The sequence below is a fragment of the Sprattus sprattus genome, assembly GCF_963457725.1.
Source record: "Sprattus sprattus genome assembly, chromosome: 9".
Taxonomy (NCBI): Eukaryota; Metazoa; Chordata; class Actinopteri; order Clupeiformes; family Clupeidae; genus Sprattus; species Sprattus sprattus.
Window position 1 is genome coordinate 18326641 of NC_137928.1, and position 288358 is coordinate 18614998.

The 288358-nt window shown below is 43.6% G+C and overlaps 1 protein-coding gene across 2 annotated transcripts; it reads right to left on the reverse strand.

Annotated features, from left to right (window-relative positions):
• Window positions 1-56881: 56881 nt before the first annotated feature.
• kirrel3b (kirre like nephrin family adhesion molecule 3b) lies at window positions 56882-219491 on the reverse strand (the record flags this gene model as incomplete). Of its 2 annotated transcripts, none has more annotated exons than XM_080844742.1 (16): window positions 56882-57352; window positions 59457-59543; window positions 60620-60729; window positions 61006-61089; window positions 61475-61582; window positions 62827-63025; window positions 64131-64231; window positions 72488-72614; window positions 73558-73685; window positions 73804-73952; window positions 80380-80485; window positions 89877-90027; window positions 96344-96501; window positions 108747-108896; window positions 114612-114761; window positions 219449-219491. In XM_080844742.1, the coding sequence occupies 16 exons, from the start codon at window positions 219489-219491 to the stop codon at window positions 56882-56884; spliced, it is 2322 nt and encodes a 773-aa protein (XP_080700868.1). The 2 variants fall into 2 exon arrangements, with proteins under 2 accessions (XP_080700868.1, XP_080700867.1); XM_080844741.1 differs by having other exon boundaries at window positions 62815-63025.
• Window positions 219492-288358: the final 68867 nt, after the last annotated feature.

A 288358-nucleotide genomic window follows, 5' to 3' on the forward strand; every position in this document is an offset into this window, starting at 1 on the left:
CCCTTTCCATTTCGTATTAATGTCAGAGGCAGCAAGCAAAGGATGAGCTAACATCCTTAAGCCCACTAAAACAACAACAGCTGTCCTTATCAGACACATGTTATCCTCCTTTCCAGGTGTGCCATTGTAGTAACCTGTGACACTGTTGCCTGCTAACTAGTCATTAAAGATGCCGTGCTCTTAATGGAATGTATAGCGCACCGTGATTTTGTCTGCCCACATAAACAAACAGCGAGGCCTTGGTTTATTGCTCAAGGTTCATTGGAAGTCTTCCCAATGTGGCAGGTGGCACTATGTAAACCACAGGTTTAAAGTCTGTTTTGTCTTACCTCTCACGGTCTTATTGTTGATGAAATCGCTGTTATCTTAAGTGAAGGTAAACCATATTGATACAGTCAGATTTATGACAATTATGACACTAGTGTTGTCTGCACTGACATTTGGAGAGGGTCATCTCTGTCATGGTATTAATCCTTTCGCTATGATGGGCAGTCGTCATCCCACATAGACCAGATGTGTGTTTACACAGCAACCAAGAGATGTGTACGTTCTCTTTTCCTATATCAGATGCTATCAGCAGAAATCTATTGGGACATTCTGCACTTGATGATGATCACTAGCTTCAGAGGAGCTTGTATGATTTATGCTCCATTGCACCACATTTGTACAAACGGCCCACACAATGAGCTATTGTAGGCTGACAAAGAAAACAAATTCATTCAAAAGAGCTCCCAGAGTCAAGAGAGCTCAGAAAAGTAATCCACCCTGGATGAATTGGCAAGGCCTGAAAAAAGCACACACACACACACACACACACACACACACACACACACCCTCTCTCTCTCTGTCCCGCACACACAGCACGCTTCCATTCTCTGCCAGTCTGTGCATTAAGCGAGGTCGTTGGGAAGAAAAAAAAATCTGAGCTGTGCAATAAAACGCTAATGCCCCTAGCTGGTGTAACTCTATCTAACTCTGGTTGAATACAGTCTCTTGTAGACTGAGCACCAGCGCTTTGTTGTAGCATTACTGTGCTCCACCATGGCCTGAAAAGGCGACAGTGCTTGAGCAGGGAGATGAAGGGGGGAGCTGGGGGTCTGGGGGTCTGGGGGTTTGGGCGAGGTGAGGGATGCTGTCCAAGGGCCTTCCATGACATTTCCAAACAGATGCAGGCAGGCAGGCAGGCAGGCAGGCAGTCAGGCCAAGCAGTCATTGCTTTTGTCCCCCGCGAAACCCTTTTGTTTTGTTGATTTGTTTATTTTTGGTTTCTATACCATTGAATGTCCACAAGCTCCAGAGGGGGGAGTGGGGTGTGGGGGGGGGGGGGGGGGGGGGGGGGACAATGGTAGACATAATATAGCCATGGCGATGGATAAGAGAGAAGCGCTGGGGAAGAAGACCCCCCAGGCGTGTGGTGAGGACTGGAGGGGGGAGTGAGGCTCAAGTGGGATGCCACACATGGCTCAGGGCTCCCTACGGCACGAGTCCCTGACACTTAACAAGCTCCTTCCAGTTGTCCTCGGCCTTGACCCTTTGTACTCTTTAACACACACACACACAAAAACACACACACACACAGAGAGAGACAGAGAGAAAGAGCCAGGAGAAATGAGCAATATCAACTTCTGCATTCTGTCATGCTGCACGCATTTCAATCTACGTAGCTCTGGAAATAAAACCTAGTCAGCTACTCTTTTAATAGCAGCTGCAGGTCTCCAAAAGGATTACAGTCAGTCTTCAGAAGTTCATGATGACTAAATAGTTTACTCTCACTGTTGCAACTACATGCTTACACATAATTTCTACTGAGTTGCTAATGAAAAATATACATACAGTATTTCATTGGATAAAGCTTGATGGCCTTTTTTGATGCATTCATTTGCTCTAAGACATATTTGATATTCTTCAGACAAATCTCCCATCTCTGTGTAGGACCACTAATACTCTACGTACACAGATATTCATATGTGCAGAACATTTACTAATATAGCAGTGACTTTTGTCCAAAGATACGAAAGCATAAGAAATATCTACATTTCTATCATATCTGTCTACTTTACTATCAGACACTCAATGAAAGTTCAACATAATGGCAGGAGAGGTCAGGACCCCTTTATACAAATCTCTGCAAATGCATTGCATTTGAATACCAAGTGCAGTGGCTTATGCTCTTCATTACTGACAGTTTGTTTTACTTTAAGATGAAGCCAAACGAACAACATAGCCATGGCAACCTGTTAAACTGTTAAGGAGGTAATTGACAACTCTAATAATGTGAAGTGAAGACTGCTTCCTTAAGAAGCAACAGAATAATAACCTCCTTAAATTTGTCATAGACATTGCTCAAAGTCTATGGCTAACCCCATGGAACAGAATGTGCCTGTTTGGAATAGCCTAGGATGTGTATAATAGCATTAAGAAAGAATGTCGATGACTAATGGCAGAGTTCATTTATGCTCAAAGGTAATACAGTTGACAGGCCTGCTGCGAGTCAGAACCTGACAGGACCTTGGATTTTATTAATGTTTCCACTATAAAAAACATACTGCACGATGAACAGGCTAATGCTTTCGTACTTCCACTGGTATGGCCCTGGAAAAAAAAAAATATCGCATGTTTCAATTGTGCAATGACTGTTTGTCTCTGACTGCTGGCAATAAGCTAGCAGTAGAATAATAACATGCACTAAAATTTAATTTAGAACACAATTTAACTCTCAAATCTCCTCCAATCTTTTTTTTATAACAAATGCTTTCTCATATACATTTGCCAAAATGTAAAAGGTTCCTCTTAAACAAAGCTAGGAAAGTTGGTAGATGTCTCCCCATATATTCGGCAGTCCTCAATTGTCCACGGACAACATGACTTTCAATGGGGCTCTAATTGGGGGGCATTAATCAGGCCATCTCCATCAGCAGGGCCTAAGAGTGCCCACTCTTATCCGAGCATACGCTCCTTGGCCTGGGAACAGCTGGCTCATAATCTGCTCCCCGCTCCGCCCTAGAAATCGCCTTTGACGCCATCCATCAAAATAACATTAAGATCTCCACACCGACCGTGGCCTCGTGCTCTCTCTCTTTCTCCACTTTAATTACCCATGCCATGGCCAGCTAAGTGGTGAGACAACACGCTGTATCAAGCTCCCCCTTTTTTATGTCAGTTACTATTACTTTAACCGCATGGATGAACCAGTCTTGTCTAGGCCTGACAGCTTCCAAGCATGGGGTTGGGGGTGGGGTGGGTGGGGGGTTCAGGGGCAACAGAAGGGGGTTTAGGTATCAAGAGACGCAGGACAATGGCAACAACTGCACATCTAATTTAGACACTTGTTTATCGGGAGACGGTAACAGGAGCTGCCGTACAATACCATGGAGCACAATGGAATGGCGATTGGGGAGCTATTGTTTTTCAGGCTAATTAGGCCTAGCCCATGCCTTCTGTCCCTCTGCGGTGCGCCCTGAGAAAAGGCCGCTTCTAAAAGCGGCGCTCGTCCGCTGACCTGTGTTTTGAAAAAGAGCCTTACAAGTGCATGGTATTTCAGCGGGGAGGAGGATGTCTATCATACGTGGTGTCCTAGCAATTTAATCTCATCCATGTTCCAGTCACTGTCTGCAAGCTGCACATCAACGCGGCTCTTTGGGAGCGTGGTGTCCGCGTGACAGTTGTTTGTGCTTTCAGATGGCTATAATGTGACTCGTTAAATCTTTATTGCCTCTTGCCAATTTGCATTGTCCTACAGTTGGCAGTCACCTGAACCTCTCTTGAGACGAGGCAGTGACGAGTGAAGAGCTTTTGACTTTTCCAAAATGAAAATGCGCCTTCGGGTTCATTAACATACTTCCAAACCAATCAGTCAAAGCTTCTAAACAAAGCAATGCAATTATTCTATTTTTGTGAAAAAGATTTTACCTAATGATAATGTTATTAATCATTGCCAAAGCGCGAATAAGACATACCCTCTCCACACAAGACCCCAATGACTGAATACAATTTTTTATAAAATGTTATAATGTGAAACAAATTAATACATCTAAAATGATGATCCTTATTAAATGATATGGCTTTGTATTAAATCACCAGATTATTGCTCTCAGGTTGTCCCTTATGCATACCTTGGGATACTCAGGAGCAGGTTGCCCGTTCACAAAATGCAACAAAGATTCAAATAAAAAAAAGTTCATAATGGCCTTTTTGGACGTTTTGTTCAACATTGATACAGTATATTAAGCTCCTTGCAACTTAATGGCGTTTGCTATCGCTTTCCTATGGGATAGCTAAGTTCGCTTAGCTTTGCTATAGGATAGCTAAGTGTGCAACCTTACAGATGGTAACATTAACATTTTGACAGTAACATTAACATTTCATTTGAACATTAACACATTTGTTGGAGAGACTAATTATATACTTGTAGTCGTTATAATACTAGTTGACATGAACCATAACTGTTTGGGGGTGTTCTCTCAACTAGATAGATAGCTAGATAGCATATTTCGCTAGCTGGCTAGCTGCAAGAAGCTTCATTTACTTTGGAGCAGACATGTGTGTTTGTTGATCTTTGATATATTGAGTTTGGAGCAGGGTCTCCCACACTGTTAAATCCCACACTGTTAAATCCACAGCCGGCTCCTTTCCTCCTTGGTTTTGGGCTTTCGAAATGCGTAAAAACATGACGTGTCGCTCTAAAATCTTAGGGTACCTTGTGTCAGATCTACAAGTCCCGTATGAACACCGTTTCACTGTGCTCCTCAGACCTCAAAATTGTGGGTTTATTGGAAGCTTATTCTGCACATGCGTTAAATGAGTTTTAAAAAATTAAGCATTAATCCTGTATTTCAATCATAACGCGTTAACGCGTTATTTTTCACAGCTCTAGTTTTTTTGTTATAGCACTTGTTGACAAAAGAGGCTACCCAAAATGTGAGGATGCATATCCTCTACAACATATTGTAATACAATGACATTGTGTTTCTTCAAAGCTCACTAATATAGTATGTTTTTCTTTTCTCATGTCAAACCACTATGGAAAAAAAGCAAACAGTAAAATTAGGTCTTGTGACTACAACCCCTGACTCACAGTATTAACCTCTGACCCGAGACAGGTGGAGAGAGTGTCTTTGGAGCAAATCAGACCAACTGAGAAGGTCTGCTATTGTCTCCACTTGACTCTTGGGAAAAATATTATGGTTTCGGAGAGGGCCAGGCTCGCAGGGCTTGGGGCAGACTGCTTGTGGGGTCTGGGGCTCGTATGGCCGGCATGTTATGGGTGTGAAAGCCTGGTGTGTGCGGCTTAACCTCCCAGGCTGAAGGTGGTGGAATGAGCCGGAATTCATCCACACACCTGTCCAGCTGGCACACATCCAACAAAAAATGTCAGCATTTTAAAAACTGCCGACAATTGGTGAAGCGTGTCATTCTAAACAGTGCTGAAGTCTGAGCCAATTAGTTAAAATCTCACAGGGATTTTGAACACAGACATTATATGCGCCAAAAACCAAGGAGCCGTGCCTCTGTAAAACTGGCCTGTTGGGTTTACAGTGTTGATTTCAAAATTATACAAAGAGGGTGTAGCTCAAACTGGTCATTATTGTGAGCACTGGTACTTTATAATAAACACTGGTTGGTCCACTATGGGGAGCTCCAAAGTCTGACTGGTTAATGCCTCTGGCATGGCCTCCATGACTAGTCATGACTAGTGACTGGTCAATGCCTCACGCAACTTGCACGAACTGCTGAAAAGTGCCACTAGGGGGAGCTCCAGAGTGTGTTCTGTTTCTGGTCAATCCTGCGGTCAACTAACACTGATCATTTCAGCAGCAGCACCTCTGGAAACTAATCATTAACCAGACAGGGGCATTCGATTTGGCAGCATTGACCAGTTACGGGACAGACTCTCGAGCTTCCCTTAGTGGCACTCTCCAGCAGTTAGTGCACTCTGCCCGCGGCATTGACTGATCACAGAGACCATGCAGGGGGCATTGACCAGTTGTGGAACAGACTCTGGAGCTCCTGCAGTAAGTGCAAGATGGTGGAGGCATTGACCAGTTCATGGAGGCCATGTGGGAGGAATAGACTCTAAAGCTAAAGTGCTCACATGAATGACCAGTTTGAGCTACACTTGAAGTTTGAAAGAAATGTAATATGCTATAGTTGCAGAAATGTATTTAAGGTTGATTTCAACCAATTTCAAAACTCTTTTTAACTTAAAAAATCAAAGATCAAAGCATCATACCAACCTATTCGAGTTGGATGAAATTAAAATTTTTATTTGAAAATGTTAGTTGAAAAAAAATGTGGCATATTTTACATCTAGCCCAAGTTGAAATGATTTTCTTATTTTTCACAAGTGAATCTTTAAAGGATACATTTTGGGTTGAATCAAAGGAAATGTTTTATGTCTGTATCTACAATAAGTAGGCTATCACATTAAGAGTAATAGGTTCATTCTAGAACAGGAGAGACTGGTGTTCTCTTCAATGAAATGAAAGAAATATGTGTATATATCAGTATCGGTTTTAAAATATTGAATATCGGCAAAAATGCAGTATCGTTTGTTTTGGTTTTAGTATTCATAGAATTAATTGTGGAAAATACAATGTAAAAAAATTATTAAACAAATAAACACACTTTTGTTCATCATAAAAAATGTAATTGTTGGTTTTCAGATCATTTAATGTGTCTGACATAGCTAAGAGCCTTTCCCCTTCAATAAATCCCCCTCTTTTTGTCTCTCCCTCTCCTCTGCACTTAACACATATCTTTCAGACACTTGTAGCATATAATGGTGGCTATGTTAGATCACAGTGAGACTGTGAGGAGCCAGTTCGTCTTGCACCAAATGGATCATCTTTGAAGTGCGGTTATGTATCTATGAGGCCAGGCGGTGGAAAAGCCCGGCTGAATTAGAGTGGAGGGTTAAAAAAGGAGCGGAGTGGGGGGGCTGTGGGGGAGAGTTTAGGTGTTGGCGATCTCTCTCTTTCACTCTCTCTGTCTCTCTTGTCTGTCCTCGTCATATGGGGAATGCATGCAAACTGTCCTCAGAGACGTCCCTGACGGATCTCCGATGGCAAACGAGTTTTTCATTGGGGGGGTCAGTGAGAGTTCCTGGCTGCTGGTACGGAGGGCCAGGTGGCACATCAGAGCGTCCCCAACACGCGCAGCCATCCCCAGAATGCGACACTGTGGCGTCGGCAAGTTTGCCTCTGATCTGAGCTGAACTGAATGGTGCTGGCAGGGAGGGGCGGGCAGTCACCAAATGCTTGGGCAACTTGGGCAAAGGTCCATCGCTTGCAAATCGGAGTTTAGTCCAGGAAGCTTCAAACAGCTTCTCTCTTTAAATGTGGCAAATTGATATTTTTAAATTTACATTTGTCAGTTCATACCATACCATACCATTACCTTCTTTTATTGGTCTAAAGAAAGATGTAGGTTGTTTTTTAAAGTGTTTTGGAGAGTATATATGACAGAGAGAAGTTCCCTAGAAGACAATTAATGTGGTATCAGTAAAAGCATCAAGCATCACTGAGGGAAAAACTCAAATTTGTGTTTAGATGACCTGTCCTCATGGCAGGAAAGGAAATCAACTGAAAGCAAATCAACTGAACAGGAGCGAAGAAAAACTGACAGATATAAGGGTATCTCAAGGAATAATAGATGAGCTTCTTCCTCATAACTGAACTTCTAATGCCACCTACTGGACATGTTTCATGTTAGCATTAGGTGTTTGTGACACAAATGAACAGCTCCACTGCTGCTCCAGCATGACACAGAGCACAGAAACTGATACTCAAACTGTTTTCTTTTCTTCTTTTCTTCTTGAATGGATTGAGACACCAACCCATTGACTCACTAGTCATCAGTGTGAGATTCAAGCAGGCCATTTGGCCCCACTCTTTCAGTCAAGTATCACCGCTTTTTGGGAGCGCGAGCACTGTTTTGGAAAACGACTAATTAGCCCACTTATGGCTCACAAAGTGACTCTGTCATCCGCTGGCTATTGAGAACTGAAGTGCCAGCCTGTTGCTATTTCCAGCTGCTCCAAGACATTAATAACCTCTAAACTTTCCAGCTGTCTCATAGTTTTCATCTTCTAAACCCCTACAAAACCGCAAGCTTTCACTGCAACAGACTTGACCAGTGTCCTCATGTTACACTTGAGATGAAACAGCTAGAAGCAAATAAGGTAATGCCAAAGAGCTCCTGGAACAAATTCTGTGAAGTGCCAGGTCATTTTCCACTTTATAAACAGCAAAACAACATTTACACGGCTGTGTATATGGTCCTTCCAAACAGGTCTATATCACTGTCCGGACTGATCTTGTTATATATAATCCAGCAATATCAAGGATTTTAGCTAAAGGCTATTTTAAAAGCAAGAGTAGTAAACTTGTAGTAAAATCTTGTATTAACTTTTCTACAAAACCCTGTTCTTTAAATTAGTAGGAAGAGGTCCATGAGCAGTTTGCACATACCCACTTTCAAAATAACAACAATGAGTGACCTTTGCCAAATGAGACAGTTCTGTAATACTACATCTGCACTATATCCTCCAGTCTCATTAACAATTTTATGTTTATGTGTGTATGTGTATCTTTGCTAAAGAGTCTTGAATTATACATGAGCCTTTTGGCTCTTCAAGATAAACAATCGTATTTTATGCCTCCAGCCACTCAGTAATGACCCATGATACTACTATCCCTTGTTAGAACATTGTCTTGACTTGAGAGAAGAGAATGATCTGTATCCAAACATCAACATGTAATGTCAAAATCTCATGATGATTAGAATTTGTATTGCTAGTTAGCTTAGCTTAAACATTTAGCAGTCGGTACAAGAATTGTGCAAATATCAAGGATTAGAGAAACGGCATTGATTACTCAATGTTGAAAGTCATCATTAGTAATAAGTAATACCAGCTTTATTAGCCGTTGAAGTGGTTCAAACATTCATGTACATTCAGACCATCCAATGCTGTTTGCCAAGCTTCTGCATAATGGTGACCCTCATAGTCACGCACCCAGTTGCTAAACTCGTAGCCTCAAACACATCATGTAACCTTGAATGAAAAGCTCCACATTTAATGGAAAACTAAGATTAAGAACACCAACACAGAAACCTCTCAATTCCCCAGACAGGAACTAAAGATCACATTAGCTTGTCACTACATTATATAGCAAACAGGGGTAGGTTTTGCAAATATTTATCTTTGTAGCAAAGTAAATAGCTGGTCAACATTGTAACATCTAAGTAGGTACTGTTGGTTTGTTTCCTTTCATAGTTCCGTTGCACTTGCTATTAAAAGTGGGAGAAGTATAAACTACACTGAATTAAGTCAGTGGGATTGTGGGGACTGTATTATCTGTGCCACTGTAGAGACTTACCTTTGAGTTTTAAAAGTAAGAGCTCACATTGCCTTTTGAATAAGAAATCTGAAATGTAAGGTGAGCTGATGATTTCCCCCCCATGCTGAATGACTATAGAGTTTGCATATTCCATCACCAGTCTTTGTTCTGTGTCAAGAGGCCTCTTTTATTGATACTGTAGAGAACTGGCCCAGAAGAACGAGGCCGCAAGGATACATACACCGCAGAATCACAGGAATGCTATTAATTGGCCATTGAACAGGCACAGACTGCAGAGGGACATCTCATACAGACATAGCACACACCACAACAGAAGACAGATACACTAACATAAGGGGGCTGACTATGGCATTGAACACCAAGTAAACACAGACGAAACAGGTCCTCACGCTAATACAGGACACAAATGGGAATGATACCGATATGTATACTGTATGTCGATATATATTTTGTATTTCAAACCATGGCAGTAGTCTGTACAAAGCAAATTGGACACCTTTGTTCTTTTCTTTTGAAGGACAACCTTGTTCTTTAACCCATGAATTATGTTGCACATATCATGTTTAATATGATAGACAGACTCAAATGAACAATCCAAGGCCCAATGACTCAAGACTAAGTACTAGCACAGCTATAGAGGATCCCCCATTTCTCAATTTGTTTGTAGAAAAGGTTTCCTTATCACAGTTGACTGCAATGTAACAGATGGGACATGACTCTGTTATGGACCAATCGAAGCAGCATATATTCACGCCGGAAGGCCAAAATGTGACGAATCACCATCCTGAGCCCGCCCCCTCAGGTACCCTTAAATAGGGGGTGATGACGTCGCCTCCTTCAACTCTCCGCTTCTTGAAGTTAAGACCTCGATACGTCTCTGCACTTCTCTACGTACAGTGTTGCTATTTCTTTGTGTGCTTTTATACTCGGTTGAGTTGGTGAGTTGTTGGATTACATTTCCTTACTAGCTCTGAGTGTTACAAGGATAATTTCAATGCCCAAGTAAAGTTACTGTCTTTGCTGGTTACCACGCTTGTCTTCGACTCCGGAGCGGCAGTCCTCCTCAGGGCAAACCACACCAGCCCAGGACGTGAAACGCAGTGGCTTCCGCTCTCCCGCGCCTCCAGCCAAGGTGCAGGCTCAGACACAAGACAAGCTTGTCTATCCCCTCCCGCGATGCACCCGCTGCATTCGCAAAACCAATTTTTTATTAAAACCATGAGGGGGCAACCCCAGATCTCACTCTCCTCCTTAGGTGGAGCGGGGGCAGATCTAGGTTTAGACGAATTGGTTATGAGCCGGCTAGGTCCGGACAAATTCAACTTCAACTGGCAGACTGCGTGAAAAGCTGGCGCGCATGCGCAGTATCACCATGGGTGCTGAGAACAATCTCGGCAGGCTATACGCTGCAGTTTTCCAGACCCCCTCCGAGAGGGCCATTAGCGTAGTGCCACCGGAGGAGGCGAACTCCGGCCACTTCAGCAGATATTTCCTCGCCCCGAAAAAGGACGGGAATTACCGGCCTTTATTAGATCTACGAGTGTTGAACAAAGCACTGATGCCGTTGAAGTTCAAAATGTTGACTCCACGCCGTCTTGTTCAGTTCATAAAGCCAAGCGATTGGCTAATCACAATAGATTTAAAGGACGCTTATTTCCACATACCGATTCATCCCAGACATCAAAGATATCTGAGATTTGCATTCGGCGGAATAGCGTTCCAGTTCCACGCACTCCCTTTTGGCCTGTCCCTAGCTCCGAGGGTTTTTACAAAGTGCGTAGAAGCAGCCATCGCCCCGTTACGAAAGTCAGGCATTCGCCTCTTCAACTATCTGGACGACTGGTTACTAGTGGTGAAACGGATCAGTGTGTCCACGGTTCGGTTCAGATAACCGTTTTGGGCCTCGGTTTCGGATACGGTTCGGATTAGGATCATGTCCGTGATAGTAAAAAGGCAGACTTTTTTTTGACGGAGGGTTTGGGGGAGAAACACAAAAATGAATGAGACCCACAGGCTATTTGCAATGTGTTAATTGACTGCAATCAGACAACTTGCAAGGCTTTTTTGTGCAATAAATGTTCCCCTAAATGCATTTGAAAACATGGTGCACTGAGTGTAACATGTAAGGGATAACGGCCGACGAGGCTTAGAACTCTGGCGACGAGCGCAGCATGAAGCCAGAGTTGCCTCTACCTGTCCATTATTTTCCATCGAACCGGTCGACCTCGAAGGCCGTTATCCCGCTTATCACCCGTTTGTATTTATCTCCCGTATATTTAGAATATAATTGTATCAATTACTTTCTTTAAATTTAGGAATCGTGCGCTTGAACTTCAGAAAACAACCTATTACAGCTACCGTTACACTGGAGAGTTACAGTAAAATAGCCCCTTACGGTCAAATGTGCCTTTCCAATTTCCTCTTCTGTCAAACTTGTGTATCTCCCCTTGTCAGTCTCATTAAATGCCTCTTCAAGCCATTGTTCAAATGTTAAATCACCAAGAACATTTTATTACACAGAATTGATAACAAAATCATCTATTCTGTTCATCGTTTTTTCCAATGTCTTTTCCGCCGTCCATGACTTGTCAATCAACCGTCGGTTAGGCTCGGGCAGCACTGGAGAGAATGCATTCCGCTGGGTCATAAACACCCTTTTGTATCGGACGTAGGCTACAGTAGGCAAAATACGCTACATAAGGCAATGCCTTCATGAAACCGAAATCCGCGGATCTTTAGAATGCTCCGAACTGTGGTAAACGAACCAAACGGATTCGGATACAATTCGAATCCACTGCAGGCCTACTGGTTACTGACGTCTTGCTCAGAGGCAGAGGCGATACGAGAGTGCCATTTCGTGGTGGCACACTTTCATCGCCTCGGATTTGTGGTGAATGAGGAAAAGAGCGTGCTGCACCAGGGTGATGTTACGACCTAACGCTGTATGCACACCCAAGGTGGTGACGACTCCATTCCGTAATCAGGTAATTGAGTTGGCAGTGTTCTCACCCCCTCCATTCGCATCATCGGAGAAGGAGCGTTTGAATAAGCTGTTCCCGGTGCGCGCTCTTCGTACTTACCAGGACGTTCAGGCAATCTAATCAGCTATTTGTGTGCTTTGGTGCAAACTAGTGCTGTCAGTTTAACGCGTTATTAACGGCAACGCAAAACCATTTTAACGCCGTAAATTCTTTTATCGCGTGATTAATGCGTTGTAAAAAAAAAAATAATAATTTACATTCTTTTTGCCCTCGCAAACTGTGTAATAGGCTAACGTTACGGTTTGAGTGATGGTGAGCGTGATACGGCGAAATGGTTGATAAAAAGCTTCTGTTTATTTTTAAAAGTTGTGATGTGCAAAAGAAGCAAGCTTCACTGTTGTCTTAAAATGTCAACAGGCAGCTGGCTGAAAGCACAGAAGTAGTAGGCTTACCTTTTATTGGTAACCTAACTGTTACGGTTCATTGTTTTTGAAATAAGAGGCCTGACTTCTATGTTCACAGCAAACTTGAATTTTTTTTAATATTAAGCCATGGTTTAACTGCACTATAGGCTGAGTCTGAAATGTGCACTTTATAATTGTATTTTGTACCACCCTTTGCATAAAGCAAGCCAATCCACTTTTCCATGTCTTACGTATGTAACCTCAGTTCCCTGAGCAGGGGCCAGATGTAACAAGCGTTGCGTGTACAATGTTTTGTTTCTGGTTGGCTCTACGCTCAGAGTCTTCAGAGGCAGCGCAACGTCATCACCCCCTATTTAAGGGTACCTGAGGGGGCGGGCTCAGGGCGGTGATGCGTCGCATTTCGGCCTTCCGCCGTGAATATATAGTGCTTCGATTGGTCCATAACAGAGTCATGAACCATCTGGTCCCTGCTCAGGCAACAGAGGTTACATACGTAACCGAGATGTTTTGTTCAGTGAGAGTTGGGCACATTTTTACCTACTTTTATCTTATGAGGACGTCTTGTCAATTGCCAATTCTCATTTTTAGTGCACCGCACTCACAAGTGCATCCCCTCGCCGCTAGTCAGGAAATGAAAATCTATCTTGTTGAGCATCAGTGTTAAGGGCTTTAACGTACTGTAGCATCAGTGGATGCCTCTGTGACTCACAGACGACTGGAATGTAGCAGAACTACCAGCTCTCTCAAAGGTACCAGTGTCCCAGACAACCAATAAACGCTGGAATCTATGATGTGGTGATTTGGCATTAGGGATATCTGATTAATATAGCATATCACAAGTTATCTCAAAATGAAGTGAAGTTATGAGTTAAGAGGGTTGAAATCTCAAGTGCCTTCTGATTGATTCAAACACATGTGATGCAAATCATTACAACTGTGGTGAAGAGGAGGAGGGGTGCGATGTGTTCAGTTAGACTGTAAGTCGGTGCAGGTGTAAAGCACTGGATACATTTAGCAGAATATTCCCTTGACAACCAAAAATGACTAGTAAGGCCTTGAAAATAAATGGCTACGTACAAATCGACGCTCTCTCCTGAAGCCTTGTTGGAGTGGATGTGATATATTATCGATCCTATTATTGATCATAACCCCAGGTTTTGGAAGTACATCAAGTATAATTGCATCATTCATTTCACTATTCAGTGTTGCACATGCTGTCGACCACAAATAGGGACAATCAAGGAGTTCATCTTCAAATGGAACCGCTTGAGAAATGGCAACATTATGGGGTCCACATATTTTAATATATAAATAAAGCCATGCACTTGATATAAAAGATGTCTGCCACTGAGAGACTGACTTGCTGTTGATATATTGTCAACACAATTCCCAAAATACTATCGTGTGGCATTATTTGTAAAATAATACTGTGGTGTGGAAAATCTTTTGATATTGCAAAAAAAAAAAGGACATCTCCTTCTGTCCCTATGAACCTTAGATGATAATAGGTTGAAAGCCACGTATGCCTTGTGATTTATCTAAACACATGTTGCACAAATAATTATATCCACAATATCTGATTGAAAATACACTGGATACCTCACTCATACCCGTGTAGGCATTATGGCTCCAGCGCTAATGTAGTCTCAGGTGCACAGTTGAATGAACACTATTAATTACTGTAAACAGCTTTCGTGGACTATTTACACATGACTGGATTCATTATAGTTTCCTGTACCATTTATTGCACATAGTTCAGTTGTAGAACATTTATTATTTTGCATTCAATGGGCATGTTATCCCCAGGCTAGTCAGCTATACATGATTGTGTTAACAACTGTCCTCGTAAATCAGAGAATGATGGTTTATTTGATTGTTTTTAAGCCTTAATAGAAAGAAAAGTGTTGAAATATTGCTGTAGCTCTACTCTGTCTTCTTGTTTTTTCATCAATTATTCATAAGCGAAAACCTCTGTTTTAGTAGCATCTGAGCACACTTAACATAGACTTTAGGACTTTACAGTGGTAAAACGGCACAGTGTGTTTTATAAGTCTCCATCTAAATTATATACATGCCCACCCACACAATAACAAGCACACACACAAACACACAAACGCTGCAGAGAGAGGCCTTTGAGGAGGCTTACCCTCTCTATCTAGTTTACATTGTTTTCCTCATAGAGGTCTCAGCAAAGCCATCTGACAACTTCGCCTCTCTCCATTCCTTCCTCCCTTTTCACTGATAAGAGAAAGATAAAGGCGAGATAAAGCGTCTGCCATCCTGAATTACTAACACCAGTTGTGTCTGATTGATCTGAGTGGGGGAGCATCTCGCGCATATGGCTTGGCAAAAAGGAAAGACTAAAAGCGATTAAAAGCTGTGCAGCCAAAACAAAACCTCCTGCTGCTGGTTTCCTCTCCTTGCAGGAGTGTTTGATTTAAGTGTTGCGACTTTGAGAGTTAGTTGAGTGGTGTTCTGAGAGGCTGGAGCTGGAGTTGTTTTCCCACTGAAACACCCTGTTGAATGGACTCTTGGTGGCAGACTCAGAACACTTCACACCCAGGCACTTTCATCCAGAACGCAGCGCAGATTCCTAACGTCACATGAGAGGCAGAAAGAAGAGATTGAGCGGGGAACCTGAAACAGTTTAACACATGATTCTTGTGGTGACTCATCTCAGGAGTTTAACTATATTCTTCACAAAAATGTTTTAAGTTTGTCATAGATAGGTAATGAGGAGTGCAGAGCTTTCACCGATGATGATTCGCTGATGGTTATAAATTGGGGTGATGTACTTTTTTAATTAGTGTCATGATGTGTCACATCATGTCAACTGTAAACAATTTGCAATGAGGCATGTCGTTTTTCCTGGCACACACCCAACAGTAAATTCTCTCCATAAAAATAGACACAGTAAAACTTTACTTGGACCTACTGTCATAAGGCCTATATAACCATGTCATAAACATCTCATGGTAAATATCGCAAGCTGTCATGCCAGTCAGTGTCCAGTGATGTAACTGTCATGTGAAAATGATCTGCTATTGTTATGTCAGCTTTTAAATTATTCCGTGCTTTGACAGTTTATAAGCATATGACAATTCAAAGAGCAGTTGTGACTTCACTAGTTACTATGCAAGGGATAAAGTATTGTCCATCGGTCAGAATCAGGACATACATTCCAAAGGAACGAACAAGACCTGACACATCCCCCAGAGGTCATTATGTTTTTGCAGTGGTCAATATATAGAAATATCAGATCTCCGAACGTTGGGGTGGCCCATTCAATTCAATAGAACTTTTTGCAACCTGGAATGGCTTGATATGTTCATGACAAGTTAATGTCATTCCCATGTCAGATTCCAGGTGTTGCCAGATATTCAATATTTAGCAAAGAAGCCTTTTCTTAGGCTATTCAGGGTAAAAGGTGCTTTTGCATTTGAGACCAACATGCTTGACTGTCTCCTTTTGTAACTTAATTAGGCATTTTTATTGGTCTTGATCCAATCTCCACAAAGTGCTTTAAGCTGAGATAAAGATAAGATGAGATTAGTCTGCTCTGCATTTATTTCAGCTTTCTTCTTGTAGAACCAGTTGCAATTAGATTGTAATGTTGAAATTCCTTTATCAAGTCCAGCTGCATAATACTGAGACCTTGGCAATAATAAGCTTAAAAAAACACTTTCTTCTGATGCCATCACATTATATCATCATCTCTGACTGATCAACACATCATTTAAGCAGTAAGTATTTTTGGCCAGTTATACTCCTAAGACATCAAGAACTGTGTTATTTTTTAGATCTTCATTGTGGGAAGGGTAATTATTGTAGTGGGTACGGGAAGTGTGGATGCACTAATAATGAGAGGGGAAAAAATAGAATAGGCCACATTCCCAATTTATATGCAGCATTCACATAACTTTGTCCGCAGGAGGAAAATCAAAGCATATGGTATGTGTAACACTCTGTAATTGGATCAGGATCCAATATTGTGGAAACAGGAGTCTTTTACCCATCGCTCCCTCTGGCAAAGCAAGGTGTTCTGGTTTTTCTCTGCTGTCTCGACTTTATTCTGCTAATTACGAGCCTGGAGAGCCAGAACGGGTGAATGCTAGACTCAGGTGTGCCGGATCAGAGGTGTAATGAAATCCTCTTAGCTGTGAGCTCTCCAAAAGGGACAATTGGTTCTGCCTGAATTTCAATAGATCCGGACCAACAAAACATCAATCACATTAACTCCGCCGTCCTTGCCTTTGCTATTCCCGAAACAGCCCGAGCCAAAGCCTTTGCAAAAGGCAAAAGCATTATGCCATTCTAACGGTAAAAGGAAATTTCAAGTAGAGAAGATTATATCAAAGGTGCTATTCAGTGTATGAAATCTATTTCCCACATATTACATTGTAACCCTCAGACTGTGAGTGAAAAAGCCAAAATGGTAACGTCCTCGATAGTTCCCTCTCATGCCAATAGATGGCACCACAGCTACATGGTCACATAATGATGTGGCATGCACTGTCAGGCTGATGTTCCCCAGATGGTAAAGATGAGTTTTTGAAGAGCGAGCACTGATGAGGGGGTGGAATAGGGAAGAGATGGCTGAGGGAGGGGATTTGTAAGGGGGAGAAGAAGAAGAAAAAAAATTTGAAGCCATCCTCCTCCTCTACATCCTCCTCTAACAAGATTCATGAAACATCTGCTGGGCCATGGAAATAATGGTTATTTATGTAACAATGCATTCAATGCCTTCCTGTCACAAAAGGCTTGGCACAGTCTTGCACTGTAATACCAACATCCACTTATTTCCCACCCTCTTAACAGGCTCATCTATGCTAAGCATTACCATATCCTTCCCTCAAAGCCCCTTAGTGCAAAGAGACATTTACAAATATTAATTTTGTTTATCCCGCATCCCCTATACATCCCTTTGCTGTGATGGAGGAAGTTTAATAAGGGTTGAAATATATAATTCATTGTTATGGATAAACATATAATGGATAATGCCTCATTCTCCTGGTGGGAGAACAAACAATTGATTTGTCCATGCAGATTAGTGTTTGCCTCTTTGAAAAAAAGAGATATATTTGACAGTTTTAGTAATGCAATTCAAAAGTAATGTAGATGTCAGGCAAAACATTATGCCAGCATAAGGAAAGTGTTACGCAGTTTTGAAACTGTTTCTGTTCCTGTGATGGAAAGCATCAAATGAATTCAAAGTTTCAAATGAAATGAGTTGGGGTTGTATTAAGTGGCTGGAGGAAGTCGATCTTCATTTGAAGAGATTGAAAATGTAAAAACAATCACTGTGCAACAAAAACCCACCCAAAAGGAAAATCAGAAGAGAGGCAGACAGCCATCAAGAGAGAAAAAAAAATCCCATGTTGCAAGCACAGCCAATCAAACAGAGCATGCTGAATTTCCCTTCATATTAGTGCGGTTATCCGGTGCGAAATATGACGTGCTTTGTTTTGCGATGCGCATGTTTCATATTGGATCTGTCTCTCTCTCTCTCTTGCACACACTGAGGCACAGTGAAGCGCAGCCTTCACATTCCTGATTGAAAAGATTCCTTTTCTGCACTTTTCAATTACAGCCCACCGAGGAGCGGCGGCCCTTCCCCCGCATCGTTGTGCTCGGATCTGAAGGGTGAGGGAAAGAAGAAGAAGTGTCAAAATAAAGAAATAAAACTTATCCCAGGGATATAAAATAAAAAGAAATGGAGGATGTCATGCTAAATGTTTTCCATGACTGTCTGGAGGAAGAAGAAGTAGGTGTTGTGTGCCGATGAAACGGAATGGTGCCTCTACTCTCTCTACCCCTGTCCAAACCACTTGACTTCCTCACCGTACCTAATAGCTGACACCTGAACAGTCAAGGTTCAACACAGACGTCTATGCATTTATCACAATGACAATACTATCCCCTTAGGGTCAATAAGGAAGATAACGTGGGCATAGTCTAGCCGTGAATGAAAAGAGCCGCCTTCAGGCCGGCATGGAGATCATTCACATATACACAAACCCCCACACACACACACAGCTTGACACAAAGCCCATGTCAGCGGAGCGATTGTAGAGTTGTCATCAACGGTGTAAGTAGCCTCTCTGGTCTGACCGGGGACGCTCTGAAAGGATGCAAAGCACAGGGTTTGCTAACTCCGCCGCTACCCGTCGTGACACTGATCCCTTCTCTCTTCATTTGATTTGCAACAGGGCTAAGTGCCACTTCACCCATTCAGACTGAGGCCGCATTGATATGCAGGTCAACCCGCTTCCTCTGCCAGTTCTGCAGAAATGCTACATTGTACTTTAGTTGCCGGCGGAAAAAAAGGAGGGCTAATCGGTAACCACTCTTGTTTTGAAGCTCTTCAGAGGCCGCGTTATGGTTGGCCCTCACCTTTGTGTCCTCTGTCAAATCGAATTGTTCTCTTCCCTCTAATAACCCGACAAAGAGCCCTCTACTATACTCTCTCTTTCGCTCTCTCTCTCTGCTTTTTTTCCTCTTCTTCTTCTTCTTCTAACTCTTTCACTCTTTCTCTGGCAATATACAGGCCCACTCACGCTGCCCTGGAGAGCAGAAAATTAAAAGATAAGGTCTTGGAGGGGAACGTGGATCATGCAACTAATAAACTCCCTCTGCCGAGAACAGTGCCAAGAAGGCTTTCCTCTTCCTGATAAAGCCTAATTTCTTTTAAAGGCCCTCTCGCTTAATTTCTGGCAAACAGTGCCAAGTCCTCAAGATGTCTTTTGCTGCTTGGGAGACATTTTTTTCCTCCTCCTACTTCCTTTAATGGTACTGCTCTTTCACCCGAACCATAACTCAGTAATTCCAGGCTCCCATATGGAGCGAAAACCCATCTCACGCCAAACCCTCTCATCGGCGGGTGTCAGCCAGGGGGGAGTGGAGTGTTAAGTGGGTGTCTTAATGCTGCTATTTATAAAAGCCTTTCCCGTTAAAATACCTTTTAGGTGCCTGCTTGTGCGTGGGGTCCACTAAGAGGAAGATGCCAGTGCGCCTTTTACACTGCTGTAGAGATGGACACCTCTGTATGTGTTTGATAAAGAGTCTGCAATGTGTGGAAATAACAACAGTCCCCAAGGTACATCATGAGGTGCTGGAGAACAGACAGGAGTGAAACTACAGTTCCAGGCCACATCGCTCTATTCAGATTCCAGTAGCCCAGGTCTGGTAGCCCATTGTTGACAGAGTGCTTAAACACAATGGCAATAACAGCCATCTTCATGGTCCTTAGTGGGATGGCAGGGTAAAAGTAGCACCAGTGAGATCATCCACGCTTTCCGACTGGAGTTGCACCATGTGCCTGCAAGCCGAGGCACTCTATTCAGATTAGTGCCTGACACCGGTAGCCCATTCGTCAAAAGGGAAGCCTTTATTAATGATCTGATAGATCAGAGGGGCGTAATGGACTTCTGTCTGTGGCCCAGGAAGTGGCGGACGCCCACCCACGCCGCCGCGGCTGCTTGATGAAGAGTCATCAGTGTGTGTCCAGGGAGCTAGTCCTGTGACTTCATTAGGCGGAGGAGGAGGCGTAATGGCAGGGCAGGATCCTCTATGTCTGCCTTCCCTCACTCCTCCATCCCTCCTCCCTCCTTTCTTCCTTCCTTTGCTTTCCTGTCCGCCCTCCTCCACTTGCTTGCCTGTTTTTGTAATAGTAGCAGGCTAATGAGGCATGCAGGCTAATTAGCAGCAACAACGATCACAACCAATGCTTTTCTTTGGCTCGGTTTACTCTCACTCTCTCTCTCTTTCTCCATCCCTCTCTCACCCTCTGCCCCCCCCCCCCCCTTTCTCTGTGAGGAGAGTAAGCCCATGAATAAGAAAAGAGGGTAGTGTGGATACACGCGGACTCTACTACCATAAGAGAATAAAAGATGTAACATGCAGTCAATGGACTAGACAGGTAGACAAACAAGCAAAGCACCGCCCCTGTGGCACATTTTTTGAAGAGCCATATTTAGTTATTTTACGTGATATATTTAGATGGAGAGCCTGGAAATGCCCATGATGAAATATGATGAAACCTGCTGAAATCTGGACACAAACTGGTGAAAACAATCCCAGTCCCCCAGGATATAGACACAGCTCAAACAACCACTCGTTTCACTCAGTGTACACGTTCAGTGTACACAGGGAAAGAAAAACATGGCCATAACATAACAAAGACTCCACACAAGGGTCAAATGCTATTTGTCCTGTTGTAGTAGACTTTAAAGCATGCCATGGAAATATGCACAGATGTTACAGCTGTTAAATTGCAGAAACAAATAAAAGCAGAACCAGAGTGAAATTATTTACAACATCTTGTCTCTCATTCTAAAAAAAATACACATTTGAGCACAGGTTAGTGAAGTGAAGTGAAGCTGTTAGTGCCAGTGAAGACTAAACAAGTTAGTGAAGCACATGTAAGTGAAAACTAAACAGGTAAGTGAAGACTAAATAGGTTAGTGAAGACTAAACAGGTTAGTGAAGACTAAACAGGCTAGTGAAGCACAGGTTAGTGAAGACTGAACAGGTTATTGAAGACTAAACAGGTAAGTGAAGACTAAATAGGTTAGTGAAGAATAAACAGGTTAGTGAAGCACAGGTTAGGGAAGACTGAACAGGTTATTGAAGACTAAACAGGTAAGTGAAGACTAAATAGGTTAGTGAAGAATAAACAGGTTAGTGAAGCACAGGTTAGTGAAGACTGAACAGGTTATTGAAGACTAAACAGGTAAGGGAAGACTAAACAGGTAAGTGAAGAATAAACAGGTTAGTGAAGAATAAACAGGTTAGTGAAGACTAAACAGGTGAGTGAAGAATAAACAGGTGAGTGAAGAATAAACAGATTAGTGAAGCACAGGTAAGTGAAGACTAAACAGGTTAGTGAAGAATAAACAGGTTAGTGAAGAATAAACAGATTAGTAGGTGGTAATGCAGGATATTGTTTAACCTTACACGTTGAGATATGCGAAAATTAATTTCTTCATTTGCAGTCACAATCATGTGCAATCAGTTTAATGTGTTAATCTAATGAGAACATCATTTTGGCCACAAACCTGCCTCCTGTGGCTCCAACCAGAAATAGGACACCTGACGTCTACTGGCTGAAGCCAACCCTCCAAATCCTGACTGCCTGGTTAACTTTACAGGTTTACAAGCAGGTCTGAGATCAGAGTCTGTTACAACTTATGTAACTTCGCAATGCTCTTTCCAAGGATGCCAACAAGTTATTTAGAGCACAGAGATACTTGTTTGAAGCCCAACAACAGATGTATGGGTTATTTGTCTTTTTTTTTTTTAGTTCTTAAAGATGTTTTGAAAAGCCTGCTGTTGAGTTTGCCTAAATGTTTTGTTGACAGTCTCTCATTGAGGTCCACAAGAAAAAGATTAATATTTTTTACCTCACAACAGACTGTGATAGGAGTAATTAGCTAAGAACTTGCCTGTAATCAGTCCCAGCGCATTGGTCATTTTGCAAGTTGTTCATTCAAAGTTTATGCAAGTTTGGTGTACTTTTGTGAGTGAAATGAATGAATAAACACCAAAACAGGCCTGCCATTCCTGTCATTCATATGCAAATGTAAGATCGTTAGTCACAGACTCTAGATGTGCTAGAACTGCGGTCAGTCAGTTCCTCTGCAGGCAAAGGCAGTGAGGGGAAAGGTGCGGAGGGAGGGTGACAGAATGATAAAGATAGAGAGAAGGGAGAGAAAAGGAGAGAGATGGGGGTGACTGTCACATTACAGTCCAAGAGATTCCAACTGTGTCCATTGCTGTCAGCACACACACACACACACACACACACACACACACACACACACACACACACACACACACACACACACACACACACACACACACACACACACACACACACCAGCACTGACACACAGCCAACGCTCCTGTAGCACCAGCAACCCTAAAATCAGCCTGTTGTTCCCTAAGCCAGCCCATAGCTTGAAAGCTTACGAATCACACATAGCGCATTTACCTTACCAGCAGGTGGAGAATCATTTGTGGAACGTTTATATTAATTATCACCAGCCTGAGAATCATTTGTGAAGGATGTATGTGCATTATCTGCAGGCACCTGCTAGCAGGAAGCAAAGGATAAGAAGGTGCTCTCTCTCTCTCTCATTCTCTCTCTCTTTCTGGTTGGTGTGAGTGGTGAGTGTTGAAGGTTATGGAGTCATGCTCACTCATCCTGTGAGTCTCATGCAGACTAAGTAGAGAGGTGTGAAAAACTGCGGGGGTTGGTGGAAGTGGGTGTGTGTGTGTGGGGGGGGGGCAAAGCTTCAGTAGCTTGCGCACAAAGAGAAGTGGAGGCAGTGGAAAAGCACACATTGTGTGAGATCAATGGATATTTGTGTGTCATGAAAATACGTCTGAACAGTTTGACCTCAGTTTTATTATTTTTATCTGCAACATTATGTATGGTGTTCGACTGTTCTGTACTGTGCTGTCCTGCAGTGCACACACCCTCACACCAATATACACACAAAAGTACACTTACTCAAATACAAACATCAAAACAAAAGTACACATACTCACATACAAACCCATATAGCATACACAAAATTATACATTACTGTAAGGTTGTGTGCATACATACTCATGAGATGACTAGCGAATGTAGTCACTGCAGTGGAATTCTGGATGGTCGTATGTTGTTTTGGAAAAAAAAAAAAAGATCTCTGTTCGCTGTAAGACATGTGAATCAGTCATGTAGTAAGTCCTCCTTTGGGATCTGCAAATTCCCGCTTGGGAAAGGCTGGTATGAAGTCACAGTCCCAGATGTTTTAAAATGCATCTGCCTCCTTTCAGCCAGCATCTCAGATTACCTGTGTGCTACACATTTGCAGTCGCGATCTGCACAGCGTGCAAGGTTGCCCAGGGAGACAGAGGTCATGGCACAGCTTGCAGATGCTCGAGTCGGATAAGATCTGATGAAATCCTCTCGACCCGCCCGATGGGAGGGTCGTGATGTTGTGCTGATACTCACGCTGTGTGTGTGTGTGTGTTATTGTGTGTGGGCGCGCGCGCGCGTGTGTGTGTGTGTGTGTCTTTGTGTGTGTGTGTGAATGTGTGTATGTGTTTTTTTGTGTGTGTGTATGTGTGAATGTGTGTGTGTGTGTGTGTGTGTGTGTGTGTGTGTGTGTGTGTGTGTGTGTGTTTGTGTGTATGTGTGTGTGTGATGCCACAGTCGTACCAGGGCAGACACATGCAGTCCTTCCTCTGTGTGAGGTTCCCTGGTGCCATGCTGTCCTGAAAACTATCTTGTGCTGCTGTGATGCGCAATGGGGGGGGGGGAGCTTGATGCAGACAAGTTCTGTGCCGTGAACCATGCCGAGTGCCACTCCGTAGGGAGCGCCTCTGTGCCGGTGACAGAGAGGTGGATGGAGGATAAGGATGGGGTTGGGGTGGAGGTGGAGGTGGGGGGCAGGTGCGCCTCATCTCCTCCATGACTTCATTCTCTGAGACAGCCCTATGAGAACTCAATCCTGTCACCCTGCTGGTAATGGCCAGAGGTCTTCTTCTGTGACAACAGAAAGTTGTATCTGTGCTAACAAAGGGCCTTGTCAATGCAGTGTTAGTATTGTGAGAACAGTTTGTATCATATATCGGCAGATATTCATGTCAGAATTCGACTTGTCGGAGGGAACAATTGTAAACTGAAATGTAAACTGAAGGGTCAAATTTTGAGAGCAGCAAAGTTAAATGTAGGGACCGCGACTCAAACCGGAAAAGATGACAAAAAAGGATAAATGTAGTCGGCCTAGTGCTTGTGATAGAAGGAGTACTAATTGTTTGTAGTAAATCCAGTGGGTGTCTTCTTGTCAGTGGCAGATATCATGACCATTGACCATCCAGTCCTGAAATTGCAACCGGTTGTGTGTCTACCGCTCTCCACTTTTTTCAGGTGACTAATGAAGAGTCTCTGTGATATCAGAAATACACTTAATTATATCATTTTATCCACTGAAATTTTTATCTCCTCATTTTTAATTAAGGTAGGTCTAGAAGTCACTTAAATAACCTGATTGGTTTGAGGCTAATGGAGATTTTTACTCCCCTCCCTTTCCAAGACACTCTCTAATAACGTCAGTGCGGTACAATTCATTAATTTGAAGTCATCCTCATTTAGGATGTCAACAATTTGTTTACATGCAAAACAATATTAAAGAGAAGCCAAGCTATTTTCAGATCGGCAGGGAACAGTTTGACCTCGTTAGAGAAATCTCCATCTCATCCCTCGTGAGGAGAGATAAATGTTTTAACTCGCGACCACAGACGCCGCGCAGCTCGTGTTTTATCTTCGGCGCGCAGGATGATGCGCAAACCTGCAGACTCAAAGCGGCCTTGGTGATCAGCCAGCCAGCTATTCAGCCAGCAGCCTGTCGCTGTGCTCGCTACCTGGCTAATGATGCGAGAGTCTGACTGCCGGCTTCAAACGCCGGTGTAATGGGGAGGGTGACGTGGGCGTTCTCCAGCATCTTTCCATCAGTTTAGATGGGCGCCTTATTCCTTCTTTCCTTTTTCCTCCTCTGCTAGCCAGCACCTGAGAGTCGACTAGGTAAACACACACACACACACACACACACACACACACACACACACACACACACACACACACACACACACACACAAATACACACACTCAAATGTAGACACATACACACAAACACACACACACACAAATGCACACAAATATCTACACACACGCACACGCAGCCAACATACACACACACACACACACACACACACACACACACACACACACACACACACACACACACACACTCAAACACACACACATACAGAGATGCAATCACAAACACACACACATACACATACTGCTCTGTTGCTATTTATATGATATTCAGCAGGAGGCCTATGAACGCACAGCTCCTACACAAATGTCAGGGGGACAGTGAGCATCTTATTAAACTGGCCGTCTTCCAGTGAGAAGTTGCATTAATTACCATTTCAGTGGAGAACATTGCACAGGGCCAAGCACAGTCAATAAGAACTGCATCAGAGTCATCCCCAAATCATGCTTTGACTTGCTAGAGCCACATTCTGATCAATATTCATCACGCATAACTTAACTCCAACTTTTTAGTTTCACTAAAGGCCCCTCTACAAGAAAGTTAAATATTCTCCTCAGTGGATTTTGGTAATTCGCAAGTCATTATCACTCTCCTGGGCAAGGGCCAGTGACATTGATTCAGTGGTTTAGACAGGCTAGTGTGGTGTTATTCAAATATAAGAGTGTTGATTGGGCCGCTGTAAAGGTCATCTCTTGAATGTAAATCAAATCAGGTTAAATACAGTCCATTAATTAAATGTTTGAACTGCACATAACAATAAATCTACTCTAACCGCAGTGCTGCCACATATAATTCTTTCAGCACCCTGCTCTCACTTTGGTAATGACTGGCGAAAGCCAGAAGGTCATTTCAGCAATGGTCAAAGATCGTCCCTTTCATGGATGATAGACACGAAGAGAGAGGGAGAGAGAGAGAAAGAGGGAGAGAAAGAGAGGGAGAGAGAGAGAGAGAGGGAGCTTTCCTGAGGGGAAGGGGAAGAAAGGAAGAGGAGGATGAGAGCCCGCTCTCTTGGATCTCCTCCAGCATTGGCTGTGACACGCGCATCAGGGAAGTGGCCATTAGCAAAGGACAGCAGGCCGCAGGCCACAGGCCAATCATTAGGGATCCCGTCTGGGTAACGAGTGTCTCCTAGTGCTGGCTGTACCCTCATTCTGGGCTGGACATTGCGTCGCTCCTTCAGGCTGCATGTGCACAGTGGAAACGGGGAGGATTGAGTCCAGAGGAAGTAGACATGGAGAAAGAGAGAGTGGGACATCTCTTTTGCTCTCTCCCTCTCTCTGTCTTTCTCTCTATCTGTCTTGGTATTGGATTCAAACAAGCTTATGAATGTGTTTGGGGTTGAGGGACATGTGGTCAGTGGCCGTCCTCGATTTGACAGCAGTGGTGTTAACAAACCCGAGATGTCTGACCGAGACTCCCGAGGAGAGTCCAGCACCATCGCTAGGCAACATGCACTTCATTCATAGAGCGAACACCAGACCACCACGTGTCGAAAACAGAGCCATTCTTCAAGCTATCACTGCGGCACCCATAAATCGTGGCTGCTCAGAGAATTAATGTTCGTAAAACAATCTTTGTCAATATAATTGACTGAATGTGTTACTGATGACTAATTTCTCATTTTCTACTTCCAGCGCTGGTTTGGCTCGTGCACTGGAACAATTCATTTTCTAGCTGCACGGCGTGGATATCTGTGGCTCTGTAATAGTGGCTGATTTAGGATCTCTCTCTTTCTCAGACTTTAATAACAGTTGAACATTACGATCCACAACACTAACCCAGAGTTGGAGAGGAGGTGGAGCACGTGACGAGGCTGGCTAGAGGTGGTGTGCCTCTTATTGGCTGTGTGTGTGTGTGTGTGTGTGTGTGTGTGTGATGCCATGTGGCTATAAAATGCCTGGACCCCCTGCATATTCTACTGTGCCCACGCCAAGCATGATGAGCACCATTTATATTCTATCCAAAGCCAAACTGGGCACATGTGTTTGGTTGAGTGTGCAAGCTTTTGCATTAGTGTGTGTGTGTGTGTGTGTGTGTTTCTGTCTATGTGTCACATGTGCAAACATTCGACTGGAGGATATAAAAAGGCTCTCATCTACATAATAACTATCCTCATTTTCATATAACACTCATCCAGTGGTTACTCAGATAATTGGGTACCAAATCAGGGTGCCTTCAAATTTTCAGTGCTGTTTGTTAATGTCACCTATTTTATAGTCCATATCATTAACGCTGCTGTATTTACCAGTTGTAATGGTTTATGAACCATAAGCATATGATGAAAACAGTTAAGAATTAGGCCCTGAAACATTGAGCATTATGCATTCCAGTACAAGCTGTTGTTTAACTGGCCCAGTAAGTTGTATTCACAATGCCATTCTGTGCATCCAGTAATAGAAACTTGTAATCTTTAAAGAGCCGCTGTAACATACCTTATAAAGCCATTTATGATATGGACAGTCACGGAAGAATCCAAAACAGAGCCGGTAATTCAAAAGTTCATTGCACACACCTGCAAACCACAAAGACTCTCATAATTTTACACAATGGCACAGCTTCATCTCACCATTAACTCAATAGCACCTTACTTAATCACATCTGCAGTTTTCCCCCCATAACTGAGGTGGCGAGACATGGCACCCTTGGAGTGCTTATGTGCCAGGAAGAGCAGGCAGGGTGGGAGCCCAACAGAGCTAGCCATTAGCATGTTCATGAGGAGGCCAGTGTCCGGACGTCCAGTTGATGTTCCTGAAAGGTCACATCTAAATCTAGCCTGAGCTAGAGGAGCTCAGAGGGAATTGATTTTGTGGAAGGGACAAAAGGGATCACCTGCGTCTGATACGGATAAGGTCAAGCTTCTGTCCAGACATGGCTGGATTCTCCCCCTGTAATCTCTGCCTTTTGTGCCGGTGGAGGGGAATAAAGATGTTCTCCATGCCACGCAGGGCGAGTATTTTACTGACAACTTACAGTATCGGAAATGAATCACAGCCTAGATCTGCCACTTCTTAAAAGATTCCTACAAGAAAATGAACATGTTAGCTAAACCTGCAGTATAGCGTTGTGTCATACTAGACATATGCGAGGGCATTAAGTTCTACAAACATTAGAATGTCCAATTATCATCCATGTGCTGCTAAACTCTGGCAATCACAATTACAAAAACCATCCTGGTGGAACATGAAATACCAGAACAAAGCGGTTTGTAGGTGATGTGTCATCTCATTTCTGAGTGCCTGGAGCAAGGGAGTGATAAACAGCTGAATTATTTGACTAAGGCTACACTGTACCCTCCGTAACATTCAAATAAGCTGCACAATAGGAGATGTGACGGCTCATGCATTACAAGGGCTGATTATCCAGTTGAGCGATGAAACACGTGCTCGGCCTAAGCCACGATCGAACTGAACAGCAGGGGTCAAATCACTCACTCTCCAGTTACCCGTTCGCACACTGTGAGCCCTGGTAATATATACAGTCACATAATGCCATTCCTCTTATTGTGTCAAAAACAAACAGTAAGACCATATTTGTTTTCCTTAATGTCTTCATGTCATGGGTAAGCAGACATGCACCATCACTGGTCATGATATACCAATATTAAAGTATACAGTAGAGTTCTATTATGGTTTTTGTCATTGATCATTTTTATGAATGTTAATGTTTGTTGACATGAATTCATGTCTATTTCTTTATTGAAATATTATATGTATGTACAGGCAGGTCAGAACACTTGAGCCTAGTTAATATGAACCCATTTCACCAAGCCATCACTATGATCTGCTTTGCTGCCAAAGTGGGTTCCAACCTCTCCAGCAGTTGGAACATTACACATTTCAAACTGCTACACAAAGGACCTGATTTTTTTGGTGAGAGACAAGCCTTTTTCCTCGCATGCCTAGTTGAGTGTGCTGTACCTCTCTTGAACCCTGAGCTGCAGCCTGGGTAACTTGGTGGAGAGGGGGGACCCCAAATGTGATGGAACAAGTGTCACTTAAATTTCGTTCCCCCTTGTTGGCAGGCAGCAGCGACAAAGAGAGGTGGCTCTTTTAATTCACCCTACTGTTTTGCCATGCTGTTGCCATGGCAAGACAGTGCAAGCTTAGCAGGTTGGGGTCAGTAGAATGTCTGACAGCACAAGGTTGGGTCCAGCCATCTTTTAATTATGAGCATTGAAGAGGAGAGCAGTGTCTCATTCTTCATCATGTCTGCAGTAAGGGGTGACTGTTCTCACCCCAACTTAACCTGACAGCAACTATAGGTCTCTTTAAAATTTGAGTCTGTAAGTGCTCAATATGCTCCTTTTCTTGGTAGTATTGATTTATCAAGGAGACTTGAGATGAAATAAAAATTGAATTCTTTTCACACTCTGGCTGGTAACCTTCGTGTTTTTTTTGTGGTTTGTATTCCAACGTTTAAATAATGCATGTCCCTCTGAGGGAACACACATAACATTTTCCAGAGAGAAACTCAGACTTCATTGGCATGGACACATTGCACTATGTGGTAAAAAACGAACACTCCAAGTTGTCCAAATCTAAGTCACTCATCTGTCTGTATCGAGACAACCCAATACCTCAAGCTTTCAAGATATTGACCCCTATTTTAGGGGGCGATTACAGCTGGTGGAAACGGGAGATGTATCTGCACTGTTCCTCAAGCCATGAAGAGAGCGATGTAAAGGCGTTCTCAAAGGCAAGATAAGTGGGCAGTGTCCGGCTGAAGTTAATTTAGGTAAAGTTTGGTGAAAACCAACCAATATCATTGTTGAGTAGTACCTTTAAAACCGAATCCATCAGACGAGATTACAATGTGAAAAGATGGCAATGGGTCGCTGGAATAAACTGTAGTGCTTCTTCTGTTGTTCCAACCAAATCAATTAGTTAATCATAATTGTAGCGTGTCAGAACTGAAAATGCCCTACCACCCCCCTGTGAACTGATGGTTATAATGTTAATCGAGGTAGCCTATGCAATTTTGAGCCTGTACATTCCATTGTGCACCCAAGTATAGAGATCTTTGCAGAAAATGCTGGCACACTATTTCTTCTTCTGCCTTAGTCTAAAAAGACTGTATGTGAATAGAACCAGCATTATTGAACCCTTAAAATTCCACACATCCAAACATTTGACTATTTTTAAAATCTTGCCAGGATATGTGTTTACTTTATCTGAGATAGATACATTGTAATAACTTGTAAAACAGGTTTGCTCCTGCTTCCTTGCTAATTACAGAAGTATGTAGGCATGATATGTTTTGCCAGATCAGAAAAAATCACACTTAGGCAACGATAGTTTGTTATTGGCTTATTCTAATGTTCCCTCTCAGAGTAGAACATTTCATCACGCCCATATTCAGAAAATCCACGCCTCGTTGAAGAATTACGTTTATCACCGGAGTTTAGTCAACCCGCCCAAATGCAATTGACCACTTTCGCCAGCCGTTTTTGTCGTCAAAATAGGGGCCTTTCAGTAGTTTTCCGCCAGTTTAAATGGCAGCCATTCTGATTTTAAGCTGATTCTGGGTGAATAGACATATTTCTTTGTCCACATGAAGGAGCCCGTTTAGCCAGGGTTGACAATGCAAGGTAATAGCGTCAAAGCAGATTTATAGCAATAGGAGGAGGGGTTAAATGCACAACACATTTTGCACATTTAGGACTGACGTCCACATACATTTCTTACACATGAAACCGATGCATGGAGAGCCACAAGCTCAGAACAACCAAACACTCTCTTGCCAAAAAAGAAAGGAAAAATTGATAGAAAGACATATGCCCTTTTCAGCCACACACACACACACACACACACACACACACACACACACACACACACACACACACACACACACACGCACACGCACACGCACACGCACACAGAAAAGACATAGAGAGCCAAAGAGAAAGAGTAACAAAGAATCACCTTGCACTGACACTCTCATCTTGAACTGTTTTATTACTTTTTCTCTCTCCCTAGCTCTGTTTTTCTGCCTGTGGATGAGAGTGTGATTTGGCTGTATGATGTTGTTGGTGCTTTCTTTCCATCAGGCATGGCTCTCACACACCTCTCTATCCCCCTCCCTGTGTTCAGATAGGCCCTGGCCAGGTCTCTGATGGTGTCACTTCTATGGTATTGGATTTTTTTTTCTGTTCTTAAGCTGAAAAGATTTCTCTATTGTCCAAGCACACAATAGAGGGAGACCATCTCCTCCAGCAGCCTGGTGTGTGCATGTATGTGGATTATAGAGTGGGATGGTTCAAAAATATGAGGAAGACATTTTCAAGTGGAAACATTGAAGGTACATGCATGAATTAATGGAGCTGTGCATGGACGTGCGCTGTGTGTGCAAGTTGTGTGTGTGTGTTACTAGGCACATGTGATTTCACATTTGTCTCACACACACCTTTGTTTCGGCTATATATGTCATTAATTCATTCCACAATTTCTTTTCTAGTATGCATTTGAACTGATTGTTGATGGCAAGGTTTGGTTTTCTCAAAACTGTTAACAGAACTTTTTTGCATAACATCACTTGCTTGTTTCTATTGTGCTCCGTTGGGTGATACATTATAAGACATTTATCATTTTGTGATGTTTTTTGTGAATGGCATATTGAGGCATTACTTGAAAACTACATTTACTTCATCTTTGCACCACAAACAAAAAAAAATAAAAATCCTGAACTATTGACACAATGGTTTGCAACACAGCAAATGCATTTCGTGAAAGGTCAGTGCACTGTGCAGTAGCTGGAAAATGGGACCATGCGGTTGGAATTCCCATCCAAACACTCCATCAATCTCGCAAGGTCACTGCAGGCCTTCGGTCAGCCATGCCGGCCACTCACAAGAGCTAATTGAAGCATTTCTTCCCGGGGTGAAAGGAAACTCAATAACAGCAGAGAAACTGGGCGAAATGGAAGGGACCATAAAAAAATGGGACCCACTCAACAGGAGAGTATGGCTTATTGTATATGGGCCATTCTACCGAATTGGTGCAAAGTCAGGTCGGAAATGTTTTGATTTTTTTTATGTTTTATTCCCAAAACTTTGTCCGTATGTATTTTGGACCATATCTAAAGTACACTTATCTAGTAAAAGAACAGTCAATTTTTATATTGTATTTTCAGAATGTGTTGGAATGTTTTTCCTCTTCCAAAAATTGTCACTACCGAAACATCACATTTACTATAGTAAAAAAGTATTATTATTGACCTGTTCAGATTGTGTTTCCTTCCCTTCTCTGAAGAGTATTTTTACAAATATTTCTTGAAGGTTTTTACAATGAAATCCATAAAAATGAATTTTTTACCAAACTTTCAAGTTCAATTTATACAATTCAACAAAATCTAAGTGCAATATTTCTTTGTACAATGCAAAATACTGATCATATTGATTCCAGAGTTGTTCATTGATGAAATTGAACATACATTAATCCAATCAGTATCATAACAATTTAGTTGATTACTCAATATACTTAATTTTTTACAAAACATCCTGTGTTTCGGTAGTGCTGCACTGTTTCGGTAGTGACATCCAGTGTTTCGGTAGTGACTGCACTGTTGGATGGATGTTCATTTCTCTCCCAAAATCTTCCAAAAGGTGCTCTGGGCCGCCCTTTAGTCCACACAACACATTTATTTAAAAATGATGGGATTGAACTACTTACCATTTCATTTTGTCACTACTGAAATCATCAGGTCACTACCATATGTTTCGGTAGTGACTGTTTCGGTAGTGACAATTCTAGCTAACTTTAAGCATAAATAAAGAATTCTAACAAGCACACGGCATGCAAATACATCTTTGAAGAGGTGAACACACATACAAACATAAGATTTTCCATGAAACCCCAAAAGGTTTACTTAATTGAAGAAAACATGCGTTTCGGTAGTGACAATTCTTAAGGTTACACGTCGATTTTCAGACTTTGGAACACATTTATACAAAAACTATGGGATTTAGCTACTTACCATTCAACCATGAGGGTCAGAGATGCAGTGTCACTGCATGGCCAAAAATGCAGAGTCGTGGCTAAAACACAGGCTCAGCCAATGGACTAAAACTCTTGTGTTTCGGTAGTGACATGAAAACTAGGGACATGATTTTTTGAGTATAGAAAATTGATTTAAAAATTAAACCCACAATAAATCTAAATATTCCAAGTTCTGTTTCAACCCAATCATAAAGATCTTTGAAATGAAATCATTGAAAAAAATCTAAAAAAATTGAAAAGTGTTATTTAAAGGCATTGAAATTTAGATGTCAGGGTTGGGGACAGCTACTTCCCAATAGAAAGTACCCTATAAATGATGATTTTGTATATATTTAGCTTATCACTATCTCATGTAATGCATTGGGTTTATATAGACCATAACATTTTCTAATTAAATATCTATGCCTAAATACCTAATTGTTTTGTAAATAGTTTTTATTGTCGAGGGACTGCATATTACACGAATTCGGTAGAATGGCCCATATATACATTGATACACGAAAGAATACCTGAAAAAGCAAACATTCCACCTGTTCAATAAATTCACAGTTACACCCAAAGTGCTCTATTCGCACACTTAAGTCACAGCTCACATTGGGCAACATGTACAGTATCTTTGTTCACATTTCTTTTTTCACTTTGAAAAAGCTTTATTCCTAGGGTGAATCTCATTTTAAAGGCTTCAGAATTCAGACATAAAGAGGAAGGAGGTAGACGAATAACGTGAGTGGCTTTTCAAGGCTGCTTGCTACTGTCCTTTTTTCCCCCAAAGCAGCGCTGATGGAACAGGTGCTCGCATCCTCATTTGAATATGCTAATAGCGCACAAACTCCCCAAGCAAACTAACACGTGCCTGAGGTGAAATGAAACCTCTGATATTTTTAAGCACGGATTTATGGGCTGCTACTGCAAGATTAATTGCTGTGCTGCTGTGGCAATTTTGCGATGTGTTTCTCCTAATTTTGGACAGCAATCACTTCATTATTTCATTAGTATGCTTGAACTTTTAATGTTCATGAAGGAATAAACACAAATCATCAGTTGATTTATAGAACACGTACATTCAGATTGTACAGATTGTAAAGACTGTACTAATGTAATCTCTGCAAATCTATTACAGGCAATTAGTCATTATGAAGCACAGGGGATTTAGAGAATACACATTAACAGTAACTTTAGTAAAAACCTGTTTGTTAAGGGGTCTGTAGGTATGTCCCGTATGAGATGGGTATTATAATAATATCACATCACAATGCTTCCACTGAAAGTAGTTCATCACTGACTCTTATTACTATCTGTAGCAATGCTATCCCACTAGGGGGCAGTAGTGAAACACATGTGGGTGGAATAAAGATGGGGTGTGATGAATGATAAATAACTAGTATAACACAAATGTAAACTATGAGACTCACAGGTTTTGCAAAATGATTAAAAACAATGTCATAACTGCAAAAGAAAACATTTGATAGCCATGTCAGTTGTCTAAAGGCTATTCTATACCACCCATGGCATTTTTCCATCCATTCTAGGACCATGTTGACTTTAGAGGCATTCCCCTGCTTTCAGCAGTGCAGTGCTACTGTGAGTATGGCTTGCCATAGATATATCTGCAACATTTACAAAGAAGAGTAACCCATTCTATGACCATGAGTGACTATGAGGGTGGTTGCATTTATAAATAACTCTCACAAGCCCCAATTCTGAACGAACCCAAACAACTACAAACATCATGTTTTAGTAGCAGTTTCCATTTGCTTTTATGTAGTAGTAACACAACTTTTTCCTTAGGTAATTTGAACCTCGTACTTAATGCAAACCTCTTACCAAAAATAATGTGACGTATTTGGTACCTAGTTATTATGTGGGAAACTGGCAGTTTCAAGATATGTGGTACTTGCAGAGTTATGGACAATCAATGACAAAGGGATTCTTTCGAAAGTCACTCTGACATAACATAATTCAAAAACAGTTCCGGAAGGAATTTAAGATAATAATAATAAGATAAGATAGTAAAGGAACAAAAATGTTCAAGCAAACTCAACACTTTTAAAATATGAGGCACAGATATCATCTGAGGTAAACTTCACCACATCTACAAAATCACTCCTCTCTCATTGGATAACTACCATCAAACGACAAAACAGTACTTCAACCTTTAAGTACATTACTGAGATCATGATCAGTATTAAACTCTTATAGGCTGAAGTTTTACTTTAAGTTAATATGTAACAACATAATTTTAACTTTAAACCGCAGTGTATGAATGAAAACAGCATTGGTTTGGACTTTAAATTGCTGCGTCTCCTGCAAAGGTTAAAATGTTTGTTAATCATGATTCACGGCTGCCGGAGTTAAGCGGCCCTCACTGCAGACCCGGCCACATCCCCCTGCCCTTCCTGTCAATAACTCAATAACGTCTGTTGCACAATCAAGGCATTATTACACCCTCCGCTGGCTCTCTCTCCCCACTGCAGGGTTAGACTGCTAGGCCCTGTGGGAGTCCCACACTCCCCTTTCTCTCTCTCTCCCTCTCTCTCTCTCCTCCTCCCTCTCTTTCTCTCTCTCTCCCCTTGCTGCTACTGTGACACCCTGGCAGTCAGCAGCGCCGGCATTGGCTTCATTTGTGGGTCTCGCGCTCTCTCCCCCTGTGCACCAAGTGGGCACAGCGGATGCCAGGGTGAGTCAGGGTGCAGCCCTGGCAGCTGCTGAGTGGGAGTCATGCAGGATCCCAGTGTCATCTGCCAGGGCTGGGTGGAGGGTTGAGTGACTTGGGGGGGGGGGGGGGCAGGCCTGCTGTGGAGCAATGACATCCCATCTAGTCCCATCCACACAAGCTCATTTCGGCATTGGGGAGGGCATCTGGGTTAAGCCAGCTGTTAGAGGGGCCACACCATACTAGCCGTCGCCTTCACCTCATGAGTGAACGCCTCTGTATGGTGGCCCCGTGTCACACTGTGGCACCTCTTGGTGGCTCAGCACCCAAGGTTGTTTTGAAAGCGCTGACATCCTCCCGTTCTGACTCATCTTATCTTTTTTTTCTCCGAGCAATAAGCCTTTTGGTCTTTCTTTCCTTCTCCTTTCTTGCCTCATAATTGGAAAAGTGAAATCAACAACCTTCAACTATGCAGAGGTATTGTTTTTTTTTTTTATAAAAGGCATTCAACAACTTCTTCAGTAGGCACAATGGCTTCCTACGTTTTTAGTTGAGATGACTTTGATTGGTTTACATTGACGCACTAAATGGCTTCTCAGGAAAACTTGGCCTCATGAGTAAACCCTGAATTGGGGTCAATTTATCAATGGGCAGCAGGTCAATAGAGTACATCATGTCCGACAAGAAAGAAAAAATACCATGCTTTACAACAAAAGCCAGGAATGTAAAGAGTACAGTTTCACATTCACTAACACACAATCCTTGACTGCCATATTACGCATTGCATGGTCAAAGCAGAAGGTGAAAGAGGAAGAGTAATGATTATTCTTTATAGTACAAGGTCTCTGATCTTAGTCGGTATTGTGGAATTTGGCAGTGTTGGACACCTCACAATACACAGAACAGCTCTCTGCAATTTTCTTTAGTTTGTTTTCACGACTTACTGAAAGCCTCCTTTCATGACTTTTGACGGAGATGAACACAGATAAAGCTTCCCCATCTAGCCCATCTTTCGAATGCTCACACTCATTTGTCACATGTGCCGGGCTACAAAGTTTTGCGTCGATACCGACGAGAGATAGAGGGGGCTTGACAGCTTGCACATTGAGAGGTTCATGGATGACGAGAAGAGGAGAAACCATAGAAATGACAAATCAGCGTGCTGGATTCATTTTTGAATGCGCTCCAACTGGAAAAAGCAATTTGAGGATGCCAACCTTTTGAAAGTGCTCTCGCCATTGAAGTGCTAACGCAAACTTAATTAAGAAGTGATAATTGTGCTCGGCGCTGTTTCCTTTTAGATTCTGAAGCTCAGGCTCCCCAGCACTTCACCATACAAATTGCGTGGCGTTGCACGTCGACATTTACAAAATGTCAATACGTTCTCAGACAGTAAATTATAAGCAGACGCCGTGCAGAAGCTGCATTTGTCATGTCAATACCGACAGTTGATTAACTGGCCTGTGCTTCCCTCTCTCAGAGACTACAGAGTTTAATTTATGGCGAAATAGGAACAACGAGAACTGAGCTCCGCTCCAAGAACCTGTCAAATTCACAACACATGATTGAAAATGTAATTAAGTTGAATATCTGCCACAACCAGTCATTTTTTTTACCGTTTTTTGAAAGCATAAAAAAAAAAGTTTATTGATTTAATTTTGTTTTCTAATTTCAGATGTCGAGGACAATGTGTTATTATGTTGTTGAGAATGTCCCCAGAATCAATTTGGTGATGAGTCGTGCGGCGAAATGGGATGAGTTCAATAATGCATTCTCCCTTAACTTTGAGAAACAATTACCATAATAATGTTTCATAAAGCGAGCCATTTAGTGTGCATGCTGTCGGCAGAGAAGCACAGCGAGCACTGAACTTGCAACCCACAAGGGGCCATGAGACTCCTGTAGGTCACCTGTTTAAATTTCAGGCAAACAGTTCAAGGGTAATTAACAGCTTGGTATGGGAGCTAATGTTTGATTAATCAACACTGTCTATAGTGAGAGTTAAGTCAACAGTAGTGCAGCTAACAGAACAAAACCTTAAACCACAGAAAGGTCATCGGATCAATAATCCATTTAAGATGCTCCCTGGGATTCGTGCTCCATGTCTGCAGAAACCCAGAGAAGACATTTATTTCTCTATTCCTTACATTTATTTAGGAATTGTAGGAGTGACTGTGGCATTTTGTTTGTTATGACCACCCCCCCCCCCCCCCCCCCACCACCACCACCACCACCACCACCAAAGGTGTGGATACTATTCAGCTTGCAGCTTGGGAAACAACTGTGCCTGAATCAGATTTTTTTTCATTTTAAATCTCTCTCATCATCTGGAAATGTGTGTCATTTACAGAAGAGGAGTGAAGACTGATGCTGCGGCTGGCAGAAAACAAAATGTGCAAATGAGTATTTTTTGAGCATAGGTTAGCCTGGAGAGGAGCTTGGATTTGCAATTCATAATTTACAGCACAGACAGATGTTTGCTGAACAAGCTTGTCTCGGAAACAGCTGGCCTTAAACAACGCAACGACGTGGCAGCCAGTGGCAAGCAGTGTGTGCTGGCTGTTCAGGCAGTTCACCAAGATTGACATCCCTCTTCAAAGTGCACACAGTCAGTGGATCACACACAACACTCCATGTATGTCAGAGAATGTTTTTCAGAGAAAGCATCCATGCCCAGACGTATTCAAAGACAAGTTGGGAACATGCATGAGAAACCTCATGCAGCTTGTAGGAAATGCCATTGTGTTGGCATCACCTCGTCATCCTGCCTTTTTATCAGCACATGTTTTTGGAACAGGCCAGACAAAAGATGTTTAGGAAAAGTACAAACAAAGCTTGTTGTTTCATTGCCACTTCACCATAAGGCAAACCTGAGTGTGTGTGTGTGGGTGGGGGGGTGAATGGGCGGGTAGCACTTCTGACTGAATACCAGAGCTGAGGGTTTAATTCCACACTTTATTTCTCTGATCCCTCCCGAACCCAAACGCACGCACGCACGCACGCACACACGCACACGCGCACACACACACACACACACACACACACACACACACACACACACACACACACACACACACACACACACACACACACACACACACACACACACACACACACACACACCTCTCGTGTGCCAAGTAATAGCCAGCTGTAGATAATTCACTAATGGAGTGATTTGCCAGTTTCAAACGCTGAATCTGCCATCCGCTCTAATTTTGTGCCTTTTGTCAAATTGGATTTGAAAACCAATTATCAAGCTTGGTTATTTCGTGACAGAATAACCTGTTATAACCAGTCATTTGGGAGAATGCACAAATAATTTGTGATGCATTTTTTGGAAGTGTCCTTCCTCTGTGGGAGCGGCGGGTACTCATGAAGAGACGGGGGAGGCCGCAATGCTTACCTCTCTAAGCAGAAAGGACCACCATTCACTAGCAGACAGCAGCACTTCTGGGTCTCATTACCAGACTGGACTCTTTGTTTACCCAGGCTGAAGTATTATAAACTGAATAGTTTTGAAACCTGCAATATAGAGGCTAATTTTTTCCCAAGGTTGTTCAAGTTACCTGTGTACTGCAGTTTGACTCACAAAGCACCCAGGTTTTTTATTTATTCTGTTTTGATGCATAATATGAAGCTATTGTAGCTGAGGGAGAGGAACAGAACAACTTCCTTCCAGCAAGGCCAAACTAAATGGCTTATGCATCATTCTTCCTGTCTTCATCCAAATCAGCCTTAAATTAGATGTAGCCTGTGGAACTGCTTGCTTGAGGGCACTCTCTGTGTTGATGTTTCTCGTCACTGTCTTACTCTCGTACATCGGTTACGTCATCATTAAGGGCTGGGAAGGGGCAGTGATTAAGACGGGCATATACCGAGATACCTGGGGTCCTTAGCCAGGTAACTCGTTCATGCGGCTAGTTCTGTGTTTGTGCGAGGCAGCGTTGTGGGTGCTGTGGCTCGTTTGAAGGTATGTCTCTATACACTTATCCTGTAGCCTCTCTATCTCTATGTGCCAACCTATTAAGTGGGTCTCTGTTTGTTTAGTTCGGGAGCCAACGCAGACGTGGCTGTGACTCGTGGTCCGAAGCGACGTTTTAACTAGTCAGACGGCACTAGTAGTGCATAGGTATGTGAAACCACCCCAAGAGTTTTGTTTGCACATCAACACTTGTGCCCTTACGGCACCGTATGTTTTTACTACAGGGGGTATGTGCAATGTATCATGTTTATTTATTAGATCATAAAGAGATATGTGCAATGTATCGTGTTTATTTATTAAAGCATAATGAAATAGGTGTATTATGGAATGTAAACATTTAACTGTTTGTTTGTTTGTTTATTTTTAGACAACGCAGCTTCACGGTGTACTAGCTGCTGTTCTTTTGAGAGTGTTTATTGGTATGTGTGTGAGTGCTACTCCGAGTGACTTGACTTTGATTTTCCCTCTAGCCTGGGGACTGTTGTATGTCGTGGTAAACGTGTTGTGAGTCCCAGGTTAGAGGGGTTTTCTTACTTTTAGGTTATCCAGTGTTTTCCCCATAGTCAGGCCCTGTATTTGTCAAGCCTTTACACACTGTAGGGAAGCCGGTCTCCGTAGTCTTTTCTTCACTGAATGTGTAGTGTTGCATTGCTGTTTATTTCTTAACTTAACTTAGCTGAGTGGTTCACCAAGACTTGAAGTTTGCAGTGTGTTGCCCTAAGGGTTTTGTGCACTTTATTCACGTGTGGTATCGAGACCGTAGCTTCCATTCCCTATTTAGCTTGACCTTTTACTGACGCCATTGACCAGCCTGTACAACCTCCTTCCTTGTATGAAATAAAGAATATACTTTTGTACTTTCCTAAAGCTTACGTGTGTCCGTACACTTATTGGGGCAGAGTTCCCCTTGCTCTGACACTTATCATATCCGTTAGCTCAAGGGGTGGCGTAGTCAGCTGTACTAGGGGGCGCTACATAGATATTGACAATATGATAAAAGATCAATTAAAATGAAGCAATACGCTGAAAATCTAACTTCAGCTCTCCATATTGTGCGAATATTGTTCCAGACATTGCACCAGCAACTTATTTAAACATCAAAACACTGAAACATTGCTGGATGAAATCCTTTCCAAATAAAGACCTTATCTAACTATTCTGCTGCACTGTTATTCTGAAACTCCCAATTCTATCGGTACACGCTGCTAGGCCTACAATGACATATATCAAAGTGAATTATAAATCCAGTCGTGTCCTTGTATGTTGTGATGGAAGAGAAATGTTAATTACTCTCACATGCACTGCACATGAAGAAAACAAACACTTTCAGAAGCGGTGCCCTGTCTCAGCAGGAGTATTATAGGATTCACTTCAATATGATCTATTATAAGTATTATTATCTCATTATTGAGGTAACAGATGAAGGGATGAAACAGCCAACTAAAAGAATAAAATAGACAGCAATGACCGACTGCCTCAAAAGGGAGTCTCACAGACACAATTACAGCGCTTCAAACAGGCCACACAGCCGAACCAACCGTCATCACAAATCCCTAACCTCAACAGGTCTTTCAATCTAGTGAGACAAGATGAGTACCCTACCTTCTGCTTTTGTTGGTCCTTGACCAGAGTGTTGATGTATGGCATGGCTGTCAAGGTGGTTTCCTCATGTCCTCTCTGATTAAGTTGGGTCCTTTTGTTAGGTGGTGTTGGAATGTCAGTCCTTCTGTGCAGCTCTGTTACTGTATGGTTGATTGATTTCCTGTGTGTGTCTAGCGTGTGCACTTGAACGTTATCATTGAACAATATCATTGAAAACTTTACAATCTAGGTCTGTATACTAATGTTATGCATTTTATACCGAGTTAATGGCCAAAAGTTGAAGCGTACCACTTTACAATAAGACTCCATTATAAATGGTTTATAAATATGTTATTAATTAGGTTGTTAACCCTTTGTAAGTCATTAATAAGCCCTTATAAATTAGTTATAAACACAGTTTTTATACGTTGATGCGGGCTCACTATTTGGGAAGATCCCCATCTTGGCAACCCACTGTCTATCCCTTAACTTGCTCTACTAGCCTAATTGCACACCTCCAACCATTCTTGTATCTGTAACTCACAACGTCCCCCCCCCCCCCCCCCAAAAAAAAAACAACAACTTCACAATAAGGCTCCATTTTGGTGTCTGGATGCTACTGGATGTCCTAATATTTCCCTCTGGATTAATAAAGTATCCATCCGTCCAAGATCAAGTTACTGCTTACTACTCATTACACAACAAATCACCCTTTATTAATCAGTTACAAAATGTTTTAACTGGCACGCTTTTCTACCACCTCAATCTGTGTGTGTTGAAGTATATAATATATATCTATATATATATCTAAGTATATATATATATATATATATATATATATATATATATATATATATATATATATTTAATGAACATAGGTTGTCCTCTAACACACGCCTGTTGCTATCTATTTTCCTGACTGTGTTTCTACTGCTCTCCAGGGGCTGTCTCTGTTTGGCTGAGGATCTACTCCTCTCTCCAGCTGCTCCTTTGGTCCTGTTCTCCTCTCTGTGTCTGTCTGTGTGTCTGATATCCTCCTCTCCAACTCCCCTCTCTCCACTTGCCCGTAGAAAGACTTCTTTTAGGCTTTCCTATTAGTAACAATAATAGATGGCATGGTAGTTTCTCATCAGGCGTTACATTTTTAATGCAGATTCTTTGTGGTTGAGATGTCCCATTGAACTCCATGGCAATGCCCATGTTAAGGCCAAACTTAGTTCAGAGATGCGTTGCCCTCTGGATCTACGCAAATAACTTATTTGTTCTCCTTCCAAAAACGGACACGAAGAAAGAAAGAAAATATATATTTTTCAATGCCAAAGTCAATGCTATAGTCCCTTATTTAGCTCCGTAGCATGGCATGGACCCCTGGGCCAGAATGCGAATTGGAAAATCTGGCCCAGCATAGGTAGACAGCCTGTTTCCTTCAAAAAGTTAGGCAACCACCGGTCTAGCGCTCTTGATGGTTGGCTGCAGTACAATGCGTAACTTCACTCATCCCATATGTTTCAGTGACATAGTAGCCTATTTTCCATGTAATTTTTTTCTCCATCTATAGTGCCTAATATCAACAGTTAGTTACAGTATGCTGATATTTGTTAAAACGTTATTAGTGTGCTTGCCCGAAGGGAAGCACAGTATTGTTATCGTCAAGTTTTCTTTATTTATTTATTCTCCCCGTTTTTCTTGCAGCTAACTCCTCCTCGCCCGTTTGAGCTAGAGACGCCATTCAAACACCAAAACGTCCGGCCCGATCCGGTGCAGGTTGCTATGACTTTTCGTGGCGATACTCTTTGCCACTCCTTTTTTATCCCTCTTTTTCATCCCCTTTTTCTCTCATTGACTAACATGGGGAAGGTTGAGCCATTGTGACGTCACGCACTCTAGCCAACTGACATTAGATCAGTTGACATAGGAGAAGCTCTCTTAAATGCCAGAAGTGGTTAGATAGAGAGTGCAAAATATTAAAACGAATGTAGTGGCAACAGTTTCAGGTACAGTTTATACACCCGCTCTAACAGTGTTAACCAGTATGTGAGTAACGTGGGTTTTATTAAGGCATAGCGTGTGTAATGTGTAGCTATTTCATTCCGTTTGTTAACCTTTCCGGCTGTCTGTATACCAGCAGCAGAGCGGAGCATTTCACTCCCCTGCAATCTCGGAATGAAATAGCTACACAATACACACGCTATGCTTTAATAAAATTCACGTTTTACGAGACACCAACAGAGGCACAACCGACAAGTCTTACCATTGAAGATCTTTGACGTTCGGTCTGAAACTTCATCCAGCCATCCAGGTTAATCCAAGTTGTTATGGAGAACGACAGTTGCATCAATCATATTTCATTAAAACTTCACACTTCTTACATTGGACATATCCACCAGCCTAATTAGAATCTGCATTGTCTACTGAGCAGAAAATTCTCCATACAGTAGATTTCCCTTCGTTTAGTATCATTTTAAACTTTCCAGATGACTGTATTGCCTTCGCTCGTCAAGTGATACGTGTCCAGAAACAAGGCTCCTTTGACTGGATAGCCAGAGCTAGCATAACTGCCATTGAAATCCAATGGTAATGCTACCTAGCTAGGTATGCTAATTGTCGGTATTCATCGTTAACTCGTTAATCGTTAACCATCATGTCACTGGCTTTAATTTAAGAATGGCATGTTAGTAGTACATTTAATATCAGTACACTTGATTCATTACTGCTGATGTGTTACTTATATATGTTACTTATTAGCAGCTAGCTACCTAGCTAGCCACTGTGTTCCGATGTGTTTTTTCAGTTAGCGTTAGCGGCAAGCTAGCTGCTGTAATAGTTGAGTTGAGCTTCAGTTAAGACGCTGCGTACCGTACTTCATCATCACATTCGATTATTTATTACAAACAAATTCGAATTCAGCTGTAGGCATGAGATCTGTATCTTGGAGACTAATTGCATCCACAATGTAAGTACTGCAAGCTAGACTACTATGCAGTTGACACAACACAGGAGGTCCCTGGGCCTGAGAAGGGAAGGGAATGAGTTTAATGTGGCTATAATATGGAATTTTAAATGTGCCTAAAACTAGACTAAATTGTAATGAGTTTTCGAAAACTAGACTGAAACTAAGAAGGATAACTATGACTAAATGTGACTAAAACTAATATGCATTTTTGTCTTAAGACTGAATCTAAAAATAGCTGCCAAAATGAACACTGAGATAGGGGACCCCTTAATCTGCAATTCATGGTTGCTAGCTCTAATCAGATGTACTACCTAGGCTTATAAGAGAAGACTAACTTTGTATGGCAACGAACACCAATAACTAGAACTAATTTGACAGACTATAAACCAATGTGATACACGTGCTCTCTATCTATACAGTAAAAGTGTTGCTTACGTTTGATACTACACCTACAGACTAACTCTAACTGCATTAAGTCTAACATATAGGCCTATCTTACAATAAACTTTAAGTAAAGCTGGCTATGTAACCGCATTCATTCTAATATTGTTGCAGAGATGTTTCCTTTTACCAAGATAGCAATTTCAACAATTCACTTAGCTCAGTAAGTCAGTATAACGGAACTCTGAGATACCCTCATATGTCTAAACGTCAGTGGAGCCAAAATATAATGGTTGAGCTTGGTTGCTTGCTAAAATATATTGGAAGAAGGCCCCACTACACTGATTGAGTAGATGTAAATACATGTTAATTCATAGGCACTTGTTCTCTCTGTCACAGAGCAAGCACACTCTCGCAGTTCGTTCACGAAACGCATTCTAGTTGTACTATATAATAGTAGGATGGATACACTTGGGAATGAGGTAATTGACAGCGTTATCTAGAAGAGACCAGCTGCAGTACCTAAATTGTGCCCATTCTTATTCATTACATGGCGTAGCTGAGTTTGTAGTTGAGTTTGCCAGGCGACTTAGTCTAACCTACAATTGGTTTATCATTTTGTGTCACTGTGAAGTTCAAAGGTTTTGACAGTCATGTCCTGTTGTACTGTAGGATGTTAACAGACCAACTGTTTTCTGTTGGTCTATTGTTTTAATTACTGAGTTAATATCGGACACTGCGCCGAAGGACCATTCCTCATGAACAGCTATGATGAATGGGTAATGTTATCTAAAGACCCAGTAGAGATCATAATGCACTTATATATACTATAGCCTTCATGTCAGATATCAGAACAGACGATAAGAAATAAGAAAATATGAGTGTTAATCAGGGCAGAAATTTCACCAATGGGACGACGGCCATTAATGTCAAGCTAATCATAGACCGACTAGAGGGGAGTTAGCGTGCAGGCTAATCGGTGTGCAGGCTAATCTTAACTATAACTTGCTAGCATATGTAACATTACATTGACCTGACAAATAGGAAATCCCCCAATGGAGTGTCTTTACTATTACTGTGTTGCTGCGGTCATCGCTGCATGTTCAGTGAAGACACACACTGCACCTTGATATCGGGACAAGGGGACGTATCTACCACATTAGTAGGAGTACTTGACTTTTGTTTTCAGTCATTCTATATACCTGATTTCAACTCTCATCTCAAACTCTCCAAATTTGACATGACAGAGGGATTTTGGCTAAATTTCCGTAGAACAGAAGTGCATAGGATCATGTCGTCCACCTCTGTATAGAGACAATGTCCTGGGGTCATGTGGTGTATAGGGCACAGGAGAAGCAGTAAAACTCTGTCTTGATCTCTCTAGATTTCTGTCTTACTGTGCATTTTTCCTGGCTAGCTTGCTACAATCTACTGTTTTACATATACATAGTAGGGCTGTCAATAGATTAAAAAAAAATAACTAATTAATCTCACATTTTGAAATTCATTAATCTAGATTAATCGCGATTAAATTATTATTATTATTATTATTATTTTTAAACTAGTAATCACTCCAGACAGCGTGCATTTTAGACAATGTTGAAAAAACTTTTGTGACAACGCGATTGCTATCGGCAAAGCATCATGGGAAGTTTAAAAGAAAATGTCATCAGGAGAGGGATAAACGAAGAGATCTACTGTAAAGATATTTCTGCTACGTTGTCGATGCAGATTCTAATGAGGCTGTTCTCCACAACAACATGGATTAGACTTCGATGGTTGGACTATGATGGTAGTTTTATAACAATCGTTGCCGCAAGAAAGAAAAAGATTCTCTCGTTTGTTGTGCCTCCTCCGTTTTAGCATACAACGTGAAGGCTTGGCAGATGCCGGTCGTGTGTAATGTGTAGGCTATTTCATTCCGTTCTTGCAATGTGAATAATTTGATTTCATGCTCTTGTGCTTGTTTGTGTGCATTTGCATTTATCTGTTGCTGTCCGAGTTCAATAAAGGCAGGCTATTCATAAAAAACGTACGTAAATATGAGATTAGTTTTGAACAGTTGTGACATTGACTGCTTCAGACTCTGGTTCGGACAAAACATTAATGGCCGGTTGTTCTTTGTTGTGACTTCTGTAAAACACCAACGACACCTAAATTAATTAGCTGTTCGGCTCTGGCTTCTGAGTTTTCCAACCTCCCCCCTCCAGAGAATGCTAGAAACACGGTCATGCCCCACACAGGTAGCTAGTTAGCCCAGCTAACATGTTAGCATAAATGCTAGCGAGACCTAGCATGTCAGGGTTGAAAATAGATAGCAAACCTCTTCCATAAAAGATTTGAAACAGGGAAAGAAGAGGTGACAGGGAGAAGAGTAACGTTAGAGCGGGAGAAGGAGGGGGGCACGAACTCAGACCACCCAGGGAACTGTGTGCGTGTGTCAAAATAAAACTCCTCTTTGACGTGTAAATTAATTCCGCACACCGGAAGTAAACAAAGTTGCATTAACGGCATTAAAATATCTTAACGCGTTAATCGCGGTCACATTAATCTCATAGATTAACGCGTTAACGCTGACAGCCCTAATACATAGACATGTGTTTTTCATTTTATATATACTTATATTTCATACAAGTCATCATCTGACATCAGTAGATTACAGACTTCTTCTGTAGCCTATACACATCTGAAAAGATATCTTCCCTGACATCAATATCTTTTGCGATAGATATCAAAACATAACAAATTAGTAGACACCAAAATGATTTGTCCCCTAACATAATATTACTCCATAGGTTAGCCCATAGGATGAGTATGAAGTATGAGCAGCATGACCTTTATGAACGGTTTCTGGCTAATTTGAGCATGAGGACGAAAACTAGGGTGCTGTCATTTACTGTAATCCTAGCGAACATCAAGATTTTGCCACGCCCAATAAGGGAGCATCCAGCGCATCTGTATATCAGCTTCTGAATTTGGTCTCAAAATGACTGGAATACGCACATATATGCACAATGAAGATTTCTAAGCTCTAAAACCGTTACTTTCCGAGATATTCAAGAAAAAAACTTACATTTTTTTATTTGAATGGGACGCGGCTAAGTCCCGATGTTCGCTCGGGGTACAGGAAACAACAGCACCCTAGTTTTGTTCCTCAGTGTCAAATTAGCCAGAAACCGTTGAGAAAAGTCGTGCAGCTCATAATGCATACTAAACTTGAGCCTGCTAGTGGAGTACTTTTTGCGCCCTCCAGAATTAAAAAAATATTTTTTTCTTAAAAATCTCTAAAAGTAAAGGTTTTAGAGATTAGAAACCTTCATAGGGCATATATAAACATGTGTACTCCGGTCATTCTGAGACAAGATTCAAGTCTCTATGACCTTCAGAAGCTGAGATACAGATGCGCTGGACGCACCCTAGAAGGGCATGGCCAAATCTAGATGTTCACTCGGGTTACAGTAAATGACAACACCCAATGGTCAAATTAGCCAGAAACCGTTGAGAAAAGTCATGCCGCTTATGGCCTCGTTTCCCAATAACGACGTATCTTAACGACCTACGTGGATTTTGGCGACATAGTAGACTCAGTAACACTTTCTATTTACGAGCGTTTCCCGAACATCATCTTAAAGTCAGGTGCACGAGCGCTACGTGCACGAGTTCTTAAGTATCTCTTAGGGTGGAGGTCGCCTGTTCATCGATGTCAGACGAGTCGATTTTCTCACTTGTGTATACATGGGTTTCTCGGCTACGTCATCACTGGTTGCGTGCGCAATCTCGCGGCAGAAAGGAGCAAGATAACGTTGAAGTGGTTGAGAAAGCTGTGGAGGAAGGCAACATGACAGGGAGTTGTTGTGTGGTGAACTGCTCTAACAGAGTTGGTAAGATGTTCAGTATACCTAGGAGGAAGCATCCGTTTGCCAGGAAAAATAAAATATCAAATCAAATCAAATATAGAAAAAGGCTCAACAATGTACAAGGTTACGTTTGGGAATATGTTGAGGGTGTGTGCAAGCATTCATGCCAACAGAATAGGGAACGGTAGGCTAAATAAGTAATAAACAATACATTTAAACTGGGCTTTCTGTATTCATTTGTATTAGGGTAGATGGCTTTCTGCCGCGGATTTGCGCACGCAGCCTTATTTCTATTTTGATGGGAATAGGCAGGTGAAACAATGACATTCTCATGATGTGCTATACACAGAAACATCCTTTGGATTTCTTCTATAATAGGCCGAACGACGCCCCTGGTGGATTGCATCGCTAAGTGTGAAGTTACTACTGGTCCTGACCACACGTAGAATTCTTCTCAACGAAAGATAAACTTAAGCTAAGTGCCGCGTCGGGAAACCGCTCTGCAACGTAGGATCCCTCTTACGACCGATTTCAAATCCTTTTTAGGCTAAGTGCGCGTTCGGGAAACGAGGCCCATACTTCATACTCAACCTATGGGCTGCTCCTGGAGTAAATACCATAACATAACATAATATAACTTAATGTAAACTTAACGTAAGACGAGTAATATCATATAAAATAATGGCAGCACTGGATAGCCCTGACTGTGTGTATGACCTCTTATATTGATCCAAAATAGAAGTTTAGAAGTAAAGGTAGTGAAATTATGCTGAAAACAGCCTAGGACCCGAAGAGTTGAAGTGGCATACGTGTGAGTCTTTTAGTTAGCTTTTTTTTACATTCATGCTTCTCCATTTCAAGGGAGCAGCTCCTTGACTATCTCTCGGCTGTAGTAGAGTAAGTACCTCTGCTTTCTTAGGCCGCTCACACCGTGCATTAAGATGCATTATCTGTGGTCAGGTCGTGACAGCAACACTTGACTGCAATAAAAACCAGGGGTGACTGTCATTTCTTTTATTTGTCAAACCTGGTTCCCTTCCTTCATTCCTTTTGTTATGGACCAGCCCCTGCTTCTGATGAAAACGAGAAGGAAACGAGGAAGCAATGCAACGACGATGGAGGAATCAAGGACAGACATAAAGTAATTTTCACTTTCACATACGTGAGAAAAAAGATGTGTTTGTTCACCCACGCATCAGTTACTGGCAACACAGCAGCATCACCTCTCACTAGACTTAACGGACCTGTCGTTATATACAGCATATAAGAAATTAGGAACTAAAGAAAGATCATTCAAAAGATACATTCTACCGTAGCCTACTGTATGTAATTGTCATCGGAGAGGCAACAAATAACCATTGTATGAGTTACACCTACATTGACACATTTAATCGTATTATTCATCATCATTATTTTCTTTGCCTATTATGCCAAATGCTAACATCACAATTGCTGAGTTCTCCATTTAAACATTATCTAGGCTAAATGTGTCATTACATGAATTCCGACCTAAATGAACCAAACTTAAGGTCTGGTCAAGTGAAGAGCGTAACATAATATCTTTATTTGCTGGTTATTTTCTGGGGCCCACAACAGACCTTTAGACAGTCGTAGCCTTCACCACTTCTGAAATAATTATAGCCAACAGCTTAGCCTTTGTATTCACTGTGGTTGAATATATGCCAATACTTGTCAAGTACTGAAATAATTTAATAATGATTAATTTTGTTCTTGCTGATACAAACCTTATTGTCTGTATCACTGTTTACACTTTGAACAAGATGATAGATGATAATGAAAGGGCCTTTGCTAATGAGACACCATTGCAATATCAGTTTGAAAATAACAAAGACAATTCAAATAGCAGTTTGCTTTCTTGCATAAGGAAGCACAATATGATCTCTGTCTGGTCATAGAGGAGACACATTTTAGTTCATGCTGTGAATATAATCTAGCAGAGGTTATTAAACATGTTAACACATGTTAATGCCAGATGTTAAGAGGACCCAGGGGAGCAGAATCACATATAGCAGGACAGTGATAAAGAGCAGGCATGCTTATTATTCTCTAGTCTCTTTCAATCTCTTGCCAGATCCTGTCTATGATATAATACGCAAGTGGTTTTATGTCTCCTATTTAAATGAACTTCATCACACTTTTGTGGGATAGTATAAATGCACAAGTGCTGTACGAAAAAAAACTTACTGAAGAAGCATTTAAAATGCATCTTAATGGTCAGTTGGGGAACATTGACTAGATCCAGAAATTTCATTGCAAATGGCTGATGCAATCCTGCACTGATACATGCCATGGAACAGTGTAACCATAGCTTCAGATGTTTAAACCTCTCAGGGACTGGATAGCGTCATTAGCCCTCTTTGTGTGTGGCATATGAAGAGCTCACACAGACACGTCAAAACCCCTCAGGTCTGACGAAGGGATGGATGAATGGATAGTTGCGCATGTGTAGTGTCTTCTAGATCTCTCCAAAGAGACTCTTATGGCAACCACCAATCAATCTGTACCTGTCTGGATGGTGGGATAATATAAAGTTGTACGCTCACAACTCACTCACGCCTGCATGTGGTACAGTTTAATTCTATGGTAGTGGACATAGAGGCCAAGGTAACAAAAAGATTGACACAGACTTCTATGAAGGACATAACCATAAAAAGAATGATGTACTTACAATCTACCATACTGGGTTACCAAACAGCATAATGTGTTGTCAGCCAGGACTGAATAGAGTGTTTTCACTGCCAGAGGAAATCATGCCAGAACGGTTTATTATGTGTTATGCTTTGTTAAAGTGGCAGTGTACTAATTTTTCCACAGAACATGTTTAGTGCTGCAATCTTTTATACAAATGGCTCATACATGCTACATAAGATTGTCAGTGGAAGTTCTAGAATATAGATATATTATTACATAGTATGCAGGTTCATAATGACATGTCCTGCAAATTAGTCTGTCCATCTATGTCTTCTTTGATTGTTTTAGGCATAACATTAATCCATATTTCAGTGTATAATAGAGGATGTGAGAGAATATATAGAGTGCACACCTGTTCCCTTCTGTTTATGTCCCATCCCCGTGAAGCCTTAGTCCTATAATGTAATTCCCATAACTCTACAGATGGGGAGGTAATTGCAAGGCTATGCACTAAGCTGACAGGTTGTGCACTACCACACATACACAGGGTGCCATTAGCAAGTAACCACACTCATATATATGTGTGCACAGGTGCTGTCATTGAAGTACACCCCTTACGTGACACACATACAATCTTTTGGGAGACTGGCACTCACAACTCCCCTCCACACACACACACACACACAATATTTTGGGAGACTGACAGTCACAACTCCCCCCCAACCACCCCCCATCCACACATACACATACACAGCATGCATACACAGATACACAATGCACGCACATTCATAATTAAAAAAAAAACATTCTGAGACAGAAATAAAGAAACGTTGTTTTGTTTTTATCCGGTTTTCATTTTTCTTTCCCAAATATACAGAGCAAAAGCATCATAGATTCACAGACTGATACAGGTAAAATACATTTTTTTGTTCTTTTCTTTCCATTGATATAGAGGGCCACTGCATGAAAATAGTGGTTTACTCGATGACTTTTATTTTTATTTTTACCATGACATTACAGTTTATAACTTTTGATTTGCTATATATTGATCTTTGCCACGACTGTGTACACACCCTTTCTTGTTACTGTAGCATGTTATTGAAAGACTAACGAGATATTGATTGGGAGGAGGGTAGGGAGACAGAGAAAGGGCTTGTGGCATTTGTACTGAGGTTGGAGGAATTTCGTCATGAGTTATCAAGGGCCCTCAGGTGTCATGGCCCTGTCCACCCAAGTCTAGCCATGTGTAGCTACTCACTCAGACCCAGATAAAGAACAGGACCACGCCGTTCTTTGTAAACCACCCTTTTCACGCAGAGCTACATGTCAGCAGTGTCTGTGTTTTGGCATGATATATACTTTTAATATTTTTTTCTTCTTTTCTTTTTTTTTTTTCATTATTCAGACCAAGCAAAAAGGTTTTGCAGAGCACAATTCACTGATGCAATACAGCCACCGGGCACAGAAATGATTACAAGGAGAACTGTCAAGCCATCAGAGACCACCCCCCCCCCCCCCCCCCCACACACACACACCAACCCACCCAAACACACACACACACACACACACACACACAGACAAACACACCTCCATCTCCCCCTTCCCAATCTCCACTGCTGTGGCCATCATCCCTGGCTTGACAGGCAGTATGAAGTGGTAGTCCTCTGTGGTGCTTAAAACAATACTTTCTCCTGCCTGTAGCTTAATAGACTCACCAAAGCTGTTAGTGGATGATGGCATACCCATAAATGTTGTCTCTGTCTCTGTCTCTGTCTGTATCTCTCTCTCTTTCACATCAGGGGGTGGTTCTGACCTCTCGTTATCGGGCCGGGCATATTTTCTCATCTGTTTGGCGCAGGGCAGCAGTGAGGCCCAGCTGGCGCCAGAACCGAGCGGTCTGAGAGCCCAGCAGGCATACTCTAGCCCACCAGGGACTAGTGATAAGAGCACTACCGCAGGCATGCAGACACACTCAGAAATGGCATAATACTAGTCATTAATCCCTTTCGTCTGCTGGGCTGTGGAGCCAATGAGACGGCAGTGCCCGAGAGGGAGGGAGGGAGAGAGAGAGAGAGAGAGAGAGAGAGAGAGAGAGAGAAAGAGAAAGAGAAAGAGAGAGAGAGAGAGAGAGAGAGAGAGAGAGAGAGAGAGAGAGAGAGAGAGAGAGAGAGAGAGAGAGAGAGAGAGAGAGAGAGAGAGAGTCCTGTCTTAAGAGTCTGTGCTCGAGCACTCTTTTGGGAATATGCATCCTAAGTCATTGCCTGGTGGTTGGCGGCAGGGTTGAACATGATTAATTTAAAATGTAAAAATGCAACATAAACCTCCGGATTGTGAAGGGGGTGTTGTTGTTGGTGAGTGTTATGTGTGGCTTTGCTATTAGATCTGTATATAGCATTATCTCCAGCAGAAGCCAGTGAATCAGCGTAGGTCACACAAATACAGCAACTTAGGCATGGGAGACCAATGAAAACGTAATGACCACTTCAGCATTTTAAACAACACCATTTCTTTATTCTAGAGCCTCTTCTTATGACGTCTATTCTAACAGGCTGTTATTTGAAGTAGCTTTTGGAGAGGAGGGTCTTATAGCTTGAGGGATAGAGAATACATGTTTCTCTTCATCCATGACAGAGTCTCCTACTGATGCCTATACGGACAGACCGCTCTGATGGGATTCAGGGCTAACCATTAGTTAGCAAAGATGAAACTGAGAACCGCTTTAGCAAATAAATTAAGACATGATTGTCTGTACAGTGATGATGACGTGAGAGTTTGCTCTGTCTTAATATACCAGTTGACAGAGGTAAGAAAAAGAAAAGAAACAGTAAACGTATATACAAGGAGCATTCAAGACTTATATACAGAGGGCCAAGCTTTAGGCAAGTTTATCAGCATAAACACAGGCCATTTCCATTGAGGCTGCACACAGAACCATGTATAAAATAAAAAGGAAACAACAACACTCTTACATGGTACTTACTGAAATGCCATGTGGGTAATCATACGTAAAGTGCTTACAGCAACCAGTCTGTCCCTAGCCAGGACTGAGGAGTTTCTTGGACATCAGAATACAGGGGATGTTAGGCATCATAGAACTGCTGCACTCTCATCCTCCCTTCTCTCCTTGCTTTTAGAGGCTGCCAACACGCTATCTACTAGCACCCGAGCAACCCCCACGGTTAAAACAGGGAAAATATAAAGGCAGATAGAGTAGAGAAGTGGAGAATTTTGAATTAGGTAGAAAAAAAATACAACTAGTGACAAGACCAGTTAAAGCTGACATTCCCCTCATGAATCATAACCACATACATTACAAAATAACCGACTTGAATTAAATATGACCTAAACTAATTTTTACTCTAACTGCTTGGGTTTGGCTGTTGTGATACCTGTAGACCTGCCTGAGTGCCGAACATTATGGCACAGGTCTGTCTGAAGGTCACTGAGAGGTTCTGACTGGGGGAGGATGCCGTCCTGGCGACGTGGGGACAGACATGGTGGCTGGTGTTCACCCATGATCCCTCAGCACAGGGGGCTTGTTCTGGCTTTTAAGTGCTCATATTCCATCTGCCCGCAGTTTCAAGGTTTCCAGTTAGATCCAGAGCTTCTGTAGAGGCTATGCATGGTACACACAAGATGAGATGGAGAGAGAGAGAGAGAGACAGAGAGAGAAAAAGAGAGATCCTAATCGTGTCAATAAAGAACCAGTTTTTGCACTATTTCAGCGTAATTTTTGTGCATTGAGTATCTCCAGATGTCACAACTAAGTGGTCACCACAGGGAAACAGATGGCAGTGGAGGAGCATAGTGGATCTACAGCGTAATAAAAGTGTGTACGCGGGTCAAGAATTGTGTCTTTTGTGTGAATTTTGTGTGTATGTGTGGTTTTGTTTCCCAGTGATCTCAAAAGAAATGAAAACAAACATAACATAATATGTCATACTCCCGACTACTCGGATGTGCAGTTCACTTAAAACAGTGAGCATGCGTTTGTCCGGTGAGCTCAATCATAAGCAGAACATGAAAACAAAATTAAACTAATCATCTTTGAAAATGTCAAGATCACAGTAGTACAATTGGATCAGCTCAGCCTCAACATGGCAAAAAAAAAAAAAAATATTTGTCTAAGAATGAAGCCACACAATAATCCAATTAGCATTGTATACATTTGGCATCACAGGCTTTTCAGATGGCGGAGATCATTACAGAGGTGTCGGAGAGACGTCACGCCACACTGGCACAGTGTGCATTACAGTCCTTGTGTGATCTTTGCACTATTTCAATGAATGGGGCAGCCACAAACCACTCCAGCAATCCTCCTACAGATTTAAAAATGTTCTCGTCCACTCCAGTGAGCATTTGGTGGCAAGGTCTAGCATATTAAATAGTCTACACAAGGCAAGAAAAGACACAGGGACAAGTCCTTTGAGCTCCCAGTGTAAGTTAATTTTCAATGAAAAAACTAAAATCAACCAATTGAGCTGGAAAAAATAAAGAATGCAAAATTGGATGGAAAAATGTACAGTGATAGTCCTTTATCTCCGTATGGCAAAAAAAATGTAAAATGGTAAATTTGGCCCTCTGGTTGAGATCACAGCAGCCCTTATCAGAACAGTTGCGAGGGCTGGGTATCACGGCAACAGCGAGCTGTGCCGTTTTTAATCATTTTCAAAAAGTTTGAAGGAGTTTTTTTTTTTCGTGTTGGGCTTTATTTCACCCACATGAGAGGGATTGCCATATCTGTAAACGGGAGAGGGCTTTGACAAATGACACCCACTTCCATACAGTAGTTGTGCTTCAGAGGACCACAGAGCAGCATGGAGCACTTGTCTGTGATATTTACCGGACACAGAGGAGGAGATTCAGGGAAAGAAAGAGTATCGGTAGTAGTATTTCCTTGGACTGCGAGCCTCTCCTCTCCCCAGGTATTGTGGGTCTCTAATAGACTGTCGTTAATGTCATTATGCACTGGCTGGCTAGTGTCCTTTCTATTCACAGAGATCCCATAGACATTAAGCTAAATAGAAAGCTAACAGGCTTTCTCAAGGCTGAATGACATTTTTTCTCCAGCGTACGATGGTGTCATGGCACGGAGAGTAAAAAGGTGTCCGCCTACAGAGCTGGAATGCTGTGGGGGAAAAAAATGGGAAAAGATGATGATGGCTTGAAGGGTCTCAAGCGAGAACAGGAGGTTTTGGGGGGATGTAAGGCTTCTTTGAAACATAAGCTAGGAGGACGGGGGAAGATGGTCAGGTCCTCTTGACGTTGGGTCATAATTCTCCAGAAACCCCCAACAACACACCTCATGTGCTTAACGTGGAAGTGAACTCCCCCCCTAGCCTCCCTTATTTGGCCAGTCCCTAATGCTGGCTGGCAGCCCTGGAGCAGTCAACTATGCCCTCCCCCTTCACAGCTCAGCGTGATCATCCCTCCCCTGGTCAGACCCGCCAGGTCAGACATGCGTCTGCATGCGCTTCTGCAGGGGCCTTGTGAGGTCCGAGTTCTGCGAGGACGACTGGGAGTAGTGCGAGGAGGAAGAGGCGGAAGCCTTGCTGTCCTTGTCGAATTGCACGTAGCCTTCCGGCTTGCTGTAGCTGCTCACGCTGCTGTCGCACTGCGTGTCCAGGAAGGAGCTGGAGTCGCTGAGCGAGCCGCGCTGGAACTCGCGCTCACACAGCTCAATGGAGCTGCTGCCCATGCCCAGCACGAAGCGCTGGCTGTAGTCGTACAGGCGGTTGGGGCCCGCGCCTAACGTGGAGTAGATGTTGGTAAAGGACATGCCGGTGGGCACACGCTGCTTGCCCACCGTTCCGGAGGTGGACGGGGTGCGCATCTCTGTGGTCTGGTTGCTCGCCAGGGTGATGGTCGGGGTGGTGTGGTGCTCTTTGAAGGTGTTGACGCTGTAGTAGCCGTTGGTTGGGTCCTGTTAGAAGTGAGAGGTCAGGTTTAATGTTAAACCCTTTTCTTGACATCATACAAGGATGGATGGATAAACGGGGCAGTAGGTACATTCTAAAGGGAAATAGTTAAACTGGAAAGGGCTTTATGCAGACCACATATATGTACGTATGTTTTTTGTTTGAAAAATCCGGCAGTACATGGCCCCTTGGCAGGAGCAACTCTCCGAACCACATCAGTGTCTCCAGGCAATTGCTTGTAGAGAAAACAACAACTTGTCTTCTTATAATTTTCAAAAAGAAAAAAAAACCTGAAACGGTATGAAGGTCAAACTGGCAATTACTAATAAAATGGCAAGAAAATAAGGGAAACTGGGACCTTTGTCAAGAGGGATAAAAGTGCTTGAATGGAATGTTTTCATTGCGAGTGTAGCACTGCAGCCCTGCTACCCGCTAATTAAGTAAACTTCGACGATTCACACAGTGGCACTAAGCAAGCACAACACTAGCATGAGGAGTTCAGTAATATTTCAACTTTAATTGGCCCAGAAATGGCAGTAAGAATGTTGTTCGCTAACTCTCCTGATGGTACTAGAGGAGTAAAAAATATGTAAGTAAAAAGAAGGAAGAGAAAATGAAAAAAATAAAATTGCAGGAGGTTGAGGCGGCCACGCTTGTCAGTAGCAGGGGCTTGGCACTGTTGCTAAGAGGCCAATCAGACCCAACTGTGAAGACATGAATGTCATTTGGAGTACGCTCCGGCGCAACCCCCTACGGAGGGATGTTAATCACAGAGAGATGACGCTGCTACCACAACCCAAGGAAAGAAAAGAGAAGAAAAAAACCTCATACACAGTGTAATCAGACACATTTTTTCCCCTTTTCTTTCCTTCTTTCTCACTTCCTTCTTCTTGGCTTGTTCTTTACACTCCCTGCTCTATTGCAGGAACATCATCTCTTCCACTCACAGGCACAAATGAGAACATGGGGCTGAGAACATTCGCTTCTGAGATGACTGTTCGTCAAGAATCAGCCTCAGCTAAGGCTTTGGCTTTTGAATTACGTTCAACATATTGACATGCTTTAATGAGCTATACTGGAGGGGGGACTGTCATTTTTTTTTATGACAGGCTTTTCAAACAAGGAACTTGTATTGTTTTATTCAAAGCAGCTATTACTGACATCTTAGAAATATCTTGTAATATCTTATTCAGATTCAGAAAAGTAAAATCTGAACATGAATTTTTTAAGACATCCAAATTTGTTTTGATGGTTCCCAATGATTGAATAAAGAATTATTTTCATACAAAACACATTTTCTCCAAAACAGGATGGATAGACTTTGTTTCTTGGTTATTTGGTTATTTCAAAACAATGTATTTATGTATTTACTTATACTGATTGGGATTTTACTGTTGGCAGTAAAGTTTCCTCTCTATTCAGCCCTGGAAAGTGTTGACTTTTCCAAGGCACACTGATCAGTATACATATGGCAAGAGTAATTATGGCAGTCAATGGGAAATTATTGGTTTTGCTTGACTACATTGACTCTGAGGATTTCCATCTTATTATTATTATTTTTAAGCGATTTGACTGCATAGACGGTAAACCTTCATTGCAAAAGGGCAACAATAACCAAGCCTTAGTGGAGCAGAACCAATGAATATTAAAATGAATGGTATGCTTTTCTGTCTCGTGCAAAAAAAAACATTCCACCCATTCTTAATTTCATTTCCCATCTTATCTCACCCAGCTGGAAATCCTAGAATGTATCTTCTTGATGGATAAAATGTCACATGGAAAAATTGCATTCCTGGTTCCTCCCTGAAGTACAGTGTTTTCATGGTCCCTCTCTTGATGTTATCAGTGACACATCTGAGGTGGAGTTAGTGGATATCTCTTTGATAGCAGATTAAGTGAAAGTTCTGGAAGTTTCTGGTGACTTTTCTGTCCTCTCCAGCATTTTACTAACGTGCTTCATTTCCACGTTAATGTATGCTAATACATTTAACGTAGCCATGAGGACCTTCTGCACAACAAACTTGCAGGAGGTTTTACCAGTTTTAACAGTCTGGCTTCTGTTGTTGTTCTTTCACTTCTAAAAAAATCCTTTGTCCCTTGGGCGCTCACCTTAATATGCTGGTACTCTTTTTCCTCTTCCTGCAGGACCTCCAGCTGCTTCAGAACAGACTCCTGCTGGAACTCACCCCGCTCAATCTGAAGGGACAGAGAGGGAGAGAGAGAGAGAGAGAGAGAGAGAGAGAGAGAGAGAGAGAGAGAGAGAGAGAGAGAGAGCGAGAGAGAGAGAGAGAGAGAGAGAGAGGGGTTCACTTCACTGCTCTCACCTTTGGAATTTTATCCACCCACCCACCCTAACTCTCCACATGGTCCACTGTGTTCTTTTAAAGGGCTTAATGATATTCAGGCTAAGCTTTAATTTCACTCGAGGCAAATTTCCATAAATAAATTGCCCACGTGAATCTCATTAGGGAAACGAGTGCAACCGGTCACACACCCAAACCACCCAAAGAGGTGCGTGCCGATTTCGCCTCAAGCTCTCCTCAGTAGCCACCTGTGCCACCTGTGCCTTCTGTCCACTGCTCTTTTTTTTGTTGTTGTTGCAAGGAGCAGCATTGTAGCGGTAATTAGTGATCCAAATCTTTCTTCTTTTTCTTTTGCTTCGCTTGACGTGATTGCACAAGAGGCAGTGACCACAAAGACCTCTGATGCGAGGATCACATAGCCATGGCAACCCCTCTGGCTGCGCCCCTGTCCTTCTAGGAAATTCCGTCCGGCCACTAAATATAAGCTTGGTGGGGCGACAGGAGCGCAGCTGAAAAGACGCGGGAGCTGCATTATTCATGGGGCCATGCTAGCACTGGAGATTGGTGTTATTAGTGTTGTCGTGGAGATAATTACCATTCATTATCACAGGACGTGACAGGGCCTGGCATAATGAGAAGCTGGGGCTCTGAGGGTGGGTGGGGTGGGGTGGGATGAGCTGTGTGTGTGTGTGTGTGTGTGTGTGTGTGTGTGTGTGTGTGTGTGTGTGTGTGTGTGTCAGTATGTGTTTTGGTTTGTATGTGTGTGGTGTGGTGTGGTTTAGTGTGTGTCTGTGTGTGGTGTGGTTTGGAGTGTGTCTGTGTGTGTTTTGTGTGCGCCAGTGTGTATGTCTGTGTTGTTTGTGGTGTAAGTATGTGTGTGTTTGTGTTTATGGTGTTGGAAGTATGTGTGTGTGTGTGTGTGTGTGTGTGTGTGTGTGTGTGTGTAACTAGCACACACGCAAACCTTACCATGAGCTGCTTCATGGCAGCATGTTCCTCATTCTCCCTGGCTGCATTGTGGTCCTTGTGAACAATCTCCACGCGGATGTCATTCTTGGCTGAGACCACCCCTTTCAGGTCTAGGAGCAAGCCAAACCAAAGTGTCACACGTTAGCACAACTGCCTTTTCAAATAACGAGATGTGAAATACCCCTCATGCCACTTCACATTGCCCAGTCTATAAATCACACTCAAGAACAGAAGAAAAAAAAAAAAACAGAACACAACTAAATTAGCATCAGACAGGAGAATACAGGAGAAACCACAAGATAGTACTCCCACAACAAAAGCGTTCCTAGGCAGCTACTTTCAGTAATGTTGGGTAGGTGCATACTTGTCATATAACGGAATCTTACTTTCTGTCTTAATTTTGCTGGCAAGTTCTCTCTGCTGAGCACAGATGGAGACGGGCAGTGAGGGCATAACCAGGTGTGCGTCCTCTGTGTATACAACAACAACATGCTGAATACCAGCAAGAGGCCCCACAAGGGCAAATCCAGGACAGTTCTGAAGGTGCATTAGCTGACTAGGCTAACCTGAGTCCCTGAATGCGATGGAGACGACTTTGTACATTTTATATCACTGAGATATGACTGAGACAATATCAAGATGCCATGGGAAGGAAGGAAGAAGGAAAAGAAGGGAAAAAAACGAAAGAAGGACAGAAGGAGAACGAAAGAATGAATGCAATATGATGTTTGAAGAAGAGTGGTGAGTGAAGTATCATGAGCTGTTTCTTCTTCCTGTCTGTCTTGCAGTAGATCTCTGGTCAGGTGATAAGGTGACCGCATGCAGAGATGAGTCGGCGGCGGCGGGGGTACTTACTCCTCTGGGCGCGGGTGCAGCAGAACGCTCCGATGGTCCCCAGGAGAACGATGAAGGCCACGAAAGCCCCCACTGCCACCCCGATGATGACAGCCACCGGCACAGACGCTGTGGTTCAAACAGAGGAGAAATACCCTTACCCTTCAATGACACAGCATGCCGACCTCAATACACTCAGCCATTCAAACGTATTCCAACATGATAAAAGGCAACAGATAACACCGCGATACATAAATAACATGGACATCTACATGTACAGAGACACAAACAACAAATCATGGCCGGGGGAGCTGCGCAGCCCATCTGCCAGGCTGACCGATGATCGATGTGCGATTTACACACATTTAACACCCTCACGAACAATCTGCGATAAACACCACCTCTGACTAATATGTGGGCACAGTACGCAATTAACAGCTTGAACAGAATAATACTATACTTAGTATAATGACCTATTACATGTCTGTGTATTGTGAGGCAGCCGTGCATGAGGCAGGTGCATGATTGCTCAGCAATAAAACAAACAAATGCTGCATATACACGTTCAGGTTTTAGTGGGCTAGCAGCGGAGCAAGGTTTTATGGTAGGCCTTGGGCATGATTTTTTTTGGGGCGCTAATATGCAGAAGGGAGCTGCACATGTTTTTTTTGGCCTGGTTTTGCTGTGGTAATGAATGGCTGACTAAGAGCAGGGGCAGCACCCGCATTAGTAACTCCCTCCCCTCAAACAAATGCAACACAACAAAGCACCTCCTAAGCCATTAATGCCTATTTAATGTCTCCATTAATCTATGTCCTTTTCGAGGAAGCCGGGCATGTATTTCTATCGTCCGGAACTAAACTGTGGCCAGACTTTGTCATCTACCGTGGTGGTTGTGGGCCTAGGTGAATTGTAAAACACAGAAGCAATGGCATGTATTTCAAGCTTCAAAAAAATGCACTCCAAAATTCTCAGAAACAGACCGGTAGAAGATGATATTATAGTTCAATAATTCATTTAAAATATGCTGTTTTTATGTCAAGGACAAAAAACCCTAGCACACGCCTGAATTCCAAGCTAATGCTATGAATTCATATCTCAGTTCTACTTAAGTGGAATCCTGTCTTTGGAAAAAAAAACCTCTCTCACAAAGACTTGCTGCCTGGTACAATAGAAACCGACTAGCCCCAATGACACACAGCACACTATTCTACCACATAATAAAAAACGACACACTACCACACAATACAACACAAAGCTTGTCTCCAGGCTGCCAAACTATTCCGCAGAGGCGCCACAACACCACTAGCAGCCTACAGCATGGCCACGCATTGAAGAAGAGAAGGGGGAACCTGTCGAACCTTGGGTCCCACCTTGTTCCTGGAGTCGGATGATCTCGGTGTCAGAGCCGAAGCTGTTCCAGGCAGTGCAATTGTAGATGGTCTGGAAGTCGGCGGGCACGATGTTGCTCATGGTCAGCGTGGAGATGGCGCCGTCTTCCGTGCTCACCGTTTCCACCGTGTAGCGGCCAGACGTGCCAGACTCCAGCACTGTCTCCTTCCAGGACCAGGCCTAAAGGAGAAGGGGAGGGGGAAAAATAGTATCACACATAACCCTATTGTTTAAGGTCATCTGAAGGAACATATGGCTGCCACTTTAGACTACAAAGTATGGATTAGAATGTTAGATTTATGATTATATACTGGTATTTATTTCCATAAAAAAGATTGAGGTATTATAAATATCTTTTTAAATTGCATAATGATTGTATAAATCGTATAAAGCATGTCTATAAAAACATCAGTATTATTAGCGGCGTAGTATTATTTTCCCCATGATCCGATCGGAACGATATTAATAAGAAAGTAATTAAGAAAGCAACCAGTGCAGAAGAATTTCCAGTTCACACACACACACACACACACACACACACACACACACACACACACACTCACACGCAGACACACACACACACACACGGACACACACAGAATAAGTAATGAATCATACATTGTCCCTAAGAGTAGGCCGTGTTTATCTAAGTGCCATAAATCTTAATAGGATCTGTGGTATCACAGCATAAGCATGCATTAAATGAGAAATTAAGAGTGTTAGTCTGCCATGCCTAACCTCCAATTCGTAACAGAGAGAGATTATTTTTGCAATGCAATTCCATTTATTAAAACAAACCAATCATGACTCAGAGGTGGGCGGCTGTGTTTATTGTAACTGTTACGAAGAGAGAGAGCGGGTCGGCACATAGCAGGACTAACTCAGGATGACTGCATCGACAACAGCCCACGGCCCAAACTGTGCTATGAAAGCCATGGGCTTCTCTGCTTTTAGTAAAAGTGATAACAGGTGGCTCAGACGGGGAGCTATGGAGAGTGCCAAGCTAGAGAGCGAAGAAGGAAGGGTGAGAGAGAGAGAGAGAGAGAGAGAGAGAGAGAGAGAGAGAGAGAGAGAGAGAGAGAACAGACTGAGTGAAAGAAATGTAACCCTAGAAATGTAGCCATTAAGCCGGCTCTCCGCATTTAATGTGGGTGATAGCAGGTGGCCCTTACTGGAAGCCAACCAGGGTCTTGAGAGGGGGAGAGATAAAAAAGAGGGTAGTGTGGGGAGAGAGAAGGTGGCGATTTGAAAGAGAGAGGGAGAGAGTCAGCAGGAGATGACTCACAATGCGGTCTGGGGGAGGAGTGCTGGTTATGTAGCACTGAATCTGTCCCTTCTCCCCGTGAAGCTCCTGTTTTGTCTGGGTCTTGGAGATGGTTGGAGGGCCTGTGTACAAAAGAAAAACAATGGATTAGTCAGACATTGGCAACAAAGTAAAGATCAGGTACAGTACGTGTTGTTAACATAGCCAAGGCCTGGAGAAGAACAATACATAATCATGGGTGCTGGCAACCAAAGGAGATGACCAGACACCAGTCATACACAGCTAGCACAAATGCTTTAACTGAGACAACGGCCTTTGATTTTTATCCAACACAGTGACACTCACACGTAAACAGCCCCCACATGCACACATAATCATTGTACAGTTTATGTCAAAGCAATAACACAATGATAGAGTAGGCATCCATACAAATATCTCATCCCACTTCCATCAAGCAGCCTGTGTAGAGATAGACCCCTAATGCAGTAATTTCAGACTCTTGACTCTCAGCTGTGCTGTGCATGGTCCTATACTTAGATTGATCGAGATGTTCCTTATATTGTTCTCAAATCACCAAGGACTGTATGAGGGAGAGTAAAGGGGTAAGGGAAAATGGGCAGAGAGAGAGAGCGAGAGAGAGAGAGAGAGAGAGAGAGAGAGAGAGAGAAAGAAAGAAAGAAAGAAGTGTGCGGATAAAAGAGGGAGAGAAAGAGTGAGGGGAGGGAGAGGGCAGGAGAGCAAGCATAGTCCTCTTTTGCAACCTAGAGCAGGACTGATTTATGGTGAGTTTGATATCTCCCCGTGTGATAAGGGTTGCCATGGCGAGAGCAAAGCTATTTCTATGAAGCCCAATCAGGAATGCCATGGCGATGGGGAGGGGTGTTGTTGGGAGATAAGACCCATCAGTGCATCGCGGCACATTCAATTTGCTCACTCGAGCCGTGAACTTTGACTCTGCAGCACATTTGCTCATCACACCATCTCTATGGCCCTTGCAAAACAATGGAGTTTGGAAATAGTAAAAATGTCACTCGAATGGAGAACCAGGGAGATAGTTGTCCTCAAAAAACAATAAAAGAGAAAAATAAGCGTAAAACAATGAAACGAGATCTGGACAGTTTGACTCCAGGTCACAATCTGATAAATACCAATTTACCACACAAACTAAAGCCTTAATGTTGTTCAGATGTTTCTTCCAATAGCTATTCCTGATAATAATTACCCAAATATTGATGAGGTATAAAGAGTTGCAGTTGTTAGTCCGTTACTTTTCCTCATGCAGGGAACCAGAAAATTATAGCTACATTAGCTCTGCGGACAGGCACCAAATAAATGGGTGCGATTGTGCATAAATGTTAATGCTTTCCTCCTCACACAAAGTGCGACACACAAAGTATGATGTTTATAGTGGTCAAAATAAAAGATCAGTCACAAATCGGTCTCACAAAATATACTAAACCTAACTAAGGGGTGTGTGTGTGTGTGTATGTGTGTGTGTGTGCGTGTGAGTGAGTGAGAGAGAGAGAGTGGGTCTGTGAGCGTGTCGGGTACGGGTGAGGTCAGAAACAGAAAAGTGTCTTTCCTCTCTGTGTGTGTAGTTATATTCAAGGCCATCATATGTGAATGTAGTCATCATAAGTTGATGGTGCCAGGTTACCAAAGAGGATGGTTAGTTTGTATGCAAGACCCTGTCTGTATGAAGCATAATTAAAACTCAACTTGTGGATGGTGTGGCAAAGCCAACTACCTAATGCCTAACCATGAAAAGACTGTAAAGAGTTCATGGTTCTTAGGTTGGTTGCAGTCTTTGATGTGCAGTGTTCCGATGGTGCAGTCCGAAGGAAGCTTGCAGAGTTTGTGAGTCGTCTCTGTGCTAACTCATTTTGGTTGTTTCTGTTGCTTGTAAGGTTAGTTAGCAGACTTCTTTTGCAGCTGCATGCGGTACATGACCTTCTTTACTCTGTTAGCAGTGTGTTCCGGGCTAATTAGAACTCTTAGGTAGGCTCTCGGGTCGCTGCCATAAGTTAAGAGTTTGGTGCGGGAGTCAGTACCCTGAGTATGGAGAGAGCTGGCATGTAGAGAGTCAGAGAAGTAAGAGGGGAAGGATAAAAGAGTGGGGTTTGTTTACCAGAGCAGGGGTGCTGTCTAAGTAATATCAGGCTACAGCTACTGTTACAGGAAGTGATTGGAGAATGTGTATTACTGTTTACATAATGACTTATGTTTCATTATGATTCCATTTAAATCACAAAATGAACAAATGAATCTGTGGTGTTCAAACTGTACCTATATAGTTAAGGGGCTTATTGTAGAATAAAGCTCAATAATGTCATTCTGGACATTCCTAAGTTTGAGTTGTTTGTCCACACAAACACAAAAAACTGCACTCATGCACAGAACTCACAGGGTGTTCTTGAGGTTGAACCTTTATCATATTATGTGTGTGTGTGTGTGTGTGTGTGTGTGTGTGTGTGTGTATTTGTTGATGTACTGTACATGTGTATTTATTGATGTGTGTATGTGTGTACACATCTATTTGCTGGTGTATGTGCCAGTGCTAGTGGGTGGGTGAGTGTGTGTGTACTGGAGAGTGTGTTTGGTGGGCAGGCGGTAAATACACAGCGGATCAATTCCTGCCGGGGCTGCTGAAGGCAAGAGCTCGGCACGGTGTGGCGTGATGAGAGAGGGAAAGAGAGCGAGAGGGAGAGAGAGAGAGAGAGAGAGAGGGAGTGAGAGAGAAGGAGAGAGAGAAGGAGAGAGAGAAGGAGAGAGAGGGAGTGCGAGTGGCTCAGGAGAATCAGTGCCGTGGATCAGGCCTGTAAATGAGGAATATAATTAGACGGCTTTATCTCGGCGTCTCAGCCCGTGGGTGAGCAAGGCTCTCTCTGGAGGAGCGCACCCAGCGGGGGGTGGGGGAGATCACGGGAATGGAGGGCTGGCGATGGTGGTGGCGGTGGGAGAAGCAGGGCTCAACGCCTGGGGCCCCGACAAACCTGAAGAGGGTATCGGGAGTTGGCAGAAAAGATTCCACCCCCGGCGTGGCAATCTCCGCCACCTACCACAGATTGGCACGGCTCGGAGCGGATGGACGGGAGAAGTGGGAGAGGGGCACTCTGACTGTCTCTCTCTCTCTCTCTGTGACACCATTACAGTCTGTTCTTAGGCAGACAACACAGCAATACAGGGATCCGCCCCATTTGCATAAGCGACAGATTGTTGTTCAGCACTGGGAAAGAGGAGGAGTGACATTTAATGCCTCTATTTCAAAGCGCCCGAGAGAGGCTGGAGTGCAGCACCCTGTCCCGTGTGTCTATTTTATCGGCATTAATTTCCATTATTATTAATTGGCGGAGGTGCTATCTGTATATGAGCAGCGCCAGTTTGTGCTGAAATGAAAGGCTAATTTATTGAGCACATAAAGTCAGGGGGGGAGGGGGATAATAAAACGAACACATAAACCCACTGAGAGCTTACAGGGGAACCAGGGAAGGAACATCAATCTCTCACTCTCTTCCCATGTATGGGCTGATGTCCTTCTATATCCGAAGACAGAAACACACGTGAACACACACGCACACACACACACACACACACACACTCCGTGACTCACACACACACTACTGTATTTGGCCCATCTGTCATCTTTTTTTCTCTCTTCCCCGTTTCTCATTCTTTCAAACACACTCTCTCCCCCTGTCACACACACACACACACACACACACACACACACACACACACACACACACACACACACACACACACACACACACACACACACACACACACACACACACACACACTAACACACACTAACGCACACTAACGCACACACACACACATACACACATCCACAATAACACGCTGCTACTGTGCCAAACCCACACTCCCATTGCTAACCTAATGTGTGGATGTCAGAAGAATGCACCCAAGTAAAGTGCATTAGAAAAGCCAACTGATTCACAGGCAACTTGCATGATGGGGAGGCAAAAGAAGACACACAGTCACGTCGGTTGTTCAGCACCACAAAGCAATATGTATCCATTAGGGCATAGGCGGTAAACTCCTTCCCCCCAGCAGCTATTTGATTATAATTAAATTACACCGGGCTCTGGGGAATGTTCCAATTCTCTCGTCTATGTTTTGTTGCGCAGTGGGAGAGCTGACTATCAGTGACATGCGGTGGGGAGGAAGAGCGATATTGACAAATTCTAAACACATGCATTTTAATTGTTCACATGAAAAGAAGTCGAGCACAAGTAAGCAAGCAAGCGGGCGGATGAACCGATGGGCGGGCGGGCGGGTGGGCAGGGCATGGCGCGTGCATGCAGGCAATGGGAGCACAAAGGCAATCAGACGCCTCATGAATATTCCGGCAAAGACCCTTGGCCTGCCACGCTTCCCACTCTGTCTTTCTCTCTTTCTGTCTATCTCTCTCTCTCTCCCATTCTTCTTTCATACTCCTTCACGCTGCCCTCATCTTTCACCATCTCTGCTCCATTCTTTGTCAGCCTCGCTTTCATTGCTTGCTTGCCCCCCCCCCCCCCCCCCCACAACCCCACCTTCATTCTCTCTCTCTTTAACTCACTCCCCATTCTCTTCTCCTTCTTTCCCTCCCTTCTGTGAGCTGATCAAGGTTCTGTCCCAGAGAAAAGCAACAGAAGAAGAAGAAGAAGCGTGGTCATCAGTCACACTGTTCCTCTACTGTCAGTGCACCCAGAATTCAATGGCTCGTCAAAGACGGCAGGTTGATGAGGGGCTGGGGAGCGTGAGCGGGCGTTTCATCTGGCGCACCACGCTGCCGCGCATGCAGACTTAAAACAATCAGCGGCGAGCCACAGGAGAGCCCTGTCCTCTCCAGCATCACATCAAAGACGCGCAGGCACTATCTGATGGGCCTGGAGGAGCCACGCAACGCAGCGCAGAGTGGGAGAGAGGGACAGAGAGGGAGAGAAAGGGTGCAAAAGAGAGGGACAGAGAGGTAGAGAAAGTGTGAGAGAGAGGGACAGAGAGGAAGAGAGAGGGTGAGAGAGAGGGACAGAGAGGGAGAGAAAGAGAGAGAGAGAGGGACAGAGAGGGAGAGAAAAGTGTGAGAGAGAGGGACAGAGAGGGAGATAAAAGTATGAGAGAGTGGGACATACAGGGAGAGAAAGGGTGCGAGAGAGGGACAGAGAGGGAGAGGGACAGAGAGGGAGAGAAAGGGTGATAGAGAGGGACAGAGAGGGAAAGAAAGTGTGCGAGAGAGGGACAGAGAGGGAGAGAAAGAGAGAGAGAGAGGGACAGAGAGGGAGAGAAAGGGTGCGAGAGAGGGACAGAGAGGGAGAGGGACAGAGAGGGAGATAAAGGGTGATAGAGAGGGACAGAGAGGGAAAGAAAGTGTGTGAGAGAGGAACAGAGAGGGAGAGAAAGAGTGAGAGAGAGGGACAGAGAGGGAGAGAAGGTGTGTGAGAGAGAGTGTTGGGGTGGGGAGTGAGAGTGAGAGAAAGACTGATAGAGAGAGTAAGATAGTGTGTGTGTGTGTGTGTGTGTGTGTGTGTGTGTTAGGGGTGTGTTCAAAATATCGATACGGGGATACATCGTCGCGGGCCTCTTTACGATGCGTGTATCGATACGGAGGCGTCAGTATCGATACTTCACGTGCAACAAAAAAAAAAAAAAAAAAAAATTTTTTTTTTTTTTTTTTGTCTGTTTCTTTGTACAGCGTCTACTTGGTTCATGTGCCTGCCTGCATACTTTGCCCATCATCCAGTTGATGGTATAATTTGAAAGCAGAGTTTCTGTAGAATCCACATGAGGTGACAAATATGTTATGATGTACTGTCAAGGAGTTACAGGCAATTTTTTTTTGTTATAAGCCTAAAATATCGGGATACGTATCGTATACGTACGTATCGCATGTATCGCGATACATATCGTATCGCGACCCCTGTATCGGGATGCGTATCGTATCGCGAGGTGGTTGGCGATACCCACCCCTAGTGTGTGTGTGTGTGTGTGTGTGTGTGTGTGTGTGTGTGTGTGTGTGTGTGTGTGTGTGTGTGTGTGTGTGTGTGTGTGTGTGTGTGTGTGTGTGTGTGTGTGTGTGTGTGTGTGTGTGTGCGCGCGCGTGTGTGTGAGAGAGAGAGAGTTTCAATTATTTAAAAGGTATGAAAGGATGGTGGGTGTTTTTTTTGTTGTAATGTCACAGGCAGATCCAGGCCAAGAGGCTACAAAACAAAGATACATGTAAACAAACAAAAACGAGGTATATGAAAGGAAAAGCAACACCAGTCTGTAAATCAGCCGAGACCAAACAAGCATAATGATGTGTTTTTATCAATACTTTTCTGTTTCTCATTTCTGTTAGTTTTCAAACAAATTAGACATGACTACCTATTGTCCTATGCTGCAAGGCAATAGCGCTATGAATTATGAATACCGAAAATCAAATCATATATCTGGGAAAGAGAAAGGAATTGGGAGAGACATTGGCAGAGCCATACGCATAAACATCTTAACTGGACAACTTTAGGTACAAACAGATGCAAACATCAAAACGGATGTTTCACGGGAGGATGGCTGTGATGAAGTGCTGCCGCTGCTTCCATTATTGTTCACAGTGTGTTTACTTTCAGCATTCAGAGTGGCAACTCCACGACACAGCAGTGTTCCCTGCTCACACACACACACACACACACACACACACACACACACACACACACACACACACACACACACACACACACACACACACACACACACACACACACACACAGGGGCTGGGGGAGACGGCATGGGATGCTGACTATGATTACTTGAGATCCTGGCAAATAGAGAATCACAAAGGCTGTTTTGAAGCAGGGTTTTGCTTTCACTAACTTTCAATATGTGTACCGTGCCCTGCATCGTTGCAAAAGTAGAAGAGTGAGTGAGTGAGTGTGTGTGTGTATGTGTGTGTGTGTGTGTGTGTGTGTGTGTGTGTGTATGTGTGTGTGAGTGATAGACATTATTTCCAAACACGGTTAATGACTTAAGAATATAATAATCAAGTGCCTTGTATTAATATATTCCTTGTATGAATAATGTGCTTATCAGAGCAGGAGCATGGCTTTTCTCTGTGTGTGTGTTACTAAGATTGTTAGGTGCCACTGAGTCTGCATATGAACAAGCATGTTTAGACCAGAGGAGATAAGAAGGGAACTGTGCTTCTTCCAACCTTGTGAAAACTGCCATCCTTGCAAGACAGGGAGCCTCGGACGTGAGAAATCCACCACTTGGTTACCCCTGCTGAAAGCTAAACTTCTGACTATATAAACCTTGTGCGATGGGTTTATCATTGCCTTCACTTACAGCCTTGTGCTGGGAGGGGAGCCCGATTGCAATTGTTGTTGTTGTTTGTCTAATAAATATACTTAATGCAGCTCCGGAGTCCTGAGGTAACTAAGGTGAATTTTCAGTGTATATGTGTGTGTGTTTTTTTGGTGGGGGGGTGTGTGTGTTCACAGCACTTTGCAGGGGTTTTAGGATTTTTGTCTAGTCGGTGCAGCTGGTATTTTACATGACCCAAAGTCTCCTCCCCATTCCGAAAAGTAGTTTTCCAGTTTCTGTCAGACAGAAATGGACAGAGACAGCGAGCGAGAGAGTAAGATTGAGAGAGAATGTGAGAGGGATGGAGGCCCCATCCTAAAAAAAAAGTGTAAATTTTGTGAGTGAGGGCTGCTGTGTCGCTAATGCTCGCTGTCTTGAATATCAAGCAGCAGTAATGAAGCCATTTGTCTGAGAGGCTTCGGGTCTCCCTCTCTTCCCTGGCATTCATTAGTCAGTCACTGCCCAAGAAAACCAGCCTCCTGCCATTCCCAGGAAATTTAATCAGCATTAAAGCATATTCTTCCCTGCCTCAAAAATACTAGTCTACTGCCGGGAAGGCAAGCGTAATAGGCGTGCCTTCTGGCCATTGTATATATCTAATAAAGCAGAGATTAAACAACTCCCAGACAGTGTAAAATTAAGCTTTAGCTTCAGGATGACTAAATAAAGAAGGGTTCCTGTGTCTCTGTTTTTACTGTTATTATCTGATAATAAGATCCACTCCATGGGTTAGTGAGGTCAGCTGGTGCTATTGAGGCGAGTGGTCAGCGAGTCTTGGGGCTGCCACCATTATGAAGTCATCTCATTCGCCTTGGAGTCAAACCTTCACCTCCTTCGGTGATTGTATCTGATTTATAGAGGGGACCAGGCGAGAGAATGAAGGGTGAGAGGGGACCTTCCCTCACTCCTGTGAGGCTGCAGATGGAGGCGGGAGAGTGTGGGGGTGTATGTAAGGTTGTGGGGGTGAATTCCAACCACTCTGGCCTCCCCTGAACCCTCGGACACCTCATTGAGGTGAGGCTTGTTGCACTTACCATTGACTGTGAGCGAGACCTCCTTCTCGCCCGCCCCAACCCTAGGGACCACGGCACGGCACACATACTTCCCAGCATCCTCCTGCCTCACCGACTTCAGAGTCAGGATGTTCTCGTTGCTCAGCACCTGCGAGAGAGGAGGTCAATGTTGAAAAAAAAAAGGAAAAAGAAAAAACCCTGATGAGGCCGGCACTCACTCAAACCCTTTTGCTCTACAGAAAAAGAGCACAGCCCATCCACACTGCCGTTAGACCCTCAAAGGGGCCCTGTTTAATTATTAAATCCAATTTGGTGGTGGTGGGGTGGTGGCGACGGTGGGTGCTCAGGGACTTTGAAGTGGGAGTTGGCGGATGCCAGTTAGACTAGAGAGAACAGAACGAGTTAGATGCTTTCACCTTCACAGTGACGGGCCGCAGCATCAGGTTTTTATGTCCGGCGTGACAGTGGAGGGACACAAACAAAACTGAAAGGCTATAAATCTCCACTCTAATGGAGCCTTTAGAGTCTTTCAAAAATGTCCTGTTTATTCCTGCTAGTCTTAGCTGTAGAGGCAGGGCACTCTGCGTGCCAGGAGTGTGCTGCTAGTCTTAGCTGTAGAAGCAGAAGCAGATTGTGCTGCGCTATCTTCATTTCAACAAAGTGAACATATGGCCCTTACATCCATTTTCTAAATATACCTTTTCTACAGAAATTTACATTTTATACAGCGTGTTTATACTCAGTGTGTCCTCTTGATATATAACTCTGAATCTCAAAAACGTTTTAAATTTAAGTGTAATACGTTCACACATTTCCATTAGGCTGTGTATTTTTTAGCTTTTAAAAGAAATCTTATTTTGAAGACCTTGGCAGCTACAGCCGAATTTAATGTCATTTGAAAGAAAAAATCCTTTTAAATATAAAGATTAATATTAAAAAAAAAATGAAACAATATCCAAATTAAACCATATTTCTTCAATAGCTGATTGAACTAAATTGAACATTCATGCTGTATCAGAAACACAAGAAACATGAAGACAGCCATTAGTGCAGAGTGTTTCACAGTTCACTCTAGTGAGCGTTGAACTTACCACTCCAGATCCTCGCTTCATCCACACAATCGTGAGGGAGGGGTTTCCTGTCCAGGCACAGTTAAACTCAGCATCAGAACCGAGGTCCACCTGCAGTGACTGTGGTTCAGTGGCCATACGAGGCCCAACTGTAGAAAAAGGATTAAAAACTCGTTACACTTCAAAAATTCTAAAATCAGATCAACATTTGTAGAAAGGACATTTGTAGAAACATATTCTGCTTGAAGGCAGCAAATCGGAACTCACAGTAGACATCCACATTGCGACTGATGTTTGTGTTGCCCAGGGGGTTGGTCACTTCACAGGAGACGGGTTCAGTGAAGAACGAGTGGTCGACGGTGACTTCATAGGTGTCTCCCGATACCTCTTTGATTATATTGCCTCCTTTGGCCCACCTTTGAACATAAGTAAGAGAAACATTGAATGGCAAAGCCGACAGAAACCAGAAACCAGAAGCTGTGCAGTCCTGGAGGAATGAAACTGGTGGGGCTCACTGATTATATCAGTGAGAGCTCTTGGCAGGAAGTGCTACTAGTTGGACGAGTTGTTAATTAGAGATGGAAATATCTCTGCGACTGTTTATAGAGCAGTATCTGCACGACCGCTTGTGGAATAAGAACAGCAGGTGTTTTTGCAGCTTGTACAGCTGTTCGATTTCAACCGGCTAAAGGGGAGTCAGAAAATAAACACTACAGTCAAGAGGCATGCTGATTGCAAAGGCAGTGGCAAGTGAAGACATTTCTTTCCCCCTTTCATCACCCTTCTTGCCATGGCGGGCATCAACAAGCAAAGATAACACATTCTCGATGGCTCTCGAGGCTTTGGAATGAGAGCAAACGGCGAAAACGCCAGTCCGATTTGTCAGTGGCTTACACTTAGCCACCAGGAAATGATAACCACGTTATGAGGACAACCACTGAAGTGAGGGATTTGTGCAGGCTTCAGCATGTTTCTTGGCTGGGTGAGGAGCAGACAGCACAATTCCCCATGAAAGTGAACCAAGGATGGGCCACGAAAAACAAATCTCGCAATGACAAATAGGCTAGGCCCCCCTTCAACGTGTTGAAATGACATCCACTGTATGCACCATAAAGGAGGATGACGGTTATAAATTGACGCAGGCCACAGTGAGGAACGTTTTCGTTTGTGTTGCAGACAGAAGCGTCCAGTGACAGGAAGTCGGCGCCGCGGAACGCAGGGAGGCGATGATTCTCGGGGTTGTCACCACTTGTGTTCGACGCTCATTGCCGCGGATGGCTCCCCGTCGACAGAAGAGACAGAAGCCATTTGTAAAACCGATATGTGGGGGAACCTGGGGGAGGCGGGGGGGGGGAGATGTCCAGGCCCCGTTACTTGAGACTTTTCCGACAAATTGGAACACTCATAGCTGCTATTCTCCACTAAGGCAGAGCACTTGGCAAACTGACTGCAAGCTAAAAATCGCAGGTAGGTCTTTGAAGACAAATGAAAACCAGTCTCTAACGCCAAAGGACAGCCCACAGACAATTCATTAGTACCAGAAACGACTGACTTCACTGAAGTAGTGTCAACTAAATGGGAGAAGATATGTTCCTTCACTCTCCTTAAAGAACAAAGGAGTTTAGCTGTAATTGACTTGGATGGCAGTGGTTGAGATTCTGCTAACTCGGCTCACTCTTTCATATAAAAGGACTGTCAATGTTGGAGTGCTTGTGCAGAGGGACACCTGTGATTCTAAACCCACCCATTCACGCTAATAGGCTCTATGAGGGAATGCTAATAACTAATTAAAGGCTCTCTCACCTGCTATAGAGCACAGATAGTGGAGCGCAGACAAAGGACTTTTTAAATGCAACGACACACAGAAGACATTTATCTTTATCTTCTGTACATCCAACACCCTACGTCATAACAGAATCCAGGGATACAAAAACAAATCACGGAAGCGTGAAGCCATTTTAATTTACAACCCAACATCTCAAATTATAAAAAATAGGCTAAATTACTGCCAATGTCTTTTCATTAATTTCTTCCCAGCATGTTTATGAACCTTATAAGATTGTAGCGGTTGTTGACGCAGACTTTTCCTTTTCACATTCAAACACAATCTCTCCAAGAACACTTTCATGGATAGGCGACTTCGATAAAGGCAAATTGTATGGGAGAATGACTGTGACCATACTCATGAGAGCTGGGTATCTATACTTAACCTAAGGTAGCCCCTCTGTGCAACACTGGTTTCTCTTTCTGGCAGTCTTGGCATTGCACAATTCTGTCCACTTCAAAATGAAGTTATGGGGGTATGAGAGCAGGGCTGTCTGAATGTTGAGATGTTATTTTAGTGCTGATATCTCCTTGGCATTCAAGGCTGAAACGCCTGTGTGAATTATGAGCTGGTCTCCATCCAAGATTAGCCGGCGCAAACACAGCCTGTTAACTCATATCCCCGGCTTAAGGCCTGGGCAAATGGTACCCAGGGACATCAGTAGAGATGGAAAATACAGATAGATGCCCCTAGAGTGATTGTGTTTGGTCAGACAAAGAAAGAAAGTGAGAAAGTGTGTGTGTTGTGTGTGTGTGTGTGTGTGTGCATATACATGTGCATCAGTCTGTTCAGAAAGTGTGTATGTTGTGTGCTAAAAACGAAATATGTGCTCCTTTTAACCTGCCCTTATAATCAATTGATTAAAAATTAATAGATGCAAACACTGTGAGACGGACCTTTCAGACAGCTCTGCTAAAGGGTTACACAGTTCATCCAACAGGGAGCCTCACTGACAACATGCAGTAAACAAACTGATGGTAAAGACCAGAAGGCTTTGATGTGGTGTCATTTTGTCAAAGTGCCGTCTCAAATAACTGAGTAGTTTTTTATCTTCTGAGTTGGCACTGGCGCAATATTAAAGAGGGAATGCAATAACATAAACTGAGGCCTTTGATAGAGCTGCCGATGAGTTTTTTTTTTCTCTTCTCCCCTGTCTTTCTTGAAAGTTTTGAATGACATTTTAATATTCTCCTAAGGGGCACGAGACATGTGTGAAGAAGATGAGCTTGTCAGACTGGTACCTCTCAATTTAAACTCTGATTGCATGTCTGCCAGTAAAGACACAGTGGGACACTGTGAGGCGGTTGTATTTTCTCCCCTACAACATCGCAGCATGGAAGTCATGGTGGTGCACAACAGCCAAATCACTCCAGTTTTTGTCCAGCCAAGATTTAAATTGCTGGTGGAGATATTGACTGTGTCCACGCTGTTTTGGTTGTTTCTGTGGCGCCTGTCGGCAGATGAATCATGGCTGCGTGGTGCTGGGTGGCGTGGACAGTGTCACCAGGGAGACGCAGTGACGGAAAACAAACAGGGAGTGGGGCGGGTGTGCACTCGTGCCCAGTGTGCACACATCAAACGCGTGGCAAACAAAGCGTGGTGCCCGTTACTTGGGGAGGGAAAAAAACCCCTCTTCATTAGCCACCTCCGAGACATCACAGCAGAAGAGGGGAACAATGCGTGGAAGCAGCACGACTAACGGCAAGCGACAGCGGCGACGGCAATGGCAACATAATCGTTTAGAGTCTTGTGAGGATTGGAGGGAAATGTTTGTTCAGGAGGCGAATCGTGAGACGGGGCTAGTGTCTTGTTAAAAGCCTCTGTTGGATACGGTACTCTCCAGTCAGGTTCCCCAGTCCCTTCCGTTAGTCCATAAGCCCCTTGCATTAGCCTTGGCTAATGGAGTGTGTTCATGACGTTTCACAATACAGAAACAAACAACATGTGGGTTATTTAAGTTCAATGTAGAGAAACTTTGAGAAAATTCCTGAGGTTTATCAGTGAAGTAGAGGGACAAATCACAAAGAATTTTATGAGTGACAGAGGCGCTAAAGATTCAGTTGTTGACAGGACCACATTAATGATTCAGTGATATTGCACTGCCAATCTCGACTTGTGGACATATTTCGCTGTCAATATTATGAAAAAAAAAACGTGCATTACTCCCCGTTTGTGTGTTATTACTCTTTTGTTATCTGCCCTTTGCCAACAAATGGAGTTGATGGAGTTGTCATGACAGGAGATTAGAATTTCAATTCAAATATGCCTTCAACACAGTGTCAACAGTGACATATTATACATCATAGTTAATCTCATTTAAGCACAGTGACGGAGGGTGAAATGTTGACAAAATCATCCCTAACATGGAATTATATCCTAACATAACACATTTCCTTATCCTACACCTCTAAAAAATCCCACTGCAAAGCAGCCTTGGGAAAGAAGGCATCAGTTAATGGGTCATTTAAGTGATAAACTACCTTTACATTTGTCTCATTATTAGTATGTTAATATGGACTGTATTAAAGGACGCTTCATTTTATGAGACCAGGGTGAAAATGACATTCCTGTATGAGGATATTTTTTTTGTCTTTTCTTCCAATACTACTATGAACACATGAGGAAGTACTATTTGGATACTGTTTACACATCATCATAACCTGTTTTGCTCTGGTAACATCATTGGTGTAATTTCATTCCCTCCACCTCAACCACAGAGTGGCATTCTTCTGATACTCTTTCAGCGCCACAGACGCAGAGGACAAAGAGGAGATAAACGGCCCAGGTCCCTGCTGCCCTGTTGTAAGAGCCATAGAGCTGTGAATGGAATTGTTGCAGCTGGGATGACATATGGTCATTTTCATCCTTTCATTTTAAACATTGGTTTTTCCCACGAGCTAGAACCGTCATTGTGAAGATACTACAGTGTGTATAGCATCAGCAGCAGGCTGGATGGATAGTTAGGTGGGAGATGTCTTATTTCATCTGCATAGTCAGTATTTGTAAACTATATATCACTATAAAATGCCGTTAGCCAAAAACAAAAACTCCAGATGAGACAGGATAGTCAGGACAGTCTCAAACCTGTTACCAATGTGACTCCTTGTTTGGCATTTTAAGACAGGCACTGCAAGCACACTCATGTGTTATTTTCATTTTCTACTTCTCTCTCTCCCTGTCAGGTTGTGCTCTCCTCCCTGAGTCTTCCCACCTTCGCCTCACAGCCCTGTGGAGATGTCATCGCCGCCTTCGGCAAGTCCTCCTCACACCACCACGGCGTGCGTGCGCCGAGACGTCAGGGTTCATCAGGACTCAGAGTCAAGGGCAATCAGCAGCACGCCCGATTTGCTCCAATATGTTATTTTAAAAGGGCAAGGTCCATCGGAGAGGGCAGACTCTCTCTCTCTATCTCTCTCTCTCTCTCTCTCTCTCTCGCTACCTGTGAGTGGGTTGTACATCCATTCCCCTTCCTAATACATCCTCTGGATTCATTGCTGAGCAATTCCCTTCCCTATTGATTTTACTCCACTTATTCCTCGCTCGCTTTTAAAAACCCACAAAGAAAAGGATGTCTTGACAAATCACCCCGGTATTACCCTTTGCCAAGGCCAATGCGATGCTTGGCGGGAAATAAATAACGTTTTATTTCTTCCACATTCTCACCTATTTGCCGCGGTAAAAGGAAACATTTTGACGGCTGTGTCAGATGGAGACATCGTTTCTCGCTGTCTGAGGGCCCATTGTGGCAGGGTGCTGCTGGTCCTACACAGGAATTTGACTCATGCTGCCAAGGATTCTTAACTCCCAAAGGCAGCACTGCACTGTAAGGAATGCTCTCCAAGACCTTATTTCGAGCTGCCAACGGCCTAAATCGACAACATACTATGCTGAAAAGTTCAACACCTACATGAGGCATGCACTGACAAATGATAGGTAACAATTTTGTAGGTTGTGTAGATTGAGTGTCTGACAGTCAATGGTGATCTCTTTCAGTCAATGGTGAATGTGTGGGTTAATTGCTATGTTGTAGGTACTTAAAGAGAGCACTTCATAGCTGGATCTCTGTGTTTCAGACAGAACACAACCTATACAACAGCAACTCCAACATTTACACAGCTATTGTTCTTTGGCACTCTATTATTTGTGATACTCTGTGAGTATTTATCAGGTTTAGAGGTCTAACCTCTTAGACTTCTTGATTCTGAACATTAAGCAGTATTAGGAATAGTAGGAAGTCTGAATGATAAGTTAGTACTTTAAAAATGTGCTGGATATGTATGGAGGCTCCCACAGCCCTGTGCCGAGGAGGTTACTGTCCCCGAGAAGGTTCCTGTTCCTGAGTCTGTTCCAGTTCCTGTTCCCTAGTCCTTTCCAGAGTATCAGTGTCTGTTGTTCAGACTGCCCGTTCCCATGTTGGCTCCAGATCCCATTCCCATGGCTCCTGATTCTGCTCCCAAGGCTCCTTATTCCATTCCCATGGCTCCTGATTCTGCTCCCATGGCTCCTGATTCCGTTCCCGTGACTCTTGATTCCGTTCACATGGCTCCTGATTCAACCCCTGCCAAGCCTTATTGCCACAGGCCTCCATATTCTCCTCCTGAGCGGTTTCACCTGTCTGTCAGGCCTCTGAGTCATCCACCTGTGCATCCCTGCCTGTCTGCTCTGCTGCCGGTCGCCATCGTCATCCTAAGCAGCCCACTAGCCCTGTTTTGTTTGGACTTTGTTTAGATGTTTAGGAACGTCTGGAAGCTAGGAATGTATGGCCTTCAGGACACGCATTCTTCAGACAAATATGATTTGTAAATCTATTTTCACGAGAGTGCTGCTCTGTATATAAATGAACTGCTATCTGCAAAAGGATTCAACACCCCACCCATCACAGCTGCACCTTAGAGGTGAGTATGTTCTGTTCCACGCTTCCCAAAAACAAACAACTTACTGAGTGCTCTAAAACCTGAAATAGAACATGGTAATAGTGTTAAAAGAATAACACAAACAGACAGGACACAGTTGCTCACCTGTATTGTGTTACTGGGGGATTGGCCTTGGCGGAGCAGTGGAATCTGACAAGGTTGCCTTCCAACACTGGCTGTGGCTCCACCGACAGATTGACCAGCGGCAAATCTGCACACAGAGAGAAGAAAGCTTAGGAGCCCACCCTCTTAATCATTCGCAAACTCATTTGTTTTCCGAGCGCGGCAACTTATGAGCCGTGGCAGACGGGCTTTGTGATCAAAGGAAAATTTTACAGGTGTTTTAAATAACAGGACTACTAATTAATTTCACTGTCTAAAGTTGACATTAAAGCGAAGCATGAGAAAAGTAATAAAAGGCTTTAAAAAAAAAAAGTCCTCTTAATTGCTCATTTTGAAAGAAGAGATTAATTGGTTGCTGCGACAACATTCATTTACACAGACATGAAAAAGAACACACACTTAAATGACGATTTCAAACAAACCTCAGAATCACAGATGTGAGTAAACAAGGTCTGTGTGGAACAGGAGCAGGGGTATTACTACTGAATATTCCTTTCTTTTTCTGTCTTGTTTTGTGATCCCACCAACAGGCTTAAAGCAATTTGTCTAAACACAACACACACACCTACACACACACACACACACACACACACACACACACACACACACACACACACACACACACACACACACACACACACACACACACACGTAGTGTCACTCAAAGAAGTGAAGGGGGCAATGGGTGTTTTTTATTACTTGTGGCCATCTGCCATCTTCAACTCTGTCATTATTCACCCTGCACTGTATAATAGGCCTAGAGGTATACACCATCTTCCCAGAGCAGATGAGTTACTGGAATAATTTGAATTCACTGATGGATCACACTGTGCAAGCCATAGATTATTCGATGCTATGGTATAGTTCCAAATACTTTACAAAGAGGCACTCATCTCATCACTCAACATTTTTGACATTTTGACCATTCTCTCAGCTTTCTTCTTAAAGCAGACATTTTACTCTTTACACTCTTATTACACTCTTTTCTTCATTCTAGTGATTGCAATAATATTTAAATAAGTAGATTTCCACAACAGTATACAAGAATGCATTCAGAAATCGAGCTTTGACAAGACAAACAAGGCCTTGTGCATAATTACGATTAGTATGATGTCGACATAATTACACTAAGTCAGTCACAAACATCTGACATCTGTGCCAATTACTTCACTTAGCCGGCTAAGTATGAGTGTCTGTGGACGTATGCTGGGTGTGGACATTGGAAGTGTATGTTTGTTTAGAAAAGGAGGAGGGGAGGAGAAAGAGGAAGAGCCAAACATACACAAAAAGAAAGGATAACAGAGAGCAAGAGAACGAAAGTGAGCGAAAGTGATTGGACTTCAGCAGCCAGCCAGTTTTGATGCAGGTGCTTTCCATACATGTGCTTTGTGTCCAATTACACTAATACAATCTCAACTGGCCCTATACAGGCTGGCAGCAGGGCTACTGGGCACAGTGACTGGCAGACAGAGTGGGCACAGAATAGCACAGCCTGCTGCGGTTCGCAGAGATCCCCCTGAGGGCAGTGCTATGGAGGGAAAAGAGGAAAATATGGAGGTAGATGTGTGTGTGTGTCCATTTGTTTGTTTGTGTGTTTGTGTGTGTGTGTGTGTGTGTGTGTGTGTGTGTGTGTGTGTGTGTTTGTGTGTGTGTGTGTGTGTGGCTACATGAGTGTATGCAGTCAAATGTGTGTGTTTGGATGTTGTGTGTGTGTGTGTGTGTTTCCGCAAGTGTTTATGCACTCCCTCTTTGTTCAAAGTATGTGCCTTGCAGGCACACAGCTGGACTGGGTGAGCTCAGCTGCCACTGGGCCCCAAAAGGAGGGTGGTCCAGGTGCCATCCCTCCCTCTCATCTGCTCCTCTCGGCATGTCTGCCCCGGCTCTGCGCCCCTCCCTGGGGCTTCATCCTCTCTACCCCCACCCCCCAACTTTCTCTTTCCCCCACTCTCAACCACACCTGTGCCAGCTCTCTCTCTCTCTCTTCCCCCCAGACATACACACATACACACACACACACACACAGACACACGCACTCACTCAGTTGGCCCCAGAGAGACAACACAGGTCTTGAGCCTGAGCCCAAGCCAGGCACTCACCAGCCGGGTAGATGTGTAGTACCAGCGCTGGTTAATTGGGCGGACAGAAAGGTGGGCAGCACGGGTGTAAACCCGTGCCAGTGTGTGTGTGTGTGTGTGTGTGTGTGTGTGTGTGAATGGCGGAAAAAAATATCATGCTGCAGCACACAGCACACACCTTCAGCGCCTCGTGCTCAATGGGTACACCTTGATGTTTTGCATTGAGTTGATGAAGAAAGAAAAAGAAGAAGCTCCCACCGCACTGATTCTCAGGGAGGGCAGCGCCCCTCGTTAACGTCTTTTGTATAACCAATGAGACCGAGGGACACTTTCAAGTCCACGCCAGTCTTTTAAGAGTGACCCTCTCCCAGCAAAGTGTCTCGGGCGAGTGTCTCTCCCAGGGGCAGCTGTGGCACAATGCCACCACTCTCGCTTTTTTCTTCAGTAATGAAATGGATGACTTCTTGGCTTTTAAAAATGAATGGGTGGTCCCCGAAGGCCCGTGTGAGAGAAGGGGGGAATGATGGCTGTCCAGTGCCTGGCCCTTGCACCCCGAGAGAGAGATAGAGAGACAGACAGAGAAAGAGAGAGAGCGAGAGAGAGATAGAGAGACAGACAGAGAAAGAGAGAGCGAGAGAGAGAAAGGGAGAGAGAAAAACCTCCGTGGGCAGATTCAGTGGTGACACACAGCCGCATCGGTGACCTATGCCACTTTGATAGACTGACACTTCATAAAGGAGTCTGTCTGTCACTTTGATGCATAACTGTATGAGTCTGGAGGCTGTATTTGAGGCCTCATGACAGACTATCAATATGCACGGCTGTTAATTCCTCACATTCATCTAGAGAAAAAGGGGGAGGTGGAGGAGTAAGGCTTTAAACAGAGGGTCCGGTATGACAGCAGCAATGATGGGACCAGGGGTGGTGGGGATGGTGGTGGGATGAAATAGAAAAAGGAAAAGACAGTGGTGCGCTGACAGCTTTTGATCGGAAGTTCAAAGTCAGAACCAGATGGCGTTTTTGAACAATCGGCCAAGTAGCTCCGGAGTTGCAGCGACGTTGCCAACGTAATTGCTTTCTTCCTCTTTCTTAAAGCTCAATTTCCAATCTCTGTGGGTCATTGTTGCCAGCTGTTCACAGAGAGACTGCGCCTCCAGGTTTGATGTCTGTATCCTTATTTAATTTTTTTTTATTTATTTATTCTGATGTGTGTGTTTGTGCATGTGTTCTCTGAAACAACCATCGCTAATCCCCTTGGGTGTTTGAGCACAAACACTGCTGATCGACCCCAACCGTACAGCTGCTGGAAGCAGACGCGGGCACGCTGAGCTCCAGAGGCAGAGGGGTCTGGAGGACCCACATTTGATTAGCGCTCGGCCCCCGTAGGCATGGCGCTCATACATTCACAATGAGCGCCGAGCTCCCCCTGTTTATGAGATCTGTTTGTCACAACTCAAAAGCGTTTGACAGCAAAGTGCATGGGTTGGCTTCAATATTTGGGTTGCCATGCCATCTTGATTTAAGAGCTCGGGTACTTGGGCTGAGGCGTTATTCATAATGTATCTCTCCTCGTTGCGCATGCGATCATAATATTCATATTGTGGCACAGATACTGATGTGTGCTCAAGCAAATTATTCAATACAGTGTGTGGAACCGGGTGGCATGAATTAAAAATTCCACTTTGCTGTGTGTGTGTGTGTGTGTGTGACCTTCGCTTCTGTAGAGTTGAGACAGTGGTTGCTGTGCGCAGAGTGTCACACACACACGCACGCACGCACACACACACACACACACACACACACACACACACACACACACACACACACACACACACACACACACACACACACACACACACACACACACACACATTATTTGATTATTTTGAGACTACATTAAAGCAAGAGAGCCTTAACTGCCTGGCAAAAATGAGGCTTGTGTGATGAGGGGTAAAGAGAGAGTGAAAGAGAGAGAAGGAGAAAGAGATAGATAGAGAGAGGGGAGGGGATGGGGGAGAGAGAGCACCTGCCTCAACTACACTACACATCTGCATGGCTTGCATTCATTAGTCTCAGCAAGTGGCACCTTCTCTTTGTGCGCTTACTCTGAGAGCTAATTTAAATTGCAGGCAGTCAGAGACTGCTCACGATCACTGGCTCTAGAAAGTGTCCTATCATCCGTTGTCTTGTGCCGGCATACATTAATGCAACACGAGCAGGGAGGACAAGGCGCTCAAAGCAAGGATTCAGAAGGGACGGGACACCTTTATTTTGATGGGCCATCATAAACAATCACTGAACCATCTGTAGACAATCTGTTCAGAAAGATCTGAACAGAAGAATAGATCTGAAAAGCCTTAGATGGAGGAAGGGTGTGGGTTAGAGCTACGGTCAGCCTATGACCTGAGGTAGACAGCTTAGCAGTTGGGAGTTAGGCTAATGTGAACATTCTGCTTAATATTTCTCAAAAAGCTATTTGGATGCTACCTCAAAAAACAATGTTACTGAGTGGGCGTTAATCTTTACTAGGGTACCATGAATAACCACCAGTGTCGGGCCATGAGAAAAAGCAAAAGCTCCCCCTCCTGACTGTTATTAATGACTGTAATGACTGTAATATTGTTTTTATGGATCTTCATTCCTGTGATAATAAATCCAAACCTCTGATAGAATGGTCATCCATTCAAACCTACCCACCCACACAGACCCTACCCTCTTTAGAACTCCCGGGGCTAGCAGCCTCATCCAAACTTCAAAATGGAATCTTCACTGACCTTCAAAGGCCTCCATAATCTCGCCCCCCAACACAGAACCTCAGTGAGATTCTCCAGCCATATATCCCTGGTCATATCCAGAGAGGCCATGTGGCTTTGCTTTTACTTGTGTTACTCTCCATTTTCAAATGACAAATGAGACAAATGTTAGAGTTCACACCATGATTTTAAACACAGTTACAACCTTCCACATTTTTCTAATCTTAACTTTTTGTTTGGTTTGTCTGTCGTGTAAACCTACCTGTTATGTTCTAACATACCATTGCTGTTTCTGACTGCCCAGAACTCTAATCTGCATTCAATTATCTAGCATCTTTTTATCTGGCTTTGTCTTTTCAAGTTGCTTGCTGTTTAACAGCGATTAGTTTGAGAACGGTATTTTATAAACATAACGTCAAAATAAAAATTATTACTTTTTTTTTTACCATTTATCTCTATTCAAGAGAAAAGCACTAGCAGGCGACTATCTGGTTAATGGAGTTGGTAATGGCCACAGAAAACCATCAACAAGACCATAATGGTAATTCATTAGTGTCAGACTGTAAAAAAAAAACATCCCTGTGTGGTTTTTGTGAGTCCACAGCACAACGTGGCGTGAAACACTGCACTATCATAGCACCAGGGCTATTAGACAACACCAAATAATTACTGCCGACTCGTATTTGCACATCTAACACTGGCCTGGGGTTTGTACCCTGGACTCACTTCCCTGTTTTATATGCAGAACCTAATTTGGAAACACTGTTTGGAAACACTGCATATTTGGGTGCTAATTTCCTTAACCCCCAGGTCAGATAAGGCTGTAAGGATTTATGTTCAGCAGAAAATGCTGAGGTGATTCTAATTCAGAAGCATTATAATAATGACATGGGAAAAACAGCGCAGTGAAATGCATTGAATTTGACAGGTTTAAACTGAAAAGCAGTGTCCAGTGTAATGTATTAATTGTTCTAATTTTAGGGTGGCACTTAATCTGTGAGAAAATGGCCTCTCAGCTGAAAAGTGTGTGGAATGGGAATTACCCAAGTTGGAGCACAATCCAAAAGGTCTTTAATTACTTTTGTTGCCACTGACATTATTGTATTAAACCAAGCGGTCAATTAGTCAACTTTAAATGAGGAGTGACAATCTTTTAAGGAGGTTTTATGCAGAAAGGGACAAGAGGACAAGTACAAACACACCAGAAGTGTGTGGCGGCTTCTGTCCTTGTGACACACACGCACACACACATTTACATGCCTACACTTACTCATACAGACATGCACTAACACCCACACACATTCACCCAAAAGGACACACACACACACAAACACACATTCATTCAAATACGTAGTCACACTCACATACACATATTCTGACACATCAACAAAGATACACACACACACACATGTACACACACACACACAAACTCATATCTGCTACCTCATCCCCTGGTAGTAGATATCAGTCTGCCGTGTGTGTGACAGCAGATCGCTATCAGTCCCCTGCTTGTCCTCCTCTCCCTGTGTAAGTGCCTCCTATTCAGCTGCATAAATAAATCAAAGCTCAGCCTAATATTGAACGCTCCGGGGAGACTTTCCAAACAGGGAGGCAGAGAGAGAGAGAGAGAGAGAGAGAGGGAGAGAGGGAGAGAGAGAGAGAGAGGAAACGGCCATAAACTAGGACAGGACCCATGGCTCCACTCCATTTTCTTCGTCTCCATCTCCTCCTCATAGAATCCGCATCTAACCTCAGGACCACACCACAAAAAAAAAAAAAAAAAAAACCTTAGCTAAGCTAACAGCGGCTATTCAGCTGGGACCTTCATTGATTTGCCCTTGTGTCCTCCCTTTGTGGCTGGCCCTTGGTGTCAGGGGCAAAAGAACACAACAAACATTGAAAGACACAGAAAGAATGATGGTTTGTGTCATTGTGTCTTGTCACAATAGTGAAAAAGATTTGAGACACTCTTTCATACCTGCGTAGATCATTCAGTCAATTAAATTAAATGTATTCATCTACACACCGGTGTGCATTGTGGTCTTTTGAATGCACAGTATTGCACACTGTGCTTCACATATGGTTAACATATTGGTGGTTGAATTATAGCCACAGTAAGACCATAACAGGTCATAATCTGCAGTGTTTAAGTGCTTCTCTTCCCCTGGCTTTCTGTGTGCGGGGAGACAAAAAGACAGCCTCATGTGTGAAGAGTCAGGGAGAAATTCAGAGCAAATCATTCTCTCCATGTCACCAGATTTGAGTGTTTCTCTTCCCTATGATTGAGCTGGCCCAATTTCTTCTTGTTAAATGCTTAATTATGTTCACTTCAAAGACTGCTGCTGCCAAGTGAGTGTGTGTGTGTATATGTGACTTAGAAAGAGAGAATGTGTGGCTATGTGTGGGGGAGAAATTGTGTGTGTGTGTGTGTGTGTGTGTGAACTTGTCAGCAAGAGCAGCACGGTGTGTGCGTATGCCCAGGGCCTTCTCTAGTCTTTGTCTACCCCTGTTCCTTACAGCTGTGAGTCAGACACCCACTGTGTTCCCCCAGCTGTCGCTCCCTTGTGCTAACTGACAGCTGTCCCTCATCAATAGTAATGGTCCAGAGACTTTGGGCCGTCTGAGCCTGGAGAACGGACCCTACGGTGCCGTCAAAGCACTGCCGCGGGAGGTGCTTGCATGGGTCGTTGCACCTTGCCAGTCTCCTCCATCACATATTTATGGAACACCTGTTTGTACACTTGCACATGAGGGGGAAAGTCTTTCTTTGGGACCAGCCTTTAGGCCGGGCAGACTTTTCACCACTCCGTTTTTAAAGCGTTAGCACCCCCCACAACACACACCACACACATGCACAGACACACACACACACACACACACACACACACACACACACTCATACACACAAAGGCACAAAGGTGCTCACACACACAACACACACACACACACACACACACACACACACACACACACACACACACACACACACACACACACACACACTCACACACACAGCTCTTCAGAGGATCTATGGGGAGTGGGGCTATTTAAAAGGCACTGAAAGCCTGGTTTTGTTGCAACACTCAAACTCATTTTTCTTTCCCAGGCCTCATTCTTCTCTACATCCACCTGCTCCTCTGCATAACAGTGGTTGTGAATAAATTCCTATTCAGCCGCAGCTTTTAGAAGCCCAACCATTTTCAGCCTCACACAATTTTAACACGCATTTTAAGGGCTTCCTCTAGGCTTCCTCTAACTTGGAGCTGAGGCAGGAATCTTATAATCAAATTAAGGAGCTATGAGACCTGGCAAATTCATCGCCAACATGAATGAATCAAAGTTCAATTAGAGTCCGTCTGATTTCTCGCGCAGCTTAATTAGAGGGCGGATGTCTGCACGAGTCTGAAGAAGCGCGGTGAGTGCTGGCTCAACGATGTCCTCAGGGCCAGAGCCAGCCGAGCAAGAAGGAGGAGAGAAAGAGAGAGATGAAAAAGAGGCTTTAGTGTGTATGAAGAAGCACTATAACCCTTGACCATTTTGACATGCACAGGAGAATCTTCCTTTTTTTTCCCCCTTCCGTCAGCCTGAGGGTAGGGCTGGCGAGTCATCAGGGAGCGTTCATCAACGCGCCACTCGTGCCCACGCAGCCATCACTTCACGTCAGCAGCGCCAACCCCCACTCGTGGCTTCTGGGACACGGCGTATCGTGGCATGAATTGGAGTGCGGGCCGCCACAGAGGCACCTCTTTAATATCGCGGCGACGCGCTGCCATCTTGCTGGAAAACCCCACACTGATGCAGACGCCAGGGCGCTTGGCGAAAACGTAAAAAAGATTAGCCGCAAAAAATGTAGGAAGGGTTGTGGGAAAAACAAAACACCAACAACTGTTAATCATTTTTACTCCTGAGCCACCCACTCCTGCTCCCGCTCCGCCATTGTGCCGGAAAGTGCCTCTTGTGGGACACATCATAATAAGAATGGGGCCATCAACAATAATAGATCTCTAAATAGCATTTTCTGCTTTATTAGTCATAGTTAATGGTGTTGAAGGGGGCTGTGAGTGATGTGAAGCCCTTTTATTCAGAATCTCTCGCTTATGTCGAATAGTTCTCGATCAAAAAAAGATTCGACGCCATTCAGCGGATGAAAACGTTTTGCTTGGTGGGCTTCCTCTGCATGTGTTTGGGAGGGAATTGTGCATGGTCTCGTAGAAAAGACTGATGAAGACAGAGTGGGGAGAATGAGTCGAGGCAAACGCATGATTCTGAATGGAAGCACATTCGCAAAAGACCAAAAAAAGGGGGCCATTTGTTGCAAAGAAATGTGACCAGTGATATTTCACTACAAGTGAAAAGGCTGAAACCATCCCCATGCCCCACTCTATCTAAAACAAAAAGGCAATTCAATTAGAAAACCTAACAGACCTTGAAAATGAATCAGTGCAGGGGAAAAAATCCACACTGCAAATCAGCTGAATAGAAATTAAAGAAGTTCATAGTGCAAAAGTACAAACTGCCATGTTGTGTATACCAATTTCATTAACTTAATTGAGTCATCACTGAGGCTGAAAAGGATAAGTATAAGAAAATAATACTTATGGGCTCTCATGGAGGAATGCAGAGGTGATAGCTGAGTGGGGAGTGTACTCACGTTGGATATCGATGGTGACACTGGTCTCCTTGCCATTGGGAACGGCCTTATTTGCGGCACGACAGATGATCTGCTGTCCTGACTCGATGTTGGAGGGCGAGATGTACAGTGTGCTGATGGTGCTCTCTCGCCGCCCATCTCGGAGAAGTGTCTGAGGCGAGAGAAAGAGAGAGAGAGAGAAAGAGAGAGAGCGAGAGAGAGAGGGAACAAGTTAGCAGGCAAGCGCTAAGCCCAAGTGTCATCCAAGCATGAGGACGGGTTCAGGGGCAACACAAACACCATCTCTCTTAAAGAGCTCATTGGGGCTGCATTCAAAATGTTGCATTTTCCCACAAGATGCCCAGGAGACATTGCCCAGAAACAAAAAGCCTACTCTGCCCCTGTCTGTTTTTGTACAGGCTGATTGATCCGAGGCGCAGGAGGAAAAAAAAAAAAGAGACAGAGGTTGTTTTCTGAGCCCCTTCTGTAAATCTCAAGAGCTGTGCTCTGGTGCATGGCTTGTCATACACCACAAAGGAAATCAATCTTCTTCTTCTTTTTTTTTGCCGCACTCATATTTTTGGGAGCTGGGGGAAGAGCTGGTTGAGTTGCACGCGCGGTGAGCGCCATCTGGAAGCGCTCGACAGAATCCGCCCGCACTGCTGCCGTGCCGGGATGGCTCGGAGAAGATGCTAACCGCCGCCGCTGCGCTTCAGAACAAACTCACCCAGCAGAACAAATTGGCCAAGCCAACAGAGCTCGTGCTGAGGCCTACCACCGAGTCTGGGGAGGCACTCCACACACATCCCCCCTAAAGTGATGCTATGTAGAGCTGAGTGGAAAATGAAAAAAAAAAAAAAAAGATTTCCTCCTTGACTTTTTTAACCAGCTCCCCGAGCTGCTGTAGACAAACAAGGCCAAACACACATATTTGCCTCGATTTAGCTTGACAGCCTTCATATGCTTCTCCTGAAGCCCATTATAATTTCTGTTCCCCAAGGCTGGAAAACATCAGATTTCAAAGCGCTGGCAAAATTCAAACATTCAAATACATTTTTCACACATTGTTTTTTTTCTTATACCTCTCTTGAAATCAAAAGTGGACATGACCTTTGCAACTCTTACATGTGGTTCAGGAATCGATTTGCAAGTGAGGTTGGAAATGTATAACGCTGAAAGGCATTAGCCTCTTTCCTCAGAATTGTGTGATATGTGAAACGTCAGGTACCTCCAGCGGCCTACAGCTTCGGGTTTGCCCACAATTCCTACATTAGTCACTTCCGCAGCTCAATGAAGATGACAATATGGTATTTTGAGCTGCAGTTATAATAGTTATAATAACTGTGCTTGTCACCGTACATGCTATCGACAGTATGATGGCTAATAGCTGTAATTATACACTCATTTGTCCTTGTTCTTTTTGATTTCAAATAGGAAAGAAAAAAGAAAAAGGGACCTTGTGTCTGGTTTCCTACCTGAAGGAACTGCACGCAGGCCGTGTATTAATTTGTCACTGAATGTGTCATTATTGTGGTCGGGGGTCCGCAGGCTCTCTGGATTAGGACTGCTCCATGCTGTTCACTCACTGGCTCTGATCTGTGTCAATTAACTTTTGTAGCACTACCACAGCTGCCACACTTCCAACACTTTGCTGAGCATGGCAGAGTAGTTTCAGCCTCAATCCCCTTTCATGCAAATCAACTAATTGTGTGGAAATCCTCTTTGTCGTAAGACTATTATACCCAGACATTCTCAAAAAGTGGGTGATATATAAAAGTGGGTGAAAATGGTGGCCTCTTCCTCGTCTGCATGATGACACGGTCAGATCAGGGTGGAGGGGTTGCATTGAGCGCCTTGACACTCACCTCTAAGGCAGAACATATTAGCTGTCAGCTCTGGGATGTGTCAATGTAATATCCTTTCTGACACAATCAGGATTGTTTCTCTCATTTCTCCCGACCTGTCTGAAGTCATTAATCTCGAACAGGCCCTGAAACGGCGCAGGGACTCAACCCTCATCCGTGAGCCTTAAAATAGCTCTGAATTATGAATGGATAATTCCTCATATCTGAGGCTTGAGCATGTCAGGAGAATGCTTATTTCCTCGGTTTGGGTGAGAACCGGCAGTGAGAAAAAAATGCACATGATGAACAGGAATCACTGTGAAGACTTTACATCAAGGCTCCTTTCACTAGTAAGTCATTACAGATAATAGGCCTGTGTGACATTACTTTAGGGTGGTTCATATAGAAATCAATGTTTTCAACCGGTAAATGAGGTTGGTAAATGAGGATGGTAAGAGACTGAACGACTGAAAGAAGATTGTACACCAGATATATAAAACATAAACTTAATTATTATGGGGTTTAATTAGTAATTAAACTGTCAGTTATTAGTCTCAGTTACAGGAAACGCATGGTTTAAGCAACGTTTCTGTTGTTAACCAGGTCGTTCTGAAGCAACCCTTTAGTCTACAGAAAAATTTGTATTACAGTTCTCTGGCCCAGGCAAACAATTCATCAGATAAGATATAGAGATACTAGAGAATAAAGTAAGCCAGAATCCACCAACAACGAAATGCCTACTGAACCTGATGTTTGTGAATGTGTAGCGGGAAATGTACATTGTTGTTTGAATGTACACATGTTTGCATTCAGTACTCATTGTGTGTTAAGGAATTGGTGTAACACGATCTGTTCATAATAGAAGAAGGTGTAGAGTTGTTTTTGTGATGATCAATTCAATCTATTTCCAGGCCATCTTGATTGCCCTGTGAGACCTTAAGGGACATCAAATGAGCAACATTAACATTTTGCTAATCTAACAAGCTTTTGATGTGTCCAAATATGCAAGGGTTGCTCAAGGTGACATAAAAAGAGCAATTTTAATTAAAGATCACCAAAGCACCAGATTTTCGAATCCTCGTCATTGAGTATTAATTTCTCACAGAATAAGACAAATCAACTTTGTTTTAACTTTGCTTGGACCACATTGATGGGGTTAAAGTGACATTCTGTGATTAACCTATCTGATCCTAGCTCTTTCAATTGAGATTAATTTTACTATTTCACTGTACAATTAATTAAAAGGACTCTTTAATTCTTCACACCTCCCTTCCCCAACCCACAGACACTTTTAATTTATCTGGGAAAAGCCTGTAAGGTTAATTTGCATGACATACAAAAAAAAAGGTAAGCGGATGTGAGAAAAGTAGAATAAAAAAGTCTAAAGATTTGAAAGACTAGTTAATGATTGAAGACATTTTATAGTAAATTCATTCAACTTTCGTATGGTTTACCATTCAGCTGTGCTTGACAAATACATTTCTTGGGAAATATTTTGGTGAACATGACTATTTAGTACAAACTATGCTGAGGGTTGAGGGGAGAATAACGAATTTGAGTGACCGATAAAGATATAGCTTTGAACATTGAAATGGGCTGTGGGGAAGAGGCAAAATTAACAGAAAACTTAATTCCAGAAGCCTGATAAAGAGCTCTGCTAACAGTTTGGATACTTCAAGAGGCAAGGACCATTCTCACTGTTGAATCTGCTTGACTGACTTGATTTGGAATCATGGCACACCATTGGATTGTATGGGGTGTGCAGATGTGGGGGGAGAACTTGGATCATGGTTGCAGAACTACTCCATACTATTTTACATGTTTTGCCAATGAGAGCAGATGTATTTACAATATAACAATTTATGAAGCCTAAAATACCACACAGGAGATCACTATTTGAACACTAAGTGATCCATCGAGTCTCGTACTCTGGGTTCATCTTCACAAGTGTTTGGTTCTCCAGATTTTTATCCCCAAGAGGGTCATTTTAGTGCACTCCCACCCACTCACACACATGCGCAATTGAAACATTGAGTGGATCTGAAATGCGCGTTTTAATGTAATTACTGCACATTGTGTAACTAGCGGATCTACCCTAGAGTGATAGTCCATATGTCCCCGCTCACACGTTAGTAAAAACATCACTGGGTTCAATTTGCTGTTTGTATCGAGGCAACAGCTGTCTCCTGACTTCCACACTTCTGTTTCGACTTGAGCGCAATCAACCGAATGTGTCCCGGCACATCTATCTCATTCTCATCCGTTATAAATACCGCACAATCACCGAAGCATGACTTATTCAAGAAGGGCTCTCTTCTAATTGATCACTTAAAAATCTCTTTGTGGATAATGGCGGAGAATGCCACTCTGTGGGTTTAAGAGCCACTTTTTTCCCTCTAAATCTGAGCAAAAGAAGCTGTCGGGAGAGAGATATGCTCGCTCGTTTGCTCAGACAGCGTCGCCACGTCTGCCCTCATTTGTTCTGATTATCCAGCGCAGGTTAAGGGATTGAGCGAGGAAGGCCGATTATGCCTTTATATTTCCTCTCGTCCGCGCCCCCATCATTCAGGCAGAACGATTGTGTCTTAATTGAACGTGTTGCTTTTTAATGGTATGAGCAGTGATATGAAGGGCGGCTGCGCTAGCTTCATTTGTCAGTGCAGTGGGTGCTTCATCAGCTTGCCACCATCACCGTGGAGACGGGAAGTATGATGTCCTCCTACTCCGCACCCTCTCATCCCCCTACTCCTCCCTTCCTCCTCCCGTTTAGCAGTGCTGCTGGCGAGGGGCATATTCTGCTGGCTGTTCTTTAGGTCCAATCAGTGGCTTCTCCATGCTCATGGAGAAATGCCAATAATGGGAAAGCGCAAGAGAGGGTGTTGCTCCAAGGGCTCTCATTGATATGGAAATTACTTTTGATTAGATGTAGAGACGTCGAGGTGCAGTGCAAGCAACATGGGAGTCGGCCGTAGGTCAGCGGGATGCCACTGGGCCTAAGACATAGGGATAACATGAGATCAGCACGGCTCTAAGTGTATCGACAGCGACAGAGACAGGGGCTTGTCTGGGGGGATGGGGTTGTGTGGTGGGGTCGAATTTCCTGGTCCTTTTCACTCAATGGAGCAAAGTGCAGTATCACAGAGATAACATTCCCAAAGAGACAGTGTGGTATCCGCAAACAAGGAACACAATGTGTGCCTCCAACACGACTCTACACGTGGGTTCAGTTCAGCTCTGTTTATTTTCCTGTTTCAAACTGAGCAAGCAGGTGCATTGCCATATTTCGCCATGGACGAAAATGATCAGTGCAAAGCTGGTAGAGAGGATCGACCTCCGGTGGTCAGGGGCCTTGAGTACACACACACACACACACACACACACACACACACACACACACAGACACACAGACACACAGACTGACACACACACAGACACACACACACACACACACACACACACACACACACACACACACACACACACACACACACCCCAAACGCAGACAAACGGACTCCTGCTCTCCCCATCTGGCCGTTTGCGCTGACATACATTTTCGCTGGGTGAAGAGGACAGACATCCCCTGGTGAAGACCCAGATTTCCAGGGATTTCACTCCGATCAATGGATGCTAAATACAGGAGAGAATGCTTGCAGATGGTCGGTGTAATCAGCAGCACAGATGGCCTGGGCTCCAGAAGTGGCCATTAGAAAAACAAACTTTTTTTTGTGGGGGGGGGGGGGGGGGTAGAGAAAATGTTGTTTAAGTCAGCTGACTTCCTCAGAGTGATAGGCCATAAATCACCTTACCAAGCATAAGAAAGCAGTGCCATTTTTTATTTCGAGGCAACTAAAAGGACTTTGAGGCTACACCATGGAAAATATACAGATTTTCCAACCTGAATTAAAATTCAGCTTGTTGACAAAGGATTGCAGACATACTGTCAAACCTTTATGCTGACTCAATCAATCTTTAGTTGTTGTTTTGTTTAGCCAGAGTAGCTCTGATTTGGGATGTCTTTTTTTTGATGCGCAAAAGTCTTTGTACCATAAAACTTCCTTCATTGTCTTTTCCTCAGTTATCTTCACCTCAATGGGGTATGTCTTGTCAACACAACTGACAGCTAAAATAATAGCCCAATGCAGCATTCATTTGATCACATACAGCGTTACCAACCTTTGCCTATACCAGAGATTTCCAAACTTGTATAGCAAGCCCCCTCAGACAATGAAAAAAGATACAGTTAGTGGTTTAACTTTCTCATTCTATTTTTTTTACGCCCAACCCGTGTCCCCCATGCTGTAACTCTGTGCCTCCGCCAACAAGACTCACATTTTGGGATCCAGTGACCTATACCAACTCATAATGCTTTCACATCAGACGTTACCCTTTTCAGCAGTTTATTATCAAGTTATCTACCAAACAAATAGCACGTCATATAGCATGTCTTTCCATCGATGATGTACCCAGTAATTGGATGAGCCTCTCCAAGCTTTTTCAACAGCGCCCACTATTCAAATATTTACACATTTATGGATAATGAATTTGTATCTGACATTAAGAGGACCTTTAGACTCCCTCGCTCCCTCCACATATTGAGTAGTTCATTGCAGTGCGTGTTTATTCCAGTGCCTGAAGAGTGCTCACCTTGGAGTACATGGCCCCGTTGAGGACCTCTCCATTGCGTATCCAGATGATGGAGGCGGCAGGTTTGGCATTGTCAGCATGGCAGGTCAGATTGAGAGGGTCTCCGGCTCGCAGGCTCACCACCGGTCCTCCATTGATAACCGGGTCCTCAGGAGGCACTACAAATCAATATATACACAGGAGAGAGTGAACATCCATGGTTGGCAGCTGAAACAATTACAGTAATGCATTAAAATACACTTAAGTTTTTCCTCCTTTACATTTGGTTGAGGTATGACCAAAGAGGAATATAGCATGCCAAAATGTACTGAAGCTGACTGTACATTGCCATTCAAGTGTAATAACACAGTAGGATGCATATACTAAAACACGTACTTCACAGGGACAGATAACACCACTATTGTTTGTATGAACAGAAATCAAAGCACATTGCTGGGCTGTAACTGATAGCTATACAAAATAAGAAATGCTCTTTAGAAAGGAGTCTTTGTGAGAAGCAGTGTCAAAGGACCATCATGTGCAATAATATATGTGTGTGTGTGTCTGTGTGTGTTTGTGTACATGCGTGTGTCAGTGCTTGTGTGTGTGATTTTTGTGGGTGTGCATGTGCCTATGAGTGATTATGTGTGTGAACTGTATGTGTGAGTGTGTATGTGTGAGACAGTGTGTGTATGTGTGTGTGGTGTGTGTGTGTGTATGTGTGAGACAGTGTGTGTGTGTGTGTGTGTGTGTGTGTGTGTGTGTGTGTTTGTGTATGTGTGTGTATGTGTGTGTGTGTGTGTGTGTGTGTGTGTGTGTGTGTGTGTGTGTGTGTGTGTGTGTGTGTGTGTGTGTGTGTGTGCCTGAGGAACACAGACTGTGAGCAGGAGAGTGACAGGGCGGAAAGGCAATCTTCTCAGCAGACAGAGACAGAGACAGAGCGAGCAGCTAAGAGCAGTGGAACATCAGGCCAAGAATGGGCCTGATTACCCCCTATTCACACCAGCACTGATCATCCTGGGTTTGATTCAAATGCCAGTGAATTATTGATTGGCTCCTATGCTCATCAGAGGGGCATATCTGGGGCGGATGAAAAATCAAAGACAGAAAACAGCTGGCATGCATTCATTCGGATGTCGGTGAGACAGTGATAGTATAAGAGGGAAGGAAGTATATAGTGGAGGAGAGAGAGAGAGAGAGAGAGAGAGAGAGAGAGAGAGAGAGAGAGAGAGAGAGAGAGAGAGAAAAAGAGAGAGAGAAATGGGGGAAAGATGGAGGCAAGTAATGTTGTACCATGAATAGAAATAATGAACTCATGTTACATGATGATTTTCTTTAAATCCAGAATAACAATAAAAAAGAGCAAATGTTTTTTTTTACGACCTCCATCGTCAGGCTGGTAGACTACTTTAAGATTCCTTATATTAAGAAAATAGCAAGAGTGGTCTACAGATTAGGGGAAGCAAACTAAAGACAAGTGTCAGTTTAGAATGAAATAATTTCAAACAGAAAGTTTTACCACAGCTATAAAAATGACATTTGGTGGATTTTCTGACAATCTCCAGGCAGTGTGAGAGCATTTGTTTAAGTGGGTGGCCAGGAGACTCTCCTCCTGGTAAAAATAGCTTGCAGTCCATGTTTGACTGGTCGTATCATCCATCATCCCTGTGATGAGAGATATGTCACCAATCTGACACTAGGCTCGAAACGTGTTTCAGAATAGATTGGAGCCCCAGGTTTGACTGTCAAAACCATATAGACTTGTGAATAGCATTCAATCCAATTTATGTTTGTGTTCTTGAATTGATAAAAATAGTATTCCTTTCAGTCATGTTTTGACAGGGAAGTAAATAATAAACTCTTTCCCTCTGAAGTTGAGGATTTTATCAGCATTGTCAAATCACTAAACAGAACAAACAAACAAAATATTGTATTCTGACACATTTTTCTAGTATTAGCATTGACATTGCCACAGACTTGTGTCAATCTGTACGCATGATCATTTCTAATGTTCCATTTCCAATTAATCAAAAAAGGCACCGTTATGCTGATCCAGTGTTTGTATTGATCTTGCTGAAATGAAACTGTGTCAGCGCTGGCGGTAGTATATTGTCAACGTTTTTCATCTTCGTCTTCTTCTGATTTTTGACACCAATTTTTGGTTGCCACATCCACAGACTATAGTATTTTCACTCAGAATAATATATGGGCCATTCTACCGAATTGGTGCAAAGTCAGGTCGGAAATATTTTGAATTGTTTTATGTTTTACTCCCAAAACTTTTGTCCGTATGTATATTGTACCATATCTAAAGAACACATATCTAGTAAAAGAACAGTACATTTTTGTATTGTATTTTCAGAATGTGTTGGAATGTTTTTCCTCTTCCAAAAATTGTCACTACCGAAACATCACATTTACTTTAGTAAAAAAGTATTATTATTGACCTGTTCAGATTGTGTTTCCTTCCCTTCTCTGAAGAGTATTTTTACAAATATTTCTTGAAGGTTTTCACAATGAAATCCATAAAAATGAAATTTTTACCAAATGTTCAAGTTCAATTTATACAATTCATCAAAATCTAAATGCAATATTTCTTTGTAAAATGCAAAATACTGATCATATTGATTCCGGAGTTGTTGATTGATGAAATTGAACATACATTAATCCAATCAGTATCATAACATTTTAGTTGATTACTCAATATACTTAATTTTTTACAAAACATCCTACGTTTCGGTAGTGCTGCACTGTTTCGGTAGTGACATCCATTGTTTCGGTAGTGACCGCACTGTTGGATGGATATTCATTTCTCTCCCAAAATCTTCCAAAAGGTGCTCTGGGCCGCCCTTTAGTCCACACAACACATTTATTTAAAAATGATGGGATTGAACTACTTACCATTTCATTTTGTCACTACCGAAATCATCAGGTCACTACCATATGTTTCGGTAGTGACTGTTTCGGTAGTGACAATTCTAGCTAACTTTAAGCATAAATAAAGAATTCTAGCAAGCACACGGCTTGCAAACAAATCTTTGAAGAGGTGTACACACATACAAACATAAGATTTTGCATAAAACTCCAAAAGGTTTACTTAATTGAAGAAAACATGCGTTTCAGTAGTGACAATTCTTAAGGTTACACGTCGATTTTCAGACTTTGGAACACATTTATATAAAAACTATGGGATTTAGCTACTTACCATTCAACCATGAGGGACAGGGATGCAGTGTCACTGCATGGTCAAAAATGCAGGGTCGTGGCTAAAACACAGGCTCAGCCAATGGACTAAAACTCTTGTGTTTCGGTAGTGACATGAAAACTAGGGACATGTTTTTTGAGTATAGTTAATTGATTTAAAAATTAAACCCACAATAAATCTTAATATTCCAAGTTCTGTTTCAACCCAATCATAAAGATCTTTGAAATTAAATCATTGAAAAAAATCTAAAAAAATTGAAAAGTGTTATTTACAGGCATTGAAATTTAGATGCCAGGGTTGGGGACAGCTACTTCCCAATAGAAAGTACCCTATAAATGATGATTTTGTATATATTTAGCTTATCACTATCTCATTTAATGCATTGGGTTTATATAGACCATAACATTTTCTTAGTAAATATCTATGCCTAAATACCTAATTGTTTTGTAAATAGTTTTTATTGTTGAGGGACTGCATATTACACGAATTCGGTAGAATGGCCCATATATAACAACCTTTTTCGTCAATTGTTGCCAGAAATATAATAATTCAAGATATCAAACTGTTCTTGGAATGGAAAACATTTTGTTAATTGACTTAATTTTTACTCATTCTCTCTGGTAATATTACACACCGCTATGCAATACACTTGGGAGGACAAAAGAAAAAGGAAAACAGAATACCAAAGTCTCTCTTTCCTAACCCTGCACTCTTTTGACAGATATGATAAAAGAGTGGGGCTTATACAGGGAAGGTTATACATCCTACTGCTCTCATCTGTATCTCCACACATCTGTTTTCCATTGGAGAAGCCATTTAAAAGATGGCAGCCGGCGCTGGTGACAGAGCATGACAGAGGGTTCTCGGCGCGGGAGTGACACAGTGGGCTGGCTGAATCTTTTTCGGGGGGCAGCTTTATGCCGACAAGTCCACCCATTTTTAATGTTGATTCTCCGCTTATGTTGTGGAGCACCCCCGGGTGTTGACACCGTGTCTGCATATAGCTCACAGATGTCTATCGAAGAAAAAACACAGAACATATTTCTGGCCATCCAAACCAGAGGCGGCTGCATGAGGCCCGTCCATACTTGCTGACAATGGAAACACGAGTGTCTTCTAAGCAGCAATTGTGAGAAAACGTCCCTCATTATGGTTCTCTCCTGGCACATAAATCCGAATCTGATAGTGCCTGCTTTTTAGTGAGGAAAAGAATGGGGCGAGATAGAGAGGATAAGAAAGCTATCTGTTCCATTTTAACCTTCGAAAGAAATCATGTTTGATTGGCTCCTTGCCTGCGTTCATTCAATTTTCAATTAATTAACTGTCCTGAATCTGGGCTGCCTTTTTCACATCTGGAATAGATTTGAATAGAACCCCCGTTGTCAGCCACCTGTCCGCCAGAATTAGGTGACAGCTGAGAGAATAGACGTGTGCATTAAAGGCAAACCAAATGGATTATAAATTAGATGAACATTGATGGCCACCACAATAGCCAGTGTTCACCTTCCATTGGTATTTTAGGCATAGGGTGAGATGGCACAGAGGGCGAGAAGTCATGCGGCTCTTTTATTAATTGAACGGGTTGAGGCTCTCACTGGGAAGACCAATTAGGTTGTTTGCTTAAGTGACCACCTTTTAACAGAATGGGGGATTGTTGCAGCCTAGCAAGCGATAGGGTCGCTGAGGAAGGACTTCTGGTTGCCATAGCTTTTGTGGGTGCACAAAAATGCCACCAGGTCCTTGAAAAACCATTTAAAGACATAATGCTCTACTTCCTGAGGTGCACCTGCGACCCAGCATATTGGACCAAGTATACACCCTGTGCTATGGTTTGAGAATTTGGAAGCGTGGAGGTCACTGTCCTCAACATCAAATCAAATGTAAGACACCATTTGGGCATTTTTAATTGTGCACCTTTGTTAAAGAAACATATTGTAGGTTCAAGGTGAAGCTAGATCGCAATTTTTTTTGAAAATAAACCAAATAAACAAAACAATCTTTCCAATTGTTCCATATGTTGGCTACGCATCACTTCAACATTTTGGCACTCTAGACAAAATATCAGCGCGTTTTTTTTGCAGACTGAGACACAGGGGGCTTGGTTCTCATCTGTCACTTTTGGGTGCTTCCATTCCCTTGATTGACTTGACTGCTAGAGAATCCGCTTCAAGCTAAAACCAAAAACAGAGGAGTCCGGTTGCTGAACAGCAAGCCAGTTGCTTTTGAAATGGCCCCCTGGCATCATTACACTGGCTGACAATCTGTATTTTTGGCCACAGCAGAAGAGAGTGATTCTGATGTCTCAGCCATTGTCTGGTCAAGAACCAACCCAGGGAACTTAAGGGCCAACGTCAGTAGAGACCTGCCAGCTCTGTGTGATCCCTGATGTACATCGCCAATAGTCAATAGTATTGATGCTTCACCTCAGTGTCAAGGAGTGGTGCCGTTTATTAAAACCAGGGCCAGTTATTCTGCCACCCCCCAACCGCCAAAATCCAAACCCCACTTCGGCACGGACTTCCTGTCAACTGTCATTGCAGCCACCACTTCATGCCGGCCAGGCTGACAGCGGCACAAAGGCCAGCCCTTTAACCATGCTAGCCATCATCATTACAGGCCTGTTTGCAAATTCGGCAGCCTCTAATGGCTCCAAATTAGCGCTTTAGTGCAGCCACTCGATAGATTTCTCATGAGCCGGTCAGCGTCACGGATTGATCGCTCCCCTTTAATTACCGACTGGCCGGGTGCAATCCTTCCCTTGCTGGCTCTCTCTCTCTTTCTCCCACTCTCTCAATCTTCCCTGTCCCACTCTCTCAATCTTTCCTCTCTCTCTCTCTCTCTCTCTCTCTCAATCATTCCTTTTTTAAGGGCATATTGCTAGCGACCACCTCCATGCACTATATACACACACCTACTTTTTTTCACCTCAGCTCTTCGATTGCATGCGGGCCAAAGTAATTTGCTTAGTGTTGGTAAAAGAGGCAAGGTGAAAGAGGGGAAACAGAGTGAGTGAGAGAGAGATGGATGGATGGATGGATAGGCGAGATGTGTGTGTGTGTGGGTGGGGGGCTAGTAGAGAATGAAGGTTTCATTTTACAAAATAGTTTTCAGTACGTGTCTGGGTTCATTGCGCCAGGGGAAGGGGTTGTATTGTGGGGAAATACAGGAGCTGTTATATGAGACTATAAAATCTCCTGCAGTTAACGACGAATCATGTTTGTTTCATAACTGAGCCTTGTCAAATCCTCCATTTCGTTCCCCGCAATCAGCTAAACACTAAGTGATTTATGGAAGAGAGAGAGAGGGGGAACAGAGAGATAGAAAGAGACATAGTGGGACGGAGAGAACGAGGGCATCAAGACTAAGGTGCCCGGGATGTCATTTACTTTTATTACATAATCAAAGGAATCTATAGGCCAAATGAAGGCGAATGGATTTGCAATCAACCCTGCCACAACATGAGCTATTTGACCTGCCATCCTCTCGTGCTAAAGCTTTCGCTCCCCACAGAGTCTCTCTCAACACCTCGGTACTGTGGGCGCCCGTGTGATTTTTAAGGGCCCAGTAAAGCTTGATGGTGCTGTAATTGCTGGAGAAGGGACCCCCAGGTCTATTTACAGTGGGATTTGCTGGCCAGACAGCCGCGGAGTTATTGACAGCCAAAGAGAGGCTGAGAAGCGGACGATGAATGGCGTGTAATCCCTCTGCACAGCTGCATGGGAGAGAGTGCCGGGGAATGGGGAAAGTAATTTGGAAGAGAGTGAATGAGAGGGGACTCTGGGATGTGGCTACGAGATGGGAGTGAGGTGCTATGTGTGTGTGTGTGAGTGAGTATGCCGGTGTGTGTGAGTGTGTGTGTGTCTGCGAGGGAGACACAGTGAATGTATGTGTGTGTATGTGTGTGTGTGTGTGTGTGTGTGTGTGAAAGAGAGAGAGAGGAAGAGAGAGTGAGTGTGTTGTGGATGGGAGTGGTGGGGTGGTGTCTGAAAATGAAGTGGGCACGGATCTTTGCCTTCCACTGACGTGTCTGGAACAACAATGTGCCTGTGGGTTCTACTGCACCACACTGCACCGCCCGTCGCCCCACCCGTGCAAATCTGGTGCTGCTGCCACTGCCACAGTGGGCCATGATGGATAGACCGCAAAAAAAGAGAGGGTGAAAAAAACGACATGCCAGAAATAGAGACGAGACCTACGTGGCTCACTGGCCCAAATCAAAGCCCCCTTCAGATGCTGTCAAGAACGCACCTGTTTGCAGGATGCAGCCACCATCTCTTTCCCTTTGCTTATGGTTCATTTCTCCCCCTGTTTTTTTCCCCCCACATCGCTACATGCATGAGTGATACCTAGCCAAATTGCCTCTCTCTCTTTTTTTCTCTCTCTCTTTCTCTCAATCTCTCTCTCTCTCTCACTTACTCTCTTTCGCTCAATCTCTCTCTCTCACTCACTCTCTCTCAATTTCTTTCTCTCACTCACTCTCTTTCTCAAATTTCTTACTCACACTCACTCTCTCTCTTTCTCTCAATCTTTCTCTTGTAGCGGACACTGGCGGTTGGAATGACAGTGTGGAGGCAAGAGCAGGAGATGAGACAGAACCAAATCAGCTGCGATGGGGAGAAAATGAGAGATTTACCTTTCTTATTAGTGCAAAAGTGGCAGAGATGAGCGCTGTGGAGAGAAGAGGAGTATCTGAGATGCGAGGGAAATGTCAGAGCTGATGGAGGAGAGGGTGGTGGCAGGTGAGGGGAGGGGGAGGTTGGGGGCAACTTCCTCACAGAGTGTTGAGATACACAGCAATTACTGCTATCCATCAGATGTCTGCTTTTGTTCATGCTGTTTTGTTCTCCGTCCTCGTAGCTTATTACATGCTTTTCTCTTTTCATTAGATCGTTTGTTGTACTTGCATCTAGAAACTATGGTAGGGAAATGGCTTTACAACATTTCTGATAAAAATAAGTGACTTTATTACACCTACAATGTTAAATAATGTCCCAAATACAAAATGAGGCTAGAATATTTGAACAGTCAATACTCAACTCTGTATTCATTCTTCATAACAGATGGTCTAGAATTCATGTTTAGTAGTTTAAGGCCAAAAGGCTTTGCTACATTTTGTAAAGGTTCTTTGTTAGATCTTGCATTTCAGTTTTGTAACATACAGAAATTGTACAGAGTGTTGCTCATGTGATAAAATACAGCTTTAAGGTTGTTAGAGGCTCCGCTGTCGAAAAAGGCATATTTCTTGAATAATTTATTCCACTGCAAGGATACTTGATCTTCCTCTCGCAATGTAATTCTAATTAATAATTTGCTTGACAACAAGCAAAAAAAAAAAACTGAGGGGGAAGGCAAAGGGGATCTGGCCCTTTTATTTTCCTTGGGAGTCAATCTGCAGCAGAGTAAATATTTCCTAATGGGTGATTTTCAGAACTTAAATTACGAGAGAATAATTGTGAATGTATTACAACTCGTGGCATTACTTTGCATCTCTTTAATGTTGTCTTTCATCTTCGAGTGCATCAAAATCCGCAATCACAGACGGGAGTGGAGGCACATTAACAAGCAAGACAGTGAAGAGGAGGGGAACCAAATGATGAAGAAAAAACCCACAGCAAGCCAGTTACTGGAAAATAAATGAGGAGAACGAGTAAAGGGTTCATAAAAGAAACAGCAAGTGCTGCATCTTGATGTTTTCAGCTAACTCCAGGTGTAGCTCAACCCAGCCACATGTAAATACATTTTACTGTGTGTTTGTGTTTGTGTAATGGGGGAGGTGGTGGGGTGTATTTTTGTGTTGTTAGGCACACTTTCCTAACGTGTGACCTTAAACAGTGCATGCTAATGGTGTAATGGACGTAGCTACAATAATAAACATGGACGGATGAAGACTGTGTATTTGTATGTGTGTGTGTGTGTGTGTGTGTGTGTGTGTGTGTGTGTGTGTGTGTGTGTGTGTGTGTGTGTGTGTGTGTGCCTGTGTGTGTGTGTTTGTGTGTGTGTTGGTGCAGGGGGAGTAAATGGTGGGGGGTTATTTTTGTGCTGTTGTGTTGCCCACTCTGGAGGCCTAAACAATGCATGCTAATCGGGTGACGGAGTGACGGCCCTGGAACAGAGAGAGCGGAGCTCCCTTGTTACCCTGGCTAGAGGGAGAGGGCTGCTACTCCCATCACCTCTGGCTGGTCTCCCCCGTCAGCGCTGCTGCGCCGGGGTGAGTGCACTGAGGTGGGCAGGCCTGGACCCACTACCTTCCTGGAAAATACAATAATTAGCCTCCTGGGTTTCCAGCCATCTATCGTGTAACCTCTCACTCAAACTTCATGGCTTATTCAACATTCCTTGGCCTCCTGAGGTCACCACTGGTCCCAGAACTGTGCCACCATACAGTTCAAGGTGCAGAGGTCAATGTGCAAAGGCCCCTGTGTGTGACACCTCTCTATATATGGATTGTTTTTTTTTTTCTTTTGTGGGTCACCTCAATGCAAGTTTAGTGTTCAGTCTGCTCTGGTGTTTTGCTTGACAGCATAACTCATGCTAATCCCTACTGGCCTCACCTCTGGTGTCAGTGAGGCAACACACTGTGGCAGCAAAACAACACTGAGCTGCAGTGTGTTAAAGCAGCATGTTTTACTCAGGCTTGACAACAAATTCTTCTTCTTTTTTTTGTGCTACTGTAATGTATTGTGTAATGTATTAATGTGTGCATGTATGTATGCATGTGTATATGTATGTATGCATGTATCTATCTATGTGTGGATGGAGTACCACCAGATCAGGACCCTGTCATGGCCAGCCCAATTTCGAGACCTGAATCCCATAAAAAACCTCTGAAATGTGATCAAGAGGAAGATGGATGGTCACAAGCCATGAAAAGAAGCCGAGCTGCTTGAATTATTGCGCCAGGAGTAGCATAAAGTCACCCAACGGCAATGTGAAAGACTGGTGGAGAGCATGCCAAGACACATGAAAGTTGTGATTTTAAATCAAGGTTATTCCACCAAATATTGATTTCTGAACTCTTCCTAAGTTAAAGCATTAGTATTGTGTAGTTTAAAAATTAATATGAGCTTGTTTTCTTTGCATTATTCGAGATCTGAAGACACTGCATCTTTTTTGCTATTTTGACCAATTGTCATTTTTCTGCAAATAAATTATCTAAATGACAATATTTTTATTTGAAATTTGGTAGGAATGTTGCCAGTAGGTTATAGAATAAAACAAAAATCTACATTTTACTTTAACACATACCAATAAATAGTAAAACCAGAGAAACTGATAATTTTGAAGTGGTCTCTTAATTTTTTCCGCGGCTGTATATATATAGATATACAGTAGTTAGATGTATATAAGCATGTGTGTGTGTGTGAGAAATAGTTGTCCCTGATTCTGGCAGCAGGGCAGACACTTTTAGAAAAAGGCTTGGGATTCTGAGCAGTGGTGTCAGGGCTGGGGGATTTCTGCGGCTGACAGGTGAGAGATACAGGAGTGCCTGCCGTGCTCCCAGCCCTGTCATGAAAGTTTCTCTGCATTCACCGTCATCGCGTGCTGGTGTTAAAGGACAGCTCCGAGTTTGCTGTGACACAGAGCTTGAATACATTTCGCTTTGTGCCATACTAAATATTCCTATATTTAGCCCCCCCCCCCCCCTCTTCTCTCCCTCTTTTTTTTCTCAGCTTCACTCTCTCCCTCTGTCTGCACTTTGTCACTGCAGATCTAGCCTGCAAACAGATAACGCAGACATACAAGGCTTTCCATTTACCCCCTCAAAACAGTGGCTGCGACTGGCAGGGGGGTCCTGCATGATGCAACCATAATGGAAATCTGTGTTCCACAGCAGTCTGCGTGTTAGCGGCGCGGAGCAGTAGACGTGCCGTAAGTGAGTCTGGATAAAAATACCACTCCCCTGACAGATGTTATGGTTTCAAGCTCACCGTGAGTAATTGAGCTAACTAACAATAGTTTAGGGAGCCCCAGAGCAATACTATTATCAGAGCCCAATTCATCAGGTCAAAGAACAAACCAGAGCACCCTCACAAACAAACTCTAATTCATTACTGGCTTCTCTCTGGTTTCTGTTAAAACCTCAGCTCCTGTGAGCTCGGAGGTGAATGACCTCCCAGATTGGAGGATCATGGGAGAGAAGCTTGGTCCTTCAGCTTCCCGTGAAGCACTTATAATTACCCATTCATATCCATTTGTGGACGGGTGCGGTGGAGTGCGAGAGACAGCAGGCCCGCAATTTGTCTTCTCTCCCTTCCCCCCTGTCTCTTCCTTTCGCCCTCACACACCCCTCCTCCTCTTCCTCCACCTCCTTCTTCCCGTTTCCCCCTCACACCCACCCCAAGTGCCTCCACCCGTACAGATCATTAGTTTCACTTTTCATTAGAGGAGATCAATAGGGTGGATCAGTCGCTCGTGGCGAGGATACTGAGCTACACAGACTCCTTTTTTTTTCTCCCCTCTTGCTTTTCTGCCCCCCCCCCCCTCCCCCAAGTTCTCTCCCCATCACTTCTTCCATCAGCTTACGCCTCCCTACTTCCTCGACCACCACTGAGAGGGGCGAGATAAGAGGTGGGTGGGTGTGTGTATGTGTGTGTGTTTGGGGGGGGGGGGGGGGGGTTGGGTGGCAGAGACAGAGATGCAGGGGGCTGGGGTTGGAGGGTGTTGGATGGTGCCGATAAAGTTCCCAGGTGGGAGATTACAGATATCTACAATGGCTGCCCAATAACGCAGAAACAGCAACGTTGAATAATAAGCCAATAAAGTTTAATTAGGATTCACTGACCTCGCTGGTTTAATAATGAAGAGGGGAGGTTTGCAGCAGGAAATTAAAACTGAGGACTTATGGGATCGCCGGAGTTGGTCAGTGATAAATGTACTTTCTCCCCATATACTGCGACTGGCTAATAATGACTTAAGAATGACCTAATGATTAATTTTAGCATTGCAATTTTTGCTTTTTTCCACCATTGTCTCTGGTATTAGTAATGTAATTTAGGAGACTGTGTCAGCTCCAGTGCTTTAGACTGCAAATGCTGTCATTATATAACTATGCAATAAAACTATGCTATACGGCAATGTTTAATAAGGCTATTATACATAATCATACATTATAATAGTGTATGAAACTGTTACACCTTCCATGCGCATAACAATATGGTCTGTATGGAGGGTGCAGATAGCTGAATGATCTGAATAATGGAGACTCTGACGGAGACTTACCCAAAACTGTGAGGCGGGCTGGACGAGATCTCATGGCTGCCTGGATGGCCTGGCATTCGAACACAGCATCGTCCATCAGCTCCACGCGTTGGATGCGGAGGTGGTGCTCGCCCGAGCTGTGGTCTCCCACCACTGTGTAGCGAGGGTAGCCTGCAACAAAACAGCATTTCCTCTGGCTAAAGCACTTTATGGACTTCTGGAAGGACAGACGTGACAGGCATGCAGCTGTTAGTGTGTAGGGAATAATAAGCCCCCAGCCCATTCAACTGTTAAGCAGAGTTCATGAGATATCTGTCAAAAGTATATAGATATCAGAGATATACTTGAAACTACATTTCCCACCTGACACCACATCCATAAAAAAGAATTTCTCTGCGCTGTTGAAAGGAATGGACCTCACAATGTGATGCAATTATTGATATGTTTGCAATCGAAATGATGTTATGGGTGTATAGACAGGTTGTATGTCTCATGGTAATTTGCAATCTTAGGAAGTTTGGGGGTTTACCCTCTGAAGAATGTAGGTTTGTTTTGAAAAAAGTCAAGGCAGTGCTAATATATATATGAATATAATATAATATAAATTGAAGTTAAAAAGAAATTGCAGAGATATACTGTCTATTGCATACTGGCTTACTAATAATATTACAGTAATTAGGTATATAAGCTTTGAAAGGCATTAGAACTGACAGTGTTGTGCATGTTAAATTGCCAGTTCCTATTCAAAATGCAAAGGTTTGTGCTTATAATAAGCTACAAAAATGTATTATTTCACAGTGGCTTGCCAGGTCTCAGGTAATTTAGTTGATAAGACATAGTAGCATAGTAGACATTGCAGTAGATGTAGTGTTTATCGCAATGTAGAGGTTTCTCGGGACATTCAGTAACATTCTGACTGGAGGATGACACAGCATTAAAAAACCAGAACAAGCCTATGCTCCAGCAAAGGCTTACGTGTGTGATTAATGTATTGCTACAGACTCATTGAGCTGTTTGTAGAAGACCTGTATTCACAGCAGAACAGTTAGCTTTGATAGTCTTTGAATAAAATCATGAGGAATTTGCATTGAGAGCGCGCACAAGAACTTACTTCCCCATTGTGAGAAGTCCAGAGCTGAGGACATTCTTGACTGTGATGCTTCATGGTTCATTTCACAACCTCTCAACACAAGTGATTTCAATGGCCCTCATAAGGCTATGCTCTCCCTAATTATCAAGGAGTGAGTTGAAATAACATTGGCTTTTTAGGGAATTTACTCAGTTCTCTCTTGGAGTCACAAAACACAGATGCTTGGCTATTATCTAGCCCAAAAGTCTTTTTTTTATGCCATTTTGTAACAGAGGCAGACTGAGTCTTCAAACGACAGCAGTCCATTTGTTGTAACCTCCGTTGTGTGGACAAGCACAGTCACACACCAGACTCAAACTCAAAACCTCAGGCATGGGAGGCGGACATACTAGCAAGGAGGCTGTTGTTTATGCAATTACATTTACACTTCAAACATGACCCCAATACTTAATATGTTGATTGCCTCTGCTTTTGGACATTTGCCATTAAGTGCCAGGTGGGATGATATTGATTTTGGTAGATCCGTCAAAGTGAGTCATGTCCACTCCAGAGAATTCCTTGTGACATAACTCTGACACATTGAATGGTAGCACCTCCTCTGGCTTTTCCACCAGCATGTCTTTGGCCGTAAGAAATCCTTCATATGTCTATTAGAAATATGTCAACTTCCAGAGGACAATTCTGGATGATTTTTTTACCCACTCTTACAATGGTTGGTCCAGGATTTTATAAAATGCCTTACTATTCTCAAAACAAAGCAATATGAAAACTAAGTGATTCCAACATTTCCACCATGTCACTGTGAGTGCTCTTTGCAGTGAGCTAGATATATACGCTGTTGCTATCCTAGTATTTCACAAGGATGCTTGAGAGAGGACTGCATATTGCAGTGAAAAAGAGCACAGGAAGACCAAATGGTCTATAATGGGTTTTAAGTCCTCTAGTTCAGCTATTGAAGCCACCGTGTTAAAAAACCCCAATTATTATCCGTTGCTCCACTGTATCCCATTCACTTTTAATAGGCCATGGAGTAGCTCTTGTTTCTATACTCAGGAAAAGAGTTACTGCTGATTACAGTACTTTTCATTTCAGCTTCCCACATACAGCTTTTAATCTCTCTACCAGAGACCGCTGGGGCATCACAGCAAATACATAATAAACAAAGGGAGAAATTTACAATCAGCACAGATGTATTGTGTTATTGAAAAGTCAGGAGAAAATATTGCCAGTGCACTTCTTTGTTGCATGGTGTGTACTGCTGCTACGTTCCAGCAAATAAGTTGCAAAGACCAGAAATTACTTCAACTGAAGTCTGGTCTCACTAAATAACTTTAATGAACATTGACCCAGCATTCGATAATGTGGTTTATTTCCAAGCCAAGAAATCAATGGGATTGTTGAACCATATACTGTATAAACATTCACCATCAGGCACAACATCTGAAAGACTTACTTTTCAATACTTCTGTGAAAATAAACAAAAACTATTTTAGAAATATCGAATCTATTATTCATTTAATGCGAATAATCTGTGTATTTTTACACAATATCACAGCAGTACATATTTTTTTTGCTGTGGCCTCTTGAAAATCAGTTGGGTCTCCAGAATGGACATGTATAGGATTTTCATACTGAAGGCCAATTATGAGAAAAACCTTAATGCACAAAGCCAATGTCAAACACTCCCACTTGTGTGTGGTTTAACGATATTCCCCTCATAATATCATGCTGTGCTAAGGCTCTGACTTTTCTAAGTGCCCTGTCAGGGTGCTGGAGTGACCTGGGGTCCCCTGATAGATCATGCTTCCTCAGCAGTCATGCATGGTAAACAGATGCATAACCCTGGAATGACCCCTCCCACATTATCTCTTGGGCCACAAATTAAGTGCACCTCTCAAAGATGGTGGCATTCCAACATTTATTTCAGTGTGTTTTTTGAGTCAATTGGGAGGGTTGAAGCAACACATTATTTTTTTTTATAATTTAATTTCCTCTGACTGGCTGGCAAAGAAAAATGGTTTTAGTGGCATAACGGTCAATGCAAATACATTTTTTAACGTTTCACAGCAAACCCCCTTTTTTAAGACAAATTACGCTCTGTGCATTCGTGACTTCTCGACATACAGAGAGGATTGCAGATGTAACAGTGACAAATGGTTTTAGAATATGCAGAAAGCTAAAACTGAACACACAATGGTCTGCGTGTCTTGGTTTAAGAGAAGAAATTAAATAATGCTCCCATTGATCTCAATGAAATCCACAGACAACCCATGTCACCAAAGGCAAACAATGTAAAATAGTCCCATTAAGAGTAATGAATCCATCAGGGGGAGAAATGGATTAGTCTCAGTGGTGGATCAATGCCAAGGGAAATGGCCATGAACAGAGACAGGGAACAGCGATTTACTGCACGGCTGTGCATCACTCCCCTCCCTGGGGAGACAGTATGTTGGTGGCAGGAGATATTTGCTTGGCATAGAGTATGGTTTGTGGAAACATTAATGTATGCTTCACTGAAACTCCATACATTCCTTTTGTGATTTTTGGGTTTGTGATTTCTGAAGACCTCCAATTTTTGCATCTTTGTCCTCGGAAGTTATTTTTTCCCCCATAAAGTTTCGTCTTGGCATCTCATTTATATGTGTTGACAGTTTACCCTCCCAAAAGCCCCATCCGGTAGGCCCCTCGCCGCGCTTTGCACTGATATGCAGACTCTCTCTTTTTCCATCTCTTTCTCGTCGGCGTGGCACACACAATGCATATTCATAGCATTCATTTGTGTGTTTGGCACAGTCTTGAGTCGTTCTTTAATTAGAACTCTACGCGCGAACAAAAGAGAATGGAGGGAGAACGCGAGGGACTGATAGGAATCAGAGGTCCTTTGTCTCGTGATTTATTAAAGTGAATAGTGGGAGATTTTGCTCAGTTTAATCACTGTACCCCTGAAGTGAAACAAGCCTGGGCTGAGGGTTCCATTGGCTGCGTGGCTGGGACTCTGAAAACCAGAGGAGTTTTCGCATTGAAATGTGCTGGGCGGTCTTTTATGTATACAGCTGCCACGTTCGCTTACTATAAATTTGTTGCCCTTCATGGCAAGCTTGTATTGATAGGCTTGTTGATGTAGGCAGTGCCAATGAAGAGAGCAGCTGTGTGTCATTTCACAGAAGTGTCATTCATGTTGACACAACAGCTCTCAGGCCTGGCCCTGATGTAGAGTTAACAGCATGCTTTTGTTCCGGAACCAACAGCTCACTCGCTTCGCTCAGTGTCTTAGCCCAAACGCTGAAGCGCTGGCCTTTTCAAAACTGAGGCAGGCTTGGGTCAGCTGTTTTGTTGATCCGTCCAGAGACTCAAGCTGCTTTGGCTCGGTCGGGACGGGAGCAGGTCAGGTCGTGGCTGCTAAACTGCTTGGCATTCACTCTGCTGCTCACCTTGTTATCTAAGGGCCCTCGTTGTTCTTCCCGCACCGTAAGAAAAAAATCCCTCTCTCATTCGCTTTCAATTCAGTCACTTTCAGCCTTTTCCACCCAGTTTTCTTTACAGTCGCACTGACCCTCCCAGGGGCCCGATAAGGCCAGGCTAGGGAATGGATTGGATTTACTGGGACACGCAGGCCCGTGGAGAATTAATTAAAGGGCAATATCGGTGACAAAACGGCTCACAAGAACTGGGCGCTGAAGGTCAGAGGCGAACAGACCCCCACGTTTCTCTAGCGGAATACATATTTAATCTGCGGGATAGAGAGAGAGAGAGAGAGAGAGAGAGAGAGAGAGAGAGAGAGAGAGAATGGCCTAGGTTTTTAAGGAGTACTGCTGGGTTGTGTGCTGTGCCTTGCATAGAGAACACTCTCAGCCACAATGGTGAGGCACAGCCAATGGTTGGGGGATTAAAGTAATTGTGGAAGCCTCATTCACTTATTTTAAGAGACACTGATGAATCTCCAAACCAGATCTTCAGAGGATTTCCTTAATCACATTGTAGGGCTTTGTGTCGAAAGTACCACTGATGCGCCCGACCTCAGACATGTCTTGTCTCAACAAGTTGTCAAGCATTCATTTTAGCTGGCTGCCAGGCGATATTGTTCGGAACAGCATGAATATGGATTAGATGTTTTTGAGGGGGGAAATTTGGGCGAAGGGCAGGGGAATGTAAGCCATCGAGATGACAATGCAATAAGTGTTACTTCAAATTAAACTATTAAGCTAATTACGCGAAGCACAATTTTAAATTAGCGCTAGCCTCTTAAGAACCCATTTCCAAACCACAAGAGCCTGAAATGCAACCCTCTTCTATGCTCATGTACATTTTGAGTGTTGTTTTCATTAGGTACTACATGGGCCCCGTTCACGGGCAACAATTTGCTCAGATCTCTCATGCCGTGGCAAAGTCAATCGTCATTATCCAAATCATCCTTTAAAAGCTATTTCAGGGCTAGATATGCTGGTTAAAGTGAAATGAGTAGTCCCAGGTGAAATGCTGAAATACCTTTCATTTGCCATTTAATTAAAACTGGAACCGTTACATTGTATTTTTGGGCAACTTTTGGCTTGTCAACAAGGTACAAAAACTGTAGAATGCAACCGAGCCCAGACTAGAATCTAAATATTTCAAATGTTTTCAAAATATGTCAACAGTCAGAGTCATTTAAAGCACTTGTGTTGAAAGCTAAATTATATAATAATGATATTTTGAAAAACTACTTAGCAGATTTTGAGATATGAATTCCCAAAGTATGATTTACGCATATTATACCTTTAATACCCACCTAGGTAGAGTATTTCAATAAGGTTTCATACCTGAGAGGTCTCTTCCTACACCCAGGGCCAAGCCATCCTTGATCCAGAGCACGACGCCATGGTACCCAGGGATGGAGCACGGCAGGGTGACTGGCTGGCCGGCCACCACCACCAGATCCTGGGGTTCCTGGGCGAACCTGGCTCCTACCCCTGAAAAGGACAAAAAAACAAGGTGATAAATTAGACCATCAGAAGCCCTCAGACAGCCTGGTAAGACAGAGAGATCTCAAACACCTCCACATCCTGCCCCAGAAGTCCCATTAGCGCCTCCTGTTTCTTCTGTGGCACCTTGTACATCTTGACACACATGTACCCAACACCCTAATTCTCCTCTTCTGGCAGGGGGGCGGCTGCGGTGTGGAGCCGTGTTTTTGCCATTGCCGAGTGAGACACGGAGACTGAGATGAGGTGACACCTCTCTGGCCTGCCTGACAACACCATGTCTCTGCCACATGTGGTACATTAAAATCATTTATAGGCTCTGCACTGGAGCCGCTGCATCTACCAATAATCCACTGAGGCGTAAGGAGGTATGAGTGCAGATAAGAGTAAAGGGTGGAAGTAGCAGAAGCAGTAGTAGTGTGTGTGTGTGTGTGTGTGGGGGGGGGGGGGGGGGGGTGCATGCGTGTGTGTAAGTGTTTCTGTGTGTGTGTGTGGTGAAGGGGGGTGGGTTGGTATGAGCAGCCACAGGAGCTCAGTGGGAGGCATCTTTTGCGCAAGGTGTCTCTGACATGACGAACCGAGCTGCCCTGCGCCAGAGCCTTCTCCTCCATGTCAAACATAAACAGGTCCCCTTCTCCAGACAAAAAGGGCCTAACGGGATAATTGGGCCGGATTGTGAAAGGAAACACAGAAGAGGGGATGAAGAAGAGAAGGGATGAGAAAAGAAGAGAAGAGAAGAGAAGGGAAGAGAGCACTGAAACCTTTCAGGGACTAGTCTGACATAGGATTCGTGACAATGGCCTTTTGTGGGATCCCAGCTTCCATGACAATCCGGAAAAAATAAATTGTGTGTGTGTGTGTTTTGGGGGTAATGTAGTCATCTCCAAAAGAACTATATGTTTAACCAGAGAACAAGCTCTAATAAAATAAAAATGCATCTCGGGAGACAAAATGTGTAGCCACAAGAACTGAGGAAAAACAAGTGACACACATATTTCTCTCTGTGTATTGAACTGGACTACGCTTTGATATGCCATTTTTTTTTGTTCTTAGAATTTCATCTGTCGCTGTCAGCCTCCTCAACAACACAAAGGTTTACACGGCAGATGAAAAAGATGAAAGATTTATATCTTTAGACATGCTCTGAATCCAAACTGCAAATGTACAATTATTACAACTAACACAGTGCAATATGCACTCAATTGATGTGTCATCTCTCTTTATATGACTATGTGTGCAGTTGAAGGCAGAAATAGGACTGCAGATAATCGAGTGCAAATGACAGCCATGCTGAATGATGGCTTTCCTGTGACGTTTGCCTTGGCATTCAGTCTTTGTTTTCTGCAACACATCTAACTCCTACCATGTTTTTCCTTCTCTCCTCACTTGCTGTTGCTTTTGTGACTTCACAAAAGCGATGATTTAGGTTAAATTATAAACTTTACAAACATAACGCGAGAAAGTTACATGTGGGAAACACTAGCAGATGACAGGGGCAATCAAGCTCTTGGTTTAATTCATTGCAAATGCAGTGGTACATTAGTAAACAAATCAGTCACAGTGGTTTTTTTCGCCCTGTTTTCTGTAAAAAGGAAGTGATGTATGGCTTGTTAAGCGGTAAACATGAGTAGAGCGATTGATTTATATAAACTTTTCTTGGCAGAACTCCACATCTGCTGCCGTTGCACCGTTATTAAATCAACATCCGAAATAAATGTGCCACAAGTCCGCGGGCATATTTTCAGCCCTTCATCTTCAGAGGCCGCCAGGCTGTCCTACAGCAAATTTGCTTGTGTGTGTGACTGTGTATGTGGGTGTCCTTACAGTTGGGAAGAAACCTCAGTGTATCAGCTACACAGCTTTGTTCAGCAGGCTTTTGATTGAGGAGTTTATCTTGGCTATGCTCATACTACCAGCAAGCTCTACCTCTCTTGCTATCTTTCTTTCTTCCCCTCTTTCCATCTCTCTCTCATACACACACACACACACACACACGCACAAGCAGAGACAGTGTGCCGACGCTTCTCCTGGCATGTGTCAGAACAGCACAAGTGCACGGAGCGGGCTGGGAGAATTCTCCATTTCATCCGTCTCCTGCTCCTTCTCAGGCAGACAGAACTGGTATTATCACCCACTCCAACCTGGCCTGTAATTGATTTCATGTCGGAGACTTCTCTGTGTTGGCAGCATTAATACCCCCCTTTGCTTTCTTCCCCTTCAAACCTGCAGCTTAAATCCCTATTCCCTACCTCGTCAGACTCTCCTGCCATGGTAACAAATTAGACAGATTATGATGATTCTTTTTTTCTGAGGTTGCCACTGCTTCTCCCTCCTCAAGTGTCTGATCTTCAACTCGATGGTAATTATGACTATGCTGCATCGGGTAGTTCTTTTCATTATAGCTAGCTGCAAATTGGAATGAAACAAAAAGTGAACGCGAACCTTAGCATATGCATACTAAATAAAGACAATACTGTTTGTGTTGGCTCGTGCTTATCAGAGAATGGAAAATAACAAACGTACACTTACTCATGTGGTTATTCTTTTCTAAACATGGCCATTTTCAAGTGTAACAAGAGAACTTTCACATTCCAAGAGTAGGACTGATGGCTTGAATGTAAAGTAGTTATTCTCGGCCACTTTTCACATTTCCGGTACAGCAAGTTGCTATCAACATAGCTCCACATTGGCCAGTGGATGCTCCATATGCCCTCTGAGCTAGCAGAGACCAAAGGGGCCAGAGGGGATTGGCAGCTATGGCTGAGTGGACCCAAGGCCCCGTTTCAGCTAGACAAACAGATTGCCAGCACCACCTGGCATGGCCACTTGACCAACTAAACGAGGGCCAGGTTTATTCTCATGAAAGACTTATAGCGGCAGGTCACATATGTAGGTCAGTTGAGGGGAGAGGGAGAGAAAAAGAGAATGAGAGGCAATGAGAAGGAGAATGAGCGAGAGAGAGAGAGAGAGAGAGAGAGAGAGAGAGAGAGAGAAGACGGAAGGGAGCAAGAGAGAGAGAGAGGAGGGCTGAGGGGGCTTGGGTCCCTATGCAGTGTAGGATGAACTTGCTGTGCCTTTCGAGTGCCACGCCATTTTGGTCGCATCTGCCGGCGTTCCGCTCGGCTGCTCGGCAGGCTGGCCTTGGCGGAGACCCCTGCTTTACCTCCTCCTCTTCCTCCCTGGGCCAGCTGCAAGAGCAGCCAAGCGTGGCGCTCAGTGGAGTGAAGACAACAGAATCCTCCACCACCCTTCATACAACAGTGTATGTGTGTGTGTTGTGTGTGTGTGTGTGTGTGTGTGTGTGTGTGTGTGTGTGTGTGTGTGTGTGTGTGTGTGTGTGTGTGTGTGTGTGTGTGTGTGTGTGTGTATGGGAGAGGAGGGGGGTCGATAATACCAGATTATCAAGAATCCAGACATGAGACAAAGTGAATAAAACAAGGTTCCCCCCAAGAGCTGATAAAAGACACTTGAAGAGAGCTTAAATCAAGAGCGGGATATGTATGCTGCCTGGAAGAGAAGACTGGAAATGTGCTTAAGTGGGTTTGTTTCAGGTGCTGCCATCTTTAACCAACCTTGGTAATTTGGTCAACCAGATAACCAAGGTCAAGAGAGATGATCTGAACACACACCCACACAGACTAGCACACACACAGACACACATAGACACAGACATGCACACACAGGACACTTGAGCCAACTTAACCATAACAAGTTACTATCTATCTAAAGTTAGTTATCTAGATATCCATGTTTGCCATAGTTGCCTAGAAATTTTCCGATATTGATATTTGCTGCCAATATGCCAGAAGCCAACCAAAAAGTTTGCAGCTATACTTCATCAACATCAGTGAAAAAGTAAGTAAAAAAGACTTTAGTCATCATTTATTCATGCTATCACCTCTGTACCTGTGTATGAGTGCCTATGAGGGGAAAAGAAAAAAATCTGTCACTATTTTATTTATTACATACAATTTGGTGAAAGTCCTGGAAACATAATCTGTTGACCCATATTATTGCTGCGCTGGATGCTGTGTTGGTATTCAAGATAACACAGTACAAATAATGGCTGTTTACCACTAGAAGGGATTTGCTGAGTTGGCAGTCGTAGAGCTCTGGGGCAATCTCAGTGGGACACAACATGGCATAATAGATCTAACGATGGCAGCATTCTACAGACGTGTAGGGATATCGAAAAACAACAATGACATGCCTGTGTCAGATTGTTTACATGTCTGTGTGCAAGTAAACTGGCAAATGAACATATTGTTTTTCCTCTTATCTTCTTGTTGTTGGTAGGAATGTTGAGATGAACCGCTTTGCGATTAATAATTATGTGTCAGTCAGTGTTAGAGTTAGTAGTATAAAGGTCTATTTAAAAACAAATGTCAGTCTGTGTGAATATACTGTAGGCTATTTTGAGATTGCTAACTTTCTGTGTATCCAATTTTATTCAATCTACTCTACCCTTGTGTTCAGAACGTTACTAGTAGACACTCCCACAGTACGTAGATGTTTATCTCCTGCTAAGTGCTTGGACAAGTTGTCTTGTTGAGTGAATGACTGTTCTTAGGCTACAGAGGGAGGGTGGAGGAATGTACGGTAAAATAATCGAGATAACTGTGGTACCGTAGTAATTTCTTTACAATGAAGCATGACACGTAATTTCAAACCATGGTATTCCTTGTTGTCGGTAATCTTACTTAATAAGACTATTACTCCATGCTGTCACCCTGCATGGCACTGCCATGCTAAACTCAAAATGACAATATATTTTTCTTTCTGAATCTTATCCGATATCGGTAGTCCATATTTTGTCCACTATTGCACAAACAAACAGGTTTTGTTTAAAATATCACACACTGAAAACCAATTTACATGTAAATGTAACTTGGAATATTAAATGCCTCTCGACATTTTAAAGGGCAAAGGAGAGGTGATGATGGTGGTGCTGGTGATGGACAGGGGTAGGAGGGGTGGGAGGTGGTGGTGGTGGGGCTTCAATCATATTTGAGGTGTTGAATGCACATCCAGCATCGATGGCGTGAAGTAATTTGTTTACCTTTCAACATATCGGCACTCTGCATATTTGCCTCAAGATTATTAAGCATGGCATTTGCAGTCCAGTTGAGCATAATCAAAGCATCTGTGTGAATGCAATACAACTCCATGTAAGAGCTGATGCCTAATCACCAAACATTCTCTTAACCCCCCTCTCCGAACACACACACAGGCACACACACACACACTCACACACAGTGCATTTCTTTGAGCCATGAGGGAAAGGGAGTTATGCCCTACCATGTGGATAAAATTCTGGAGTCCATCCTCCCACTTCCCTTTAATACCCACTACGCTCAAAGGCGCTGGTGAGTTCATTTACGGTGGGCTAGGAGCGATGGCTTTTAATCTGGCAGCTCCATGTTTACTTAAACTAGCGCCTGAGCGTCCCCCGCGGCGTGCTCTAATGAAAGTGTGCATTGAATGTTGAAACGGCATCGTTATTCTGTTTTTTTGCCCCCATTGCCATCTTCCCACCGTAACCTCAGCGAAAATTCGGGACCTCATCTGCTCTCCCTCTCTCTCTCTCTCTCTCTCTCTCTCTCTCTCTCTCTCTTTCTCTCTTTATTAGCAGGGCTCCCACCGCTCCATTTGCTTTTGCCCCAAAGATGAAAAGCCCCTAGCAATAGAAGGATAGGCAAATGATTGGAGCGCTTTATTTACCTGTGCCCAGGCAATGCGGGTTATTTGGGATCATAATAATGGGCACAGAAACTCCTGCAGCTCCTCTAATCCAAGCCAGCAGACCAAAGTAAACACACAGCCCGGGTAATATGGATTACTCTATCTAAGCCCATCGCCACCTAATTGAATTCTGCCTATTGGGCCTGATCCGATGGTCGGATCAATCTGCACTTCGCATCTGCCTGCATGTGTGTGTGCGTGTGTGTGTGTGTGTGTGTGGAGTGTGGAGCTGAAGCAAAATGTTTATCTGTTGTTGATCTTTTCCTTGCATTACTAATTTGCTCTATCCTTCCTCTCAGCACCTCCATCCTGCACGCAGTTCCACGTCTGGGGGAAGGTAAACCTTGCTGCAGGCCCATTTGATATGTTTTGTTCTTAGTGATTTATGTAGTTTCCTCCCCGTAACAAAGTGTAGTGCCAACTGAGGACAGCACTACACCAGGAAAGCAGTCCTCAGGTAATGTTTCAGCTGTCAGTGTAAGCGTCCCCAAATCCCATCAATGCATCTGTCGTTAAACTGAAGGACAATTACGTAAAAGTAGTCATACTGCAATATGAAATGCATTTCAGTGTTTATGTTATCTAGATTTAAATCATGTATACAATATGTTACCATTTACAGTGCAATTAGCTTATAAGTGTAGGTAAGAAGAGCATTTTAGTTTTAGCATTTAGTTAGTTAAGTATAGCCTAGTGTATTTACAATATAATTAAATAGTAGTAGAAGTTATACTTTTAAATTACTTTTTTCCCCACAATGGAGCAGTGGACTTTGTACCACAAGGTCATAGAACTTGGAAGATTTTTTAGAAGAACACAAAACCTTTGGGAATGGCGGGCATTAGGGATGTACCCGAATCTGAATACATTATTTGGGAGAGCACAAAACAGATATTTCTTCTGGCTGAAATTGCTTGTTAATATTCAAGAAAGAATAGTCAGCTCCACGATTTACATATCTGCGAATCAGCCATTATGTTTCCTCAAGTCAATTCATATCATTGAGGATGGCCAAAAGATCAAAAAAGCCCATTCTGTTTGCAACATAGGATTTTGATTTCACTAACTAGTCAGTTCATTTACGCCACATCATTGGAAAGTGATGGCAATATTCTGTGATCACCCCCACCAAGTCAGCACACAGCAGGCAACAGCTTCCCGACTAATACTGCAGGGAAACTCTCAAAATAAAGCCTATACATCAAAATAAAGCTTAGGACCTTTAGTTATATCCATTTTTTACCATCAAAATATCTGACCTTGTATTACAGTCAGTATGCATCCATTTAAGATGGAAAATGCTGCATTTAAGCATCCATAGGAGCCATGGAATTGTGACTTAACGTCTACTTACAACCCCACCAAGTATTTAATGGTTATTTAAACAGACATCAACTAGCTTAAGTGACAGCAACAAGTGATTTGTGAAGCTGGCAATGGACTTTACTGTCGTAGAGTAGCAGTCCACGTTTCCCTAGCGATCTACAGTAACGTAGCATCAAGAAATGCAAATGCAGTGTCATTGGAATTGGACTATTCGCTTTAAGTTAAGTTTTTTTTATATATCTTATATGTAAATAATTTCTATTCTATTTCTATAGTTAATCTGAGTGTTGAGGGGGGTGGGGGCATACAACTTTCTTTAGTTAAAAAAGAGAGATAGATGAAAGGTACAGTAAAATGATGTGGAACTATACAGTAACCTGCCTTATGTGAACTGCAGTTTAAATCACACACACTTCCTATCTCCTAGCCAAAGAGACATACAATTGTGTTGTTGGTTGAACAGATACAGGCAATGACGTCTCTGTAAACCTTCAGTGTGCATAAACTTGCATAAATACAACAGTACAGCTAGGACAACCTAGGCTGTACGAAAGCTCTACGAAAGCTAATTCAATATTCATTTAACAAGAAATGACTTCTGTTATTGCACTCCAAAAAAAAAAAGCATTGTTTTTTCTGTCTCCATCTTGAGCTCATCCCTGCATTGCTCAGGAACAAATAACTTGCATGGCCTTGTCCACAACTTGTTTGTGTGGAGTGGGGAGGAGAGATTGACAGCCGTGATTTACACCTCTGTCCTTCCCAATGGAGACCGACAGAGAGAGAGAGAGAGAGAGAGAGAGAGAGAGAGAGAAGTGGACTTGGCCTTCAACGGTGTGTACTGATCACTCAAGTGCTAACCGTTCCATGGTGCTTCGCTCCAAGGTACAAGGCTTGATTGACGCACTTAATTATCTGTGGCGCAATCACTAATTCAACAATCCCACAGAACCTTGCTGAGAAGTGCATCAATTAATTAGCAGACAATAAAGCAAGAAAGAAGGGTATTTATAGCAGACATGGCAGTCCTTCCTTGGCTGAATTCATCAAAGCGCTCAGGTTTCGTGAAAGGGTTATTTTAGCAGTTAGCGAGGGGCTTTCAGTGCTTCACAATCAGAGATCTCTGAATGGACTCCAGGTGCACACAGCATGTTGGTATAGACAACATGGATACAAAGACTCCCTGGTGCTACATTTATGTTTACCCCAGCCATTTGAACACTCATATGATGTGGCTGAAATGCAAAAAAAAAATGTGTTTTCAGATTTTCCTATCCAGGCCTAGGATCCTTAAAATACAATTAAATGTACATATTCACATTCTATATGGGTGGACTTTATCTAATGAAACGCATGGAATTATAATCACGTTTCCATAATTCGCGCCACATATCCCCTGTACTTTATGATTTACTGATGTACTGTTTGTAGTGTTTTTAATTATTTGGAGCTGATGCAGAGGTGAGCGATCAAGCAGTGTTTTGCACTTTATGTACTGTACTGCATGTATGACAATAATAGCTCCCCTTTAAGCTTGATTAGTGAACTAAAGACATTACAGACATTAAAAGTAGCTCAGCAACATATCTCGAAGTTTGCAGAGAGAAGGTTAATGACCTTTTCATATGTATGACTTAAATGAAAAATGACCATGTCAGGCAATTTCTCTCTCTTACTCCCTCTACATATCATATTGTAATATGTAATTGATACCGATGAAGTGGCTTTATTACTTGTGGTTCTCTTTGGGTGCCTATTGTGACCAGGGTTTGTATCCCAGTTATTTTCCTTTACCCCAAAATGGGTTTGTAATCCTGGGGGTTCTCCCTCTCCCAACCCCTTTCCTTACCCTAACCTTGGTTCGTATCCAGTTCTAACCCTTGCCCTAAAGCAGGTTTGTACTCCCGAGGGGATCCTCCCAAACACATACACATAAGGCAGTTTAGATTTGTCCACTTTTATTTATGTCTTTTCTTCCCTTACTACTTTAGACTCCATCTATGGGATGCTGCTGCAGGCTTGATCCACGTGATCACCTTGCAGAAACCCTCTGCTAACCCTCTACTATTATGCACAAATTCTACTCTGCTTATATTACAAACTGTATGCCAGCCTATTTACCTGTAATATAAACAAATTCCGACATTGTCATAGTTAGTTGCTTATGAGGTTATAATTGTAACTTTATGAGGACACTGTATACCCACTAAGCCAATACTTTTAATGCCAATACTAATTCTGTCTATTTCATGTTTAAACCTTTTTCTATGTTTATTGGACTCATTTATACATCATGTAGATATGCCGCATGTGTGCTATTATAAAACAATTGGGTTCTAGCGCGTAATTTAGCTGTTTCTGATTGGACGAGAGACGTTCCATGCTATAGGTTATTCTTCAACATACCTACAGTTACGGGACTTTTCACAGCTAAAAATAAATCACTCCGCGATGAAACATTCGCATTGATGATAACCGTTAATTCAAAGTTTTTAAAATTCCAAACCAAGACGTTGACAATGGAACTATTTTTTGTTGCGGAGAAACAATGGCGAAATAAACCATTTTTAATCAATAACTTCGTGTTGAAATGTTAATTTGTTGACTGTAGAATTGTTTTATAAAAGCAATATAGCACTCGTGGGAGTTGTTGCCTACGCCACTCGGCCTGGCGGCCTCGGTGGCTACGGCCGAACACCACCCGTGGGATTATCCCTTACCTACCCCACTCCCACTCGTGCTATATTGCTTAAATATGTTCTACCCTCTGATATGTATATGACTTCATCTGCTTGATTCTGATTCTCTCTACTCGACCTGGCCCAAGCAGATGGATCCCTCCTTTGAGCTGAGGTTCTGCTCAAGGCTTCTTCCTGTAAAAAGGGAGATTTCCCTTGCCCTCTTCACCTTGCTCTTGCTTGCTCTAGGGGGTTCAGAAAAAGTTCTGAAAAACACCTAGAAACAATTTCAATTGTTACTGGTGCTATAAAAATCAAATTGAATTGAAACTGAACTGACCAATAGCCTGGCAGTTTTTCTTCACTTTACTTCAGAGTACTAACTGTGAGTTGCCAGTGAGTTGTGTTAAAATATCTTCCGTTTGTCGAGGTCAGCTCAATAATTCATAGCAGACTCTATTTGTCAATTTCAGTTTCATGTTAACTAAGCAGTAAAGTTTAACCATTGCCCATTGCTGCCTTGTATTGTAATTTTCTTACACACATCCTTAGTGATGGAGATTGAAGAGCTTGGCAACACTTTGCATCGGAGATCATGAATGCAGCGAGGACGTTTCAAAAGGGGGGGAAGCCACTCTGAAATTCAGCAAAGTGCAAATGAACTGGTAATTCACCTGGAGGCTTCACACCTGTGATGTACACACTTCAGAACCTAAAGCATGCTGACAGCGAAAAATAAGCCCCTAATTACGTAATTTTCACCCGCCCAACAAAGTTTCCAAAGTAACACCTTCAAGCCTGGCACTGTTGGTTAAAGTGTATCTGGGAATTTGTTAAGTAAACTGGAATTAGGGTCCTTGAGCTGAAATGGTGCCAAAGCCAAAAAAGCAGAAGCATGCCATCCCCAGATATGTTGGCAGTGGGCTCTGGGGGCGGATGCAGTTTACCTGGCTATTAAATGTAAACAGGGCTGAAGGTAATCCTTCCCACCCTCTGCCACATTAGATGGATAGATATGGGTGTGTGTGAAGGGGGGGAGGCGGGTGGGTGGTCTCCAACCACTAGGCTCATAAGTATTGTATATGCAATTTCTTTGCCGGGTATATCAGAGTGGATGTAAAGAATCCTCCCCATCCCACCCTATCTATCTATCTATGCACCCCCTGGCGTGCGGCTGAAGCAGAGTAATAGTCAAATAAACATTTCATACCAGTGATGTGTATAATGCGAGATGAGCCTTGCCGTCGGATTGTGTTCTTTATCTTCCGTCCCCATCAGAATGTAAAAACTCATTTTCCTCACGTGTCCACGAGCGGAAAACAAATAAGCAGACACATGATCTGCCAGTGCCGGCTGGGCCGCTGCTCGCTGCTGTCCTAATGAAGATTTGTCTTGGCGACGGTAAATACACGGAGCAGGAGAGATAAACGGAGGGAGGGATTGAAACCCAGAAAATGCATGCCCTTCTCTCACAGGCGTGGATGGGGGAATTTGTAGGAGGGGTTGGTGGGGGGGAGACATTAGGGGGAAACAGGACAGTTTGCCATGCCACAATCAAGACGGATTGACTTCAATGATGAGTTCTAAAAATTACAAATGGTGGCTAGGAAGAGCCTGGGGGGGAGGACTATGTCTCCCAGGAGCCACCAGCAGGAAGCGGAGGCAGCAGAAACTGCCAATCATGGATGACTTACATTGAAGTGGAGAGAATCATCAGATTTTATTGAATTTTTTCCCCTCTGAATCATTCCAGTTGATCATATAAAAGGGAACTGAAATGCGCTCACCAAGGTTTCATAAGGCAGCGAATGGCTTCATGCAACCTTGTTCCTCTTATACATTTTCATTCTGGTTGAGAACAGGGAGGAACAGATATCGAGCGTTGTGTCAGGTGAACTGGTGAAGCCTCCTACCACCAGGTGACGCAACACAATTATTAGGCCTGTGTATGTCTGTAGGTGAGTGCCTTTCTCTCTGTTTGTGTGTGTGTGTGTGTGTGGTGAAAAGCGATTCAGATCTGCCCTGTGATAATTATTTCAGCCGCGAAAGTGGAGAGGACTGGAGTGCAGTTTCCAAGGTAACTCTTGTTCAAAGCAAATATCAAATGTATTTTTCCTCTGGGGGTGTGCTGAATGGCATAACAGAGTTCAACTTCTCAGGGCAGTTGATGGTACAATAGGGAGGGCAATGCACCAGATGAGACCCACTTAACATTATTTTCCATAACAGCAGGTTCTCTTGTTCATGGGTGAAGTGCAGTAAGTCTGCTAGTGTAGTCCTTTGTTATCCAATACCATGTACAAATGGTTGAGGTGATTGGGTGATTCGCAAGTCTGGGGAAAGACAAGGTCCAGATCTATCTGAAGACGATAAATGAGGAGGAAAAGAAACAATCTCTTTGACTCTTACAAAATGGGACTCAAAGGAATCGTCACTCCTCCAGCCATGGAATCAGATGGAAGATCAAAGCCTTATGAAACCGAATACCTAAGATGAAATTTCAGTGTTAGGAAAGTTTATGAGGAAATTGACTCAATTATCAAGTACAATTTCCAAAGTTAACAAGAAGATATGAATAAGTACCGCGAATCCCCATTCCCCAGTTATGCCCACGTGAGTTGAACCAGAGCCACAGCTATGGTGCATGAAGAATAAGGTCACCATGACATTTGCTTCTGTCCACTCAAAGAAAGTCCTCAATTTGAAGCCTAAATAAGATGTAACAAAATGATTTGTGGCTTGAAACTTCCTCTTTGAAAAAGAAAAAGACTTTTCAGACAAACCCCCAATTAAAGAGAGACTTCATCAAACGTTTCCACTACGCCAGCTGAAGAGGCATCTCAGTTCCCCGTATTTGGGCTTCTGTTTTTTGCTTACTGTAAATAAAGATATGACAGAATCAGCAAAGCTTGCTCCGAGTCAGTGTAATCCCCAACCACTTTTAAAAGGGGGAAGCAAGATAATTTGTTGGTTTCATCTAATTGTTCCGGCAAACAGGAGGGAAAAAAAGGTGTGTTGGGAGAACGCGAGATGAGTTGAGCTAAACAATGTCAGCATTTAAATGAAAGTGTTTTGAATGGTACCTGTGCTTGGTTTTAATGAAGCGGGCCCTTAACACACTTAGCTTTGCCATTTCGCTTTTTTCTGTTGAGATAGACCATTTATAGCTGAAATGACAAAGTGCATGCACTGCCATTATATAACGCTGCTATTTTGAATTGGCCTGATGGAGCTTGCAATTCTTGAAAATAATTGTAGAACAGCATAGCCCTTACTGCGCAAAATGATCTCGATATCCACAGAAGAGCATTACGTGAGTCTGTTATACATTAGGCCTAACTGTTATACAGTTGTGGACCTAACCTGTCACAATGCTATATAGAGTGTTGTGTCACCATTAGCATGGATTGCTCTCAGAGCTGTATGGTCATGGGTTGTGGAAAACATTGTGTCTTACACTGTGCTGTGTGTATGAAGGGTATGTTTTTTTTTTGGTTGAGAGATTGTGGTTGACATTATTTATTTTTAATGCGTCATCACACAAACCTACTGTGTGGATTTCTTTTTTCTTTCTTTGCTGGGGGGGGGGGGGGGGGGGGGGGGGGGGTGCACGGAGGACCAACACTGACAACCCTGTTCTAGGAGCCAAATCTTCATGCATCACACAGCGGTGCTGCCTCTGTCTTTGTTGGATTTAACACGAGAGGCGGGTGAAGGAGAGGAGCTGTAGCCGTAGCCTCTGAGACTTTGATTTCTTGGATTGATCCTGCTGTTGTGAGTACAAAAGACTCAAAAACACAGCCCAAGGCCACCCGTCCGCAAAAAGCAACAACGACAGAGCGAGAGAGGGTGAGAGAAAGAGAGTCAGAGAGAGAGACAGATGGTACAAAAATCACAGGGAGCAACTTTACAAATCAAAATACACTGTTCTTTTTTCTTTTTCCTCTCTCTCTTCTTGTGAACAAAGAGTAGCTCGAGATGGCTACAGTTAATACATCTACCGTGTGGAGTGAGAAGTGCCTGAGGTTGACGTCCATTAAATCACATCTGAAGAATTCTAATAAGTTCTTGGGTTGCTCGGCGGGGGTCTGCTACAATGAATTATTGTCTGAGCGGCAGACCGTGAGAGAGCATGGCAACTAATGCGAGCCTGGTGAAATAAAACCACTAATGCCCCAGTGCCTTGAGAGTAATGGGTTTTCACTCCTCGCCAGATCAAACGGCGGCAGCCAGGAACAAGCGATGGGCCCTTGATGTAGCGAGGAGATGGGACACGGAGAGAGAGAGAGAGAAAGAAGTTGATGAAACACTGTTAAGAGATCTCTTATCAAGAGGAGAGTAGCACTGACCTGCACACGTTGTGAAGGTCGTAAGAACTCTACTGCAAGGCTGTTTCGATGACTAGCTGATGTGACACAACAACTTAATAACATTTTTTCTACCCCTTGCATATGTCATAGAAGGTAAAAGCCATATTGCTTTGTGGACTTTGAAAAACAATATGTTTGATGCATATTTGTGATGTGTTTGTATTTATGTCTGCATGTGAAATGTACATGTGCTGTATGTATATCAGTGCCCCCCCCCCACACACACACACACATACACGCACAAACAAATGTATTGCATGCATATCTATGTTTACATTTATCTGTACAGTGTTTGTCTATGTGTATACCATATGTATATATTTATATATTTATATATATTGTCTACAGTAGTTCCAGCCCAGACTCAAGCTGTGCTACACATCTCTACAGTGACAGGCAGCTCTACAACCAGATGTTCTACTCTGGAAGTGAGTGTGTACCAGAAGCAGAGGCAAGGTGCTCAGGGAGCTAGAGCTTAGTGTGCCTTCACCATTTCCTTTGTTCTGTTGCCACACGGTTCTCTGTTGCCAAGCAGAGACCCTGAGCTGGCGTTCAGAGAGTGTTTCACAGAGAGAGAGACTCCCACAGACAAAAGACCTTGTTCCAGCATGCCACCAGAAATAAAACACCCCTTTTTCTCACTCTCTCTCTCTCTCTCTTTCTCTTTCCTCTCTGTTCTCTTGTTTCTTCAAACCCTTCTCGACGAGTCACATTCTCATCGGCTGGCCGCCGACGGCATGACATTGAGAGACCCCTAATCAAAACATTTGTCTTTCTTTCCGCTGCCGCCGCTCGGATCAGTGGACGAGGGCTGACACCAAGGGGAGACGGATTTGTCCCAATCAAGTGCCGGCGGCGGCGTGTCATGGGGCGGTGAGAGCGAAGCGCCGCTCCCACTGGGACGCTGATGAATCCGCCACTTCGCCTTGATTTCCAAGAGCCGCTCACCGCTGCCAAAGTGGCGGGTCAAATCAAAACAGCCGCATGGTTGTCGTGGCCCTGGCGAGATGGTTAACTACAAGGTATCCATCACTTGTTTGTTTATGGTAACGTACGGACCGCAATTAGGGTGCTTAAATCGGTCAGTTAACAGGGTATTTTTTTTACTATCTGCCTTTGACAATATGCAGATTGTGGCATTCCACACACTTAAGATTCATCTGACTTGCATCTCTGTATGGCACTAAGTTAAGAGCAGTGATTTATCTCTCTCCATCACGCTCTCTCTCTTACTCCATCTCTCTCTCTCTCTCTCTGATTCTCTCTCTGCACTTTCAGAGCAAATCACCATTTGGAGTAAATTACATGGTGTCATAACCACTATCCACGTTGTCATGTCTGCTGCACTGTCAGCAGAGAGTGTGTGTGTGTGTGTGTGTGTGTGTGTGTGTGTGTGGTGGTTGTGTGTGTGTGAGAGGGGGGGTTCACTGGAGATGCAAATGACATTGAGTGTAACCTCCACATTCCCATAAAGCCTACGCAGGAGACGCAGGAGAGATGGCATAATGGACGGCCCCATTCCCCCAGCGGCGCCAAGATGGGCCTGGGTCAAAGGGTCAGTGTCAACCCTGCCGTCATGGGTCTTAATGGGCCCGCTCGAGCGTCCCATTTAGACGTGCTCATCATCGGCCGCCACCGCGTGATGAAGCCTCCTCCTGGCAGTACATGCTGATGGTGGAGGAGGAGGAGGAGGAAGAGGATAGAGGGAGAAAAAAGTGGAGTCTTATTAAGCTCCTTCTCTAGTGATGCTCATTCGCACTTCCCTGAGGCACCGGCTGAGAGAAAAGAGTCATCTGGGTTGGGTTAGCCTCGCAGATAATTTGTCAGAGACTGAGAGCATTATTAGAGCAGTGTGTTGATCCCCTGCTTGGCAGCGGCATGCACGCATGCGACGTCAGGCGCGGCAGGAAATAATGGCCGTCGGGTCAAAGGTACATTACTGAACACCTCCGTAAAGAGAAATCCATTGAGACAGATATAACGAAAATCCATCTTACATGAACAGGAGGAGAGTCATTATCTGCAAAAGCGTGCTCTCCTCTTTAAGTGCATATGAGCGGGTAAGAGGCCATCCTGTATAGCACGTAATAAAGGCACACCCCAAAGAGGCACTCTCTCTTATTCTCTCCAGCTCTCTCTCTCTTTATTTCTCTCCTTTCTCCCTCTCCACAGTGGTCTGCAAGTGTCACAGAGTCTAGATGTGTTGTTGAGTGGAGAGCATAAAATCAAAAGTAGGTTTTGTTCAGGCAGGCCACGGTAGTCTTCTTACTACCTAGCTTATGAGCTGGCTTTCAGCTGATTCACCAGCACCAACCACAGTGGCTCTCTGAATTAAGGTGGTCCATTTAAGCCCGTCAGGCATTCTAATTTCCCTGCTGGACTGCCAAACATATAACCGCCACCAGCCCAGCTACTTATTTTCTGTCAAATTATTGTACTGCATGTGCACCTTGTATTTGTGATATTCTACCGCATTTATTAATGATCAAGTATTTTACTTTGCCCCTAAAATTGTGTTTACTTTTATGTTGTATTAAAGTTGTGTGTATTATTGTAACATTCTGTTTTACTTCATTATTATGTTTTGAAAAATGTTTTCTGCATCTGGCTTGCTCTGGGGGGTCAAGCCACTGTATGATATTCATACTTACTATATCATACAGCCTCACCAAACTAAGCCATTCTTCCAAAGATAATGGTTATATGCTTCTGAACACTCAACCTCATCTAAATGTATTAAAATATATTCTAAATTGTTACTAGACATAAGGTCCTGACTGAACTGGGTGGTGATGTGGAGGTACCAAACTCCCATTGTCGTTCAAAGTTTGTGTGTTAGTTAGTGTAGAGGTGGTGTGCGAATGTGTGTGTGTGTGGGTAGATGTTAGAGAAAGCTGTATGCTTCAGGAAAACAGTTTTGAGAGATGGAGCACGCTTGTTTGCTGTGGTGACACCGATAAGAATGTGGAGGACAGCCATCATCCAACTCGAAAGAAGCAATTTAGAAAGAGGACTGGTGTCAAGTATATCTGAAATGACAAGCAAGCAACAAATGGTCTTGTTTAGAGATCATCATGGTTGCTCAGTATTTTATTTTCCCACACAAAGCCTGAGAAGCCCTGTTCTATCAAAACTACATTAACATTTCAAAGAGCAACTCTCTGCCAAGGTAGCGGACACGAAATCGCATCTTCCTTCAAATAAATAGTCAAGAATATACAAGGAGGAAACTGAAGTTGCCAAAAAAACTAAATGGCAGAAAATGCCGTTCATATTTTTGTTAGCCTCTGAACATTGCCAAATGTCTTTCTGAGTGCACATCTGTGTTAGGCACTTAGCAGAGAAGACTACGGAGCATAAATGGGGGTATGATGATTGCGAAGATGAAAATTACCTTTTATCAAAAGGCCTATAGTATACCAACCTCCACGTGTGTAGAGAAAAAAGCAAGCAGTTGAGGAGTTTTCCACTCTTTTTCATGCATTCCGCATCAGAGTTTCATACATGCAGACAGATTCGTCAAGCTTCATAAGGCTGTTTATCAAACGCAGGGTTCAAAAAAGAGAGAGGGAGAGGCAAGAGAAGAAGTGAAGAAAAAAAACCTTATTATGCAACGGCGGGAATCGTGGAGCGAGCTGAATGTCACAATTTAGCCAGATGAAGGCGTTTCACTTTCCTCAAACTCCCCATGAAAGCTTTGCAGTAGACATGAAGGAGTCATCGCTAAAAATAAAAAATAAAACAAACACACACAGACACCTTCTGAATGCGCACTTGTGATGCAGCTTGAGTTTCATCAATCGCCTGGTCACAGAGTGAGAATATGCACTGAAACAAAGCTTTCTCTGGGTTTATTATTCACCTCTACACTAACTTCCAAAGCTCTGTCAAGTAAGGCCCTAGAAGGTTAATATCATCTAAAACAGTGTTTAAATGTCCAGTTGAAGAGTATAGCATTTGATGAGGGGACTGAGGTGAGAAAATCAGCCCACTCATCCCTCTCTCTGTTGCCCGGTTGGGGGCCCCTCAGAAGGCCAGTTGCCAGAGAATAATATCCTAATATCCGGTAGAAGCCTTTCTTTTGGATAGCATTACTCGCAATCGTTTCTTCTCTTCTGTTTTCCCTTAACTTTCAGTCGCCTGCAGCGATGCCCGAGGCAGTGGTACCCTCTCTCAACAGTTGCAAGGCTTTTGCAGTGCTGCCTCCTGCCCAGGCCTTTCAGCCGCAGCCTCTCTGATTTGATGTCTGCTTTAGCCCTGTCAGTCTGGATAGAGTCTGTGGACCAGCACCCTCACATTCGTCCTCAGAGACCTCAGTGTGTCGTGCCGAAGTTCACACACATCAACACATTCTGTCAAGCTGACACACACTTAGTACAAATAGGAAAAACACACAGATACACATACACACACAAAAATAAATAAAAACACACACATAAACACAAGTTGGACACAAAGGAGCACACCATACACAGGCAAACATGTGCAACCAATTACAGTAAAGTTAACTTTGGCTGCCTCTTTGCCGGGTAATGGCTCTGAAGTGGCAATCTAGCAGGGTTATGCCCTGGTTCTGCTCCGGTGGGTAGAGTAAACTAAAGCTGTGACACAAGTGTCTCAGCAGAGCAATAGCGAATGGGTGGACACTTTCATTACACTAAGATTACATTATCTAAAGTTAAAGTAACTATCAAGGTAAATCCAATATTATATATGTTATTCATATGTACCACAATACCACAGGCCCTAACGTGACAGTGGCTCAATGAGTATAACTTCAATAACATCATTCTATCATCATTAAATTACCTTGAATAAACAACGGACTATGGTTAACTTTAATTCTTAAACAGCAAATTAACGTTATCTCACTCTGGTGGCTAGCTAGCTCTCAACATAATTAGGCTACCAAACAACTGTTCAGCTACATGTAAAAGGTACTTCCGATATGTCTGGAAAGTGCTTTGATTTGCACACCCCCATGCAGCTTATATTTCCACCGATTTCTACTGAGACACTGTTTTGTGATTGACTTATTGATTTCCACTGTCAAGTGTCCTGGTCCGAAATAGCTGCACTGTTGACACCTGAAACAGTGTCTACGTAGAAGTGTAACACAGTAAACGTAATGCATTACTACCCACCTCCTCCGGGGAGGATGTGCAAGTTCACAAACTATCTGCTCCAGTCCTTACAAGTGATAATTAAAGCTCTGACAACACTCTGAAAGCCACACCACCAGGAAAGGGACCACTGCAGAAATCTCATTAACACCGGTCCCTCACCAGGCCTCGGCCTCGTACACTCCAGCGGAGTTGATTACAGAGCGGGAGGTGCCAGGAGGGCGGGGGAGCGGCCATTAGAACCATAGCCGTGTTTGTGGAATGGCTGGGCTCTAATGAGACCGCATGGGGAATACAATCGGATCCGGAATGCCAGGCAGCAATATTGGGCTGCTGCTCCGCTGACAACAGTTCGTGGTGGAGGGGAAGGAGGAGGAGGAGGAAGGGAGGAAGATTGGACCATCAACCCTTCTCTCCTGAGGTTAGAATATACCTCATTACGAGGAAATGAGTCCCCGCTCACACCGTCGTTGCGCGTCGCAGAAGCTCCCCTCTCTATTTTTCAGTTTCGCCTCGCCGCGGCGTGTTTAAGCGCACGCTACCATGTGTTCAGGCAATGCCTGCTACAGCTCCCCGGTGGATAATGGCTGACATGTTCCAAAAGTCGAACAGCGAAATGGGAAGAAATCAGTTCTCAAAATGGCCGTGCTTATGGGCCTTTGCTTCCAGGCCTGCCTTAGGGCCCACAAACAGAAAACATATGAGTTCAGAACCACTTCATAATACTCTGTAACCCTTTAAATTCTCCTCCATCTGTTTTTTTTCTTTATCTTTTCAGATAGAGATGTGGCAGCGGAACAACCAGCTCATCTTCCTCAGGACTAAGCAAGTGGTCACCTTGTCAGCCCACGCTATGCGTACAGCCTGCAGGCTTGCAGGCACAATTCAAAGGGCACAACTGGGTCATGTACTTCAATACAGGCAGTGTTTTTGTAGTATGATGAGCACATGCTGGTAGTGGAGTGCCTTGTACTTTTGCAGCTGATGTCGGTAGACAAGGAGTTGTATATGTATCTATGTATGTGTTTGTGCTTGTATATATTTGTGAATGTGTGTAAATATGGATGTGTTTGAGTATTTGGGTGTTTGTGTGTATATCGGTGAGTGTGTGTGTGTTTAAGTGTGTGTGCGAGTGCACACGCGTGTGTGAGCTGTAGAAGGATAAGGATGTGTGTCAAGCTCTGACAACGTGACCTTTTCACGGCTAAGCCCAAGGGGCTGGGGCCGGCCCACTCTGTGTCAGTCCATCCGGCGGTCACCATCACCACCACCACCACCACCGTTTTCAAAGCCGCACCGAGCACCTGCCCTTTCCTGACTCCTCTCTGCCGGCCCGAGCCTCTGTGGCAGGAGGTGGAAGCTGCCCTGTGGTGAGCAGCAGGCTTCCCCTGTCCAGGCTGTCGGTGTGAGTTGGAGCCGCCAGGGCTGAGGTGGCTGTGGAGGGCCAGCGCTGCTGTGACAAGCCGGCTTAGCCGCACTGTCGCCGTGCCCTCTAAGGACAGACATATGCAGAGCCATTGGGGGAGGTGGACACACACACACACACACACATACCTCAGAGATAACACATCTAAGATAGCAAACCTCCAGCGCTTTGTCGCATAGTGGCACTGATGTTAAAGAAGATGGATTGTTGTAAGAGGACGCAGACAAGTATGGCGAAATACTTTTTTAATTCATGGTGCTAACTTAAAATTGTGAAAGTTCAAAAGGGAATGATAAGTGATTCTAAGCAGGAGATTCATAACATTGTATTAGTATTCAGGGTACAGCTTTTTTTTTTATCTAACTTATTTATATCATGAACATATTATCATCCTACAACTAATATTCAGTATTTGCATAGAAGATAAGACAAAGTTAGTTGTTTTATGAATAGCCGGAATTTAAAAGAACAGAATTTATGAGAATGAAAAAGAGAATAAGCTAGGCAGAGATAGAGAGAGAGAGAGAGAGAGAGAGAGAGAGAGAGAGAGAGAGGAATGGGGAGAAGTATACAGTACAGTGAGAGGAGGTGAAGGACAGAGAAATGAAGTGTGACCCCAGCAGGTTAGGTTTGACCCCGCAGGCTGACACCTTCTTCATACCTGACTCCGGTACTCCGAGTTTCCACAGTAATTAAAATGTCAGCGCTGCCGTGGACCTGTTCCCCAGTTCTGACACGACCTGACCCGAAGAGACCTAGCGCTAGCGAGTCGAGTCTGACAGGACGTGTCATAACCATACACCTCGACCTCCAATTAACAGAACTTACACAAAGCCAACAAGTTCCGGCTTCATTGAGAGAGGAGAGCCAAACTCAGCTGGCATCTACACCTGCGGCCCAAAATGTGTGAGAAGGGAACTGGTGCGGAGGTGGCAATCAGAGGTCAGGGTCACAGTTGGTTTCACGAAGAATCTTAGCCAGCGTTTATTATGTTTTAATCAATGCTGATGCCCATCGAAACACTCTCTCTCAAACACACACACTCACACCTACACACACACACACACAAACAGGTACAGCAAGTGCTAATGGTTTTAGTTCTTACAATAGCTATTTCTATTCACAACACACTATAGTGCAGAAGCTGTGGGCAGGAAATACCCACCTACACATCTTAGTGCTGTGATTAATCTCGATAATGTCAAGCCTTAAAAGTGACTGGCACTAAGGTTAATTGCCAAACTTTCACAATGAACCCAACAAATAGGTTGCAGATATCTTGATTACCCATAGAGTAGAGCATGGAAGAACATGCGCTACCATGTCAACCGTAGCAAAAAAAAAAAATAGAAAAAAAATCCTTCAGCTTCACTTCAATAGGCTACATACCATTTACCAGTGGATGCTGGTGAATCATTAAAACATGGGTTAAAAATACCTCTCGATATATTAAGCAGATGGGGGATTTGAAGCACAATGGCTGCTGCCTTATAATGGGGGCCCTGATTTCTCTGCTTAATTACTGCCTCCATGGCTTTACGACTCCCCCACACCAGAGACGCGCTGTGGCTGGGAGAGGAGCTCTAATATCCCGACCCTCCCTGAGTCACTAGCTGATTGTTGAAAATATTATTTCCAGGTTCAAGGAGTGGATAGAGCTTCAGATGGGAGGGGGGGGGAGGTAATGGGGAAGGAGGTATGATTAATGTTTGGCCTGAACGATGAGGTGATTCTTCGAGCGGTGTGCTCTAGGGGCGATGACTGTGCATAAAAAGACTTATTAAAAATATTAATAAGCCTATTCAAGTGTCTTAATGAACTCACAGAGAAATATGGTGGCCTAGTGCAGAGATATGTTGTCCTTCTGAAAGTGCATTGTTACTGCACACATGCAAGCGCACACACACACACACACACACATACTACACAAGCATATACCAAAAGGTCTCTGACCATACAGCATTGCTTAGGCATCATTTGATAACTTCATTGAACTATATTCAAATGACTATCGTGTGAGACAGTGAAATTACTGGTGAGCACGGAGGAGGCCATGCCACATTTCACAATTACCCATCTCAATGACACATTGCACTACTCAGTTGCAGGTGTTCAAGTGTAGGTATGGGCACTGAAGAGCTAAATCTGCATTATTAATTTCTGAAAGCTACAAAAGGCGCAGTGGGACAGCTAAATATATGAATGAATGAATATATTGTCATAATATTTAGGACAGAAGAATTCGTCAGTTGACACATGGAAGCGAAAGTGACAAAAATCCACTCTGATAAATACACAGCCAGCTCGTCTCGGCTGTCTAATAAATAGTTTAAAGACTGGGGCCACTTAAATGAAATTACATTAATCAAAGGAAATGAATTAATTTGTCACAGCAAGTCTTTGGCCATTATGAAACACTTAATCTCTATGGAGAGATGGCACATTCACTCTCTTTTCTATCTCTCTTTCTCTCTCTCGCTGTCTCTCTTTGTTTCGGTCTCTGTTTCATTGCCAAAGTCTGGGGTTTGTTTACTTTCCACCACAGTCTCACGCCCTTTGACAGGCAGTGTGTGTCCGGAGGGGACGGAACTTCAGCACCGCTCACCCAGGAAACAGACAGTGGGAGTCAGCGGAGGCTTCTGGAGAATTCCATTAGCGCGTTGGGGGCCAGATTGTGAATTAGCGGAAGCCCCCCCGTGGTCATTACGAGCGCAGGCAGAATGCAACTCGGCTAACTCAATCAGAGGAAGAGCGCCGTGACGCAGGGTTCGCATATCAAGTGTGTGTGTATGAGTGTGTGTGTGTGTGCACGCACAATGTGGACCTGGTGCCGAGCCTGCCTGAAGCGGCGGAGCAGTGATGTTTCCATCTGGCGCGGGACGCGTGAAAGCAGGAACCACAGGGCATGATACAGGCGAGAGAGGAGAGAGCGGCGTGGTGCAGAATAATTTGAGTGAAGGTTAATCGAATGACATGGGCAATAGCTGATGTTCCTGTGATACTGAGGCTGCTATGGCCATGTACACAAGTACTCCCACTGTCTACGTCTCTCTCCCTCCCCACCACCCCACCAACCCACCACACCCCTCCATCACTCAGTATCCCTGGCACACAAACACACCAAAGAAAAGAGAGAGAGAGAGAGAGAGAGAGAGAGATGACAGAGCATTCTAAGAGGTCTATCTGTCTCTACTGGGAATATATCTCGCTGCAGCCATGACTTCAGGCCAGTGGTGTCAAACCCAGGGCCTTACATGATGTGACTTCTCATCTCACACATCGGTCACATGGTACACTGGAGATTATGTTCTCTCTCTCTCTCTCTCTCTCTCTCTCTCTCTGTCTCTCTCTCTCTCTCTCTTTTTTTGCACGCACCCACCATGTAATCCAACACTGCTTTTTCTCCATCGAAATTCTATGACCGATGAATCAATACATTATGAAATGTCACACCGTGGGATTCATTCGTTTCTCCAGAGGAAAGGCTGTCAGCTTAGGCCGGATGTCTTCTTAGGATCCCCTCAAAGCTTGAGCTCTTAACACACCGTTGACATGTTTTGCATCGCTAGTACTACAAGAGAGAGTGAGACAGAGCATTAGCAGGCGAATGTGCGATAACGAGGGTCTTCTGCGTGACCACTGGACTTCTGTGAAGTGCTGACCTTTCTCACTGCTAACGAGAAAGCGGTGACCTGAATTCTTGTTGGCAAATCAAAGCTGTCCTGAGTCCAAATCGTTATTTATATTCCACATCCATGAGCGAAAAAGTGTGAAAGAAAAATGTGATAACATGGGCCTTGGTTTGTTACGGAGGTGAAATTAAATCTGGTGTGGGAAAAAAAGCAGAATTTGAGCACACGCTATGAAAATACTGATGTGGTTCAAAACCAGTTAAAAGAGAGAAAATAAGACATTCACAAGAGTGTTTGCTCTTTTTGGCTTGGAAGATGGTAGTCCTTTAAGACTAGAAATATATAAGGGAAAATAAGGTGTTCTGTGAAATATAGAGGTATCATAGACACCTTGAATTATTAAAAGAATGTGCATTGTGTGAGATGTCACAAGAAATATGGATGCAATTTGACACACAAAATTATGGTTACCCCAGGCACTGCAGAGTTAAACTGAGAGAGACAGTCAGAGAGAAAATGTAAGTAGAGTGTAGAATGGGAGCTCTGCTGAAGACAGTGCTGTGTGGCCAAGAGGCCTTTGAGTCTAAACAATGTCATTTTGTGTGATCGTTGCAGTGTGAAAAGATTTTAAGTCTCTGACACTTCTCGTGCATCCATTTTCAACTTTTATGCCGCCTGAGTACGTGAGTCAGGGTGCACAACTCAAAAATACTGTCTCTTGAGATAACTCAAACGGCATATCAGAAATTTTAATCAGATTCTAATGTGCCTTCGAGAACAAAGAGCGCACAATGATATTTTTGCAAGGAGGTGATTGTCAGTGTTGCTGTGGAAGACCGTTAGGAAAATACATAAATAAAAAAAAAGAAACAGATACAGTAATGTGTCTAATGCCAACATAACATCCAGATCCCATTTGCAATATAATGACTTCCCGGCACCAGCAGATTTTTCTTTATAGCCTGTGAATATGTCAGGCTTATTCGGAATGACGAGAGACCAAACACAAACAAACAATGGCATATTGATGATCTGATACTGAGGGTGTAAAGAAAGAGAGAAAGAGAGAGAGATGAAAAAAGAAAAAAAGCTGACAGTAGATCTTTGCGTTATCAAAGCCTTGTTGCCAGAGCATATGTTCCCAGAGACAACATGCGCACAGATGCACTTTAGTCATTAAGAGGGGGTGTGTTTTTTATGTGTGCACTGGAGTTTTTCCTGGAGGTGGGAAAAGGGGGGGTTACTCGGGCAAAAAGACACACACTCTCGGTCATCCTTTTGCCCGCGCGGAAGACCCTTAATTAGGACCCCTACTTTTCATTACGTGCATCGTTAATGTCAGCTCCTGTTAGTGTCTGCAAGCATGCACCCACACTCAAATGCAACAAACACACACACACACACACACACACACACACACACACACACACACACACACACACACACACACACACACACACACACACACACACACCTCTGTATCAAGCTCTGTGCCTCTAACGTAGCCCACGTAAATTCAGCTAGTGGGCCTTTATGACAAGAAGCAGTACTTCATCTTGCCATCATTAAGCAGATGCGGAGTGACTAGTGTGGGAGTGCGCAATGTGGGTGGGGGTGTTTTACCACGCTTACGTGAACATCAGTTTGTGAGACTGTGTGTTGACTTATTTGTGTGTGTGTGTGTGTGTATGTGTGTTTACTGTTTGTAAATCATGTTAGGAGGTTGGAAGCCAGCAGAGGCGATAGAGGTCGGGGGCGGGGGAGGCTAGAAGGGGGTTGGGAGGGCGCATTCATCATTTCGCCTTCATTGTGATTAGCATGGAGCTCAAGGGGAAATGGATTTTGTGTGAAATTACAGAGGACACTCAAATCACAGTTACACAGGAGTGTGTCTGCATACATCACCCGATTCCTACATTCCATGTGTCATGGCCACTCCCATACTTGCTTGCTTGCGTGGGTTGCCATTGTTTGGGTTTCGCATTCATATTTTTGATTAACCTTTGGTACTAAATATAATGGCTCGGAAGCCTTTTTTGGGTCGATCATTCTCATGAAATTGTAGGCAACCTCTCCAGACATTTCCATCAACAGAGTAAAATTGTGTTAGAGTATTGAAATATGGAGGTGCTTGTAAATTCATAACAGCCATAATATATCAATATCTATAATATTTATGAAGCAATTCTGAAGAAAAAAATCACAGCCATGGACGTTTGCTGACTTGTTGACCAGATGCAATTAGTCAGTATACACTTCTCTACAACACCTCCACTCCACCTGGACTGTGGACAGAGGTTATATTTCCTGGCTCCATATTCTGCACCTGACACAGAGCTTATGATATGTGTTCTGTAAATTACTTTGAGAGAGGCCAAAAGAGACTACATGAGATGAAGAGAAAGAAGGGGGTGATCTTGTACACGTTACAGATGCTGGATCTGGCCATCAGGGGTTGGGCAAATAAGCAATTAGCCACACAAACCAAGAAATGTCAGCCATTACCCAGAGCACAACAGGCTGCCAAGCTCTGTGCTAGCGCATTAGCACACACACACACACATTCTCCTTTTCTCTGACAATCCTCTCTCTCTTTGCCCTCTCTTTCCCTTGCACACACTCACAAACACACACACAAACACAGACATACACCCAGTAACAGGACGGAGGGTCTCTAATGTGTGTGGCTCAATTAGAGGCATTTGTTTGAGTTCAGCCATGACAGCTGCCCCATGAGAACCCGTGGAGAGGAACGGCAGACAGCACGAGGCTTCAGAGCACCGCGAAGAAGAGAGACTTAGTGGGAGGTTTTAATGCTTACGCATGCGCAATAAACCTCTCCTCAAAAAACATAAACAGATGAAAGTGAGCGAGGGTGTTTTTTTTTTTTTGATGAAAGACAGACAAGGAAAAGATTGAAAGCAGAGCATTACGCATCTACTCATGAAAGGTGGAGAAGGAGTCACTGTGCATTTAAAATGGATGCATTTTCGGCTCCTTCTTGGTAAAGTACATTTCTACTGAAGATGCCGAATGTTTAGATTTACACACTGTGAATCTGCAGAGGGGCAGACGTCTAAGCAAGTACTGATGTCTCTGAGAGGTTGTGCATGAAATGTTTAAATTGTACATTATATACTAGAGGGTGAATTGTCACCAATAGTGTATAATAAAAGCATTACTATGAGACTATACATATATAGAGGCATTTAACTAGAGATAACTACAGCGTATGCAATAGACCAATCTTCTGTCACATAAATAGTCTAAATAAAGCCCTGCAGATTGAAACAAAACATGATCCTATTACGACCTGAATCCCAATCACCATGTTGTGGTGTATTTTGCAGTATCGAGCGGCTTGCTATACGCTATCCCTTACTTAATGCACAAGACTTGAGTCAAAGTGCCTTGAGACAGGAGGACCTTCCTCAAACCCATAAGGCACTGTACACACTGCAGAAGAGGAAGAGGAGCAGCAGGGTGAAGGCTAGGAGGGGGGGCCGTTTTCTGACGCTGTCAACAGATTGGCCTAATTATCCAGCCACCCAAACACTGGGCGCTAATCCGCGGGCGCATCAGGCCATCATCTTCATCGCAACGTTCCAGCGCACATCAGCACTCAGCAGCCCTGGCAGGCCTGGAGAGGCCACACACAGAGTGAGAGAGGGATGGAGAGAGATGGAGAGGGGGATGAATGAGGGAGAAGAGAGATGGAGAAAGAGAGAGAAGAGGAGAGATAGCGAGAGATGAGATGAGGGTGAGTTATGGGTGAGTGTGAGAGCTCGGAGGTGGGGCAGTGATGCCAGCACAGCCTGGCCCACTTTTCCTTTTCTTTTAATGCAACAGAGAGAGGGAGTGAGTGAGTGAGGGGAGGCGAGAGGAGAGGAAAGGAAAGAGAGAGGGAGGGAGATGTGTTGATGTTACAGGACCCAGAAAGAAGGAGAAGAGGAGGATGGGGTGGGGTTAGGGGGTCAGAGCAATCCCTTCAGCAACACGCAGGCTGTAATGCGTGTTATTAAAGACTCCGCCAGGCCTGGCCACAGGGCCCTCAAAGGGCCCACCAATGCATCATGGGAGATGGCAACACCTAACGATGACACACATATAGTTCCTCAGAAGGCGCACGGCATCCTGGGTTGACTCATCTGTGTCCCTCAGTGTGAACAAGGTAGGATTTTGTTTTTTGATTTTGTTCTGTGAGGCAAAAAACGTTTGCCCTACATAGCTGAGCGGAGCTTGTAGCAGTTTACAGGTGGAACCCAAAACCAGGTTAGAGCACCAGACAATTGGAGCGCAGCCAATTTAGCTAATGGCAAGAGGGTGCAGGTGTGGGGCACACAGTGCTACCAGTTAACCAGATCCTCTTCATCCTCGTTCATTTGAGCAAGACTGGTTCAGTAAGCAAGAAGCCAAGTAGAATTATTAAGCCAGAATTATGAAAGACCAATTTAATTCCCCATTTTAAAAAAAAACGGATATTTATTTTGCCCTCTGATAGAGTCTGCGAGTGCGTGCTCTGCAGATAGAGAGAGCGAGGCAGAGAAGACAGGGAGAGGGAGGGCAGGCAGAAGACAGACAAAAGGTATCTGTGTGTTTGTCACGACTACAGTGGCTAGACAGACTGAAATGAAATTTCGGGGTGGAATGTTTGAGTGCCCTCCTGACAAACTCAACCCTTTGACATAGATAAATACATGAAAATAAATAAATAAACTAAAAGTCACTTCTACGTTGAATATTGTATTATACGCATTCAGAACATGGGCGAAATCGGTCTCATAGTCTTGGGCAGACTGAGTTTAAAATGCTTCAGCCAAAGCCATTGCAACACTGGCAGAGAAGTCACTTGACGGTTTTTCGTCAAGAGCAAACAAACAGGAAAAAAACCTCCCTCCTGCTGTCCAGGCCCAGCTGAGCTGGCACAGCTGTGTGGGAGCTTTCTTAGCTAGCTTAGCTGGTCTTCTCTCCTCTTCTCTGTTCAACTCTGCTGTCTTTCCCTCTCTGCTCCTCCTTCACCAGGTTTGCCTTCCTGTTTCTGCTGTCGTGTGTGTGTGTGTGTTTGTGTGTGTGTGTGTGTGTGTGTGTGTGTGTGTGTATGTGTGTGTGTGTGTGTGTGTGTGTGTGTGTGTGTGCAAGAATGTCTTTGCATGCATTGATGTGTGTTTATGTGTGCATGTGCCTTGCTGTTTGAAGATATTAGCACTGCTGCACCCCACTGCTGCCCCTGACCTCCCACAAAGCCATCATTCGTGACGCCTAAGGCTGTGAGAGTCTGCAGCTCTATGACTGCATTCATCACACACACACACACACACACACACACACACACACATAAACATAGCCACAACACCCCCTCCTGGGCCTGAAAAACAGGGTTCTGTATGCTAATGAAACAGGGCAGATAAGCAGTGACGGGTGTGAGAGGCAGGGGGCATTAAATCACGTCTTCCCCCAGCCTTAAAGAATAGTAATGATGTCTTAATATCGTGTATGGAGTTTTTCTAGCATCGCTCTGGCTGCAGGGATGTAGAAGCATGGCTGGGGGAATGGCGAGGAGTCTCGCGGTTACTGATGTGTCTTTTATGATAAACCTCCTGTGAACGGGTTGGGCCACAATGCTAATGCCTGCCCCGTGGGCAAAAAGCTTAGAGAAGGGAGAAGGCTGACTCAAAACAAGGAGTTGAGGGGTGCGGGATGGGGGCAAGGAACGCTGAAGAAATGCATTTGTTTGCATAAGCGGGCTAAATTAAGCACCCCCCCCCCCCACACTTCTCCAAAAAATGTAAAATGAGAGACAGGCATACTGAGTAGTAAAAAAGATTAGCATCTATTCACGACAAAGCGCCAGAAGCACATGTCAACATAACGCATGCCATTATTACCGTTGCTCTCAAGGTTTTTATGAGAGTGGATGAGGAGTGTAAGGAAATGGGTTGTTAAGGCCCCATAGAGCTTTGCAGAGGGTAGGCACCTGACACTGGGCCACTTTTTCTTCCTCTCTCCATCCTCCTCCTCTCCGCTCCTCTCCTCTTTGCTCCAGACGATGGCCTGATTTTAGTCAGGAAGAAACAGATGCCCCTGGGCACTGTGGCTGTGTTGCGTGACAGTGGGACTCAGATGGGCCCCAGCCACCATTTGCTCACGCCCCCCTCCCACACACACATATACAGTTTACACACACACACCCCCCACACCCCCTTGGCAGCGCTTTCAATCCATATGTTGCCTCTTGCATCAAGGAGGCTCACCATCAGCCAATCAGCTGTGCCCTCTGCAGAGAAAACAACTCTCTTCAGCTTTTCTCTACCACTCAATTTGAATTTGGATTATTATTTTGTCCACTGTTGCTATGTGTCCCTGTCACATCTATTAAGCAGCAGTGCTGGATGGGTCTCACTATAAAGAACAATTATGCACCTCAGTGTGTTCACTGACGTTTTTAAGGAAGCCATGGCTGTTGTTCAGTTTCACTGACAGAGGCTAACCTTATAATCCCATGCTGTTTAGAATTATGTTATATTTTGAAACAAAACAGAAACAGCCCTTTAAGATGATACCCAAAACGGTGGACCTGTAAAGCTGCACACTTAATATACACTTCCAGTTTTCAATGTGTAAATTGTACTGTCTTCTCTCGTGATCTTTTCCTTTCTTCTTGTATGGTGTGGCCCTGTGATGTTTCAGTAGGGTCAGGGTGAATGAGTGGCCCCTGGGGAGCCGGCCCAAGCCTCTTTAACCTCATCACACCTGCACTCAGAGCTGATGCATACTTTACGTACCGTGCATGGCCAATGGGGCTCTCTCCCCTTGCTCTCTTTCTCTTTCGCATGACCTCTATTTTCAGCTCCAACTGAACTCTCTATTATTTCCTTTATAGTCTCACTTTCTCTTTCATTATACCTGCATAATGCTCTGCTCTATTCTCTCAGTCTCTTGTTCTCTTTGTCTCATTCTTTGTATCCCAGTAGTGTGTGTGTGTGTGTGTGTGTGGGTGTGTGTGAGTGTTTGTGTGTTTGTGTGTGTGTGAGAGTGTGAGTGTGTGTGTGTGTGTGTGTGTGTGTGTTTGTTTGTGTGTTCTCATGCACAGAGCTGCACCACAGCTGGGCCCTTGTTGTCTCTTCTCTCCCATCACGCCATCCCTCTGGCCCTCTCATCAGCACCACTAAGACCTTTCTATTGCGTTGTCTCTCTCTCTCTCTTTCACTCCCTCTCTTCAATAGCACCTGTTTGCCCTTGGCACACTGCACATTCTCCACCTACACACTTACAGCAGAGGGGTTCGATGGCGGCCTCTTCAGACATCTACCCAGATGTGCTCCAGTCAGCAATGAAAGTGTGTTTGTGTAGCGTGGGCCAGGGACACAAAACAGCTCCCTCTCAACACCACTCGTACGGTACACTCAGGAGGAAGAACAGGGCTGAGCTTTTCCCTTGACAGGCAAGGCTTTTTAGACAGTAAGCGGTTCACTTTGAACACTTTTTATAATCGTTCGGTGTCCTGCAGTTCATAGGGGGAGGCTATGTCGCTTTGTTTAAAGTGGGAAGTGGTCATTACGTAGTTTCACATCGGTGACGGACCGCTAAAACTGTGCATCAGAAATGCCCTAATTGGATGCTAGAAGTGACACAGACAGGCTAATGCAGCCAATGGCTTTCTTTATTACTGCCGTTTGCTGATAGGGGCCAGAGGTTGCTGTAAAGCTGGATGGAAATAATAGTGTTGCCCATGTACGGGCTTGTTGTTGAAGGGGGCTTGATGGGTTTTTAATATTCATCGCCGGGTCGTTACCGAAAGCAGAAACCGTCTGTTTAGCAGACGCTGTCCTAACCGAGACTTACCGCAGCCACAGATGTGGACAAGAGTGGGAGGAAAAGGGGGCACAGCCGGGTCAGTCCTAACCTAATGATGGTCTGCGTCGAGTCCAGACACGTCTGGACATGTCTGGGCGGCGGAAGTGGCGGTGCTCCCGGAGAGAGAGGTTTGTTGTAATTAACTGGGCGAACACGGTGACTTCTCCTGCAAGAGGGGCTAATCGCGTTTGAGACAAGGTGGAGCAAGGGCATGCTGACCTGCAATGGAGGTGGGGTGGGGCGAAGTGGTGGGCAGTGAGTGTGTGTGTGTGTGTGTTTGTGAGGACAATTCAAACGTCCCCAGGAAGGGGCAAAGACAGACTTCCATGTGAGGCTGAGAAATAGAGAGAGAGACAGGGAGAGAGAGCAAGAGATGCAATGCCTCCTCCTTAGAGCCAGCCATCTTGTCAGCAATGACCTTGGATGAATCATCAGACACACGGTGTACACTGTGCAGTGTAGGTCACCGCACACTTTCACATTCTTTATCCAGAGCCCAGGCTTTGCTTCCCCTGGCCATCATTACCGGAGGATCACAGGGACAGCTTTAAGAAAGGAACAGCCGCCCTCTACCTGCTCCTCTCTCCACACACACGCACACACCCAACTTTTTTTTTTAAATGTGTCAAACCCCTCGCCTCGTGAACTTCAGACTGAATTCTCAATTATTCCAAGGTATGCCTAATTTGACACCTGCCACATCATTTACAATTAAGCATTATGGGATGTAATTGGCCATCTGCCTCAGCCATCTTGTGCTCCTGGAGAGGGGCCATGTTTCCTTCCAGCTGTTTTATGAAAGGGGTGCAGCGAATCACTGGACATCCCTCCTCAGGTTCCTCCAGCTCTAACTCCGGCAGGAGACAAACGTGTATTAGACTCCTGGAGCCTATGGTTAGCCGGCGAGTGCAAAAAAAGCCCTAAACAGCTAAATACTTTCTTTTAAGTTATCCATGGAGGACCTGCATTCAGTGGGCAGTAATTGCTAGGCAAATAGGCCCATTCCACTAAATACACGCGTCACCGAAGAATGGAAGCATTGCTGAGCGGAGACCGTCTCTATCACAAAGAGAAGGGAGGCTAAAATGACGCTTGATCCATTGTCCTCCTCCTCTCTTTTAATACTCAGCCATTGCTAGGTAATTGCTCACTTCCTCCTGTCAATCAACGCTCCCCTCGTCATCGCAGTAGCCACTTTTTGTTTGCTTTGCCTGTCTCTTGTGTTCTCTTCAGAGCCTGCGCTCCACATTAGTAATGACAGGCGAGGAGGCATGATTGCCTGGGCCGACTTTGACAGCAACTCTCTATTTTTATCTGCGTGCCATGCCTCCGAGAGGACTGTGGGTGAGAGAGACGGGGCGAAACAAGGAAGAAAGGAGAGCAGGAAAAGAGGGAGGAAATAGAAGAGAGCAAGAAAGAATGAAATGGAGAAAAGGAAGAAAACTGAAAATGGGATTAATGATAATTATCAAAAAAAGGAAAGAAAGAAAAGACGAACGACTGATGGACAAAAGTCCTCAGCTTCCACCATGAGACTGGGGCCATAATATATGGCTGTCATATATTCAAGCCAACATCATTGTCCTCAGATCAATATTCACTGGAACTCAGTCATTTATCAGGGCTGATTAGACAGATTTTAAGTCCCATTCTTGGAAACCCTCTTGGCACAACTCTTTAAGACGCAGGGCTTCCCGCAGGCTACAATAGGAAATAACTCTCATATATATTTCAACAATTAAAAGTGCCTGTGCCTAGGGCTTGGCAGGGCTTTGACCTGCATTACTTAATGTAGCCTTAAAATGGCTGCACTAAAAACACTCTGCTGGGTTTTTCCTTCCAGATTTTCTCACAGGATGAGAGGGATCTATTTAGACCTCACCGCTGTAGTGAGAGCAAGGCGTCACACCTCTGGGATTCTCTTTGTTTGTCCACTGGCATGCTGAGTGCTATTGTTGTCTTGTTTTACAGATCACTCTCTCTGCAAGTGAATCTGTCTTGTGTGTGTGTGTGTGTGTGTGTGTGTGTGTGTGTGTGTGTGTGTGTGTGTGTGTGTGTGTGTGTGTGTGTGTGTGTGTGTGTATGTTGTGTTTGTTTTGGGTCCCGGCACAAAGAACTTTATGGATGGATGATATTTTTTTCTTAGAAGAGTGCCTGCTGATAACTACAGGTAATATTTTCACTTTCAAAATTGTGCTGCATTTAGAATAAATGGTTCAAATCAATGGCTGCTAACATAACACATCTGCAACAAGTGATGTTTGGAGTGCCTCCCCAGCCTTCCTGTAAATATTAGTCATTGTCTGCCTGAGCGTCCCCCCCACACCCCCCAGCGACTCATAACAAAGCCCTCATGGTGATCCCCTTAGATGAATCAATAATTGGATGAAGGTGCCGCAGATTGCGTTGTAATAAAGAAGACGAGTTGATTGGACTATTGGCATCCCGGCATACAGCCATCTCTTGTCCTACAGCACAGATGAGCATGCATGTCCACAAACACGTGCACGCTCGCTCGTCCCTTGGTGATACATTCTCTCTCATCTGTCTGCTGTTTGTCCACAGCTAAGGCGCACAGGCAGGTGTTTCGCTTCTTCTGCTGGCTGGAGGATTTAAGCAAAAATAAACACCCCGGGCCTCACAAACAAGGATCTGCATTCCATTACGGAGGGACGGTTTTACAAGCACATTAGCATGTATTATTTCATTTTGCCCACCCCACCCCACACCACCCTCCACACACAAACACACTCGCCTGTCCTCTTTTGTCATTGGTTAGATATCGGGCTAAAGTCAAGGCATTGGTCACTGATCCTACGTGGTTAGTGGCTCTGTGGCTTGGGCGCTGAAGAGGTTGCCATGCCAGTCTTGATGAATGATGAAGAGGGATGTGAGTCATTGAACCACTCTGCATGCACATCTGTCACTGGTTATCTGCCTGCTCTTTTTTTCTGTCCTTCCCTCCCTCCCTCCCTCCCTCCCTCCTTCCCTCCCTCCCTCCTTCCCTCATTCTCGCCCTGTGTGATGCTGTAAAGTGATGCCCAGTCCTCATCTATCTTCCTCACATTTGGATTCATCGTCCCCATGGCTCCCAGAGCGCCTCGAGGCCTCAGGGCATGATGGGATGCAAGGCAGAGCACAAGGCTCACTGCACAACGAACGATGGCACAGCCCTTTTTAGCATGGCATGTTCTCACACTTATACACACACACACACAGACACACACACACACACACTGACACTGATGCATAGACTTTGAAATATATGGCACTAACATAAATAAAAAGATAAAACAATGAAAATGTACAATACACCACACAGTCATAAAAATAAACTTTGCACTCACCTATGGCATGAAGATGTCATTCAGGTCAGCGCAAGCGGGAAAAAAGACAAAGAAGAAACTAATTAATTAAATTCCAAAACAGCAAAGGTCCCAACAAGCCACTGCATTGCAAAATATATTCTTAACAATTATGAGATTGACACAGTAAATATATTTTTAATGTACTGCTTCATTCAGACTAATTTATAAGAAGCCTTGCCATTTGTCCCTTAATTAACTCCCTCGCTGGGTAGCGTCTGCCCCTGACACACATATTGTAGCAGTCACTCTGTTCCAGCCTTAACGGATGATGCCCATTGCCCATCAGTCCCCCACCACCCCCCTTCCCCCCCTCTCTGTGGGGAATCGCTGGCCTTATCAGGGCCTGGATGAGCCGAATGGCTGTGTTAATTCCTCTTCCCGTCTCCCCCTAAACTCAGTTGAACTGGCAAAGGAGAAGAGCCGTTTGTCAGACACACAGCTCACGTCCCCTCCACAATAAAGAGCTTGCAGCCAGGCACACTTTGTGAGGAAACACGGAGGGAGGCAGGCATGCAAACAGACAGTCTCATTGGCTTTTGCCGACGGAGCCAGTGAGCATGATGGCAATTTTGTCGAGGCATTAATGAGCAGTCTTCTAAGAGTGTTTGTTTTCATATTTCACACTACCAGTGATTCTGAATAGGTAATGTGCTCTGGAGATGTGGAAGAAATGTGAATAGGAAAAAGCCAGAAAGAGGGAGGGAGAGAGAGAGATGAAAACGTATTTAGAAATGCACCTGGGGTTTGATCAGATCAACTGCTTTGAAGTAAAAACATTTTTTTTGAGGGTTGAGGTTATATAAACTGAACATACCAGAAAAGAATTAAGCATACCAGCACATACAGGCGCTGAACGCACCATAGGGTTCAAATCAATTAATATTGATTACACAGAAAACAGCGCCAGTTCAGGGGCTAAACCCTTGAAGGGATTAAATACAAAGCAAGAGCAGGACTTTGTTTTCATTGTGTGAGAGAGTAGAATACCATAATACAATTCTCTTCATCTCCAAACCAGTCTATTTACATGCCTATGTGTGTCTTTATGAGTGAGGGGATGTTAGTGTGTGTCCGGGAAGTGTGTGCATGTGTGTGTGTGTGTGTGTGTGTGTGTGTGTGTGTGTTTGTGTGCGTGTGTGTGTGTGTGACTGTGCCTTTGAGTGTGTATATAATTGTGTGAAGGTGGTGTTGTATGTAAGTGTGGTGATGTATGTTAGTGTGTGTGTATGTGTGTTGCAGGGAGGTGTTTGTATATGTGTGTATGTGGGCGAGTAGAGAGAGGTTGGTGTTATTGTGTGTGGGTGTGTGTGTGTGTGTGTGAGAGGGTGTAGACTGACACGTGTGTAGGCCTAGCGTGCAGTGTGCAGGTCTCCAGCAGAGGTGAGAGATGACTGGTTGCTGTCATGACATGACAGATGTGTTTGGACAGAGCGGTGCCAGTCCTGCCATAATGCATTAACCTCAGACAGTCAACCCACTGCACCAGGGTATTCCCACTCACAGACCAATCATGGAGACAATTCTGTCTGCCTGTGAGAGAGCCTGTGTGTGTGTTTGTCGGTTTGTTTGTGAGTGCATGTGTGCAATTGGGTTTGTGTTTTTTGTGCGAGTGGGTGGATGTAATCTAAGTGGTTATATAATCTAACACTGGAAATGTAACACTGGAAATGCAACACTGTGGCTGTCCACAGGAAGGGAGAGAACAGTCTGATGTGGCAAGAGAAATGTTCTTTGCAGCCATCGGTTGGGCAGCAGTATCAGAGTTAGCGGCTCTAAGAAACTGAAAAAAAAAACTGCTAAAGAAGGCCGGTCTGTGCCGGGGACTGCTCTGAAGCCCCTGTAGGTGGTTGTGGACAGAAGGATGTTGCACAAACTGCAAACACACTCCACACCTCCTACACAACATATTGGTCACACCCCCTTACACAACAGAGTACCTTCAGTCAGAGGCTCCTTCAGTTCGGCTGCAATAAGGACTGTTACAGGATGTCAGCCCTGCCCACCGCCATAGCCATCTATAATGACTCCTCTCTGTGCCGGGAGAGGAGACTGCTCTGACTGGCAATGCACAATACGCATTCATTTCTACATTTGAGTTAAAGTTAAATTCAATTTGTATTGTTTTTGTATAGTATAGTATAGTATATTGTATATATCTAGTATAGAAGTAGTTGTATGTATAAAACTTATATTGCTTGTATTTTTGTAAGTTATGTGTGTTTTTTTGTCATTTATGTGATTTGCTGTTGCATCACTGACATTTTCCTGTGGGAATAAATAAAGCACTCTCTCTCTCTCTAATCTAAAAATGCGTTTTACAATGGCTCCTTTTGTGTAGGACTTTTCAAAGGCATCGTATTCCCGTCCGTAGAGAATGCAATAGAAGAGCGCTTTGACAATCTACAAGATAATGACACTTCATTAAAAAGTTCAAGTTTGACCTGTTCTAATACATCAGAGCAAAATATCAATTAGCCAAAGAGATGCAAATTACGCACTTCAGCAAGGGATACACAAATACCTAGATAATTGTCTGGTTCTTTAAATATGCTCATAATTACAGCAGCCTGGTCATGGCGTGAAGGAATAATTTTAAGACTTATTTCTGTATCTGCGTCAAACGTTTAATTCATCAGTCATGTGTCTGTGGGGGATAGACGGCGGTAAAGAGGAGTTGTGTGATGAGGATGCTTTTGGCAGGAACTCTTCCTCTGACATTACGTTTCCATGTTCCTGTCTCTCCCATTTCGTTCAAAGGCGGTCGAAAAATAAAACACCCAGCTGACACAAGCCTCCACCAGTAGACAGAAATCTCCTTGCTGACATGGAGTCTTAAAAAATTCACGGCGGGCGATGAATTATGGAGGCCCTTAATGAGTGCCATGCGGGACCCCACTCTTTCTGTCTCTCTCTCTCTTCCTCCACGTGCGTGTCCAAGCGAGTCAGTTGATAGCTGGCTCCCCACTCCCCCCTCCAATGCTGTAACACATGTGGACATCTAATGAACATAACCCCACCCCACCCCTTTTGTTCCCTGTCACTGCTTCGTTCGCAGTTTCTCTGTGCTCCCGCCATTGTATCGCAACCATGGCAATTACCCTAGCAGCAACCTCAGCCTCAAAAGAACACTGAAGAAGGAAGGATTGGTAGGAGGAGGCAGAGGGGGGCCGGGAGGGTTGTAGATGGGACACAGATATAACCTTGGGAAAGAAGGTGCCTGCTTATCATAAAATTAATTGCCACATTTATTACGTAATATCCTGCCTGGACATTTATCGCAGCTCGGGGAAACCTTTGGCCAGTATATGGTGAGGTGGGATTTCGTTATGACTTAATGACTACGGGGGAATGAATACCGCAATGCTTTGCCGTGCCTTTTTTATGTGCATATTTAAACAGCCAGCACTAAGTGGATGTTGTCTATTTGTTTGTTTTCTAGCTTTTTCCTCCCCAATTACTGCAGTTGTGGCTGGGCGAACTGGGTGGCAGCTAAAGTGTCCCTCCCTCCGTGGCATGAGAAGTGACAAGTTGACTCCTGATGGGCAATTTTCACACCAAAGCCCAGGCCGCAGGTACAATAGGAGCACTTGATATCATGCCAGTGCATAACAAACCACCACTTCAGCGCATCAACCCCATGCTGGGCCCCGTTGTCCTCTCCGTTGACAGTGTCGTGAATAAACACAGACAACAGAAAGACAGAAAGTCTGGACAGGGTAAAATAGCAAAGCGTCTTCTTTCTCCCTCTGTCTCTGTCTTTCTTTTTTTGTTTCTTTGCTCGGTTTCATGTTTTTCCTGACGGGTTGCTGGGTGGCCCATGGAGATGAGAGTGCATGGCTGGAACTCTGGACTGGCGCATCTCGTCTGGTCTCTGAGGATTACAGACAGATAAGGGCCCGGGGGAGAGGGGGTGTGTGTGCGGCTGCCGTCTCCTGCTCTTCGGTGACACAGAGGTCAGGAGCGTTCAGCCCGAGGCTGGGGAGAGGGTTAACGTGTTACCACAGTAACCTTTCTCTCTTTTTCACTCCCTCTTTCTCTCTCTCTCTCCATCTCTTTACAGTAATAGTTCCTTATTTTTGATGTTTGGTGTTTCACTTTTCTGTCTGTCCTTTGCCCTCTGAATAAAGAGACATGCACACAAACTGCACATGAAAAGTAATGGGAAGGATTTTTCAACAACAAAACAGTTAACTGGACATTAGCATTTTTCTCAGACGCTGCTGTCCCCAATCTGCCCCATCTGCCCTCACCGCTCCTGACCACGGTGAAAAAACGTGAGCACAGTCGACCAGGAAATCACCTGCCCACGGCCGTGTGTAAGCATCAAAACCGTTGAGCCCATGGCTGGCTGATGCAGCATTACTAACCCACACTGTGAGTCCGAGGACGCATGAGGGCCACGGTCCCTGCTCTGACTCACACCCGAGTCACTGTACTCACGTCGGCGAGGCAAGTTCACTTAGGTGGACACCTCACCGCTCCCGGAATGAACCGATGTACCGTGGCTCCGTGTGGCACAAGGCTGGGCCAGCTGATTCATTAACTGTGGCAGTGTCCCCTAGATCTTATCTCTCGTGTTTCTCCAGACTGAATCTAATGAGGATTCTGGCTCTTTGTTTTCTTCCAGATGTGTGAGACATTTGACACGGCTTCTGCGGAGGAGCTGGAGAGGAGCCCCCCTGTGTGGACGGGGAGTTGGAGGGCGGGGGTCCGCCTCTCTGAGCACCCTCACACACCTGTCAGGACTCCTCAGGGTTCAGCCTCAGATCGCGAACAAGCTCGAGATGTCTCATCATTATACTCCACCTCGCCTTGAGAAGAAAAGAAAAAAGAGCAGTCCCCGGGGCTAACTGGCTCGGACGCGGCTCTCCTCTAGCCGGCTAAGCGTCCAAATGTGGCATGTGTCTGGCCACGGCCAAGGCTGCCGGTGGCAGGGGGGTGGCGAGGCTGGGGTGGGCGAGGGTGTTAGAGATGTACAGAGCAGATGTGAGTGGACTGGTCAGCGGAGCCCTGCCTACCCGGGTAAATATCCCACTCCTGACAGGCCTGTGCAAATACAGCCATGCGGAGCTCGCCTCGCTATCTCACCTCTCCTCTGTCTTACTCGCTCTTTCGCTTGCTCATTCGCTCTCCCTCTCTCTCCTTTTTTCTTTCTCTCTCTCACCCGCTGTTTGCAGTTACTCTCCAGCAGGGTCAGAGTCAAATGAAGGCTGTGAGTGCCCGTCAAGCAGATGACTTTCCACCTCAGGCTGCTCTCTCTCTCGCTATCTCTCACCACAGATATTAGCAACATCAGGCCAACGCAGAGGAAGGATGATCAACCAATTAGCTGGCTTAACCATTCATTTAAGTTCTTACTTTTACCACTGAGCCCACCACTCCTGGGTATAAATTAACACAAAGATTTCTTCCTGGCTCTAAAAAAAAAAATGCCATTAATTTGGCATGGTGTTTATTTATTTGTCTGTTTGTTTATGTATTTATTTATGTATTTGTGTCTTGTGCAAATCTGTCTTTGTATTGCTAGAGCACCATGTCCATACACTATCATCAGCAAATCTCCAGTGTGTCCAACAGGCAGTGTGAGCCTGAAGGTGTGGGTTGATACCCTCTGGCCATGTTGTTCGAGGTTGATTTCTTTTTTGCCTGGAGCAAGAGAATTAAAAGCAGCTCTGTCAATTTCCATTATCAGACGTCAGGTGCCACACCAGGTTTAGGCACCATGCTCCACTGCTTCCTGCCGTAGTCCAGGCCTCTTAACCCTAATTGACAGCCTTAAATCCACTCTGCTGCTACTGCAGCCCAGGGCACTCTGCTGAGACCGGGAGAGCGAGAAACAAAAAGGTATGTGTGGACAAAGAGAGTGAGAGAAAGACAGAAAAGTATAGAAAGGGACAAAGACAGAGGGAGAGACAAAAAAATATTGAAGGACAGAGAGAGAGGGGGGGTGAGAGTGCAGATAATAAGCAGAGGAATTGAGTGAAATAGATGGCGAGATTGCATCCCGTCTGATCTATAATCTGTAAAGCTCTTTTCATGTCTGCCTGCAGAGTGCAACTCAAGCACGTGTCACAGGACGGATACCGTTTAAAGCACACAGGCCCTCTACTTCGGCTTATGCAACAAGGGACGCCAACGGTGCTTTCTCAGAGACACCACACTCACAAGAATTAGCCTCCGAGTTACGTGCGACACTCTCAATTAGTGCACCGAACACGAATTGAGGTACAGCAAAGCGAGTCAAATCTATCCAGTGTGTGTGAACCCTTTAGGCCAAGCAGCAACAGCAGCAGCAGCAGCAGCAGCATGTAAGGCGACTCTCAGAGAGGAAGTCGTGCCTACGCTGAGAACAATCTGTGGCGCCTCTCTCTCCACAGGTTTTTTTTTTTTTTAATCTTCCGAACAAGACACATTTCATCTCCTGTCTCTTCCGTAAGCTTCATAATCTCACCCCCCAGAACTTCTTCCTGAATGCCATGGCAAGCAGTGCACTAATGGGAGGGAGGGGGAAGGGTTTGCGGCTAGAAAAAAAAGGCGAATAAAGCTGCGCTTATCCGGACTGGAATTACGGGGGAAGAGCAAATTAAGAGGACTCAACTCATTAGCACAGCTTTAATATGCCGGCCCTCCTGGAGTAATCCCCAAAAATCTGCCTGAATGGGCGATTATGGCGGGGGCAAGGATAAGTGGATGCAATGCTGTTTTTGGGGTTGTGTTTTCCGACTTGTTTTTCTCTTCAAGGTTTTCCAGATGACTCAGACACACACACACACACACACACACACACACACACTTGCTGCCTAGAGTGCTGCACAGGCCATCAAGTGTCATCCACTCTCACCTTTTTGTGAACAGCCAAGGCGATGTTTTGCACAGAGCACAATGAATTACATCAGAAGCCGAAGGATCAGAGCACAGCCATGAAAGCTTTTATTTTAAGGGTGGGAAGGGGCGTTCAGAGCTTCTGAGCATTCACCACGCTGAAAAAGACAGACACCTTTGATGATCCTTCAATCCAACTCTTTCTTTTCTTGTCTCGGGAGGGTCGTCAGAAGCATTAATCTTGTGTCTGACGGGTATTTGCTAAAACTGCGGCATCGCCTCCCGGCCTCAAACCTCTCCCGGAGGGGCCGAAATCAGAAACAAAATGAAACGATGCAGGCAGTGTTTTATGCTTTCACCTGTGCAAGACTGAGCTGGGCTGGGTTGCCGAATAATTTCACTGTGCTTCTGCTCGGCTCTAAATATTGATCTAAGTAGCTCCGAGCAATACACTTACAGCCAGCACTGGGCTCTGGGAGTGCTAGCCAAAAGAGCATCAACTGAAATGACTTCACAGGTGTGCCACAATAATTCCCTTTAGGAGGGTTAACACATCAGGATTTATTACAGATTAACTAAACTCAAAACAAAGAGGTCTCACTGAAGACTACTTTGGCATAATGGTATTGGTGTTGTGTGCATTAACTCAGCCACAAAAAAACCTGTCTTAAAATACCCAACTCAAACCTCAAATCGGTCTTGTTGAATGTCTCCGAGACATGAAAGAAGACCCAAAATGATGCAGCAATGAACGTGTTTCACATCTGGTGCACTGAGGAGTTGTGGCAAAAGGCAGGACAGGAGGCAGTTACCACACAGATCACAGAGGAGGAAGTGGGGCTGGATAGGACACACCCTCCTGAAGCCAGCATCCAATTCATCAGGTTCTGACCTGAAACCCGCAGGGGAAATTAGTAGGTATTGTGGTGAGAAGCCAGAGCACTAGGCACTAACTGACTTTTATTTAGTCTCCTACTCATTGTGATCAGATGTGATATGTGCATGCCAATACCCTTTGTCAAATAAATTCCCCTTTCTTACTTGGTGTGGACTCCTGTGTATTTATGGAACTAAGTTAAGTGTTATGAAGACAATAGGGAGTTTATTTTATTGCAACAAAATCATAGATTCAACAAGCACCAATCCAAATATGAGATCCCCATTGGAGCGGGCATTGGTGAGGAACATGATTATACTGAAATGGCTTTTAGCCTTTTGTTCAATTCCAAGATGAACTTCAACATGCCATTACGCTGGGCCAGCAGGAAGAGAGAGAGAGAGAGAGAAAGATATTTTGCCCATGGAAATAGAAGCACACAGCTGCAGTAGATTGTGCTTTAAAAGCACTTCACGTTTCATACTTACAGGCCTAAATGACACACACGACGCTCAATGTAATCAGCCAAAGCCCCTAGAGGAGGGCTAAATTGGAAACGGCATATTACCTTTACCGGCCGCTGCTGTTGTTTATACTCACCTCAAAAGAGGCGAAACAAAGCGCAATCACAGCAGTGATAATTAACCCCTGGGGCGAATGAATGTGGGACTGATGCAGAGCGAGGTCGCCATTGTGAGAGGACCCTCCTTCTGCAGCCGCACTGGGCTCCGAGCCCTGTGGCGAGGGGGGCTGGGGGGTGTTACTGTGTGGGCTGGTAAGCATGGATCATAGATACACGTCCACTTAACAAGCTCATGCGGCTGTCAGAAAGCTGCCTGTGTCCAACATGCACATCAACAAGCCCTCTCAAATGATTGCCTGGTGCTGAGAGTCTGTTAGAAATATTAATAATAGTGATCCCCCTGTCCCACCTTCCTGTCTCCACCCGGCCGACCTCAAGCAGATGGGTCCCCCCTTATGTGCCGTGGTTCTGCTCAAGGTTTCTTCCTGCCTAACAGGGAGTTTTTTCTTGCCCCTGTTGCCGTTGTGCATGCACTAAGGGGGTTCAGGCTCTGGGCTCTGTTAAGCGCCGAGAGGCAATTGTATTGTTATGGCGCTATACAAATAAAATTGAATTGAATTGAATTGAATTGAATGTCTGGCTACGCAATGTTCATATACATGTAGAAGGCAGGTTTTAACTCTTCACATGGTATGGGCACCACCAGTTTCTTTGTGGACCTTGTTTAGTCTATAGGCCACAGTTCAGACAGGAAGAAAAGATATTTTAAATAAAAGAAAAAGAAAGGGGAAACAAAGGAGGCTGAGTAACTGCTCCTTCAATGGAAACACATGCACTTCTGCTCGTAGGGTTCTCGCAATTACAGGCACAGGCGATAGATGCAGGAGCTACGCAATCATTTCCTATTTTGTCATTTAAGAACTACTGAAGCATGATGATTAAGAGGGTTCTATCAACAAGGTCATTAGGACTTCAAATCAAATCTGATTTGGTTAGTGTTTGACCACAAAAACGAATAAAGGAAACATGTCTGATCACACTTGGTGGCATATTCTCACGACTTGAACACCATATTGCCTTTGTTGTAAGCAATTTAATGTTAAGTGCTTAATGGCTGTACAAGATGGCTATACAATATACACAATCTTTCACAGTATCTCATTGCATTTCTGTTGATAAAATTGGTCACATTTATCTTTATCAAAAGAGCCTACATGCAATATCCCTTCAGTCTTGGTAGTCACGGGCCTTCAGTGTAATCTCAACTTAATTCCCCAAGAGGGCAAGTTAATTAAACCAGGAAAGGCTAACCAAGAGCTTACTCAAGAAGCACTGGAGTCTTTATCTAGACCATCCTCCATACCTCACAGCAGATAATGTGAACACAGGTTCTCTTCAAGCCATATGTTTTGGATTGCTCTCTCTTAATCCAAATGAGTTGACGCACATTAGTCTGAATCTGTGTGTGTGTGTGTGTGTGTGTGTGTGTGTGTGTGTGTGTGTGTGTGTGTGTGTGTGTGCTGTAACGAACGTGCATGTGTCTAAGAGAGATTCTTATCACACATAAAGGTCAGCTTTGTGGGCAGTGATTAGTTCTTGGTTATTCAGTATTCAAGGTTTATTTGAATAATACCAACGAATCACGCAGGAGCCTGGCATCAGAGCACCTGCCACATTGGAGGAATCGGTGTAGTCATCAGAAGAATAAATTAACATCACAAGCCTGGTGAAAATATCCAGTGACCTTTTGACTTGAGCTTTTGTTTTTTTAAATTTAAACTAGACCTATATGTTTGAGTAAATATGATAATGTCGCTGAAAATACCCTGACTGCTTTCCAGAACATTTCCACAATTGTGTGGCTGGTTTACACTGTGAGTTGTAAAATGGTGGTTATAAGCAGAGCTCATTAAAATTCCAGCTTGGTAGTGCTGCATATGCATTTTTAAGTTTCATATTAGTAGCAGAACCAAGTTTATATAATGCACCCTCTTCTCCCTTAGGGGAGCCTAAAGTATTCAGACATAGCCATCCTTCATAAAAACAACAAATGCAAATGCAAATCTAAATCAATGAATAAATATTTACCAGTGCAAGGACCCCTCTGCATGCAGTGTCGCCACTGTCTACCCTCATCTCCTGTCTGCCTCTCGCTTTTTTACTCTCTCACACACACACACACACACACACACACACACACACACACACACACACACACACACACACACACACACACACACACACACACGCACACACACGAAACATCTATCAAAATGAAAGGCTGCCACATTACATTTGCAGGTGTGCCCCCTTGACAAATGATCCACCTGTGAGGGGTGGGATGGGGTGGTATGGTAGGGGAGAGAGAGAGAGAGAGAGAGAGAGAGTGAGAATGGCAGCAGATTGGCCAGTCAGTCTTCTTAAGGACAAAAGGTAGCGGCCATGATGGTCTCTTCCACCGGCCTGTGCATCAAAGCCAGCAGTGGGTTGGTTGTTGTCGCCACCTGCGCTTGTTACCTAGCTCTGTATCTGTCAGGGCTTTCAGCACCGGTTAGTCTCACTTCACAGCTACTGCTGTGGGGAACTAATGGCATCCCTCAGCCCTGTATGTGTGCACCCAGGAACCTGCTCTCCATAAAAGGGGCCCTTCTCAGGGCTTCTCTCACCCTGTCAGACCCGCGTCTGCAAACCTCTGCTCCGCTAGGCCCTTAATGAGCTTGCCACGTGGGAATGGCATGCCAAAATGGACCTCGTTTCGTTACTATTTTTTCTTCTTCTCTTTCTCTCTCTCTTTTTCTCATTCTGTCTCTCTTTCTAATGGGCTTTCAAGCAAACTGTCACCCCACCACCATCTCCCTCCTCTCCCACCCCTCCTCACACACACACACACACACACTCACACGCACATACACATTACATCCTGTGAGTGTCTTAACTCTTAGAGCTGTTATTTTCAGCATAATTCCACTACCTTTCTATGTTGGTCAGTACAAGAGGTAGCCATTCATACTTTAGCCAATGATGATTTTATTTCAAGGCAGTTGTTATTTGGTTTGATATTATTTGTTTATTTGTTTATTTTTCATAGTAGCCTTCATATAAAAGGACAGATCCTTTTAGTGTCTATTCAATTATTATATTTTTACTTCTATCTCAACAGGTGTTGAAGCTAGGGAGGACCTTTTTTCAGATATGTATAAACAAGACTATCTGTAAACTGGTGATACTGGAACCATGATGGTGGTCATTTAGCAATTTGAAAACATATACAGTATGTCTATGTATGTGTAATGCAAAGTTTAATAACTAGCATCTTCTGAAAGGATGAGTTTAATAACTAGAATCTTCTGAAAGGATGAGTCTTCTGAAAGGATGTGAAAATGGGTGAGGAAATGACCAATGATTGCAACTTTGCTGAATTTGAGGTATTTTCAGAACAAGATTAGTCCTACCTCCTTTGTTCTATAAGTTCCTGGCGTCATTGTAAAGCACAAGGTCCCCTCTTTCATTTGATACCTGTTGCCATGTCTCCACAATGATGACTTAGTGAGTAACTCAAACAAGCGTAATGCGTGTGTGGGGATAGATGCAGAGATGAAGCAGTTAATGCCTGATTAGATTTCATGTAATTTCAAAACCGGATCACTTCACAATAGTAAGTCACAAAGACGGCAGCAAGCAGCAGTATTGGGAAGGTTTAGCCCTGCGGTTTATTTGGACACGCGGTTCACAACGAGGCAATTATAACTTTGTGAGATACACAACCAAGAGTAACGGGTGTGAATTTCAAAGGTATTTGGACACACTCTGTATCCAATGGTCTGTTAAAGTGAAGTCTTTAAAGATATTTTCTAAACATGAACGCTAGTTCAGTGAGGCTGCCATGTTTGTGTGTGTGTGTGTGTGTGTGTGTGTGTGTGTTTTTTTGTGCCTGTGTGAATGTCCACGGGTGTTGTAACACCATTACCAAAGTGCTTAGCTGATGCATAAAAAGAAGAAAACAAATTAGCTTGCGATAGCAATGATTGTGTAGTGCTGCATCCATGGGCTCTCACTTTCTGTGTGTATGTGTGTGTGTATGCGTGTTTATGCCTCCCTGTGTGCCTTGTTATCCCTCTCCATCAGAGCCTGGTCTTCATCATTACTGGGAGAGTGAGTTGTGTGTGTGTGTGTGTGTGTGTGTGTGTCTGCGCATCACCCAGCTCTTATCAGTTTTGTCCTTGGATCACGTCATGAGTAGGCCTGTGTGTGGCCGCCTGATCCACAGATATGCCTCGAACGCTTTCTCTCTCTCTCTCTTCTTTCTCTTTCACTCTTTCTTTCTTGCTCTTTTCCTCTCTCTGCGCTTCTCTATATTTCTCTACTCCTCTGTTTCTCTCTCTTTCTGTTTCCTTCTTCCTTTTTTCTTTGGGAAACACAACTCACTGTCAGATCCACTGTATGTCCTTAGGGAAACGCTGGGAACGAGGGCTAGAGAGGCAGTGGAAGGAGGCAGAATTCATTTGTACTTTTCAATCTGCTGCCCACCGCCGCCCCTGGTGTTGTGCTGTCCGGGCCGTGGCTGTGGCCTGCCATGTGGATGGATTCATGGAGCCGGGTGACAAACAGATTAATGGAGCAGAGGATCTGTGCCCCACCAGATGCCCAGGGGAGAAGAGAGGGGGGGAGGAGGGGGAGGGGGGGGAGGTCCCTGGTGCCTCTGTTCAGCAAGCCCTCAGAGTTCCAGCTACCTGCCCCCTGCCAAAGCCCAGTGGCATTATGCTGGTGACACCATGTGTGTGTGTGTGTGTGTGTGTGTGTGTGTGTGTGTGTGTGTGTGTGTGTGTATGTGTCTGTGTGTATGCACACATGCATGTGTATACCCATGGGTATCTGTCTGAGTGCATGTGTGTGTGTGTGTGTGTGCAAGTGTGTGTTTGTACATTCCTGTAGTGGTTGGAGCCTGGCTGGTAGCAGGAGCTGGTAGATTAATGACCCATTGTCTACCTGTACCCTCGGGGGTGGAGGCTCCATGGGCCGCGCAGCTCTGCGACTCCATTCCACGAAGGGGAGTCATTAGCGCAGGCCCAGCGCTCGCCGTGCCACCCCACTGACGAGCACAACTGGAGGGGAGCCACTTCATTGCCACCTCCTACCCCCCCCCCCCCCCCGCCCCAATGTCCACCAAGAGTCTACACTTATGTGACAGACTCTGTTACTATGGCCCAACCTTACAGCATTAACCATGAACTTCTGTTAATATTTTAGGTAAAAATCTGAAGCATGTATGATATTCTCTATTACTTATTCCTGTGAGGATCTGCAGTGCACGCCCCCCCCCCAACCTCTCCCCATGTAATTTATAGTTTTATGAGCTCACCGTAGCCGACTTAACACACGGGGGCCTGAAGCAGATTACCAAAGAGAGCTTCCATGCTTAGTCTCCTCTGTGAATTTACAAAGAAAATAAAGGGATTTCCAGTAAAGAAAAATACCTGAGCTACCCTTTAAGCTCCTTCATTGATCTTTTCTGCACCTGTTTATGCTAGAAAAGCCCTGATGTGCTGTTCTTCACTTTACATGACTTGTAAAACATTTAACAGCCCCCGTGTTGGCTCTGGACATAAATGCAATATTCATTTCCACAGCCTTATCCAATTAGTATTCACACATATTTTTTTTTTCTGGAACACACTCAGAGGCATAAAATACTGCAATATTTTTGTCTTTTTCATGTCTTTTTCTTTATCATATTTTCTCCCTCCTACCCTCTGTTCTTTCTTTTCATTTTGTTTTTTGTTGGGCAGACATCTCAGGAGACTCAGGGTTCCTGCAGTAATGACCCATCCCTTGCTGCTGCCGCCACGGCGGACACCCCCTGTCTCATGGTGGCGGTGGTGGGGATTTATCAGCAACATCCTACATCTCCATCATTAGGCAAACCCCTGCTCCCGCCCCCTACCCAGACAAACGTGATGCCTGGGGAACTGGAACAAGACCAGGGGATTGTGAGCTCGTATGGAGGCGTATGACTGGGCTCAGAAGGTTGTGAGCAGGGGGGGATATGGGGGGGGTAGTGGTGGAGCTAATGGTGGAGGGAGGGGCGGTGTTGGAGCTTTTACTGGCTGGAGCTTTTACTCTTTACTAACATTTCTTTTTCCTCTCCCCTCAATCTCTTTAGCCCGTGATTATCATGCTCAATGCCAGAGTAACGTGAAATTACTTATTGACTGCAGCGAGGGAAAGTTATTTATAACGTCGATGGCTAATTCCCCCGTGGCGGCAGCCGCCTGACAAGTTTATGCAGTGGTAAATAGGAGGGCCGGTGTGCAATAACACATCGTCTGTTGTCTGGCAAGGCAGGCAGACTGTTGGGGTTGTTGTGGTGGTGGTGGTGTTGGGGGTTCTCATGTGCGATGTTGACTCATAGAGTGATCATGTGTGAACCTCACACCTGTTAGAGGCACCTCAGCTGTGTTAGCAGTTTGTGCAGTGATAGACAGATGGTGTCGACGGAAACATGTTCATTAAAACTGAAGTGAGCACGCAGATGCCTTGCAGCGCAGGTCAAACCTTTGATTTGGATTTTGATCATTTATGGATCTGCGTGCACATGTGTGTGTCTGTGTGTGGCGGAGGAATCAATTACCATAACACTGGCCAATGGGTCTTCATTTTAATGGTGCAGACAAATTTTGCCAAGATCCTTGCCCCGGCAAGCGACGCGGGTTCAGCCGTACCACATTGTGCCGAGGCAGCGGCAGTAATGATCGCCGTCCCCTTTGAGTTTGATGTGGCGTTGCTAAATGATCATACAAGTCCACAAAGTGTGAAATCAAAGCCTGGCTATAAGAGAGCCGGAATGCTGCAGGGACCCTGCAGTCGGGCAAAGGAGGAATTGGATATGTTCTGCTCAATACCGTTCATTGCTGTAATGTATTTATGTATATAGTAATATTATCGTCACATGCAGTCATTATTCCCCCCAACTCATCATATCTCTATTACAGGTTCATACTCAGCCTTTACCTGCAGGAAAGGAGATGTAAAGAGAGAGTGAAGTGGCATTTGAAAATTGATCATCTCTCCAAAAGTGCTTCATTTTGAAAGACCAATCTTGAAAGACCTTTTGAGAAAGAAAAGGAGGTCTTCCAAAGAGGTAACATGCTTGAAGAGACATGTGCTTGGCATACCATATGTACTGATGACATTTTGCTTTTATTTTAACTACATGGTACTTGTATGAGCCTCTTATGTTAGCCCACTGTTGTCAAGCAAGTATTACCAAAAATGATGTACGACTGTCATAGAAAAAGGCCGCTTTCTGAAAAACACGTATCAAACACGTAGCCTTCGCAATCCACTATTGTGTCACCAGATCAGCAGTAACTGGTACTCAGGCAGGTGATAAAAAAACTTCTTTGTGTGAAACATGGTCGTAGACAGTCTCTGAACATGCAGCAGAAAGCTATTCAAAAACAGGGTCGATTTTCGAGCTCCAAGACACACATTAAGAGTCAAATCCTTCTCACCCCCCCTCCAGCACAGAACAGAATAGTCATGGAAGTATTTAGCATTCACAATCTTTCTTAAAGGATGCTTAGGCACTTGTGAATGTGTCCCGCACACAGACTGAATAGGTGTATAACCTTTCTGCTTTGAGAGCAGCAAGCTGTGTGGGCGGCATTTTCTTTTCATTCTCTCCCTCACCTCTTCACCATGCTCCATCGACTAGCGGCGGGGCCCCGCCAAAGGGATCGGTGACTGAATGACGCGAGGTTGAAGGAGAGGCAGTTTTTAATGGATATTTGATGGAGTTTTAGTCAAAGACATAGCAAGAGAGAGAGAGAGAGAGAAAGAGGTAGAGAGAGATGTGGAAAGGGAGAAACACAGAGAAAGAGAGATAGAGAGAGAGATCTGGTCTTGACGGAATGTTCTGGAAGACTTGCATGTGTTGGTAGGGCTGGTTGTTGTGTGTATGTGTGTGTGTGTGTGGACACAAGACAGTAGGGCTGGCTGGGGCTCTCTGGGTAAGCCCTGGTGTAATCCCAGCCTTTCATTCCAGCACCTCTGCCAGGGAGAAGGTACACATTAACAGCTGGGAAACTGGCAGAGAGCAGCTGCTAAATGCCAGCAGCAGGAGTCAGGGTGAACACCATCCTACACACACACACACAGAGACACACACACAGACACTCACACACACACACACACACACACAAACGAACACATCATCGCCCCCGATCTCACACAGAACCATCAGGCATTCTCACCTCTGCGCCTGGCTGAGCCCTGGCAGCCCCAGCAAACCTAGCATTTACTTCAGCAGCTGGGTTCACGAATGGCTGCAATTACAACCATTAGCATGCTTAATTAACGGATTTGCTGGCAGCCAGAGCAGAGTGCAGCACCCTCTTTTAGTCCCCGTCCAACCGCCAGCCCTGGGAGCAGCGCACTCCCATAGCAGTGTGGCAAGGTGTGTCATGTAAGGAAGAAATGATACAATGGCACTCTCGGACTGTTGGCACACTTCCGCCTTAACCCCCCCGCCCATTCCCCCTCCCTTCTCTCTCTCTCTTTCTCTCTTACTCCCTTTATTCTGTCCCTCGTCTTCTCTGGCTCCTGTTTTCTATCCCTCCTTCCCTCGCCGCCTTGACTACGCTGCGTGACGGTGACCTGGAACGTGGCTAATAGAAACATTTCCATCAGGCCGTTTAAGAATGACATGTGCCATTCATATCCCGCCAGAAAAGATAAGCGAGTAAACAAACGCAATCAGGGGGAAACACAATAGCTTGTCCTAGCAAGACTGCAGAGGGATTTTTGGCACTCGCAGAAATGTTGGCACCAGCCTCTGGTACCAGCCCTGTAGCAGACGAAGCCAATCACACTCCCCCCCCCCCCTCCCCCCAAACACTCTGTCCTTCTCTCTCTTTCTGACTCTTGTTTTCTTTCTCACTTCATTCTATTTCTCTGTGTCCCTCTTCTCTCTTTCTCCATCCCAGTGCTGCCTGTCACCCTGCCTGCCCTTGTTGCATATGGGAGAGTGTGGGGGGACAGCAGACACTGCATTGATGATGACTTTATCTCATCGGTCCTCCTTTTAATAAAGTCCGGGGTCTACGCTAACAGGTAAACACAGTTGTTTGGGCGCCCCCGATGAGTTCCCTTCATTCTGGCTCCTCATTAGGACCTCAGCTAATGACTTTTTAATGAACTCCAAATGACTTCTGCCTATGAAAGCCATTAGCGGCGGCAAGCCAGGGCCACTCTCTGAAAAGGAGATATTTTCAATTAGGAGACCCTGAGACTGCAGGGCCTGCAAGATCTTTGTTGCCATATAACCTTACTGCAGTGCTCACACAATACACGTCTCTGATAAATACTTTGTTCTCAGTTGTTCTGTGGTTATGCTGGCCTTCCCTTGATAGACTCGCTTCCATTATTACCTCCATACTTCAGGATCTGACAAAAAATATAAAAAGTGTCTTCGCATAACATAAAGATATTCATTTGGGGGCGGACAATCACAAGTCTATTTGAATAGGGAGGTCGAGCATAACACAGAAAAGATAGGGGGGGGGGGGGGGGGGGGGGGGGGTTGTTCAAATTGAAAATGATGAAGCGAAGGATGAAAGTCTGAAATTTTCACCACTAATAGGCTACTGTTGGAGGAGATGGATCCAGTCCCATTGCAGCGATCTTATTAAGATGTGTTTAAAAAGTGTGGGTCTGCAGAGTTGATGCCCCAGTGGAGCACTCTCCCTCCCTCCCTCTCTCTCCTTCCTTCCCTTCATTCCTCTCTCTCTCTCCTCTCTCTGTTTGGCCCGTCGCTCTTTAGCTGTCGATGGCTCTTTAGTGGCTGTCATGGGCCGCGTCGAGTGCCTTCCTAACATATTGTGTTTTTCGCATAATTAGGCTAGAGGGATTTCATTAAAACTCGCCGAGCGGGGGGTGCACTCACTGAAGCACCCAACGCAGCCTGCCTGCATAGCCTGACATCCTCAGCGTTTCTCTTCCTCAATTACATGCATCAATCTGGCAGCCTATAAACAAAGCCAGGTCAAAAAGTGCCTTCACTTTCAACATTGGCAGCTAGTTGTATCAGAGAATGTTCTAGAATGTGAACACCACGGGCACTTTTGTGTTCTGTGTGGTTTTCACTCACACTCGCTAAAGTAAACACTGAAATGCTGTAGAGTGTCTTGTGGGCAAACACATTTAAATTCTTCCATTTGGCACAATTAGCAATTGCGTCGACAATTTATACTTTAATACTATTTGCATTTCAACATCACTGCATAGTAAAAATGTCTTAGAGGCATATGTTTCAGAGCAATATCTGTGGTTTCGTTTTTTATTCATTCTATTCATTATCATTTCGCATGCATCCTTGCTGTGTTTTTAATTCAATTCATTTTTGTCAACAGTGCGAGTACTGTACTCACGATACCCCCCTCCCTTTTTATACTTTCCAATATGTTTATAGACACAGGGGTGGTAAGTTTTGCATAATTACCCCTGGTTTCCACAGCTTCTGTAGATAACATCCTGCTTGTTTACCCCCCACCACCACTTTCTGTCTTCAGCTCATTCACCCCCCTCTTTGCTCCCTTCCTCTGCCCCAGAGATGTGGGTCTGTGGCCTGAAGAGACTCCTGTGTCTCCCGTGTCGAGGATAATAGAATTTCTCCAGCCTCATTCCAGTTAATTACAGTGGGACCACATTCTGTGTAAATATTTATTCAGCAGGCCACAGCTCTCATTTGTATGCAAGCCCAGCTTGGCTAATAAGATGTATTGGGTGAGCGAGCGAGGGGGCGAGTGAGTCATTTTCATGCCCGCTCTCTTGAAGAGGCCAAGAATGACCTATCTCTCTCTCATCTGGGTGACCTGGCTGACTGATAAAGAGGCTTCACTGTTGGCTGAATAAACTCACCCACACCCCTGTCTCTCTCGGAAACATGTCCCTTGAAGGGGAAAGAAATCTGAACAATCACATGCAAGAGCGGATGATGGGATGAGAAGTGTCGATATATAATAGACAGCCCTCACATGCACTATGACCATAGATACTGTATATATGTATGGCAGCCTAACAAAAGAATGAAAACTATATCTGATCCTGACATGAAACCTGTAGTTTTAAATAGCAGACAGCTACTGCCCACTCCCAAACCACAAGGTGAATGCAGAACCCTGCTGAGGCACCGAAGCGATGCTACAAGAAAAAACTTGCAACGACTCCCTGCAAAAACAAAGAAAAAAAAGTCCCTATACCTACTGGCAAGCGTGCCGTCGATAGCACCTAGGCAAACACTGGGGATGAGTGGTGAGCAATATCCAGAGCCCGCTATTGCAAATCAATCTCTGCTGCGCTTACGCGTGGCTGGGCAGACGACGGGAGCGATGCAGGCCAGAGTAACCTCCCAGTCAACATTGGGCATTTGTTATTGCCAGGGATCTACTATCACTGTCCTTATCTGCTACAAGTTCCCCACAGATGCAGCTCCTGATACTGTGTGTTTAGGGGACACAGAGGAGGGAGATTGGAGAATGGGGGGGGGGGGAGACAGAAAGAGAGAGAGAAACAGAGAGAGAGAGGGAGTAAGTAGAGCGGGGAGACAGGTGGATGTGGCCACAGCGGTTTCTTTTGTGCCGGTGAAGAATGGGCTGACGGGGCTGTCTGAAGTACAGACAGGTTGAAAATGAAATGGAAATGTTTAAAACAACCCCGCAACCACACACAAACACACACACACACACACAGACACACACCAGACACAAACACACATACAAACACACAGATGCAGACGCACTCTGCTCCCTGGGCCAAGCGACAGCTGTGCTTGGTGCAAGTGGAAGAGCAACTAATGAGGCAAACACAACGCTTGACAATTCACATCTGCTGCCACTCTCCTGCCTCTGCCAGCACCCCTGCCACACTGAGGCCCTCCTAAGGGCACAGACCTACAGCCAGAGAATACACCTGGGACACACACACACACACACACACACACACGCCTTATATGAAACATCAATCAAGTTCCTTTATGTGGACTAAAGGACAGTAAAATATGTATAGTATGATTTCAGTCACCTATTTAGGTACAGCACACTGGCACAAACATACGCATTCAGCTATGCATAGTCTAGCCATCCATGTCGAAAAGACTTGTACACTGTACCTCCTCTGAATGTTTAGGCATGTTCTGAAAAAAACACGTTTGCCCTCACCCTACACAATAGGATTTCGATAGCAGTGGCATGAAAGCAGTCACATTCACCACTTGTGCAGTGTTCTTCTGAGAAGAAGGTCACAAGAGAATCAGAGGCTGATTAGCTGGAGGGGAAAGGCTATGATAGTTGGGCTAATATCACACCCACACCATGCACACCGGCCTGAAGGCATCACAGAGGAATAATGGTGTAGTCGGCAGGACACAAGAACACAACATATCTGAACAACAATGACACAGTGTGGTGCTCTGATCCCCCTTATCTCAGATATATGGAGGTGCCCCAGCCATTCACCTAGTTATCTCTGCAGCTGAGTGATAGACAATCCTGGGAGCCGTCTATGTGTCTAATGAGGGAAGAGGCAGATCTGTTGTGGCTGGCTTTGGACACCACCGCGGGGTGATCAGAGCTTTCGTCACAGGCCGAGGGCTCCATGGGAGGCCATGTGCACGCTCTCTCTTTCTCTTCAGGCAGCACCCTCATAGTGCCAAGCCCGTCCACGGGTGGCCCTCCCCGGGCTGCAGGTCGCTGTTCAACCTCTTGGATCCTGGTGCCTCATTATGGCCCTCCTTGTCCAAGCCGCCTCCCCGCTGTTTCCCCGGTTACCGCCACTGTCACCAAGGCTGGAGTTTTTGCAAATGAGCGAATGGGAGACGGCGAGGAGAAATGAGCAGAGAAGTAGAAAGTTCTGGAAACTTGTGCTAGACGATGATGAGTCCTCGCCTGGCTAAGCACCAAGCTTCCCTACCTACTCAGCCATCTGGATGGACTGGGAATGTGGCAAGAATATGACTCTTCTCGTGACTGAGTGTGTGTGCATGTATGTGTGCGTGCGTGTGCGTTTATATGCGTGTGCTCACAGACAGAATAGTGTCTGCTGACATGTGCGTGCAGGCGTACAAGGCCTGCCATAAACCAGCACACACAAACATGCACAGACACACACACACACACTCATGCAAGCTTAAACACAGATTTACTCTCACAGCCGCTTTGCAGTGGAGCAGTAAATGGGCACATGACCGCAGACCAAAAGTCACTAAAACACTACCCCCACGTTAGCACTCAGACCATTAGCACTGTGTGTGGCTAGACAGTAAATAATGCTCAGGTTTCACACACAGCATCTCCCTTCACTAACATTCCCCCTCACGCCCTCTCTCTCTCTCTCTCTCTCTCACACACACACACGATTAGAGATTTGCACAAAAATAGACACACATACACACAATTAGAGACTCGCACAAATACACACACGCACACCACACACACTTCCATTCTCTGAGCTAACCCTGGGCTTTAGCCCCAGAAAATCCTGTCTGTCTTCCTTCTAATTGCATTTGATAACAATTTTGTCAAGGCTCCTCTGGCTGCGGCCCTGCGTCAGTCCCATCAGCAGCTGTGGCTAATTAGCCGCTATCGCTAGCTCTTTTGGCTCGCTCTCCTTCACATCCCTCGGCCCCACAGATCCTAAGTATAAATTATTGGATTGTCGAAGAAAACGAGCAACAGCAGAAGAGGCGAGAATCCAGAAAGGAAAAAAAAAAAGAAGAAACAGTTTATAGAGAAAGAGAGAGAGATGGTGGGAAGGTCAGGGAAAGTGAAAGCTGAAAGGAAGATGGAGAAAAAAAAGAGAAAGGACCTAGACAATAGGAATTAGATTTTGCTCCCATGAAAACAGCTCTCATATGATTTCGGTTCTCAGTGAGGCAGTGAATCAGTGCACTTTTATATTAGGATTTACCAACTAGCATGATCCATACTAGCTTGATGCATCAGACTCTATTCATACCTAGACTGTCATACATGTTTCAACCGTGTCAATCCTTTATGTAAGTCTGTGTGTCTTAGGAGCTCTAGTTATAAGCAGAAATCCTCTTGTAGAGGATTGGCAAAGAGCAGAGGAACAGCAGAGCATAACTAAGATGAAAAATGACTCTAGATTACAGCACCGAGAGGGACAGCGTGAAGGAGACAAAGCGGGAGGAAGACAGAGAGAGACAGGGGACAAGGACAAACCCAGACATCTTTTATCCTCTGATTAATAAGTCTGTCTGTACACATGACTCCCATGTCCCCATGCATCTCCATGCTAATGGAGGATTCACCTGGGTCACACAGCACTATTCCACTGGGACTCTGCCACAATGTGCAAATGGATTGACCTTTTCAACTCACACACTGTTCAGGTAGGGTTTTTTTTTTAACATTTTTTTCTCATTTTCTCTCCTGCTCTGACTGTTCCTGCAGAGTGGCTCACCCGATTCCTGCGCTTTGCTGTACTTTCCAAGTACTGATTACATATAGGCACAGTAGCTGTGTAAGGCTGCCCTGTGCGGTGTGGCACACGGGCATGGTCAAATGCAGTGACAGAGCAAACTGAGCTACTATGTGGAAATTCCTAGATCTGGATTAATAGGCCTGTGGGAGGCAGAGCCTCTTGACTGTTTTATGATAATTAAATAGTCGCAATTGAGTAAATAGGAAGTCTGTCATGCACAGAGGGAGACAGAGAGAGAGAGTCAGATATTCACGGGAGAATCACAGTCGATTCATCTGTCGGTGATGAAGAATCACAGTCGATTCATCTGTCGGTGATGAGATTTGCCAAGATGGTTTACTTAGCCGGCTTGGTATCAGCACATCCCTCTGCAACTGGGCCTTCTGACTATCAGACCCCAGTCTGCTAAGTTAGACAACCTCTCCTACTCCACTATCACCCTGAACATGACACGAGGCTGTGTGCTGAGCCCTCTTCTGTACTCCCTGTCCACCCATGACTGCGTTCCTGTTCATGGCTCCAACACCATAATCAAGTTAGCAGATGACACCACGTGCATCATCAAGGATGTCTCTCGTCCTAACTCCATGAGGCTGTGTCTCTGCTGAACTCTACATACTACCACTCTAATGGCATCATTGCACTTATTAATGCTCTGTTTACAGCTCTTAAACAACCATATGGTTGAACCACCTGCACTGTTCAAATTATGTTCCTGTACATATAAACTGCACATATGTTGTTTATAGTCTGCATACTTAACCAAATGTACATATGTTGTTCATACGGTTTATACAACCACTCTCTATTCTCTAACTTTGTCTCCTGTATATGAATTTAAAATGTAAATAATATGTGTATATTATAACTCTCCACTGCCCATCACTGTACACCAGCATCACTTACGCTGTAGTACTTATTTCCCTGCATTTACCTGTAAACAATACCTTTTTTTTTGCACTTCTGGTTAGAAGTTGACTGCATTTTATTGGCTTTGTACCTGTACTATGAACACTGACAGAGAAGTTGAGTCACATCTAATTCTCATATCTCACAATTGAAAGGGCCATCTAGTGGAGCTGAACAGTATTACATGAGGGGAAAAATGAAATGGCTGTTGCTTGAAGGATGCTGTTGATGTTGTATGCTGAAAACCTTACATCTAAGTTAGATCTTAAGATATTTTGTATCTGCTAATAAGATCTAATCTTGTTATGACACAATTTCAGTGCAGCCTATGACTATTTGACAAAATGCACAACTGAAAAAGGAAAAACAGACTAATGTATGTTATATTACTAATTTATGTTGTCATTCTGTTTATATTTTATAATATTATAGTATATAAATTGGCTAACAATCACAACACGCACCGGAGGAAAAGTAAGATGAGTGCTGTAATCTGCGTCACTCACCAGTGAGCTGGGCAGAGAGCAGAACTAAGAGGGGAGATTGGGAGTCCACTGAGCCCTTACCCCGTTCTCACTCACTCACTCACTCACTCACTGCCCAATGCAATGTGATCATTAATGGACCCTCAGCAGTTTGGTCAGCATGTCTCAATCTAAAAGACTTCTTCTCTCGTTACTGATAAGTTCTCCTGTTCTAATGTGAAGAAATTCTAACAAATTGTATTTCTGTTGGTACGAAACAGATGAAATATTTGTATCACCTGTTTTCCCTTAAATGTCAAGGGATTTCCATTCTCTTCCTGGGCTTGTGTACTGCATTGTGTACAATGCGAGAGGCAACGGTACAGCTTCTCGTTGCCTCCTGTCTTTATAAGCCATGCCTATCACAAGATTGACATCTGAGCAAACAGGTATGACAGAGCTAACTGACAGGTGCCTGAGTCAAACACCAACTCCGTCAGGGTTTTCCTCCTGGATGGTCTGAGATGCATCCCACGAAGGGGAGAGACATTGAGTCTGATTGTATCTGCTTGGATCCAGTCATCAGGTGCTTGGCTGAGGTTGGAATGGCTTCTGAATACCGCAAGGAACACCTGATATCTGTGTCACGGGGGAAAGCAGGGGGGATGTGAGAGATGCAAGATGTTGGATGCAAATGTGGCTCGCTGTGGCGTACCACCCCCCCCCCCCCCCCCCCCCCCCCTTCTCCTCTCCTCCTTGGCATCCCAGCCTCCCACCCACGTCAGAGAGGCCCTCTGCAGAGCCTGCTTGCGAGGGGCTCAGCTGGGGGTTGGAAATGGGGGGGGCGCAGGAGAAGAGGGATCCTACCATGCGCTGAGGGGGTCTGTAACACTGTGTGTTATTATTTCTGTTCTTGCTTTTGACCATCTTCTCCATCTTAACCTTGACTTGACTACTCTCTATTTTCTCTCGTGTGAATGCGTTCTTATGTGTGTGTGTATTTTTGTGTGTGTACAGTCTCTTTGTCCACGCACCTGCATGAAGTCAATCCCTGCATACATATATTCTGACATTTATCCCACTTGTACATTCAGGAGGGCTGTTGAATGTGAGCTGGAGAGGGCTTGCTTCAAAAAGTAAACCAAAAGGAACCTCAAACTGTGACCCCACTTAAAATCATTACAGGCTGCCATTTCAAGTCACCCTTCATCTTAGATAGACTGAGGAGCATTGATTTTTCTCTTTCTCTCTCTCCAACTTTTTCTCTCAGGCACACTCCTCTGTCCTCGCCCGCCTCTCTCACCCTCTCTTTCCCAAACTTCCTTTCCTTCTTCTCTCCTCCCCTTTCTGGGTGCAACAGCTATTGAGACAGTGAACCCCGGATGACTCTGAATGACAAACTGCCCCTTTGACAAACCTCTCCATAAATCACCCAAACTATGGCAGGCGCCCGGGTGCCAGGCTTGATGGATTGGGGAAGGATTGCAGGCGCTACAGGGGAAACAAAATGACGCACCCCATTAGCTATACGCTATCGAGACCCAGGTTTATTCAAACCGATAACGCAGTCTTCAGAAAAATAAGCCCATCCCTTCTCCTATAGCAAGGCCCCAAGCTGATAATGACATCTTATACGTATATACGTTGGGAGCACGTTAGCTTTAGAGACTGGTTTTCCTTTGGTTTATAAATGGTGCAATGACCTGAGAAGGGTACGAGAACCACAAATCATGAGCAGTCAATCAGGGTTTGGATGGCGATGCATCACACTCCAGAGAGTGGATCAGATATAGCTTTAAGTAGGGTCTATGGGGCCTTTGTCTCGGCATGGCAAACTTGGAAGGGATGGGATTACGTGTCTGAAAAGAGAAGTTTTCCCAAGAGCTGTTTGTTTTTACTTGTAACAAGGAAATGTACGCAGATTGTCACGGCAGTGTGTTCAAAACGTGCCGGATGTCAATGTGTTTGGAGCAAGTGTACCCAGTGTGTTAGGTCTCACGTAAATGTCATTTAAAACGTGAGAAAATCCTCAAGGTAGAGTGAGAATGTCAAATGAAAACATCAGGCTGTTTTTTTCTTACATGGTTTCCCTATTATTGGTTTTGCTTGTGACTTGGCTGTAATGCCGTCATGAGAGCATGAAAGAGAAAATAATTATTTATCCGCACACACACTCACAACCCTGATATGGACAGCACTCAAACGCACGCGCTCTTTCTGCAGCCTGCTCAGTGCAGTTTGGCAGCCACGTTTCTTAATCCTAGATGACACGAGGATGAGGAAACGGCGGAGAAGCGCGGACCTCAGGGTGGATCCGCTTCCGCCCACTGGCGCCGTCTCCCCCCCTCAATCCGTTGCTTTGTCAAGCATCATCAGCCTCACAGGGCCCACTGCCTGCAGTTCACACGCAGCAGTAGCAGCCGCAGCAGAACTAGCTGCTTACAGAACTGGCCATTACCACTGACAAGAGAGAAGTGAGAGGGAGTAACTCTCACCTTTTTCATCACATTGGCTTCTGCCTGAGTACTGACCACAGTTTCCGGGAAACCCACTGTGCCTCGCTGCAGACGGCTGACTGTGTCACTGTGTTCACCCAAGGCACCACATTCATTGGGTCTGTCTACAGATGGTAGTGGTCGCAATGCACAGAGGCTGATTTTACACAGCCTTTGATATGGAAAGCACCCAGGAACATTTCTATGCAATCATTGTCTCGTTGCCTCCATGTTGTTGTAGTTTTTTTCCCTATCCTCATTTCTGTGCCACTCTTGTTTCTCTCGTATCAATGTGGATCTTATTCCTTGAGGGGAGGGGTGGGGTAGGGGGGATGATATTCAAAATGACTGTGGGCTTCTGGGGGAGACCAGAGCACAGCACAGTGTTCAGCTCACATTCAACTCATTTAGCACAATGAGAGCTAAAACGCTAAGCCAGGCTGCCAGAACAGATGTGGAGGAAGAGAGTAGTACGCTTGTCAAGTTGTGCACGCTTCGAAGCATGTCAAGGGGGGTTGGGTGGGGGTGGGGGGGGCAGTGAAGGGGTTGGTTTCAATTCCCACGTGTGAGGTGAAGGCAGATGCCACCAAACAGCTTTGCTGACTGATTGCGTTAGATCGCAAGGCGTTATTCCGCAAGCTGAACGTCAGCATGACAGAGCCAGTAGGGGTAAAGGGTTGGGGTCTAGACAGGGGTCGAAAAAGTGGGTAGAGGACACGGAAAAGGTCGGAACAGACAAGGCAAAGAGAGAGCGTGAGAGTAAATGAGGAAAGCAGATGCAGAGAAAGCGATAGAAGGAGAGGTTTAGCATCCCTTGCCAGCAGCTGCTCAGGAGCAGGGGCGCTGGAGGATAATGAATTAATTAAAAAACAAGGAGAGATAGTGAACAGAGAGGGAGAAAGAGAGAAAGAGAGAGACAGAATGAGAAAGAGAGAGAGGCCGAGAAAGAGAGAGAGAGAATGAGAAAGAGAGAGGCACCTCACTCAGTGTTCTGGGAAGAAGAAGAAAAAGAAGAAGAGGGAGAAGAAGAGAAAAAAAAAAGCCAATCACGGCGCAGTGAGCTGTGAGCGCCATCAATTACGTGGGGACTGACAAGTTACCAGCAGTCAGGGTGGGAGCGCCACTTAATAAATCAAACCTGACAACTCTTCCTCGCGACGATCTCAAGTACAGCTCCCCAAGCCCCGCATCCCTCCCCTCACGGCCATTATACCTCAACCCCCCCCGTCAACACCCCCCACCCCTCACTAGCCAGTGGCAAAAGCAGACCTCAAGACAGGCAGAGGACAATGGCAGTGCCGAGGCCATGACTCTACAACACGTCTGACGCAGCGCCCCGCAGCTCCCTGTATTTTGAAGCCAGCGGATGACGAGATGCTGAAGTCAGACAGCATCTGCTATGGAAATGGAACATGCCAATCAATACTGTACCACGGAGACTAAACACCGTCAGTCTATGGTGTTTGTGGAAAAGGTTACAGCTAAATGCATCTCTTTTTAATGGATGTGTGGGTTTTTGTGATGCCTAGATGGCTGCTAAGTAACATGCTTTGCCTCCAACAGCGAGGCATTTTACATAAAGTCCTAAATCTCACACCAGGTGTTCATTAGCAAGAACAAGAATTAGAGGAATACATTTGACTGAAACAAGTAATGGCAGTAATATCTCTGAATAATTAGTGGGATTTAAGTGTTTCCTTTTTGGGTTCTGTTTCCATAAATGGTTTCTCTATTAAATCTTGCAACCCATCTCTGGTAATTACGCAAAGATTCGCTTTCTGATGAGTTCTTTCACTAAGAAAATACTGGATGAAGTGTGAGAATTCAATAAAAGAAGTTATGTGCTGGCAAAAGCGAATGATAAAATGAACTATAATGAGAATCAGACGTGTAATTATGTTCGGAGATGCTTGTGGAGAGCTCCTCAGTAGTCAGTGATAATCACAGACCTACAGGTCAAATCATCAGTGACATTCCATTTAACAACACACAATCACACGCACACATAATCATGCCTCTGTTTTGTTTGCTAAAGAAACAGGTGCAGGTGTTGAATTGAGAAACAGCTCCCTGATACACACGCGCACACACGCGCACACACATACACACACACGCACACAATGCAGAGTGAATAAGACTATTATGTGCTATGGCCAGGTAAGAACGACCAGTTGGCACAGAGGACCCTGAAAGCATGTGTGTGTGGTGTGGTGTGTGTGCCCCAGAGTGAGTGCGCTTCGCCGTGCCAAAAGGCTGATTCTGGTTTGGCTCCCAGAGCTACTTCTCCCTCATACATCAGCAGACCCGTCCCTCTCCGCTCTTCTCTCCGTGTCGTCTGTACAGCACACTTTACCTGGTTCACGGTGTGTGTATTCTTTCTTCCTTTTTTTTTTTTTGTCATTTCGCCTGCTTCTAAAAACAGACAACAACAGCAGCACCACACACAAAAGAGCCACCTTCCATGTTTTACTGAGTAGAGAGGGTGAAGTGGGTCTGGGTGGTAAAGCTACATGAAAATACCACAGCCATTTTATGCTGCAGGGAAATAGAGCCATTGGAAGTCTCTCCTGATGAATGGATTACAAATCCCGAGCAGAGCTTTGTGAGCTCTTTTAAGGAGAGCAGAAAAACAGCGCTTTGTGGTATTGGGGGCGGCTTGCGGTTTATAAGTCGTGCTGTGGGCACGTCCACCACCACAGCAATAGTCCCTATCCCTCCTCACCGCTAAACAAACCCTTTCCCAAGATGTGATCGGGGTCCTAATCGCATGCAGCCGTTTGATGTGCTGATTAAAAATGGATATCTAGGAGACGCACTAAATAAGCAGAGGAAGCTTTGAACTTTGAAAGGTCACCAAAGCTCTGCACCGCCTGGCTTTTTTCCCCCCTGCGCCTAAATTCTCCATGGTGGAAGGAAGAGCAGGGGTGGGGGAGTGGTGCAATTGATTGTATTCCCTGCATCCTATTTCCAGCAATGGGCAGCGATATCACTTGGGCCACACACACACACACACTGAACCACATCTCTTCTTTCTCACACACACACACACACAAAATCCTGTTATTGTATGTCATGGGCAAAAAGGGAATCTCCAATCCAATCTTTGCACAACATTATCACACCAACACCATAATAGTGTTGCCATTAACCTTAAAGGCTTTTCCTTCCGATAAATACATAGACAAATATAACACTATTTGAAAAGTCCCTAAAATAAGTGGAATTTATTTTGGAAGTCTCGTTCTGAGTTAAAGGCCCTTAGCCCTCCCGTTGATACCTTTTGACAGAGTCACAAATGTTAGATGCCCATTCATTTGTTCATATGAATACTTTTCTGCTTATAATATTCTCAAGACCTCAGAGAAACTCCTCAAGTGACCGAAAAAGTCTTTCACTGTGGTTCATAATATGTAAAAAATAAACTAATTTTCATTGTTTGATTTTACAGAAAAATATAAATATGACATGCATACTACTTAGACATTATTGTGCCTAAACCTTTGCTGGATTCTAACAACTAAAATGTGACTTTGGAGCCACTGTTTATAGTTGCTTGAATATAACAAGCATCACAAAAGTGCCTGAATCTAGCCCTTTGGGTTAAAGGGGGCAAAAGAACACCCAGGATCTAATGATGCTTCAGCCCTGCAGGCATACATACAGCTTTGCCATTTTGTATTTAATCATGTGATGTCGTTTGAAGAAGTGATCCCCGGAAGGAAGGGGTCGGCGGGGGGGAATGAGGGGTTACATGCCTTCCTCCCGCGCTCATCTTTCTTGCCACTTTGCACCGCCAACCTGTGCCAACCAGATATTTTTCATGATGTCGTCGGGGCAAACTCATTCCAGTAATATGGAGCCTTTTTTAGCGCGCCAACTCCTTTTCGATATCATACTTTTTTTCTGCCCTCTCTCTCTCTACAGGTAATTGGGCTGCCTGTCCTTAGGCCTGGGTAGAAGGGGGATATGGGACTTTGCAGGGAGCATGGTAATGGCGTGGCGCCAGCAGGTATGCCTTTCCCTGTGCCGGCTTGATGAGGTCCCGCGAGCGCTACGCATCTGCTGGGCCTGATAAGACAACCTGGGGCCCTGGACTGGCATAGAGAGGTCCCCATACAACCTTCACACACACACACACACACACACCCACACACACCCACACACACACACACACACCCATCTCCAAAAAAGTCCTCTTGCTGGAGAGGATTGGAGAGAGAAGGAAAGAGAGATAGAGAGACAAAGTGAGAGAGAAAGAGAGAGATTGAAGAAGGAAAGGAAAGTGGAAACTAGAGAGGAAAGAAGAACGAGAGTGGAAGAGGGTTGGAGAAAGAAGGATGTAGAGAGCAAGAAGGAAAGGGGGAAGAGAAAGAGAGAAAGTGGAAGTGAAATTCTCCTGGAGGATGGAAATGGATGGAAATGCGCTGGTGTTTGCTCCAACCTTTCCTCAGCCAAACCCTCCCCTTGTGACCAGAGAAGGAAAAGGGAAAGAAATTGTTCATTTATAACAAGGAGGGGCGAGAGAAAGCCTTAATCCCATACGCCTTTCCTCTCCACAAGGTCCAGGGATTTCCAACTCAGAGTGTGAGTCTAAGTATAATTCCTGAGCACAGGCTGTGGCCATGAAAAAAAAAAAAATCTGAAAGGGAAAAAAAGCACAAGACAGAGAGAGAAAGAGAGATAGAGAGAGAAAGACAGAGAGAGAGAGAGAGAGAAATACAAATCGGAATAAAATTCCCCACTAAATTCCAAACAGACACATGTCATCTCGTCAGCGTCGCGGTTCTGCTGGAGAAAAATTCTCCATCTCTTTTCTGCGGCATGCTCGACGTTCAGCACGTGGCATCACTGCAGCCCCAGCGCAGGCGAGGCAAGACGCAGTTCATCTCAGTTTACTGGCGCTTTCCCCCAGGAGTGGGGCTATGACAGACAGACAGATGCCAAGTGTGGCTGCGCTGGTAGGAAATGTGCCCTCTCTTCACCCCCGTCCTGTCACACCGCCTGACATCTATGGTCCCTGACACATCCTCTGCAACGATGGTGGCGTACACACTCTCTCATGTATTATAAAGTGCACGTACACAGACAAGGCTTCAGCACGGCCATGTCAAAAACCAGCAAGAGAGAAAGATGAAAAAAAAAAAAAAAAACTGCAACAGAACAACAAAAAGTAACAGGAAGTAACAAAAACAGCCAAACAGCAGCAGTAACCACAGAAGTAGCCCAGTGGTATGCACAGAAAAAGGGTTTACTGGAGAAACACACACATTCACTGGCTGTACACACACACGCACACTGGGTTTACTGGCTAAACACACACACTCACTTCCTTATCTGTAAGCACACAGCCAAGCCAGCTAGCCTGGAGACTCTCAGCAGACCTTCCCACTCCTCACTCCTGGGCCTCTGCACTGCCAATTACCATGACCCCCCGTGGCCCTGGCCGTCTATTATATTGTTGGCTATGCACTGCCGCAGAGGTGCTCGGTGCCAGGGTGGCACCGATGGAGACAGGTCGCCAGGGGGTGAGGGTACAGCTCAGCGGGAGATCTTTGGCCCCAGTGTTAATGGGGAGAGGTCTCGGAGGCAAGGCTATGCAGAGAGCGGCGGTGGTGGTGTGAGTGGAAGTAATCAGATCCAGTGTTTGAAGGCAGAGAGCGATAATGAACATAAAAATATGGTGTGTGTGTGTGTGTGTGTGTATGTGTGTGTGTCCATTGGTGTGGGCCCATGGGGTGATGGGAATAAGGGAGAACGAATGCCCAGCTTTCTGTGCTGGCAGAATGTGCAATCCATTATCATTAGACGACACTTTTTAAAAGCATGACTTGTGTTTGTACTGCAGTTTAAATGCCCACACAGCTAAGCAAAAAAAAAATCGGAGCCGTGCTAAATCCCCCTAATCAGCACAGATGCCGGCTGGCTCATAATAAAAACACAAGCCCCAAACAGTTCACTCCGGCAGCACGCACAATAGGCTCCATTTCAGATGGCACAAAGAACAGAGATATCTGCAGAGAACTCTGTGTGTGTGTGTGTGTGTGTGTGTGTGTGTGTCTCTCTGTCTCTGTGTGTGTTTGTGTGTATGTATGTGTCTATGAGCATACAACTGTGTGTGTGTGTGTCTCTCTCTCTGTCTCTGTGTGTATGTGTGTTTGTGTAAATGTATGTCTGTGAGCATGCAACTGTGTGTGTGTGTGTGTGTGTGTGTGTGTGTGTGTGTGTGTGTGTGTGTGTGTGTGTGTGTGTCTCTCCACTGCCCAGCCCACACCACTTTCAGCTCTTCTATGAAACTGCATAGTTAATTCTGCTGAGAGAGGCCGGATCCCTTCAGCCAAGCTCTGGATGAGCAGGAACAAGAGAGTTTGCTCTGTGCTGTGCACCAGCCAGTGGTTTGACTCAAGGTCACATAACCCCTCAGACAAGAGGGGAAAAAATGTACTAGGCTGCAGGAAAAATAACGCCACAACACATCTACTGTACGTGGAGGCATTTCAGTTCAGAGCAAGCAGTCTTGTCAGTTCCCCTCTTTTTCCTGTGCAAGTGATTGTGCGATACCTAAAATAGCATTGTTGTTTTATTACTGTGTGGTGGAGAGGGCAGCACTTTACAGTCCTACTGCAGAATCAATATCCAAAGCAATGATTCCCACCTACATACGTCTCTGACTTATGATGCTGTGATGGTAGGCTTTTGTTCAATACTTTAACCTGCTTTAATATACATGTCTATCTAAATCAGCCGAAGAGTAAGATGAGGGGAATAAAAATAGCAGTTGCAGAAAGCTCTCTTTGCAGGAAGTCGTTGCAAAGGTGAGTGGCCTCTCTCCTTGACGAAGAGCAGGCATCTATCAAGGTGATCAAGAGGGGTTTGTGTAGAGCTGAAGCAGCCCTTGGGAGATGGGAGAGGGTCTGTGCGGGGGTGGGTGGCAGAGAGATAGAGAGACTGCTTACCCAGAGCACCTTGATCTTTTAAGATGCACAAGAAGCCTGTATGTACAAGTAAGTATGTCTGTGTATGTGTTTGTGTGTGTGTGTGCATGCATTTATGCAGTGTGTGTGTGTGTGCGCTGTGTGTGATGTTTGCTCATACAGATCCCTGATTCCGAAAGCCTTGTATTTAGAGGCAGTGGCAATCAATATCCGTGTGTGGTGGAGGAATGTGCATGGGGATTTTCACAGTAAACATCAGTCTTTGCTCTGGCCACGAACTACTGCTATTGGCGTATTGATGAGTCCGGCGGCTTGATGATACACTCTGCCAAAACGCCATCAGCCAAATCAATACCCTCCAAATATTCAGTCACGTGCACATCAGTTAACTTCCAAATAGAGGCTGTGAGAGGTGGTTATTAAATATGCAATAGGGGGCCAATGACAAGGTTTTAATGGACTCTAAGCTGCCTCTGAATGCTTCAGGGGATGTCAGGTGTCCCTTCATGCTGTTTGATTTGTGTGTGTGTGTGTGTTTAACTTCTCGGGTCACAGGCGCTAACCTTGCATCGAGGGTTTGGTTCGTCATGAATTTTCCAGAGATGAAAGGCACATTTGCTCCCACACCGATAACGAGGTCTTTCGGAGACCACCTCCTTGAGCCGTGTGTGTGTGTGTGTGTGTGTGTGTGTGTATGTGCTTTTTTTCTCTCTGTGGCCCATGATGAGTGGTCATGGGGACCTAGAGAGAGGGGGACTGGATCGTTATGTTCATTGCATTAATTTGGCAGAGCCCCCGCAAGCTTCCTTGGGTTGGTGAAAAAAACACACACACACGCATACATATACTGTATATAGATGAGTGTGTGTTCGCTCTAGAGTCAGCTCACCCCCAGCCAGCCAATACGAGCGATCAGCAGCCTCTACGGGTTTTACCTTCACAATATGCATGTGCTCATGAGTCATCCACTGCACCCACCTTTCAGACGGCGCATGGGTGAACACACACACACACACACACATACTGTATTATACACACACACATGTATGCAAAAATAAAAATACTCATAATCGCATTGGCACACGCACACATGCACTCACACTGAAGTAAAAACACATTCACATTCAAACACACAAACAGATGATGAACACAAAAACACACCAACTTACACACTCATGCATACAAACACACACATACACTGATACACAAACATGCCTCTCTGCCTCTCCTTCATGGGAACGCTAAGCCGCACTTAACACAAATCGTCCCAAAGTGCATTTGAATGCTCAAGGTTGAAGGTCGCCGTTACGCTTAAAATGCTTTGGGGTCGCGCGGGAGCCTCTCGTCTCTCAGCAGAGGTCACGCCTTAATCTCGCACGCGTGTCACTGAGGAAGCTCCTCCTCACCAACCACCTTCTCCACCCTCCTCCATGACGCATGAGCTCATCAACACGCACGGGGAGAGAGAGAAAGAGATGTGAGAGGGAGGAGGGTTGGAGAGAACAGAGTGTGTGCGGTGTGTGTGTGTGTGCATGTGTGTGTGTGTGTGTGTGTGTGTGTGTGTGTGAGGGGGGGGGGGTGGGTCCTGTCAAGGAAGACTGATTTCCCCCACTTGGATGAAAAAAGGGCCTTGTGTCACCTGGGCCTGTCCAGCACAAGGTCTGACAGATTCCTTTGCACTCACAGGGGCGGAGAGTAGACCCCTCCTGCAGCTGAGGGCCGGGCTGACAGCCTGAAAAATCTCCCTTTGATTGTTCAGTTAGTTACAACAGCCATGGAAAATAAAGAGAAAGATGAAGAGAGGGTGTGGGAGAATGACAAGGAGAGAGAGTAGGAGATAGAGAGAGACAAGGACCCCTGCTCCTGATCTGTAATTCACAAACAGCCGATCGGCTGCACTAACAATCAAAACAACACCAGAGGCACTCTCTCCTACCCTTCCTGAGTCCTTCACCATTCCCTCCTCCTCCTCAGCGTGGTTCTCTAGCTACTCAAAGTGCGGGACGTCCGTGTTGCAAAGCAATCATTAAAACCCAGACATTTTATGGATGTCTTGTACCACATTATTCACCTTTCAGCTGGCTGATCTAAATGGTGGCTAATTGATTACCTGCTGGGGCTAAAAGGCCTCAAAAAGGTCAGGGTAAGGCTCCACGGAAAGGACAAACAGGGCATGAGTGGTGGAAAGGTCAGAGGCTCACCTGTTGGCATGGGGGGAGGTTGGTGGAGGGGATGCTGGAGAGAGGCCACAGCTTGAGTAATTCTGTGGCAGAATTCTGAAACAGAAGCGCCTCACAGGGCTATATATAAATGCTCAAGATGCGCATGCTGGCACAAGATGGGCTGACGTGGCCCCTTTAACCAGGGCCTGGAGAGGGGGGTGAGATGACTCGATGCCAGGGCTCTCTGGAGGAGTTGCGTGAGGGCTGATGAAGCCACGGGGGCGCAGAGAAAGAGGACGGGGCTGGAGGAAGCTCTCATTCTCACCTGGGTCCTATACCGAAAGGGGATGGAAACTTTCTGACAAACCTCACCCTCCACTATTCCATTTGAAAAACCTGTCTGGGGCTTTTATTCCTCCTCATTAAAAGTTTGACTTCACACCACACACACACACACGCACACACATGCACACACACACACATACATAAACGCTCACTGTCTGATCGGAACTCGTGATTACCTCACAGCAAAAACCTCAAGCTCCCACAGGAAAGCCTGGCTCTTGGGATCTCTTGGCATTTCGCAGGATATGAATCAATTACTAACTATTAAGTACTGTGAATGCATTTCTAAGGGATTGGGGCATTTCCCAGGCATTTCCTCCTGATTAATTAGCTTTTTCTGTGTGAGTCAGCTGGTACCAGGCAGAGCCCCAGCTACCTGTAGAACAATCGGAGGAAGATGCGGGGGCTAATTAAAGCAGCTCGCTATTTTGTAAATTACCCATGTCTGCCTGTGCAGTTTTCTAAAAAAATAGATAAATAACTAAATAATAACACCTCAGCCTCATGTTGTCTGTCTGAAAAGAGAGCTGTGCAGGGAAGAAGGTTAAAAAAAGGAAACACACATATTCACCAGCTACCTCTGCTCTGGCTTTTAGCGGTTGCCTTTGTTGAATTCTCTGAGACCTTCATTCATGTCCTACACCCAAATCACAAAGAGGCGAAATGGAGGTGACAGCCCGTTGCTTGTTTCATGCATTTAAGCCGGCGAAACATCCACTACTAACACATAAGAGAGGGGGGAGGAGAGAGAGAGGGGGAAAATAACAGCTCTAAGACTAAAGTACACTTCAAGGGGAAGGAAGAGGCTGAATAATTGAAAGCTGCTCCCTGTATTAAGAAGACGAAGGCGCAGAAGGGAGAGACCTGCGATCACATTGCATACCCTTTACCTCTTCACTCGCATGTGCGCGCTGCCTCTCTCTGTGTGGTTGTCTTCTGCTTCCACTACCTGCTGAGCCTATTCCCTCTGGTGCCAAGGCCACGCTTTTAGCAGGCAGAAGGCAGGAGGGAAGAAAAAAAACATTTGCTGTCTTTAATCCTTCCAAAAGGAGGACCTTAGAGACTGCAGGAACAAGAGTCAGTCTGTTGGAGGGATGGATTCTAGGCTGGAGCCTAAGTGATAGGACTCCCCAAGACCTGCGTGTGTGCGCAGGGGGAGTGCTTGTCAGGTCAATGCTACTTCATTCGTGTTGCCAATGACAATTTTGCCAAATAGACAGAGCTGTGTGGCGTCTCCCTGATCCTCACAAGGGCTGCTGCTAGCCGGTGAGGGATTGATGTGGAGGGGGATTCAGATTTGTGCAGAAGCCACATTGGGATATGAATTGGAGCTGTGGGAAGCTGGCCATCAGCTCAGTCTGAGAGATGCTGCCTGTGAAAAGCCCATCATCCAGTGGCCCAAAATGCTCAAAAAACACTCCGTCTACATTCAGTTCATTTTCTGTTTCCTTGCTGTACTCACACATTTTACAATTTAAAACATACACACACACGCAGTACACACATAAACATGCTGTGAACTCTAAGTGCTGTAAATTAACCAACCCTGAATCTCCACACTGTCTCTTTCACTCTCTCACACACACACACACACACACACACACACACACACACACACACACACCAAGTATTATGCAGACCAACACACATGCTTCCACAGCCTCCAGGCCATTCCCTTCCGCGCCCTTGTTTGGTATTGTTCCATTTCTCTCCATATTACTTTCAGTGAACTTCAGTGTAATCTGACACCTCCTGCTTGCCTTGCAACTGCAAGCACTTTTCTCCTTGGTTTCATAAGGGCTCTTCAGCAGAGCCGTGCATTAATGCTGACACATAAAGATCTCCCCAATCACTGATCCCATAGATTGCAGCAGCGTAGCTATGATAAGGTTTTTGTTGCTGCAAAAGCTTTGCTTTGGAGTTTATGATTAACTTTCCCAGACAACTTTGGTCATCATTGTTCCATTCACTACTCCTCGTTTTCAAGCAAATGATTGCAAATGGAGTTGAGCCAACATTACTTTGTGTCACAGAATCAATTTTGCATAATGCTAAGAAGTTAAAGGGCAGTAAAGTTCCCACTCATACCTGTTACTGTGAAAGCTGGGGGGGGGGGGGTAATTAGGGCAGCCAGGCACCCTTAGATTCATGCATGGCCATCCAATGCCATGACCCATCAATCACAATCAGGGTGGAAAGGGAAAGGAAATGACCCCAAGCAGGTGACTGATGGACTGTGTCATGTTGCCTTGAAGATTTAGGTGACAAAGAAAACTCCTGGCGAGTTTTAGTCAATACACGTCTGGCTAGCCCTCATTTATGAGGTGACTGGAGCTGTCTAAGGACAGTTAATCCCAATGAAGTGTTGGCAAACACAACGCGATAACAAGCGCTCAACGTCACCTCAAGGGGTATTCCACAGCAGTAGTGGTAATAGTTACTTCTTTTGCCTTTAACCGGTGATAGGGACTATCCCTCTGCATTCACGCTTACACCATTTCAAAAATGGGATTACATCTTTTAAAATAAATTTAATTTCCATTATTTTCTACACTCAGGGGAGAATGTACTGTATGTGGAACAGCACTCTGAGATGTACTTGCCTGCTGGTACATGCAGTCATTATCTATCATAAGAGTGGTGCTAAGGTTCATCAGGGCTGTATAGATCTCTATGCGGGGAATGTGTTTCCAAGGCAGTATTCTCCACATGAGGCTCAGCAGGTTGCCAGGGATAGAAGGCACATGTGCATTACCAATGCACCGCCACAGAGAAGGGACACTTCTACTGAAGCTATGAGAGATAAGAAGATGCAGACCTGACATGCACCACGACTAGCATTACAAAACACATTATAACACGTAAAGACGCACAAATATGTAAAGATGCACAAATACGTAAAGACACACAAATACGTTAAGACGTGTTCGAATGTAGTGCCTACAAAACATATTCACTCTTTTAGTGTTCTGTCTTTTTCTCTCTCACACACACTCACCAACACACACTGATACACACTAATACACACTCTCTCTCTGTCCCTCTCACTAACACACACACACACACACACGCACAAACACTCTTTGAAACAGTGAAATGATGGCATGTAATTATTTCTTCAATGGTCGCCCATGTGTTTATCAGAATGTTAATGTTCGCATAATAACAGGCTCCGCAACACTGCAGAGAATGTCAAGCCTGCCGACACGTCAATCAAACCTCAAAATAGCATGGCAAATAAGCATGCGTCGCTGTCACTGAGTCTGACAGACAGAGCTGGGCGCAGCCTTTAAGCTGACAAATATCAGCCTCGCATTTTGGCAGAATTATTCTATCAGAAAAAGAAGAAGAAGACAAGGGGCAAAAGAAAGAGGGTGGCCATTTGAGCAGAGAAGGAGATCTGATCTCATCATGTTGCTGTATGGCCAGGGAATTTTAAAGCCCACCAGACCCACTCAGAGAGGGAAAACGAGAGAGAGAGAGATAAAGAGAAAGAGAGACAGGGAGGGAGTGAGATGGAGATAGAGAAGAGGCTTGAGAAGAGTGCAATGAGCAGGACTCTGAGGAAAAGAGAAAAACTAGGCATCCAAGTTGTGTTGAAATAAATAAATACAGAGGGTGGCAACAGAGCAGTAAAATGGCCTCCCAGCTTGCCCGTATTGACTATAGCACTTTTCCAATGGCAGAAAACAACAACAACCAAGTGTCTGTGTTCAAAGGGGGGGGGGGGGGGGTTCTTAAGAGAAAACGCTGCCCACTTCACAACTGATTTTTTCCCCCAACCCTCCTGATTTATTTGTATTTTTTTCTGTATTTATTTTTATTTCGGCTTCTGCTTTTTTTCTCTCAGAGAGGTCTGTTGATGAAAGACTGCCTGGTAGGTAGAGAGCCTGAAGGAGCCCAAGCTCCACTGGTGCGTGTGATTCACCTCCTGCCGGAGCCGAGCAGTGCCCATCTCCCCTTCCTCCTATTAGCATGGGCTTTGGCAGGTAGGCAGGTAGGCTAGAAGGCTGGCGGGAGCCTGACTCTGCCTCTGACTGTGGAGTCTGACTGGCTCTGCATTTCCATAGTGCTAATCGGATGTCTGCTCAGGTATCAATATGGCAGCTGGGAAGCCATCAACACCTTTAAAATATTTCTGACAACCTGGGAAGGCTTGATTTGAAAATGAAACATTAAAATATAAATAAATAAGTGAATCTAGAAAAAAAAAAACTCTGGTTGAGTTTTTTTTAGAGTTATAGGTCTATTCTGGTTGAAGTGAATGCTCTTTCGTATCGCCCCCTAGCACCTGTGCCTCTTCTATTAGCGTTTGGGTCACCCCCCCAAAAGCACTATGGTACTCACTGTCTAAATGCTCTACTCCTCGTGAGGACCCCTTAGGTGGCCTCCAGTTGCCCGCCGCCACACGTTCTTACTTTAATCAGCTGTCGGCAAAGCAGCTTCTTATCTGCTTTTGACTTAATAAAGGCTGGAAGCTGATTACCATCGTCTCCGCCACAGATTTTGCGCAGATTACCTCAAAGCCGCCACTTAAGGGCGGGGGTGGGGGGTGAGGGGTGAGGGAGGTGGCCAAGACCATGGTTGGCCATTTGTATTCTTCCTTCCAGAGATTCAGCTCATTGTATATATTTGTCTACCTATCGCGACAAAACTTGTGAGGTCGGAGGTCAACTGTTTTGTAAAGCAAAATGCATATGTATATATGTGTGAAGGTGCAAACACCGCAGACACCTACACACACAAACACCTACACACACAGGCACCTCTGGCAGCAGCGATGCAAATTCCCATGCAGACAGAGGCGTTGATTAGATGAGGCTCTTGTCAATGAGGGATGAAATGTCTTTGTCAAGTGCCTCGTCCACGTTTCTTATTCAGAATAGATCTCTCTCCTGTTCTCCACAGGGTCCTATAAAAGGCCTGTCTCATAGAAGTGTTCAGTATTTCATGTCTCTGTGCAGCACTTAAGTCTGTCTCTGCTAGGCAGACCTTTGTCCTGGCCAAAGTTCAGACAACGTGCACAGAAATACAGAATATTTAAGAGGAACTGTCCTTATATAAACCATGACATGATAGAACATGATGTAGCATGACATAACAAGGGGATTGGACAACATTCTTGAACTTAATGCCACAAGGATCTTGCATATTAATATAAGTCCGTAATTTAATTACATGCCTTAACATGTCCCTATTCACCATATATAGTGTATTGTCTTTTTTCGTGTTTTTACCATTTAATATTTTATCCAGTGAGATACAGCTGGGTTTATCCATTCGACTGGCTGTAAGTCTGCCGTAGGTTTTTGGAGAGGGGGCCCACCCACTCAGGACCATCACAGGTGTGCTTTCCGCAGCTTTCAGCACTTCGCCACCTGGCTCTGTTGATTCTGTTCATCCCTCTCTTTATTACCCACACCCCGGGGGTGGGCCATCAGCACACATCAGCGGCCGCAGGGGGACTTTGCATGGCGGGGATGGCTTCTCCAAACACAAACGCCAGTGCGCATAGAGCAGAGGACAGAGAGGAGAGGAGAGGTGTAATTTGGCCATGTTTGCAGGCCAGGTGAGAAGATGCTTGTCCCGGCGGTTGATAAGCGCCGTAGCCACCTTCACTGGCAAGGACACTGGGTTGCCGGTGCTTGGCTTGAGTAAATCTTTAAACAAAGGTGTCACCTGCACCGATTGGAGAGAATTAATGCGCTGCCCTGGAGGGGCGCGTGGCTGCGGTGCTTATACACACGGACACGCACACGCACACGCACACACACACACACACACACACACGTACACACACACAAAGACGCCACCAAACGGGGTTAACCAAGCAGAGGGGACATACAATAATCGATTCTTAATTTCATGCCGAGTGCCTCAGTTTAATCGGTGTGGCAAGGGGAGACAGAGAGAGAGAGAGAGATGGAGAGAAAGAGAGAGAGGTACAGAGACAGAGGACTTTAGTGGAACACTTCATGTTACAATGGCGCTTGTTAAACCACACGTTTACTGCAGATGAAGGTGAATTAGAGGGGTTAAGAGAGACTTCTCTGGTAAGCAGCTGAAGGAATGACAGTGAAACTGGGATACTATATACTATCAAACAGATTGATTAATGCTGCAACAAACCATTCACTGATGATATTCGAAGCAGTTAGTCTAGTCTGAAGCAGAATACAGACGGCTGAGTTCATAGAAGTTCATGAGGGACAAGACTGGAGAACAGATGATTTCATCAAACATCACAGTAATCAAAACCAAATTATGAGATTCTACTCCTCAGTTGCAAGGGCAAGGTGCTTACATCTTTAACACTCTAAGGTCCAAGGCCTTTTAGACTTTTCTAAGTTGTCTGACATGCCTTGATGTTTTTATACATTTTGCTTAACTAAAAACATTGATGCACAAATGGAATATATGATTCTATTCTAGAAGACCTCAGCAATAATATTAGAAAAGGGTTCAATGTTTCCGTGGTTGTTCTTTTTATGTCTCTAAGACGAAAACTCTTAAAATAGACCTTTTAGTGTTAAGGTCACGGGTTCCTCACCAAAGGAGTGTGAAAATTGGAAAAAAAAAAAAAAAATTCCAGTGAAGGCATCTGCTAAATTAAAAAAAAATTGAATAATAATTTACTTATCTGATAAAGTTTGCATGGAAATATTTTTGGATACCAAATCTACAAGAAGAATGGTGTAATGTCTCAACGTAGGGGCTTTTCATGCCCTGTTATTGCACCACAGGTGAGCCAGACAGACTGCAACCTCAGACGACGGCTGCTATGTTCTTGCACGGACAAAATGTGAAAGACTGGATTCATTTGTCATTCCCTTCGCCTTGCCTTTGATATCCACCTCCACATTTTTAGAAAATGATTCTCTATTTTCTCATTCTCTCTCTCCATCTCTCTCTTTCTCTCTCTCTGAAGAATCATCTGTCTTTCAGACCTAAAATCAAATGAAACATTGTGTGCAGGCACCAGTGCACTCCACTACATGAGCTAGTGCTGTCACCTGAATAGGATCCTACAGTGCACACAACAAGGGCTGAAGAGTATTGGCTGCACATCCCGAAATGGATGGTCATGATCTCTATGGACCAGGCAGAGAGAGGCTACACTTTCTATATTCATCTCTGTGGCAAGAGGATTGAGAGGCTGACTTTTGACACAGACACACACAAACACATACACGCATTTGTGCACATGGTCAAGCACACACACAAACACACATTTCACATCAGTAGACACAGACAGGCACATGCACAGCTCTCTCTTACTCTCACTCTTTCTCATACAGACAAACACACACACACACACACACACACACACACAGAGGGAGAAAGAGGCTAACAATTCATCCGCCTCAATCCAGGGGAAAACAATCACTTTCCTAATTGAGAATAGCAGTTAAGCAGCGGCTTGTCTGCTGAGCAACAATGGTCTCGATGTCTGTTATTTACAAAGTCAATTCTTATCACTGGGGATTTGTAAACAGATATCACAGGAAATGCAATCTCCTGGGCCACTCAATCAAACGCCACCATCCCCGGTGCTGCTGCCGCCGCCTCCACCGACGCACACGCTGAGGAAACATTTTAGTTTATGAGAGAGGCACACATCTCCGGAAACATATCCTCACTGAAGCCACTTGACCACCATGCAATTGAGCTATTGCACAGGACCATGTGCAAGATGTAACTGATTACTTGATACCTCACCATGATGTATTCGACACCCTAAGCCATCACCCTATTTGTCATTCTCCAGCTAAATCATAAAATGTTGGAGAAAAAAAAAATGCCCATCAGTGTTTTTTGTTTGCCTTTGTGGATGGGTTTACTCCAGAGATTGGAATGGCGCCTAGACGTTCGAGTGGTTGATGAAGTTGTTGACCTCAAGGTAATTGCATCATAACTAACTGTAATGAACAATCAGGAGGGCCGCCCACGCGCTAATGAAGTGTAGGGAAAGAGGAAAGGAGTGGGCGGCTGGGGAACGCACCTCCCCGCTGTGGCCCTCCCACCTCCTCTAATGGGCGCCTCTATCTCCCTCTGAGACGTCGGGATTAATCACTGAAGCTCTAACATCGCACAATGGGGTGGTCTGTGCGCTTGAGAGACAAGTGATTGGAAATATGTGAAAATGAGTTATAAATGTGTTATAAATGAGGTATAAACCCAAGAATTTATAAAGTTTATAGAAGCTTCAAATGAGAAGTTTCTAGGCCATAAGAGATTGGGTGTGGTGTCGGTGATCTTGGCTCCTTAACCACTACTTGGTGTTAAAAGCTGAATGGCTATAGAAGAGAGTGAAAAGGGAGATACATGTTTGTTTGGCTTTGCTATCATTTGAAAAGGATACTTGGAGATGAACAATTAGGAAATAACTATGCAGTGAGCTGTTCAGTAGAGGCATCTTTTGTTAAAAAAAAATAAGCAATTTTTAAGTCGTGTGTAAGAGTGAAAATGACTCTATTTTTTGCTGTGTGCGATAAGATGAATAGAAATTATAGATGTGGAAGAGACATGCCACTATGAAATCGTCTTTTGAGTTCTTCCGCACAGTGAAGGAAATTCATGATACTTAGGTGATAGCTCTTCCATCTAAAATTGTCATTACTGGCGAGAGCTGTTCTGGTGATGCTCTGATTCGTTCGATAATACCAACCTCTACTTCCTCTTTGTCAGTCTCCATTTTTCTTCTTTCTTCAACCTCCTTTACAGAGACCCTCTCTCTCTCTCTTTCTCTCAAATAGACACACACAAAGATACACACACACACACACAAATGTCCAGACTCAAATCTTTGAAAAGGCCTCCTCCTCCTGTAGTACACAGATAAGTACGCTATCTCAAACCAGTTTTCTTTTTGTCAAGTGCCACAAGATTAGCCATCATTCCATTTCCCCATGTGAATCCATGTTTAATGTATGGCAATGATAAAGTCAGTTAAATGGATGTCTCTTTTTGCTGCCATGATTACACAGACCTTTCCTGGAAGAGAAGGGCCATGCCTGGGGTTGTGTTATTCAAAGCTCTTTCCTTGACTTACTTACTATGCAGTCAATCAACTGACATCAATGCGAACAAGACATTTGTTACTGGACCATAACGCACAGCGTGACCTTGTGTGGATGTTAATAAAAGAAGACGGCCCGTACTGTCAGAATGGATGGGGATGGAGACAAGGCCAGCCTCATGCATCACACTATTTTGAAGCGCACTTTTTTTTCCCAGGTGAATGCTCAAAATGCTGTGTTGATGCTATTTTGGAGGATGGAAATTGCTTTTTGTATCACGGCCTATGCCTTTTCAGCTTTTTGTTTTCTGTGCGAGTATGAGAGTGCGTGTCTGTGAGTGTGTGTTTGTTTGTATTTTTATTTTAAAGGAATAGAGGGTGGGGTTTGCACGCTGAAAATCCTAGCTAGCTGTCGAGAGGCTGACAGTGCATTTAGCATGGCAGAATAACCAATTCCTAGCAGAGAGGACACACGAGGACAGGGAACTGAGCTTAGCAATGTAAGCTGTCTTTTTAAACGTCCATTAAGCCATGTCATGGGTACTGCCGGAGAGCTTTCACTCCTATGCCTGTTTTGTAGTGAATTAGGGATTTCTGCACTCAATGTTTTTTTTTCTGCAAGCATGAGCCTCCCCCAATAAGCCTGGTGCTCAGGAGACTGCTGTAAAAAACATCAGTACATGTTCCTGTGTTTTGTATACATTTAGGGATAAGTTCGCAGAGAGCGCGAGACATGCCGGGCCGTGAGACGTGTGGATGAATCCGGCCAAGCGGCCCCCTGATCCCACTCATCCTCCCCAAACTCCCACCAACAACAAGCCTCTCACTGGCTCATCCCTACAGAGAGACGTGCTACAGTCAGACCAGATCACTGAGAGGCTCTGCTGGGGCTGATCCACTCACAGCATCTGGCTGGCCATCCTCTTCCACTCTAACCATTTTTGTCTCTCCTCCCTCTCTGGGCCACTCTGTATCTGTCTCTCTCTCTCTCTATGGGCAACTTACTCTGGCTGTCTTTCTTTCTTTCTCTCTCTCCCCCATTTTTTTCATATTGACTCCCCTCACTCTACCTACTGAGTATTAGCCAGCAGTATGAAAAATAGATAAATAAAACATTTGGTAGGAAAAAGTCCCCATTTAAAATTTCCCCAGCTTCAGGGATGTGAGCTCCCAAGCTGCTTAACATAAAAACCCTCCCTTAATCGTGGGGCTGGGTATAACTACAAATCCTGCGCCAAAAGCAAAATGTGGGCCCTTAACTTACATTATACAAAACAATTATGTGAAGAAGATCTCCCCTCCCCTCAATCAGGACACATTTGGTGACACAGAGGACGAGCAGGATGACATTTGGCAGTGCGTGCTCCACCTTGGCTTGTTCAAGGGCATGTCTTTTGTGTCAGAATCACAGGTGTGCTATAGGTATAGAGATATAGAGTATGTGCTTGCTGATCTCTGTTTGTTTTTTCGATAAACAGTGAATGGTTTCAATTGGAAACCATTTGTCAAGGTAATTTTCTTTTATATTTCCCAACGCTGGTCTGCCTTTCGGGCTCAGCGCCTTTGGTTTGTCAAATTGTTTTAGATAAAGTACTCTGAAGGCAGCGCTGCCGAATGGCTGTTGCCTGTGGCTGAGGGGAGCACAACACTCGAAGGCAGCTGCGAGATAGGGCGCTCCGCTTCCATCTGAGCCCTATCAAGATCCGGAAATAAACAAAAGGGGGACAACCGAAAATAAAACAGAATGTGATCCAAATGTGTGGCCGAGTTACCCCAGCGGTTGCATGCTAGGTCCAGATGCTGCTGCTGCTGCTGCGGTGGTGGTGGTGTGACAGGGTATGGGGAGAACTGTGAGACTTGGATCAGGCCACTCTTCTATTTCTGCGTCGCCAAAAACAAGCAGCAGGGCCACACAGGCGCCACCGGGCCCATGTTTAATATTCATAAGTGTGCATTGTGAGGGATTAAGTGGAATGTCAAAGGATAATGAATGTCTTCAGCAAAGCCTCTGCTAGCAGCCTTGAAGCTTTTCTGTTGACTGTGTGAGTGTGTGTGTGTCTGTGTGCCTGAGAGAGGAGGCATTTTTTTATTTCCTTTCTTTCTTCTTTGAGACAAACGGTGTTAGGCTGAGAACGAAAAGAAAGGACAGACATAAACAAACTCATGTGTATTCCTTTCCTCTAGTCTAATCCCACTTAAGTTCAATGCTCTTGGGCGACTTTTGTTCAAGACGGCCCTCAATAGCAGAAGCTCTCACACACTCCATTGTGACACTGCAAAACTGTAATCAGTGGGCATGAAAGCAATGCGGCTCTTGTTGTTTTTCAAGGACAGGAACTACTTTATCAGAAACTCTAGAAAACTTCTGCTGTGAATGTTTTAGAAGCAGCACACAGTGAAAGTACTGGGAACTGTGCATACAGTCCAATGAATCCATCAAAAATAAATATGCAATCTGAAAGTTGAAATGAAAACTAATTATGAGTAACTGAAAGACGAAATCAATCCTAGTAAATCTCTGTAAAACAAAAAAAATATGTAATGTTCTATGTATCCGAGAGGACAAGCAGCAGTGATTGTCAATGTATTCAGAATTAATGAAATTAGATCAGTGTTTACAACATGAGACCTAGACCCTAGCTCCATGCTGCCTCAAATAGTGTAATCAAGAGCCCAGCACAAGGACTCATCGGCTGCAACCTAGGGTTAGGGCTGCTATCTTAGAGAATAGGAGAATAACAGAACTGTGAGTGTCTGTCTGAAATGATGACCACATTCCTGGCAATACAGACATTTGTGGATAGGCAAGAAGGGAGGTAAAAAAGAACAGCACAGCTTTCCCAGCAAAGTGTCAGCTTGCAGCAGGAAGCTTTTGGCGAACAAACTGAATAAACAAACAAGTTGTCGATAAAAGCCCTCCTGTGGAGAGGGAGATCGATGGGGCAGAGTGGAGAATCCTCCACCAGTCCCCTGGGTCCTCAAGCCTAGCCCTCCACAGACCGACAGGCCATCAAACAGATCCTGGGCCTCTGGAGGGCTAGCGACAGAAAGGGGAAAAAATCCATCCCCGGCACTGGGTGGGAGAGTGCTTCTTGTTCAGCATTATTTCATGATGGGTACAACAAAAGATGAGCGACATGGCTATGATCTTGGCAAGATGGAGTCTCAACATGTGTTGGCTACAAAGGGCATGAGAAAGCATCGCTCGGAGAGATGCAGTATGAAGGCACATTGAGAGTGACAAAAGCATCTCCAAGAACACAGGGGAGAGGCAACAGAAATACTTTCGATGGCTCTGGAGTCAACATCAGTCTGGCCCATTCCTGGGGAGCTGAGGTGAGGGAAAATTGGCTGCTTATTTTTTATTTTTTGCTATATTGATGCGGCTTCACAAGTTTGTTTTCTAACCTCGGCCGCGCCAATCCCAGTGTGGAAACTATTGGCGACTGACCTTTTGTAGCGGTCGTGCTATTGAGCAGCACGATTTGGGGTAATAACAAAAGCCAGGGTACAGCCAGCAGATTGGATTCATCAGACAAGTGTGTCTTCAACATTTCTTTCATCCCCATGGATCATAATGCCTCTTTCTTTTTATTGTTCCAGATTCATGGCCTGGACACTAGGTCAAAAAACGTTGATGCTGGTCACTCGCATCAAAAGGACATAGAGATGAGATCTTGTGTCTATACTTGTACAAAAACATTAACTATATATATCATCGTCAACAATACTTTCACAAATCCAGTAGTGGTCTTGATTTTGTTTTTAGCTACAGCACTGCAAAAATGCTTTGTAACAGCATGATTAGATTTCAAAAGGAAATAACCCACTGGGTTAATCCTCGGACAAAAACAAAAGCAACATATAGCAATTATCAACAGATACTCTATGCAATGGTAGTTTGTCTTTAATATCCTCAGAAATCCACATGTATTGCTTTTTTTATCCTTTGTCCACATTAATATTCAGATTACCAATATATCATCCTCTAAAAGTAGGGGTTGGAAGGTTGGGGAGAAAAACATGCTTTCCACCAAACAGATCTCAATTACTTCCCTGTGTAATATGTTATCTGATATTCTGTAGTGGGGGTTGCACCTGCCCACAGTCACTGAGTGATCCCCAGGGGGTGGGGTTGGTGGAGGAGAGGTATGAGTAAGAGAGAGGACGGGTTGGGGGGTAGGCCCTGCTCATGTGGACGGCGTGGGGTGCAACGTGGATTACGGCGCCGGTAAGCTGTAGTGCTGCAGATTGTGAGGATTTAAGGATTTGGTGGGAAGGATTGGCGACTGAGCGTGTGGATGGCACTGAAGATTGCGACCAGATGGCTGTGATTGGGGTGCGATTATCCCCAGCATTGTCACTGATCTCTGTCATCCCGTTTCATTTTCCCAGGAAGCAGCCCTGCTCAGCTCGGACACTGAATCAAAGCCCAATCCCACGGCAATGGAGTCTGCTAATGGGAAGGATTTAAGGTGTCTATCTCCTCTTGTCTGCTTCCCCCCCACCTCTCCTTCAGTCTCTCTCTCTCTCTCTCTCTCTCTCTCTCTCTCTCTCTTTCTCTCTCTCTCTCTCTCTCTCTCTCTCTTACATACACACACACACACACACAGACTTTGGAACCAAGCATTCTTACCATTGCTCTTCATAACATTTTAAATTCCATCACCCATATGATCTCCTGCCAATAGGTAACCCCCCCTTCATAATCCACCATTGGGCAGGGCCCAAGGAGAATATAGGGGCCATAGTCAGGATTTGGACGCTATAGTAGTTCTTTGTTTTGTTCGTAAACCAGTTGCAGTCTTGAGCTGAATGCTATGTTGACCTGATCCACTACTGTCTCTGGATACACAAACAAAGCCATTCAAAGGCAACATGAGATCACAGGAATTTGGATACCAAGAGATCTTTGTGTTTTTGTAATGTATGGCAAAGCTCTGCAAGTTTCCATTGACCTAAAATCCCATTAATGCTCTGCCAGAGAGGCAGATAACCAGTCAAACTATCAAACCAATAAAACCAATCAGTCTGAAAATGTCTGCTGTAAAGTTTGCCTGACCAGTGAGTGGAACCCCTCTGAGATATCCCTTAAGCTTCATCTGCCACAGGGCCACTCTCCGTTAGCCATGACATGGCACCCCTAAAACCAGGTCACAGCAGGGTCAACCAATCTTTTACACAGAAGGTGGCTAAAACAGGGTTAATCCTCTCTGTGTCTATGCTCATATGGGGTCTCCTAATCTAAGTGCTCCATTTAAATGCTGGTGGGCAGACTAATTCAGAAGGGCCACTGGTAATAAAGTACACACAAATACTGTACATGTGCATACACACAAACATTAACACACACACACACACACAAGCCCTGAGTACTAAACATGGCTAATGCGGCCAGAGCCATCCCTCACTGATGCACCAGCTTACATGCCATCATAGAGGTTGATGGGCTGCTCTTAATAAATCTAATATACAGTATGTAAATGCAGTTAAAGCTGATCTGTCTTGAGACCACAAGCACTAACTACCACTGGCCTTTGCTGGTGAGGGGGGCCCACCAGAGACCGGTCACTGGCATGAAGAGCAACCCCCTGATAGACCATAAACATAATATTTTATATTAAATGTTATGTGACTAATTCACTCTATTTTGGAATGATAAATGAACAACGAATTAAAAGATAGTTAACGTGCAATTAGTAAGTGTTTTTATACTTCTGTAATCAACACTCCAAGTCTGCATTAGTAACTGTCACTCAAAACATTGGCATTCTTATCAAAATGCAAAAGCTCCTAATCATATTTTCAAAGCAAATTCAAAGCTCCCCACCTGCCCATCACGCTCCCCGTCTGCCTGCCAATGTTTCTATTTATGGGCCTCCTTTCTTTCTCCCATAAAAAAAAACAAGTTTATTATTTAGAGAGGGGTAAAAGTAATCAAAAATTCTAGCATTGTATACAAATGAATGGTTGCATGCCATGGGTCTCCTGTGCCTCTGTGCTGTTTTGTGCAGACCTAGTTTCCATACCAGCAGTGGATGATGTGGGTGGGTGTGCAGTTCAGTTTGTGTGTGACGCGCGAGCCCATAGTTCTCTGGAGTCCCTATGGGAGGAGGACGTGTCGGAGGATTTACAGTGACACGCCATGTGCTCCCTGGCAAAGCCTGCGTGATGAGCAAGTGCCACTCTGTGATGTACTGCCCAGGTGGGAGATGGGTTGGAACGCTTGACTGATCAGGGACCAGTAAATCTGTCTGACTTTCGGCAGCTAAGTAACTGGGCAAAGCCTGGAGGCTTCCCCAATGCCCCCTCGGAAGGGCCTGCTAGAGATAATAGGTAATTCTAGATGAGCTTGCTTTGATAGTCAAAGTGATGGCCTTTCAATGACTTGTATTTCAGTAGACAATCAGCATTCACATTATGTGATAAATGTATTATATTGTATTGCACTGAATGAACAGAACTGCATGAAATTCAACACAACCGACTTTAGGGTGAAATGATAACAGTTGCACTAATTCAGCCATTTTAGAGAATATTGGAACTTCTTTGTGTTCTGACCACCATTCCTTGCTCGGCTTATTCTAGCAATTTCATTCCCTCTCAGAGTGCATACGCATCAACACTTTTGCAGTGAGTTCAAGGAACTTTGCTGTCAATAAATGAGATGTCTCTGTTCAGTCTTTTTCTCTCAAAGGAAAATATATTGCCTAAAGTGCAGTGTGCATTATGAGACAGGTCGCGCAGTAACAGAGAATTGGAGAATGCATTGTTACGTTGTGAAGGCAGTGGGCCCACAATAGCATGAAAACAGATTGGATATGAAGATCACCACTATACAGAGTGCTTCCTGTGTATCTTGGTTTGAATAGGACACTATTTTCCCATGTAAAACATTTGCTTCTTCATGCTTATTGCTGAATAAGCTGAACCTGAAGAAAGATGCTGGTTGAAAGCAAACACTGCCTCTTCACAGAATGTTATTTTCTTGACACTGACTGTGTCCTTGTGTCTTCTGTCAACTGAGAATTCCGACGTGAATGGTCTAACGGCTCCCTTCTGTCAATGTATGCATTATGCTTCTACCGAGGGAAGGGAAAAAAAACAGTATTGTTGACTTCTGGGAATGTTTTGGCAGCACGAACACAGACACGCTCCAATGGTGGTCGCTTGTGTCACTTGAAGACCTTTGCAATTCAAATGCTCCTCAATTCCTGTTGTTCTGCCAGCGCTGTGCAGGGCATGAGAACCCAGCTGGCAAACAAGGCTTCTCTGACCCACACTGGGCCCCATGGTTTCTCTCCCTGCTGCGGGAGACAAGAGACGGGTCTGCTCCCCGCGCTCTCTGTCACATCGCTCATTTCGAAAAATGAGGCCGTTGCATTTGACTCCTCGAGGAGGGCACTGAGCTGGGCGAGATGGTGTTGTATGTTGGCATCGCTGCCACATTGTGTATTCCAGATCCCCTTTGCCATCTGACAGCAGTGGTCTATTCAGGGCTTCTTTCACACACACACAAACACACACAGAGAGACACTCGAATTCTTAAGCCAAGGATCTGAATAGCTATTGTTACCCTGAGAGGCAGGTGGGTTGTGCCATGTGAAATGTTGTCATCTTTGTCGACGTGTCTCCAGAATTAACAGGAAAGCACACAAGCATTCTGGATGACAGCTGAACTCAAATATTTTACAGTGTTTTCATTCGTCTTGCATTAGTATACAATCTCAGGCCTGGTTGATCTACGTATGTGAAGGGATAGAGAAAAACGTGTGTTTCAGTTCAACCAGATACAAAACAATGAAGTGCTTCATGGCCGAGTGAAAGATATGAGAGTAGTTTGTCAAGGATCAGACTTCCCACAGCTTGTTACTTACCTTCAGCATAAATAAGGGTATGAGAGCGAGAGAGAGAGAAGAAGAAATAGACTAAATGTTCAAAAGCATGCCTCTAAGTAAGGCCTCTTTGAAAAATATCTTTTCAAAACAGCATGTTGTCGGAACAAATTGTAACAAATGTGAAAACAAAGATCTGTTTGTCAGCGTTGGAATATGGCATGCTAGTCAAAAGCCACTGGATAAAGCTTGTATGTTACAAAGACAGGATGTGTACTGTGTGAAGAGGGGAAAAAAACGAAATAAAAAGCCTTATGACTGTGTTGAATGAACTTCATCAAAGGACATCCACATAGCAACAGAGACTGTGTTCACGGCAATAGATGGCATATAAATGCTTTGGTCTATGTGCAGACAGAAACCACACAATGTATTTTCTTGGTTTCTGAATCCATCTCCTCTCTCTTTCCCATTTTGATTCTTGGACTTGGGTGAGAGAGAGAGTGAGCGAGGACAAGAGTGAGAGCATGAGATCGGAGCTTCAGGGCATCGTGCTTCAGTCTCCAGCTCAATTTCCAGTTAAATGACTCTTAATTCAAAGTGGCCTCTGTTCTGAGAGCATGTCGAGGTATTTAGGGATTATCGTTTAGCGCAGGCGATGCACAGTGACCTTCTGGCCCAGGTATTGTGGAGGAGGGCACACAGTGGGAGAGAAAGAGAGAGAATGAGAGAGAGAGAGAGAGACTCACGCTTCTCTTTTCCTTGTTCTCTTTCCTCTCCGTCTTCTTCTCTCTCCTTCTCTCCTACTGGGAGCGTTGTCTTCCCTGCTAATGATGCCCCCTTCACCCTGGCCTTGTTTCTGCACTCTCTCGCCTTTGCACAGACGGTTGCGAGGGCATCCAAGAGCAGACATCATCCCTCCATCCCTTAACAAAGTCAGAGGAAAAGGGCGCCGGAGCATCTGCAGGCGGGAAAACGTCTTTTTTTTCACATGTCTTGGGTTGGCCTGATACTGGCGCTCAGCCTTCACATCAGCCAACACAAAAGACAACTTCACAGCTTTTCAACAGAACTACCCTTTCACCACAGACATTAGCTTTTTTTCATGATCTTAGGTCTGCTGATCACAGGATCGGGACAGTAGACAAATTGTGCCCAATGGCGGCGCCTCGTCCACAATGCCATTTCTGTGCAAACATTAGGCTTCTATTGACCCCTTCTTTTCTCTTCATGACGCCCTCCCCGCACGGGCGATACAGATGGCTTTTCATTCCCCCTTGAAGACCCGTGACACCATTAGCCATCTCTCCCAGGGCTTGACAGAGCCGTTCTATATCAGGGCCTTTCAGTCAGCTCCTATCACATGAACTTTAAAGGGGGCCAGACTGCCTTGATGGTGTTAGAAGCCAAGATGCTCTTTTAGACCTCTTGGGTCAGGTAAAACAAAAAAGTGTGTCTGATTTAGCTGTCATGTTGATAGTTTTCTATTTATTTATGAATTCATTATTTATTGTGTTTGGTGGTGCTGTTTTTTATTTATTTATTTTGGGGAGCGGGGGCGCAACAAACACACGCTCTCTCCCGGCCTGCACTGATTCAATTTCCCAGCTCTCACTCCCGCCCATGTGACTTAATCGGCTTGACAGAGTCTCTCAGCCTTGGGGAAACTCTCCTTCCTCCAGTACCCCCCTACCCTCCCTCAACACACACACACACACACACACACACACACACACACACACACACACACACACACACCACCCCGCTTCCTTTCCTTCTCCTCAAGTTTGGGCTCGCCGTGACAAACACGCAGTGGCACTGTTTGCCGCGCCGCACTATGCTTCCGCTGGAGCATCTCCGCACTCAAACACGCATGTATGCAAAAGTCTGATTCGCTCACACACACACACACACACACACACACACACACACAGAGCGCCCTTCTCCCCTGGCTACCTTCGCCTTCCTCTCCCAGCACTCCTTCTCCCCTGCTCTTTGTCTCTTAATTGAATATGCTGATGCAGGCACAAAAGCTTGCAGGCATCCACAAAAAAGTGTTTCTGCCAGTTCTTTTACCCAAGAGGCTGTTAGAGGATGTTTTCATCTCCTGTAAGGCTGTAGCTACGCTGTGGGTTCAGGTTCAAAGCTGCAGACCTGCACACAGTACGTTCTCTGCTTCATCATGAACGGCTTGGCCATTTGAGGTTCATCATTGAGGTGTGGGGGGGGGGGGCAGCTGTGGGCTGTAGGGATTTAGGACAACTGAGCGTGCAAATGGAAACTTTACCAAAGTAAACAGCCCATGCTTTTTGGTTAGAAATAGTGCAGCTTTTGCCTGCAGAACTCCCTAATTTGCCTTTTTATGATTCAAAATCTTTTTATTATTAATAGCAGTACGATCTGCAGCAAAGCATTATCTCGACTGTAGAAAAAAGAAAATGCCGTTAAAGCCGGCATTTAACGAGGTTGGACAATATTAAACATTAAACTGGATAGATGTGAGCAGCAGAAAAGGCCCATAGCAAATCAGTCTTTAAAAAAAAGAAATTATGACTCTGTCTTTATTGTTCCGCTTTTCATGGCTCATCCATTTGACCTTCTGTAACCTCTGGAGATAAAACCATGCCCAGTGCCATATTTGTGTTTTTTAAAAGCCTGTAGGCCTTTATTCTCTCTGTTGAATTAGAGGCAACAATCCTCACACATGTCAGTAGCCATTTTCACCAAAAGAATAGACTTCACTACACCCCCCCCCCCCTCTCTCTCTCACTGTCTCTATTTATCACTTCCTCTCTATCTCTTTCTGACACAAGACACACACTTTCTCCACCCTCCTATCACTACCTTGCAATGTGATTACAGTCCTAGCAGCCCTCACCCCTACTCCACCCCCTCAAATCCCTCCAGGCATTCTTCCATCCACAGGGGTGGCACTGTGCCCCCTTTCTCTCCGGCTCCCACCCCGACCTGAGTGTCTGACAGAGGGGGGCTCAGAGTAGGAGGTTATAACGCTGATTGCTCCCGACAAACTCTCCCCAGACGCCCTGTTTCCCCTTTCCCTTCCCATTTCCAGACGTTCCCTTCCACATGTCTAAGCATTTTAATGACATATGCTCGCAGGCTTTCTCCGGCTGTATTAGTGGAGCGTGCCTACCTCAGAGCTAAGACTGTTTGTTGGGGGGTGCTTCTGTGTGTGTGTGTGTGTGTGTGTCTCTGTGTGTGTATGGACTGGGGGATGATAGAGGGAATGAGAAGATGAGAAAAGAAGAGATGGGAGAGACAGAATGAAGATTAGATGGATGTGGGATGATGGGAAAGGCAGCGTTATGAGTTATGTTTGAGGATTCTCCCGCGATTTTCCGTTTTCATTATAAATAATGACGAAAATGAAAACACATTTTCCTTTTCAAAGTGGTAATTTGCCTTTGTAATGGCAATGCCTTTTCATCCTCTCTCTCTCTCCGCTGTCCCTCCTTTCTCCATCCATCTCTCTTTTCATTAGGCTTTATCTGCTTCCCCCTCTCATCTGTATCTCTCCCACAAGCTCTCTTTCCATCTCTCTCTTCTTCCTCCATTCCCTGGCTGATAATTTCCACTTTATTTCCATTAGGCTGTTTGTTCACAGCGGTCTGTCGCTGTAATTTATTAGAGCTGTCGGTCTAACTGATGTATCTCAGCCGAGCCATCACCTTCTCCCAACACACACAAACTCTCTCACACACACACACACACACACCAACACATGTGTACAAACATACCCATGAACGCAGACATCATAATCATGGACATGCATGTGCATGCTCACACATATGCCCATGCACGCACACACAAACATCATTTCTATACTCCTTCATGGAGAGCTGCCCTACATAATGTTGTTTCCCCTGCTCTAGCGGTGCGCTGTCCCTGTGGCCCAGTGCGGGGAGCCGGTGACGGCACGGCGGCCTGGTGGCGGCACATGGTGCGCGGGCACATGGCGCGCCTCACCTCCTGGGACCTCCAGGTTGAAATCTGGTTCATGCCTCTGTGGGGGCCACCACTGCTCTGAGTCCATCATTAATTCAGAGCTAACAACTCTCTCTCTCTCTATCTAGCTCTCTCTCACTCTATCATCTCTTTCTATCTCTCTCGCTCCATCTATCTCTGTCTACCCCTTTCTCTTCACTTTATTTATTTATATATTTATTTGTGTGTGTGTGTGTGGGTGTGTGTGTGTGTGTACGGGGCCAGGGGAGGGATCAGTGTTGCGTGTAGCCGCTTGCAGCCCAAGATGTAATGCCACATGTCATGCCACATGGCCCTTGAGAGGGCAGCTCATGAGGCATGTAATGCCTCCCCGCGTTTGGGGCATCTGTTTCCCAAGAGAGAGAGAGAGAGACGAAGAGAAAAAGAGAGATGGGGAAAGAGAGGGGGGAGAGGAGGACAAAAAAGATAAATGAAACTGAAATGAACTGAAAAGTCAGCAAGCAGCGACTGATCATGTGGTGCAAAATGCTTTTTAAAAAAAGTAGGAAGATGTTTTTCCCGTGCTTCAAAGATTCAGCGTACTTATTTTCGTTTCATTTCTCATCTTTCTTCCTCAGATGCCTTACTCTGACGCCAGTGCACATTATGTATGAAGAAATTGTCATTTGTGTTACACATGTTCCAAGTCATCATCCCATCTCATTAGAGAGGCAGCACATCAGGGTGCCTTTTACAGCAAAGACGACCAAGGCGCTTGGCCCCTTAATTGGAACGGGGTCTTTTGATGGGGTCCGCTTTTCAATTCTCACCTTGCCCGTGCTAGATAGACAGGTTTCGATAAATGTGTTGAACCAGGACTACAGGCTGAGATGCCTTTTTTTTGCCAAAGGACGCCTGAATGGGGCGGAGGCAACAAAGAGACCCCTGCAATGTTCCCTTGCTCATCTTTCACCCTGGATGCTGGCTCTCTGACTCCCTGGCCGTCGCCTTTCTGTGCAATGGCTGCAAGATGAAAGGCTCTTGTTTGGCAGCCTTCAAAAGAGTGGAGAAGGCACTGAAAGTCCTCCTTGCGCCCCCCTAACCATCACCACCTCTATTTTTTGTCTCTAGCCTCCTTATTTCTCCATTTCTTCCAACTCTGCGTTTCAGAGGCTTATTGAGGTGGAGTGGCTAGTGCAGCTCCTTCATATCTATTTGAAGGGAGTACAATGGAGGGCCTGCATCCCACATGGCCATTCCTCATTACTGCCGTCCTTGGGCTTTCACCGAGCCAAAGAGAGTATGTTGTCTTACAAGTGAGGCGGAACAATTACGGTATCTGTGCCAACGCACACGCACGGCGAGGACAGGAGGAGCACACTGGGTGAACACCGGCGTCCAACCGCGCAAGGCCTCGTCACAACCCGAAAGACAGAAAAAATAAACTTGGAACAAAACTAGAGGGGAAAAAATTAAAAAATAAATAAATAAATTAATAATAATTTACTACAGCAGAACTCCATAATTCTCATCCTGAATAGATTCCTGAATCAGTAGCTAACTGGGTTCTTGCCCCAGCAAGGAACCTGTCCATCTGGATGAGGGTCTGTGGACGTCTGCGGGAGATTCACAGATCCAGAGATAATTTGATTCACTCCCGCCCCATGCATCCCTAAAACCAGTCTATCACTTGGCTGGAGTCCCTGTGACCTGAACCGGGCAAATGAGCTTTTAATGAATAGAGCTGTCCAGAAGCAAAGGTCACCGGCATGGGGACAGTCTTTGGAGTTAGACAGCGATTTTGTGACGCCGATAGCAGATCCTCTGAAAATATATCCCTGTAATGTACAAGACCGGAATGTTTAACTAGCTGCTTTCCTAATGTCACTTGGCATGAGGGCAGTGTTAAACACACCCCCTGGTAGTTATGGGTGCCAGAATAGGGCGAAGCAGGATGATATTTGAGTCTCTCTGTGCTGTCGTATTTACGCTGTGCTATTTACATCTCTCATACCTCTCTATCAAAGCTGCAACACATCCATCACAAGGATGAATAATTTCAAATGGATTCTAAATTTGCCACGGTAAAGCTGTTATGATTCCTCGAACAATAGGCGATAATAAAATTACCATACAAAGGAAGCAGAGAGGGGAATCTCTCTTGTTCACTCGCTCACGTACACATATGCACATCAACGCCAAGGATTACCACAGGCATCTTCTGGTACCTTTAATTTGTGACAGCAATCCCTTTTTTTGCTTTGAGTTTTCTCTTTTATGTGCAGAGATAGCTGTGTTTACCTGGGAGGTATTGTGTTTTGATGTTATTAATCAGACAATAATGAGATAACGTGGCCTTTGGAAAGGAAGAAAATCCCCCGGAGCCTGCCTGGAGAACAAGAGCTGTTGGCTTACCTAAATACCTCAAATCGCTCCTTTGCTGTTTGCTGAACAACCTAAGGTGCTTCTTTCGCTGTTTTCCCCCTCTTCCAGCAGATTTGCCACCTTATTTTCTGAGACAACTTCCAAACACATTAAACTTGTGGTGGAAAAAATGGATAGAAACACTTCCTAGTGTGGTTTTACATGCTAGTTAGCAACAAACCGCAAGTCAGATTGCTACCTAAAACCAGAAGTGCTTTTCTCCCCTCTGAGAGCAAGGCAAAATCTCGGTGTATTTGAGGGGGCAGGTTGGGTGCAGGCATATGAATCATTTTCATGTGACTCCAAAGCTCTCCTTGCTTCCTCGCCCTGTCCGCTTGACCGGCAGAGAGACACGTTGACCACACACTCAGGACCGGCTATCAGAGAGCTATCTGGACCTGGCATTATATCTTTTATATGGCTAGAGTCCACTTATCTGTCATTATATGGGCCTCCCTGGTAACATTATTACTTCAGATAAGGATACAATAAACTGCCATGCCTTTTAAGGCTCTCTCGCTCTAATCCAATCTCTGACACTCAGTGTGTTTATCACCGGCCTCCTGAAGAAGACCCCCCCCCCACACACACACACACACACACACACACACACACACACACACACACACTCTCTCTCTCTCGCCCTCCACTTATTCCTTTATTATATCCAATAATGGACGGGCCTACCCTTCTCCATAAGTGTTTATTAACCCCTTCACAGGGAGAGGATGCTTTCCTTGATGCTCCTAACCTGTGGAAAGGGTGATGGTGATGGTGGTGGTGGGGGGGTTGATTACATTTGCCTTAAGTGGTGTGTCTTACACTGGAGTCAGCAGCGAGCCCATGCCATTTAGCACAGGTCCGAGGCCAAGAGCCAGCGCAGGGCCGGGGCAACTCCGGTGTGACTCTGTGATTTTCTCTAATGTCCCACAGGGGATTGAGCAATGACCACTGCCGCTTCACCCGGGAGGCCAGCCAGATTGAAATCCCTGCCAGACCGCTTGAAAGGATGGCAAATCATTTAACCGTGCAATAGCATATTAGCATTTTTCAGCAGGCGCGCTGGTTGTGGAAGAGAGAAAGAGAGTGACAGAGAGAGAGTGAAAAAAGAAAAAGGAAGAGGGAAACTCTGATATTAAATTGCTCTTGAACTCAGCATGAAAATTAGGTCTGCAATGTGCAAAAAGTGCTAAACAAGCTCACAATCATGAAATGGCAAAAACTAAAAAAAACACACAATTAGTTAGAGTTTAATTTCCAGTGCTTTCATTCTCTCTCTTGCTCAAATCCCTCTTAATGCACCGTGGGATATAAGAGGGAGGAGATGAAGAGAGATGTTTGCCACAAAATGTGGCCAGAGTCCAGCCTGGCAACAGTAATTCCCCGAGTGTGTGTAGGTGTGCAGGGGCTGCTTCTGAGAGTATGCTAAAGGATTCTTTTGGCATATAAAAATAGCCCCCATTGTTCCTGTAGAGTGAGCTCATAAATGACACCTTTTAGAAGACAAATGGTGATGATAGATGGAGCAATCAAAAGTGGTTCTCTACTTCTCAAATCACTTCAGATAGACTATGCATATGGACGAAAAACAGAGAAACAGAGTGTTTTTTTACTCCCTGCTGTAGCTGATGGGTGTTGAAATCACAGGCAATGAGGCTCTCAGAGGTGGCAGAAATGGAGCCTGACCCTACCGGTGAAGTGTCACATGAGAATAAGAATGGCAGTTGGGCTCAGCAGCTCCCTCTATAGGCAGAGGATGGAAAGTCACAGAAGGGGTGAGTGACAGACAGCACAACACATACCAGCTCCATCATAATTCAGAGCCACGGGCCTCGTAGTTAAGTCATCCGAGGGGCCGATGGGAATTTGCCGTCTGCGTCTTTGAACGGAAAGCCTCTGTTTGACAAGCCTCCTAAGCCCAGTGTCAGGAGCTCCTCTGCTGCCCGTAACAAACTCTGCAATTAGGCCGTGAGAAGCTGGCCTCACGCCAGGGCTGACAGGGAGATGGAAGGGGGAGAATCACCACCAACAACAACACCACCCCCCCAACCCCCCCTCAGAAAACAACCCAGACAGCCAAACTTCTCTCACTGGCGGCTCATAAAACCAGCCTTTGTTAGATAACTTTGGTTACATAAACATTTTTCTGGTTTATGATGCGGGTGAGACCCAGCCAAAACTCTTTTGATGCCTGTGTGCTGAGGCTATGCAAAGGAAATCAGTAGCTCTTGGTCGGCTGTAGGCTGTGGGATACTTTAATGACTGTTTGTTTGCAAGTACAAATACAGTTTGGACCCCCACCCTGCCATTCAGGTCAGACAGGCTTCTTTTTAAAAAAAAAAGCGTCTTTCAGATCGCTGGAAGATCAAATTGGGGGGGGGGGATCTCAAACCGTGACGCTCTGTGAACAATTATCCCCAGCTCCCACAGAGAGCGTAGTTTGCTCTTCTACACTCCTTGCTGTTTACCCAAAACCCAAATTAATGAGCAGGGATGAAACACACCCACACACTTGCACTTCCTCTCAACACACACCTACACAAGTGCCGCTAGTAACACCAAAGTCCAATACCTCCTCTTAGATGGATAACAAGGGCACTGTTTGGCTTTTCATAACAGATATTGCTCCCTGGGGTAAACTCTGGTATTGAAACACAAGACTGGCTATTGTGTCGATAGAGACGCTTGCGTTTTTCCGGCATGAGGTGCTCCTCTTCCTCTGCTTGTTTCCCACATACAAGTTTAAAGCCTGATTTGCATTTATATTGCCGTTCAAAGCTCACTTCTGTAATTGGTGTTGCACAGAGATGCACCCCACCTTCAGTGTACACAGACATATCTGGCTACCCTGTGCGTACAATTTGAAAACCACTCTGCCTCCTGCTTGTTTTGTTAAATATCAGCAAAGAAAGATTGAGAGAAAGGGGTAGGTGGGGAAGAGAGGTAAGAGGTGTGCCTGTGGGGGGGGGGGGTGGGCTGGGCTGAAAGAGGCGGATTAGCAGGGGAGGGGGGAGAGGGTGTGCGACAGCCAAGTTCATCCAGGTGTAATATTGCGCTGTCCCAGAAACTTCCAGCAAACCACTCTCCAGCCGTTATCAGATCAGCAACCCAATTCCTCAAGTGCCGCTTGCGCCGCAACACGAAATACATCTTCCCACCTCCCTCCAACGCTGCCCGTAACAATCCTGTCAGCGCATTTACTGGCTGGTTTACTCACAAAACACTCCAGCCGCTTTGCAGGATACACAGCATTATATAGGCTGCTCCCCACTCTTGCGGACGACATGTGATTTACCAAAGGCAATAACAGCACAACTGCACACACCACAACATCTGAGCTGATTGCCTTTTTTCTGCCCACCCCCCACCCCCCCCCCCCCCCCCCCCCCCCCAAAAAAAGAGAAATGTTCACGCTGCATGTACAGTAGTCTGCAGGTGCACAGGCGCAAACCTTGCCAGGCCGACATTCATGTTCAGTCAGTGGACAGATGGTCAGACAATGGCTTGAGAAGTGCCGGGTTCTCAACAGTAGCTTGTAATTAAACTGAGCAAAAAAGAGGGTGTGTGAGATAAGGGCTTGTGTCGGCAGTGTGGATAGAAGTGAGGCTTTATACATGGAGCAGGAGAGAAAGAAGAAAAATGACAAAAGAGAGAAAATGAGAAATAACACAAATTGCTGGCTAGTTCGACACATATTTCCATTGTTACATATTTTTTATACCATGCAGGGGATGCATACAACTTCAGCACATCCATACTGCATACATACTGTAGTACACAGTGTATGGTTAAATGCATAAAATCAATACGGCATCTCAATACTGATGACCTCAATATGACACTTGAACCCGACCTCTCACCTCCAATCCTCAATGTTCTATTCAGATGTCATACTAATTGAATAATACACTCGCTCAATGATAACATTCAATTATGTATGAGTTCAGCAAGGTCTATGTCTTTGCTACTCTCCTTCTACCGTCCACCCACAGACCGAGAGGAAGCCACTGCTTTTGACCAGCTGTGCACCAAAAGCAGAGTGGTTCTCCCTCTGCACTTTCCATAGAGAGTAGTCGAGCCCAATAGCGCTGCCGTTGTTCCTGTGCATTAGACTGCAATTTAGAAGCCATTAATCCTTCCTATAATCTGTCAGGAAAAAAAAAATCCCTTTGCCTTGCCCTTAAACTGCCCCCCCACCCCTTCACCCCACACGCCAGCCCGCCCCTCCAGTTCATAGATCTGATGGGTTCATTGAGAGAGCCGTCTCCTCCTCCCTTCCTCCCTCTCTCGCTCTGGACCCCTCCTTCCCTTAGCGAGCTCTGGAGTCGGAGCAGAAACGAGTGAACGATCCCTGGGAATGGTTTCTAGTTTGTGTTTGGGTTGGGGGAGTGCTGGCTGCTCACCACCTGGCTCCACAGGTTACCTCGTGATCCCCTGCAGCATCTGGTTGAATTACTTAACATTGCGCCCAGCAGACGTGTAATCCCGGATAATGCCCGTTTTGCCGAGAGTGCACCAATCTGGATGAATTCAACCCCCCCATCACCCCCAACCCCTCGGAATGAGATCCAAGAAAAAGCTCGGAAAAAGGGGATGAAGTGGGTGGGTGGGTGGGGGTGGGGTTGTAGGTCCTAGTACGGGTCTGACTGTGGCGTGATTTGATTGGAAAGCTTACGAGGCTCTGTAAACACTAGTTGTTTTGCTGCATCCTTTCCTGCGGTATCTCTAACACAGACACACTGGATTTATATATCATATAATATCCAAATACATTATGAGCTATAGAGCTCAGAAGCCATGTCAGTTTAACAGTGCGTGGGATTGTAATGACGGAATAGCGGTGATTAACAGTACTGTACTTGCAATAATAATACTATCATTATTGTAAAATTATCTTGAGATGATTTGGCACGCTGCTATCAATGAACCTTGAAACTGTGGTTTGAACTACAATTAACAAGACACTGAATAAACACCATGGCTGTTATCATTATCATATCTCATCTGAAAAAATAACTACATGGAAGAATCTGTTCACCTTAAACAGCACCAACACAGTTCACAGTACACACACACACAAAATGTGCGTCTTGCAGAAAATAAGAGATCAAATATATTCCAGTCAGCTTTTCATGTGAAAATCCAGGGCTAAAGGCTGGAACTGAGCCTCAGTGCTTTTGAGAGATGGATCTTGATTATTTATTCATATGTTTACTTATTCCCAGGGAATATCCAATGGGCAATCGGCTAGCGTGGGATTAGGTTTAATCTAGCGTGACACAGAAAAAAAACAGCAAGGGTCACTGGCTTCCCCTGGTGACTTATAAAGAGTGCCTCGGCAGAACTCGTAAACAAGACTTGGTGACCCGGGCAGCCTCAATCAAGTGTATGACATCTCTATCAATTACCCAAATATGAGTCCCAGATGTATGGCCAATATCATGCAAGAGACTTCTTTTACTTGAATTCAATATGGTCACTGGAGCAAAATGTTTAATGGCTATGTTCTTTAATACGGAAAACAGCGGTAAGGCAAACATGAATTGGAAGCCAGAGACAGAAAAGCCAGCATGACAGCTAAAGGATAAATGAAATTCATTAGTCTAAACATGATTGTGATGAGAAAGAGAGCAAAAAAAATGAAATAAGTACAACTGGATTACTACGTGCCATAATCCAAGTATCTGAAGAAGGTTTAGAGAGTGACAAATAATTGTTTAATAATTTTGTAATGAATCCCAAATACGGGATAGCATTCACTCTTGTCATTCGCGAAGGACACCCACCACACTCGCAGGCACATATGCACCACTTTGTAATTTTAAGACGTGACACAGAAGATTTGCTCGCAGAAGAGGGAAAAAAATCCATTCATCTGAATGTGACATTTTAATTATAAGGCTATTCAGAGGGATGTTTCCGGTCGCGGTCGCGAACGGGGGAAAAAGACTTTTAGGCAGACAGATTGCTACCAAATGAGAGCGAGGCTCTTAGTGCACTAAGACTTGCTTTTCAGGATTCAGGGAGAGAAAAAAGGAGCTTAAAGATGAAGCACTATGGTGAGTTAGCAGTGGTAAGTCTTGTTTATGCCTTCGTGGCATAGGAGATTGATGGCAGCAGACTGCACGTCAGAGATAAAAAACGTGGAGCAAAAGAGACAGACAGAGAAACCATGAAACAACTGAGAGAAAGAAAGAGAGAGAGGAAGAAAAACAGGGTTGTGTGGGTGTTTGTGTGAGTGGTGTGGTGTGTGAGTGTGCTCTGTCAACGTGCGTGTGTGTGTTTGTGTTTCAGCACATTTTCAGGAAAGGCAAGCACTGCCCCCAGTGTGTGTGTGTGTGAGAGAAAGAGAGAGAGAGACAGAGAGAAAGAGGGGCGAGCAGAGCAGGCTTGGCGGAGTGCTGGGGTGAGAGTGGCATCCATCTGAGAAGGTGGCGTCAGGAGTGCATCTCGGTGCCTGAGCCGACAGCGCCGTGTGTTGCTCTGCGGCGCATGTTTTAGCAGTTCATTAGAGAGGCGTTCAAGCACAAGCAATAGCCCACACTTTAACCAGCCATCCGAGGGGACCTCACACACATTACGGTCTCTCGCCCTCTCTCTCTATCTCTGTGTCTATCTATCTTTTACAGGAGATATAAACACATAGAACGCCAAAGTAACTTCACATAGAGAGAGGTGGGGGGAAAGAGGAAAGAGTAAAGCAAGACAGGGGGAAAATGAAGGAAGGATGGGTGAATTTGGGGAGGTGGGGAAAAAAACTTGGATGACAGGTGGGATATGTTGAAGACAGAGGAGGGGATAGGGGAGCGAGAGGGTGGAGAGAGAGAGAGAGAGAGAGAGAAAGGTACACTGAAGCAGTGACAGGGAGGTGATGTTAAAAATAGCCACGGTCCAGAAAGCTGAGATAAATTGAAAAAAAAGGAGAAAGAGCCAGAAGCTGAGGGGAAAGACAGAGGGAGAGAGAGAGAGAAGAGAGGAGAGGAGAGGAGAGGAGAGGAAAGGAGCATTGAGAGTGCAAGAGGAAGGAGACGGAATAAAAAAGGAAAACAAGTGAGAGAGAAAGAGAAGAGCGAGAGACAGAGAGAGGGGAGGTTTTTAGACAGACGGTTCGCCCAGCGGTGACGCTGGTTTTTCTCTCTGCTCTCCTCCCCGGATCCGTCCTGGCCGGCTGCGTGCCATCAGTCACAGCTCAGGACCAGGTGTCGGAGAGCGCCAGTGCCCTACATACTGGCACCGCCGCAGCTCCGACTCCGCAGCTCAGCTCAACTCAACTCACTGCCTCTCCTCTCCTCTCTGTTCTCTCGTCTCGTCTCCACCAGCCAAACACATCAACCCTGAGCCACACTGCCACCGCCGCTGTCAGCCCCTCAAACAGCTCGCTAGCCCACCTTTTTCCTACACCCCACCCCCCTCCTCTAATTTAGAGGGAAAAAAGGCAGAAAATAAAAAGGGCTCTATTTCCCTCTGGCCTTTTTCGCTGACAACGCCTGGCAACATAAACAGAGCAATAATTTGTAAAACACAATTTAGCTACAGGGGAGCACGGGAGTCCCCAGAGGCCGGTAAAAAGCATGCCGACGCAGGTTGTTATCTTGTGTTTACCTGCCAGGGCCGATATTATTTCATATTGTAATAACCAGCTCAGCTGAATTGCAGAAAAGGGCCATCTTCCGCCCGATATCTGGGGTATCTGTGGGTATTAATCTCCTGCCTGTGAACTGAAAGCGTCAGCTGTGGAGGGAAAACTAAGAGACCTCGGAGACTCTATACATCTCACTCCTCCTCTGAGGCTTTTGTGTTACTGTAGCGTCGTGAGCCTATTCGAACTCGCAGTCCACTTTCAGGAGAGAACCAAAGCAGTGGCGGACTTGTGACTTCCAACTTCCTTTGAACCCTGGGACTTTAAAACTTCTTGCTCTCCCAGCCAGAACAGACACTTTCATCACAGGCAACAGTGAGAAAGCCTTCTGCCTGAGAGAGGGACACAGTCTACTGACAAGAATCGCAGAGAGACAGAGAGATAGAGATGAATGGGCGCAATGTGTCTCACTGGTTAAGTGACAAATGACCAGCAGCAAAAAGTCCCAGCTTTTAGCCACTTTTAGCATGGCCTCGCTACCAGAAGAAAAAAAGATTATAATAATAAAAAAGGAGAGGAGCGTTTTTTTTTGTTGGCCACACCAGAGCAGGATACACTTACCCAGCTGTAAAACTAGATCATAAAGCTGACAACCTCCTGAGACGTGATCTACTACTCTTCAAGTGCCGCCCCTGAGAGCCGTATGAGAAGCTATACTCCCAGTGTCGGGTTCAAATTAGTGCTCTGTGCTGAGTGCATCCGGATATGGGTTTGTCTGCTTTATGTTCTTGCACACACAAACACACACACACACTGACATATACACATACACAATCAAACAAACAAACAAACACACCAGACACCAATCATTTCTTGTGCCTGGCACACAATAGTCTGTGCCCTGAAATAATGAGCTTTTGAACATGAAAACAAGCACACGCATCAAGCATCATTAAAATGTCTCTACTGTCCCCGTATTGCTTTGATTTGTGTTTGGATTATGATAATCAAAGGACTCAGGAGAGAGAGACAGAGAGCAAAAGAGTGCGAGGGAGAAGAAAAGAAACATGAGATTGAGAGAGTGAGACAGATATAGAAGACTAGATTCTGTAATGTTATACAGTGATGTCATGAGGAAAGGAAATAGTTGAGAGTCTATAGCGGACCACAGCCGACCGCCACTTTAGTGACTCAAAGTGAAGACATAGGACATCCACTTGATGATTATCAACAAAAGATTTGAGCCTTTTGTATTTGGCACGAATCAACACACACACACACACACACACAAACACACACACACACACACACACACAAAAGCCTCTCACACACACAATCAGTCTTCAAATGCTGCCCAGTATGAGGGGGTCAAACTTTGAAAAGAAGCTCTTGAGGCACTGGGGCGACCCTGACACACCGCGAGATTAGCCATACTATTCTCTTTCTGGGTCACTAGCCGCCAGAGAGCCAACAATCGACCCAATCTATTTAGCGGCTCGCTTCGCCGCCTGACTCTTCTCCGGTCAGACCCACTGATCAAATCCCCGGCACCTCTCAGGGTCCTCCGGCGAGGCGAGCGTGCCGTGCCGTGCATTTTTTTCCAAAGACAACCACCTGGTGGCAGGCAGCGGAAACATCATCCCGTGTTTGCCCATTTGTTTCCACAGCAGTGAGGCTCTCAAAGAACGAAACGCGCCAAACAAACACAAGCCCAGATTAAGCCAAAGCATTGTGTGTTTTTGTTGTTGTTGTCATGGTTTTTTCAATCCCTCCTAAAGCTCTGTGTGTCTTTGGGTTGTCTCTGTGTTGCCTGACCACCTCTTGGCATGCTGTGGGTGAACTGTCTGTCACTCTTTTCACAACAGACGGTGGAACAGAGACTGTGCCTGGTGCGTGTGTGTGAGTGTGAGTGAGTGTGATATTCAGAGGGGGGGGGAAATGGCAAAACTGAGACGCACTCACAGATGAAGGGGACATAGGAAGCTTTTCTGGCTTTTTGACACAGGATCTCTAACATCTAGTTTATCTGACATCTCTCTTCCCCACACACGCTGTTTCATGCTTAAAGAGCACAAGGCTCCACAAGAACACAAATGAAAGGTGACGGCACATGCTCTGGCATTTCAGACTGAGCTGAGAACTCAAAAGAGCACCACCCCCCACCCCCCTTCACCCCCATCCCTTTGCCCACAACCTCCGAAAAAAGAGCATTTACAGTGTGTCCACAGCATACAGGAGAGGCAAAACGACACATGAGACAGAAGAGAGAGAAACAGAGAGAGAGAGGGACAGGGAGTAGATGAGCAAAAAGAGTCTAGTTGCTTACCGTGACCCATGAGACAGATGAGGAGGAAGACCCGAAGGATCATCTCTGCCGCCGGAGAGGGACCTCAAAAACAGTTTGTGTAGGAAGACAGAAAGTTGGAGCAGCACCACCACTGATGTAGTGCTTCTGGATGGGTGCTGACAGTCCCTCTGCCAGTTCCTGTAGTGGAAGAAGAAGTAGGGTCTGTCTCAGTCTAATTGGACAGATGTTTCTTAAGCTCTTTTTCAAAAACGTCTTCGCTCTTGTTCTCGGTGCGTCTTTCCCGTCCTCCTGTTTTTTGTCTGTCTTTAAGTCACTCTAGTGTTGTTGTCCGACAGTCGCTCTCTCCTGTTGATGGTGAAAAAGCTCGCTCTTGCACTGGCACACACGCTCTCTGTGTTCTCACTCTCTCGCTCAGTCTCTCACTGCCGTTCCATTCTCAATCTCAGAGCATCGCCGTCTCTCCGCGCCCCCTCCTCCTCCTCCTTCCCTCCTCTCTCTCTCCCTCTCCCTCACTCTCTCTCTCTCTCTCGGTGAGCCAATGGAGAGGCAGGGGCAGGCAGCTCTTCAGTGGGACTCCTCCCCCCAGCTTTGTGCTGGCCTCGCTGGTAAGAGGCTGGGAGAATCAGAAGTAATCTGTGGGAACTGGGACTGCCATGGGAGGCAGGGCAGGCAAGCAGGCAGTTCCAATTAGAATTAACGGGAACAGGCTTGGCTCCCGTTGGCCCTCAACGAATATAGACATGGACAAACAAAACACATACACACACACACACACACATAAAGAAGTGCAGCTTTCTTTTTTTTTTTTGGCTGCCAGCCTGACACCAGCTAAGGCAGTGATTTAGGAGTTTTAATCAGTGACCCTGGCAGACTGGAGCGGTAGATAAAGGACCCATCAGAATTTAAGCTTTTTCATTGCATCCCTTTAGGCTTTTGTTGAAAATGAGGACCAAAAAAAAAAAAAGGAATAGAAATAGATTTGCAGATCAACAAGAATTTAGCCCTAATGTAATGTTGTTATGCTCACAAAAGCACTGCTTACTAACAAGACCGCTTCACCTACTGAATTTTTAATAGATCATTTCATTGCTTTTTTTCCCTTGGTCGGTGCTGGGTCTCTGTTTTCATACCTTCTTTGTGTTGTATATCAGGGGGAAAGGATACACAATCGCAACTGGTTATTTACAGCTTGTAGCAAAGGTAGAGAAACTTTTTTAGGATTGGTTTAAATTATTCAGCAAATCAGTGATAATTACATTGTTTCATTGCAGCCTTTTCGAAGAGTGAATCTGTGTTTGTTTGCGTGTGTGTTTGTGTGTTTATTGCTTAAAGAGAGACAGTGAGAGGGAGAAGAGGTTCTGTTGGGTTGTTGTTTTTTTTTTCTTACTGAAACTCTCTCTGACTCACAACACACACACACACACACACACACACACACACACACACACACACACACACACACACACACACACACACACACACACTTACTTCCTTATTAGACTGCTGAGGTATGCTGTGCAGAACGTGAAATGCTAGCAGTCTCTGTGTCAGGAAGTGTGTAACCTTCAATGAAATACTCAGCCCCAAGTTCTTGTTAGTTCTGACAATCAATGCAGTTATCTGGGCAGATTTTAAACCTAGAAAACTCCCATGAATCAGCCCACTTTCCACCTGGGCAAACACAAGATAAAAATCAATATTTAATGGGGATTTGGTGTTCCTTGTTCTTCGCTGCCTCAAACATCTTCCATTTTACTCCATTAGCGTTTCACCTGACGCAAGAAAAGCAATAGGTAATCTGGTGAAGTGTAAATACAAGACATAACACATTTTAGATAAGCTCTCATACAATGTCCCTTTAATTACATCGGAAAAAAGCTCATACTTCTGTCTTACAAAGTAATTTCTCATTTTCATAGTTTCCCGTGTCAAATTATTTGGAGGGAAAAGTGGAAACTTCATGACTTTCTTACACTGTTGTGTGGTCTCAAAGCCAGAGTGTTGAACTCCAATAAAGTCGTTAGGATTAATGTACTTAAGTCAGTGTTCCATATTAACGTGCTGATAGCTATAACACACAAGCTATGCAATTCAAGCAATTACTAGCCAGAGATAGAAAGTACAAACTTAAACACCCATCATCCCTCTCTTTTTCCCCGCTCTACTTTGCGCATCGCCTTCATTCAAATGTTTGACTGAGAGGATAAACATTGAGGCCCAGTGCCTGAATTAATTTGTAATGCTCTGAGTTTGTTACTTATTGGTCGAAGCCTGTAGACTGCTGTGAAACTTCAGAAGAAACTTCAGAAGTCTTCTTTCTTCAGAACTTTGTTCAGTGTCAGATTCTGAAGTAGAAGAACTACCACAGAATCTGCAATGCTTTCTGGACTGTGCACTAAGCCTTGCTCAAACAAGGGTCTTATATAGAAGACACTATGGGTCCTCATTTAAGTCGAATTTTACAGCCTTTTGGCTGACCACTTTGCCCATTTAAGGATAGAACTACTTCAGTAAGAAAATGCTTCTGATTCTTCGGTAGCCTGGATGCCAGCCCGAATTTAGCCCCACCCACAAAATTTGAGGTTGGGAAGTTCGGTCTGGCATCGCTCCGTTGGGGAGAAATTATGGTTGATCCAAAACGGATCTAGCCAATCAAATTGTCAGGGCGGGCTTTATACGATGATGGACAGATGGCTTGAGTTGAATTAACGGTAGATTCGAAATCGTACCAAGATGGCGGCATCTCCGGAGCCTGTTAGTGTGAAATATTTTAGTGAATTCAGCTATCTACACGACTTTTTTTATGTCTACTATCAGACCTGTGACACAGACCTTCTATTCCAGTAAAAGAAAAAGTTAAACTTGAGGCTGTAAAGAAACATTCATTTCCTACAGTTTCTTTACAGTTACTGAGGTAAACAGTCTGATCTATATGTAGGGATAATTTCTATGTTGTTAGACACTTATTAAAACATTATGAACCAATCAGTGGCAAAAACAAGCAGTTTACTTTGATGCGGATGCGGATGCTTGCCCCATACGATTACATTGTATAGCAGTTTTGCTGTTGGCGGTTTTGGCATTATCAGAGCCTGTGCACATTTGCCATATGACCTGGCGTAATTCCTCTCTCTCTCATTGTCACGGATAATCCATTACATCACATAGTGGCTAGCTAGCTAGCTGCAAATAAGTTACATATAACGTTAGCATGCTGATATGAATTATATGGTGTTTCTGTAGTAGATGAGTTGTTGTCAGCATAAACAATTGATTGTTGTTTACTTTGCTCATGAACATATTTGGGGCAAATAATCCACTAACTAGCTATTTAGCTCTTTAGCTTCCTAGCCGAGGTATGTTTATCTCCATTTTCTGGCTCATCGGCCACGCTCAAGGACCAAGCTGCTATTGGTCAATCCGCGATTTCGACTTCCGGGTCCAAAAAATATGCGCATTTTCAGCGCTTGCATGTCAAGAAACAAAATTAGTCGATAAAATGGTAAAATTAGTAGGTTTCACTCGATAAAATGGTACACAATTAGAGGTTACACAATTAGAGGTTAGGTAGCAGTCGATAAAATAAAGAAATAAATATATTTTTTTCACGTTTATTTTTTTCACGTGTACTCATTTCGCAGGGAGATGGGAAGTGTCAGTCGTCTTACCAGACGCTTCAGCAGGGGGATGAACCTACAATCTTCTCATCACTGTACTGCTTCTCCTTACTAAACTGCTTCTCTACCTCCTACACCACTGTCGGCTGATAGTGAGAAGTTTATTTATTAGGTATTTGTGCGGCCGTACAATAAATTATTATTTATTAGTTAAGGCACTCTACAGGTAATATTGGCATGGCCCTTACATACACGGACCAGTTTAGGCATTGTAGAGGAAATATTGGCATGGCCCTTACATCTACGGACCAGTTAAAGCACCGTTCAGGTAATATTGGCATGGCCCTTACATCTACCGACCAGTTAAGGCACTGACTGTACAGGTAATATTGGCATGGCCCTTACATCTACGGAGCAGTTAAAGCACCGAACAGGTAATATTGGCATGGCCCTTACATCTACCGACCAGTTAAGGCACTCTACAGGTAATATTGGCATGGCCCTTATATCTACCGACCAGTTAAGGCACTTTACAGGTAATATTGGCATGGCCCTTACATCTACGGAGCCGTTAAGGCACTGTACAGGTACAGGTATTGGCATTGGCCACGCTCAAGGGCCACACTGCTATTGGTCAATCTGCGATTTCGACTTCCGGGTCCAAAAAATATGCGCATTTTCAGCGCTTGCATGTCAAGAAACAAAATTAGTAGGTTTCACTCGATAAAATGGTACACAATTAGAGGTTAGGTTTCAATCGATAAAATAAGAAATAAATATATTGTTTTTCACATTTATTCTTTAAGGAGACGTATTAGCAGGGAGATGGGAAGTGTCAGTCGTCTTACCAGACGCTTCAGCAGGGAGACGAACCTACAATCTTCTCATCACTATACTGCTTCTCCTTACTAAACTGTTTCTCTACCTCCTACACCACTGTCGGCTGATAGTGAGAAATTTATTTATTAGGTATTTGTGCGTCCCATAAAATTAATTATTATTTATTATTATTAGTTAAGGCACTGTATAGGTAATATTGGCATGGCCCTTACATACACGGACCAGTTTAGGCATTATACAGGAAATATGGGCATGGCCCTTACATCTACGGACCAGTTAAAGCACCATACAGGTAATATTGGCATGGCCCTTACATGTACGGAGCAGTTTAGGCACCGTACAGGTAATATTGGCATGGCCCTTACATGAACGGACCAGTTTAGGCATTGTACAGGTAATATTGGCATGGCCCTTACATCTACCGACCAGTTAAGGCACTTTACAGGTAATATTGGCATGGCCCTTACATCTACGGACCAGTTAAACCACTGTACAGGTAATATTGGCATGGCCCTTACATCTACGGCGCCGTTAAGGCACTGTACAGGTATAGGTATTGGCATTGGCCACGCTCAAGGGCCACGCTGCTATTGGTCAATCTGCAATTTCGAATTCCGGGTCAAAAAAATATGCGCATTTTCAGCGCTTGCATGTCAAGAAACTAAATTAGTAGGTTTCACTCGATAAAATGGTACACAATCAGAGGTTAGGTTTCAGTCGATAAAGTAATAAATAAATACATTGTTTTTCACATTTATTCTTTTAGGAGACGTAGCAGCAGGGCCGTAGATGTAAGGGCCATGCCAATATTACCTGTAAAGTGCCTTAACTGGTCGGTAGATGTAAGGGCCATGCCAATATTACCTGTGAAGTGCCTTAACTGGTCGGTAGATATAAGGGCCATGCCAATATTACCTCTACAGTGCCTCAACTGCTCCGTAGATGTAAGGGCCATGCCAATATTACCTGAAAAGTGCCTTAACTGGTCGGTAGATATAAGGGCCATGCCAATATTACCTGTAGAGTGCCTTAACTGGTCGGTAGATGTAAGGGCCATGCCAATATTACCTGTTCGGTGCTTTAACTGCTCCGTAGATGTAAGGACCATGCCAATATTACCTGTACAGTCAGTGCCTTAACTGGTCGGTAGATGTAAGGGCCATGCCAATATTACCTGAACGGTGCTTTAACTGGTCCGTAGATGTAAGGGCCATGCCAATATTTCCTCTACAATGCCTAAACTGGTCCGTGTATGTAAGGGCCATGCCAATATTACCTGTAGAGTGCCTTAACTAATGAATAATAATTAATTGTACGGCCGGACAAATACCTAATAAATAAACTACTCACTGTCAGCCGACAGTGGTGTAGGAGGTAGAGAAGCAGTTTAGAAAGGAGAAGCAGTACAGTGATGAGAAGATTGTAGGTTCGTCCCCCTGCTGAAGCGTCTGGTAAGATGACTGACACTTCCCATCTCCCTGCGACATGAGTACACGTGAAAAAAATAAACGTAAAAAAATATATATATTTCTTATTTTATCGACTGCTACCTAACCTCTAATTGTGTACCATTTTATCGAGTGAAACCTACTCATTTTACCATTTTATCGACTAATTTTGTTTCTTGACATGCAAGCGCTGAAAATGCGCATATTTTTTTGGACCCGGAAGTCGAAATCGCAGATTGACCAATAGCAGCTTGGTCCTTGAGCGTGGCCGATGAGCCAGAAAATGGAGATAAACATACCTCTCCTAGCCGGCAACCTGGAAGCCATACTGATTTTTCTGACCACCCATCCAAGACAAAATTTCACCTGACGAATTACGCCTGGTCATAATGCCACTGTGCACTGACTGTCACCAGGGTTGAAATTGTATTCAGTAACCTTATTCAAGGATCACAACAATATGAAATGCAACTTGATAACTTTCCGTTACTTTTGGATTACCTCAATGCCAAATGTGCAAATGAAGACAACATCAATAAGAAAATGAACACATCAGTAAGATGGCTTTTACTTAAGCGTATTCTGTAAGTCAACAGCACAATGTAACCTTAGAAAAGAAAATTAGTAAACCAAGTTTTGTGAACACATTATAGGGTGGAGCTACATAGTAATATAGCTTTGTAGTATAGTTTATTGTTTGAATGTTATTTAGTGATTGTCGCGGTAACGGTGCGCATTAACTTTATAGGTCGCCAAATTTGCTTTGTTAACAAACAGATGTTACTCGCACTTCAATCTGAAACTTCAATTAAACTGAATATATTTCGTGTTTTATCCACGTACGATCATTCCAGACACAGTCCCCATTTTGTATTACGTAAGAAGACAAGCAATATTAACAGGTTAGCTAAACAACTTTAACCTTAGCTAACTGGATGTCTGTAGACGTTAGCAGTGTTGGTCTTACCTGTAAATGCTTCATTACATTTGACGTCGAGTCCTTGGAAAAAGACAGTATATGTGCACTGCACTGTTGTGTTCTTTCCAATTTCAGCTTTGAAGCTTAAATAGTGTCGATAATTCCAGCCAGAGAAAGCAGTTTTTGAACTCGAGGTCATCATATGGTCTTGTAGGCATCTCTGTTGTCTTGTCGTGAAGTTTTGTTAAGTGCGCATGTGGATGATAGCATAATGTTCTTAATTTAAAAGCAACAATACGGAGTTATTTTCCAAAACGAGTAACCTAAAAGGCATGCAAAAGCCTTGCAAATGCCACCAATAGCCCAGCTGACACTGAAAGCAGCTTGCCAACACACTACCTGGAGACTTTTGACAGTATAGAATGGCAATGTCATGCGTCTGAAATCTTTTCTTCCATTTTTGCAGGGTGTTCCAGCCTAGTACACAGAACTACATAGGCATAGGCAGGGGCGGACTGGCCATCGGGAATACCGGGGAAATCCCCGGTGGCCCGATGGGCCAAAATACCGGCCCATTATCATCTTCAATCGGCCCACCGCCATCAGGACCACTCGCAGCGCATACCAGTACAATATATTTTTAAGCTTCTGAAGACAACATTAATGTAGTTTTCACCAAGAAATTCAAATTGTGAGAAGCACTGACTGAATTTTATACTCCTACTTGCAATATGTCTTCACACCTATGGTAACCTATTTTTTTTTTTTTTACGTTACTTCTTAAATGTGTTTTACGGACTTCGGAAGTTCAACATAAGAATATATATCTACGTTATTAATGAACACCTGAAAATTGGTTCTTACACAGCCGAAGTGTTCTCAGCTGTGCCGATTGAGGTAGAGGATTCTGGGATTCTTACATTTGGATTTGCATACATACACGCAACACGCCCAGCCAGGGCACGCAACCGTATTGACGTGTGCAGTCAGCCCTAGCCCTTAACACGGATGAGGCACAGCTTGCTGCTGCCTCTGTCAATCTCTTCCGTCAGTCTGATTTAGTTTTAGGTGTTATTAAATGTCAATTACTCTAGCCTACATTTTATTTGGAAAACCACTGACTGGTGACAGTGATAAGGTAAGATGTGGCGTTGACCTTGCCAAATGTTAGCTTGCTATTCACAGATGAGGTAACGTTCCCTACAGCAAGCCTAGCTAACGGTATGTCTTAAATTGAGACCGTTATAATCTGGTAAAATAAGCAAGCTGTTGTCAACATCGAGATTATCTATTTTAACATGTTAGTCGTAGTCACTTGCTTACAATCGATGGGCAAGCTATCCATGGTGGTAGTTGTAAATAGGGCAATCTTATCATTTCTAATACTGTAACTTGTGTCAAATAAGTTAACCAGCTAGTTTGTTATGCTAAAATCACTGTGTTACACCAACACTTATATTATAAACAATGTTAATATGTTATCTAGATTGTTAATATGTTATCTAAAGGTGTTGAATTGGCCAAGTAAAGCTTGCGTTTCACAACACTTACATTATAAACAATGTTAATTTGTTATCTAGATAGATGATTCTGGAATAAAACATGGATTAATGGATACAAAATAAATGAAGGGACATTTATAATAGACAAAAAATTGTGATTAAATATTGTCATAGTTTGACAGCACTAATTTCAAGTATATTTATCTTGTGAGTGTACTAACCAAAAGGCTTTGTAGTTATACGTATAACCATCTGATCTGATAACCATCTGATCTGATCTGATACTATTCATCTTGCAAACTATACCTACCTTGGAGTGTTACAATAGCTAGTATCATTTTATTCCATGTGTCCATCCAGGCAAATTGGTGGATCCAAATGTTATTAAAAAACAAGCATATATGATGTAATTTCTTTGTAATCAACCAAAATAATGTTAAGTGTATCCATTGAGTGGGCAATGCGCTGTGTACTTAGTGGGCCGCACGCCGTGTATTGAGTGGGCCGGTCTGACAGTAACTCCCGGGCCACTTTTTCCCCCCAGTCCGCCCCTGGGCATAGGGCATATCCTGGATGGCTAGTGGGGAAGTCACAGGTGTTTATCTGTTCTTCACATGACCATATGCTATCAATATGAATTTGAGGATGGTAGGCTACCAAAACTAGTAGCCTATAAAACCATGCATACCTCGAAAAGAGTCCGATTGTCTTACATTAAAATGTTACAAGTGTTACATTAAAATAGGCTCTCAAGTGTCACGCATTGAACGTGACAGTCACTCATTTCGGTCCTTAGTCACGCACTCCAGCCACAAGTCGTATTTCTCACGCTGAAAAAAAAAACTCGATAATGTGCCACAGCGTGCAAACATGCCCTGGCTGCGCTGCCCTCACCATAGAGGAATCAAGCACGTCTCCCCGAATCCCCTGGAGTTCTGCCGTGAGATGCCAATTAAAAAAAAATAAAAAATGGGCTACACGATAGCTAATCAGAAAAAAACGTAACTTTTGTATCTGGGTTAGATTTAATCCACTAACCAGTGAAAATAAAGCATCCTGGAATTGCGCGCGATTGATCTTCCGAAAGTTTCGTTTACCTGCGAAAAACCACTGGAGCACCAAGCATCAGTCTTCTTCAAGGAGTAAGTCGTCTCCTGTTTTAATTTTACAACAAATTCACAATGGTTTGACACAAGCAATGACAACTTGACTGCAGTTAGAGAATATTTCCCAAATAATTAGCATCAGACAGACAGTTTGTAATGAGTGCTTGTAGCCAACACAGTTGTAGGTTACATCCTGCTTTTTCAGTATAGCTTTGACTCCGAACTTCGTTAATAGGCTCTAATACATTCGAGCAGGCCTATTAAAAATATATACAGGCTATAATTCGAAGGAATATTAGGCAGCCCTTAATATTCAATGATGTTATGGGCTTTATTTTTTGTAAATGTGTTTGCTTGAACATACCACTTAGATTCCGAGGCTGAATCGTTAAGTCAGCATACTAGCATGTTATAAATATCCTGGCCATGGATGCATTAATCATTGCATCTGTCTTTGTGTTATCTTGTTAGTAATCAGCGCACAATGGATCCAACCAAAGTCCTTTACAAATGCAAGATAAGAATAAAAAGTTGAAAACCAATAATAAACGAGTATTTAAACTGATTTCATCAGGATCTGGGCCTCGTTTCCCGATAACGACGTATCTTAACGGCCTACGTGGATTTTCGCGACATCGTAGACTAAGTAACACTTTCTATTTACGTGCGTTTCCCAACCATCAACTTAAAGTCAGGTGCACGAGCGCAACGTGCACGAGTTCTTAAGTAGCTCTTAGGAGCTGTTTACATCAGGTTAACCTGTTTACGTTAATTGCTGTGAAATTAGCTAGCCAATGCGTGCATCGAACGTGCACTGAATTTGGGGCGGGGATAGTAACGCCATCTCCAGCATAGTATTTAAACTGTGTTCCCATTGTAAGGACATTTATTACGATCTGTCTGAGAGTGGGCTGTCAAAGCTAGCATCATCGAAGTCATACAGTACAGTACGCTACATACATTCAATAAAATTAACCTACATTTGAGTCCAACTGCATGACCATTCTTACCCTACACTTACCCTTACAATAAAGAAGTGATCCTATTTCAACCATAACTTCATTTTAAATAATGTCTTTCTTTATGACATTTAGTTTATAGTTTAGTTTTTAGACAGCAACGTTGACATCTACAGTATATTCAACTGCATCCACTACATAATCTCAAACTTTATTTGTTGGTAACTCTCCAAAAAGGCTACCATTAACACATTTCTTAATGAAAAGGAAACATGCATCACAATAATACTTCAGGTAATACACAATAATACTTCATACTGGTCCTGACCACACGTAGAATTCTTCTCAACGAAAGATACACTTAAGCTAAGTGCCGCGTCGGGAAACCCGTCTGCAACGTAGGATTCCTCTTACGAACGATATCAAGTGCTTTTTAAGCTAAGTGCGTGTTCGGGAAACGAGGCCCTGAAAATTCCTTGAAAATAATGGCCTTCCCAGCTGCACTCGTGTAACTCAACAGGGTGTTAAACACACCACCGTTTACATTTAAATAAACATTTTGTTGAGACAGATTTGCTTACATACTCTTTCACACCTCAAAACTCTGGTCCTTTTAATAAACATTCCACCCACTTCCAGACTATAACATGACTAACAGTCAGACAGACACATGTGCTAAAGCTCATACTATTAAACACGTTTTAGAATAGTGAGGATTGCATTAAGCATCTTCACACTTGCAATGAAGGTAAATCTCTTTTACCCCCAGATACTCAGTCTTATAGATTCCCCCTTCTTGGGCTTTTAAATCCATACCCAGTGGGTTGTGAATCAGGTTCTCTGGGAGGCCAAATAGCATCGACCACTAACCTCTCTGTTGATGCATCTTTCACAAGGTTTGGCACTTCCCTGCCTTGCTACAACCACCCATGTGGGTCCACTCTTGTTCGAAGGCTGCAGCATCAGTGCAAGCCCATCTCTGTGGCACACATACCCAACCTTGGAAATTGAAATGAGATGAACCAACACAGAAAGCCCCCTTTACCGACCAGATGTGGCCATGGTTCAACAGCAAGCTGTTAGCTTTGTTGCTAGTGTGCTTTTCTGAGTGCTAGCCTTAAACTGAATGACTTGCCTCTGTTATGTCATCACACCTCAGGGTGTCCCTAATGACAGCATGACTATTCCTTTAGCTCTCACATTTTTTAAGCTCTGAAAAAAAAAATGGTTTACTACTGGGCCTGTGTGGGGCTGGAGATTTATTTTGAACACATTTGATGTCAAAATGTCTGTCTTAATATGCATTGCTGCATGTCAGTACTACCACCAGTGCTCATAAAGTTGTTGAAATGCAACTTACTTCAGCGAGATTGCTGATATAGCTTGTATTACTGAGCAAAATAATATATATAATATAATTCATATGTGGTAAAACCTTTTAGTTTTTGTCTACCCATCCACATAACATAGGCTTGGATACAATCTCATATATGTTTGACATGGCGTAAAATATCTCTTTCAAATTTGTCTGACTGGACTTCATCGAATACAAACCATGTCCAGATTTGTTGGACATTTACTTTTACTCTTGGTTCCATATCTCACAAAGTAACCGAGGCTTTGTCATTGATCTCCACACATTCAATACTTTTGTTTGAAATACTCTCAAAAAGTTCTTAGAGTTAAGTTCTAAAATACCCTCAGAGTATTACTTTCAATTTCCACCTTTGGCACGAACAATAACTCACAAAGGCTGACAATAATGTCTACTTATGTCCATAGTTGACTGACAGGTGTTTTTTTCCACCTGTTACTGAATCACTCTCTTTTGATCAAAGAAGCATAATAGGAGGTTAACATAAGGTTGTCAACCTTGCCTTAAAATAACTGTAACAAGATAACTGGCTGTTGTTTTGACCTGACGACAACACTCAGCACCTAGCAAGACTAGGAACACTCTAAAGTGAATCTAGTCATTGCGAACATGCTATCTTTAACATACTATACAGTATACATATAACAGTATACATTTGTGAACATGCTGTAGAACTAGATGACACTGTAGTCATAAACACTTACAGCTTGAGTTTGAAAAAGATACTTAAGCACAACTTCTAAATAACGACCGTCTCACATGAATCCCTTCTCAACACAATCATTGCAGCCACCCCTTACATTTTAAATGCTGGATCCGTTTCAACTCGCTATGTTCTGTTACCACTTCCTGAGTGCTGCAGCACAAACCCATTTATTTCAGCAGCCGATGCAGGGCTGCCTGTCTGTATTCTTTTCCTATTCTTTTGCTAACAATAAGTGGGTAAGATACTTGCTTCCTTCTTGTTTCTGTGGCAGAAAACACGGATTTGGCCTCTTTTGTGAGCTTGCCTCTTACATAGTTTCGGTTGGAATCTGTACTGAACTGTAAATCATTCACTCACATTAATACAAAACAGTAAGACAGGCATGTAAGTATTGGTCTTAAACTTCTAATACAAGTTAAAATAAATGTGGCGTACTCAGTGACCTTAGTATGGTCATTGTATTCCTTTATCTGTGGACCATGATCTAAAGCAGCGTGGGTCACAGAGTCAACAAGTGGGTCACAGAATCATTCTGAATGGGTCGTGGAGTGTCTGTGTTCCTTCAACTTTTGCATAAAAAATGTAAACACTAGCTTTTGTCTTGAAATGGGAGAAGCTTCAGTTCTCATGTCTCAATCACAAATGGAAAAGGGAGCTCTCAGAGAGATACAGAAGCTAAGTTTGAAACGTCCACTCACTCACTCTATAGTCCACTTTATAGTGAATTAGCCATTTTGTAGTGCTGTTCAAATTCTCAACTGTACATGTTTTACACTTTATAGTATAGTGCACCATAAATAGTCCCCCATGTGCTGCAAATTGTGTACAGATGATGTGCACTACAATTTCTCCAGTATACCACAATCCATTGCAAGGTGAACAACCTTAAAAAAGAAGACTGGACATTTCACCTTAGTTTACATGTTAGTCACTGCAGTCCACTACAAATGGTTTTGGTTTCATTTAACTTTTTATTTAATTCCCTATCGAAATTTGTGTGCAGTAGAGAAATGCAGAAAACAATCTGAATAAGTGAGGAGGTAAGCCACATTATACTTTTGAATAACACATATAGCAAATATATAATAAATAGCTAAATAGCATATGTATTACCTTGTAACAGCATTTTATTAATTTTACAGGTTGAATACAAACATATTTAAGGTTTGAAAACTTGAATAGCCTTGTTAAGCAGCACCCTTCCCATGTTAGTGTTACTGTGTTGCTAAGCTACTGACATTTTTAGAGTGTAGTGTTGTTTTAACGTCTGATTCCCTACAGATGGATCTCAGTAGATGTTTCCATATAGTGAGTGAGTGGATGTTGTGAACACAGCCAGAGAAAGCTCTATGTGAACAGCCGATGCGTAGCCTTTTGTAGAACAGTCCAAAGTGTCGACTGGAGTAGTGCTGTAAGGTGAGCGGAGAGAGCTTTGCCTTACTAGCTGTCTACAGGGATGCCACTGGTGGGCCCGTTGAATCTTTGTGTAAGATGTCATTATTCTGTTTATCTAATCACTGTAGTTATATTGCTGGGTAACACATGTGACTGAGATTAGCTAATGTTATGTGCCGTTTTTGTGTAGGCTAATGTTTGTATAACAAGCTAAGAATATTATATTACGTAAAATTTGCATCATTAAGTTGGGCAAAAGGTGAAGCAAATAGCCCCCAGATCCCAAACTCACAAAGACAAAATGCATTATGGTGTTAATAAATTAAAATTAGGTTTCTTAATAAATGAATGCCTGTTGTAGCACAAAATGCGTTCTGTATACGAAATAAGCTCTATTACACTTGAGTCCATTTCTAACATATGTAGAGTGGAGGCTACAAGAACTAACTGGATGCCAAAGAATTATACTATCTGACATCTGCTGTGTATTTAATAAAAGAGTCTATTCTATGAACAGTGAGTGAACTATGAAGCTACAGGCAGATGTCTAAGGTTGTGCAGGGAGTTGACCCGATGGGCCCACGATGGCAAGCTGCCACGATTAGATATTCAAGGTTTTAAATTGTTTTAATTGATTGGGTGTGGCTGATGAATGACTGAAACCCAAAAGAAAGAAATAATGGCATCACAACAGTTATGTCATGTCTAAGGCCACCATTTACTGAGCCACAGGTGTGTGATGTCATCAGGCATTTACAGCAAAGTTTGATCTGTCCTCAACCGCGTGGCATACATGTCATCATAACACAACTACGTGATGTTTAAGTAACTGAATTTAGAGACGAGACTGAATTTTTTTCTGAGAACTTTCATATATAATATTTCCAGAAGTCCTACCCCCTGGTGATGCACCATAACGGGAGCTCTCACTGAGTAGAACTGAAGGATCCCAGCATGCGTGAAATGCACAGAGAGGGAGGGACAGACAGACAGAGAGAGCAGGAGATGAGAGAGGAACTGGATGCAACTGTGCTTCTCCCCAGTGCGCTTGTTCTTGACTCCTTTGACACCAAAGAACTCTTACCTGGAGATTCTGATCTGCAAACATCTGGAAGACTGGAGGAATTCATCAGCTATTCACCATGGCTAAGCACAGGGCATCTAAAAAAGTTTGGATTTTGAGTTTGGAAATCACTTTGAGCAGTCACTTGAGAAGCTTACTGTCGAGACACATTGACACAAAGGTAGCACTGGGTCGTGCTCTGGGTCATGCATTGAGTTGTGAGGTTTTTTATGTTGCCCTGTTTGCTAGGGGCCATTTCTGCCTGTGGTCAGACCAGAGAAAAAAACATGTTGTAGAGCAATGGTTCTCAAAGAAATGCGATACATTGCCTGGGGGTCAGTCTGATACAAAATATTAATGTATGTAGTGGTAGATATGATTGTAGAGAAAATGTTACAGATCATCATTGTACGGCTCTTCAGAATGTTCAAAATAGTTCTGTTGATTTGAACGGGCCAACCCAACGTTTCCAGGTCTGTGATTTCTGTATATTGACTACTGTCATTGGCAACGGGTTTTGTGCTTCTAATTCACATCTTTCATATCATTCAGCATGTAGCCGGTCATTAACGCAACGGAAAGTCATTGTAACTTAAAGTCAGCAGGTAATTGGCTGCTACGCAACACCTGAAACCTTTAAGTTCTATTTGAAGCAATAAACCCAAGGATTGCTGCGCTGCCATAGCCGGTCTGTATATAATCTTTGGATGGCACAAGAAGTGAGGAGTCTCCCGGTTTTCTGACCGTGTCAACGCATTAAGATCTTAAGATTTGTACAGAGTGTCAGTCGGGGATAAAAGTTTTATATAACATTAGGTGGATATTTTGTTATCGTAAAGGTGTCAATTATCGGACAGTGTGTTATCGGCAAATGTTTGCATTGTCATGTTAACCCACTATTAAACTAAGTATATCGATTGTTAATCCATTATTAGACTTAGCATTTTGATGGTTTGACCGATAAATGACATAGTTACGCTAATGTCTTTGTTAAAAATAAATCTTCAAAATCATCTCCATCAGAAGACACACTTTTTTGGATCACAGAAAACTTGTCAGCCATAGGCTCCATTCAGTAAATTCGAAGAGTTTTGTTGAAAAACCCTACAATCTGCTTTGATAAAAAACATTATTCCTTCAATATGTTTTTTTGTGAGGTAAACATTATTTAGCTTCACAGCACATTTTACAAAAAGATAATTTAAAAATCTATCCTACATACTGTCAAGTAATGCCAAATGTAATAACATGACTATCTAAAACTCTTGTGATACAAGTACTATGGGCCTGATTTACTAACATTGCAACCGCAGCTTAATCTGCGGTCGCAAATTAACGCACAGCGTTTTTGCGCATTTTCCGTGGTATTTATCAAACCAGATCTGCGCTGGGCACTCTGTGCTTACTCCGCCCTCTAAAGGGCCTGATTTACTAACATTGCGACCGCAGCTTAATCTGCGCCTTTGCCAGGCGCACATTAACGCACAGTGTTTCCCCGCATTTTCCGTGATATTTATCAAACCAGATCCACGCTGGGCAATCATTATTTAGCGCACCGTTAAAAGACGGGAGAAATCTCCTGCAAGTTACTGCCACCATGGAGATTCGAGGAAGAAAAACTAAGGTTCAGCGAAGAGGAGATAGATATATTGGTTCACGTTCGCTCAATCACTGAACCTGATTCAATGGATTATATTGTTGTTCTGCCCGCCATCACCTACAGCGAGATTTTTAAAAGAACACGATTATAAATAATATGCTATTGGTGGCATTAATGCATAAACTGTCTATTATAACAATATAGATGTGTACATGGTGAGATTAATACGTTCTACAAGGGACATGGGTTCACTACAATATATCCCCACTGAAACAAATACATTTACCAAGTAGCCAGGCCTCTCCAAAATCACCGTTGCTCAATCATGGATAGATGGCACTATTCCGGAAGATAAAACTGTCATGAACAGACCACTTCCACCTAAGTAATGGTCATGTTGGCATCACATATGACCTGGACATTCATTGAATATATGTGCTTTCTGTTTCGGTAAATGTGTTCGTGGATTGAAGGTGGGGCTGTTTGCATGTGGGTGCGATCAATGGCTCCAATTACGTTCGGAAAGTTTAATTTCAGCTAACGTAGTGGGGAAATGTATATTGAGCAATGCGTCGAGTACCTAGGTGAATATTTGGCTGAGTGAAGGCTGAGATATACCAACTGCAGATGCTATAACTGTTTGAAATTATCCGGAGGCCAATATTTGCAAATGTTGCCAGAGACGTGCGCCCGCCAGGCAGTTTTAGTAAATGCCACGCAATACATCATTAGGCGAACTTACCTTCTCTCCTCCCATTAAATTGCGCTTCACGTTTCCGTGCCATCCCACCTGTTTGCAGGTGCACACCCACAAAGCGTTAATATGCGCCTCTACTCAAATGCGCCCCCTTAGTAAATACCGTTTTTTGTTTACGACCGCTATTTTACGCCTGAAATGGGCGCAAACCTGTTAGTAAATCAGGCCCTATATGTTTTAGAGTAAAAGAGTCCAAAAGCATATAACATTACAAATAGCTATAAGCCAAGGGCGTAGATTTGCATAGGGTTGGTAGGGACTAGTCACGACCAAAGTTTGGGAAAGACAAAAAAGTCTCTACCAATATTTTGTTAATTTGAGAAAAAAATAGTTTTGCACAATATATTTGCAAACTCATTCGTATTATTACAGTATCAATACAATGTTCGTCGCCCAGAAGAGTTATAAATACATTTCTAAGTTTTCCAATGCGCCCTCGAGCCTGTGAGACAAGATGCTGTCATTTAATTGGCTGAAGTGGCAGAGTCAGAAACAATACGTGAATCCTGAAAGAGTGCTGCCAGTAGTCTGATACGGTAAGCTACTAAATTCGCCAGGAAATAATAACGCCTCATATCAGTATTTCGTTTGGTCTCAGCATTGATATTTTGACCCTTTTGTGCTCTGAAAAGCCACCTAAAAAGAAAAGATATGCTAGAAGTTTTTTCCACCCATAGAGCTATCAAAAAGCCCAGGTCGCTGCTGTAAGTTAGCTAGTCGGAAAACTACCCACATTGCGAAGCTGCTAACCCTGAATCGCCACCCATTGTACAATGGAAACATGTTTTGAAAGTTGTAAGTGTGTAGGGCATGTAACTTTAGCTTGCATTACATCTCGTCTTGTTGAAGCCAGAAGGATAAGCACTTCCCTACCCAGTTTAGACAATTTTACCCATGAATGTAATCAATCACACTGGTTATTTTGAGAATACATGTTATACTTGAAGGTAGTAAAAAGGTGCAATAAATTGGGATGCCCAAATGTATGTAGCATATAATTCATGAATACATTATTTCATTGCACTGCAATCCAGATGATGTAGGCCTAGTACAGCTCCATAAAACCTGAACCATTTACCTACATATTACAAATTAATTTCAGAACAAACAAATGCACTGCATGTACTTCTCATTAGGTAATTGTGTTCATTAAGGCAATATTTTGAAATACTTTCAGGAAACTAAGAAATCCAGTGCATATGTAGTGCAGGTTGAGGAAGAAGCAGCTGGACCATCAGGGCTTCAGATGAGGTCTTACTCATGTTTGGGATATCCAAAAAGGACAACAAAAACATGTGATGTCAAGAAATGTGGAGAACGTTTATTTTTGTATTTAAACTAAGGGTTTATTATTCTTATTATGTTTAAATCAGTTCCAAGTTCCACAAGTTAGTAGTACACAAATGTTAATATATTCTAATAAAGTTTGCCTGTTAAATATAACATCAACTACTTTTTTTAATTTATGGTGGGGGTGGGGGGGTCTGCCGGGCAGTGTCCCTACCAATGCTGAGACCAAACCTACACCCTTGCTATAAGCCTATATGGTTTAATGTGGGATGCGATTATGAAGGGGTCCTTGGAAAATGCTTTGCCCTATGAGGGATCCCTGGCCCAATACCGTTTGAGAACCCCTGTTGTAGAGTACCTATATGAAGGATTCTCTCTTCCTACGCAGGCTACTTCCTTTTTGTGATGGTGATTGCTAGTTTGTAGTCTATATATTTGCATATAGATGCATATATAATGCATAGTGTTTCTATTTTGCAAGTTGCGAAAATCCATGTTGTCATAACCCTTGAAGTTTGGACAACCAGCTTTGATGGTGGCGCAACTGGTACGGTCATCAAGAAAAGGAAAACCACTAACATATCTGATCAGTTCCCTCCATCAACACCCTTATATTTATTAGCATGTAACTGTAAATGAGGTCTGACAGAAATGGGAAGATAGTTTTGGGTGATTCTGTAAAGGTTTGCATAAGCTAGTATTCCATCAGCCATTCTTACAGTATATGCATAAGTAAACTAATGGCTGAAGGGGAGCCCAGGTCTTTGTTATCCAAATGTAGAGATTTGCATTAAATGGCTCTGATCCTGCTGCCTCACCTCCATCAGTGCTTTGCAGAAGTCCTATGGGAAAGCGAGCCTCAAACTGTACTTGATAATTTGCATTTTATCATGACTGCGTTGAACCCCTAAAAATACCTATCTTTATGTGTTGTTTAATTTCATTCAAGTTCATCTATGAGGGCACAGAAATTCCGTTAACCCACTGTGTTCCCCCCAAAAAGTTCAAAGAACTGCTGGAAGTGTTAGCCCCGTACAGCAGATGTATAATTCATATGGGCTGTTGTCTGACGACAAAACTTTTAAGCACACGTCTTTTTTGTGAAAAAAAAATGCAATTTTTATGTGCAGATTTAAATGTTGAAAAGGTCAACAACTGTGCTGTATTAGCTGCACAGTCCATCAGAAATGTTTTTATCTGTTACAGTACTTTTTGACTTTGAAAAAAAAAAAAATGTATATTTTAGAACCATTCATTTCTATTGAGTACTAGTGTTACAAATATACAAAGACAAATACAATGGTGTAGTAGTACTGTCCTGTGGAGCAGCAGGGTCCATTACTCAGTGATGAAAACGTTTTTATAAAACTAAGTCAACTTTATAAAACTATTGTTCATAGAAAATTATAAAACATTCAGAAATAAGATGTACTGCCTGTCAAAAGTTAGGCAAGGTCTACCAGCCCATTCGCCCAAAAGTATATATTATGGAAAGGGCATCCAAAACCAAGAGGAATTTCTCATGGAGAAGTCTTGTTAAATCCAATGACTTTGCCAGGACAAGCAAAGTGTGGTGTTAAATCGGCAGTAGTTTAGATATGGCACTCTTACTTCATAAACGTCCAAACTAAAAAATAAACAGATTAAACTAAAAGATTAAAGTGATCATTTCAAGATGTTTTAGCTTGATGCCCAGAGACATGCTAAGAGAAATGTCTGTTTCAAAATATCATGGCCACAGTGCATAAAAGTATGCACCTTGATGCAGACAGAGATGGAGACTGAAAGCAAAACTACTAACACAACAGTGGATAAATATTGCATGCTACTGGAACCATTGCAGAGGGTTTCGAGGGGTTTCATATCTGTTCCATGTCAATGCAGAGAATAGAGAAGCACGCTGTATTTCATGGGCTAAACATTTTCATTGCCTCCTCGGAATACTTCTGCCATTGACAAACACTGGTATAAATATGCCACAGAAAAATACGTATACTAAGAGCCGTGGTGCTGGAGCCGAGGAGCCCAAGTGCAGCGATGAGAAATTGATTTCAATGTTAGTTGAGTTTCAGGAGCCACAATATTATGTGGGCAGCCGACGGAGTGTTTTCTCTCTCTCTGGGTGATGGCCATAAATCTTATTTATGCAGTGCTTTCTCATGCCTTCATCTCAAGGTGCTGCACAACACATACATCTCACACACGCGCACGCAGCCCTCCCCAGACTAATTTAATTAATTACAAGGAGTGGCAAAGTGACCTTTGAAACTTGAAGGCTTAAAAATTACCTGGAACAAATTGAGCATCACTCCAAAACATGTGGAGTGCAGGAAAGGGGATGGACAAGAAGAAGAGAAGGTCTAATTCAGAAGAGATGAGTAAGGTAGGTAGGCACTATGAGACTAGATTTAAGATTGTCTTTTGAGAGAGGATATACACTTAAAATTGGCCAGGCAGAGTAAATAGATGGAGCGCTAAACAAATGTGAAAGTGAGAGCGCTGGTCGATATCGAGATGGTCAAAATGCAAACCACGAGGAATACATGAATATAAGCTCAGACATACACATAGCAGACATGCCTTGTACTGAAATCTACGAATATGAATGCTAATGCCATCTTTCTCTCTCTCTGTCTCTCTCCCTCCTCATCAATCGATGAATTCAGGCAAGTCATTTCCATAGTGAAAGAGAGGTGAATGAGGATGACTGGCAGGCCCCTTGCAGCGGAAGAGAAATGAGAAGTGACATGTCTGTTTACTTTGGCAGCATCTGTATACAGTAAAGTGTTTTCTGTGTCCTGCTTCAGGGTGAGTTATCAAGTTCTCGCCCCCAACGGAGATTTCTGTCTGGTGTTGTGATTTGGAAGATGTGCGTGTGTGTACATGTGTGTGTGTGTGTGTGTGTAGAGTATGTGGGTGGAAATTGCATGTTTTCACTGTGAACGCATTGGAAATATAATGCATACACAGTGTGAATACATTCTTCAAAAGAAATGCATACTCTTACACACTCTCCTGTCAATAAAGTATGTTGATAAACACACACACCATTCCACTGGCTATAAATGTTTAATAGGCACAGAAACCAAAGACTAGTGATTCAAAATGAGCACAATAAAATAGAATGGCACTGGGTGAGAATGAAAAGACTGGGTAGATCTTTTATACCCAAGGCCAAAGACTTTTATCATTTACTGGGATGTCGAAGCTTTTGTCAAATTAGTAGTTACATGTCAACAATTACAAACTACCATTTTTTGATAACGTATTACATTGATTATATAGTGATCACGATTCAATGATCCCACCCCACCCATTATCATTGGAGGTCATGTGCTGTACAGCACTGTCATCTCTAGGCATTTTAGAGTACTAAGTAAGCTTTTTAGTAAGACTGCTCAATCCCAGCCAATATCCACCTGTTGGTGCCGCTTCTGCTCCCAGCGCTTTGGAGATCAACACTGCTCTTACTCTGACACGTCCGTCCAGATGCCTTATAGTGATCTAGTGAACATGTTTGCAATGCCCCTGTCTTTTTGTTATCACCGTTGTTCATCCCTCTGTCTTCCTATTGAAATGAATGGTAGATTGTCTGCCTTTACTTTCTACGTGCAATGTTTCTCGCTCTGTTCACACTTGTTCTTGCGGAAATGCATCTGTAGTGTTTTTATTGTGTACTTTTTTCCGTGGTCTTATTTCAGTAACAGCCACATTGAACAGAGAGGGCACAGGCTGAGCCACAGTATGCAAAAGATGTATGGATTTGTTTACCTGACCTCACCTGGCAATTAGCAGACTATGCTTTGGTCAGCAGACCACAATGTGGTTTAACTTGGCACAGGTCAGAGTGTTTTGCTTAAGTCAACTTAATTTCCCATGTTTACTGAAGACAGAGGAGAGGATAATGAAAACTGTGTTTTACAATTCAAAGTCTGAATTTGAGTATTATTTGAATGAATGCATGGTAGTGGCCCAGAGAGGAGAGGAGAGGCTACCCAAGTATTCACTGGTAGAAGATTCTATGGTATTAGAGAGTGCTGTCAGGATAACACTCAAAATTGGCCTCACTTGGTCTCCAGGCTTTCCCTTTCAGTGCAATCCCCTTTCAAGGCTTTTCCCTTTCAGGTACACTCTTGCCACTCTCAACAACCTTTCTGGTGACAAACAGACCCAACACTCCTTTCCAGGCTCTGACCATGTCTGAAACACCATCCGAAAAAGCAGAGTCTGTAAAGTAGTAATATTAACGCACATAAAACCTACCAGACAGGTTGTCAAAAACTGCAGTCTTGGCAAAACAACAGGAGTATTTGACTAGCTTGTGTACAGCAGCAGTAAAACACAGAAAACACACCCATTGTGAAGCCATTGTCCACTTAGTTGAATTTCTAGTGAGCTCTGTGGTTTAAGATGAGTTGAAGTTAAGTGAATTGGAGCCAGGATATATCTTTAGGATAATGAACTTATGTATGTGACTATTTGAAGTGGTCTTGGCTCAACTCATCTGGTAGGCTTCAAGATGCATGAGCAATAGATTAGGTTTGACAAAATGGAGTTCAGTTGAACTAAGCCAGAGAAGGTAATATTAGACTGCAGCCAGGGGCGGACTGGCCATCGGGAATACCGGGGAAATCCCCGGTGGGCCGATGGGCCAAATTACCGGCCCATTATCATCTTCAATCGGCCCACCACCATCAGGACCACTCGCAGCGCAAATAAGTACAATATATTTTTGAGCTTCCGTAAACATTTTATTTGGAAAACCACTGACTGGTGACAGTGATAAGGTAAGATGTGGCGTTGACCTTGCCAAATGTTAGCTTGCTATTCACAGATGAGGTAACGTTCCCTACAGCAAGCCTAGCTAACGGTATGTCTTAAATTGAGACCGTTATAATCTGGTAAAATAAGCAAGCTGTTGTCAACATCGAGATTATCTATTTTAACATGTTAGCCGTAGTCACTTGCTTACAATCGATGAGTAAGCTATCCATGGTGGTAGTTGTAAATAGGGCAATCTTATCATTTCTAATACTGTAACTTGTGTCAAATAAATTAACCAGCTAGTTTGTTATGCTAAAATCACTGTGTTACACCAACACTTATATTATAAGCAATGTTAATATGTTATCTAGATTGTTAATATGTTATCTAAAGGTGTTGAATTGGCCAAGTAAAGCTTGCGTTTCACAACACTTACATTATAAACAATGTTAATATGTTATCTAGATAGATGATTCTGGAATAAAACATGGATAAATGGATACAAAATAAATGAAGGGACATTTATAATAGACAAAAAATTGTGATTAAATATTGTCATAGTTTGACAGCACTAATTTCAAGTATATTTATCTAATACGCTGTGAGTGTACTAACCAAAAGGCTTTGTAGTTATACGTATAACCATCTGATCTGATAACCATCTGATCTGATCTGATACTATTCATCTTGCAAACTATACCTACCTTGGAGTGTTACAATAGCCAGTATCATTTTATTCCATGTGTCCATCCAGGCAAATTGGTGGATCCAAATGTTATTAAAAAACAAGCATATATGATGTAATTTCTTTGTAATCAACCAAAATAATGTTAAGTGTATCCATTGAGTGGGCAATGCGCTGTGTACTTAGTGGGCCGCACGCCGTGTATTGAGTGGGCCGGTCTGACAGTAACTCCCGGGCCACTTTTTCCCCCCAGTCCGCCCCTGACTGCAGCAACACCAGTGTAGAGAAGGGAAAGTGATGGATCCTTTCATTATTCGATATTCATACTTTGAGGCAATGTGAAAACAGGTATGATGGACGGTTCATGTTAAATGCTACCCTATATGCTATAATTACTACATCAAGCAAGGAAGGCAGTTCGGAACTTAGCATCACAGAAGTTGGTCACAGCAGTGTTATTTCACCTGCAGTTGATCAAATCACATATGTGTCACTTAGCAAATGTGGCCGAATAGCAAATCAATCCAATCAGCCCACTGTTCTGAGGTTATTTTTACCAGCGTATGGCTTAGGAACTACCACATCTATGTAATTATGCTATATCTTATCATAGTTATCAGATTTATAGTCAAGGTATTTGCAACACGATAAATGTGCTCCAGGCTTCATGTTGACTATCTTATCTCAGGAGGAAAAAGCCAATTAAGAACTGAAACTCAATCTGAACATATATTAAATAGTAATTAATTGTATCATTAATTATAATTATATTAATTACACCTGCATAATTGTACAGATTTAGCAACACATTAATTAGTCAAATAAAATGTACATTTTCAGTGGTAAACAATGGAAATGTGTCTTAAATGAACTGATAAATGCTGTGTGTGTGTGTGTGTGTGTGTGTGTGTGTGTGTGTGTGTGTGTGTGTGTGAGAGAGAGAGAGAGAGAGAGAGCCTGTGTGGTGGATAGAGGGCAGGCTGATTGGAGGTGGGGTGGGGGGGTAGTGGTGGTGAGGGGCACACTGGTGTTTGGGCAGCATTACATCAAAGGGAAGCGCCCGCAAAGTGCTGATTCAGACCCCTCATTAGCATGCATTAATATTCACGTTTGAGCTATTTTGCCACTGGTCCCAATTGAAAATGCAAAGCAAAAACGAAACAGCCAAATGTTCCGCAGCCACACACACATCTCCCGAGCAGCCCGCTAAGCCATGAACTCACCCTCAGCCCTCAAAGGCTTCTGTTTACCCCTGTTTGCTACCTACCACAGCAATAAGCAGAAGGCAGCTACAGCTTATGCCGCATACGTGGAAATACATGTGCAAGAATGATAATTAAAGCAATTATGAACAAATTTGAGAAAAATCAACTGCCGGAGAAACCCTGAGATGACTGTGTCTAGTCTAGTGGTACACATACACACACATACATTAACACAAATTGTATCCAGTGGGCCTGCACTTATCACTGCAAATAGATCCATCTGGTTTTGTATTTTCACACATTGTATATATGAATGTCAAAGCAAATCTTTAAAAAAAAGGTGAACTTGTATACAACATGTACACACAGTCTAACATTTTCACCGAGGCAACTTCAATAATTTATTTCTTCTTTTTTATTTACACTGAATTTTAATGATTAATGAAAAGAAATAAAACAAAACAATGCACTGTGAATAGCTTGAGGGAAAAATATACCCTCCCTCCCCATCTGAAGGTCTAGGAGAGTGTGATTGTGTACAACAATGTAATTAGGTCATTCAAACTTTACCAAAGTGATCAAGAAATAAGCTTGCTTGGCGAGTGTCTAATGTATTCATTGCTCTTCCCCTCCCTCCCTCTCACTCTCTCCCTCCCTCTCTCTTTCTTTATCTCACTCTCTCTCTTTCTCTCTCTCTCTCTCTCTCTCTCATATGTCTCTCCCACACACACACACATTGGCCTAAAACGCACTAACGCTTTTAATTGTCCCCATTTCCTGAACAGCAGCACCAGCCTTGCTACTTCCATTCCTGCATAACAGATTATTTACATCAGGGGCCACAGCACCTTCCTCCACTTCTCAGCACTTAATGCAGTCAGGCATATTGTAGCTACTGCTACTGTCTGGGCTGGACTAATTGCTGGAAGTTGTTTGTTCGCTTTCTTCATTATTCATGCATCATACTGATCTGTGTCTTAAGAACAAAGCTGCAACACTAACATTCAGGTCTTTTTTTATTTGTCATTGAGTTCTAGACAGTCCCTTAGATGTCCAGGGTCAAGCGCATATACAAACAACTCATTTAGTTTTTTAAGTTTGCATATTTCTTTTCTTTTAGGTTTTGTGGAACCGTAGAAAAAAAAAAAGACAATGGTCGATTATATTGCAGTTTTCTCTGCAGAAAGTTGAGAAACACTGAAGGATGACTCTAAATATATATATAAATATCAAGGTCTTAAGACACTGGGAAGTTTCCCATCCTTCAAAGTTGTATGGCATAAACAATTTAAATGAGTTTAAAATTCTTATCCTACTAAGTGAATGACCCTGGAGTAGGTGTAGGATTTTCTTTTCTGTCTGATAACATGTGATTCCATAATCTTAAAGCAATATAACACTTTGCCCTATTCTGAAGTATGATTCCCTGGGAAAAGCTTTGTTTTACAAATGCAGAAACACAAGAAGAGTTCCACTAGCTGCAACAACAAACACAATATACACAGAGCCAATTACAAGCCAAAACCATACACAAATACAAATGTATTTTCAGTGGACCTTATTTTAGAGTTCTGTGGAGGTTTATTTTTAGTGTGTGTGTGTGTGTGTGTGTGTGTGTGTCTCAGATGCTGCATAACCTGTCTCCTTCTCAGGGCAGTGTGATCTCCAGGCTGCTTGCTAACCTCAGTCTCAGATCTCATTTGGCCACAAGTTCACCAGAGTCAAACCTGGCCAATTTGATCAATTTGGGGATTTACCGCCGATGTGGGCAGCAGCTGAACATAAGCAGACGACGAGCCAAGCAAGCTGTGGGTCTCTGCAGTCAGCATGCTAACAGCACAGCAGCCTTCTCTCCAGGCCCACGGAGGTCACTGCAGATTGTGTGCTATTACAGGGATTAGAAATACATTAAAGGTGCACAGCGACGGTGTCTGTATCTGTTCAAGTAACAAAATGATCTGTCGCTGTATCTGTATTTGAGTAGAAGACCAGAGGTAGGTGTGGTTTATACCCAAACTCACATTAAATCGAACAAATGTTGTATTTTCTAATGTTATATTCATTGGCAATGCAATTTTAATTAAGTTGATTTAATACAATTCATTATGGAATATATTTCCACATCCTCAACCCCCAACCCTCCACCCCCAGCTTGCTATATACAAAAATAATAGAAATGCTTGAGAGTAACATCACTATGCACTTGTGTCTTTCAAATGTTCCGTAGGCCTAATAATACTTAAATTGATATACTCTGATTGCCTACATAAGCTTTTGTTTTTAAATCAGCGGCATTGTGTAAAACAGCAGCAAGCCTACTAATATGAGAGAAATAGCCTTGCCTTCATCATGGCCAGAATATGCCTATTTAACATGTCTTACACAACTTCCTTTACTCCAGATGCTGTACCAGGTTACTGTTTTAAAAGTTTCTAAATGGCCTTATGATCTTGACAAATTGTAGTTGTTGTTGTTGCCAGTTCACACACAAGCCACCAGCTGTTGCCAACATTTGTCTAATGATGCAAGGGTTGGCACATTAGCCCTTTCTCACAACTCTCACACATAGCGGACACTAAATAACACGTCTAAACTTAATTTAGCAGGCATTCGTCTCTCGAGGAGAAGTTCACAACTACTGATTTTTAAATCCAGTTGTATAAAGCTTCAGAGTTTATGACCTCACAGTAACCTCACAGCTGGTTAAGGGCATGGTGGCACTTGAACTTGTTGATGTCTGTGTAAATAACCATGAAATGCTTGGTGGATTTCATGAAACGTGATACAGTACATACAGCATGCTGCATCTCAAAGGAATGAATATTGACTGTAATACAAGGTAAAACGCACAACCCTCGGTGGGACGACTACAGAATATAATAATTTATTTTTTCAATATTTTGAAGTAAATGAAAGATCTATTTTGTGAAATCAAAGTCCGATGCTGCAAACATAATGACATTTTCTTGCCATAAACAATGAAATTAATGGAATTGTAGGGAACATAGTGGTTGATAGACATGCCAATCATGGAGCTGACTTTTTCATTTTCAGGTCGAAGAAATATCGTTGTGTTATTTGTAGTTTCCCAAATAAGGTACTTCCTTTCGGGTGCATCCCTACTATACGGGCCGTCTCAACGCTTTTAATAGATGAGACTTTGTCTCTCCACATGTCTTACAATGCCTTTGTACTCAGTTGTCTTCATCTTGTCTATCATAACCTGAACAGTTTTCTCTGTGGCATTTTATGAACATGTGATCTGAAAAGGTACTGCAGGGTCTGCTTTTTTGCTGCATAAGAGAGGTGATAATATAACCCAAAATGACTTCATGAAGGTGGTGAGAGCTTGTGGGTCTGATTTGTCGGATCTCTCCCTGGAAGAGAAAGAGACAGTTAGTGTCTCCTTGGCAGATTATTGTTTTGCACCCCCTTTTTTCCTGTCTTTTGGCTTGCTTGCACTGCAACATGTTTATATGGCTTTGCCTGAAAAGGAATATTATTCTGTGCCTTAAGACTCCTCTGGCCTTATTGTCAGGATTAAGCCTTTGTTGTTCTTCTCTCTATGGTAATCACATTTCCAGAGAAGAAACCTTTTTTTTGTTTGTGTTTTTGTTTGAAGGACAGCGCTACTTTCGCAGGCAGGTGTGAACAATCCCATTAGGATTTGCTTATGTGCTCCATCTTGCCTTTTTCAATAAAAAGATACAATGCGAGGGCGTCTACCGGATGCTGATGCCCACGTTTTTTTATTCCCCAAGGAGAAACCAATGACCTTCACCAACGTTACACCTCAGGAACTTATTGGGCTAAAGACAATTCTTCTAATTCGCCACACTTAATGAAGATAAATGTCTCCCAAATTATCCATGGACCATACAAATGAATTTGGAGTGATTTTTTTTTTCACCGTTACACCTGTTGCTTTCCAGTGTCTCCTGCGCCCACTATGGATGAGTATTTGCTGACAAAATAGGCTGTCAATATGAATGGTAAAAGGAGTAGTACTGAATTGAGTAATTGAATTATGAAAACATTTTTCAAAGAACCGCGAGCAGGCAGAAAAAAATACTCTCTGCCTCACAGAAGTTGTGTTATATGCTAGGATTAGGTAAGAAAAGAACAGATATTGGGGTTGCGGATCAATGGAAAACAGCACGCAGCCACAGGCATTGACAGGTAGCTTCAGCATATCTGGAGCATCATCTTATTCGACAGGGTCTGCTGAGCCACATGGCATTGTGCTCCTGTAAATATGACCCAAATGGAATTGCGCCTCGATGGTGTAAGCGCGGAGGAGAGGGAGCCGAACGAGCAGGAGCTGCTGGAGCACACTTGTTATTGTCTGTCTGTGAGTGGAGACAATGGAAGCGTGTGAGAAAAGGGAGAAAAAAAATTGGAGACAAAGAAATGGACTGAGAGAGAGTGAGTGAGAGTAAGAGAGAGAGAGGGAGACTGTGTGTGTGTTCTACTGTATCTGTATGGCTTTCTGTGGTGTCAGCACAGCAACTGTATCGCACTCCGTCCAGAATGAGGCATCTTTTCAACAGCATCTTTTTTTTCCATCCCTTCTTCAATGCGCTCGGTATGAATGTAAGCTGCTTTTTGTTTGCAAATATATCAGTTACTTTTAGCCATTGCTAATCCCGCAGGGATTACGGGACTCTTTTGGATCAATGGGAGCTTTATTTGGGTCAGTCCGTGTTGTCTGGTGACAGCCCTCCCACCTCCCAGCATTTCACTGCTGAGGGTTTGATTAATGGGGGAGAGGTCCATCTTGAGGTTTGCTCCCCTGGTGGAAGGCTCGTCTTCCTGAGGGGATGAGAATGCCAGTGACAGTGCACAGACTGTTGTGCAACGCCCCCACCCTCCTCTCACTCCACCTCCTTTCTCTTTCCTAGAGCTGCACACACCCCCCCCCCTCCCCAGCACACCCCCCTCCCTGACTTTACTCCCTTTCACTTGTCAGGCATTGCGATAACCGAGGGTACAATTACATTCCTGCCCTCTGGAAATTATGAATTACTCTTGCCACCATCGAGACGTAAAATCTGTTTCGCAGCAATCATGGCAATTTAGAACTTTCTTGAAATAATGTTAACCGGCAGATGATTTATCACACATTTTTCTTTCCTTTTGTAGGATTTGGCTGTACAGTGCAGAGGTTCGGATTCTCCACATTTAGGCCTGGGCCGCACTGTTTCTAATAATCATCGGCCATCTCTTGCATGTGGAGTTGTTTTGAGCCGCCTGTCTCGCTGTTATTAAAACAGATGATCCTCCTCCTTCGAGAGGAGCAAAGGCAGAGAAATGCACTTTTCGCTCTGAGTGACACTTCAATTAGCCCCCCATTCTCGCGGCCTCTAATAATCAGATTGCCGGCAATGCTGTAGACAAGGCAGGTCATTAAAACATCCAAAAAAAAAAATCCTAGCAGATTTAGCCAGGGCGTTGGATTTGGGATATGCTCTCTGATAAATCTACACTGCCTCGGCGCCCTCCCTCACTCGCACTTGCATGATTGTGAAGGAAAAATGTTTCAGGTGTGCAAAGATATTACAATCCAAATAAACAAGTTGAAATGTTCGAACTAATAAAGGCTTCAAATTTAAAGTGACACAATAGCTACAAATCAGTGTGTGTCTCTATCTCTCTCTCTAGCTCTTTATGTCTCTCTCTCTCTCTCGCTCTCTCTCTCTCTTTGTCTGTGTGTGTGTGAGTGTTGGTGCTAGTTTTCTCAGTGTGACACTGTCAATTCCTCATCTTCCCTCAGATGCTGAGGGACCTGATTGGGCCCAGTGTAAGTGGAGGCTGCCTGGCCTGTTCCCCTGCTTTTGATGGACACGCCCGTAAAGCTCCACGGTGAGAGATTGTGGCTGCTGATTTATGTGCTGCTGTTTTGGCCGTATTTAACTCCTGACTGCCGGCTCAATGCGGTCTTGAAGCCCCTTGAATTTGACTTGGTGCACTCCAACTAATGGATTTTTTCCGAAGGCACAATATTTACTCTTTGGGGTTAGACTGGGCATGTATATAGCCCAAGTCATTTTTAAAACACTAATTTAAGAGTACTTGAGGGTTGTAGAATGCTATACATTCCTCGTTTTTCATAGCTTGCATAATTTATGCTTGTTTGAGAGCTACACCCACTAAAGGCAACCAAATAATCAGCTGCTACTGTGCAAATGGGATGCTCACATGCTTGTGTTTATGCTTGTACTTCGGAGGCCTTTAAAAATGGTTTATTGATCAACACCCAAAAAACCTTTTGAAGTATCACAGGCTCGGGATATAAATATTTAACACATCTTTAACTTTTCTTAAATTTGATCAAAAACCTCATTCATATTTGACTGATAACTATTACCAAAGGTTCCCAGTGCAGTAACTATAGAAGGTCTTCATGTAGTTTCCTTCTACATGTTCTGCCCACCCCTGTAACTAATTGTTACAGCCTGAAAGAGGTTGAACTTCCTCTTCTTAAGTAGGCCCTTCTTCATTTTAAAGGATCCTCTCCAAGTTTGTGGCCCATTGCAATTTTTTTTTCTCCCCAGTACTACAAAGTTCTGCAGCATTATAATAATTGAAAAAAAGACCTGATTTACATTTAAATTGAAAATCAGTGGCTTCCTAATAATAATGTGCTATAATCCACCTTGAACTATCATTTCAGGAGGTTAAATTGTGAAATGTTGCATGTAGCGACGGGCAGATTCTTTTCTTCTTAGGTCTCCTGGGACACTGTCAGTAGGATATGGGTCTCGGCCATTTTCCTTATCCTTTTTGAAGAGAATTAAGTGATGTGATGAAGACGGAGAGAGTGAGTCTGAACTTTTTTCCTCCAAACTCTTCTTTTAGCAAAGGGGGAGGGAGGATCACAACGTGTATTCATGACCGGTTTTAGATGTCGTATTCCTTTCCCAAGAGAGAAGTTTATACATGTTGCCATAAGCAGCTTCTGACCTCGATTATCTTTGCATGATGGGATGAACCCATTTTTGATAACACGAGGGGAAATAGAGATGTATCCATTTCTTTGAGACAGAGACATATATCTGGCTACAGACATGTAAAGTGCATTACCCATTGCTATCAAGAAAAATAGGCCTTCAGAATAGCGTTAAAGGTTAACCATTAGCCCTGTCCATATGGTCAGGCCATGGCTTAATTTGCTACGTGAGAAAATCCAGAAACCTCGGGAACACCTATGCTTTTTAATGTGTGATTTTGTTGCATTGAACCACTTTCATAAAAGCAATTTGTCTGACTTTAGGTTCCTTTTAAACATCTGATACTCCTCTCTGGGATGGTAAGTCTACTACTTAATGCACTCTGTCTCTGACATTAAAATAGGTGGATATCAGCTTCTTGAGGTCCATTGTGTAAAATTGTCATTTCCTCCTCTGTCTGACCACATTTCTCCAGTTGTACCTTTTAATTTGCACCAGCCACCAGACCTGTTTAAAGGGTACATTTATTGTCAGCTAAAGAAAAAGACACAATTTTCTTCTGTTTAACATGGACATGTTTACATTTTTTTTAAAGAATCTACAACATAGTTACAGAGATGAAAAACAATTAGCATGCACTGTGAGATGCTAAATGTTTGAGAAATAGCTTGTTTTTTCAAAGCATGTTAATATATAGGACGGTGTGCAGGTATCAGAAACCGTGAAATTATTATCACAGACTGGATGATCAAAATAAAGCTTTTATAGCTGATCATTTCTCGTTCAGTATTTGGAAAATGAGATTTCTCTTACACACAAATGGAGAATTCTTTCTTTCTTCCTCAAAGTTCCCCACTTGATCAAGCTGCAGCCAGTAGACAGACAAATCTATATTGCTTCAAGTATGGCTACTTTACCCCTGCACCCATCCCTCAGTCATTAACAGAACTTGGAGATATAAAGTAATGTGCTGAGACAGACAAAAGAAGAAAGTTGGAAGGGTGGTCTTTAAAGTTTTCTATAATGAAAGCAAAGCAAGCATCACTTGTTATTTTTCTACACTCAACCAAGGGAGCATCAATCAATAGAGTGAGTAACAAATAGTTTTCTCACAACAGAGAGATTCAATAAACTTTTTTAACTGGCAAGGCTACTTTATGCTCTAGGAACTTCAATTTCAGAAATGGCCTCGTTAGTTTCTTTTAACTGGTGTGTTAAAAATATTTAAAAAGGCCCTCTGTAGGTGAAGACAGCAGAAACTAATGGGGTTATTTGAAGTCTAGTTGAAGTACATTCAGTTGCTATTTTGTTTACATTTCATACTTTAAACTTTTCTGAGTGTATTGAGGAAAACCATTTGTCTGCGCTATAATGTAGTGTAGTATGGAGTAAGTAATCTGACCTAACACTGACCTTTGTTGCCTTGCTTGGAAGGCCAGTGATGGCAGAATGCTGTTACATTTCACATTGGCAGAATGATGTTTCGTTTCAACAAAAACACTAATTACATGTCTTTGAACCATCCTGACGTATCTGAATAACTCTGATTCATTTCAATGTGTGTGAGGAATGACTCTCAGATGAGAAAATGTTTCCTCAGGCCATTAATGCCCATCTAGAAATCCAAAGCTAGGAATTGTCAAGGCCTTTTCTCTAATTGGGCCTTGCTTAATCATTGACATGACTGCCCCCCCCCCCCCTATGGGATGTCCACAGTAAAACTGCAACTGCAGATACAAATACTTTATTGACACCTTTAGAGTGGTTTAATTCGTCATCTGGTCTTTGTTTTGCTATCCCTCTTGAAATCCTACATACAACCTTGACAAGTATTTCATCTGACTGTAAATATTTAACTTTGCTGGGAATGATGCCACGAATGAGAATTTGACTGAGATGCAACCTTAAAAACATTACAACGTGTGCAACCTTAAAAAAGCAATAAAATAAATAAATGCACAAATGTGTCGGAGACTTGTGAAGGCTCAGCCTGGCTCAGGTTCACCTGCGGGTCAGAATCATCTTTTTTTAACTTTTCTTTAAAGCGCAGCACTTCTGCGGCTCTCCAGCAGACTAAATCCCATTTTAGAACCCTTTACTTGCTTTGACACAGCGAGGCCCGATGCAGCGATCGAAAGGCTGACTCCTCACAACCTTCACGTCTATGGGGGTACAGTATCAGTGACTCACTGTCAGAAGGGGTCAGGCCAGACTAATTAAGCCAACAACAAAGCGTAGCCATGTGATGGATAGCCAACGCAACAAAGAGCTCTAGTGTGTCAGGGTTCAGTTTTAGGTCCTTGTGTCATTCACAGTCCCAGAAAAAACTGAAATTGCTCAAGCCTCAGGACTCTTGTAGACACTGAACATTTATAAATGTCTGCAATTAAAATCATATTCTTTCTTGAAAGCATTTGTGAGCGCATAGAAAATTACACTTACAGACTAAAGATGATGAGCCTTGGACTTTCAAATTTGTAAAAAAAAAAAACTCTAATCTTGTGAAATCTTTCAAGTGGAGACACAAATATAAGAATATAAAAAGATGAGCAACCAAACTACATGACACTATGTTCCTGATGTTTGAATTTACTCAGTATCCTAGCTACTGTCATTTGAACTTCATTTAGCTGTGCTCTTTTCATCATAAAACAGTTTGCATCAAACTTGCAATAAACCGAACTCTACTGAATATAAATAGACAAACCCATGAATTAGTAAATAAGGTGTAAACAAGATTACATCCTTGGGTACAAAAGTACAAAAGGGGGGGGGGGGGGGGGGGGATCACAGAAAATGTGGAGTGTGGTAATAAACATGGGCATGTTTTACTGCTGTTGATGCTCAGGTTAGGGAAATGTAATGAATGTGTAATGAATGCGTCCAAGGCCTTTTTACTATACAGGATGTGAGGAGCACTTGAGTACTAGCACATCAGTGCAGAGATGGTAATGTGATGGTAAACCTTCAAATCTGAGTAGGATGACAATACACACACAGACACACTCAGATGGAAACACACACACACACACACACACACACACACACACACAGCAGTGTCTGGTCAGCTGAACATTGTCTACAGTTTAATTAATGAAAAACCAATCACATCGGAACAAAGCTAATGTCTCTGGTGTGCTGGAACTGAAGAGGCTTGTCTTAGAATCCAGACAGCTTTTCATAGAAAAGTTTTATGATGGCCAGTTATTTTCATAAAATTCAAGTTAATTAATTACGCTTGTGCCGAGAACGTTTTTTAATTTCCTCAGAAAAACGAGTCAGGAGACACATTCCTGAACCCTGATAAATACAGTCCATGTCAGGCCCATGCCATGTGTAAATTAGCAAGGGCGGCATCTCTGATTGCACGCTTACATTACGGAGAGCCGCTGTAAGGAGTTTTGGTCCAAATCTTACTCCAGATTAGAGATAACCTTATCCAACTTTTACATTTAATTATGGATGATTGAGTGTTGTGACTGACTGTCATTACTTGGTAAGGATGGATGATGTTCGACATACTGTTGAATCTTGTACACCAGTACAGTATTCAATCTACAAAGATGTGCTGCGAATGTCTTGCCTGATGTTGCAGGTCAAATAAACATGCTTTTGTTTTTTCATCATATGGTCATGTAGCGGTTTTTTAGTTTTTTGTTCAGCTTCAAGTTCAACAGCCAAAGTTAAAAATAATCAGTGGCCTTTCTCTCACTCTGTTTTTCCTCCAGCACCACCACCAGAGCAATTATTCCAGTCAGCGGGGATTGGGGGTTTGCATTGTAGTGAAAACACAGGACACAGGGATCAGAGCCAATCGATGCAAGGTTCATCGAATATGATCTCCAGATGCCTGTGCTGTCAATCTTGCCACCCCGCGCCACCGCACGATAGACGGAACATCACACGCTCCTAATGAGCCTGCGGAGCCCCGCCACTGCCACCACAGCCTCCGCTGCACACACAGGTTTATGGGGGAAGCAGGGCATGAGAAATTCAACGTGCCACAAATTATACATGTCTAGCAGTGATTAGACGTAAAACGCCACAGCTCACGACTGACGGGTCCACAAGAGGAGAGTTGAAGCGACAGAAGGGAATGAACATGTCAGTGCAGTTGCACACAGTCACGTGCGCGTGTGTGTAAAAATAAACATAAATACACACACACACACACACACACACACACACACACACACACACACACACACACACACATAAGAACATGCTCAAAACAAAGCAAACCTATAGATCATTCTTTGACAATTTAGCCCTCCCAAAGCTTTTGTCCATGCATCCCTTAACATTCTCTGTGTCCTTCTTTTAGGCACGGCCATGTTGCCTAAACTGTTTTCGGCTTCGTCGATCGGCCGAGAGGACTGCTTCGCTGGAGCCTTTTAACTGTATTGACTAATTTAAAATCCAAACCAGAGCACTGCTTAATTCCGCTGCACCCCCGGCATGACAAGATGTGACATTTAGATAACACATTAGAGTCAGCAAGCCTTTGCATTGCACTGGCTTAGAGTGCGGGGTGCCATAAACAATGACCATTACTTCACTTGTGAAAGATAAATAAATTAAGACGCCGAGCGAATATAGCAATGTCTTGCCATGCTCCACTTCAGTGCTGGCTAGTCTTATTATTTTATTTAAGAATAGATGAAGGCCCCAAAGGACCTGCATGTTTTAAGAATCCATGATTAATGAAACATTAATCATACATTTTGTAGAGGAACAGGAAGACTTGTCACTTTCTATTTAGACCCGAGAGGCGGAGGAGAGGAGAGGCGGGGGTGGTTGGGTGGGTGAAGATGGTGAGAGAGGAGTGTGCAGGAGCCATGGGGGTTGCTGGGAGGGAGGGAGGGGAGGGGGATACTTTTGGGGGGCAGATGTCAGGGGAGGAGGGAGATGGAGGGAGGAGGAGGAGGGAAGGGTTGGAGAGGATGAAAAAATGCCTTTGGAATTCAGAAGCTGTTGAGTCTGCACAGGCCTTTGAAGATGCTGCTGTTCTTGCATGCAGAGGTTCTATAGAAAAAAAGGGCACCGCGGGGCCCTGATGTGTCTTGTTCTTGCACAGGGCGCTAGACTGACTGAAGGCATAGGCAAAGACATTATTCTGACAGCTGTTTTTGATAGGCAACAATGTAGATACAAATGGGTGCAGGAGGCTAGTGCATTGATGTATGACCCTGAGTCTCCACTTTTCTCAGAGAAGTGACTGCTTGTTGCCACAAAAGACGTTTATGTTGACAGCTCTTTTGAGGCTCAGGATCACTGGTACCACCATACTTTTACAAGAAATACTGTTTGGTTTTGTTCATTCCCAAGTACTACATAAGGAAATATTCTGTATTATTAATTGATATAATATTTATATAGAGATTGGTTATGTATATGCATGAATGTCAATATAGTCAAATCTGAATGTAGACATAAATAAAAGATAATTATAAATTAAAAAGTAAACAATACGCCATAGTTTGACTTTTACCACAAAATAAATCCTTAAGCAATTCATTTGAGAAATTAGTTTTGCTAGACAGCTTTCACAGATTCAACTTTATTCAAAAATACAGACCAACTGAAATAGGGGGAAAGGGAGAGAAAGTGAGAGAGATAGAAAGAGAGAAAGAGAGCGATGTGGAACAGTAGACAACTTTGTGTTGATGCCTTTGAGCCAAATATTGTTCTCAATGGGTATGGAAGAAGGAAAAGAAAAAAAATGTTTCAATGAAGTAAACAGGGCAGTTGCCTGTTTTTGTGATCTAACTCCCAGTGATTTTCACAGTTCTAGACATCTGACTGTTGTTGCACCATCAAGAGACTGCCGATAACTGAGGGGTGTGTGTGAGAACAATGACACTATGAAATGCTAGTCTGCTCTGCACATTAATTCATGTCAGCACAAAAACGCTGGTCTTGCCCTCACTGGCTATGGAGAGAATGTGTGTGTGTGTGTTTTCTCTTTCCCTGGTGCCAAATAAGCACACACATACATGCACATACTTTAAAGTCAGGTCATGTCCATAGTGGAGTCTCACTCCCCTAGGGCGATTTGAATCCATTGAAGCATTAAGTGTTAATGAAAAAAGAAGTAGAAGAAGAAGAGCGGGGTGGTGAGAAATAAAAAATGAAGATGGTCCCAATCTCATTACGTGTCTGCAGAGCTTCACAGCAGTTGTCTCCTGGAGAGGACAACCTAGGAGTCACAGCCGATGGGGACTGTATCCATCACATGGCATCCAGGAACCATCAGAGACCAAGGGGGAGGGGAGGAAGGGCAAAGAGAGGGACATGAGCATCAGTGGCACAAAGTCAAGCCAAACCACCTCCATTTCCCAGCCCCGTCTTCATTTACCCTAGGGACCTGATGTGCAGTGGAGGGTTCCGCCTGGAACCAATGCAAGTGCTTTGGCATACATCAAACCCTTATAGGTTCCATCTGGAGTGCAAGGTCCATGATAGCAAGTCCAGCTATATCATCAACTCTGTGTGCAGCAGGTGAGGCAAAGGTGCATTGGTCATGCAAAGTTGGAGACACCACATCAAAGGCACAAGTCCAGCTGTCTCCGCATCACCCCTGCTTCACCAACCCCCCCCCCCCCCAACTTCCACCAGTTAGCAAAACATCCAAGCCCCCTGCTTATCTATTCACCGTCACATGAATACTGCAGTTAGTTAGCGCTGATGTAAATTGTTAAAGCACTCGTTGCATCATCCAGCTATAAATAGTCATAAATACCAACATCTCTGCAAAGGGGCTGGAAAATGAGGCGTAAAGAAGAAACATACATTTCCGACTCAACATTTTACAGAACTGACAGGCCGTCCAAGCCTATCAAAAGATTTGTTCATGTATTATTACCAGTGCTCTGCATCTGACTCGAGCCCTGTGTGTGCGGCTTCCCCATTGTGTCACTCTTCATATCAAAAGCAGGAATAATGTGACTGGGATTTATTATCTTATTCAACAACCGCCCTTCATTTGCACAACAGAGGCCGCCATCCTCCAGCTGGCATTGATTTCTTTTGATTTATCAGTAACGGGCAGCTTTAGGAGTCCGTGTTCATCGAGCTCACCGCCCTCGCCTGCAACTGTTTATCAGGGAGGGCTTGGGCATAATTAAACAGTGAGGCGAGTCAACAGTAAGAGGTTTCCCCTGGACATTCATTTAGGGATTGGCTGGCTCACCCTCGCTTGTTAGAGGAATGCATTCGAAGGACCTTGTTCTCTCTCTCTCTCTCTCTCTTTCTCCCTCTCTCTCTTACTGGTGGTTTTTGCTGAGTTCAGTACAGTTCCCCCGACTGCAGCACCTGCTTCAGCTTCATCAGCGTCACCTCTCAGACATCAGCTGATTCTGGCACAGATGCGTCCCGGAGCTGGGGGAAGTCCGGTAAAAAGGAAGCTTTCCTACATGAGGGAACTGTTAATCTGAATCCACCCATGGGTCTTTTCTGACTACACTCTCAGCAGAATCAAATATATTCCCTGAATCAAAGTCATGGTGAACATATTCATCCACCACACATATAATAAACCAAATAGAATGAAAACAGATACTAAGTGTCCTAATACATAAACAAATTAACCAAAAAATAAAAATTAATGAGCTAGAAAGACATCTCTATGACATGAATATACAACAGAATATTTTAACCTAAACCTGTTTGAGAAATGGCTACAACAAATTGGTATAGTCACTTCATACAGCACTGCTGGACTGCCAAAGGAAACCCACTGCTTTTTTGATTGGACAGCAATGACCAACATGAAACAACACAGCATGTGTAAATTTGATCATGAATTGAAATTATGTTCAAGTAAGCACCTATAAGAATGCCTATGATGACATTTCATTGCGTAAGACTGCAGTTCTTATGAGTGATGTGGCACTTACATTGAGTCAGTACATGTAATATTTCTTTTCAATTGGTCTACTAGTAAGTCTTTGCGATTTCATTTGCACAGATAGATTTGTGGGGGTATGTCAATCCAGAGATAGATTTGTGGTTGTATGTTAATGCTAATCAGTACTTATCTGGCACATCATACACGATATGGGGACTGAAGAAAAATGTTGCTGAGCGTTAATCGGTTTCATGTGTGAGTATATGTTTCCTTTCTTTTCCTGCATGGACTGACCGCAGGTAATTTGCTTACTGGTCTGGGCCCAGTTTCCCGAACGCTAAAAAGGACTTGAAATCGGTCGTAAGAGGGATATTGCAGAGCGGTTTCCCGACGCCGCACTTACGGCAATGATGAGTCTATGATGTCGCCAAAATCCATGTAGGCCGTTAAGATACGTCGTTATCGGGAAACTAGGCCCTGTTTAGAAATGACTATGTAAAACACTTTTCAGTACCTCTGTGTGTATCATAAATTGAATATAAACACATTACTTTCCTCATAGTCACATCCAAATGCGAACACCCTTTTACCACCTTTCCCTCCGCAGTCACACCACAAAGACAGCATGTTTACATTCACACTGTCAGGCACCTCTTCATAAAGGTCTAATTTTAGTATTAAAATTTAGCATTAACAACTTGAGTCTGATTGGGAGAATGACAGGTTTGTCAAGACTCCGCCAAAAATAAAATAAACTGGCCTTAACTAGGTGACTCAAAGGTTAGATATATAAAACTGCGCTGACTTTTCATTTGGAGTCCAGCACTGTATGCGCTAGGCTCAACACTTGCCTCACATCCAGGTTTAAAATGTCTCATAACACCTTTTTATGTATTTCTCTGTTCATTAACCTTTAGCTGAGGCCGTACATTCTCTTTTTAGAGTACTTCAGTGGTCCAGGAATATTGGCTGAATGCCACGTATTAATGTAAGTCTGCTCTTTTTTTCTTCTTCGGCTAATACTGCTGAAGGTACATTAGTAACTACCACAGTTTGTTCAATTGATGAAATAGTAAATAATTTATCACACTGACTAATTATATAAATCAATGAATTTCTTGATACTGCTGGAGTAAACATATGTAAATGTGTGAAAAGATGGAGTGCTAGGAGCCTATACTAGTTGAATTAACCATACTGAATCCATTTGGGTTAAGTCACAGAATTAGTGTGTGGTCCAATTTCATGCAAAACTCTTCTGCTGTTTCATCAGCCTTGTTTTCAGGATAGACCCCACGAGGCGTTGCTATTTTTAATATGTGCGGGTTTCCCAAATGACAACCATTCACTGGTGTCGCTTAGCTGTAGTGAGACTTAGCATGAAGAGAAAGAGAACTGCAACACAGATATAGGGCAGCTTGATGCTAATGCAACATTCTGTTTTCCACAGCCAATGTCTTGTTCCTCTTCTATTAACAAGACAAAAGTGGCCACACAGGGCCTGTTGATTGTGATGTAGTTAATTGATTATGAATCCTTGATTGTAGTACCATTGCAGAAGATGCATGCCTTTGTTAAACTGTCTAGACTTTTTAACCATAAAAATATCCTCTATGAAGAAAGAGTTACTGTAATATTCACAGTAATCAAGTGTCAAAAGGCTGTGGTAAGTTACACGTTTTAATGTTGATTTTGTCTGTGGATATATGTTTTATTGTTGTTTGAAGCATGGACGGATAGTAATCCTATAGACTTGTACTGCCTGCCGAAACAGGCCCTGTTGCCTGAAGAATAAAAACAAGCACTGTTACAGTTAGTAAAATAATGCATTAAGCTGCAGAAATGAAGATGTATCTATCTATCAAACCATCGGCTGTTATATGCACAGCATTGCAACTGTCACTTCCTTCTTTTTCAAGTCTGCACAGGTTCATTTGCCACTGGAAATGCATGAGAAACACTCAGCAGGGCTGATTATAGCCTTACTTGGCTTCAATCATTTCGCTGATGGTGCAAAGTCAAATTTAATTTGAATTTATTTGGAGCAGAAGGTGCATATTGAGACTACAAATCTCTTTAAGCATCATCTTACTTTAGCATACAGTGTTTCTCTTGGTATGGGAATGGAATTTGAGAGGCTTATCTTGATATTAGCAGATTCTTAAAAAGCTGATGTTGTTGATGTTGCCCCCACCCCCAATTTTTTTTAATCCAAAAACACCAAACTGAAAACATAACCTCCTTGGTTGAGGTAATAAGCCATATGAAGCAGATTTCCAAGATATTTTCAAGTGAAAGCCCTGGAGGATTACTACCACTAACACTATAAGGTGGCCCAAAGAAAATAAAAAAATTACTGAATGCACTAATTTGAAATCAATCATTCAGTCGATTACAGTGTGAAGTTAGTGCACTATCTTGTCTACTGGAAGTTGGTCCATTGGCACTCTCCATGCTCGTGGCAAGAACACACTTTAGAGTACTATGCGTTATTCAGAAATCTCAGACCTCTAAATGCCTTGTTTGACCAATCAGAACGGAGCTTTCCACAACAATCCAATACTGGTCATCTGAGAGCGTCCTTTATATTCCTCCAGTTTTCTCCTCTTCAGTCCCTTGTCCCAAGTCCAGGGCTTATTTACCTCACCCATGTCAAAAGTTTCTGTGGAAGCAGGTGTCCCTGTGTACAGCAGATGCTTGTGAAGAAACGTTTTTTCTCAGCATAACACTCTCTTCCTATACGCATGCTATTGAAACACACAAAGAGTCTGGCTTTGCTGAATAGCCCATTGTGCAGCTGGTTATTGAAGGTAACAATGACCTGGTAAATGTCCCTTGTGGTACAATGCAAAGTCCTGTGCTCCTTGAAAGCACTGTGCACTTTCCCTTTTAGAAAATACAGTGTGAGGTTAGAATAGGTGTTGTGTATATCAAACGACTGGAATACAAGCTCGGTGTCTTTGTCTGAACATTTGTGTTCAACATGTGTTTCCTTGCACACTGAGCCACTGTTGGCATGGATTGTGAAGTGCGCAAATGAAAAATCATTCCCGTAGGTCAGGGTTTTTATAAAATAAATGAATTGTCCCTTTAAGGTCTTTTTCTGGGCCAACACTCATTGGTCATTGGTTTCATTGTTTTAACGTGCACCCACATCCAGGCGCCTCGCTAAATATACAAATGTAATTTAGATAGTCAATTTTCATTGTGATATTTATATTTTATGTTCTCCCCCTCAACTCCTTGTCTTCTTTGTTTACCATTTCGCTCCATATGTCCGGATCTGGAGTGGACAGCTTTGCTCACAGTTTATCGTACTCAGTCAACATGTTGCCATCTCGCTTTATTTTGAAAGCTGTTTTCTTCTCCAGAAACTACAGAAATCTGGTGACAGTATAGAACATGAAATGGCCTAGGATAGAGGTTGGATTAGGGAAAAGCGGTAGGTATGGTCAAGTGGTGTGGTATTGTGTGAGGGCAGGGTTAGGGTTAAGAATACTAAACAGATATTTCAGTGGATGATTTGTTTAGTGTTTTGAATGAAGTATTGAGATGAGGTGGCACCAGGTCTTTTTCACAGTAACAGCTTCACTGCTGAATTCAAGGCTATTTATTTTTACTACAGTGACATTTCAGTTATTGTAAAACGGACTGTGAGTTGGTCATTGAAAGACAGATAAAAACTTGGCACAATACAATGCAGGCCTAAATTATGAAAATGAATACAGAAATAACATTTAATGACCACCAAACAAAAGTGAATTGAAATTCATGAAACATTTATTTAAATGAACTGTGCATATTGATTACCCTTTGCTATCAATGCAGAGTATAAATTATACATTAAATTATTCCTTTTGTTTTCTGGAAGAGGCAGGCCAGTTCTCTGGATCAAACGTGTTTTATATTCATAAGTCAATCGCATTAATGTATCTAGTTTAACAAAAATATGTTACTGGTCCACTGTGCTGAGAATTTAATATGAAAATTGGCTTACACTGACATAAGCATGCACTCCATTGCAATATGTCACACATCTATGTAGCAACTACCTTTACAACATACAGTCACTTATATTTATAGGTGTGAATATTAATGTTTGGGAACATAAATTAGAAGGCCATATCATTATGATAAATGGTCTTCAAATGCAAGTGAGTTAAAGGCACCCAGTGCAACTTTCGAGGCTTAAAAATAAACATTCAATTTCTAGTCTTTTTTACGTGTAGTAAGTTTCAATAACTCCATACCATTACATACCGACATTCAAGCAGCAAAGATGAGACGTCGTTGTGTGGTGAGAACTGATAGAAAATCGATAACAACAACAATCGCCGCCATTTTCTTTATTTTTTGTAACCTACAATAAATAAAGCAGGCTTCCAGTCAATGGAAAAATGGCTTCTCCCCACCGGCGATTGTTGTTGTTTACGATTTTCTATCAGTTCTCACCACACAACGACGTCTCATCTTTGCTCCTTGAATGTCGATATGTAATGGTATGGAGTTATTGAAACTTACTACGTGTAAAAAAGACTAGAAATTGAATGTTTATTTTTCATTGCATGTTTACATAAAGTTGCACTGGGTGCCTTTAAGAATGTGGGGTTTTAATGTGCCATCGGTCGGTGCTCATAGGGACAAATTAACTTGTCGGATTCATGTGTAGTCCAGTAGCATGCTGTAAAACACATATAATGATGATATGTTGAAGATATTTTGACCGATGTAGTGGCAGGCAGTTTTTCAGTTTTGTCAGTTGTGTTGCATGTCTGTTAGGGTACAGCAAAATACCTGTTCACTCTGTGACAGCAGCAGCAACAGCGCCAAAGGCACCTAGCCCTTCTTAACCAAAAATGCTACATCCCTTTGCCTCAGTACTCACAACACTGCTTTACCCATGTAGAAGTCAAACCAAATCAGAAATGAAGTCTGAATTGAAAAAACAAATATTTCAAAATGACTGCTGATGAGTGAATGCCAGAGCTTTCAGCTGTAGGATCCATATAGTCAAACACACACACATTCTCTCAAATCCCCCCACCTACACACACACACACACACACACACACACACACACACACACACACACACACACACACACACACACACACACACACATACACACATACACACACACACACACACACACACACACACACACACACACACACACACACACACACACACACACCACTAGCTAACTACGTAGTTGTCCTTGGTGAGTTATCCAATAAACCTCCACTTGTTTTGTTCTCAGTGTGATGGCTAACAAAGCCTCCAGTAGTGAATCATGCTTCAATAAGACCGCACATTTCCACATACCACAAAGAGAGAGAGAGAAAGAGAGAGAAAGAGAGAGAGAGAGAGAGAAATACCACATTTCTTCTCTAGAACCTAACAGGAATATCAATGTACCCATTTCAAACTTTCTGTCAGCATCATTTCGTCTCAGACTCTATTCATTGGGCAAAAAAATAAATAAAAAATATCATTAGCATTTAGTTTACTGAGTCTTGGAAAATAACTGAAGCAACATGTTGGAAATTAATTTCAGGGAAAGATCTCCTCAAAATATATTGACTATACATCATGTTCGAGCAAGCAGTGATGTACTGCACAGAGTGTAGCAGTATGCAATAATATGCTGACATATTCTTTGTAAACAGCTGAACAATCTTCACTATTCACACTTTCTCACACACATCCAGTCAACACTCTCCATATGCAATGGCATTATTTAACTATTCTAACTGAGCTAAATGCAGCAGCTATGAATGGGTAAAAGTATACAGTATTTAGCACATAGTATGTCATTGCACCTTGTGCGATCCCGCACTTTCCTCACGGCAATGCACTTTTTTTGCAGCAGATTGCTGAATCAACTTTTTACTGGTATAAAAAAAAAATAAACATATTTCTGCCAGCCTAAGTCTCCTTCACGCTACATTGACTGGACTGTCCCATCATATTGTGTTCAATCTGCCGCAAGTAACCCTTTTCAAACAATACTTTACATTCACTCTCAAAGTCTGTTATTGCATCCATAGGACGACTGTCTCAGTACAGTCTGAGACAGTCCTGGATATGAACGTTTTTTTGCCCCCCTCCCTTTGTTTTGTTTTTCTAGATGTGAGAATTGCTTCTCTTGCAGAATGACAACAAGCCCAGAGCATGGATGCAACACAATGGCGTCATTGTACTCTTCCTGGCTTCCAGTGCAAGAAGACGGCTCTTGCCAATTAGGTCAGTGCTGCTCTCCCGTGATTAGTGAGCCAAAGCAGTCTCACGCTCTGACCACAAACTTGAAGTAATGTGGAGGGGGGAAGTGGTGTGTGTGTGTGTGTGGGGTGGGGGTGTTGAATTGTGTCCATTGTTGTCTTGCTTATTTTTGCTATGTAGCATTTGGTCTTTCAAAAATGACAACCAGGATGGTGCTGTTAGCTAATTGGCTGGAGAGAGGGAAGCTGGCACATCTTGAAAAGGGGGCCTTTTTTAGTAAGCCTTTATAGACACATTGAGACATCCCACACTTATTTCATGAGGCCCAATGAGAAATGGAGCCCAAGGCAGCTGTTCCCTCTGACCTTCAAAACAGTGGCAAGTACCTGTGTGTGTGGGTGTCTGTGTGTGTGTGTCTGTGTGTGGGTGAGTTTGTGTGTTTGTGTGTGTGTGTATTTGTGTGTGTGTGTGTGTGTGTGTGTGTGTGTGTGTGGGGGTGTGGGTGTGGGTGTGTGGGTGTGGGTGCGGGTGTGGGTGTGTGTGTGTGTGTGTGTGTGTGTGTGTGTGTTCGCGTGCGTGTGTGTCTGAGAGAGAGAGAGAGAGAGAGAGAGAGAGAGAGAGAGTGAGAGAGAGTGAGGCATGTGTTTGTGCTCATCTTATTATCTCCGGACTTCATTCATGGCAAAGTAAATGTTTGATAAGCTTAATATAGTGCCACAATCAACTAAAATTGTGCCATAATGAGTTGACCTGAATTATTGACTGCAAATCTTTAAATATACCCCCCTCCCTCTCCCATTTTAATTAATCATGGCCTAAAGAAGAGAGAGAAATCAGTTCTTAAATAACTGGCAGCTGCTTGCAAAAGAGAATTAGATTAATTTTCTGCTGAGTGCAATCAGGGTGATTAGAACTGATTAGTTCTGGGGAATATTTTTTTTTCATGAGGAAGAGTCATTTCCTTCTGAATTTAATGCATGAAATATCAGGTGCAGCTATTTACTTGTTGAAATTGAACATATTTGGTTTTAGACATTGTAGTCTCACCCACATTTAGCCCTGAAATGATTTATAGCCGTCTAATTTCATTACAGCTATCAGCATTAATAGCCCCTTAGATGAAATCCCAGGATAAAAAACTAAATTAGCCACCATATAACGATAAAGATTGCATAGGGAAAGCCACAAACCATACAAAAAAGCTCCATTCAAACACAATACCTGACAAGTGGAAAACTTGAGAACCGTGTGAACAATTTAGTTCAGGTTAGTGTGTATGCACATAATTAGTATATTCGCTCAAGCGACGCTGCGTTTCAAAAGTGATGTGGATTCGTTTAGAGATATCTATCTACATTCCAACACTTCCTTGTGGAGTTTAACTTTGTTTCCAGGATTTTCTTTATTTTTTTGTTTTGTCAGATGTTTAAGAAAGACCTTGAAGACCCAACTCTGAAGATAAAAGCAGTGTTGGTTTACTTGATGAAGTTCCTCCAGGATCTTGCAAGGGTTTGTTGTGATTGCTGCGGCCAAAAGCAACTGCATTTGCTGCAGGAATTTACACTTTATTAACACAATTAACGCTGCATTTATTTTGATTTGTTCAATAAAATCCATTGTAAATATTGCAGAAATTCCATGACTTTGTGAGAACGTAACATGCTGGAGGGAGTGGTAATGATGGAAGCACATAATACTGTATTGCGTTTGTACTATTTTTTCCCCTGTGGTTTAATGTCAAATTTGCCTCAGCTTCTTCAGCTGCAGGAGAAACAACATCCCCCGCAAGAAAGATGGGTATTTCAGGTTTCAACCAATCAATAATTAGCTGGGAGGGATGTAACTCCTATATCACTGGGATATTACTTTGATCCTCAGTATGTGCAGTGATCATTCTTTGTGAGACTCTCCTACAGAGATGCCTGCTCTTGGAAGAATGCTGATTGACTTCTAAAACAAGCAGAAACAACAGTAACAAGTGCAGCATATACTTCCTGCATAAGGTTGCTTATATTCCTTGTCTTTGAACAGATGTTCTGTGAATGAATGCCAGAATAGTAAGGAATTATTATCTTTATGAATTCAAAGCTTGGCCATATGATCTGTCTTCCTAGTTAACAAGTAATGCACACAGTTCACAGGTTTTATATGCTGTTTGTGAAAAATACCCTGTACAAATAATAATAAATAATGAAATAATGAAATGAATAAATAAAACAAGAAGAATAAATAAAATAAAATACTCTGTAAAAATAAGCATAATTGGATTATGGATTGTGGATAATTAGATGCTCATTATAAATAGGGCTGAAATGGCTAGATGTCTTGTGAAGCATAGCTTAATATTTCAGATATGTAACACTATAAATAATGAATAGATATGAGCATTGTTTGGCATTTACTGGTTGTACACAGCTTTATGAACTTTATATATTATTCTTAGCATCTTATAAATGTTTTCAGGTTCGATCCCAATTCAGTTGCCCTTCTTAATTAGAAATGGTTCTAATTTGGCATCAGGCTTCTCTGAAGAAAGAGCACATCATTGATGTTTTCCCAAATATAATCAAATGGTAGGTGGTAGCAAATTATTATTTTTTTTAATAAAAATCCTTTTCTAATCTTAAACCGTAATTTTAATGAGAGGTTCCTCCACTCCACTAGTGATCGGAGGAATAAATACTCCACCATATTCATATTTAGAGCCCTTTGGACTACACAGTTACCATGTGATAACTGCCCTGGCTTAATGGGCAGGGTGATGTTGAACTTATGTGCAACTGCCTTTGAGAATCTTGGAGAAGTTCCCAGCTATCCCAGAGGCATAGAAGAAAGAGCTGGGATAGTTGGAGTATGTGTCAAATGGGAGGATATTTGCCAACCTAGATATCACATCAAGTAGTTTGGCTCATTGTAAAGACAGTTCCGTGTTTTAACCATGTGGGAATGCATAACCTTTCACAAAAAGGCACAAAATGTGAACTCACAATACAACAGGATCATTCCAGCATAAGCAAAGGGAATCACTTAGAGGCTCTTTTGGACTGACAACACAACAAACTGGCTGTATTTGAATTCCTACTTGCATGTACCAAGCGATGAGTCATCACGCTACTTTGCATTCATGCAAAAGAGATTTAGTTACTGGGACAATAGCTGCTATGGAGCATATTATAGAATAGCTTAGTCCTGTCATTTCATTACAGTAAATATGCTATTATATTTCAAAACATTATTGCATTATAATATAAATCTGTCTGACAAATGAAATAAATAAAGTCTCAAATAAGGAAAGTTTCATTCAATTACAATAGAGTGTGTTCTGTTTTGCTTATCTGTGTTTATGATGGTAATGCATTTCTATCTCTATTTTATCACAAAGCGAAGTCAACCAAGCAGCTGAATCTAAATTGATTTGTGTACTTACTGAACAATGATAAAAACTCATAAACTAAACTAAATTTTACACTTGTTCTAGTATCTCACTGTCTTAGCAAGTTAAAAGAAGTGAAAGTGTCATTTAGGTTTTATTGTGTCTCTCTGTCTTTTGGCTTCAGAAACAGGTTTCCTGGGAGTCACAGTGGCTGCTGTCGACTGTTATTGTGAGTTTATATCAAAGACAGCCAGTAGTCTGGAGAATATTTGTTCTTCTGTTCTCTAGTATTGATTGAGAAAATACTTGAGCTCGTTATTGATATCCCCATAGGCGAGGTGCATAGGACAATGAACATTTGGGAATATGAAGGCAGATCTGCCACAGCAAAAATATCAAGTGCTCTGTGTTATTGAGCTAGGTCTCTTTGGGCTACCAGGGTGTATGTGTGTGTGTGATTGTGTTTGTTTTATGGATGTCTACCTTATGCATTAAAGAGATCGAGAGATCGAGAGCGAGATTGCCCACACAAGATGTTGCAGGGGGGATACATTTAATGGTGCTATTAATTGGGTACATTTTCTTAAACAGACCATGATAAAATGCATGGTTTACATGCAATAATTAACCATTTATAGCTCACAGCATGTTCGAATAAGCTGAGCAAGGGAGCCACAAGGATGAATGGAAGTTTTAGCTAAAGCCGGAAGAGGGGAAGTGTGTGAACTTTGACCCTGATTACTTCTCTCCTCTCGAGCGCCCAGCACCTCTGTCTGTGGAGTGCTATTTGCACTTTCTGTGGAAGGCACCTTGTAGCCAGACGTAGCATTCAACTGTTAAACTGTGGAATCAATAACTGCATATGGTGCACAGTCTCGCTGAATGTTTCTCAAACGTCAATAATAGAGAAAAGTTGAAAAGGTAGTGTCCCTTGTTTTCAAACAGTGTAACTCTTCCTGTCAAGGTCACCATTAGTAGGCCACACCACACATCCTCTTGGGAATACAACACAATATTCAATGCATTGCATTACATCAGGCGTGTCATATTTACCTGTTGTTTAAGCACAGGGCATTTCAAACTATTCTGCTCTATGTTAACTATTCTGCTCTATATAAAATGCTATTCAAAGACATGCATCACTGTAATGAGTCATGTTTGTTGTATCTGTTCTTTTTTGGTGAGACACCTCTTGACACCAGAGACAGAGTTGTGAGCTCCTGTGATTTTACAGTACAGTGAATGTTGCTACATTTGAAGCTTAGCCTGACTCAGTTGCTCACTGTGATTAGGCGGGAGAAAAAAAGGCAAGGCCCGTCTTTCAACAGGGCGCTGCCTGCATTGTCAATGTGTGTGATGTTAGACGCACAAGGACTCCAAATCCACTGCCCTTGTCTTGGGGCTGTGTGGAGGTAAAGGGGAAAGTTTTGTTAGGATTGGCAGGGCAAAAGAGGGCAAATCAGTGGCCACATTGGCTTCCTATCCATCCTTCTGTCGTGCTTGTGAAGTTTTCTCAGCTCGCTGCATTGGGCTTGCTTTCCATCGCATCCCTTGCTATTTCTCTCTTTAATCACTCTTTCCTCCTCATGTTTTTCTCTCCCTTCCGCCATCTGCACCCCTCCCTTATCCGCTTCCATTCTGCCTTTATTCCTCTTCCTTCTTCTTCTGTCTTCCCCTTCTATGTCCTAGTGTCAGTGACAGGGCTGGTTACACGAGTCGACTGCCAGTGTGTGCAGGGCCAGTTCTCTTTGGGCTCCGGGGAGTCGGTGAGCAGGCCTTTATCTCCTGGAAACAGACACGTGTGACTACCGCTCTGGGGTTTTTACGCGGAGGAGCAGGCAAGTGTGTGTGTGTGTGTGTGTGTTGTGTGTGTGTGAGTTTGAAAAGATAGTGTGAGTGTGTGTGTCTGTGTGAGTTGTGTGTGTGTGTTTGAAAAGATAGTGTGAGTGTGAGTGTGAGTGTCTGTGTGCGTCCGTATGTGTGTATGTTGTGTGTGTGTGTGTGTGTGTGTGTGTGTGTGTGTGTGTGTGTGTGTGTGTGTGTGTGTGTGTGTGTGTGTGAGTGTGTGTGTTTGAAAGGATATTGTGTGTGTGTGTGTGTGTGTATGTGTCCATGTAGGGAGGAGGGCTTCCCTCTCTTCCTCTTCTTCACAAGTAACACTCCCCTCCCCTCCCTCCTAAATTGCCAAAGCGAAAGCCCTGAAGACACACACAGATGCACACAGACAGTCCCACACTCTCACACATCCAACACATCTCTGCTCTGTAGTCACTCTGAGGTCCTGTTACCGGGGGCGATGGCGATTTATGATTTATGTATTAATTAACATACCTCTCCCAGGCCCTCGGGGGATGGCGTCTCTTCTCTCTCTGTCTCCCTGTCTCTGTCTCTCTTCATGTTAAATTACCTTTTTCTGTCTCTGATCTCCTCCTTGACTCCTATTCTCTTCTTCTCACACAATTGAAACACCGGTCCATGCTAGACCAGCCTTGCACAATTTCAAACGCACCGTGTTCTCCGTTTTTGTTTCATAATCTCTTTGTCCCTTCCCCCTCTCCCTCTCGCTCTCATTTCGCTCATCACTGATTCACACCCTGCCACCAGGTCATTCGTCTGTCAAGATTAGGCCCTTCATTGGTGACGGATGAGAAGAGGATGTTATCGGCTGAGTGGTGGTGCTGTACTGTACCTGGTATGTATATCTTGAAGGCTACCCCTGGGCTACCCCCCCCCCCCTCCCACACACTTACACACACACCATCACTGCCACATGCCCCCCAGTGCCCTGCATGGCTCAATGATTCTGTCAGAATGATTAGCCATGAAGAGCACAGTATCTGTCCTTGCTAATTTGTGCGTCAAAGTGACCTGTTTAACACACGTTTAGAAGTATGATTTATTTTCATTAGAGGTAGGAGCAAGTGTCTTACTTGTTACGAGTAGGTCAGGAGGTCTGATGTATGCCTCTTATCACTGACAAGTAAATAGAGGGATGCAGTAGATGTGATACTGAGCTTCAATTGCTGTGACGTCACTCAGTGTGCAGCCGTTTCCGATACTCTGCCTTTGCCTCTGATTGTTAACTGTATACTTTCACAGCGGCAGAAAAAGAAGTTAGCTTAACGACTTAACGTTTGAGCGCCAGACCTCCACTGGGCTCTACATTTTACTGGGCTGCAGTCGACATGCCATCTGGCAGCTTTTTTGCTTTGCTTACTGCATCACTTTCTGGTGCTTAGGTGCTTAAAGACAGCGGAGGGACCGTGAGGACATGGAGTAAAACGCATGATAAACGCTCAACAGTAAACACGCCCAACGTGCCTGTTCTGCAAGCAGTACAAAAGGACAGAGCACTGTGGCCCGGGACAAGTCTGTCAGCAGGCCCTGGGAAAACCTGCCACTGCTCAGAAGAAGAAAAATATGGCATGTATCTGAGCATAGGATTCCAGAATAATGTTCTAAAAATAAAGGAAATATTTCAGTGGGTTGCAGCCCTGTAGGATATTGATGAGTTGCAAGGCTCTCTGCTTGCATCTCATCTTTTTTCTTCTTCTTTACCTCCAAACATTTGGGCTGTATGGTAATACAGACCTTTTGCTCTGGGCCGTGTACCCTCTGTGGCCTTGTAAATCCGTCTAGTGTTTTTGCCTCTGATGTCCAGTGCAGTAACCTCTAGCATTTCATTTCAGCTGTTTTTATATGATGGTTCCTGTTGTACATGCATTGTGTAGCCGTCATCATATTTCCATCAAAACTAACATCTGTATCTGTCTGTCAACCTAATTGTCTTGTCTTGCCTACTACCCTTCTGTTAGGCTATTTTGAAATCACATCTCTAGCTGTCAACACAGGTACTTTACATAGATACAAAATTATGTCAGCTTTAACCTTGTTCAGTGATAAGGCTTGATTAGGCCAGTAGTAGTAAGTGATGGTTGTCTGAGAAAGTGTGGTCTGTGCCATGGCTTTCCATTTTTAACACACAATTGTAATTGTAACGGCTCTGAATTGTAATTGTAATTATGTATTGTAACTGTAAATTGTAATCGTGAATTGTAATAGTAACTTCTCCGAATATATGAGTTCCTGCGGTTTGTCTGCTGTATATTAACGGATATTAGTAAGTAAGTAAGTAGTAAGCAAGACTTCATTTATATAGCACATTTTCGTACAAGAGTTGCAATTCAAAGTGCTTTACATAAAGCAAGCAGCAGGAGCAATACAATAATGGTCAACATCGTATCAGAACCTGATGTTCCGATAGGCTTCTTGAAATATTAAAATCATAATAAAAGTAATAAAACCCTTCTGCCTGGTATTTAGCTCAGTCAAAACCATAGTGCTGCTTCATAGATTTCGCCCTACCCTGTTAAATATTTTCCCCTAGCTATGTTTCCCCGTTAGTAACTGACTTATTTTCAGAGATAGGTTGATAAACAGCTGAAACAATTCTAATCCTTTAATTCGACTGAGCTATGCAGGCGCCAGAGCCTGCTCAAGATAACAAGGTAGAAAGGGGAAATGACAGACAAGGTGACACAGTGGAAAATATGACACATAAACAGACCTAAACTTCTGCAAAAAAATATTAGCTCTAGAGTTGACCGCACACAAGAAAGATATTGTCTCACAAAACGTAACTCATGTTGTATTCATGAGACTGCAGTTATACTGAATATACTCTCAGTTCAGCCTATTGAACACTGTGTCTGGGCTTGTGTGCTTCTCCGGCTCAAGCCGTTTCACCATCCCCGCTCTAATTTTTCAGTGCAGGGAAGGAACAGAGAGATGTATGCTCCACCTGAAGCGCCGCTTTCGTTTCTCCAATTTTCTAAGCCTCTGGATATTTTGTCCAAAGGGAACTGGAGGAGGGTGATTTTCTGAGTCGATGAACCGTTGTGGTGGGAGGCCTTGGCTGAGAGAGAGATAGAGAGAGAGAAAAAACAAAACTGTGATCTGCTTTGTTAAGTAGGCTTATCACTTTTTGTTGTAGGTGTAAACACTTAAGCATGCATTCTTTTGCGTGTGGGCTAAGGAAAGAAGACAAGTATCAGCTGCACTCACCCTCACAGCGCTCTCCTCTGGGGCGGCTGGGTGATCCTTCATTGGCGCTTGTGGAGCATTTTCACACCTCAGAGTCCCCTCATCTCCAGGGATGATGACACAAGAGGCAAAGCAATTTAAAGGATGAAAAATAGTTCTTTGATCACAGCGTTTGAGATGTTTGTGTATTTGTTTTTGATTGTTTGTTTTTTCGTACGTGTGTTGGCAGAGTTCAAGCAAGGTCATCAGAGCCGGGCTCGCAGCATCTCATGTGTGTCTGTGTATTACATGGCTCAGAGGCGGCCAAGCCCTCCGCCTTGACTCTAGCCGTCGTGAGCGCATCTCTCAGTCTACATCGGTATTAACTTGTCAGGCAAAGACGAGTCCGGCGGTGAAGGAGGAGCGGAGAAGAGGAGAAGAGGGAGGCGGCTGAAGGGGGAGAGGAGAAGAGGGAGGTGGCTGAAAGGGGAGAGGAGAAGAGGAGAAGAGGGAGGCGGCTGAAGGGGGAGAGGAGAAGAGGAGAAGAGGGAGGCGGCTGAAGGGGGAGAGGAGAAGAGGGAGGCGGCTGAAGGGGGAGAGGAGAAGAGGAGAAGAGGGAGGCGGCTGAAGGAGAAGAGGAGAAGAGGGAGGCGGCTGAAGGGGAAGAGGAGAAGAGGAAGGCGGCTGAAGCGCTCTCCTCACCAACACCCGTTTCAAATTAAAGTGGGAAGGGGAAGGGAGAGAAGGAAAATATTTTTAAAAAGAGCTGTGATCTGCATAAACTACAAACAAGCACCCCCGCTCACAAACTTGCCTCAATTACTGCAGCTCAAGGAACACGGGCAGATTATTCAAATGGCAGAAGCAACGGAAAACTCAAAACAGAACATGTTTTTTTTTTGTTTTTGTTTTTTTTACAGGAAAGTCCCATGAGTGTGCAGATTAAATATAATTTTGCAATTATGTTGTATTTGCTTAGAGAACCCAGGGAAAAGGAGACAGATAAGAGTGACATTAAACATGTGGTGTATCTGCATATGTGTAAAATGACATATTTTATTTATCTGTACAGTTTGCGCAATTTAAATGGATGTACCCTCTCTGAATCCATCACAATCGTTGGCTGAATCTGAAACAATATGTCCTAGCTATTACAGACCTAGACCTTTTGTGAGGGCATATTCTCCGGAAGCAACATTTATTTCCTTACCTAAAACAAACTTTTGTTGATTTGCTGGTGATTTACGATTTCTTCCACAGCACGTGTACTACACAGATACTACTGACGGATTTTTACAGGCTTGGAAGATGATCCACAGACTGCTTTTTATGTATTCTGTCATTCTTGTTACAGCACCACCAATTCATTCGCAAAGCACTGCTTGGAGAAACAACTTTACCCATCAACCCCAGCAGTAGCTGATTCCAAAAGAGAGCTGGAATATCACTGGCCCTGGTCCAATTCATAAACTGCTCCAGTTTGGTAAATTATGCAGAAAGTACTTCTTCAGATTCCTCTGACGAAACAACACAGAGGACCTGGTATGTGAGCATATGAGTAAAACCACTTAGACCACCGGCGAACAGGTGGTATCAGATGATGATTGATGCACACTGATCGCCACAGTAAAAGAGGTTACAGCTCTTAACTATGTACAGACACCGTTCCTTGTCTCTGCGGTGTACAGGTTTCATTCCCACCAGATGTTAGAGAGGCGGTCCAACTCATCAGAAGTATGTAAATAAATTAAAGGTTGTTGAACATAACTTTCCATAAATTGGTTTGCCAAAATCAGATTTTTATACTGAGTCCCTATCTAATACTCAACACTCGATTAATATACAACGCAGATAGACAGATACTCAGCACAAAGGACCATGCATTCAAATAAGGTTCTGGCACGTGAGTTAATAAACAGCCCGCTACCGCATTAGTTAGATTAGATAAGGAGCTTTTCTTTGGAGGCCCGAGAGAGAAGATGTGCAGTCTAACAAGATATAATAAAAGGCAAGATGTTGAAAGAGGAAGTATCTATTGATCTTGAAATCTTTATTAACATGATTAACACAGGGCTTCTGTGCAAATGAAATCATCTCTGAATCCTTTTGTCAACCGAGGAGGTATGTGCTTCCTTTATTGATCAAACAGCTGGTGCCAGTCTGCCCAACAGATGCATTGTAAGAAGACAGTCCGTCTCTATATCAGCGTGAGTGAGAAGGGTGTGTGTGTGGTATCAGAACACTGACAAACTGTACGGCATCTCAATATCACCCACATCATCCTCTCCCCGTGGCTCGAGACTGATCATTTGTTAACATCTTAACAAACATTCCCTTGCTGACCACAGGCATGCCATGGTAAAAGAAAATATCTTTTGAGCTGAAAAATAGAGTTCATTTTAGAATGCAATTCCCCTCCCCTGAAGACTTGGCAATACAGAGAGGAGCTGGGTTGCAGACAGCCACACTTCTTCATCACCGATTTCCGAGGCCCCTCACCTCATATAAACTGATGATGGAGCCACCAACATGGATCATCATGCGGCCGACAGCAGCGGCCCAAAGGGAGCAGCAGACCAAACCTTCCTCCAGGGCACACGTGATCAATCACCAATAGCTGACTGTTTGTGTGGCATGACGTGGAGCGTTGCCATTCCCCCTGTTTTAGAAACACGGTACATTTCACTGGAAGATTTCACTCGAGGATGCCCCCACAGTGGTTTCCTTTGGATATATGTTATTGCTGGCTGATACGAAATAATGATATCATTCTCAATCTATTTCATTATGTTCTTAAGAATATAAGGCTACATCTATAAAGAAAATGGCATCTGGCAGCTAAATCAGCAGCACATTACATTACCCTCAATACAGACTGCTGTTAAGTATAGTTAGCTAAGATGTGGTATTTCTTGTGTTGTATTCACTCCATAGCCTCACTGAGGAAATTTCGCCAATGACATAATGACCCTTTCTATTCAATGCCTATGAATGAATGTGCCCAAGCTCACAAAGAGATCTCCTTTTCTCTTTAGCTTCGAGGTCTTACGCTTGTCTGAGAGCCTTATTCATGATAGCATCTATGCTGAGTACTGCTGACACTCTTAAAATAGATGTAGTTACATGCATATTAGCATGGATGTTGGAATCCTAATAGCATGGCTTGGCCTTTGCAATAATTGAGAAATTACCATAAGAACAGGAATAGCAATGGTCTTGCCCACTGAGCAAAGAGTTAAGAATAGTTGCACCACAAAGTCTCCATCTTCCCCTAGAAGAAGAAAAAAATCCTCATGAGAATCCCAAACGAGGAGATTGCATGAGAAGATATGGAAATGAGTGAGGAATGGACAAATGGCTCTCTAGTAATGAGGGGAAGCAGAGATTCAATTGAAATTGTACAGAACGAGACCCCATCTAATGATTTTATTTTGTTGCTGTTGTTTTTTTGTGTTCAGAGGTGTTTTTCCACTGCATGTTTGGTCGAACCCATATCTACTCCACCGTTAACCACCTACACCATGACCTTGACCATGACCTTCAGTGACCCAGTGCAGCTTTTTCCACTAGTGGTATATGGTAAGCAATATGGTGAAACAAGCACAATGATCGCAGAAATCATGTCTCTACACCTTGACTCTATCTTGCCTTGTTTTGCTGTGAGCAAAATGCCATCTATTCTGTGCAACTAAATGTGCCTCCTCTATTGTGGTGGGGACAGGGTGTACTGCAGGCACGTCACTAGACATGTATGGTTAGAGGGGTGGGCTAAGCCATCACAAGGGGTGTCATCTTGGAGTGACAGATTGCAGAATTTGATTTTGAATTAAAGGCAGTTTACCTGTGGTGGGGTATTTCAATCCAATGGCATGACGCTGATGCGTGGGTGCTTATTGGGTTCTCAAAAATGTTGAGGTTTGGTCACAATTTTTTCATTTTCAGTATTTAATATTTAGTTTGTTGGAATAGGATAAACAGGATATAAAATAGATTATAAGATTAGCATTACTGATCGATAAAAGCCTCAATCTAATTTCAAATACTTGAGAAATGGTTTAAACCTCAGTGAATTTTTGCGTTTTTATTATTTATCATCCAACCAATGCTTTTATCCTTCCAAACATGTACTGAAATTCTCAAATCATACATGCAACTCATTATTCAGGTGTGTCATTTCAGGTACCTTGTGGGTTTGTTTATCTCAAACAACAGTGGAGTCCAGTAGATGAGATAGTTATGATCTGATATCGTCTGTCATCGAGATATCATCTCTGAGGCAAATGGCAAGTTGCAAAGGGCTGCTATATAATACAGGAGTTCACATTATTTGCTTAAAATAATGTTTCAGAGGAGAAACTCAAGTGCATGTAAAAGTGTCCTTTGGTCATTTGGTTACATAAAAAAACCTCAATTTTAAAACTAACTTAAACAGGAATAATGGGAACAACAGAAATACATTGAATCTGACAACACATTTATACATTATGTGGCTTCAAGGGCAAGGGCATTAAATGGTCAAAGACTGATGTGCTGGTAAAGTTAAAGGGAACCTAAGCACAATAAATAATAAATGCCGGTGCACTCTGTCAAAAGAACGGTGACAAAAGGCAAATGAGTTACTGCTGCACGGTGCAGGGGAGATAAAGTGAGGGAGGATGAGTCCCACCCAGAGGATGTGGTGAAATCCAGAAAATATTCAACATTTTCAAAAGGCTTTGTAGTGCTAGTGAGAGCGAGACAGAGAGAGAGAGAGAGATATAGAGTGAGAGCGAGAGAGAGACACGACTTTTATTCAGCATTCTGAGCATGCCAGTGATGTAGAAATCAGAAAATCATGCCAGTGCATTTTATTCTGAATTACTAGTTGGAGCAGCATGCCTCATAGTTTTTGGCCTCACCCCGTCCCTTCCAGCTTCTCATATTATTTGTCAGAGCCCCTCAGTTGCTTTAATTGCCTGTGCTGCCCTGCATCGCGATGACTTATCGATTGGTGCCTGGAGCTTCTGCTCTAGCTAATATTTTAGCAATTCAAATCAAGGCTGAAAGAGGCATTTGAACACAAAGTTTTTGCCCCCGAGCACATCTCAGAGCGCTGCAAACCTGAAGGACCCCTCAGCTGGTGGAAAGTGTTGTTTTAAAAGCCGCAGGCTCTCAAGAGAACTGAGAATAGAGCCATGGGATACGTCCGGCCCACCTGAGCTTGGACTTATTGCCCTCATGTCTTGTCTGTGGTCGACTCGATTTCCACATCTACTGGCCAAGATGATGGGTTTTTCCACACGGTTGCACAATGCCGCAAATAAAGCAGTCCTCAAAGTGGGGGCGGCATCCGTGGCGTTGGGTGAAGACAGTACTTGAGCAAGAGACAGATATGTCACCTTCTTCTGCAAAGGCACCTTTTTTCCTCTGAAAGGTGTTTGAGGAACTGTTGTGCATGCATCAATGTGAAACGGGAAATTGTATGAGCAATTTTGAGGGGAAAATGTCAGTGAGAAAGAAAGAAATCCTGCTTCTTTAACACCCATGACCAGGTGCGACATTTTCTTGCTTCTCCATTCAGAGCCAGATACAATGTGAGTGCATTTTAGACGTCTTCATTCGGTTTTTCAAGTTCCATGAATGATGAAATGCATCATGATCACAGGAATACAGAGGGGAAGGCGAAACGTATTATGAGAAATGTGGGTTTATTTATTTATTTAAACTTTCTTTTAGCCTCTTTTGGAAAAGTTTCCAAAGTTGCACTAACAGTGACAATGGCTGAAAACCTGAGTGAGGGGCGCAACATTGATGGAGTGCAGTAGTTACTTTGATGACAAGAACAATAATGGATTAAAAGATTCAATATCAAACCCAGATTAGGATGTGACTCCTGACCCACTCTCAGTGGATGGGAGACATGTTTGAAGCGAGGTTGTCAGATTCCAAAATGACTGAAAAACAGGGCACTGAAAGACATGAAAACTGGGCTGTGTGCCACCATGAGCATTCTTCAGCTGAGAGCGAGGAGAGGCTATTGGTGACAAAAGACGTGGCTTTCTCAGACAACTTTCCCCAAAACCATGTCAAGGGACAGCTTTGCGGTGATCAAAAGTAAAATGATTATACATATAATAAGAAATTATGACAAGTGAAAATGTATCATATATGCTTTCCTCCAAAGCATTTTACATACTAACCTGTACCATGCAATTTCAGGTTTTTCCACCTACATGATATGGATCGCTTCGACAAGCTGTGGAAACAGATGGTTTCTTAACTACCTAATTTTCAATCATTCTATGAGGTGAATGGCTCTTTGACAACAGATGAGAGCTTGGTCAAATTCAAGGGAAAACTCGCCTCCTGTACTCCTGTCAGTATCTTACCCTCAAACTAACAACATGAGGTGTCAAGGTGTGGGTCATGGCAGAGAGCTCTGCTGGCTGTGTACACAGTCCGTGAGGGGACAAAAGAGAAGGGTGCTCTCCAAAGTAAAGGGTGTGGAGGGAGATGGCCATTCTCTCCCTGGTCTAGTATAGTTGTGAGGGACTATGGATTTAGCAGGGGCATCAGCAGCATTAGAGGTTTTTAACCCGCCTGATCGCTGGTGTGAATAAATAGCATTTTCCGTGTGACCACATCCCCTCCACTTTTCTTTCGCACAATCGAAAGGAATCTACTGAATGAAGGGTGTTCTTCCTCCTTCTTTAGATCCCTACCATCAACGCAGTTCCACAACGTGCATCAGCCAACCGTTTTTTTTTTGTTTTTTTAAACAAACAGCTGGAGACTTAGTTAAACAACTTCTGATTTTAAGCTCTTGTTTCAGTTCTCTTCACTTGCATTATGCATACAACTGCATCCACAACTGTGTCACTACTGTGCTCATTTGTGCTTGGTAAACAGAGGCAGCCCCCGCCAGTTGTTTGTTCGTGTAACGCAGTCATTGCGCATTTGTCATTTCTCAGAGTTGATGGAGCTGAAGACACATTAAGGGATAATGCAGGGTAAATAAACACTTTAGTTTGTTTGTTTGTCATGTCAAATGTATATGCTGTTGTATGCAAAACGTGCATGTTTGAACTGAAAAATTACTTGACTTCACAAGGGTTGTTCATTTTAGCTTTTCTTGTTCAGCACAGGTAATTAAACAAACGAGAGTGAGAATGCTTGGAAAGGGATTTGACTTCTAATTAACACATATCATCTGGTACCATTCTCACCTTTCCGAGTCTTGACAGTATTTCCTCCAATTATGCACTATTCGAAGAAGCTGAGAGTTGTAGAGGATTTTTTAACAGCAGATGTAAAAATGTCTTGTGCTGTGGGTGGATGTGTCGGCAAATGGGAATGTGTTTAATTCAATGCAACATTTGTTTTGAAAGGAAACATCTTGTTACGTAACTGATGAATGGCCGTAACATTAAGAGAACGCATGACACCATCAATCATGCCTATCCTAAATACATACACGCACCTCAATGCTGTGTCTTAGTCCATCTTCCCATGGATTCTTTTGACTATCCCTCAAAATCCACTACCAAGTATAATGAATTAAAGATTATACACAGGTGTGGTTATTTAAGGCATAATGATTAATCCGATAAACATCAAATTAATTGGTTTGAAATTTTCCAGGGCCATGAATCAAAGGCAAAAGTGAGAAAGAAAATTAAAAGCACTTGACTGGAAGAAATGTTAAATTAGAATGAAACACATTGTTGTAACACGTTTGACTTTTTAGCCCTTTGGCTTTGATAAAGAGCTCCAACAATGACTGAAAAAGGGACTATTCAGTGTTTATGTTGCCTGAGCTGTTGCTCAGATGCCATCATGCAATATCTTTTCTATCTTATTTGAAATTCTACATATAATTTAGATTGCGTTAGATTTATAATCATAATGCAAACTTACATTCTAAATTTGCAGATGTTTCCCTGCATTTTTTTTAAATGACACAATCCTTATCATGTGTGCACCTATTGAAGTGTTGACAAGGGAAATGCACCATCATTACCCCATAGTATATAACATTAGCTGTGTCTTCTTGCTTCCCTTTTAATAATGCTCTGAGTTTTGGAGTAGTCTGATTCAAACCACGCATTTGTTTTTCCACAGACGTAATGTTATTATAAGGGGTAGATGTGATCATTCATGTTGATTAGCGAGAGATCACACAGAAGCAGTCGGCCATGACACTGGAGAAGCGATGACAAGCATGCAGTGGTTTTTGGTTCACATATGGCACTTGGATCTCATTACAAACCCACCATGCCATCAGAGTGGGAGGGACATATTATGCTTACGTAGAAATTGATCCCGTTCCAAGCCCTCAAAAGAAGCAGCATAGTGCATGTAGGCCATCTGAGTGGAGTTAGACCCATATTGTACACACAGGGACAGGGAGCACACCCCAGTGCCAGCACCTTTTGATGTGGGGGAACACGGAAATTAATCTAATTAGGGGTAGCCTGCAGATTAGGTCCTTCTCAAATCACAACAGTGGCGCTAATTAATTTACCTGCAGTGGTTATTGTTCAGTCAATTGCGAGGAAAGGGATAAAAGAGCCGTACAAATCCACATGTATCATCTCAAACATGCTAATGTGCTCCTCCATCCTCCTCCCTCATATTATGCAGATTAGAATAGCTAATCTCGTGTCATGTCTTCCAATGTACTTGGCTCAACACCTCTTCCACTTCTCTGCACATTTGCCATGGATAAGCTGGATGGCGTTTTGTGCAATTGGGGGCAATGTGTGCTAGAAAATGACATTGACTTAGACACCGTGTATGGAAAGAAGCCCTAACCTACACTCCTGTTAATGTGAAAAACTTGAAAACCACCTTGTGCTTCAGTTGTAAGAGCGGTGAAATAAAGATACCACTTCACAAAAAGCCTTGAAGCCTTATTACGCTAGATTAGCAATTGTCCATATCCTGTAAGGTTCAACGTGGAAAGTCACCTTATCCGAGGATAATCCTTTTAACAGAAATTAGCCACACTCTCTTTTGGAACACTGAAACATTCCACATTGAGAGGCACAGGAGTCAGTTAGCTAGCACATCAAATACAGTTCATTTCACCAGAAGAAGGCATTTCTACCAACCAACTTTTTTTCTTCAGCTCCTATTACTGTCATATGGAAGTTGACACACTGGTAATAATTGTCATGACACACCAGAGCCTTTTTCCCTCTTCTCCTCTCATCCTGATGCTTCACCACAATGAGTTCTGGCTGAGGTTACTGTAATCAACGGCAGAGTTGGATGGCCAGGTCTAGCCTCCCAAGAGGGTCCGTTTGCTGTGATTGACAACAATGACTCATTCTGCCAGGCTGCAGGAGGAGAGCGTCAAGGAGCCAAGTGACAATGGATGAAGGTGATGAAGAAGATTGTGTGGGGAGAGAAGAGGGGGAGAAATCTGCTTCACTGGTTTAGCACTGTCTGTGATTCTCCATGTTCTCATTCATCCTTCATCATTTTTTTCTGTCTCTCTCTCTCTCTCTCCCTTTTTTCTGTGCCCCCTCCAACAAAAAAAGATGCTTTGGCAGTTGCTACATCAATACTGAAGAAACTTTTGTGTGCGGCAAGAAGATAGAGCAAGAGAGAGAAAACCACAAATAGAGTCAAAGTAGAGGAGGCGGAGAGATAGGCCCGAAATGAAAAAAAAGCACACCTTCAGGGGAGCTTGGCAATCATAGGCAGGGATTTTCACACGTTGCAGACAACAGATTCACAAACAACCCACAGTCCAGAAAAGGCATTGGCCGTGATTGATTCCCCCCAAACCGGCTGATAGGTTTGCTGTGGTCTGCATTCTTTGGAAAACACAGTGTGCATGGGTGGAAACTTGAAAACACAAACTGGATGCTTCACAGTTTACAGTATATATTTAGCTGTACAGTCACTGTGGAGAACAGAAATAGAGTTGAAAGAAATAGCCAATAAGGATGAAAGCATCACATGATGGAAAGAACTAGCACTCTGGCCATTTCACCCTTACAATTCTCTTGGTATAGAGGGTTCATTTTCTCTAGCCGAGCCTTCAGTCTTCAGCAGTATTGAGCCACCGCTGAAACACAAACGTCTGAATTCAGATGGGATTCCAGCTTCAGCCTTGGTTGCTGCTTTTTAGCGCACCCACATATGGAATACCACTTCAGCCTTGGTTGCTGCTTTTTAGCGCACCCACATATGGACTGTCATTCCATAGCGAGGGAAGGCTTTTCAAAACAATCTCACTCAAACCATGGTGGCAGCCTTGTCAGAGCTCTAACTTAGAGCCACTGCATTGAACACTTCAACTGCAGACAGTTGATAGCAACAGATAAACATCCTTATTTCCCTGCCAGCCAGGTAAATGCGAAAAATTTCAGAACGTAAAATAACAATTGTTAAAATAACAATTCCAAAAAAGATGTTCCAGAAAATGTGGCTGCAAGTACAGGCTGGTGTTGTTATTATGTTTTTTATGTTCCCCTGTGTGTTGGTGCCATGTATCTTAGTCACTGAGTGAAGAGTGTGAGATCTGGCATCAAAAGCACACTATCCTCAGTCGCTCAGTTGTCGTGGACTCTCTGGAGCTGCCCTCCCCTACACCAGCAGGTGCATCTCCACTCTTGCGTGGTACTTGCAAGTGGATAAAGAGGATGCAGAGAATGACAAACAAACACACTCAATTAGGAGACAGCACACCCGCGGAGACAAGAGTGACCTCTGGGGCTGGAGAAATGGCTCATGTGGTCTGTGAGTGTGTGTGTTTGTGTGTGTGTGTGTGTGTGTGTGTGTGTGTGTGTGTGTGTGTGTGTATGTGTGTGTGTTTGTCTCTGTGTGTGTGTGTGTGTGTGTGTGTGTGTGTGTGTGTGTGTGTGTTTCTGTGTATGTATGTATGTGTGCATGTGAGTGCCTGATGTATTTCGAGCCTCATTACCGGGCCACACAGGGGTTGGAGGGAGCCTCACATTCCCAAGGCCTCATCACATAGTGACACAAAGCCGGGCCCAGCCTCACATCACCGTGACACTGCTGTCGATACACAAATTACAAAAAAGTGTTAGGTGTCTCCACCATGGCGGCTGTAAAGCTCCATCAAGCCAGGCAGTATCTACTGCCTTTTCAGAAATATCTGACCCTAAAATACCAGGGCAGAAGACATGTCAGGAGAGTCTTGGCAATAGGACTCCATTGATGTGAGGCATTTCACTCTGCAAATGAATTGGCTGTCCTGGCGAATGCTGTGGTACCGTGGGTGTTTTTTTTTTATGTTCGTGAGATGTTTGGAGGCATTGTGGATGTTGTCATGGTCCAGGTGTTGACACTAACTTTTCCCCCGGAATGCATGTCCCATCACCCATTGTGTCCATGGCGACCCACTGTGTGCCTGTCCAATGAGATTGCCGGCATGCCCAAAAGGGAACCAATTAAGTTAGGCTGGGGAGTCGTGCCGACGGGAAGTGGGCCAATTAAGCTGACGGAGTTGAGAGTCCTGTGCTGCACTGGGGCTGGGGAACAGAGGGGTGCCTGCGATCCCTTTAAAACATGCGCCAGCCCCACTGGGCCTCCCGGAGACACAATGCACATCCACAGAGGCCCCTTTAAGAAACACAATACCTGCCACCTTACTCTCTTTCTTTCTCTTTGTCTTGCTCTCTTCCTCTAACTCTGTCGCTTTTCTCCTCTTCCCCTGAGTCTTCCTCGCTCTCTCTTTCCATCTCTTTCTTTCTGTCCTCCTGTCTTTCGTTCTCTCTCTCTCTCTCTCTCTCTCTCTCTCTACCGATCTCCCTGTGTCTAACTTTCCTCCCTTCACTGTTGCCACCAGTTGTCGTCTTAAATAAAGTGAAGTTCATGCCAGGCCCTGATAATTAGCTGGAAAGAGACTCCTGTAAGACAAAAGCTCCATGTTTCCTCCCTAGTTACTACAGCACAGGTCTTGTGTGATGTTGCCAGGGCTTCTCTCCCCATTAGATGTATTATTCATCCGCCGCTTTTCTTTTCCTAATGACGTGATAAGGCTCTCTGAAATAGGAGAGTGCTCATTAGGCAGGCATTGAATATAGATCACACCTTAAAGAGAAGGTGAAAAACACTGAGAAGTAGCAAATAGATGCGGAAAAATTAGTAAAAGGATTTGGTTGGTGAGGGTCGTGTCAAGAGTGGATGTACAGTAGGTGATTTGGGAAAGGAGGAAGAGATGAGTAACGAGTGAGGAAAGCTGGCTGTCTGGCTGGCCAGGAGGACATTATTGGATCAAGACGTAAGTCATAAAACATGAGGGAGAAATTAAAGGGGGCTTTTTCAGAGGACAGACTTCAAGATTACAGCTTCTGTTCCGCCGGGTTATGCCTTAATTAATTAAAGCTTCCACCCTAGAGCTGAGGAAAGATGGAGGGATTACACTTTAACATCTGACTGGGCACTCTCTCTCTCCCCCCTCCCACCACCACCACCAACACTTGGCCCTGTGTGGCCATCTAATCCGCATCTACGGAATTTCTAAAAGTAATTTTAAGTCACCACTTTAATTAACCCATGTGTGTTTTATTTATTTAATTTGTTTCTCTCTTTGCCATCAGAACCAAGATCTTATCAAGCCTCCATAGCACGTTTGGTCCTACCCAAGGTTAACTCCTAATTTCCACACATGTCCAGCCATGATGAATTATGCATGTGTCTTTTTCCTCTTGACTTTGTATATTACTCACATTAATACATTCTGGTGTATTAGAAATATTTGTGCTGGGAACGTCTTCAGGTGTGGCATAAGTGAGGCAAAGTGATGTGTTTTGTCTTTGAGAGGAGCCAGTTCTTTCTGTCTAAAAGGCTCAAGGTCAGTTTAAGTGCTGACTGCTGAATTGAATTAATAACATCTCATTTGCAGAGTCAGATATCATTAAAGCCCTTCCACACCGATGTTTAGGAGGACCGTGTGTGTGTGTGTTGGGGGGGGGGTTTGTGTGATTTTCTATCCTTTCTATTCTTTTTTATCCATTTTCATGAGGTCAAGGTAAGGAGAAGATTGGAATCCTTCTCTCTCCTTCTTTTTTTCTCTCACTTCTTTCGTTAAGAGGGGATTTAAGAAAACACAGATGTCTTGAGAGTGTGAGTCTCAAGGTCGATCAAACTGATGAGTCGGCTTTGCTTGAGCAACTCATTTGCGCTTTCCTTAAACCACAGCAAGAATTTAAAGAGATTTTTTTCCCGTTGTTTTGATTTTCAAGAGGAAATCTTCTATAAAGAGGACCTTGCAAGAACAATCCCCTTTTGTGCTTTTCAGACTATTTACCAAGGTCAGTTAAGACCCTCTCTGAATTATAGTGCTTTTCAGAAACTGCAGAGATAGTGTACACATTGGGATATTATCCTACTAAAACCTCTATCTAAAAGCCAATTATAGCAAGAACTACTAAATATTTTGTCTTTCCATTCAATCAAAAAATTACAGCAAAAAGAAAAAAAGCAGATACAGTATGTGACTGAAATATAAACCATGAATAATTGTAGCCTTCTCAACATACTTTTGATTTCCCTGAAGACTATCCATTTTAAACCTTTAAATTATTAACTGGGTGCTCTTCAGAGTTTTTCTTTCAGTTTTTAGGGAGGACACCTGGATATCAGTATTATTTACACAGCTTCTTATTTACTGCAGCCTGTAAACTGTAGTTAGTCTTTTTTCGGCACGTTTTCCTTCAAAACAAATCCTCCTACATTTCAAGCAGTATCTCATGTAACATAGCCCTAATAAGATTGAATCGACAGATTGTTTAGTCCAACAATGATTAATATTTAAACATATCTTGAAAAATGCTTTCTTCTAGATGTTACTTTGTTCAGCCATTTCTTACTGAACAGGTTGTTGATGTGTGTGAGTGTTTGTGTGCCTGTTTATGTTTGTATTTGTGTGTGTGTGTGTGTGTGTGTGTGTGTGTGTGTGTGTGTGTGTGTGTGTGTTGGGAGGGGTTTCCGCACGGCCTGAAAATCAAAGTCTACATTGGGTTAGAAGGCGTCTCCCATGAGGGGAGTCATCAAGGTTTTTACCACCATCCATGCCACGGTCGCTCTTCAGAAAGCCTAGGAGGCCCCGGAGGAGCCAGAACAAGACAGGCCTACAAACTGCCAGTTGTCATCTTTGTCGCGAAGTGCAATGTACTGTTCATAATCACAGATGCCAGAATATACACTTAAGCACATTAGGGTGTGAGGCGACAAGCGATAAGCTGGGGGGGGGGGGGGGGGGGGGGGACGCAATTGGTTTTGTCATCAAAACACGGACAGTGGCAGGGCAGGAGCACTTTCA